Source organism: Mercenaria mercenaria, chromosome 15 (genome assembly GCF_021730395.1).
Source record: "Mercenaria mercenaria strain notata chromosome 15, MADL_Memer_1, whole genome shotgun sequence".
Classification (NCBI taxonomy): domain Eukaryota; kingdom Metazoa; phylum Mollusca; class Bivalvia; order Venerida; family Veneridae; genus Mercenaria; species Mercenaria mercenaria.
In genome coordinates, this window is record NC_069375.1 from 70510338 (window position 1) to 70757498 (window position 247161).

General features: G+C 34.5%; 5 protein-coding genes and 2 long non-coding RNA genes across 10 annotated transcripts; 1 reads left to right on the top strand and 6 right to left on the bottom strand.

The window, feature by feature from the left end:
• Positions 1-19797: 19797 nt before the first annotated feature.
• LOC123544070 (uncharacterized) lies at positions 19798-30908 on the bottom strand. The gene is made up of 2 exons (XM_053525633.1): positions 30773-30908; positions 19798-25591 (listed from the first exon to the last, which is right to left on the bottom strand). The coding sequence occupies exon 2, from the start codon at positions 25404-25406 to the stop codon at positions 23265-23267; it is 2142 nt and encodes a 713-aa protein (XP_053381608.1). The 5' UTR covers positions 25407-25591; positions 30773-30908; the 3' UTR covers positions 19798-23264.
• A 26831-nt stretch (positions 30909-57739) lies between these two features.
• LOC123558084 (uncharacterized) lies at positions 57740-68012 on the bottom strand. The gene is made up of 4 exons (XR_008367261.1): positions 67916-68012; positions 65259-65320; positions 59734-59802; positions 57740-57772 (listed from the first exon to the last, which is right to left on the bottom strand). It is a non-coding gene; the product is annotated as an uncharacterized LOC123558084 (long non-coding RNA).
• Positions 68013-80399: 12387 nt separating this feature from the next.
• On the bottom strand, positions 80400-97530 carry LOC123558097 (IgGFc-binding protein-like). Of its 3 annotated transcripts, none has more exons than XM_053525636.1 (6): positions 90213-90838; positions 89581-89652; positions 86103-86187; positions 85011-85111; positions 84686-84757; positions 80400-80765 (listed from the first exon to the last, which is right to left on the bottom strand). In XM_053525636.1, exons 1-6 carry the CDS (start codon positions 90264-90266, stop codon positions 80631-80633), a joined length of 519 nt encoding a protein of 172 aa, XP_053381611.1. In that variant the 5' UTR covers positions 90267-90838; the 3' UTR covers positions 80400-80630. The 3 variants fall into 3 exon arrangements, with proteins under 3 accessions (XP_053381611.1, XP_053381609.1, XP_053381610.1); XM_053525634.1 differs by lacking the exons at positions 80400-80765; positions 84686-84757; positions 85011-85111 and adding exons at positions 92947-94173; positions 96381-96432; positions 97424-97530 and having other exon boundaries at positions 86149-86187; positions 90213-92479; XM_053525635.1 differs by lacking the exons at positions 80400-80765; positions 84686-84757; positions 85011-85111 and adding exons at positions 92947-94173; positions 96381-96432; positions 96820-96869 and having other exon boundaries at positions 86149-86187; positions 90213-92479.
• Positions 97531-102345: 4815 nt separating this feature from the next.
• On the bottom strand, positions 102346-110083 carry LOC128548862 (uncharacterized). Its single transcript, XM_053524385.1, has 9 exons — positions 109294-110083; positions 108644-108784; positions 107488-107573; positions 106860-106931; positions 106599-106683; positions 104501-104601; positions 104174-104245; positions 103272-103398; positions 102346-102440 (listed from the first exon to the last, which is right to left on the bottom strand). Exons 1-9 carry the CDS (start codon positions 110081-110083, stop codon positions 102436-102438), a joined length of 1479 nt encoding a protein of 492 aa, XP_053380360.1. The 3' UTR covers positions 102346-102435.
• LOC123530793 (uncharacterized) lies at positions 110061-113189 on the bottom strand. Its single transcript, XM_045311591.2, has 3 exons — positions 113099-113189; positions 111869-111920; positions 110061-110512 (listed from the first exon to the last, which is right to left on the bottom strand). The coding sequence occupies exons 1-3, from the start codon at positions 113129-113131 to the stop codon at positions 110061-110063; spliced, it is 537 nt and encodes a 178-aa protein (XP_045167526.2). The 5' UTR covers positions 113132-113189.
• A 4732-nt stretch (positions 113190-117921) lies between these two features.
• Positions 117922-243525, bottom strand: LOC123558107 (uncharacterized). Its single transcript, XM_053524318.1, has 14 exons — positions 243389-243525; positions 231049-231052; positions 224045-224290; positions 215286-215359; positions 207903-207975; positions 123531-123624; positions 123160-123243; positions 122775-122860; positions 121130-121201; positions 120730-120814; positions 120487-120587; positions 119837-119908; positions 118781-118907; positions 117922-118022 (listed from the first exon to the last, which is right to left on the bottom strand). The coding sequence occupies exons 1-14, from the start codon at positions 243475-243477 to the stop codon at positions 118018-118020; spliced, it is 1212 nt and encodes a 403-aa protein (XP_053380293.1). The 5' UTR covers positions 243478-243525; the 3' UTR covers positions 117922-118017.
• On the top strand, positions 216058-219336 carry LOC123532081 (uncharacterized). Of its 2 annotated transcripts, none has more exons than XR_006682574.2 (3): positions 216058-216364; positions 218244-218437; positions 219056-219336. It is a non-coding gene; the product is annotated as an uncharacterized LOC123532081 (long non-coding RNA). The 2 variants fall into 2 exon arrangements; XR_006682573.2 differs by lacking the exon at positions 216058-216364 and adding an exon at positions 216425-216575.
• Positions 243526-247161: the final 3636 nt, after the last annotated feature.

Below are 247161 nucleotides of genomic sequence, written 5' to 3' on the forward strand. Positions count from 1 at the left end.
AAGATTAAGGACTTTTCACGCTCACAAACACGACATGAAAAGTATTTAACAAGAGAGAAGTATATAAAAACATGCTAACTTGAGATGGCTTATCTTTAATGCCATTCTTGGTCAATACTTCATTAAGAAGGCTGAAATATTGATTCATAATTTTTGAATTTGACATTGCTGCTCTTCCATGATCCTGATCTTATGGTTTCTTTTCGCTGAGTTCTGGATGCCGGCTGAAGAACTTCCTGAACCATTAGTCTGAAGGGCCCTTTTCGGCATTAAATAATGACGGACGACCAGTCACCAGATGAACAAATTCTAATAATTAAACTGAAATAGTATTAAAAAATAAGCTTTCGGTTTTGATAAAATATTGACTGAAAACAGAATGCATTTTATGCACGTGTAGACACTGACAATTTTAAAGTTGTTAAAGCTTTGTTTATTTACTTTCTTGTTTATTTACTTATTTACTTGTATATTCTTTTAATTCTTTTATTTATTTATTTATTATTTACCAGATCTTTCAACAGGGTCTTTAACATCTGGCCATTGCTCTTGTGAGAGGAAAGCCATTTTTTGACATATACGCCAAGTAGTGGGCTAGGGCTGCTTCATTCTCAGCTTGAAGCTGTCTAGCAGGGCCAACAGAAGTTTTTCTGCCATTTACTGTTAATTCTATCCGACAGAGTTGATTTTGGCACGTCATATTCTCTCGAGGCTTTTCGGATTGATAAGCGGTTCCGTCGAACCGCTGCGAAAGCTTGCAGAATTTTTTCCTCTTTTTCCATGACTACATGAAAAAAAAAAAACAGTGCTCCGTTAAAAAAGCTTTGAATCTAAGGTTTAGAAATTATTATGAACATGAGACTGAGCTTCTAAAGTGTTTTGCGAAAACAAAAAAATACACATGTAGATGTCGGGGTCGGGACCCTGTGGCAAAAAGTTTAAACAGACAAGCTCTATCACCGCTGTGCCACAACAGGCTTTTTCGATTTATTTTTACTTATATATAGTCGCTCTACCATGCTTTTCTCAATCTTCAACACAGCTTACAAAGGGACACAATGCAGATATAACAGTATAAAACAGACCGGCAGCATTTACTTCCCTTATCCGGAACGGGTATTAAAGCTATTCTACAAGTTAATATTACAATAACTGGCTAATCGAACAAATTATGAAATATTTTGGTAAATTAGTATTGCTGTCACAAAGAATAAGTGTTCTTGTTGAAAGTGTATGTACCATCTGCAAGTCGTGATATAAAGACATGTAGCCTTAATTTCCAAACCCTCCAGACGGGCCTGTCTTGCGCATGTGCAATAAAAACGGAATCCCTGCCCCGGAAGCATGAAACAAGTGTGAATATGACATTTATTCACAACATATAACGCGTTAAATGTCAATTTAGCATTATTGCAATATAAATGGTATTAAATTGTGTTTTCAATACATGTGCTCATTAGATAAAGTTTTTATGATTGCAACACTGTGAGTTGCTCTAATTAGCGTAATTAGCGACAAATGACAGAAACAATAGCAATGGATAGACAAAACGACAGTAATGTAACAATATATTCTTTTACTGTTTTAATTTATGAGTTGTTAGCTACAATACAGAAGAGTCTTTTTAAGAAAATAAGACTGGAAGGTAGAAATAACAGCAAACTTTTAATTAGTTCATGAGTCATCATACTCTTGTCAAAATTTGTCATTAGTTATCACGATCTGTCAAAATTATTTTTGTCTCTCTATTCTGCATATGCATTGTCTTCGTAGGTATTTTGGTATGGCATTGTACTGTGTAACTAACTTTACTCTCCAAATCAATATTTTTACTTGAAATTGCTTTGCTGAGCTCACTGAAGCCACGTACGTAAGAATTTCTTTTTTTTTAGTTTATTGTTTGTAATGCCCGGTACTAAGATATAAGAATTGTTCCTTTCTGGTTGGAAGTTGAACCATGTCATTACGATTTTTGGAAAGAACTGAATATTCATTGTTTTTTGTCATTCACTTGAAAATTTATCTTTGAAGAGGGGATTTATATTCTTTAGATATACTAAATTCAATTTGGACAGTCTGAATTTTTTGGAAGTTATACTTACTGGATTGGACAGGATTATGATTATTCTTACATATTAGAATTTGATATAACGGCTAGTTAATATTTTCAAGGTATTTGAACTTTTTTTTTAATAAATATGTTACTATTAATAGTTGCTGGTTTATTTTTGTTACCTTTTGCATTTTAAGTAACAAGCAATTGTTACCCTTAGAGGAAACAACTGGATGTACTCCATAATCCTAAAATTCCGCGGGTGGTGATAGCAACACTCATCTAATGGTACTTAAAGACAACTGTTAACAAAACCTGTTAGATAATCATTAATCATTAAAATTGGAAAAGTGAATACACTGGTCGTCCGACAAGACAAAAATGAAAATGTTGCAGGTTCGGTTTGAGCTTGTGGGTAAGGTATTGGAAATGAATGCTGCCGGTCGTGCACTTTAGCCATGGATCGAGGAGATAGCAACATTTACACATGTTACATGTACAAGTACAAACATGCAACTTAGAGACATCAGTAGATGTGTTTATAAGGCGATGTTCGTGGAATCTTCGATAATAAACTGAGTGCAAATCCATGACAAGTGGCGTATTGTCCGCAGGTAAGGTCCATACACCAAACAATTGATGCCAGGACGTGTTTTCCTCTATAAGAAATAAAAACTTTCCTCCACAAAAAAGTAATATTTCCAATTATGGGCCAATTTTAATGGGTGTTGTTATATTTTCTGGTCCTTTGGGATCATAGGGTCCATTTAACATATGTGTAATAGAGTTCTGCTTAAGCCGGTGCTTGGGGCGTGTGGTGTTGTACATGTCATTATCTCTCATGAACAGACTCAATCAAACTGAGCCTGCTATTTTTTTCTTGGTTGCATTCTTTGCTTTCAAAGGATCTTTTTACAGATTTTATTGCAATATAGGTCGAAGGCCAATAAATCTTACCGTGCAAATCCCTCACCCTAGACAATTTTATAGGTACCAAACTGTTTTGCAGGACCACATGTGTTCCCATGAAAAAGCTCTCTTGAACTAAATACAATTTTACTGTTTTATGGGAACCTCTAATTTATTTAAATGACAACCATATTGGTGATAATCTATAATATATTAGTCTGTTTTGGTAATAAAATCATATTAAACATGGTGCTTAGACGCTGACCTTTGTATAACAGTTTTTAATGTTAATAAGCTATTTTGCATTTACATTGATGTTAATGAGAACGTTAAAAATAACATATTTTAAGATTTAAATCAATTTTAATATATCGAACAGTTTTAAATATAGTCTGAAAGTCCCTCAGAACTTTTCAGAATAGTGTTTTGTAACCCTAAAGCTAAATAGTTTACTCCAAAAGAGGTATTTTCAGCTTATCATCTTAGGAAATAAGATATCACTAAAACTGTATGAAATGATACAATTAATTGTTATCAATAATTTGATGATTATGTGAGATATATTGTGTGACAATATAGAGTAAACACTTCATTTACACATGTTACCTTAACATTTTCATGATCTGTTTTGTATCAAATAGTTAGAATTATTCTAACGTTAATACAGTATGTGTCTTTACTTGTCAGACAGTGAGCTATTTTTGATGCATTTTAAAGTACCTTACATGTACCACTGCAGTTGGTTATTAAAAAGATATGTTAAAAATTTAAGACACAATTATCAACATATTAATATTCACACTTCTTGAGCCAGGTAGTCAGGTTGGTCCCAACTAACAACTGTTAACTGCAAACTTACCAATTTTGATCCTGCTACCCAACATACTGGTTTTTACATAGCAGGTAAAATTTGTTGTCAACAAGAAACGTAACTTCCGGTTTTCCGGCTGCTAAAATAAAAATTAAAATATTCTACGCTTCGCTGTCTATTTTGATGGTGGCAATTATTTGTAAGGTAGGCAACACAAATCAGTTAAAAAAGGATTTTGACAAATACAATGCCACACACTCTTCGTTAAGAAATGTCATAAATAATACACAAATACATGACGACCCAGAATAAGAAGGACGTATGTGTTAGTTACGCCCTTCTATGAATTATACATTTTTTAAAAAGTACATACCAATGGGCATAATCCTATTTAAAAAGATTTGCTACTAACTGCTGTGTAGATCATATAACCAATAATAAAAGGGCGTAAGTCCAATTTTTTTCAGAATCATAATAATAAAAGGGCGTATCTGCACTTAAATGTTGTAACATTTACGCCCTATAGAATTAGAAGAGCCAATCTGTCATAGACAGTTTTTTTCCGTTTTGCCGAAAACTGTGATTTTCCCATCACGCCCTTCTAGTTCTGAGGCGTGGATGTGTTCTTGAGATCTGTTGGAGTGTCGCGACTGTTGGACAAAAGGTATGGTGTATGTAAAACATCGATGGTTTATATGTTTTGTCTCCTTGTCTGTCAAAGCTCTGCTGTTGAGCTTAACCCTGGCCCAGGTTGTCAGAGCCAAAGTCTCGTGGTAACGTACAGTAAAGCGCCGTTACGCAAAGAATCTCACTGCTTGACAAGTATGAAATTATAACGTTTGTTAGAGTATTTGATATCTTGATAATAGAATATTCCTAGACTAGTTTCTAAATCAAACGGTACAATTAAGATTATAGAAATGGTAACGTAATATGTGTAAAGTTTCATCCTTCAAATAAGTGTTTATGCATGTTCACTACCGTCCATGAATAGACTCAATCAACCGAGCCTGCAATATTTTCTTGTTTGTCGTGTTGAGCGGCCTGTGGAGTTTCCACGTTTTTTATTTTACCCTACATGTTCATATGACACAGGTCACATGATCACCAGTGTATTGTTCACATTTTATTTGTTATAGTCAGTTTAAGCAATATTTTGTTTCCGGAGATGTTGGTTTTAGCATCAGTTTGTTTTATCAATATGCATACCTTATGTGGAGTAAATCATTTACTGTCATAGTAACAAAAAACTATTTTAGAAAATATTGAGAGACTTACAGACTTATAGACTGAACTATTATTTAGTAATGTTTTTATGTATTCTATAGGCTTTGCTGTTCGATTAAAAGAGTTAGTACATGTACTATAATGTATATCACAACAACATGCTCCATATTAAGCTACTTATTCACACGCCATTTCCAAATGTAAACTGCATATGAAGTTTCACAAATTAAATGAGTTATTACCGTAATCCAGGCCTTATGGTAATATTGTCACATGACAATGCGACCAGACTAGCGTTCCTTTCCTTGAAAAACGTCGATGGGCCGTGGCAAGTTCCGTCGTAGATACACCCATGTAATCTGCAGGATGTGAAAACAAAATCGCCCATCTGTAACATAGTCATAATAAATATCAGGCGGTTTGAAAAACACAGTTGCCATCTATAGAGTGCCAATACAAATATAATTGTCCTGGTACTTGGACTGTTTTTCGTTAGTTTTGTATGGTTTTGCAGTACATGTCTGAGTTGTTCAGGATCGTCATGTCTCTTTCATATCCTGGAGTTCTTAAAGAGGTGTTTCTTATACATATTCAAAATCCAACCGATTCCCTGATGTACAAGTATCCTTGGCAATGTTTGCAGTATATATAGCAATATAAGAAAGTGTTATCAATTTGTAAACAAGAATGGGAACTGTCGAAAAAATAAGAGACAAAAGAACTAGACATATAAATTTAAGCACGAATGCCAACTCTGTGTAATGTCAATGCACAGCGCGTGTATTTCGAAATTCAACCATGCAAGACAAAGATCAGTGACGGATAAACATAAACAACTGTTAGTGGGTTCGAGCCTCACTCGGGGCGTTGAATTCTTAATGTGAGGAAGCCATCCAGCTGGCTTACGGAAGGTCGATGGTTCTACCCAGGTGCCCGCTCGTGATGAAATAATGCACGGAGGGGCACCTGGGGTCTTCCTCCACCATTAAAGCTGGAAAGCCGCCATATGACCTATCATGTGTCGGTGCGACGTTAAATCCAACAAAACAAATAAATAAATAAACAACTGTTATGATTATGGTTGACATTGTGACCTTGCAATTGAGCTGTGACATGGTAACAAAGTTGGCATCAATTTTCAATGCATTTATCTCCCTTTATAGTAAAGAAAGCAATGCAATCAACTAAATTTGTATCGGTATTTTGATAAATTTTAGCTACTGAAATTGTTTTGAGTATTTTTCAAAAATCTAACGAAAAGATAAGGGTAGGTTTCCCGGAAGCACAGAGCACCTCGAACGCAGCCATGGAGCCATGCATCGCAAAGAAGGCCCGCAAGACTATTGCAGGAGATAAAATGAAAATATAAGAACATAAGAATTTCTTCAAAAGAGTCATGTGATATTTTTGGTCACGTGATATTTGTGACGGCAGTTATTGATATAGCGCTATGGGAGGTACTTGCTGAGGGAAGCCTGTGTTTTTATATTGGATTTAATCACACTGGCCATATCTTTCGCAGATGCGGTGGTTCAAACGCCGCGACGGTGGAGGGTTCGTTACAGAAACTGTGGATAAATATGGCCGGGTGAATGTAATCAGTAAGTTTTCTAATGAGCGTTACCTATTTTTTTTCACGTTTAGCCGGAAACTACAAGTGAGACAGGAGCCCACATATGTACTCTTCCTGTCATAAGCACTTGTTCAGTGCAGTTCCTTGCTGATCTTGTACAATTTCCATACTTTGACATGCATTATGCAATTGTCAAGCATTACTACTGTTTTTGTTTCTGTTTATTTCACAAAAGAAATAAGTTTCCCACCTGCATGAAATCCCTTTATAGAATAAAAATGGAACTTCTGCTTGCATTAGAATGTGACAAAGCGGATATAACGATAACTAAGAACTTCTGGTACTTAACGGTCGCACAGTAAAATGTTCACCGAAATTCAAGCCAGTCAAGTGTTAAGATATTTTAGAAAGGTTTCTTTTAAACAACAACTATTTTACAGAATGGGTATCTTTTGAATATGTGACGTTACAATTGATTGTCCCATATAACAAAGTATTAATGAGTATACATTCATACTGAATGCCACAGTCGTTGGTGAATAACATATAATTTAAGCATAGGATTAACGCACTGGCCATAGCTTTCACAAAAGCGGTGGTTCTATCGCGTCGGCGGTGAGGGATTCGTCGCAGAAACAGTGGATAAATATGGTCAGGTGAATATATTTCCGCTGTCATGTAATAAACTTATCTTAAATGTTCACATTTGGCTGGAAACAACAAGTGAGACAGGAACCCACACATGTACTCTACCAGCTACAAACTCTTGTTCAGTGCAAGTCCTTGCCATTAATGCAAACACTTCTGTACAGTTTGATGAGTAAGAAATGTGGCAGTAGGAATCCAGAAGTCGAATCAGGAAGCTGGAAGTCAGAAGTACGGAAGTAAGAAGTAAAGAAGGAAGAAGTCAAGTTGAAAGAGAGAAGAGCAAAAGTCAAATGCAAGAAGTACCGAAACGTCTCTCGAGGGCTTACATATTAAAGTACCTATTTAGAGAACCTAAGGCAATAACTTTTATCAAAATATAATATATTTTCAAAAGAGTTTAGTACAAAGAAGGCATTTAATGAGGTGCAACAAAGTGGCTAAAAAATAAAAACAATAAAAAATATAAGATAAAACAAAAGTTTTGGCTGGTTTCACTAGGAACCAGTATGAAATGTTCTGCAAAGTGAGTGAGCCTACAATAGTGTGCTTATATGCTTTCAACTTCTAGATCCTTATACTTTTACAGTAACTGCAGTATCACGCGTGATCCTAATATAGTGACACATTGATGTGTATAAATTTATGGGAGACTTAAACGTGAAGTAAAAGTTTAAACTACCCTGTATCTTGTAGACCTAATACAATAGCAATCCTAAAGCTAAATTAATTTCAGATGATGCACCGCCTCCACCCCAACCCCATCCTGGTCGATTGGTTAAGGTCACTAATTTCGAATCGCTTGCCATAATCGTTTTGTGTTCAAAAAATCGTTTGGCATGTATTATTCTTTCTAGAAACCTCCCAGCTGGCCTAAAGATGGTCGGCGGTTCTGCCCAGTTTCCCGCTCGTGCCTGAAATAATGACCTGTGGTCTTCTTCCATCACAAAATGTTGGAAAATCGCCATTTTATTCAGACACGTACGAGGAGCATTCAAAACAAAATACCCGGAAAAGTGTTCTCATATCTTCATTTCGGGTCTATTTTGCTAAAATTTGAAAAAAAATATTGCAAACAACATATTAAATGTAAGTATTAAAATATTAGATTTCAGACCTCGCGCAATACTTATTTATCGTCTCTGTTGCAACGTTACTACCTTTAAAGCGGCCCAACGTTACTATGACGCTACCATATCACAATTTAAGAAATAATTTATAGTAAAAGAGTGCTTTAACACTATTTATGCACGATGGACGGTTATACGTCGGACGTAATAATTTCACGAGGTTGCAGCCCGAGTGAAATTATTCGTACGACGTATTACCGCCCGAGTGTATAAAAAGTGTTAAAACACTCTTTTGGTATGAATTATTTCGATTCTAATATGCCCTGAATCTAAAACAGTAAATAAAATAAAGTAGCGCTCTTTATTGGCCGCATCAAAAACGTGACGTCGTTCTAGCGTGTTTTAACAGAGAAAAGCATATTAGAATAATCAATATAACTGCTGATTACAAGTTGTTAAATGTTTCTTGCAATAAAATGCATTCGCCATACCTTCCCACAAACAAATGAGAATTGTTCATATGATATTACTATCGTATTGATGAAATGGGACATTGAACTGTGATGCATCGATGCGTATAAATTAGCTCTCTAATTTTCAAAACGTGACCGAACGTTATTGTCTTTTGACGTCTGGACCGCGAGTTGTCAGGAATATTCTCCTGACCTAATAAAATGCTGTTGTCTTTTTCCTTGGCTTTTTTTACTCAAAACACAAAATGTTACCTCATGCCTCCGTTCAACACTGATTTTCAAGCGATTATCAACGAAATATGCCTACCAAACATTTCAATGATGTCACATTTATAATTTAACGTTATTAGAATAATGTTTACATTTTACATTAATATTAACCTGTATTAAGCAAAGGAAAAATAGGTAAATGGCAAGTAATGTTTTAGTGAATGCTAAACAGAAAAAGACATCAATTTGGGCCGGATGACGTCACATAAAGTTGCCATAGGGACTAGCATTAATTTATTAATTGTTTACAAAAAAAAATATTTAGACATATTAACTAAGTATTCTCTTTGATCTTTGATAATAAATGAATAAATGACAGCACTTTTCCGGGTATTTATTGAGCACCCCTCGTAACTGTCTTTGTATGAAACAAAATCAGAAGAGTGGTACTGAAAGCTGCGATATCCCTCACGCTCCCTAGTGCTCACTTACTTAAACGAAATTATTTTACATAGATAAATTGAATGGGCTCTGTGATCTCAAGGATGAGAAAATAGAACCGCTTTGGGTCCATTATTCAGTTATTTCAAGGTCGCAGTATAAATTCAGGCAGTTGTAATAAACAAATGGAATCTTTCACTGATATTCCTTTGGCGACCCTGCTGATACCTCTGTATTTATTGTGCTAAACTGTTTTAAGCTGCCACTATATTGTATATTCTCTATTTTGTTGCCTCGGATAAGGTTTTAAATCTAGGTGGTTTGTATACACGGATTATTGCATTAGCCTGTTATATATTTTCCACAAGGACTAATTAGACTATTTATCACAAAAACATTTGTCAAGAAATAAAAGGTATCAAAAAACTATGAACATCAATTTCATCACAATCCACACAAAAGTACACCTCACAACTGCTGTACTTCTATATGCAATATAAATCTATTAAATCTGAATGAAATGAAAGGCAGTCTACACCTGGCGCATACAAATAAGATAATATATCACCGTTCCAATTATCAATTCGAAGTATTGCAAAGTAAATTACATACTTCACAATAACATCACTTCAACACGTTTCATTTCTTAGAATATTTCTTTTTCATTCATATGTAAATTTGTAAATGTTGAAATGACGGTTTACTCTTTAATACAGACGAATACAAATCTAACAAACAAATAAAGATATAAAAAGACGAATATATGTATATCTAAAAAGCTAAAAGAAAAAAAATGCTGCATTTTATTTCGTGTGTGAATGGTGGTGAGGAGTGGGGAGGGGAAGGAGATGTGGTTGGTGTTTATCTCATCCAATAATCACCTACTTGCAAGAAGTCCAAGAGTGGTTTATACCCGTCTAAAACGCGCATTTAATTCTTAATTATCCTGAACTGTAATTCCTTGATTTATAAAAAAAATCTCTAGTAAATTATATGATTTGAGGAAAACACCTTTTCTGACAGCCATCTGTCTGTATATCGATAGGCTGACTTTGGAGGTCATTCAGACCTCAGATATGCTTTGTAGCCGTACGCCTTGTTGTTCAAGGCCGCTTCCGGAATGTTTCCTGATTTGCACAAATACTGTATGACTGTTAAAGGTGGTCAATCACATTTAAGCAACATTTTCTAACATTTTTCAGTTTACATATCCTGTTACAGATTTATTTAAATAACAAAAAACCCTTACATAGAGAAATATCCCTTTTGAAAATGTTAGATTTGTAACTTTTTATGAAATTTTATAGTTATCTCCTATTAATACAGAAGTGTTTAAAAAGTGGACTATTTCTTTTAATTTCGATATAATCTTTCGGCGTGCCGTATTAAGCACGATTTTATGACCTCGTATGACCTTATGCCGCCTGAATAATATACCAATCGGACTGCTTGGTAAGGTATTCTCGGTATTTTCAGCCATAATGAGAGATTTTGTAAGAGTGGCGCTGATTGGAGGAAAGGCTGAAAATGCTTCACTCTGAGTCATGTGTGACACTGAATGAAATGACAACGCGTTCGTCATCTATAAACTCTATAACTACAGCACCATCTGGTTGTATGCGTACCACTTGAACAGGTGTGCGTAACTAAATATTCATCTCTTCATCCGGACATATTTCTGTTTTGTTAAGTTTTCTTGTTAAGTTATTTCTGTTTTGTTAAGTTTCCTTTCCTTAAGTTTTGTTTTTACAAAAAGGTTATTTGTTTTATACAGTCATTAACTCTTACCCTGCATTACAGCAACAATTTCTAACCAGTGCAAATCATTACTAACCTGCAACAACATGTCCGATACTGTTAAATTTTAGACTCTAAATTTTAAATAAATCTTTCCGGTGAAAACAGTACTGTAGATATTCTGAATGATAGACACATTTGATAATAAGCTGAAGTAGGGTAAGGGTTCATGTTGCTTCCAACAATTCCAGAAATAAAGTATGGAACGTATTTCAATATTGTTTGCTTACTGTTACCATCTTTTAAGCACCAAAGGCTCAAAGTGAGCTTTTGTGATTGTTTGGTGTCCGTCGTGTGTCCCTCCACAATTTCTAAACACAGTCTTCTTCAGAACTACTGTCCTCATTTATACAAAACTTCACAGAGGCCCCTTTCAACATTGCCAAAAGATTTAAAATACAGGTTTCTGCCCATATATAACTTGTGCTTCAGTTACATCACGCCGACCATCTTTTTTAAAGATATTTCTTGTTAGTTTTACATCTGCATTAGATAAATATTGGGATATATCAATTACCTGAAGCGAAAGTAAGTTTTAAAACAACGTGTAGCTTTGGAATAATTTATTTTCAATCTATCTTGGTTGCGCATCTGAGATAGACAAAGGGAGGTAATAATAACTCTATAAACTTGCATTTCTAATGAATTTTGGCAAAATATGTACTTGTCAATGCAAATCTGTGACAATCATAATTTAATAGTGCATACATTTATATCATTTCTTAGGCAAAATGTGTTTATTAGATTTATACCTATGCTAAAATAATGCTATTTTGGTTGGGCAACCAGGATAGGAAAATCAAAGTTTAAAAAATACTTCCAGTGAAAATCTGACATGTATTCAAAACTTGGTGAACACAACATGAAAATGACTGGATCTAATTGTTTAAGTTTGAACAAATCTACTAGTTGACCAAAATCTGATAAACCATCTTTAAATTGAGTCTATGACAAATATTTGCTTATTATCTTTAAGACATGTTATATCCGAGCTCAAGTACTAATTTTTATATTCCTGTATGCAATGTTTCCTTTCCCGATTCACACAGTTTATTATGACTCGTTGCATTCAAAAGATTTAAAACATATCAAACTAGAGTGCTATATCCAATTAGTCATTCTGAAATTGATGTAGCAAAACCTTTGACAGTTACTAAATTTAAAATATCTAAACTTGCACAGACTGCGAACAAAAGATTAATATATTCTTTTTTTTTAGTTAATGTAAAATGCAACATTTGTTTTTAATAAGATTTGATATTATGCATTAATTGTAACAGATGCAAAATTGCTATCCTTCGGAAGAAATCGAAGATACTTTCTTTCAACGTCACCTTGTCCCGTAATATGTATTTTGTCTTATAACACATGTACTTCGATTGTCTACATTCTGTTTCGTGGAAGAAATCAAACTTCTTTTCCAAATCCTGTAAAATCATTTAATTTCGTGGGCATGAAATTTCGTGGTTTTGGTTAAAACTACAATTTCGTGAATTCGTGGATTTCAACTTTTGATCATAAAATGAATGGGAATTTTACTTGTTCGTTGGTATTTAAATTTCGTGGATTGACTCAAATAAATGTGTGTGCCTAACTTACTCATCCGGGTATTCTAGAAAGTGAAAAATAGCTAACTTTTATATTTTTAGACATTTAGCTCTGTGTCATTTTGACAGCTCTGCAGCTCAATTTGATCCTTTACCCCTAAATGTGAACTTGACATTGAACATAATGAACCGCGTCTCGTCGTGATGAGGTAATTAATTGAAATTAGTTTTGTGAAAATCTTACATTGTCAAGCAGTTTAGATGTAATAGAACGAACACAAAGTTGAGCTATTTGACCTTTAACATTTAAGTGCGACCCTGACATGTACATGGTTAGTAACACTTTCAACTCCCGGTGTACTTTGAGAAATATGTTAGGCACACAATAATCATTAAAGTATCCAGAAAATACTTTTGAAAAAGAACCTTGATATCTACAGAATAGAACGTGAACAGTCAAAGTATGTGTGATATAGGACACAATGTGTTGTTCAATAAACCTGTCTTGAAGTTTCTTCTGCTAATTATGAACAGTTTGGTATTATGATAAACCAAGACTTACGTGGCGTAAAAAAATATTAAAAAATACCAGAGTGGAGGTTTTAAGTGGCTTTACAAAAGCATGAACGGGAAACAGTCATAGACTTTGCGTTATCTTTACCTTTATTGATAAATTGTTTGATATTTTCCGATGTTTAAGAAATAAAATGTTGCAGTTTGAATATCTGAATATAATTATCAATTGCTTTAAACACCATATTAGAAATAATAAAGAGCACATAATTGTTTGCCTATGGTAACCATTTCACCGTTCTTAATACGCTTTAATTTACCAGACATTTCGAAATTATCACGGTAATAATGCACTGGATATTTTATTTGTGATTAAAAATATTGCTTGTTTATTTCAACTGTCACAGTTCCATACAGTTACAGGCTCAGTGCCCATTATATATCTTTTTTCGGACGAGTCTCGTTATATAGTGTCACCATGCAATTATACAAAATACACATCAGATTCTGTGACAGTGTTAAAAATAGACAACAACTACAACCTATTTAAAGTGAAAACTGCTCATTTCACATTAAAGGTTGCACACGTTTTTCTCTAACACACAGTTACATGTACTTACAGCGATTTACACTCTTCAAACCTTAAAACAGTGGCCTGTCAGCTGGGTCATTTTCAGTTGCAAATGTTCTTATGTTCACAATATAATGCAATTTTATTCTAAAGAAAAAATATTTTAGCCAAATTCTGAGTCCAGTCCCTTTTTGCCAACCGCTTATTGAAATGTGTCGTCTGATTGGTTCAAATAAAAATAGATCGGTGGAAATAAATATAGCAATATTGGAGAAGATGAATTGGAATGGGTTGTCATCAGACCTACCTTTTAGGAAGATCGAGAACTTTAGTCCGATTGTACATTTTTCAATTTAGCCTTGTTGATTAGATTTCAGTGGTTTATGAGACACGGAATTAACAATGATTTTAGCAATTTGATCTTTTATCCATATGTGTGAACTTGACGTTGAACATAATGTCGCGCGTCATTTGCATTACGTATCGTCATGATGAGGTAACTAATTGAAATTAATTTAAAAATTAATAAATCAAATACCAAATTATTATATGTTTGCATATTTCGAATACCGTATTAAATTACAGACATCGCACCGACTGGACACGCTTGGATTTATCTAAAAACTTGTAAAAAGATACTGTTTATGTATCATTTAAAGATCTGACTGTTTGCATCTACTTTTTGTCCCACAAAGTTCGTACAAAATGTAGCATGTTATTTTTTAGTGAATTGCTAATCTTGAACCAGATATAAGTTATACATCATTCCAGAAGTTTTTTAAATATTGTTTTTGTTTGTTGTGGGTTTAACGCCGTTTTTTAACAGTATTTCAGTCATGTAACGGCGGGCAGTTAACCTAACCAGTATTCCTGATTCTGTACCAGTACAAACCTGTTCTCCGCAAGTAAACTGCCAACTTCCCCACATGAATCAGAGGGTTTTGACTAATGATTTCAGACACAATGTCGTTTACAAATAGTCACGGAGAACATACCCCCGCCCTAGAATCGAACTCGCGACCCCGAGATCCGTAGACCAACGCTCTTACCTACTGAGCTAAGCGGGCGGGCACTTTAAATATTGTAGTAAGTAGCTTTTTGGAATTGTTATGATAACTTTAGTTATATATATTTTATGACAATCATTATTTTTGCCTTAGTGAATTCTGTGTCGAAAAAAAATGTTGCATCGTTTCATGTGTTGTAAAGTTGGATCTTTACAACATAATGTTACATAATACATAATTTTAGTATTGCCTAATATAATCTAACAGTCTAATATTTCATCATAAATGTTTAAATTTAAGTTTAGAAAGCATATACATTTAGCTAGTCTATTAACGGTATTCAGCTGGTATATTTGAAATATTTGAAAGACTGCTGATCGATCTACATAAATCATTCTTCAATACAGTTTAGTATATTAAATTATGATACTTTATTATGGCTTATAGACTTTATATAAAATATAGGAACAGATTTATTATTTCTTAATTAATTATGATTGAATGCATTTTGGGAGCATTTAACTCAGTAGAAGTATTCAGCCACTTCTTCACTCTGTAAGGAATTATCTTACTGACAACATCTAAAAAAATCTCTCTAAGGGTTTAGTAATTAATAATCAATTAATTGTGAACTAATTGTTAGGCTACTGATTTAACCTAAGGGTTTTACTAAATTCATTGTAACCTTTCTCTAAGTTAGTATTAAAAGTATTTTTTTATTTAAGTAACTTTATTTCTATTGTTTAAACAGCAATTATTTTAGATTTTCATTTTAAATACTTCAGTTATTATTGATAATTAATTTATATTTCTGTTAAGGCACAGAGTCACATTGAAGTTCATTCTTACTATTTACTTTTTGGCAAACTTGAAACTTCAATCAATATATTTAATAAGCTGATTTGTCATCTTTATCAATAGTATTTTTGGCATTTTCCTAACTTGTATATTTAGATCTTTTTTTTTTGTAAACTATTATTTAAGAAAGTACCGGTAAAGTATTTTTTCTGATTGTTGCACAATTTTCTATGAAATGGGTTCTCACACTGATAATAAATATATTTTCTACATTTTTCCACTTAGTAAGGGTCGAAGCACATCCCCTAGTAGTCTTACAAAAGTATTATGATATAATATTAACTAAATGTTACGTGCAAAAGAAAAAAAAACGGTTTTTATTCTTGATTGAAACGAAAACAAGCAATAATACGATGCTAGTAAAAACATAACAATTTAATATTCTAACACATTAAGTTAATATCTTTAGTTCATATCTTTTTCTAATGATTTTTTCCTCTTTTTTGTCTACTTTAATTTCATAGAGACAAGGGCCAGTCTTTTTTAGAGATTTTCACAGAGGAATAATGTTAAAATTATATATGATATTGAACATAGGACATACATTGGCTCAGTTCACTACATTCAGTCATAAAAATGTTAAGAGATATATAATAGTCTATGAGCTAGTCTGTTTGTTACTGTACATTGATATTATATTCTAGAGATGGCAAAGTAACTCGTAGCTGGTAGAAGGAGTTTAATGTGCAGACAAATGTTAATATGCGTTTATCATAGGTAAGCATCCAACACTAGCTGGCATTTTACTAGGAACTGTTCAGCGACCCTTTTTTATTTCTAATTTTTGAGCCAGTTTGTGATAAGTAAGTAAAAAGTAATATTCTTTTACCCTTACCTTGCTAAATTTCTATAATGATCTTCTCTGTGTTTTACTTTGGACAGTACCGTTAGCTGTTAAAAGAGGTGCTTAACAAAAACGATACTGACTGAATAGCAAACAGTGCTGATCTTGATCACACTGCGTGGATGTGCAGCCTGGTCATGATCTACACTGGTCGCAAAGGCAGACTCAGTCTTGTCCAGAATGCTAAAGGATCTGGATTCTGAATCAGATCTGTTTTGGGTGTAGTGTATAAGATAAAAACTAAGAAACTAACTAATAACTAAGGATTTAGTAAGGAAAAGTGTGCTTTAGGTTTTAAGATCTGAAATCATACTTTTTTCAGAATACCTACATTGTATAGAGCTGTTAGACAGTTAATAAATCCGTTCTTAGTGATATGAAATGTGCTTTCAATGCAAAATAATTGTGAATTAAAATACTCATATCTTGAATTAGCTGCATTTTCGCCAATTTTTCTGTTCCCAGTGGAAAACAAAAAATGGTAAATCCAGCGGAGATTGCTTGTGAATTTCGATTCTTTCTGAAAAATAGACAAGAGGACCAAGATGACCCTCTGTCGCTCACCTGAAAAAGAAACCATAACAGTAAAAAGTTAAAAACACGTTTGACCTAGTGATTTCACGGAAACAAATGTTCTAGCCAATTTTCATTAAGATTGGACCATAAATTGACCTAGATTTTATCAAGGCAATCATTCTGATAAAATGTCATGAATATCAATTGAAAAATACAGCCTCTATCGCATACACAATGCTTTTCTTTTATTTGACCTGGTGAACTAGTTTTTGACCCCAGATAATCAATATTCAAAATCGACCTAGATTTTATTCAGGCAATGATTCTGACAAAAACTCATGAAGATCAAATGAAAAGTACAGTCTCTATCGCATTCGCAAGGTTTTTATTTGAGTTGATTTAGTGGTCTAGTGTTTAACCCCAGATAACCCATTTTCAAACCTGGCCTAGATTTTATCAAGGTTATTGTTCTGACAAAATTTCATTAAAATTAATTGAAAAATACAGCCTCTATCGCATACACATGGTTTCTTTTTGTTTAACTTAGTGACCTACTTTTTGGTCACAGATAACACAATTTCAATCTCGACCTAGATTTCATCAAGATAAACATTCTGACTAAAATTCATGAAGACCAATTGAAAAATACAGCCTCTGTCGCATACACATGGGTTTTCTTTGATTTGACCTAGTGACTTAGTTTTTGACTAAAGATGACCAATTTTTAAAGTTAAAACTGAATAATTAGGTTGATCACTGATAATAAATGTGATAAGAAGATATTTTTTTCGTTAGCACAATGACATTTGGAGATTTGATTTCATCTCAGTTTTGTTCGGGATCATTGATTTCAACTCATTTAGATCTGAAGATTGAATACTGCTTAAGCCGGTGTTGGGGCGTGGGCAGTGTTTCATTTACCTTTACTGCTCAGGAACAGACTCAATCAAATTGTGTCTGCAATTTTCAGTGTTTGCTATGTTCTCGGCCCTTCCGAGGGATCTACTTTTCAGATTTTATTGACTGTACATTGGACGGTTTCAAAATAAATGCTACGTTACAAAATTTGTTACGTATATCTAACTAATGTCAGTCTAGAAACATAGATAAAATTATGTAAATTTCCTTTTTAACGCACATTGTACAATATATGAGCGTCACATTCAGCTTTTTTTAATATTATATTTGAGAATAAAACACATACCACATTATTGACACTACTTCAGAAATTATTCAAACTTATTAAATTTCTTTTATTTTGTGTTCAATAGTTAACGTTCATTTCCTAATGGCTTGATGGTACAATACACATTTGGTTTACAAGACATACATAACATATCATAATGTTATACGACAAGCTATAATCACAGACACTTGGGGTTCGGACCCTTATCCACCCCGCTCTCCTCCGCCCCTGGTTAAGTTTAGTCAATAAGTTGTAGCATTTTACCATGTATTGAGCATAGGTGACGATCAAAAATGCATTTTGTAACATTTCAGCGTGTTTTTAAAAAATGTATTTTTTACCATCAATGCTCTCAATACCACAAGATTTGAAACATTGCAGGTATATAATATTCACAAGATCAAAGGATAGACTCCCTATATACATACTTTAAAAACAAAACTTATACTAATAGAGATTTTACTGTGTTATAAAAGATATGTTTAAATACCTTAGAAATTGGATTAAATGTGCTGTCCAATTTTCATTGTTGAAGAATAAGGCGACCAAATAAAGCGACGCGTGATTCTTACACTAAATGCCATTTCAAGCCAAATCTAGCAAACTGTTTTACGTTAACATCGAGAGATAGAGATAGAGAGAGAGAGAGAGAGAGAGAGAGAGAGAGAGAGAGAGAGAGAGAGAGAGAGAGAGAGCCGTTGCACGAAACAAAAGTATAAGAAAACATGGAGAACAAAATTTCCTGTTCCTGAAGACAAAATCTGTTTCGGAGTGAAATATTTAACTGTAACATAATCTTATGTGTTTTACATTGTGTAGGATTATACGTAAATATATCTAAAATAAGATTTCTATATTTGTGCACAAACCACATATATATTTCTTCTAATACAAAATATCAACAAATACCCAGCTACATCATTTGTAACAAAACGTATCACAAAGAAAACGCCATATATATAATACCCAACTCGAACATTTACATTCATATACGCTAAACAGTGTTTGTTAAACAACTACAATAAACAGATGAATAATAGTTACACGTGGGAAGTGCAAACAATGTAAAACGACGAACTGATCAAAAATGAACTGATGCTGTATACCGTATACATAAACAAAATCACTTTAAAACTTACGAGACAAAAACAACATACAAAAATACTGTAACTAAATGTTCTGATGTTTTGGCATAAATAGTCATATAAATAGAAATTTAAACGTTCTTATTTCATTAAAGGTATGCCTTACATGCAACTTAGAGACTTCCAGCTTTAGTCTAAGATATATATAAAGATCTACCATTCCGTCAATTAATACTGCATTCTTAATATTCCACAAATATTAATGGTTAAGTATAAAGAGACTAAATACATAATTTATGTTATTATTTCAATTTTTATGAAAGGAAAACAACACCTACCTCTAATTTCAATAACGTCTACATTAAAGTCTACTTCTTACGCAACACTTAATTTTAAGCTAATAGAAATAAACTAAAATAACTAAAATGAATGATTTTTAAAGCCTGCCACAATCTGAGCAAAATAAAGCTACGTAAACCAATATAAACATACAATACATATATTTGTCTCCTTCTTGTGATATATATATACAGAGAGAGACAAAGCGAATGAATTATTTATACAAATGTGAAACAATACTTTAACGTTGATTATTGCTTTACAAAACATAATTAAAGAAAATATGGTATTGTAGCCAGTAAAATATGTTCTGTTTTGATGGAATTAAATAACTTAATCTCTGAAACGATCCTTTGGAAGCATAAAAAGCAATAAGCAACATAATAACCGACTCGGTTTGATTGAATCTGTTCAAGAGAGGTAATGAAATGTGCTGCTCCCCTAGCACCAGCTTAAGCAGAATTCTATTATAGTAAAATGAAATGTTCTCCATGATCCAAAAGGACCAGAAGATATAACAACCTTAAGTCCAAGTACGAGGAGGCGTTTTGCAGCCACCGCCAAACCAATTTTCAACGGTACGCCCTTTATGGGTTGAACCAAGGTGTAAAAGTTATTACAATAATAATATGTCCGAATGTTTTAATATCAAAGATTTGAAAATCAAAGGTGTTTGATTTTAGTTTCTTTTGACATAAAGGGATATCCGTGGCCGGTTTGTTATGTTTACTGACTTCGAATCACTTGCTCCTCACGGTTCGAAATCGCTTTTGATTATAGAAAATTTGATTCATAGAAGCAATTCAGACAGCTTCTGGAATGTCAGTTCTAACTGTTTGTCTGTTCGTTCCTAAAGTAAAGCTAAGAAGAATACCCCAGGTATGCCTTACAACCAAAATCTAAAAAATACGCGATATGACCTAACAGCTGGTCGATATAACTTTAAACCCAACACAGAATATATATTTAGTAAAAACATGTAGTAATTATTTATCTGAAACCCGTACTCTAACTACTTTTTCAATTGAAAACGGTATTCTGTGCTTTCGTTTTACGTTTTAACAAATTGATTATGTTTGCCTAATAAGCTTTCTTTAAACAGTTTAACGTCAGATAACATTGTGAAATGGGGAATCCATCTACAGACAGTCTCATAGAGGAATGTTTATTTTTTTTTGTACAGTATTTTCCTATTTGGTACTAAAACCGCTTCACGGACCTGGTACTAGGTGGATTTCAAATCCCAATTAAAATAGTTCTTAGAATGTACCTACATTTCAAAATAACGAACGGTGACCTAGACAATACAAAAATAAGTTAATGTATATACAAATACAAGAGCCACTACAGTTTAAAATGAAATCATGACTTAAACCAGACTGAAAATTCATTTTTTTTTGTATTTATAAGTTATTAACTTTGTATGTGGATATATGCACGAGTTCTGCAGTGGTAATATTGCGCGACATTAGGAGGGCAATATTATCCGCGGAAGAACGAGTGCATATATCCACATACAAAGTAAACAACCTTTTAATTACATATCCACTATCAAATGATTAATTTATATCTAAATTATCGTTCTGTAACGAAAGACAAGAAAAATACGAAGCTAGTTTCTCCGATAATGCAATAAACAAATCAAACTGACGCGCATTAATATTTTCTGTGAAAATGACGTCAACTTGTTGACGCAACGTGCGCGTGGATGCCATGGACGTCACGCGATTCTTTCCATTACAACGTTAATAAAACATTCCACGTCCGATATGAAAGCGTTCCACGTCATGATATGGAAAAATATTACACGATCGCGGTCCATTGAAACCCAATGGAAAATATTTTTAGGTATGTAATAAGATCATTTACAATACATCAAACACCTTTGGTGCCTCAGCAAGGAACAAAATATAAAATATAGTCATGTATTATTCGACAAACAATTACATCTTAGCTCATCTTAATTAGGACGAAGAGATAAATATTCAATTAATTCAAAGTAACCAATACCATACCTTTTTGACCGGCCTATATACCATATCAAAATTCTGTATGTAATTGCAAACTAGTGATATATACATTTATTTTGTATCACATTTGTAGAAATAACCAAATTTGAGCATTTACGTTTTCATTTTGTGAAGTTATTGCTTAAGAAAAATAGCAGAGGCATATTTAAATAAGTTATCGAAGCTGCATGTTGGAAATCACATGTCAAAATATTAAGAAAATCGGATCATAAAATATTATACTTTTAATCATTTTAAGGTGTACTGTTTAATAGACACAAATTACATATTCTTCTTAAATAGGACAACGCAGTAATGTTGGTTGTTTAATCATTTTCCTTCCTTATTCTTGTTTCGTACATCTAAAACTTCTAGACATTTACATAAATGTTTGAGAGTTTTGAAAATATGGTTGAAGTCATAAAACGAATGATTATGTGTCATACCATGGCTGTATTCAAAGCTTCTGATTAACAACATATATTTCTATATTATGCGCTTAATGTCATAAAGTAATTTAAAATATTTTAGGACGGTTTCAAAATAAATGCTACGTTACAAAATTTGTTACGTATATCTAACTAATGTCAGTCTAGAAACATAGATAAAATTATGTAAATTTCCTTTTTAACGCACATTGTACAATATATGAGCGTCACATTCAGCTTTTCAATAACAAACACGATCTATATACAAGTTTCATTTCACGAGTCCATGTCAGCTCGCGGAAGTAGTAGTTGGCCTTCCAGCACTTTCTTTTGAAATTCAACACTTGTGTATGTTACAGGTAGCTTTTAACTATAACAGTACAATGGGGTTGTGCTACTAGTGCACCATATATATTGCAACTGAAATTATTTTGAATGGAAAACTATATCAGGTCAATGGCCAAAGTGATGAAATGACTTAAAAAATTAGAACAGGAAAAAACAATAAAACATTCACTCTACGGGGATTTTTATATAAAAGGGCCAATACGCTCATATGCATACGTCTGTTTACATGCACAGATACAGATACAAATTTATGTAAAGACTGTATCACACAAATATACAACTTCAGCTATGTATTGCTTTAAAAATTTTATCATTATACTGCACCATCCTTAGGTCAATCCTAGAAGTGACGTAAATAAAATATGATTAATTGCAATATAAATGTTTTGAAAGATACATAAACTCAGACAGCTCATCTAGAATATTTCAATATAGAATTATCTATAAAGGTTTCTGTAGTACTTATTCAGGAACGTAAATTGTCTATATGGACAACGTTTGTTTTTAAAGGTATTTTATGAATTAACATGTCCGTGTTTTGTGATATTTCATAAATAATGTCACCCTATCGCCATAACACCTTTATTCCGAATCCAGATGCGATTCTCGTCATTTTCCTGGTGTATATCAAACAGCCATCTGGCCATTTTTCAGCTGTTTCACATAGAACATAGATACAATACTCAAATGTGATGATAATTTTAGTAATGCTTTCATAAAGACAGGACAGTTGTCTATACTCTGTTGTTTTGAAGGTTCTTATAACTACTATTTTCCAGTTGTGTCTAGTCCAGTTGTGCACATTTACTGTGTGTGCGGCCATTCGGTTTCATTTAGATCGTCGACAATATTTCTGATTCCGTCCCAGTCAACCGTAACTTTTGGCAATTTTTGCAGTTCCTGAACAAGAGTGTACATAGAAGCTGTCTCTTGAAATATTTCACGCCAATCACACAACATCCTAAATACTTGTAAGGCTGTGCTTAACGGATTGTCGGCCTTTATGTGTTCAATCTTGACCCGGCTTATTCCTAGCGCCGTTGCAAGTATTTCCCAATCCCCACCAATATATTGCGACAGTTTGCAAATAGTTTGTTGCGAAATGGTACCTTGCGGTAAGAATTTTAATCTTTCCGTACCTTGAAACCATTCTGCCTTAGCAGCGCTAGTTATAATATCATGCGACTCAGATTCCGTACATGGTATGACGGGGCTTTCATCAAGCTGGGAATATAGTTCAATAGTTTTGCAGGACGATATATCGTGACTGTCATGATTACATGTGTATCCACGTTCATATGGTAGGTCATTGTTCCCTGCATCCCGCTGGTATTTTCGGAATTCATACATGATGACTGATTCTACAAAGCGCCTAAACGCGTCCGGAATCATGTTATTGACTTTTCGTGATGGGCATAGATTCAGCACATACAAATGTATGTGTCTATGATTCATTTCAATAATTCCCGCATGTTCTATATCCAGCCGTACTATGGACATGTTCTCGAAAAGAAGTTTCTTTTCCCTAAATGTTGATATCGACCACTTTCCGAGTAGGGCTGCAGTAAGTCGTTGGTATACTGTCGGCACGATCGATGAGTTATCAAATGAAATCACGAATTGGATTTTGGTTTGATTTTTTCCTTTCAGAAATTCTTTTATCTCTTCAGCTTGACTGTGATCATTCAATAAGCTCGGAACAATATACCAGCCAAGTCCAACTGCAACCTCTTCCGTTTCATTGAAGGACATGGCTTCTGATATAATGCGGTGCTTCTGAAGAAACCAAAGTATTGTTTCCTTATGTGTCTTAATTTGTTCATTTGCAGCAGTACCCCATATTTTGTCTATCAACTGGATTTCCAGTTTTCCTTCTGTTTTCAATTTCAACCAAGAATCATGCGTCTCAGGCAGATTTCTGATAAATCTATCGGCTGTGATAAGACATTTAAAAGCATCGATAAGGAACTGTGGATCAAGGACAACATAGCTTGATATTGGTTTCTCATCAAAATAGAAGAGTGTTCCCTGATCATGTTTGTGTTTCAGAAATAGTTTGACGTGTTCAGTTGTGCTCAGTGGGTACTCACTTTCGGAATCAATAGCAATAATCTTTGCCATGTCTACAATCCCTTTATGTTTGTACTTGAACAAAGATCTTTCAAGCTGTATCCATTTAGCAGGAATTTTGGTCGATTTTGCGTTTTCTCGTCCAACACAAAGTAGTATTGTTCGCAAAGCATCAAATGCGTCCTCTTGACCATTTCTGTTATCTACAGCAAAGTCGTACTGGGAAATATGTTTACCTGCCGGTGTGCCTTTAAACATTGTTCTGATATTTTCGAAGTACTTTGTTGCCTGTCGATGTTTGGACGAAGCATCTCCATTCAAGCTGTCAAGGTGCGTCCCGACAAGTATGATTTTAGGCTCTGATCCATCTTTCCTTCCAACAAAGGAGTGAATTGAGTTGACCCAAAATCGAATGTAGTATTCCATTGTCCGCTCTCCCATGTTCGCGCAAATCTCCTCATCGTCGTTTGGTACAATAGCAGTTAACCCGCAGGATAAATTAAACACGAGGAGGTAGATTGCTTTTCTGCTATGAAACAGTGTGTGGGTTGCATAAAATACGTACTGTCCGCCGAAGTCCCATATATCGAAAGTATTAGTTTTGCCATCCATGCAGCATTCCGCATCATATTTTTTTACCTCTCGTAAAAAATCGTGTCTCTCTTTTGCTGACATGTCTTTTGGTATGTATTTCTTTTGAAAAGGCTTTCTCAAGAATTCCTTAAAGCGGGTTGGCATCGGCTTTGGCTGATTTTCCTCTCGTCTTTCTGCAATTGACGCCGTTTGTATTCGTTTCGCGATATCTGACGTATCGAGACCCGGATTTGCCTTATAAGTTATAAGTCCAGCTGCATCCCGTTGACATTTATAATGCATAATATCTATACCATTTGTACTTTCTACACTCTCAATACTTGATCTAATCAATCTGTTTACTAGTGAAGTTTTACCTTGCCCAAAATTTCCCACTACATTTATTCAAATTGAAAAGTCCTCTTCAACTCCTTGTTCAAGCGCCTTTCTGTACAGATTGTAAGCATATGCACCAAAAGTCTTTTCCTCTGAAAAATTAAACAACACTGATAAAATTATGTTGGAAACAAATCTATCTTAGTTCGAAGATAATAGAGAGTTTGAGATTTCAACCTTCGCCTTCCCCTTCAACGTCTCTTGCGAAGTTAACGTATGAAGTTGAAGTTCGATTAAAATTCCTTGAGATTTCAAACTTTAGAATGAACCTTACTTCTTTTAATCCGCCCATTCAATTTATCTGTAATTATGATCGTTTTTCTCGTGCATTTTGATATCAATTGTCCGAAATTGCAGGACTTTTACAAAAGGTTTTAAAAATAAAAATTAAATAAAAACATTTCAGCTAACATAATCATCGCATGGATATTAGTGCGATTACAAAAAAAAGTCATTTTATATAAAATGATGTCAGTATACAATGCACGATTGTAAATTATACATGAGAGGAAATAAAAATGATAATCATATCAACGTATTCTATTGTTGATGGTGTTCTTGAAATATATTACAGTTAATATTCTTTAAACAAAAACATGAGACTACAACTACTACAAATGCATTTCTCGATATACTTTGAAGTTAAGTTAAATATATGAGATAAAGCAAACACAAAAGGCTGTTGACTAGTATTTCATAGTGTTTCTTAAATTTTATTTTTTTACTTTGAATTGGTACTTTGTACATCGAATTCCTTAAAAGACGCGTTTTACTTGTAGACTGTACCTGTTGAAAACCTAACCCTTTAAAAGATATGTTTATAACATGAGCCAATATACGCAATTTATGAATACATTTAACAGGCGATTTGAAACAAATGTAAAATACTCTCTTGATATCATACGTTTTGGCATCATGACACTCAGTTTGACTCTGTACAATGCCAAACTCTCAGACAACACAATATAATCGTGCCAAGTCACCATGTGTCTAGCGAAACAGTCAAGAACTGCTAGGTGGAGACGAAAATTGTCGCACAAAATAACATGTGGGCATATACACGTATTTGTTTGAATATACTATTTCATAAGTAAAGTATGTGCAGATAGGAATTTTGATTAGAGGGATACCAACTTTAAAGAGGGGTCACCCATTCATGGCGTGGGGGGGAGGGGGTAGTCACACCGAGTTTCTATGTAAAATGTAAGAATCAAAGGGGGATTGACCCACAATGCTCCTCTGCCAGGCTCTGGGTCCGTGCATGTAAAGAATGGAGTTATCCAATACGGCTAACAGGAAACTTCTCGCATCATGATATCATAGATCTGAAATTGTCTGATACTTCAGAAAAAAATTTCCGTCTTACTAGTACCATTTTATGTTTATAATTTAAACGTTATTGTCTTATTAAGTGTCCGACAGAAACGGATTGATTTTATTTGGAAGTTAAAATAAAATGTTCCACCAAATGATAATCGCGCGTTATCATTCATTTTTCAAGTGAAATGACTGTCATGCCATGTGCCTTCATCCAGATTTCAGTCTTTGATGCCGAGTATGTGGACAGAGTATATGTACAAAGATTGAAGTTTTGACTTTCGTGATATCACATCTTCGGACGTTCAAAACTTCACTTCTTACGACAAAAAGGCCCATCTGGTATAATCAATACCGCCTGAGGACGCAAATATGCCGTAGAAGTTAAAGTTTAAACAAAATCTCAAAGTTTCTCAAAATCAATTGATAACTTCATACTTCCAGGTTCAATTCAATGTATTTAGTTAAAATCATAAGCCAAACAAAATTTCATTATTCTTTTACTTATTGATCGTGTTTCGCATCAAATTTAGTCCAATTATACATATGGATAATCGAATAACTTAATAAGCAGAAATCCTGAAACTAAGCTTTTTATTTCACATAGTAATAAAGCGAAGTCTTGGGCTTACTTGATATTACATGGAAAACTTTAGTAGCAACGTCTGATATAAATAAAATACACGCATATCGGTGACGTTTTACCCCAAATATATATGAGAGACGTTGAAGGGGAAGGCGAAGGTTGAAATCTCAAACTCTCTAATAACGAAACCTGATCTCACTTCATGAAATCACTTTAACAGAATATCCGGATGTAGGCAGTAGAACTACAAGTACAAACTTCAAGCAGGAACTATCTATTTTAGATATATGTGTAGTTATCTGCATCAAAGTACGTAGAATGAAAAAATAAATCTTTTTCGGAAAAAAATGTTATTTGAGCTGAAAAAAATGATCACGGGTAATATTCTTGACAAAAAATAGAGACAACTCCGCTAAGATTTTACGGTGAGCTTAAGTGGCTATTGACCTAGTACTTCATGCAAAGTATGCACGTTTTACCTCAAAGTGTAGGAAAAGTATCTAGAAATATGAGTAAATCAAAGAAATCGATTTCAGGACTGTTTGATGCATGACACCCTTATTATGCATAACATTTAACATAGATAGATTACTTTTCCATCGCACTGATATAACATGGACAGGATTAGGATTAACAAACGGTGTTCACTCATCAATTTCACTATATAAACATGTTGTTTCCCTTGTGTAAAGAGGGCTAAGGGTAAGTCTCTACCGGATGTGTAAACTATATGTTACAAGATCTTCACTCTCAAGGCTAGTATTTTTTGAAAAATCTTACGATCAATAAATTCTTTTACAGAGGCAGGTTTGTCACATCACATTTCTGTTGTTATTTTAACACTTAATGCAAGTTACTTCTTCAGAACAATCTTCATAAAATTTGTAAACTGAACATAGTTAGCAATCAAGACATTTTGATGTTTACCTTTTGTTACAATGGTTGTCTTAAATATGTTCGAAACTGGTTTTATCAGGGGCGTTTAGTAATAGTGTCACCATTTTCGAAAAATGGTTTTTAGATGCATCGAACTCCAAATTTGAGAAAAGGAATGATAAACTGATGAAAACCGAAGATGACTTTACAAAGACGTATCAGGAATAAAAACTGAATGAACAGGAAATATTCCCGAGAAATAAGCAGTCCTTAATCGGAGTACCGAACATAGTGTTATAGAAGCGAAATTTCTTCATGTTGCTTCGAGGAATTTCTTGACAGAACGCAGTGTAAGCATTACACAGTTAAAACTATCATAGGCATTTTTACTGTTAGTCCGCGCGACTCAAACTGAGTGCGCTATTACTTTAATTGTTTGCATTCTATGCTTCTAGATGATCTTCATATACATTCTATTAACTACCACAACCGCAGTCGTTAAGTACCGTGTTGCGGTCGTACAAACGTCTCCCCAGACTTGGGTTCATATCGTTCTATTTTCGGTTTTTGGGTAAGGATTTCCCTTCAATAAAAATAATGTGTTCCGCTTTAAGTCGGTGCTAGGGGGTGGGGAAGTTTCCTTTCCACTACCCCATGAACAGATCAATAAAAAGGGTCTGCATTATTTTTCTTGTTTTTATTCTGTGTTTAAAAGGATTTCACAGCCGCCACTCGGCAATTAAAGATTGCTTTTGTGATAATTAATAATTTGAAAATATATTTGAAAGTCTCCCCGTAAAGATCAGTTCTATTTTCAGGGCATTGGAGATTATGATCAATTTAAAAACCCAAAACTGTATTTTTTTATTGGTTTTCATTCTGTGCTTCCCCAAAGGACTCATATAAAAATAATCATTTAAACTTTGAAAGAATATTGTTTTGTCACAGTCGGTTTGGGAATATTACCTAATAAAAAACAAAACAAAACTTTTAAAATTCGTTTTACAAGTGTTTAAGGGAAAAAATTTACTTTTAAATATATCTTTACCAATTGAAAAATTTTACTTATACTTTAAAAATACTGGGTTAAAAAAATTTATTTTCAAAATTTAGGAACGAGGGGGAGGGGATATTATTATAAGTACATGACATTTGAAAATTATATAACATATAATATTAGAACAAAATAAGACGTTATCGTTAGTGATCTTATTTTAACATTATGTTTCTTAAATAGTTCGTTTGCAAAATCACCTCCTTAGCTCATTTTCATGGAACTTTAGATATTCATGTTAATTTTTGCCTGAATGTGAACAGTTAATGAGTAAGCTGAACTTTGACAAGATATTGGGTATCTAAGATAAAGCTAGTAGACACAATTATTTGTTTGAGTAAGTTACGTACTGAGTAACGTATGTGTATTTCACAGTGAAAACTCACAAATAGTGTCAGGCTTTTATTTGCAATAATGTTTATTTCACAATACTTGGGTTGTTAACAATTTCAGAGATGTATCTTCACATGTTAAAATGTGTTAGTAGCATTACAATTAATTTCTAGAACATTTTAATTTCCTTTTTTATCAACTCTTATTTGAATCTCATTAGAGACATTGGCTTTAAATCCAACATATTGTGTTCATCAAAATTAATAAAAAGTGTTGGGGCCCTCCATGTCGGAGTGGTTAATGCCGCTGACTTAAATTCACTTGTCCCTCATCGCCTCACTTGGGGCGTTGGATTCTTAATATGAGGAAATCATCCAGCTTGCTTACGGAATGTCGATGGTTCTACCTAGGTGCCTACTCGTGTTGAAATAACGCACGAAGTGGCACCTGGGGTCTTCCCCCACCATCAAAGCTGAAAAGTCGCCATATGACCTGTAATTGTGTCGGTACAGGGAAGTTCATCAAAGTTTTTTTATGTAACGTTGATGAAACTATAAACTACGCATTGTTCCTCTAAGGTGAGAAATACTGAAGAAGTGTGACCGGTACACAATGGAAGATAAATTATCACTTGTTCAATATCCATAGTACATATTTATCGAACTGCACGTTTTAATTGAGAAATTCGCGATTGAAATGTGTTATTGTATTTTCCCGTTCATGATCATGGTTCTTATATGATACCTAGGGATAGGGTATAACATGTACAGAGGCATATAAAAGTATTTAATCACTGAAGCGTTACACAAGGGCAGGAGAGTAACAATATTTCATCAAGATCAGGTAAAACGCGTGGCCTCTAATTGTCTACTATTTGAAATAATGGACTTAGATTACCTCTATCAAAATTATCTGCGTTTTATAGTTATCATTATGAATATGTTTTTAAAAATAGGACTGTGCCGAAATTGTGACTTTTAGGGTATTAACAGTAAAGTTGTTACGGAAACACTATGCAGCGCACTCAAAGACAAACAACGACACACGGCGTACACAGTATGACCAAAGAGACTCACCTGAATGTCAGGTGAGCGAAAACAAACATACCTTCTCTCAAGCGTCTTTCTTCTTTTAAGCGTCTTTCTGAAGAAAACAAAAACAGAACATATGTTGCCAAATTTGAGCAAATACATATACAAAGCAAGTATTTATACATTATGATGACCGATGTTATTTGAAAAACAAGAGGGCCGTTATGGCCCTATATCGCTCACCTGAGATTGATTGCTCGCTTGAACAAATTTCATTGCTAAAGTTTCAAAAACAAATAGAACTAGGTGAGAAGGTCATTGTAAAGATTCTTCAAGGTAAGAACTGAAATCTGTAAAAAAAAATATACAGGTGGTCCTAATTTCTTTACTGAAGCTTCAAAAACATGAAAGTAGGTCAGCACGTCAATGTTAATAATATTTAAGATGAGTATTGAAGTCTGTATCAAAAGTTCTACATGTGGTCCAAATTTCTATACTGTATTTTCAAAAACAAGAAAGTAGGTCAGAAGGTCATGATTAAGACTATTCAAGAAGAGTATTGAAATCAGTATAAAAACATATACAGGTGGTCCAAATTTCAATACTGTAACTTCAAAAATGAAAAAGTAGGCCAGTAGGTCATGATTAAGACTATACAAGATGAGTATTGAAATCTGTATCAAACATTAAACATGTGGTTCAAATCCTTTTGCTGTAGCTTAAAAAAACAAGAAAGTAGGTCAGTAGGTCAAGGTCACAGTCAAGTGACCCCTAATTACTTTGGGTCATCAGGTAATTATAATTAAACAGTATAGGAAATACAATCATTAAAGTATTTTTTCCTGAATAACTTATAAACAAGTGACCCTCGGGACGGGGCCTCTTTTCACTCCAGGGGCATAATTTGAACAATCGTATTATAGAATTACTAGGCTACATACCAAATATTAAAGACTTGAGCTTTAAACTTTCAGAAGATGTTTTCCCTATATCAGTCTATGTAACAGTTGGACCCCGGTACAGTGCCTCTTTTCACCACAGAGGCATAATTTGAACAATTATGGTAGAGGACCACTAGGCTGTTGCATACCAAATATCAAAAGCCTAGGCATATGTCAGAATTAAACGAGAAGTGAAAGGCCCATGGAAACTTATTTAGGCAAATGCTCTCAAAGGTTTGGTGCTCAATAAGTGTTTGAATATAACTTAAATAAAAATGACAACGATCTTATCTGCATTAAAAACGTATTTTAAAGGATATTCTAATCGCGTGATTTAGGATTATTGAAGAATAAAACTAAATAAGAGAAGATACAAACGATGTTATACAGAATAACTCGAAAGTACGAACGCAAAACAAAACAATTTTCTGGAATAATTTATATAATAAAATATAAGATATATAGAACAATTTTTCGACTTTCGGAAAAAAATATTTTTTTACGGATTTAATGAAGCGAAACAAATGTTAGACTTAGAGGAGCATGATTACCTTAACTATTTTTTATTAATAAAGGGTATTCCAAAAAGCTGCTTGAAATATTGACCCAAAATTTCTTAATTATTAATAGGGACATTAATTAGTAGAATAAAAACCATTGATAAACCTAATCAATTATTGTATCAGGTTTAAAGAAAATGAATGCCCGTTGAAGACATAAAAGCAGAAAACAAATGGATTTTTTTTTAATTATGACAATAACTGCACATGCAGTGCCGCTTACAACTACTATCGATACAACACTTCGAAGTTTTCAGTATAAATTCTTAATGCGTTTGTTACAGCAAACATTTATATAAACACAAATTGGTTTCTAGTAATCTATGTGATTTCTGCAATATGAACATTGAAACAATTCCAAAATCCCCTATACAGTCAATTTTGAAGATGTCTGTTCCGGTTGTACAAATGAAAAGTCCAATAAATTCTACTATTATACCATGCAAGTTTTTCATGTTTAGACTGAAATGCAGGAAGACAATTCCAAATATCAAACATTTTCTTAACTATCTATATTTGCGTATATCCCCTGAAAAAGAAATAGCTTTAATGAAAGACAGATAGATAAACATGAATCCAAATGAACTTTTTAAGGCATTGGACACCTAATAGTAATGTTTACAAAATGGCATTTGCTTGGTGTATTCTTAAAGTTTACAATGTTTCGCAATATTTAAACAACTTTTACCATGCCGTTTTTTATAAATTTTGTATAATTTATGGTATTTCCTCAAGCTCAAGTAGAGACAAAATTCAATGTGATGGTCACTAACCAAGACATTTGCAGAGAATTCATTTTACCGTTAAATATGATAAAAGAAACATCAAGCTATTGGTAAACAATTACAAAACACAAAAAAACTGACAATATTAAGTTTTAGGGTGCATCAAATAAACGGATTTAATGAAATAGAATTCTAACACCAACATTGAAAAATAAGGGTCGAATTCTGAGGGTCTGTTTTGAATTTTGCTCACTTCATTCAAAAAATACATTAGAACAGTAGTGAAACTACATTTCTTCTACAATATGCAATCTAAAGAGTAAAGCAAAATAGAGAACTTTTACTGCATGTAACTCAGTATTTTAAAGATTTCAAACTCTACCCCCTTCTTTTTCAGGGTAAATTTTTGCTTCGAACAGAAAGGGAATCGCTTATCAAATGATTTGTGTTCCCTTTTTCAAAAAAATCAATAATAAGGTTAAAATAAGAAAAATTTACTAAAAAAAGGAAAGTAAGGAAAAATTGTCCCGGGGGTTTGAACCTCCCCCCCATCCCCCTGACAATTCTTACAAGTGGGGTTTGGTGGGGAAATAAATCCCTTTTAAAAAAAGGGGTACTCTATTCGGACCCATATTTAAATTTGAAACTTACCCAAACCCCCCAAAAAACCCTCATTTTTATTATAAATGATCGTTTCTTTTCTCTTATTTATTCCCTTCCTTTTTTAACCCCCTTTTTTAAAGAACACTTCCCCTAATATTAAATTATTATTTTTGTTAGATATTTTGGGTTGGGTGAAAAGAATCGAGGATTGCTCTATTAATTTCTTTTTCTTTTTTTGATTTTTTTTTGTCATTTTCTTTTTAAACAAGATGAAAATCTAGAAAGGCAACTTATTTTAATGTTAAACCATTTCATAATAAGTTTTCCAAAACCATAATTCAATAAATTTTTCTTAAAATATACAATTTTGTGTTGTTTTGTAATGAATCAAAGGGAAATATTTTATCAGCTTAAAAGCTATATTCTACACTAAAAAGCTTAAAATTTTGATTAATGGCCCCGAAAACCCGCGCAATTTTGACAATTAATTTTCATAAAAGATTTGTATGCACAATGTACTGCAATTTTGATTTCAATGTGTCATAATTTCACACCCATGTATGATACATTTTTGCTACATATATCCGATGATTCAGGGAATTTGGAAAATGTAAAAAATGAACAGACTGGACAAACACACAAAATGGACAGACACACTGTCCTGGTGTCAGGTAGAAAATTTGACATCTATAGAGTTAACATAGTCCCCATAATAATAAGTTGTTATAAGACTTGCTTAATATAGATTATTAGATATTAGCCAAGTTTGATAAAAATTGGGTTGCATTAAGACCTTTAGACATGTGCGTAAATTAGCCAGAGCAGCCAGAGAGCCAGAGTTCCCGAGTTCGGGCCCGAGTTCAGCCAAGTAGCCAGAGTTCACCAGAGTTTTGGCCAGAGTTCAGCCAGAGTAGCCAAGTTTTAGCCAGAGTAGCCAAGTTCACAAGTTTTAGCCAGAGTAGCCAGAAAGTCAAAACCCGGTTACTCTGGCTAGCCAGGGCCAGAGTTCAGCCAGAGAAGTCTAAAAGTGGTTATCTGGCTGGCCAGAGAGCCAGATTCACCAAGGGACCAAGTTCAGCCAAGGGACCAGAACTCTTTACCTGGCTGGCCAAGACCCGGGTTCAGCCAGAGTAGCCAAACTCTAGTTTCCCCGGCTGGCCAGAAGCCAGAGTTCAGCAAGAAAAGCCGGTTTGTAGGATGTTATAAATGTTCTGGCTACTCTGGTCAGCCATAGTATCCAGAATAGCCCGAGTCACCTGGATTTTATTTGCTTTGGTTAGTCTGGCCAGAGTAGCCAGAGTTTCTATGATTTAAAGAGCAGGCAGAGTAACCTGGTTCACAAAACATTTTCCGTCTTAGCTGAATTTGATTATGAAACTTAATATGTAATTTCTATCTAAATAGCATGTTTAAACTGAATTTCAAGTTAATTACTATTTTAAAGTGGCTATTTAGAGTAGCCAGAGTAGCTAGAAACCTGGTTTAATCTAGAGTAGCCAGAGTAGCCAGAACCCTTGTTACTCAGGCTGGCCAGAGTAGCCAGAGTTCAGCCAGAGTAGCCAGAGTTCAGCCAAAGTTCAGCCATAGTAGGAAGAGTTTCTAGGATTTAACATGTTCTGACTACTCTGGTCAGCCAGAGTATCCAGAGTAGCCCGAGTCACCAGGATTCCTTTTGCTCTGGTTACTTTGGCTGGCCAGAGAAGCAGAGTTTGTAAGATTTAACATGTTTTTGCAAATCTGGTCAGCCAGAGTAGCCAGAGTAACCAGGTCCCATGTTCACAAAAGTTTTTCAGTCTTAGCTGGATTTGATTATGAAATTTAATAATTGAGCCGTGCCATAAAGAAAACAAACATAGTGGCTTTGGGACCAGCATGGATCCAGACCAGGCTGCGCATACGTGCAGTTTTGTCAGCTTCCATGTGTTTGCTTTTAAAGCGTATTGGACTTTGAGAACTGTTAGCGAACAGTATGGATCCTAACGCTCAGGCTGGTCTGGATCCATTATGGCTCAAACCCACTATGTTGGTTTTCTCATGGCACGACTCATATGTCATTTCTATCTAATAGCATGTTCAGAACTGAATTTTAAGTTAATAAACTATCTTCAAGTGGCTATTTAGAGTAGCCAGAGTAGCCAGGACTCGGGTCACTATAGCTGGCCAGAGTTCAGCCAGAGTTTAGCCAGAGTAGCCAGAGTTCAGCCAGATAGCCAGTCCTGGTTACTCTGGCTGGCCAGAATATCCAGAGTTCAGCCAGAGTAGCCAGAAACCTGGTTGCTCTGGCTGGCCAGAGTGGCCGAGTAACCAGGATGTCAATTGCTCTGGCTACTTTGGTTAGGCAGAACAGCCAGAATTCCGAAATGTCCATTGGTTCTAGCTACCTAGCTAGCCCGAACAGCCAGACAAAATACTGTAATACCTATTGCGAAATGACCCTTTTGGTTTCTCACAGGTTTGATTTTTGAGTGTTTTATATATATCAAGTGATTCATAAAACGGACTTCAAAGAATTGTCTTATCTTTTAGACTGCAGCCAGAGTAGCCAGACGTTTCTAGCATTTTAATATGTCTCTAGCTAGTCTGGTCAGCCCAGAGTAGTCAGAGTGACCATGATTTCATTTGGTGTGACTACTCTGGCTAGCCAGAACAGCCAGAATTTTCTAGATGGCCATTGGTACAAGCTACCCTGCTAATCAGAAATAGCCAAAGAAAATACAGTAAAACCTGTTGCCAGAGTAGCCAGATTAATCAGAACTCTGGTTACTGTTGCTGACCAGGACAGTCTGTTTAATAATTTTCATATAGTCTGGCTACTCTGGCTGGCCAGAGTAACCAGGAATAACTGAAATGCGCACGGGTTCTGGTTACTCTGGCTGGCCAGAAAAGCCAGAGAAAATACAGACAAACATGTAAACTAGAGCCATTTTTAAAATGTATGACCCTTTTTCATAAAAATCATATTATACATGATAAGGGTGCACTAACTGTTGTATATAATTATAATGTAAATAAAAAGTTAGACCTGTTGCGTTTTGTGTGTGGTATATGAAGGCTGAAATTCACAAAGATTAAAGCGGACAGGTCTATATATTTATGGTAGATTGAAAGTCTTTAAAACACGCCTAAAAAGATAAAATAACAACAACAACAACAAAGAAACTGTAAGACGGCATGATTTTCGAACAAAGTTAAGAGTAACACGAAACAGAAAATGACACTTTCCAAAAAAAAAGTAACAGGGTATATGCAAAGGCTGTTTGTTTATATATACTCAGCGTCACTGAAAAGTTACCACCATAATGACCCTTATATTTTAAAAATCGCACTGGACTGTGTTAAAGGTATAACACGACTACATTTTTGACGCAGCTGAGACGTCACTGGTGTAAAGATTTGTCAGATTAGATTAACTCCATTTGAGGCACGGGCTGCACTTGCAAAATGACTTTTTCCAGCAATGTTGACATGTACGAATTTTCTATCGCAAATCATTCATCGCACTTAAAAGTTAGTCGACAGACTAAAAGGAATACGTCAAAAAAACCAGGATATCCTTGCTAAGAATGCCACGTTTAAGGCACGATCAACGCCATCAGGCCACTGGCATGGTTGACGCCGAACTTTCATGTCGCGAAATTGCACGTCGTATATGCTGTTCTCACCTGACAGTCATGAAATGGGTTAGGAGACATGATCAGACAGGGTCTATGAGTAATAAACCGCGCACAGGCCATGAAAAAGTGACGTCGATATTGTATAAAATAGTAAAGAGGTATATATTAGGTGGTAACTTTTCAGTGACGCCGAGTATACATCGTAAATAATGCTTAGGTATGTTTTCTTTTTCTATAATTGTAATTATACAAAGTAGCCTGCAAGGTCTGTGGCAGAATATATCAGCATTGATATTTGATATTACAGCCCACATCTAATTTATTTTGAACTGGTAGGCGTCCAGGATTTTGGACGTTTTCATCCACTACTTTTGAAATATTTTAACAAAATATTAATTGACTACTAAGATACAAAAACAAAATTTTGATATTCCTTCAAATTTCTTCAAAATGACTTTAGTTTCAACGTACCTCAAATCGGGTTGTACAGTTTTCTATAAGCTTATACAATGCATTTCCAAATCCATTGTTCTCAGGACTCTTAATGTAAAACTAAGAAGTCGTAAAAACATTGCGAGTCCGGATATTCAAGGCTATACTATACTAGTAATATGCCTGTATCATGTCAAAAGGTATTTTTCGATACAAGTTCTTAGAATATCCTTTAAAGTTTATACAGGTCCTGGCAACTTATTTATTACACACGATGTCAACCATCCACACGATAGCTACATTTCGGTTGCCCATGGCTAAAACCAAGTTACTAATTGATATATTGCAAATACCATTTTGTATGATGTTGCACCTTTTTGAGAAACCTTGTTTAAATAATTCCGCCTCCATAGCTCAGTGACTAGAGCGTCTGTCATCTAATCCGACCGTCCGCGAGTTTGAGCCCTGGCGGAAACGGACATATATGTGCGTGCCATGTTGGTGGTCAAAATTACATCATGGCGAATAAAGGCTAAGCCCGGCACGGCACGACGATTAATGGAGCACAATTTTTTTAAATTTTTTGTCAATGTCCAGTTTTGAGCATGCCTTGAAAATAGCGTTGTCATACAAACAGTACAGATATTTCCCCATAAGTACGATGTTCCGTTTGGACAGTCATGACTTTTTATCTAATACTAAATCGTGATGCACAATGGTACAATGACGAAAATGCGATGGCACGATGATGAAACAACGGTTGTATGATGGTGAAAACACTGGCGCGATGGTGAAATGTCGATGTAATATCGCGTTTTCACCGTCGTGTTTTCGTCACCGTACCATCGTGTTTTCATCATCGCACTGTCACCATCCGGAGGTCATGCGCAGTGGTACAATACATGTTTCAGTAAAATACAGGCTTGATACAATCTCATTTTCACATTGCAATTTTACAGTTTTATTGAACAGAGCACTGAACATTTTGGAAAACAACAGAATCTAAATGGTAAATTTCTTCTCTCAAAATACATTTAGATACATTCATCTATTGTTGACAAAAAAATGTGTATGGGACTACGCATTTCTAACTGGAAGGCTATGGTACGATGGTGAAACCACGATGGTACGATGATGAAACCACGATGGTACGGTGATGATAACGCGATGGCACGATGGTGAAAACGCGATGATATGATGGTGAAAACGCGATGGTACGATGTTGAAAACGCGATGGTACGATGATTGAAACGTGATATTACATCGACATCGCAAAATCGCGATTGTAGCATCGTACCATCGCGTTTTTACAATCGTCCATCGTTGTTTCATCAATCGTGTCATCGCGCCATCGCGTTTTCGTCATCGTACCATCGTGCATTGCGGTTTAGTATTAAATAAAAAGTCACGATTGTCCAAACGGAACGCCGTACGTAACAGTGTGAAAATGGTGAAAAGTCAATTTACATTACTGAACAAAATTAATAGGTAAGACTAAGTCAGATTAAATGATATTTAATAGTTACCATTATATATTGAGTGACCCTCATACACTATACTTAAATTTTTTAGCTCTTGTCACTGTGTGAGGTTTTAAGATCAACTTTTGTCTTGTCTATCAGATCGAGTCAGGCTCTTTGACTGAACTCGGTACTTATTTCATTTTGTATTGTGAAACCTTAAAAATCTTCTCAAGTATCGCAAGACCCAGAGCTTAGGTATTTTGCAAGAAGCATTGGCAAGTACATCTCTTTCAAAATTGTTCAAATCATGGACTTCAGGGTCATATTGGATCTGCCTTGGGGCTATAAGTTTCATATAGAGTAATATATTAAATCCTATAAAAATAGTCTATTTTCCTTTAGGCCCAGACTATATATATTTTGTATGTAGCATGGCCTAGTGAATGCCTCTCTTAAAATTGAGCAAATCATGCCCCCTGATATCAAAATTGCCCCCGCTTGTGCTAATGAGCTTGCAAAGTCTTTCAGGAAAATCTTTTAAAATCTTCTCATAAGAATTGCAATGACAAGAGTAAAGATATTTTACATGTTCAAACCAATACCCCAGAGTCAAAATGGATCCTACATAAGTTTTACATAGAAAAAAAAACATGATATACTTACATAGCAAACATCTTTCAGAGCCACAAGGGTACTAGTAAGAGCTTGTAAATTAGCAAAATTTATAATGGAGTTCTTTCAAACTTGATTGAATCACCACCCCCGGGGCAATATAAGTCTCTCTCTGTGGATATCAAGTATACTTTTAATCTTATACAATATAAGTTTAAAATTTCCAAAATACCCAGAATTTAGAGTTGACAATTACAAATTGTGAATTTTTACTATGACTGTCATATCCCACAAAGTCCAGGTAAGCGATTCAGGACCACAAATGTCCTGTAGTTTATAATGATATCATAAACAATTTCAGTGAATTCCATATAACTTTGAGTGTAAAAATAAAGAATATTTATTTGAAGGCTTCTTGTTTGTATTTATTTAACTTCAGTGTTTGCCTTGAATTTGTCCAAATAAATTAACTTGAAGACATAACGATAATATAAAGAAATTGGAGAATAAATTTTCATAACATGTTGACAACAACCAACTCCTGAAATTTGCATATTAAAGTTGTGGAAGTTGACGAAATGTTGACATGTGAACACATACACTTAAAAGCGCTTAATAACGGTATTTCATCTAAACCCTTGGAAAAAGGTAGGTACCTGTGGCATGAAATCAATACGCAAAATGCCATTCAAAAATTGATTGTGGTCACCTTAATGCCATCAGACAATCAACATTCCATGTTGTATTAACCGGTATCACTTGTGTATGTGTATGAAACGATACTCACTGTGTTCGGATTAAACAGTTATAGTACTGCTAAATGATAAGACTATTCTTCGAAGTCCGTTTGATGAAACACTTGATACATGAAACACTAAAAATCCCTGAGGGTACAAAAAAGGGTCATTTCGCAACATGTTAAAGCCTTAGAAACTCTGGCTACTCTGGCAGAAGTCCGTTTTTATGATCACTTGATACCTAAAACAACAAAAAAAACCAACCCTGAGAGAACCCAAATAGTCAACAATCTTCTCACACCTTTCCAATATAGCTTCCGTTCCAAACATAGCTGTGAGGCTCACCTATTATCCTTTAAAGAAGGAACTTTTGACAATATCCAATCTGGAAACAAAACAGGTCTCATTGTAATGGATTTCTAGAAAACTTTCGACAAGATTCTCTATAAAATCGTTGAAACTTTGTGTCGATAGAATCTCTCTATCCTGGATTCAATTTCCTTAGTAACCGTTCTCAATCTGTAGTAATTGAGGCTCACACACTTTACCAGTTCTTTCAGGGGATTCCTCAAGGTTCAGTGTTGGGTCCTTGTCTCTTTCTTTATTTTATCAATGACCTTCCTGACTCTGTTAAAGGCAGAATACGCTTATTTGCTGATGACACTATCATATACCTCAACATAGACTCGTTTAATAGACTCTTAAAAAGTTCAAGATGATTTGACAAAATTAGAATAATGGGAACGTAACTGGTCTATGGAATTCATCCTGATAAATGCGAAGTAATAGGAATCTCAAAAAAAAAAAAAAAAAAAAAAAAATATCATCTTACCATATATATTACTTAATCAAGACCTAAAAACTACAGAAAATGCTTCATATCTTAGTGATGTCTTAACTTTGAAACACTTACTGAAATATTACGTCTTCAAAAGCTAGTAACACTCTCAGGTTTATACAAAAATGTGTACAATTTTATAACAATAATATTAAAGAAACTGCCTAAATACATACGTTCGCCCACAATTAGAATACTGTAACACCATATTGCATCCATTGCAGAAAAAACTTAGTATATGAGATTATTATCATTATTATTATTATTACTAATCCAAATTTGTTGAGCGCCCATTTAATATAAAATATACGTTCAAGGGCGCTTAACAATTAAACATGACATATCGCAGATATGTAGGTAAATCATAAAAACATGGCATATGCAATATTAAAATGAAAGTGAATGATTTGATTAATGGTTATTTGTATAACATTAATCGGGATGCATGTATTCTTCTATGTTCTTGTGTCTGCCATTAAGTTTCAAAACATTGATGTACGCTGCTTTGGTATGAGTGCCAGAACATGTTAAAATCCTAATAAAGTCGTGTTTCTCTGGCCAGCCAGAGTAATCAGACTTCTGGCTACTCTGGCTGAACTCTGCCTACTCTTGCCAGCCAGAGTAACCAGAGTTCTGGCTTCTCTGGCTACTATAAATAGCTAACTGAAAATAGTTATTAACTTGAAATTCAGTTTTAAACATGTTATTTAGAAAGAAATAACATACTAAGTTTCAAGATCGAATTCAGCTAAGACTGAAAATGTTTTGCGAACACGGGACCTGATTACTCTGGCTACTCTTGCTGACCAGAGTAGCCAGAACATGTTAAAACCCTAGAAACTCTGGCTAGCCAGAGTAACCAGAGCTACTTTAATTAACCACTTGAAAATAGTTATTAACTTGACATTCAGTTTTAAATACGCTATTTAGATAGAAATGACATATTAAGTTTCATAATTCAACTAAGCTAAGACTGAAAATACATGGTACCTGGTTACTCTGGCTACACTGGCTAGTCTGGCTGATCAGAGTAGCCAGAACATGTTAAAATCCTAGAAACTCTAGCTTCTCTGGCTGAACTCTGGCTACTCTGTTAGAAACAGCCAGAGTGACCAGAGAAAATGATATCCTGGTGACTCGGGCTACTGTTGCTACTTTGGCTGAACAGAGTAGCCAGAACATGTTAAAAATCTAGAAACTCTGCCTACTCTGGTTGAATTATGGCTACTCTGGCCAGCCAGAGTAACCGGAGTTCTGGATACTGGATGAACTCTTGCTTAACTCTGGCTACTCTGGCTAGCCAGAGTAACTAACCAAAGTTCTGGCTACTCCAGCTGAACTCTGGCTACTCTGGCTAGCCAGAGTAACCAGAATTATGGCTACTCTGACTGAACTCTGACTACTCTGGCCAACCAGAGTAACCTGAGTTATGACTTCTCTGGCTGAACTCTGGCTACTCCGGCCAGCCAGAGTAACCAGAGTTATGACTTCTCTGGCTGAACTCTGGCTGAACTCTGGCTACTCTGGCCAGCCAGAGTAACCAGAGTTTTGACTTCTCTGGCTGAACTCTGGCTACTCTGGCTAGCCAGAGTAACCAGAGTTTTGACTTCTCTGGCTAAACTCTGGCTGAACTCTGGCTACTCTGGCTGAACTCTGGCCGAACTCTGGCTGAACTCTGGCTACTCTGGCTACTCTGGCTGCTCTGGCTAATTTCACGCACATCCTTTAGACTGCTAAAAATAAAATCGATAACGGCACACGACACAAACCAAAGTACGCTCGACGACAGGCTACGGACTCCGGGTGATCATGATGAGCTAAAACATAACGGTAAACGCCTTATTTGTTTATATAAAAGAAAACCTTAAAAGTGTTAAAATGCAACAATAAATGCGTCTCTTTATACAATATCTAATATAAACATTCTCAATTACTAACTAAAAGTGAAAGGAAGGGAATGCGTACAAATCGTCGTCCTTCAACTAACTACACTGCGTTCTTAAACTGAGAAGCTTTAAATTAGAAAATCAGTAAACCCGGAAAAAACACGATTCATGTTTTATGACGTTTTTTCTTCTAACGATTAATCGTGTATAAATTAATGTCTATACAAGCTGATGTACATGTAATAACTTGATATTTCTTATGTAATTGAAACACACACATACACACATGTACGAACGCAGACACGCACGTACGCACGTACGCATACACACACACACACACACACACACACACACAAACACACACACACACACACCAACACACACCTGTACTGTTTGTGTTGGATATGATTTGTGCAAACTTTTATCGTCAAAATGAAATCAGCATACTTGTACTTAAATGTTCTAACAAGTGTCTGCTAAAACAAGTACAAGGTATATATGAAACTCATTAAGGTAACAATTTACAATCAAAGTCAGTTTTCAAATAGGTCGATACTAGAGTGTGTTTATGATTCTTGATCATTAGTAAATATGTTGATTATCCATTGAAGTTTTTTAGTTTCTAGCATAACAGTAAACGATTGAGAAAAAATAATATGTGGAACTAACAGAAGGAAAATACACCAACTTAAAATCCACACGCTTAGCAACTATGCGAGATAGGTCAGATGAATTATAACTATCTATATACACTCTTAAAAAAATAATATAAACTTCAAAACTTCATAGGATGCAAACATTTGTTGTTGAGAATACGTCTCTTGTTGACATTAACAATTATGAAACGTATACATACCTTCGTGAAGCTCTGAAAAAGTAAAAAAGAACATATTTAGCCAAACTTGAGTAACTGTTTACATATTTCCATATGAATATTCCTAAAATTCTTCATATAAACAACAAATAGATTTTTGACTAGGTGGAACATACTGGGCCATTATATATATAACGCTTCTTGCGAACGTTTTGAATGTGGTAAAACCGTTACCGAGACCAAACAAAGACTTAAAAGCATAAGTTACTTGTGGCTTGCCCCGGGGCAGCATATTAGGCTCCTGTTTCTCTGCTGTGTTAATGATATGATTACTAGTATAGATGAAGACTGTATATATACTGATTAATAGCATCAGTAATAAAGGGGTATGCATTTTCCTACAAGAAAATTTCCAATATCAGCTTATTGAATACAAAGAGGTCATTATATACAGGTAGACGTCAAATGCTTAAAATCGAAGTAAACGAGAAAACATACGTCGTCATAAATGTATACGGGTCAAATAATGATGACATAAATGTTTTCAATAAGTTAGAAGAAATAATAATAGAACCCAACAGTGAAAAGTGAACAGTGAAACTTTTGTTGTTGGAGGAGATTTTAATGTGGTCCTAAATTATAATCTTGACAAAACGAATGACAGACAAAATACAAACATTAAGTGTTCTAAAAATTAAATGACATATTGTTAAATAATGACTTGTGTGATATATGGCGTAATATCCATCCAAATATAAAACAAAATTACATGACACTCCAATTATAATATTCTGCAGGTTAGACTACTTTCTAATCTCTGAAAATTTATTAAATACTGTTTCAAAATGTAATATCTCTGCCGGTTATAAATCTGGCCATTGTATTGTATTGTACACTTTAAGTTAGAAAGTAAAAAGAAAGAAACAGGTCCTGGCCCCAGTTTAACGAAAAAACTTAAGTAATTACTTAGTTAAGTCTGTTTTTTTTAAAATCGTGTTATTTCATGCTATTTAAAGTTGATTTTTTCTATAACAATGGATTTATAGCTAAAATACATTATGGTAAGTAGTATTTGTCTTCAGAACTTATTTCTGTCACGCAAATATGACATTTCTCTTTAAGTACGATATAACGAACTTAAGTGTTTGCTTAAATATATTTCTTACTTCTATACTTCGTTTTCTGTAAAATTCAGAAGTATTGTGTTTTGATCTATGAAACAGACATATACGGTTCTGTTGTAGATAAAAAAGTCAACATTGAAGATGCATAAAGGACGAAAATAAGCATTTGAACTAACAGACTTAGCTAAGCAATTACTTAAGATTTTTGTGAAATTGGTGCCTGGTTTCTTTAAATTAAATAATAGTATCATTTTATTAAAAAAAGGTTCTAAAACGAATTGAAAAGTCAATTAATGAAACTAGAGACAAATGGTAAAGAAATACATGAAAAATGACATATTCAGGCATATTAAACTTTTCTACGAACAAATATATATAAAAGATCAAACAGTAAATGAAAACAAAACTTTCTTCGAACATGTAAATGTAAAACTAAATTTAGACGAAAAACAGTATTGCGACGGTTAGTTAAACGAATATGAATGTTGTTTTGCACTAAAAGAAATGAACAACATGAAAAGCCCAGGCTCTGATGGTTTAACAGCAGAGTTTTATAAATTATTTTTAGAAAGATATAAAAGTTTTTTTGTTTTTTTTTCTTAACTCGGTAAACTACTCTTTTCAACATGTTAACATAACAGAGTTACAAAAACAAGGTGTAATAACTCCCTTGCCATAAACAGGGAAAGATTTGTTAAATATTTATAATTGGAGGCCAATTTCATTGCTAAATGTGGACTGTAAAATTGCAACAAAGGTTATATCTAATAGGATCAAGAAAGTGTTTATCAATATGATTAATAACAACCAAACTGGATTCATAAAAGGGCGTTACGTAAGAGAAAATGTGAGAATATTGCTTGACGTTATTAAACAAGTAAATAAAATGAATGAAGATGGTATTATCTTCTTTACGGACTTTCAAAAAGCATTTGATAGTAGAGACCACTAGTACATGTTCAAATGTCTAAAACATTTTAATTGTGGAGATTCACTTTTAAAATGGGTCAAATTGTTCTATAATGCTGCAAGAAGCTGCATTTCAAAAGATGGACATATGTCTGAGTTTCTGATGTACAAGAAGGAGTTCGTCAAGGTTGTCCCATGTCCCCTTATTAGCTCACCTGTCACATAGTGACAAGATGAGCTTTTGTGATCACCCTTCGTCCGTCGTCCGTCGTTAATCCGTGCGTGCGTCCGTCCGTCCGTGCGTCAACAATTTCTTGTCTGCACGATAGTGGTTTCATTTATGATTCTATTTTAACCAAATTTGCACACAACTTGTATCACCATAAGATCTCGGTTCCTTTCTTGAACTGGCCAGATCCCAATATGGATTCCAGAGTTATGGCCCTTGAAATAGCCATAATCAGCTATTTTGACCTTGTCTGCACAATAGCAGCTTTATTTATGATTTGATTTTTACCAAGCTGGCACACAATTTGTATCACCATAAGATCTTGGTTCTTTTCTTGAACTGACCAGATTCCACTATGGGTTCCAGAGTTATGGCCCCTGAAAGGGCCAGAATTAGCTATTTTGACCTTGTCTGCACAAAAGCAGCTTCATTTATGATTTTATTTTAACAAAAGTTGCACACAACTAGTATCACTATAAGATCTTGGTTCCTTTCTTGAACTGGCTAGATTCCATTATGGGTTCCAGAGTTATGGCCCCTGAAAGGGCCAGAATTAGCTATTTTGTCCTTGTTTGCACAATAGCAGCTTCATTTATGATTTGAATTTAATCAAACTTGCACAAAACTAGTGTTGCCATAAGATCTCAGTCCTTTGTTGAACCAGCCAGATCCCCTAATGGGTTCCAGAGTTATGGCCCCTGAAAGGGCCAAAATTAACTATTTTGACCTTGTCTGTACAATAGCAACTTCATTTATGATTTGATTTTAACCAAACTTACAAACTTATTTTATTTACTTCACAACAGCGGGTGTTAAGTGCTGTGTGGCGGCCGTAAAAAGTCGCCCCGACTTCATCTCAGTGTTGTTATATTTTCTGGTCCTTCGGGATCATTGATTTCAACTCATTTAGATTTGAAGATTGAATACTGCTTAAGCCGGTGCTAGGGGGCGTGGGCAGTGTTGCATTTTCCATTACTGCTCATGAACAGACTCAATCAAACCGAGTCTGCAATTTTCACTGTTTGCCTTGTTTTCGGTGCTTCCGAGGGATCTACTTTCCAGATTTTATTTTACACACAACTTGTATCACCACAAGATCTTGGTTCCTTTCTTGAACTGGCCACATTCCATCATGGGTTCCAGAGTTATGGCCCCTTAAAGGTCCAAAATTGACTATTTTGGCTTTTGCAGCCATATAGAGACTCATTTATGGTTTTATTTGATACAAACTTCCAAAATATCTTCAACAACAATAAATCTTTTCCATGACAAATCAGATCCATTCGTAGTTTCCAGAGTTATTTTATATCTGATTACCTCCCCTGATTGTAGTCAAAATTGATTTATATCAGTAAGTCCTTATAGGACTTATTTGAAATTTCATTATTGTCATTTGTTGGACTGAGCCAATCAGGGTAGATAACTATGGACTGATTTTATGTCAAATTACCTCCCTTTATTTCAAATTAAAATGGGTAGGTCTCCGTAACTAATGAAGATACTGATCTGAAATTTCATTTCATTTATGTCAACAGATTTATTTGGCAGATCCTTCTTTTGTTCACTTACAATAATTTTCTTTTTAATTACTTCCCTTTTACATGACTATAAATAGCTTATTTTTAGTAACTTTTTTATTATTGGCCATAGGGAAAAACTGAGACCACTTTTCTGTGGTACAACATGAATGGTACCTCCAATTTTTAGGTGTATTTTGACATATCTGTACCTTATAAGAATTTTGTTTTTCTTTTTGGTTAAATTTCTTTCCTTTGTTGTTCCTGTCCTAAATTTGGACTTAGATATTTTTTCTGAGGACCTTCTTGTCCTCAAGTGCAATGATAACAGGTGAGCGATATAGGGCCATCATGGCCCTCTTGTCTTTTTATTATATGCATTAAAAAATTTCCATAGCAGTTATGAAAAACAATGACATTAAAGGAATAAAGGTTTCAAAACAAACTTTGTTTGCGGATGACACAAGTTTCTTTCTAGATGGAAGCAGAAAACATTTTAAGCACTAACTGAAACATTAGAGAAATTTGGTAAACTTTCCGGTCTAGAACTGAGTGTATCTAAATGTACAGCTCTAAGAATAGGATCATTAAAGCATAGAAATAAAATCTTCTGCAAAAGGAAAATCTTCAAATGGTCCTCGGAACAAGCATCGACTCTAGGTATAACTTTTACAAATGATCAACGACAAATTCATGAATTTAACTTGGAACCAAAAGTAACAGAATTTAAGAATACACTTCTTACATGTTGTAAACGGAACTTTTCATTAATAGGAAAACTAACAGTACTGAAAACGTTTGCATTTCAAAAATTAGTATATCCATTGACGGTTCTGCCAAGCCCGTCTCTGAATATTATCAAAAAATAAAAAACTGTATGTTTGATTTCTTGTTGGAGTCGAACCCAGATAAAATAGCAAGAAACGTAATCATTCAAGAATATGAAAATGGGGGCTTAAACATTATAGATATAGATGCACTCTAACTGCCTCAAAAGCTAATTGGATACAAAGATTAGTACAAGAAAAATAATGCAGAATGGCAACAAATGTATAGACAAGAACTCATGGAGGTCTTTCCTTTTTCGAATTCAATTGAGATCGATCGAAAACGAGTTCCTGATCTGAAGTATACTTTCCTTGAGGAAATGTTAAAAGCATGGTAAAACACTTCCAACATTTAATTTATTTAGGCTTTGTCTTCAGAAAAGAATTAATATCAAATATATTGTTGCTTGTTTGATGGACAAGTTAGATTTATACCATTCAAAATAGACTGAATTTCATGGTGATGTAGATCAATAGAGATATTTTGATTGAGCAGAGCAGCCTTTTTCCCGTCCCTTCTTAAAACCTTCTTTTTATTTAATCCAAACATGAAAACATTTTTCTCTTTTTTAAATACGTACCGCTTTTTCCATTTTTTTCTATAAGGATACTCCATCATTTCATCATTCATTAAACATTTTCCATCCATTCATTAGTATTTGAAAAATATTTCAGAGATTGATATTATGTACAGTCGAACTTCCATGGCTCAAACTCGAGGGTTCCGTGGAAATTAGTTCGAGTTTTCCGTTGTTCGAGCCATCCAAATGGTGGCCATTTTGAATTTGTGAATTCGAGGGAATGATGTGTTACAGACCTTGCATCGTAATATATTGTCATATTGTACCTATATCTGTGTATGATACGATGATAAATAAAAAAAGCAAAGGCTGAAATACTCTTTATTATATATTTTCAAAACTGACATAGATACGAAAATGAACACAGATAAAACATTAATAAGAATTTGTTGAAGACAGCATCATATAGAAAGACATGAATAGCAAACATTTATTAATCATGGTCCAGTACAAATATTATTAAATATAAACATGTTAAAACACAAATTAATTCACGGATATTTTCCAGTAGTCCCCCCGTTTCAGATGCCTTTACTAAGTTGTTCAGCCATGCTAAAGCAGTATGAAAGTTGACGTTTATGCAGAAAAGAAATAAGACGGACATTGCTTAAATAATTTTACTCGTATTAATCAAAGCCCATTAAAGCATCGCATTGAACGAAAGTCACTTTGTTTAATTTCACGCTAATAACATAAGCGTGTGAAAATTACGCACGCGCCGGTGTAAGGGGAAGCTTGGCGAATATCAGGCAGAGGTGTGAATCTTTGTAAACACAAACAATCCCGGTGTTTATGCAAATTAGGTGTAAACTTCCTGACAGTCGATGAACTGCAGATAAATGCCGTTCAATTCTTAATGAAAACATGCAAGTTATATGAAACTCATTGAAATAAACTATTTACAGTCTTAACTCAGAGACTCAGTTTGTTTATGGTCCCTGGACTTTAGTAAATATATTGATTATCTGTTGAAGTTATTAACTTCTAGCATAACAGTTTAAGATTGAGAAAAAAATTAAACAGTTCAAAGGTTTAGAAGTCTAGAGTGGTTCTAATAGGGATGGAATTCAGAAAGGAAAATACACCAATATTAAGTCCAAATTCTTTGGCAACTAAGCCACAGAGGCCAGATGATTTGTAATTATGGTCTAAATACACATATTACTATAAGCTTCAAGGCCAGTGTATTCAATGAGAAACTGGAAACATTTTCTTGAGAGGACGTCTTTTGTTGCCATTATTAATTATGAAATATATATACATACCTTTGATATATTCTGAAAAAGGAAAGAAAAAATATTAATACACAATTGAGCAACCATTTACATATTTATATGACTATTCCTAAAACTCTACGTCGAAACAACAAATAGTTTTTGTCTGACTTAGTTGGACATATTTAGTCATTATATATATTACAAGCTTTGTAAACATTTTTAAATGTCGAGAAACCGCAAGAGAGACTACTAAGACTGTGAAACCATACGGTAACGTCACTAGGGAAATATTAAGCAATTCGTTGTACATTGCATCAATTTCTATGATTACTTTCGTAATGAGGTATTATGTCCGTTCAGACATAAATTGGTTGTTGAGAGAATGCGTCATTCTGTTATTTGAATTAGTAGCTCTTTCTATAGATATATTATTAATGGTGGCACATGTAACTATTACAATTGAGATTACATTCCATTTGGAATCTGACCTTGAATATTGAGATTACAAATCCACCGATCATTTAGTGTGCCTATATATCCGAAAAGGGGGCCTAGAAATCGCTTTTAATGGAACTTTGTTAATGCTCGACAGCCATGTTCAACGATAACTTTATAAATAGTGGGAACGTTTAAGGAAGCAGTCGCCAACTTATGATCAAAGGTCAACTAAGTGCATTTTTAAAGCCAATTTTGCTACATTTTAATATAAACTTGATCTTATAGTATAAATTTGAAATTCGAGACACGTGAAGAGCGAGACGTGTTTCGGATTGCTGACTTCAATGTTAAGGTCACACTCCGTTCAACGATAACTTTATAAATAGTGGGAACGTTTCAGGAGGCAGTCGCCAACTTATGATCAAAGGTCAACTAAGTGCATTCTTAAAGCCAATTTTGCTACATTTTAATATAAACTTGATCTTATAGTATAAATTTGAAATTCGAGACACGTGAAGAGCGAGACGTGTTTCGGATTGCTGACTTCAATGTTAAGGTCACACTCCGGAGTCAAAGGTCATACCTTCGGGAACCCTTAAAGGATTATGAAGAAACTTTACAGAAATGTTCACCAGATCGAGACGACGTGCAGAGCGGTGCATGTTTTGGAAGGCTTGCTTCAAGTTCAAAGGCACACTTAGAGGTCAAAAGTCATATAAATTTGTTTCGTGTTCGCTCTGTAACTCTTGAACTGCTCGAAGAATGTTAACGAAATTTGGCACACACGTTCAACACATCGAGACAATGTGCAGAATACATGTTTTCTTCAGTAATCGTGGAGAAACTGTGCAGGTAGCGATTCCGCGTGGTAGAACATTTACTAGCAAAGTATATTGTGAAGTCGTACTGAACACTCTTGAGAAAAAGTTAGAATAGAGACGCCCAGTGTTTGGTGTATCAGTTATGACCTTACTGCATGACAATGCTCCGGCTCACAAATCCTCTAAAGTGACACAGTTTTTGAAGCACAAAGTCTTATCTGTTCTACCACACCCTCTATTCACCCGACCTTGTCCCTGATGTTACAACAGAAATGCTATATGTACCCAGAGCCTAAATCAATCATAAGACATAACCGTACATGATATAATATTATACAGAAGAAAAGGAACCATATAACTGTTCGCATTCTTGTTAAAGCGAACGCTAGTTCAGCTTTACAGAGTTAATATTTTAGGTTGTACAGGTAGAGTGTGATGATTGTCTCTATATGTTTTCAAATGTTTTGCCGATTGTGCAATGAAGTCATTTTTAAAACAGATGATCATGCTAGAATGGCAAGTCATGTGCAATGTAAAACCTATTCTAAATAGTATATATATTATTACTTGGAGATTTGAACAGTCGAGTTGGTAACTTACATGATTTTGTTGAAAATGATGATTTAGATTTAAATGTACATATACTACCGGAAGACTAAATACAAGATATTGATATTAAAAGGGCTTCTCAAGATATAGTTATAAATAGAAATGGTAGGCTTCTTATCGACTTTTGTAGAGAAAGCGGCTTACGCATTATGAACGGACGGATAGGTCATGATGCCGGCGTTGGCAGCTACACTTATGTTGGTAGCTCTGGTTGCAGTCTTGTTGACTATGTAATTTGCAGCCAGTCGCTTATTGACTTATTTGTTTCTTTTAATGTACATGAGCCTAATATATTATCGGATCATTGCGCATTGTCGTTCAGACTAAATGTGTTAAATGTAGGACAGGAAACAATTTCTCAGTCTGATGAACACGACAGGATTAAATTTTTGTATAAATGGGACGCGAGTAAGGTCAATGATTACAAACTCAAATTGAATTGCGATGATGTAAAAATATCAATTGATGCTTTGACAGAAACCTTGGATGGTACCGTTAGCTCTTCAGATATAAATCAAAATTTGTTTCAGTTCAGTAAAATAATGGACACTATTTGTTCACCGCTGTTTAAGAGAACTTTAAACGTTAAACCTCACATTTATACCGAAGTAAATAGGCCAAGAGAGGAAAATCCTTGATTCGATGATGAATGCGATTCAAAAAGAAAGCAGTTTTATGCGGATCTAAATAAATTCAGATGCAACCGGAATGAAAATAACAGAATGAACCTATGTAAATCCAGATCGGAATTTAAAAGAATGATTAGAAATAAAAAATATATATGTATAGGAATAAAAACACGAAAATTTGACTGAGGCTGGGTTTAAAAATGCTAAACTGTATTGGAAGTTGTTGAAAGATGTAAGCTGTAACAATAAAACAAATATAAATGTCAGTAAATTTGCGGAGTATTTTAAATCTATTAACAACCCCGAGGATCACTTTTACCAAGCGGATGAGGATATATTATATTTTAATGAACGTTTTCTAGAAGGAGAAATGCAGGTTCTGTTTTCAGAATTAGATGAAGAAATTACTCTTAGCGAAATAAGTAAGGCTATAAAGCAACTTAGATCGAACACTAGTGGTGGGCCCGATTCATATCTAAACGAATTTTTTTATACACGGAACAGACACATTAACTTTGTATTTTCATCGATTGTTTAATACATGTTTACGTACAGGTTATTTTCCCGAAACTTGGTCAGAAGGTTTCATCGTTCCTTTACATAAAGGGGGTGATATGAATGACCCTGCGAATTATAGAGGCATAACGTTACTTAGTACTTTGGGGAAACTTTTTACACGAATTTTAAACGAAAGATAAAATAGCTGGGCTGAAAAATATTTCGTATATATTGAAGCTCAGACGGGTTTTCGAAAAGGAATGAGTACTGTAGATAATATATTTATTCTTAATTCACTAATAAGTCATTGCTTTGACAAAGGAGATACACTTTTTTGCGCATTTGTGGGTTTCAAAAAGGCCTTTGATTTTGTTGTTAGGGATATTCTTTGGTTCAAACTTATCAAATATGGTGTACGCGGTAATATACTTAATGTTATTAAATCTATGTATAACAATGTTAAGTCAAAAATAAAAAGCATGGAGTCGTTAAGTGAAAGTTTCTCCTGTTCGCTAGGAGTAAGACAAGGGGAGAGTTTATCTCCCTTTCTATTTAGCATATATTTAAATGATATTGAAGAGACCTTTTTACTGAAAGGCATTGAAGGGATAGACATTGGTAGCATAAAAATTTGTTTATTGTTATATGCAGATGATATCATTTTATTTGCACATGATCTGCAAGAATCTTTAAACGTTTTAGCCGAATATTGTGATAGATGGAAACTAACTGTTAATACAGAAAGGACAAAAGTTATGATTTTTAGAAAAGGGGGAAGGCTAAGCCAAAATATCAGTTTTAGATATAAGAATATTCAGTTAGAAATAGTGAGTAAATTTAAATATCTTGGTATCTTATTTACCTCAGGTGGCTCTTTTAATGAGACTGACAAAATGCTTTCAGGACAGGCACTTAAGGCAATTTTTAAAATGAATAAATATCTTTACAAGTTTACAGATATAGGGCCAAAACATACATTAGACTTTTTTGATAAACTCATCATTCCAATTTTGAATTATTCAAGTGAAGTTTGGGGTTTTAATAAAGGTTTACAAGTAGAACGAACACATCTAAGCTGCTGTAAAAGGTTACTAGGGGTAAAAATTACCACACAGAACAGTTTTATTTATGCGGAAACAGGTAGATACCACTTAGAAACAGACAGATATTATAATATTATAAAGTATTGGTTGAAAATTAGCAATTGTGACCAGGTTAAATATACTAAACAAGTATATATTTCTTTGAAAAATTGTATAGATCTAAATCCTCGCAAAATAAACTGGGTCTCCAAGGTGAAATTTGTGTTATCAAAATTAGGATTCTATCATGTTTGGCTTGCTCAGAGTGTAGGAGACACAAAGGTTTTTCTTAATATTTTAAAACAACGTATAAGGGACATTTACATACAGGATTTGAACACATCTATAAATGAATCCAGCCGAGCACTATTTTACAAGAATATATTTAATTTCAGTTTCAGTAATTACTTAACAGTAATAAATATAAGGAAGTTCAGAATAGCATTAACAAGACTGAGGTTGTCATCGCATAGATTGGCTGTTGAGACTGGTAGATGGAGCCGTCCAAATAATATACCTTATGAAAATAGAATTTGTACTAACTGTCACATATTAGAAGACGAGTATCATTTTGTCATTGAATGTCAGGAGTTTGTAGATTTAAGAAAACAGTATATCAGGAAGTATTTCTGGCATCATCCAAGTTATTTTAAATTTTTGCAATTATTTAATAATGAAAATAGTAAAGATACTCGTAATCTCGCAACGTATATCTTTAAAGCTTTTGAAAAAAGGAGGTATCTAAATAGATAAATTCTAATGTTTAAGTAGCTAATACACATGCTTGGGTTATCAAAATTGTCTCTCCCAAAGCTGTGTTATTACTGATGCATATGAATTACTGAAACAGTTGTTAAACTTGTATTCACATATCTGCTATCTTGCCATACATGTTATATTTATTACTTTGTTTGTATATTGAAGATATGCTGATGGATCTTGTTTGATTTATTGCATAATAAAGATTCTTCTTCTTCTTCTTCTTATATTGTCAATCCAAAATTCATAAATTATTCTTCTATGGTATTTTTATGTTCCCTTGTAATAATTCAAACGATCGTACTTCATCAACTGCTCACGCAAATAAATGTCATATTAATAAACTTAAGTTTCCCTAAAAAAAATGTATTTCAATGCGACAATAAATAAATTTCGTCTTATACATGTTCAATTATTAATTAACAGTGAGATGAAGCGAATTAACACAGTTTAAATCATCAACAGTGCGGACTTTAACTGAGAAATATATCATTTACTATTGACTGTAAAATGTGGTTTGCTTATTTTCAATCAATATTTGTAAACGAATCTTAAGATTCACTAAAACTTATGGAGTATGACATATAAAGGATACAGCATCAAAATTTAATATATCATTAATGGTATTGCATCCATCATCGATTTCTTTCAATACTAGAACCTATAAATTACCAATTTTGATGGTAATTTTAACCTTAAAAATTCAGATATCGTCAACCAATCATCAAGAAGCCTTAACTTCGAAAAAATAACAAGAAAAAAGACACTATAAGTTTAATGACGTTATTTTTTTTACGTTTAATCGTGTATAGAACGATCATGTTTAAATGTATTATAAAGCAATCTAATATACCTGTAATAACTTGATATTTTTTAATTAAACAAAAACCTGTAGTGTTTGTGTTGAACATGACTTACGGCAATTTTTTTTAGTCAAAATGAGATCAACATTATACTAAAATACACACACAAATATAGCATTACATTTGAAAATATGCACAAGCTATATGATATTCCCTGATGATGATTCCTAGTCTTGTGTAAAATATATTGATTATCAATAGAAGTTACTAGACCAAAAATGCACCAATCTAAAGTCCAAAATGTTAGAAACTAGACCACAGAGTACATTATTACTGTCTAAATTCATTAAATAAAGATAATCTTACACGCAGGTGTACTCACAAGAAGTTGTCAATGAAAAACCGTAAACATATTCTTGTTAGTATATAGAGAGGACGGCTTTTGTTGACATTAAAAATTATTATGAAAAAAATATACATACCTTCGAGAAATTCTGAAAAAGTAGGAAAGAATATAATTATATATTTAGCCAAATTTGAGTAACCACATATATATATTTATATCATAATGGATATACCTAAAATTCTACGCAGAAACAATAAATAGACTTTGGTTCTACTAAGTTGAACATATCGGGTCATAATATATATCGCGCTATTTAAACTTTTTGAATGTGGTGAAACCGTTAAAGCTCTGCTCCGCGGCTATTCAAGTTCTTTTGTGTGTATGCAACCAATGATTTCAATAGGTAGCAGTTAACGGCCACGCGCCACACTTTAGTACCAATGTACACAAAATCACATGTTTTTCAGTGAGAGTTTAAGATCAATAGGTAGGACTGGGGCAGGTCTTTAAAGAGACAAAATACTGTGAAATATAAGGTAATGTCATTGTAGATTGTGGCAATTATTTAAGATTACTTATAAAAGCGTAATTAGGTAATATTTCTATTCAAAAATAAAATAAATAGGTTGTTATAAGACTTCCTCATTTTTCACTCCACAATGTAACAATGTACTGTTTTTGAATGATAAATTGTATAAGAAAGGACAATACTATCGAGCAATGCTCAAAGTACAGTCGGTTCTAGATTGTGGGGTGCATAGTAGATTCAATGGAACAATAAAAATGTTATCTGATTCAAAAATATTTGAATATAGTCAGTTTCGTATGAACATATGAAGTGTATGAAACAAATAACAAGTCTTTAACAATTGCATAACACTTTTGAAGTAAGCCTACATTTCGTGACATGTAACATTCTAAACGACTAGAAACAATATAATGAATAAATATAATATATTTGCTAAACATTTGTCGTAGTGAAATTCAAACCTTTTGTTCAAAATGCACTGTTGCACTAAGGGGTCACTTGTTTTACCTCGAGTTTATTGCAAGGTATATTACACATATAACGAATGTTATAAAAATAGCTTTAGAGGGCGCTATCACAGTGCAAACATACTTACATGTCCTACGAAGATATTTCTCTCTATTTCAACAAACCCTTAGAAGATGAAACGCTTTCATTAAGTAGTTTCGTTATTGAATAAATGTAAATTTGTTGGTAAGTTATGGGAAGGGTCGTTTGACAATTTAAATTTGCGAGGACGTTTCTTATGTACTAGCTATTGATGAAGGAGAAAACTATTGTTAAGCCTCTTAATCAGAAACTTTGTATGTATGCAACATAAAAAAATCTCAGCAGTATTGACTTCTCAGTCATGTAATAGTATTTTTGCCATTAATAGGTATAAACTCTTAGGCGGCTCACCTTCCATTTCTTTCCTTCTCCCTTCGGGCAGCTCTGAAAAAAATATATAGCGTATTTTGATATAAAGTATAACAAAACATTACAGTCAAGGAAATAGAATACTTCAATCTTAAATTAAAACTAAGCTCTAACATTCCATATTATGTATTTGTAAATTAATATTTAGAGTTTAAAGCGACAAGCCCACACATCGTGATGTGGGATTTTTTTTTTAAATCAAACGTGTTCTTTAATCAATCTACGTTGCATATTTGATGTTCTAACAATATATTGTTCATCGAATTCTGTTGAAATTCGTTGTTTTCCTAATAAATTAAAAATCAAAATATTCGTCTACAATTTCTGATAAGGGTTTTCCGGTTTATAGAGATACGGGATTCCGTTCAGCGAACACCTTGCAAATATCGCGTGGCAGTGAGAATATGATAATCAATAGAGCGCACAGGTAGTATGGTAGCGTTTTTAAATGTAACCAAACAAAACAATAACATAAAATGAAGTCAGTACACTACGTTTACAATGCAGCTGGTCGAGCGGTTAGGTATTCGCAGTATACATTTTCGTTGGGAGTTCGATTCCCAGACCCGTAAAAGTTTTTCTGCTTTTTTTTAAACTAACTTGAAAACGATTCAACGAAAACAAAACAAGTTAGTTAATCTCACTTTTTTAAATATGTCACTGTTGACATGTTATTATATTTAAATACACTACGTTTTAAATATGATCTTACGTTTTTCATACTTTCTAGTGATATTTTAAGCTGTTCGGACTAGTTTTATAAAATTTTATGACAATCTTACACATCACTTTAATAAAAGCAATGCCCGGTCATAATTTCAGTATCGATTAAAGATGCAGTAAATCTCGGTTGTATAAGAAATGAAGAGACAAAACAATGAATCAATAGAAAAATATATGTTGGTCGAATGCAAGGTTCGAAGCGTCAAACCTATCACTACAAAATGTTTACGTACCTACTGCGTCATCAAGCCAACTGTTGATTTCCATCGTATAGATTTACTTTAAGGTATTGGACCCGTAATAGAGTACCTCCTTTTTGAAGAGTATTCATTCCCTACCATAAACCTACTTTGACTGCAATTTTCAGGGGGCGTAGGATCAAGCCCCACTGGGACCAAATTTTTTCCAAATTTTCCTAGTACAATGTAAGTTTTTACTTCTTTCAAGACTTATTATGGATGTATAGTATAAAAGTGGAATGTTTTCATTTTATAACCGATTTCATACTGTTCAAAGTGAATTTACCTCTGAATCAGGACTGGTAGAGTTAGACATCTTTAAAAATACCGAGTTACATCCGGTAAAAGCTCTCTATTTGTCTTCATTCTTTAGATTACATATTGTGGAAGAAATGCAGGTAGGTTTTACTTCTGCCCCAAGGTTATTTTTGAATGAAGTGAGCAAAATTCAAAAGAGATTCGACCTTAATTTTTCAATGTTGAAGTTAGAATTCTGTCTCATTAAATCTGTTTACTTGAGACACCCTAGAAAAATGATATTTACAGTTTTATTTTGTGTTTTATAATTGTTAAACAATAGTTAGATGTTTCTTTTATCAAAATTAATGCTATAATGAATTCTCTGAAAGCGTTTAAAATAGTGGCCATCGCATTCAAATTTGTCTCTACTTGAGCTTGAGGAAATACCATAAATTATACAAAATTTACAAAACAAAGGCACGGTAAAAGTTGTTTAAAATTTACAACACAGTGCGAAACATGGTCAACTTTAAGAATATACCAAGCAAATGCCATTTTTTTAAACATTACCATTAGTGGTGCAATACCTTAAACGGGAGTGCTACTGATTGTTTATTTATGTATATTTATTCTATTCCATTCAAATTACAAATCTGTTTGCTCGAAGTATGAAAAAACGAAAATCAATTTAACTGTACAGTGTTTACCTGTTGTTACAAATTAAACTATAAGCAGAGACCGAGTATCGACTGAAGGTTTATTGTCCAAACTTACCAAAACCATCGTCGCTATCCTTGCCGCTTGGGAATCTCTCTGCCATGGTTGATGCCTGTCTTTAGATTACTGAAAAAAAAATCAAGGAACGGAAAATAGTATTAATAGTATTTGAGAATTTCACACTATTCAATTTAAACCTTTTGCACCAAATGTATCAGGCCTCGAGTTTTTGTCCGAATGAAACTTCGACATCTATTAAATAGATCTATAAAAAATGTATAAGAAGCTAATATATATAAAAGTGTACTCCAGTACCCAGGCGTCAGAACTATCATTAGTTTGAAGTTATTGTATCGGAAAGACAGTAGCGTCAAACGGCTACCTTTTCATACAATATCAAGAATACGATCTTATGACTGATTTTATTAGTGCAACAATATTTAAAAAAAAACATAACCTGTATTAGAGGACAATGGAACCTATTGTAACTTGTTTTGTTGTCTAAAGAGAATAAGCATACCAAGATGAAACCTGAAATTGGGCTTATTCGATTAAATGGTAAACAATCCTTAATATAAATAATAGACAGTCTCAAAAAATTTATACGGATGTTACTTGGGAGCAGACTCAGCTTTTTAAAACACTTGAACACAAAGTGCTTGGAGTGAGCTATTGCGATCGCTCACCGTCCGTCCGTTGTCCGTCTGACCACACTTTCCTTAAAACAACATCTCTTCCTAAACCACGAGGTCAATGTTGATGAAACTGCACAGGAATCTTCATTGGATGATCTTCATGAAAATCTATTTAAAGAATCGAACTCTATACAGAACTCTGGTTTGCATGGCAACAGAAAGGAAAACTTAAAAAAAATTCTTGTCCTTAACCACATGTCCTAGGACTTTGATATTTGGCATGAAGATCATTTAATGGGCCTCTATTAAGATTTTTCACATTATTTCACTAGAGTCAGATATAGCCTCGCCCCGGGGGTCATATGGTTCATACAAACTTAGATACTAGAAAAAAAATCTTCTTCTTCAAAACCACATGGCCTAGAGGTTTGATAATTGTATGTAGCATAATCTAGTAGTCCTCTACCAAGAGTCTTCAAATTATACCCGAAGGGTCAAATATGACCCAGCTCTGAGGTTCACATGGTTTATATATAGAAGGGAAAATTTTGAAATTATTCTTATACAAAATCACATGGCCGTGGGCTATATTTGGTATGTAGGATCGTGTAGTAGTCCTTTGCGAAGATTGTTCAAATTATCTTCCTGAGGTTGAAACCGGTCTCGCCCGTGGGGCACATTGTTTAGATAGACTTGTATAGGGAAAACCTTTTTAAAAATCGTGCCTTAAAACATAAGGCATTGAACGTAGATAGTAAATACGTGGCATGCTCTAGTGATTCTATATTAAAATTGTTCAGCCCGCCCGCTTAGCTCAGTAGGTGAAAGCGTTGGTCTACGGATCGCGGGGTCGTGAGTTCGATCCTCGGGCGGAGCGTATGTTCTCCGTGACTATTTGATAAACGACATTGTGTCTGAAATTATTAGTCCTCCACCTCTGATTTATGTGGGGAAGTTGGCCGTTACTTGCAGAGAACAGGTTTGTACTGGTACAGAATCCAGGAAAACTGGTTAGGTTAACTGCCCGCCGTTACATGACTGAAATACTGTTGAAAATCGACGTTAAACCCACAACAAACAAACAAACAAATATTAAGATTGTTCAAATCATGACCCTTTGGTCGATAGATGCCACGCCTGGAGGGTCCCTTGTTTTACATCGGCTTATATAGGAAAATCTTCTTGCCTTAGATATTTGGTTTTCAGTATTTTCTGGTGGTCAACTATCAACTCTATTCAAATCATGACTTTGGTGTCAAAAGCAAATGGTTTTACATTGACTTATAAAGGTAAATCATTTTCTGACACCATAAGACCCAGAGCCTAGATATTTGTTTTGTGGCCTTCTCTAATGATTTATAAAGACTCGCTTTAATATATCATTCTTGGCACTATGTTTGCGGAAAAGTCTTTATCTCAACAGTTTCATGCAATGACAGTAATACACGATTGTCTTATCATATTCGGAACTGGTATGCCAGCCGTCGTACACAAATATACATAACTAGATGGCAGTCTTCTTAAATCTAACTGTAGTGTTGAAAAATGTATTAAAGTGTTTCAATCGTAAAGAATACGGAAAATGTGAATTTCTTGGTAGCCGTTTAAGACTAAATAATCATGTGATTTTATGTTTTTGAATATAAACTCCTATATGGCCGTCAAAACAGCATTGACGACATACGTTTATGAAAATAAAAATGACAATCGACGTACTAAAAAACAAACGAGGACTATGTTCTTTGCAATAACATACAGATGTATAAACATGATTTTACAAATAATGCATTTGGAGTAGCTATACGTTGCAGTGTCGAGTAATACACATTTTGACTATTATTCCTGATAAGTCGACTCTTTTACCAAAACACTGTCGATCCTTCCCGTGAGTTGAGAATTACAATCACAATTGTTGACATTTGGTGAATTTATAACGAAACAGTAGTTTCGAGAGAGTATTTGTACGCCATCAACCTGGCCTATGGAAGGTCGGTGGTTCTACCCAGGTGCCCGCTCGTGATGAAATAATGCACGGAGGGGCACCTGGGATCTTCCTCTACCATCGGAGCTGGAAAGTTGCCATATGACCTATAATTGTGTCGGTGCGACGTTAAACCCAACAAAAAATTGCGCATTGATATTTTGCTTGCACAAAATACGACAAAGTCTATATCCAGTATGCTAAATCAAGTTTTTGCCAGTTTTATAACGGACAAATTAAACACAAACGGGATTCACAATTACAATTGTTGACATTTGGAGAATTTATAACTAAGCACAAGTTTTGAGATAGTATTTGCGCATTGTGACATTTGCTTGCACAAAATACGATAAAGTCTATATTCAGTATGGTAAATCAGGTTTACGCCGCTTTTATAACAGACAAATTAAACACAAAACGAAAATTTTCGTTCATTGGATTGATTTTATTGGAAAATATAGTCTATATATATTTATAAACAGGGCTAAGTGTTGTCCAACAATATTAAAGCTACTAACGCGTTAACGAACTTTGTATTTTACCATAATGGCTGTCAAAAGCAAATGTGATTAAAATATGAGCCCTTTAATTTGTTGGCCTAAGATATAACAGCCGTGTCTCTCGCGTCAATAAAATACACAATTATCGCTCTCGTAGAGTCCCTCTCAAACCTGCCTAACCTGGGTGCTTCGAGTTTTCAACATGCATGAATCAGATGATGCTACTTTAGATTTTGTAAAACTTTTTTTTCTTACTGTATGCAGACGATACTGTAATTGTTGCTGAAACAGCCACTGACTTACAAGAAGCGTTAAATATTTACAAAGAATAGTGTGGTACATGAAAATTGATACTTAATACGACAAAAACTAAAGTTCTTGTTTTTTCAAATGGTCGACGCATGCCATATAATTTTACCTATGGGAATGAATCGTTAGAAATTGTAGACGAATATAGATATTTAGGGGTTATTTTTAGCAGAAGTGGCTCTTTTTTCAAAGCAAAATTATCTATTGCTAGACAAGGATCTAAAGCTATGTATAGCCTTATTAAGAAAAGTAAAATGTTAGAATTACCTTTTGACATGCAGATAGATCTATTTAACAAAATTATAAAGCCTGTACTACTATATGGCTGTGAGATATGGGGATATGGAAACATTGAATGCATAGAAAGAGTTCAACTTAAGTTTTTAAAATACATATTAGGCTTAAAGTCAAGCACACCTAACTGTATGGTGTATGGTGAAACCGGTGTTAAACCTTTGTCAATAGATATCAAATGCAGAGTGATCTCGTATTGGTCTAATTTAGTTATACCAAGATATCATAAATTACCATGTTTATTGCATCGTTTTCTGTTAAACAATTTCAAGAATTGTCAAACAGTGTCAAGATTACGATTTCAGTGGTTAAAATGTGTTCAGAATATCCTATTTCAATGTGGAATGTACAATATTTGGAATAGTCATGAATTCCCTAACCATAAATGGTTGACATTATCAGTAAAACAGAAACTGTCAGACTTATTTTTAAATGACTGGTATTCTACTGTAGAACAATCAAGTAAACTATAGACTTTTCAAGCACCAGTTTTGTTTTGAAAAATATCTTGTGAAAACTCCATCTACATTTTTGAAATATATTATCAAATTTAGAACTAGAAACAACAAGTTGCAAGCAGAAACTGGAAGCTGGAATGATATTTCACTGAACAACCGTATCTGTACAACATGTCAAAAATCTATTGGCGATGAATTTCATTACATATTTGAATGTCCCTCTTTTGCTATTAGCCGGAAACGCTATTTACACCCTAAGTATGTAAAGAAACATAATATACATAGCCTAGATTTGTTAATGAATACGGATCCTGCAAACATTTCAGAATATAAGAAACTTTGTTTATTTGTTAAAAAAATTATCATAAAGTTCAAATGAAGTCACTTACTTTTTATTTGAAGTAATTTGTAACCTCTCTCTCTCTAGCTTTCTCTGTAGAAATATGTTGTATTACGTGCTCTCCCGCAATATTTATATTTATATATATGCACTGTAATGATTTTCTTCAGCCTCGTATATCATTTATAATTGTATTATTACCTCATGTTGTCATGTTTATTTGCATGATCTGAGTGAAATAAAGAAATTGGAAATTGGAGTTGTGTACACGTTAGACGGTGCGGCTTTAGAGATTTACAAATACATATATGAAATTGCACGTTAACGATGACATCGATTTAATTGATTAACTGAGGGTCGTTGGTTAATTTCACCGGTTTTTTTTATCAGATTTGACTATGAAAGAATAGAATAACGGTGATCTATCGAATTAACGGTTTAGTTTAACAGTTTTAAACACAAACAGTCAAATTAAACATGAAATGGTGATGAATTAACGAAATGTTTGCACAGAAAGGCCGTGCTTGCTCAATCAGCTACATGTTGTTTTTCAATTCAGCAAGTTATTTTCGGCAAAGCATTAATAAAAGATTGATTGCCGACACCCAAGAAACATTAAAAAGTTACAACAGATTAACCAATTAAGTTTTTATCTGAAACGGATGTTAAGCAATTGAAAACGTTTCAAAGATACAGAAAAATAACTGTCATTCATAGAGTACCAAAGGACTTTGCCTGCATGAAGCATCAGAAAACATCAGCAGCTATTAGTACATAAACGTCTTTTGTAGTACAAATCAATGATATTTTCTGCAAAGCGGAATACTTTGAAAACCGGAATTTTAGTCGGTCCCAAGCTTGTCCTGTTTAGGGGGGTTCCGCAGTAGCATGTTTCGATTCTGGTATTGTTACAGTTGTCCTTTTGCAATATTGATAGTATTTAACATGTAAGAATAAACTTTAATTGTCTCTTGTACTAAATTAATTCGTATTAAGATATTGCCTTTGCAATACATTTATGTATTCTCACTTAGACACTATTTTGATACAAAAAAAATCTCTTACATTCTTATAGTTTTCTCAGAATGATCATCTTCGAAGATATCTCCGTCTTTAAAAACTTATACCTGAAATGAAGCAAAATAAGTTTTCTTGATACTCCATTTTAAATGTAAATAATACATATATATTCTAACATTAACATGCAGCGTAAAACGTCAAATTGAACACGCTAATACCAATGTTTTTCATATCAAATTATAATCCCCTTAAATTCCAGTATGTTTAGTTCTGCCCATTGTTTTCTTATTTAGGGCAAACCAATTATTCTAACTGGGGACAATACGCCGATTGTCACGGAATTACATGCTAGTGTATCATGGAAGGTTCCATGTGCACCGCCGCATAAACACATCTGCGGATGTCTCTAAACTGTTTTTGTACTTGTAGCATGTGTAATGTCGAGTTCTGTTCAACCCAGAGCTAGAGTGCGTGGACGGTAGCATCCATTTCCATTCTGGCGGCCGTCAAATGTCTCATAGTCTGTTATATTTCATTCTGCTCAGATCTTTCAGCAAGACTTTTATGTCGTGTTATTAGTGCTGTTTAGTTTCCCAGCTTAAGCATTTCGACATGGTTGCAATATTCCCGCTTTCATAGCTTTGGGTATCTATAATCATCCCCTGGATATGGTGCATGCTTTTTAATTTTGGCTTTTGGCAGTTCCTTTGAAATGTAGGCCCTGTAACTTCATATTCCAATTGCTTTCTCGTTAAGGGCAAATCCATTATTTTAAACTGGGGATCATACGCAGCTTTTCATGGACTTACACGCTAGTGTATCATTAAAAGATCGATGTGCACCGCCATATGAACACATCTGCGGATGTCCCGTTTTGTTTTGTTTTTTGTTGTTGTTTTTTTTTTTTTTTTTTTTTTTTTTTTTCTTTTTTTTGTACTTGTAGCATGTGTAAATGTTGTGTTCTGTTTAACCCGGGGCTAGAGAGCATGGGCGGTAACATACATTTTAAATTTAAAAAATCTTCTTGTCTGGAACCACAAGACCTAGGCTTTTGATATTTGGTATGTAGCATTGCTTTGTGGTCCTCTACCGAGATTATTTAAATTATTCCCGTGGTGTGAAAAATATTTTTTGTTCAAGCAAGCAACTTAACTCAGGTGAGCGATATAGGGCCATCATGACCCTCTTGTTTACCTCACCTGTCACGTAGGGACAAGGTAGTAGAGGATAGTAGTAAATACATGACATGTTACACTTTCTTCAATGTGACACAAATATAATTTTATCTTAAGTAATTTGTTCGTATAAAAAGGGGGGCTAATACAGTTAATGAAACATAAAGGGGTTATAACTATAACAGTTATTGATTTATGCTTGGATATCAGTTGCAAAACAATATGTAAAAGTACTATAGAACCAGGTGTTGATGAAACAATTCAAAGACAAAGATTCCAATTTGTCCCGCTTAAAAATGGAATGTCAAACTAGAAACCCTCTTCTGAATTATACGTACGTTTCAAATACTTTTCTGTAACATTTATTGTTTTATGTTCATGTCAGTTACACAACTCAGCACAATTATTATCAAAATGGATACTGCATGTACATGATACACCTTTAGTCGGACTCTGTTCCTTTGTTGCATCTAGTTTCCAAGAATCAACGGATGAACATAGTATCGAGGACAAAAACATATTAGGCTTTTTCGGAAAGTCAGTGGAGAGTAATTTATCTGATATCATTCCTGTTTTGTAGGTATGATGGAGAATGTGTGTCATTTCAAAGTAGTCTAAGTAAATACCGTGGTTACCTTTCTTTTGTTTGTTTGTTTTGGGTTTAACGTAATTTAGTCATGTAACGGCGGGCAGTTAACCTAACCAGTGTTCCTGGATTCTGTACAAGTATAAACCTGTTCTCCGCAAGAAACTGCCACTTCCCCACATGAATCAGAGGTGGAGGACGAATGATTTCAGACACAATGTATTTTATCAAATCGTCACGGAAAACATACGCCCCGCCCGGGAATCGAACTTACGAACCCGCGATTCGTAGACCAATGTTCCACCTACTGAGCTAAGTGGGCGGGTTGATACCCTTTCTACACCTTTTTAAAGTGTGTTGATTTAGTGCTTAACATATTAAATGTATTACATTGATTGTTATCAACAGACTATAACATCTGCTATTAATTACCATTAAGACTACATTGATTTGCAATTATACAATTAATCAACGCACAAATTTATGAAGTTAAAAATTAAGTTTTCAGTTAAATTGCTTTGTAATCAAATTGAGTTTTATTTTGTACACCATGTAAGTTTTCAAACTGAAATACAAATCTATTGAATTTTAGCCGCTGAACATCATTATTTTGAGATAATAAATACAAGTACGATAAAAAGATATTCTAGTAAACATTACTTGACGTATATGTTTATATTTTGAAATAATATACCGCCTAAAATATATTTCTTCATTTATATATGCTGTGTGATCTTCTTCTATACAGTACAACCTCTCCAAAGCAGCCCTCTCTTAAGCAAAAAACCTCTCTATAACAACATCATCAAAATTTCCCTAAGCTGAAATATATTATCAAATTTACCTCTAGAGAACAACAAACTCTACATAACAGTCAATATTTGTATTTCCCAAAGGATGTTGCTCTACAGAGGTTGCACTGTATAAGAAATAATTCGAACCTCAGTTAAAAAAATCCAGAATATCTTCCGTCGATACGCTCTACCGAATTTTATATTCCCCAAACCTGCTGTTTTGATTATCATAACATGCACGTTGTCACACATATCTCCAATATTTTAGGTATCATCTAGTGGATGTATTTTGATAAAAGTGATATTCATTTAAAGGTGATTAATCATACTTCAGCAACCTTTCTCCATTTATCTATTCTGTTAGAAATTCACCAAAGGCGGTTACATGTATGAAGATGCGTTTTTCGTTTATAAATTTTGGTTGCTACCCTTCTTTTGCTTGAAACTATTTATAAAGTGTACGTCTTTCGTTTTTGAAGGAACGAGATATTTGATATTTCAATACCTTCTTAAAACATAGAAATAATCTATTATAATCCATCTAGGTTGCTTAAAAGATGTTATCATGCTAAGGATATTGTGTTTCAATTTATTGCTGCAAAATAAATATGAATTTTAATGCAAATCTATGAAATACGTAGTAAAAGTTAGATATTGCCATCAATACTACCAATTCGTTTTTAACAAAAAGGACATGCTAAAACATCTTTATTTTGTCGGGCAATGAGGTAAGGCAAAAACAAACTTGGAAAATAATTCCAGTGAATGTATCATGTAATCGGTTTGACGAATTAGAATCAATGTAACTGGTCAGTCGTAAAAGTTTAAAGGAATGTATTGCCTAAACAAAGTTCGATTGACCACCTTTAACATCCGTTGTGGTAAATTTTAAGATAAAACAAGTGAAAACTTTATCATGTTAGATCTATAGGAATACTTGACACTTTCAAGTACACTTCCGATTAAATTGACGAACTCTGACCACACTACTGCAACAGTATAGATACAGATTGTTTAAGGAAGTTTAAAATTAAATACACTCAACAAAATTTCTAATTGGTCAGTTTATATTGTATTACTATGTTGTTAATAATGCATGTATTCACACGAAATTTCATATACCGACATTTGAAAAGGTACTGCAGCTACTTATTGATTTATTTTTGGCGATTCAAAGCCAAAGTTACCGCATTAGGCGTTTTGACTGACATTACATATTTTGCACGTGAGCCAGCATGCATGTGTTCGTTTACACTTTTGGCATTACTGACGAAAGTCCTACTAGAAAAACACACATCATGGTGAAATGGACACAAAAGCAACGCGATCGAGCTGTCGGAATATTGCTAGCCGGGACACATTTACGATACGTGTGTAATTATTTTTGCTATTTCAAAGGAATTTTGATATAATTTGTTTGATGGTTATTTCCATTTTTAACCTTATTTCCGTTTACAGGAACCTTCAATCGTTGGTTATCTACCGTCGGCGCTCTTTTGGCAAAATTTAACCCAATGGCAATTCATTGAAGTGACCGAGTTTGAGTTTTGTTGTAAAATTCCGACCGCCCGGGCACGTTGCTCCTGTGTCAATTTCACAATGATATGCGTTTTCTAGTAGGACTTTCGTCAGTAATGCCAAAACTGTTCACTGACAAGTGCATATTTGTGCGCATGCCCTGCACGTGCAAAATATGCAATATTGGTCAAAACGCCTAATGCGGTTATGCTCGCCGTGAGTCGGCCAAAAATAAATCAATAATTTATTGCAGTACCTATTCAAATGTTCAAATGTCGGTATGTGAAATTTCTTGTAAATGCATGCATTATTAACAAAATAGTAATACAATATAAACTGACCAATTAGGAATTTTGTTAAGTGTATATTGATGATGGTTGACACAATTGTTAAATTGCTGCCAACGATTTATATTAACGAGCACGTAAACAGGCGGAAAAGCCGAAAATATGATAATGGCAATACTTCTGAAAGACTGACTTGTCTTGTTATATTTTCTAGTCCTATTTTGGTAATGAAATCTATTCAACTTGTATAAAATTTTATGCAATTGAATTCAGCTTACAAGCCGGTTCTAGAAGGCTTTGGGGTTGTGATATTTTTCATTCCGGTCCAGCTAATAGTAGGCTTTGTTGTGGTCTGTGCGTTCAAATGTTATTTTTAAAAGTTGTTTAGGCGTTGTTGTTAATTTTAATTAGCTAATTGTCACAGTAACGTGAGAAGAAACAAATGATCACATTCTACGAGTTGTATACCGAAACAGCATAAGTTAAATTTTCCTATTTAAATAATGTTACATTTACAATAGAAACTATAATATTATTTGATTTAACGGCAGTTTGTTTGGTTTTTTTACTAAATTCGTTTTAGAAACATTCTGACGAATGCAGAAAGATATATTGTAAAAAGTGCTTTGTCTCCAATTTGCTGAAGGGGTGGGGGTGTAGATGTAAACGATTTTTGTTTAAACACAAGTTTTCAACTGTATTTCAGGTTATATTAAGATAGTGGACCCGTAATGGTAATGTTTAACAATTGCATTAACTTGATACAGTCTTGAAGTTAACATTGTTTGAATACCATTTAAATTATATATTAAAGGATGTAAAGAAGACAATGCATCTCTTTGTCAAAAGCCCACACTGTAGCAATTTATAATAACACAAGAGCACCGCCTTGTGGGTGCTGACGCTCATCTGATTTTTTTTGTATAATAGAAATATTGTCCTACCTGTGATTTTCTAAGTCTAAAAAGGGCCACCAGTCTTGCAAAAAGCAGGATAGAGTTATGTTTCTTGAAGTACAGCGTCAGCTTATTGTGGTGAAAAACTGTTGCAAGTTTTAAAGCAATAGCTTTGGTAGTTTATAGGAAAAAGCTGACTTAAACATAATACTCAACCAAGAAAACTGATTTTCTAAGTCCAAAAGGGGCATAATTATTACAAAAAGCAGGATGGAGTTATGTTTCTTGATGTACAGGGTCAGCTTATGATGGTGAATAAGTGTTGCAAGTTTCAAAGCAATAGCTTTGATAGTTTAAAAGAAAAAGTTGGTCTAAACATAAAACTAAACCAAGAAATCTGATATTTTCTAAGTCCAAAAGGGGCCATAACTCTTGCAAAAAACAGGATGGAGTTATGGTTCTTGATGTACAGGGTCAGCTTATGATGGTGAACAAGTGTTGCAAGTTTTAAAGCAATAGCTTTGATAGTTTAGGAGAAAAGCTGACCTAAACATAAAACTTAACCAAGAAATCTGATTTTCTAAGTCCAAAAGGGGCAATAATTCTTGAAAAAAGCAGGATGGAGTTACAATTCTTAATGTACATGGTCTGCTTATGATGTTGAACATGAGTTGCAAGTTTCAAAGCAATACCTTTGACAGTTTAGGAGAAAAATTGACCTAAACATAAAACGTAACCAAGAAATCTGATATTTTCTAAGTCCAAAAGGGGCCATAATTCTTGCAAAAAGCAGGATGGAGTTATGTATCTTGCTGTACAGGTTCAGCTATTGATGGAGGAGAACAAATGTTCTAAGTTTCAAAGCAATATCTTTGATAGTTTAGGAGAAAAGCTGACCTAAACATAAAACTTAACCAGGCAACGCCGACGCCGACACCGACGCCGACTCCGATCAAGTGATGACAAGAACTCATCTTTTTTTTTTTCAAAAAATCAGATGAGCTAATGATACAAATTTGTTCAGAATAAAATTGTATCAAATGTCACTGATAAAAAAAATAAAAGTGATTTTAAATAGCCTATGATCATCTCCTCTGAATTGCCTTCTATTTTATAATTAATAGGTTATAAAGTAACAAATTACATAACGACTTACCAAAAAAATAGAGCCAAATGAATATGCTACTGTATGTTACATCAATAAAATCTGTAATATGATCCCTTGAAAGCAAAGAATGCAACCAAGACGAATAATAGCAGACTCGATTTGATTGAGTCTGTTCATGAAAGGTAATGAAATGTGCAACACCTCTCACGCCCTCCCATCCCCCCTCCATGATCCATCCCAAAAGACCAGAGTGAAAATATCATAACTCACATCTTAGCCAGGAGTAATCAAGACTTGCGCAAAATTGATTCCTGTAGCACTGGTGCAGTTTATATTTTTCAGACACTGCGTCATAATTTTGATGATTTTAGATTCAGATTTTAAACAACATACTAATCCACGTTTAAGCCAGTGCTAGGAGGCGTGAAGACAATTGCACACTTCATTTTCTCGCATGAACAGACCGAGTCTGCTGTCATTTTGCTTAATGACGTTTAATGCTTCCAAAGAATCGTTTTAAAATTGTATTAACTATCACAACAAAAGTCTTTAAGTGCTGTGTGACGGCTGGAAAACGTCTCTCCGTACTCGGATTCAGTGTTGTTAGATGTTCTGGTGTTTTGGGATAATGAATGCCATTCTATTTTACTATGATAGAATTCCGTTTAAGCCGGTGCTAGTGGATATGAGGGGTGTTGCACATTTCATTACCTCTCATTAACAGACTCAGTCAAACCGAGTCTGCTATTATCATTTCTGTGGCAAAATGTTTTAGCAACTATCAGTGTCGTTAAGAAGGCATGCACTCAGTATCTTCCTGAGACGTTGTTTGTAGCACTGGTTCATTTTATTCAAATTAGCTGAGCATACCTACCAAGGTGTAAAACATTTTACCAACAAAATAACAATTTGAAAACACTATTTTAGAAAAGGTAATAGGTAACATTTCAATCTCTGCTTATTTATTAATGACAGAGTAAACATGAAAATGATTAAAAGTTAAGATATAAAATTCCGCTTTAAAACATTGATGAATACAGTCCGCAGCGTTTATCATGAAGGTCCAGCTGTCCATTTAGGGAATACACATAATTACATGGTTGGAAAGGCACTACTGTTAATGATGCACGCAAACTTCTACTGTCAAGTCAAAGCCATAAAGGGAGATAATAAAACAGATGCATTTCATAATACTCTTTACTATATTAATCAAATATTCAAACATTTGACAAATATATGTGATAACAATTACCAAAAAATAGGAAATAACAGGAAATTTGTATAGTTCATGTTCTTAACAAACATGTGGCTGCCACATTTTAACCTAGGTCACTTTGACCCTTTAAGGCTGTTTTCTAGCGATAATGCACGTTTATAATTATGCAAACCTGCGGCGATAAGCGGATTTGTGTATACTTTGTCTAGCAAGTTGACAGCCGAGTTTAACATTTACCCTTGTTTACATATTTCTTATTAATCGGATTTTAAAATGGCTTCAAAGTTAATTTTAAAAAGTTTAACGATGGGTGAAAAACGGCTGGTTTATACTCGTTTTACCTAATTACAGGAAATAAGCTTTTACCGCATTTTGAAATTGTATCAGTTGAGTCAAAATGTTTATACTTTTATATATTTAGTGATAGACTTTCTATTTTCAACTATAGATGAAAAATACATGAATGTTGTAAGTATCTATGCAAAAATAAATGTAGTTTGTACCTGCAAATACCCGACTGAAAAAAAATGACATTTTATTACATGTTTTTCAGTGAATTATCAAAATATAAGAATGAAATATATTTTGTATTTTCTCAGTTCACTCGTAAGAAAATATAAAATGGATAAATTTAGTCAAAACATGAAATAAAAAGAAAATATTTTTGTTTTAAAATAATGTAAATTCAAAATCTCTTTCTCTCAGGAGTACGATATTTTAAATTTTCACTCGTGGCTTTGTCACTCGTGAACATATTGCATCTTATTTCATATTTCAGTCTTACACAGAAAACAAATAAATATCCTCTATTTCTCGTCTTGTTTACGTTTTATATGAAATTCAGATCGGGTAATATTCTAGAAGGTTTTATTTTCATTAATAATCGTGATCAGAGCGACATGCGAACTCAGAACTCTTGTGAATATTAAGACGTATTGTGTCCCAAAGTATAAACTCTGAAGCGTAAATTCTTAACAACGCTATCTGTTGCCCATCAAAGCACGAAAAAAAAATGTCGCAAAAAGTACCATATCTATAAAAAAAAAAAAGGAAATACAATCGCTTTTTTTAACTAATTGTTTGAAGGCTACCTAAATTTAAATAATCATGTGGAAAAGTGTTAACTTGTGTAAAAAGCTGCAAATCTCACTTCAAATGCCAATTACCGAAACAAAAAAACAAAACAAATGACGGCTTTGCGCGTATCGGTGCAATGCCCCGGCCACGTTTACGAAACATACTGGCTATTTGCAAAGACTGAGGCTAAATTAGCATCTAAAACAATCTCTCTCTCTCTCTCTATCTCTCTCTCTATCTATCTCTGTGTGTGCGTGCGTGCGTGCGTGTTCTCAGACTGGTGGATTTCTCTCGCTCTGTACCTCTGACAGATCTCACTGCGTCTGTACTAGTAGAGGATGAATTTGGGACACGGAGTGAATGCCTTTGCGCTAACTAAAGCGCCTTTGAACGTGTATATCATGAAAAGGGCGCTAAATAAATCTGGTATAATAATAATAATAACAATAATAATAATGCTGATAAAAGTAAAAAAAGACGAAGCATCTGTAGGTGATATGAAAAAAAAAGTTTGCATTTTAACAACGAAAGATATCGTTTTATGATTCTGATTACTTCTGTATCTTCAGGCTTTCGAAAAAGCACGTGCAAAGTTCAGCGTACCTGGTGTAAAACTTGTACTTATCACGGAGGAATACTACGATGCCGCCTTGAAGTTTGCTCGAGAAAATTTGCTTCCGCATGAACCATTGAATAAAGCCTTCGGAGTTCCGTGGAGCCAAGAAGTGGAAAATGTTTGGTTGAAAAATTTAAAACTGAACTTATCTTTAATGCTTATAGATGAAGAAAATAGTGAACCTATTGCAATCCGGGTAACTGCTATTGTTAGGCACGACGACAAAATATACCTAGAAACAATACAAACAACGCCTTACAAGGAATTAATGCGCTTTGTTATGTACGCTGATGAACGAGCTGATTTCTTCGGACATTTTGGAGCAACAGAAGCATTTATCTTTCTCGGACTGGCAGTGGCGGATAAATATAAAAGGCGTAGTCTTGCAACACAGATTTTTAACGCAGCCATTGACATGATACGGAACTTTGGAATTGACCCGGTGTACGTGAAAGTAGAAGGTTCATCAAATTTTTCGAAGCGCATTTTTGAAAAAGCAAACTTTGAAATTTTGTATGATTTGCCGTACGCAACGTGGAAAATAGAAGAAAAATTCCCCATTCAAAACACAGGGATACATAAATCATTGACAATGTATGGAAAGAAACTCAATGCCGAGTCGTGATAACCTAAGACTGCTAGTATTAAAAAAATCTTCAATAATACAACTTCGCCAATATACCGAGGGACTGGCTGGTGCCCGAGCCAGGTAGAGCGAGGGTACCAACGTTTTCCCGATCATACATTTTGGCAATTTTTGCTACCTTTGATGAGTATTGAAAAAAAAATATTAACGTTTTTTCCCCACCATGCCACCAATGTAAACAGGTGGCCATATCCGTCACGCGAAAATTATTCATATGCTTTTTTTTTATCGTTTTCTCTCGACATTTTTGTTACGAACATAAGATATACTAATTTCTCGCTTCTTTTCTTATGTTTGTTAATTGATATCTGTCATGTATATTTGTCAAAAGGGTATTATCGAGTACATTCTTTTCATTACCTCCCTTTATAACGTTAACAGTGTAAGCTTATTTGCTAGATGAAAAAAGTGTCTGTCTTACCCTTTATTTGTGCCTATTTCCTATTGGACAGTTGTCCTATATTTTTTATAATGAAACTTAATCATAGGCGTCGCGAACAGTTTGTATTAAAATTTTAGGACTTACTTTAATAATTACACTTTAAAATTCAAAATTTTCCTATTTTCTCCGTCTTTGTTAAATCAACACTAATTGTGACGAAACTTTTCATAAGTATAATATTCAACAGCTGAGCTCTCAGCAAAATTTCCTCAGTATAAATTTGCTTGAAACAAAGTAAAGACAAATCAAATATTTGTCAGTTTAAATACCAGACTTTGAACGTTGACTTTGGATTAAATGTGTTATTAGTCCCATTTCGTACAAGAGAAGCAAAATCTTTAAGTTGGTGTTTACTTTTCTCTTTCTTGTTTTGTCCCACAAATCAGCGGTGACACTTTAGTCTTTTTAACTGATTGGTACTAGAGGAGCTATGTTCCCTTTCTGAAAGTTAACACACTGAATATATAGGGATAGTTTGCATTAAGGGATAATAAAATTCAGAACAGTTGACTTTCCCATACATATATTGCTCAAACACTGCCTATCTCCTCCTATATTCGGCGGGGCGTCATAACAACGTTTGTCGTTTTGTCGCCTTGACAAAAATAACATTTGTCGTTATGCCATCGCGACAGAACGAAATGACAAAATGGCACAAATTAGTCACTATAGAATGAAAATTAAGCTGTTTTCCACGTTCTTGCAATAATCTTGTAAACATTTTTGCATAAAACTTTTTCAGTGGGTTCGCCCATGTATTAATAGCAGAAAATTCGTGTACATACAGGGCGATCACGTGCTGTTCATACATGATTTTTATTATTCTTAAATGCTTCGCCAGGGACGTATATGTATTTCTGTGCAGACTGACATCTGGTATCAGCGTCTTGATTCTTCTTTTCTTCTATAATAACCTCTTCTGGTAATTTTGCTCTCTGTCACAAACATTCCCGCGTGCTTCTGCAGAGGTTAATACGAAAAAACTCGTGTATTATCTCTACAATCTAAACTTTCAAACATATCCAAACATATATGATATTCTCCATTTGCTTTTTTTTAGTATTTTAGCGTAGTTCATGAACTCGTTCAGTTTTATTTATGTGTCAGACTGAAGAAACACAATTTCTTAATCAAGCGGACAATGCTGAATGCACTTTTAGGTTCCTTGTCTTATATCACCAAGAACAGAAAATAATTGTGACGATAAGTATGCATACCTTTAACTGCAGTATGCTGAAAATCACACACAATGTCCTTTTGCTAATGAACTTAACAGTATTGTACGAGGACTGGACATGTATCCTGTTCAAAACGTAAGTTTTGGTACGAATTTCATTTTTCAAGTGGCACAAAAACATGCACATGTAGGATTAGTAGAGATTGTACAAGAGATCTGCAATTTTTGTTCGAACCTAAACTCGCCCTAGGTCATTCGGGTCAATGCAGACTTGTTGCAATTTATGAAGTCCTACACTAAGTTGTTGTATGGTAAAGGACTTGAAACATTCAGAATCCTTCGTGTGATTGCATAAACATTTTCATTTCAAAAAAGCATTGTGCAAAGGTGCCATCAGTTATCAGAATCTTCTTTATTTGTAAACCCAATTACGCTGACCTTTTTGCAGGGTATATAAACTGACCAATCAATAATTTTGAGATAAAATTATATAATAAACAATGTGTTTGTGCTGTGTCCCTCAGAACATTCTATGTGAATGGAACACGATTTTACAAAGCCACGGTTTTATACAAATTCTGTGAGACATACATAAAACACCGTTTAAGTACACAACAACGATTGAAGAAAAATAGCTTGTTTGATTCATGTTGATGCAGAAACTTAAAATGAGACAATTTCAGTCGTTCCCCCAAGTACTTTTTCGTAATATATACAGAATGGTTTTGCTTTTTGTTATCACTTTAAAACTTCATACTGTAACAAAAGAAAATACAGACAATAGAGTGTCTATTTAAAAAGGAATGGCTTGGCTAGTTGAGGTGTAGCAGCAAGCTGACATCCTTTGGGGTAATCTGTTGCTTGAACAGGTAAGTATTTAATTTTCTTCTGAGGTACCAATTTTGCAGATTATGTTACTAAAGGGGTGTGCTCGCTTTGACAGATTTAAATGTCCATAAATACTTTACAATAGTAACTAAAATAACTGAGATGTAACGATCTTCATTTTCCATAAAATCTTAATATTATGTAATTGATTAACATTTTGTTATCCTATTCTTGTTCGTGAAATAATAATAGACTGTCATAAAACGCAAACGCCCGTTGGACGGAAGCATTTAGGTGTGACCAGTCGGTGGATTCTTTACATCCTGCCGCTTGGACATATTTTGGTAGTAGCCATGGCTACGTTTGAGGAGGAAAAATAACCGAAAACATTACTGACAGGCAAGCTCCAAGACCAAAAGGAACACAAATATATCAGGAACGCTCAGGATCAGACATGGTCAAGATCCGGTTATATCATTACAACAATGACAGACAATTAACTTTTCTGCATCATTTTTGATTACAGTAAAGGATTATACACATCTGGTGCAAGACAAGATGCTATATATACCGTAATCCGCATGAAGTGCCATCATTTTGCTTTTGTAGATGGACAGTAACAGTTATTCAGCATTCTAATATGAATAGCAATGCTTAAATCGTCACAACGATATTATGCTGACGTCACGCCGACGTGATATTTAACGCTATATATGCATCTTGAAATAGCGCTTTCAGTTTTGATCTAATATTTTACTTAATAGCAAGTTTAAAATGAAATGTCACATTGCACATCTATCTTGATTTATTTACACACATACTGAATTGGTTACTCGCTTTGCAGAATAATTCGCTACCATTTTCACCCAAACTGAACTCTTCACCAAGACGTATTAACATTTCCGGTCCTGGCGTGCATAAACAAACGTGACGACCTACCATTTGGCGGCGCCGTGTATGCGTGAAGAAACAGTTCTATCATAATTGATTTAATTCTACAACAAAAGACATATTAGAATCGGGCGGTCATACGTTCCCTCATGAAATTATTACGCCCGGCATATAACCGCCCATCGTATATAGATAATGTAAAATCACTGTTTTAATATAAATTATTTACTTAATTTGTTCACATTTTTACAGTTTCAAACTAATCTTTTACTTGAAGAAAATTTATTTACCTACTTAAGGTATAGATTGGACAAACATGAAGATGTTATTATTCTGCGGTATGTAATTGTATTGACAAGAAGCACAACTCAGTGTTTTTGTCCTCTTTATAACGAAAATAAACTGGCAGTACAAATCAACAAATCAGAGGAACCATTCCATATTGCAACTGCAATTTTGTATCTAATATGCAAGGAGAATTTATGCATCAAAGGTGACAAATGTTTTTTAAGTGATGTCAAATTGAAACTGTGATGAATTTGTACATTGTTGTGTTAAACGTTTACCGCCGATTTTTTCCAAATAGATATGGTATATCATGTGGCTATCTTTGAACAGGTTTGCATAACTGCTTCGAAAAACAACATACATTCAGTCAAAGTTCGTTTTCTTCGAAACGCAATACAAATTATACAACGATCGTATTACGATTGAAGGTCACAGTTTACGACTTGTTTCTTTACGTAGCGTTGTAATATGAAATACATACGTTTCATTGCAGCATGGAAGAGGTCGTTGATAATTCTTTTTTTGTCAGAAAACATCATACCTTATACCGGTATCTTTGCATTAAAGATCCTACTAAATTTGTAGCAATTAGTGTAAATTGTCTTTCTGATATTATCAACTTGAAAAACTTGCAAATGGAAAGAAATTAGAAATTGTCAGACTTGTTTCTAGTATTATCAATTTGCAGATGGAAAAAGTTATAAACTGTTAGTTTAGACTCCGCTACTTGCGGCCTTGACGGTGCCCATGGAAACTATGCCACTCGAAGCGATGCTATAACGCTTGCTGTCTATACAGCTGTCATAATCACAGGATTTGTTCCTTTTAGAGAATAACTTCAAGTGTAAGCAGTATTTGATAGCTGAAAATATTATGTTTAAATAGATAGAGTGAGTATTATAGATGAGTCGTTATTTCAATCGTTATCATTTTAAATACACTTCTGTTTATAGTAAATGTTGGGAGACATTCAACGTATTTGTGTTAGCAAGAATGTTGAAACATTAAAACAATCTGTGATAAGGATAACTATGATTAGTTCACAAAAAAATTGTAATGGTTATTTGATAAAAAAGAGATAATAAAAACGGTTATGATAAATGTCAGTATTATTATATTTTGTAATTTCGGAAAAAAAGTAGATACTCCCATTTCTCTCATGAAGAAAACATTTTTTCTTCCAGACAAAGGTGAAAAAGACAAATAAAATCAACCGACACCATGTTTATTCATATTTATACATAGCACTGTAAATGAAACATCTAAATAGGAAGTATTCATGTTCTATTGTCGTCTCTTAACCTGAAAAAAAATTAAATACAGTCATGTTAGGGACATACAGAATAAAACTCTTATAAATTCAAGGACATTGCAATATAGATATATCAGATATTGATATATGTCTTCGGTTTTAAATACTCTATTAATACAATGTTGTCAGACTGTAATAAACATTTATTTAATACACTATTCAAAACATATTTTCATTCATAGGTAATGTATTTATTTTTTTTAGCCGTTTTCCAAGTCCCAACTGTCCGGATATTCCCTTGATGAAATTTCTTTGACACCATTTTTGAACAAACGGTGTTAGAAAATATTTTGTAGTATGTATTTTGAATAAAAAACAATTTTGTTTAATTAACTCATAATATGTGCTAAGTACTATTTAGCCTATCAATGTTCTCCTCTGTCAAGACCGTCACTTGTCAGATAATGTTAACAAACTTGTAAGGTACTTTACAAGGACATATTTAGCTCGGGTGTAATCTGACGCTAGGATACTATTTATACCATATATTGTTTTTGTAAATGCAGTGTTTATTATATACATATTACTTGTCAACTAAAGACATTCTCTACATAAAACATCTACTTGCCAATTATTGGTACGCCTGTATCCACTGATGTACAGTTCATGTTACAGAAATCAGTGTGACAACAGTGTGAGCAAACAGGTGCATGACGAGCAGTAAGTCCTCTAACTGAACGTTTGCTTGCACATGTCTATATAAAAATTAAAAAATTGAATGAGTTTCATGCAGTCTAATCACCTCATATTGAAGTGGTCAGTCGCCGGTTATATCAGGTTTTTATAAGGACAAATTGAAAGGTAACCTTAATGGAACCTTCTTATAAAATGTATTAGGGTATAATATGGCAAGTGGATGTCCTTGAAATATTTCGTTGTTGTATTTCATTTTTTAATTTTTATGACCGGACGTGTTCCGTACTATTGCTAAATTATTTCAATATTAATTGGTGTAACGGAAACAGATACTAGTCTGCTTTACTTATCTTACTTACAGTTATGCATGGGAATTATTTTAACAAAATAGAGAAAAGTGGAAACTTCACAGGTCGCTCAACATGACAGAAACGAAAATGTTGCAGGCTCGGTTTGATTAAGTCTGTTCATGGACGGTAGTGGAAATGCATGCTTCCGTCCACGCCCTCTAGCCCCGGGTTGAGCAGAACTCAACATTTACACATGCTAAAAGTACAAAAAGCAATTTAGAGACATCCGCAGATGTATTCAAACGGCGGTGAACATGGAACCTTCAATGATACACGTGTTGAGGCGTGTAATTCCATGAAGAGCGGCGTTTGGTCCCCAGATAAAGTAAAGGGTTTGCCCCAAACGAGAAAACAATGGGCAGAACTAAACAAACTGGAATTTAGGAAAGGGATCTGAGGTTATGGAGCCTGCGTATCACAGGAGCTGTCAAAAGACAAAATTAAAAAGCAGGCACCATATCCAAGGGGTGATTAAACAATACCAAATCACGAAAGTCGGGTTCAAACCATTTATGTGGACATATCAAACAGGATAACCACGTATATTTTACTTTGTAACTATATTCCTTGTTGAATCTGACACACTGTGTTGATATGTAATATAAATTATTTCGACTTTAAGCTAATGATCAGTTACGCGAATCAACGCCTTTTGTAATTCTTGCTTGATTACCATTTTGAATCAAATAATATGTAAGAAGTTATCTAAGCCTTTTACTGTTACTGGGGCCACAAACATTCATGTTGATCTTAAAAACTGAATAGTCATTTTTTTTCATTACGAGTGAAACTCCATGCCTTATTGTACATTATATGTTTCAACTGCCATGATTTTCAACGACAAAAATAGGATTAATGCAGCGTGGTGGATGGTTGTCTCCAAGATTATATCAGTTTCGTAAAGTCTCTCTTCCTTGGTATATATATACGCTGGGTAGATAAGCGGAAATGTCAAAAGGTGGATGAACCCCAGCTTAGAATATACGAGGGGCGTTCAATATGTAATGTTATTCCATATGTAGCTCCGTAACCGCTGGTTATATTTAGATGCGGTTTTCGGCACACTGTAAAGCAATTTATTGGAAACGAAATGCTATATAAATGTTAAAAATCAGCTTGTTCAAAGTAAAAATATAATCATTTGAGTGAGGTGTACTCAGGTGTACTGGACCATAATTATAGTATAGGTTTGTCCTGGCCATCCAGAGTCTCAGAAAAATAAAATAACTTGTAAAATCACAAAATTCTATCATTTTTCTACGAGGTACAGCAATTTGTAATGAGTTCGCATTTGTTTTAATTTTACAACACAACTTAAAACATCTAAACTCGATGTTGATTCCATATGGAATGGGTGTTGAGAGCGATTAATCAAAGTTGTAAGAACTTGTTTTGCAATCGAGAATTATGATACTAGTATCAATTTAAGATACAAGAATTTTTTAAACGATGATTATCGCGCCTGACAAAATTGTAGCGGCTTATTGTACTCAACCTATCATTTTTTCTAGTAAAAATATACACAGTGAATTTAATAAAGTTATAAACGTTTTTATTTTAGTTTTCAAATATTTTTGTGAAGGTCATGATTTGTTTTATCTGTTTAAACTGAAAATTGAACTATAGTTCTAGTTGTTGAATAGTAGAATCAAGGAAATGCATATTTCAGTCTTAATATTTTGGACATAAAATTGTCCAGTATACCCGAGTACACCTCATTCAAATGATTATATTTTTACTTTGAGTCTACCGATTTTTATAATTGATATAGCATGGTGTTCCCAATAACTTGCTCTATAATGTGCCGAAAGCCGCATTTAAAACTTACAAGCGGTTACGGAACCACATACGGAGTAACATTACATATTGAACGTCCCTGGTATAATTATTGTTCATGTAGGGAAGCTATCCATCAGGCCTGCGAACGATCGGTGGTTATATTTTTTATGTCGCATACCATGTTGGAAATCCTTTACATTAGGTCGACTGGTGTATTTTCCTACCGTAAAAGATTGTTTACTAGATCATGTCTATCAATATATCTTATTCTAAGCAGACAAGGAGGCACGGTTTTAAACTATATACTGTAGAGACCGTACCATTATAGCTCTTCGCATACTTTGATTTTTCAAACTAAAGTGATTTTTACAAATGCACCGGTTACGATAAAAAATGTAAACAAAAGATTCCGTTTATAATCTTTGAAATATATGAATGACACTCGATCTTAGTCATAATACTGATTGACAGTGAATGCTAATGACTCTATGTGTTGCAGAAAGGTATTTATTTTGTAACTGTAAGTTCCCATCAATTGAAATCCTCTCAAAACTGGTAAAATAATTACTTATATTTGGACAAAGCTCACGGTCTTTTCCGTTTGACAGCTGCTAAAAGGGCAAATATAAAAGATTCAGTGTAAGTTATATTTCACTGGTACTACCAGTTAGTAAGTTCATACTCTGAACAACACGTCAGAGAAATTCGGGCAGATTTCACCGATTATGACGTTGGCAGCATTAGATTATATCTTTTCTTTACACGAAAATTGCCGTTAGGTAACAAGGCGAATACGCCGATAATCCAGAGTCACCGAGTATTTTTCCAGTTCACGCAATGTAATCAAGGCAATTAAACTGCTTAGCTATTAGCTGCTGTTGTGATAGGGAAGTGGTAGAGTGTCTGCCTTAGGAGTGAGAGGTCCTGGGTTCGAGTCCCAGTTAGAGATTCACTATTTGCATTCTGCTAAAGCATAGTTTTGCTGTTAATAGACTGTTCCAGATGTTCTAATTTTTTAGCACACAGTATCATGGATCAGTATTGAGCAATCGAGATCAAAGTTGAATGTTAAATTAAATGCACCCAATTAGTAAATATTCACTATATTATGTCCCTTTGATGTTTATGCTCTCCATGTTCGAGAAGAGTTACATTTCCTTGATCATAAAATTTTCTTTAACAATAAAATATTAAATGCTCATAACTCCACACTTCTGGTTAAAATAGTGTCTATATTTCTGTTTTCGAAAAATATATGGGCATTTGTCTTCATTTCAAAGCTTTTTAACTTCAAACCTATGATATGAAAAACTTAGGTACTATCTCTATATACTGTCGTGAATTAGAGAACGTTTTGTAGACACCGCTTACTCAAAGAACATAGACGAGACACCAATATTGTTCTCTATTCTAATCAGAGTATACTCTAAATGGCAGAAATAATAAATTAATTGATGTAGCAAATTTTACAAGTAATTCATGGCCTTAATTGATTTTCACCAGATTTTTCTTTTTTATTTATTTTACTTTTTGGGCAGAACACAAATTTACTATCAGTAAATAAATTGCTAGCTTTATTCATTCAACTTGTGTCTTCCTTGATTTGAACTACACATCCTTTTTATCTATTATCTAAAATTAAATGCGCATCAGTTTCTTCTACTATTTCATTTCTACATGGGGCTGAGGACAGCTGCTTCAAGTCAACTTTTTCAAAAGTTGTACAAGTTATGAGTATGTACAATGTGTGTAGTGCTGCATCCATGATGTTATGGACGCCATGCATAAATAGGTATTTTATGTACAGTGCTACATCCTGTGATGTTGTGGAAGTTTTTATTAGATATTACCTGTGTATTGCTACATCCCATAATGTAGTGGAAGTTACTCTCTCCCCATTTATACTTTTCTATCATGCAAACCTGTAACATGTAGAAATAAATTTGTAATTGTGTGTTAATCGCCGATAATATGGAGAATTCAAAACGACATTAGAAGTTTAAATCTAAAATACATGTATTTCAAACAACTTTTAAGATATGTCTGTGTTTATGAACATCTAAGCTTACTTATATATTTTATATAAGATTCATTAAATCAAAGTCATGTAAAACAGTTGGTAAGTAGAAATACATCAATTTCTTTTTATCAAACAATTTCTTACAACATCTCTACCTGATTGGCGTCACAAAGTTGTACAGTGTTACAGGTCTCATGTTCACCCTTGTGAGTACAGTCAAAGCAAAGAGGTCCCCTCTGTCCGATTTGTTGCAGCCCTAGCATAAACCAGAAATAGCAGGTGATATCAATTTATCTGGGTCAGCGTAATATAAAAAAAAATCTTGGAAACACAGACCACAACCAAGCACAATAACAGCAAGGTCTGTTCATCAGATGCAATGCAATATGTGACAAACTCCACTTGCACCCTCGCACAGGCTTCAGCAAAATTCGTTTTTAGTGAAGTTAGATTACTCCATGATCCTAAACGCCGAGAAAATATAACAATACAAATGTCCAAGTAGGAGGAGACTTTTAACAGCCAACATGCAACATTTACACATGTTACAAGTACCAAAAGCAATTTAGAAACACTTGCAGATGCGTGTGTGTGTGTGTGTGTGTGTGTGTGTGTGTGTGTGTTCGGGTTTAACGTCTTTCTCAACAATGTTTCAGTCATATGAACGACGGTGTCTACTTGTAGCAGTGAGCACAATGCCCATCTTTATAGTGCTGCCTCACTGGAATATCACGCCGTAGACACATAACATGATACCCCACTAAGTCACATTATACTGACACCGGGCTGACCAGTCCTAGTACTATCCTCTAAATGCTGAGCGTCAAGCGAGGAAGCTACTAGTACCATTTTTTACGTCTTTGGTATGACGCGGCCAGGGATCGAACCCACGACCTCCCGCACTCGAAGCGGACACTTGCAGATGTGTTGATACGACGATGCACAAGACAAGGAACCTTCAATGATAGACTAGTTTGTTATTCCAGTTAACAAATTTGGCTTGCCTAAAACCAGAAAGCAATGGACATAACTAAACAAGCTGGAATTTAGTAAGGGATCTAAGGTTACGGACCATGCATTTCACAGAACAGGCGATTACACAAATGCTACACATGTATGTAAGTCGAAGCCGAGATGTTTGAGCTGAAAAACTAAACAGTACCAATAGCATTAAATCTGAAATAAATCGGAATATAAAGACTGTTGTTGTTATCAAAATTTTCCATATATTCTTGTAAACATTTTACCTTTGTCGCCACATCCTTCGCTGTTACAGAAACTATCATTACAACATTGCAGACAACCACCGTTTCCATCAACGCTCGTGCATTGCTTGAAAAAAAATTGTTTTGTTGTCAAAACCAAAACAGAAAATAAGTGTTGCAACCTATATACATTAATGTATATTTTTGTCAACATTGTACACTAACAAACAAACAACTTAAAGCATTTTAAGAAACCCTTTTTATGCAATGGAACCTGTCCCATCATCCATTCCCCCACCTTTAAAGCTCATAACCGAAGAACTAAAGTTCGGTTTGCAAAAAAAGGTTTTCGGTTTAGAGACGTTTCATCGGTGAAATATTAGTTACATATTGTTACATAAAACTGTTACAGAATTACTTGAAAACAGAAATAACACTTTTAAAACTCTATGGTCAAAAATTCTGATACTCTTTATAAAACACAAGTGCCGAAAATTAAGATTGCCTTTTAAATTTTTAGTTTTTCACATTTTATGTTGATATGTATGTTCGGTCCAGAAAGTCCAGAAAAAAATGTTCGATTTCAGAAATAGACGGTTTTTGGTAAACTGGGGTATTTGCTGTCTAGTAGCTAAGAATGAAATATTTCAGGACAGCAACACTTGTTAAGGACGCTCGCTACAGTTTCGTAATTTTTTTCTCAATAATAGATTTTGATGAAATGTTTTGTATTAAAAGATCATGTTATGATGTATTGAAAAATGAAATAAAAATACTAGGTCACCAGCTTTGTTTCAATTTAATTTGCCCCTAGATATGGTGCTATTTTAAACATTTTTCAAAATGTCTGATCCTAAAATATATTTCAGTAAAGTACAATAATCAGCATAAATTTGATTATCTAAGCATTTTTATAACGGAAAACAATATATCTATTTGAAACATACTCAGAGATATCAAAAGAACATGATCTTGTAAAGAAAGTAATACTTGTTCAGCAGACCCAAGGGCTATGTTTGCATATTTTTGTCAATTTTTAGTTTGTACTTTTGCTATTTTATCGAGTTTCACATAATAGAATTTAATCAAACTCTGCACATACCTTTGGTTATGTCTACCTAATCTAAACAAAAAGAAAATTGATAGGTCACCATATTAGATTTCGTAAATAAAATTACAACGAGGTTGGGTGTGGCGGGTATTTATACAACGCAGGTTGGTACGAAATACTCATTCAGTGTTTGAGCAAATGACTTTGAAATATATATATATATACAATTATCAAACGGCAGATTTCTTAATAAGCGGATTTTAAGGTGTTTCTGAAGCATTTTGATGGCATAGAACGATGAATTTTTTAAACAAAATCTATAGTTTACGAATGTACGGTACGGGTACGGTACGGGATTAGAAACAGCTGTGACACAATGCAGAGTTTGAGCGCTGGTATAAATAACAGACTCCAGTATATGTCGGATTGAAGCAATTTGAACTAAAAATACTTTAAATGTATATATTTTGTAACCATGGCGATACTTACCCTTACCTTTAGTCAGTATATTATACATTTTGTACATAAAATGCATGCGAACATACAATAATTTGCGAATTTTTGCCTTACGCGACATTAGATAATCACTTGGCATGGTGTTGGGGTAAATATCGACCCGTCCGGAAAAACTGTAGCGAGTGCCTTTGAGGGATTTAGTGCATTGCCGTGTAATGAAGTATTTCGACCCCCATAGAATAACGACCCCCCGGTCATTATTCTATAGAAAATGTGACTCCTTTCCTGTAAAATATTGATCCCCTTATAAAAAACTGACTCCCTTTGAAAACTCTATAGAATAACGACCCCCCGGTCATTATTCTATAGAAAAACTGACCCCTCCAAGTAAAATACTGACTCCCTAAAGATGACTCCCTTCGAATCTCATAGAATAACGACCCCGGTTATTATTCTATAGAAAAAATGACTCCTTCCATGTAAAATGCTCACTGCCGAAATTACTACATTCGAACTCTCATACAATATCGATTCCCGGACATTATTCTATTTAAAAAAAGTTACTCTTTCCGTGTAAAACACCGGCTCCTAAAAAGACTTTCGACGATAATATCTATTAAAAAGTGATCCCCACCAAACCTAACGGACAATTTTACTAGATCTACAACTCTAATACCCTCCATTGCCAATAGTTAACATTTTGATTGTACTACTGCTACTGGTGCCGCTACTTCTATTGCTATTACTACATGTACTTCTTCTTCTTCTACTACTACTACTACTTCTACTACTACTACTACTACTACAACTGCTACTACCGATACTACTATACCTGCTTCCACTAATACGTCTTGTAAATCTACCTCCTCTTCTCCTGCTGCTGTTGTTTCTGTCACTTATTCCTCTGCTGCTGCTGTTGTTGCTGCTGCTGCTGCTGCAACTGCCACTACCACTGCCACTACTACTACTACTACTACTTTCTATTGTTGCCGCTACCGTACTTTACTGCCACTGCTAAGTATTGCAACTTCTATTAATACTAAGTTCTATGCTACCAGCAGTTTCTTGTGCAGTTTTCTTCTGAAGAATAACTTCATACCGAAGTTTGCAGGGATTATTGACACTGGTGTGTTTTGTGAACGTATTGTGAATTGTTATTTTCATGAAACAAAAATGTATACACCAAGATACAGCGTCTAGAAATAGAATCCCTTTTCCCGTTGCGGAATGCTCTGATTTCTGTGTCAAGTGATGGTATCTGGGGCTAATGGTCAAACGGAAGGACGGACGGACGGACAAGGGCAAATCTATATGCTCCCCCCCCCTCCCCCACCCCGAGTGGGAGCACAAAATGCAGCAATTAGACCTTAGATACATGAGTTATCACTAAATTTGACCAAATGACCGGGGGTCGTTTTTTTATGGGAGTCAATATTCTTCGTGAGGTTCAGTTTACTTCACGTGGGGGAGTCATAGTACTATGATCTGGAGGTCATAATACTATGACCGGGGGGTCACTTTTTCTATAGAATAATGACCGGGGGGTCATTATTCTATGGGGGTCGAAATACTTCATTACACCGGCACAATTTTGCGAAAATGCATATTTTATAATATTATTTATCTTTCCGTTTCTATTTGAAACATTTATCAAAAATGTTAAAGATACCTGATATCTACATGAAATGCTCTTATCTTCAATACGATTATTAGGTAATCATGCAAGTTTTTGTAATTATGCGAGGTTTGGATAAACTATAAACAATGATAAAAGTGATTTAAATGATTGAGTGTTTGCTATTGTGTTCAGGTATATAATAAAAAGCTTATTAAACGGCAATGATTACAAGCGCTTATTTGGTTAATCTTCCTCGTGCAAATATAGCTTTAAACGTGCTAATAAAACTAACGACACGCTATTACAGTTCAGTAGTATTGATAGTCCTGGGAAATATAGAAAAAGAACTTTTACTAGAGATACAACAGTGCCCGCGGAGAAATAACAGTATTTACCTGTCTGCTTATACAGCCTGATCGGTAAAGCTTAGCATGAATGCTTCTGAAGTAACTTTGCACATAACAAACCTGGAAAAATAATGAACTGTTACAGTTTCGGGGTCAGTCTATTAATATTCATCAAACTCCCTAAAACAAGTTCAAACATCATGACGTTCGAGCTATATTTCTAACAGATTTATGTTCCGATGATTCAATTGACATTTTCCAATGTATTTATAACAAAACTGTTGTTGTTGTTTTTTGTCAGAATTTGTGGTCTTCAAATGTTGCTACACGCAACATATAACTATACTTTGTTGAATGGATGCCTTATATATAAACATAATTCTAGTATACATAATTCATAATTCAAAACTTGATAATAACAAATACAGTACTTAATAAACGTATACAACACATGGGCATGTCTATAAAAGGTATGTATTTCTTGGTCTTGCTTGCAGATTGTGATAGTTTGTCTTGATGTACAATCTGTCAACATGTTGACGGCAACGTTGTGTGATAAAGACGATAACGAAGAAAACTGCTGAAATAAAGTAAGTCATACTTAGTATTCTTATTAAAACAATATCAATATGTAATATTCTTATTTAGGAGTAATAATGAATAATAAATACTGGAATAACCTCATCATCTGTCTGACATCTCTCAACCCAGTCGCAAAACTGCAGGTGTGTCATGCCATCGCAGTGGAAACACCATCTGCCAACATCTGAAATTGGTCATTATACTCCTTTGCGTGAAGGTGCAATCTTCTTAAGTAGTGAACACGTCATGACAATATCTCTGTATGCGACCTCGGCATTCTCCGGATTTTACAAAACGCCAAATGCGCATAGGTCCGAAGAATGCACTTACATAAACGCACTCTCTGTGATCAGCAGCAATATTCTGAGATATCAAAAATAAAATTAAATACGTTACCGTGAATGATTTCTGACAGGATAATGAAAGTATATATATATATAGTTGAAAAAGATCCAAACGAAATCATACCCTATGTGTCTACATTTAACCCAAATAATAAAGAGATGTTTAACGTTCTCAAAAACAATATATCAATTTTAGAGACTGATTCAATTATGAACGAATTATTAAGATCCAATACTATCATTAGGAGCAAAAGACAGCCACCAAATTTGAAGAAACTATTAACTAGAGCAAAATTTTCTGAATTCAATATATAAAGAAACAACAGAGTTTACAAGTGCAATAGACCTAACTGTAATCTATGTAAACAAATAGAAGAATCTAATTCATTTAACATTAATGGGAAAATATTTTACGTGAATGAAAACATGTCCTGTGATGTGAAAAATGTAATTTATGTTATGACGTGTAATGGCTGCCATGAATATTACATAGGTCAAACCGGAGACAAATTAAGAACTAGAAGAACAATTCATTCTCAACAAATTAGAGACCCGTCGGTAAGACAATTGCCTGTCAGTAGCCATATAGACTTTTGCTGTACAACAGAGCCAAAATTTACAATATTCCCATTTTATAAAATGAAAACTAACAGTTTATCAGCTAGATTAACAAAAGAAACATATTTTATTGACTGTTTTAAACCGAAATTAAACATGCGGAACATTTCACATGATACGGATTGATAAATAACATTATAACGTCATTAACTCCCGTTTGACGTCGAAATTACGTCCCTTGTTTCCTTGACGTCAACGTCATTTCTATTGAATTAATTCCCTTTCTCTTATTGTTATATATTTAGACACACTGATGAGCCATTCACGGCGAAACTAGTTTGTGACTTTTATATTAAAATTTAAGAAAAACTAAGCGAGCTTGTGAAGTCATTTTATAATTTTATGGGATATGTATATATTCTGTCAGAAATTAGAATGTAAACTTTCATACCACGTTTTCCTTTTTTACACCATCTACCTCAGCGAGATATATGTATATTATGTATATGTTTTGTTAAAACGTATTGAAATAGAAGACACACTTAAAAAGAATATACGCGCCATTAGTGACTGTTCCCTTAGTTTAGTTTAACGTCACACGTACACAACTATAGGTCATATGGCAACAGCCCTGCTTTTGTTGGTGGAGAAACTCTTAAAGTCACCCTCCGAAAGATAATTGAATCGATTGTTTTATTACCTCCTATTATTGCTCCAACTCAGTTAGTTCAAATGTAATATTTAAAATTGTGTTTTCTTTTACCATGTAATTATACATAACATCTATCTGGACTGCTACTTAAAATATCTATTTTGACGCTTTAAAGAACTTCAAAAATATATTCCAAAATGTATACAAAATAATGAATCTTGATAGTAAAGAAAAATCATCAGTGGAATGATACAAAATATTGTACTAATACAATACATTAGGGTTATTGTAATAGTAGCTCGATCTTGGGTGGAGTCTCGCGAGGCGCATAAGCGTCGAGTGTAATCCGACCTTGCAAATTCAAAATTCACGACAGCCAAAATCAAAATCCATGATCTAGCTGCTATTGTAATGACCCTTTCATTATATACCTCCGCCTTTTTGTTTCTTGTTTTCTTACCGAAAGAAACCTTCAATGTATACTGACGTTACATTAGATTTGAGTGAAGTTTTATGTGCGCTATTCATTCAACTGTTAGGTCATGCCTATTAGTCTGACAACATACATTACAAAAGGTACAATACGGTTTTTTTCTGCCTGTTCATATTTACTTGTGAAATACAAAAGCTGTATATTTGACAGAATTTATATTGGTACATACTAGTAATACAAATGATTATATGTATAATCCAACAAGAATAGACTTACCCCCCTGAAATGTTGAGTTAGAATACACAGGCTTGGTGACTGTGGTTGTTTGTGCATGCGTAGTAGCTACGGTTGTGAGGCTAACTTCATGCTTTCCACAGTCTGAAAAGTACATGCAATGTTTAAACTAAAAACTAATGTCTGCTTGTAATGATATTTTAAAGCAAACTTCGGCAATAAATTTCATCCAATATAAGGACAAAAAGCGAATAGAAGCAACCCCCATCATATCCACTTCCGACAAAAAACCCGAGACCCTACCACAGAATATGTATGGACTGGTGCACAAAAATAAATACTGAATGTAAAAATAATAGGAGTTAAGAACAAAATAGATAGGCGGAGCCTCCGGCCGGTCTGTCTTCGATATGCTTCACAAGAAATTCTCTATCGTTTGACCAAGTCTTTAATTACGTTATAAACAGTAAATCATATTTCAACTTTGAAGTTATCCGAATGAAAATTTCTGTACAACAGCCAGGAAATACAGAAATCTTACACTTTCATGTTTTTAAAGAGAAAAAAGTATTACATGAAATGACATCATTATAATGTTTATGAAATATTACCTTTATTGGTAAATGACAGCTGTAGAGGGTAACCGTACGCAACAAGATTACCGGGGCGTCCATAAATTATGGCTCCAAACTTTATTCCATCGCTGTGATATAAATGAAAGTAACTGTTGTGTATGGCATTAACAAAGAGAGTTGTATACTGATCTAATGGCGGTGAGACTGACACATTCTTAGCGCTCCAGTAAGACATTGAATGTCCATTCAGTAGAAGTCCGCCGGTACTGTTCTTTAGAATTGTAATAGCTATAGTATTGCTTCCTACCCTGGAATAATATTTTTGTGTTACGAATTTATACGAGTTCTTAAACTGAGTGATCCCTTGTGTGGTTGACATGAAGGGATCACCGGCCATTTTATCTCCATTATGTCCGTATTGTATCACACTGATTGGTTTGTTTGCTAAAACAGTTACAGGATCTGTACTAAACAACAACTCAACTGAAGTCATTTTGTTCATGTTTAAGGCGAAGTGATCTGTACTGTTGTAATAATGTACTTCTGTGTTATCCTGATCTGTAAATAACTTCACAACAAAATGTCTTCTTGGATAGATAGGTGGAACTATGAATCTTGTAGTCCAGTATTTTGTCGGAATCATTTGCTCGACTAGATACTGCCAATCTCCGATTCCAGCAGGAACATGTGCCAAAGCAGATCCTGAGAAAATAGCTACTGGTTTGCTAGATGTTACTATACTGCCGCTTACGTCATTATTCACTTTAAATTGATACGTTTCAAACTTCTGTAATTGAAAAGTTAGGTAAGTGTTTCTCTTTCCATCAATTACTGTTGACAGGATAACGTCTGTATCATTCTCCACACCAGCTATGAGAATTTCACTACTGTATGGGTAAGTTGGAGTGTAAGAAGCAGCAATATATCGAGTACCAAGAGCGCTGAGTGGTAACGCCAGGAATCCTTCTGCTATATCACTTACACCACTAATAAAAACTGTCAAAGAAATATTCAAATCTGAAATAACTTCAGTCCCTTTATATTGCGTTCCATTTTCAAACTGTATCAATCTGCCATGAAGCAGAATAACGGTATAGTTTGAAACAGTATATGTTCTGTTCATGTTTATAAACGGTGCCGTCACACGAACATGAGTCGATACTTGCAATTCTGGTGTTAGGTGAAGTTGAATGGTAGCGTTAGCTGACGTGACCCTTTCATAGTAACCAATAAGGCCGAACATAAAGTGTGTCCCAACTGAAGCTGTGGAAAGGAACTTTATGTTCGTAATACACAACGCAACTCAACTAAACTAAGTATTTGCATGAACATAACGTAACGAAATAAACATATGTTGGAATGTGTACCAAAATTTCGAGTAATTCCATTCAATTTTATTTGACCGCCTCGATAGCCTAGTGGTAGAGTATCCGCTTCGGGGACGGGACGTCTTGGGTTCGGTCCCGGCCGCATCATACCAAAGACGCGAAAAATGGTCACAGTAACTCCCTTGCTTGGCGCTCAGCATTAAAAGAGAAACTGGCTTCCTGGGATGGATTCCATTAGGAATGAATTGTTGAGGCTGATTAAAATAAGCTGTAGAACTTGCTTCACAATCGACCTAAAATAAATTAGTATCAAACAATTTTATTTGGCATTATTTAAAGAGAATTCCTATAATTTTTTTCCTTTCATAGAATTTTTTTAAATTCATATATATGATAGGAAAATGTGTGCTGAAAACAATGAACAAATAAAAATAATAGGTCACCAGGCTTGTTTTTGTGAAAAATTGCTTTGAACACACCCACTGTTGCTGAAACTGCCAGCGATTTTTGAACATTTTCATAATTTTCTGCTTTTTCATGAATACCAACCAAAATATACATCCAGGCAGCACAATACGGTTTTTTTCTTATTACAGATTTTATCATATACTTACTTGATATCATAGTCATATTTGTAATACTCTATCCTTACAATGATGGGTACAAATGAAAAAAAAATTGTTTCATATTTACTTTTGTGAACTTTTTTCAATGAAAAATACCCATAGTGAAGAATATTTTTTTTAAATTTTGAAAAAACTCTTTCATAGATTTGTTTCCTTTTTTTCTTGTGTATAGATAATTGTATTGTGAGCATAAAAATGGCTAAAAATGTATGGGTCACCAGGCTAAATTTTATGTTAAGACCGCTAGAATACAAACACCTGTTCGGACGGAAATAGCGCGAACCTGCCCAAATTGATTACATGTATGTCTGCTAAAAGTTTTAAAAAAGTTTTAAAAATTCTTAATTCTTTCTATAATTGCATACTAAATAATCTGAAAGGTGATATTGTCTTATCAGTACTAAGTCAATTATCTTACATTATATGAACAACACTGTCTTTCTACTAAAATGCGATGTGAAAACACAACCACAAAAATAGCAAGATACCTGTCAGGCATGATACTTGTCAATACAACATAAACCAGTATCAACATTTGATTACTGATATAACTTATCAAAAATGTTATTTCATTCAAGATTCCTCATATTTAAGATTGTCTGTAACATGTTTCAACAAATGTTGACTTCAGTTCAGTTTTCCATAGAAAGTGCCGGCTGCGCAGAAAGATGCGCATTAAAAACTATAGGAATTCCCTTTAATACTAGTATTTACCAATTGCACTATAAAACCAAATGGTTTTACTGTACTATTTAACTGAACTGTCAAAACATGTTCCCGGCTTTCATGTGAACAGAATATAATGAAAGCCGGGAACAGGTTTTGACAGTTCAAAATACATAGTATAATACAGACATACGTAGAGTATACTAGTATTGTTTATTGTAATGTTAAATAATATTTTTTGTTTCCCACTTCTTTCAATTATGTTTTATTTAGAAAACGAATTTTAGTTATAGTTTAGCCTTGTCGGCTCTTACTTCTTCTGTTGTTAATTATTTGGGTAAATATAGGAAAAAGTAACTGCCTGAAAAGTATTTCAGTCTATTTTTTCTAAAACAGCTTTTTATGTCTCCTCCTTACTTGTTTGTATTTGGCTCGCGCTTTTTCAACAATATTTCAGATAGTGCCATGATTTTACACAAGTACCTAACCTGTTCTCTGCGAGTAACTGCCAACTCTATCTGAGTCACAGGTGAAGGAAGAATAATACTTAAAACAAAGTCTTCTGTCAAATCCTTTACGTCGGGCGTAATAATTTCACGTGAAATTATTTGTATGACGTATTACCGCCCGAGTGTATAAATAGTGTTGAAACACGGTTTTGCTATAAATTATTTCGATTCTAATATGCCCTTAATCTAAAACAGTAGATAAAATATAGTAGCGCTCTTTCGTGGTCGTAACAAAAACTTTGACATCACCGCACGTTAACGTGACGTCATTCTAGCGTAAACGTGTTTTAACAAAGACAAGAATATTAGAATTAAATTTCGCTATACTGTTTTACACTTACATGTTTCACATTGTTGGGACGCAGCATATCCTGTTTTTATGCGATAGCCGGCCTAAATATAGAATGAAGAAACAAAAGGTGTTTAAAAATACATATATCCTGAAATAACTTTCAAACTGCATTTTATCTTATATACAACTATATGACATCGAATTAATGTCAACAGAAAGATTAGTAATGTAATAAATCCTACTTACGAGTTATTAACTCCTACATAGGATTTGGTAGTTCCAGTATACGACATAATCTGTCATAAGTACGATTTACTAACTGCCACATTTCTACCAAGGACTTAAAAACTCATGCCTTAGTAAGCCCTAAGTAGGAGTTAATAAGTCCTACGTAGGAGTAAGTTTAGTCAATCGTTGGTGTTACTCAACGAAACTGAGTATGCTTTGCGTACTATGCTTCCAAAGGATCTTATCACAAATTTACTTACTGTCTTTCGTAGGAGTTAATGTGCCACACACAGAAGTGACTAGGTTGTACGTAGCAGCTATTAAAAATATGTCTGCTTGCACAAGGAGTTACTAAGGCATATAAAGGAGTTAGTACGTCATACATAGGAGTTGTTTATCGTCTGATTTACCACGGCTCAGAAATCAGATGCGCACGAATTAACACCCTTTTGGTTAAATATCCAAACATCTGTAAGATGAATTGTGGAAATCAGACGATAAATCACAAGGCCTTGTTTGGTTTCATTCTAACAAGATGATAGAAATTAAGTTTAGCTTCAGTCATCCGCGTCATAATGTTTTGGACGACATGTGGCTATTTGACATCATAATTGACGTCATAATGTCCTCTCACAGGTCCAAGAATAAACCGTTGTTTACACAAAATTTTTATTTCTGTCTTTGTTTGAGCGAGAAAAAAATGCTAGAACGTTTTCTCATTTAACACGATATTCCGTTCGATATTGCACGTAAGGTAATCCACAAATTCCATGTCTGTCGTCGAAAATAAGCAAGTATTGAAAAAATGATTCTATTGAAAGATTCGGCAAAGAAAAATACTCTATATGGAAACTTATTTCTTACCACAAGCAGCAAAATGCAAAGTACGCACTTCATTCTCGGTGGCGATTTGCAATTGAAGCTCTAAACTGTTTGTTATCTTGAATAAACTGGAACATTTAACGTGGGATATAACATATGGCTTTTGTCGCTGCTAGGTTTCATTAAGTTGACTTAAGTATGCAAACTATTTAAAGTTCGGCATTCTCCGCTTGTTAAAGATATTATCGGTTATGACCGAAGGATGCCGAAATCGCATACGGAGAATATGAACTGGTACGTAAATTGCCGATTGTCATTACGGGTCCAATATCGTAATCTATTGTAAGAATGTTATTAGCTAAATATGGATTTTTCTTCGCGTTCAATTAAATTTCGCTATGCTGTTTTATACTTACATGCTTTACATTGTTGAGAGGCAGCATATCATGTATACATGCGATAGGCGGCCTAAATAGAACGAAGAAACAAAAGCTGTTTATAAAATATAAATATCCTACAATAAGCCCTCACTCTATCTGCATTGTTTCTTTTATACAATTCTATGGCAGCGAATTAGTGCAAACAGGAAAATAAGTAGTTAATTAGTCCTATTTATGACTTATTTACTCCTATGTAAACAAAATAAATCCTAAAGGGCTTGGTAATTCCAACATACGACAAAATATCTCCTACTTACTAACTCCCACATTCCTACCTAGGTCTTAAAAATCATAACTTAGTAGTTAGTAAGAGCCAGTCGTAGGAGTAAATTATTGAAACCGAGTATGCTATTATTTTGATAACGTTCTGTGCTTCAAAAGGATCTTTTAACACATGTACTTTACTGTGCCCTTCGTAGGAGTAAATATGCTATACACAGAGTGAAAAACTTGTACGTAGGAGTTACTAAGGCGTACATAGGATAAAGTAAGTCATACGAAGGAGTAAGTCAGTCATACGAAGGAGTTAGTAAGTCATATGAAGGAGTTAGTAAGTCATATGAAGGAGTTAGTTAGTCATATGAAGGAGTTGGTAAGTCAGATGAAGGAGTTGATAAGTCAGATGAAGGAGTTGGTAAGTCATATGAAGTAGTTAGTAAGTCATATAAAGGAGTTAGTAAGTCATATGAAGGAGTTGGTAAGTCAGATGAAGGAGTTGGTAAGTCATATGAAGGAGTTGGTAAGTCATATGAAGGTGTTAGTAAGTCATATGTAGGAGTTAGTAAGTCATATAAAGGAGTTGTTAAGTCATATGAAGGAGTTGGTAAGTCATATGAAGGAGTTGGTAAGTCATATGAAGGAATTGGTAAGTCATATGAAGGAGTTGGTAAGTCAGTAAGTCATATGAAGGATTTGGTAAGTCATATGAAGGAGTTGGTATGTCATATGAAGGAGTTGGTAAGTCATATGAAGGAATAAGTAAGTCATATGAAGGAGTTGGTAAGTCATATGAAGGAGTTGGAAAGTCATATGAAGGAGTTGGTAAGTCATACGTAGGAGCGAGTAAGTCATATGAAGGAGCGAGTAAGTCATATGAAGGAGCTATTAAACATATGTCTGCTGGCACAAGTTCACTTCTATAGAATTTGCATTTACGCTTTAAAATATGCCAATAACGTAAAATGCAAACTTATTTATTTGTGAATCAACCAGTGAATGATTTTTACAAAATATTTTGATTGGTAGAATAACACTGGCGCTGAAGGAGTTACGTAAATTCTTACCAGCGAAATAGTCAACAAACACAATATCAGTTATTAAGAGTCTGCCAACATGGGATTTTGAATCTTCAGAGACATGCTTTCTTTGGAAAAGTAATTATCAAAGCGATTGCGTGAAGAATATTTGATACAATCCAGTCTAATAATAAAGTGTTGCTTATGACTGCAATTATACAGATCAGTGTCACAATATGTAAATAATGCTGGAGCAGGTAAAGCATAAGTAGCATTTTTGTTCATAATTTTTAGTAGTAAAACTACTGATTTAGCAAAAAGATCTAGTAAAATCTATACGCTTGAGACTCGATGAATAAGTATACATGTGGCAAAATATACTACCTCCCAGGCATTATTACAATACAAGAAATGGATTAAATTTAATGATGTATAACATGTATAACATGCGCCTGGAAATATTGACAGTCATTATAAATAAAGAATGTTATACCGATGGATTTATTTAATTTCACAAGATCGCGAAATCACCGACAATTTCTGGCCGTTTCTACAGTCGTCTGCTGGTGAATTTATAACTTCGAGACTTTGTCTTCTTAGTATGATATACCGAGGTTTCCTTCACGCAAAAATGTCCCATATTACAGTACTGTTGGGGCTAGTTAGAAAATAGAATAAGTCGTATTACTTTAAACAGATTGAAAAAAATACACTTGTAACAACAGAGCTCGGACCATAGTTTTAATTATTTACTTTGTTTTTGTGTCACACCCATTTAGCTCAATAGAGAAAACGCATGCACACGAATCGTAGGGCCTCGAATCAAAACCGACAATTATTCAGGTTTTATAACAAAACAAACAAGGATTGAATAATTTATTTAAGCGTCGCATAGTTTATTCTTAGCTTGATACTAACCAATGCCAGAATATTGCTAGCATGTAGTTTGTTGAATCTTGCAATATCAAATATCAATGAGAATATTAGAAATCACATAAACGAACGTATGAACACAAACAAACACTTCAACATAATATTATGTTTATTTATAAGGCAAAAAAATCTTTGTTTCCGATAACATGCTCAAAAATGTTAGGGTAAGAAGGTTTTCTTTTTCTTTTTTTTTTTTTGGATTTCTTTATTATTTAGGGAGACTTTTCTGAAATTACTTTTGTGTCAAAAAATAAATACAAATAAGGGGGTTATGCCTTTAGAGCATCAGTTAGTTGATTTCAAACATCACTGGCCATGTTTAAAGCATAAAAAGTTGAAAAAAATATTTTCCAAGGCCATAAAAAAATTTAGGGTCGGGTCAAAAATTTAGGGTAGGTCGGGATACCGGAAACAAACAATCTTTTTATACTTACAATATTCATGTGTTTCGTTGAACATTATGACTCAGCTGATACTTTATCCAAATCAAGTTTACAGTTTACTTTTTTCAGTAAGATAATAATAGTATTAACCTGTCGTTTTTATAAAACCAAGTAAACAAGCGAAATTTTCTAGTTTAATTTTAGCGTTTGAAAGTTCAATTTATATACTCGTCTAACGATTAGTGAAATCAGCATGATTTACCTTGCTTTATTTAAATAAAAACACTATTATACTGAATAACACTACTTAGATAACGGACCACTACATTATAAAAAGTACAAAAACATGGATGACCTCGAAACCGAACTATAAAACTAGGCTGTCAACGCGACAGACGAAGTATAACCAAACCGCTTATCGGTACAGAAACGTGCTGTAAAAATAGCGTGGTAAAGGTGGTTCATCAGATTTTGGTCATCTAATGAATTTCTTCAAAAGATAAAATGTAAGGGTACAAGATACAAGATACACATTTTTATTTATAATCTGGTTTCAAACGTAATAACAATAGCTATGAATAGCTATTGGCCGATATTTAAGCCGGCCAATAGCTATTCATAAAATTTCCTGTAGCACGAATCTTAAAACGTATCTGACCTAGTTCATAAAACATAACAGAAATATTATTCAGTATATGAAGTTGTTCACTTTGAACTATGTTCGGCATTTCTGAACAGACCAGAGTTATGACCTTTGATTAAGTTAAAATTATACATAAAGTGCCATAAAATATTTTGTTCAATGTATCTCAAAGACTATTTCACTTTGAGACATAAAACAGTAACGGATCGTTATATAGCATGTGAAGTTATGCACAGAGTGCTCTATCTAGGATTTTTCTCATCAAACTTATAGTCCTTGACTCTGTGAAAAATACAAATAAAGTATTTAAAATTTGTGCTGCATACACCTTTAAGATATTTCACCTAGAGTCACGAGATCAAATAGAAATATTATTCATCATGTGCATTTGTGCACTTGACTTCTTTTTTCATTTCATTCTGCAAGACAAGAGTCATGTCATTTGATTTTGTCAAAAATATGCATAAAGGGCATACAATTTCACGTTCCATGTAATACTATCTCAAAATGTACTTGACCTAGTCATAAAACATTAGAGGATTGTTATACAGCATGACTGTGAAGTTGAATTCTCTTTAGGATTTCACTCAGCTAGAAAAGAGATATGGTCCTTGAAAAATACGTATGTGTTTATAAATTTGCATAGCGAATATCTTAAAACAAAACGTTTCACCCACTGTCATGAAACCATATACAGTGACAAGAAGTGGGTACACGTGTGCCCTATCTAGTTTTCTTTTACCCCTTACCCTGCTGAATTTCTATAATGAACCTGTCCATCTTGCGATCTGGACAGTACCATTAACAGTTAAGAGGGGTTCTTACCAAAAAGATACTGACTAAATGGCGAACAGTGCAGATCATGATCATGATCTTCACTGGTTGAAAAGGCAGACCCAGTCTTGCCCAGCATGATAAGGGTTATGGAATAATTAAATGTACATTAAGAGTGTGCTGTAGTGAATTACTGAAAACTTTATATTTAAAGAGTATGGTGAATTTAGGAAATGAGTCTTAAATTGATTATTAGTACTCCAAATACACTGGTTGTTTTTACAGCATACGTAGGGAACTTCCACATTTTGCTGTTTGTTTTAGCGGGAATGTTGAAAATTTTAAAACAACTCGTGATTAGGAAACATATGTTAGCTCTCAAAAATCTTTGTAATGGTTCATTTATACATCAAGAAATGAAAAAGACGGTTAAGGTAAATGTAAGTATCATTTGCAATTCTAAAAACGAAAGCAGATACTGTTATTTTTCTCATAGAGAAACCATTTTTATGGGAGAAATAACTCTTTCAGAAGAAAGAAAAAAGAACAACTTCAATAAATTACATCATGTTTATGCATTTCACTGAAAATGAAACATTCCGAAAAGAAATTGTCATGTTTTATCCGGCCAACTTGAATCCATTGCTTAACCTGCAAAACAAGCACATTATGTCATTAAAGTACATTCAGAATATAATTTGTTTGCATTTTAGAAGAGCGTAAAGTTATACATAAAAAATGGGAGGTATCCTGTAGGCTTCTATTGTGAGACACATATGAACATTATACCTTCCATATCATGAGAGCACGCATGAAATGTGTTTACCCTGACATAGGTGGGATACGTCATGCAAACTATGATAATGTTCATTGTAACGCATACTGCTTTCAATTTATGAAGTGATTCATGATTTTATTCAGGACATGGCAATATAGATGTATCAAATATCAATATCTTTTGTAGATACTCACTAAGTACTCAGTACAATTTTATCAGACCGTATTAGAATTTTCCTTTATACATACTTACAAAACGGCCGTCATTCAGAGATAATATATTATCTTTCCCGTTTTAAACATAATCCTTCCATTCCCAACTGTTAGGATATTCTCTTAGATAAAATATCTTTGACAACATTTTTGAAAGACCGGTGTAAGGCACAATGTCCAATTATATAGATATATAGTATGAAGTTTTGGCTTATTAACTTATAAGGAATTCCCAGTACTCTTTAGCCAATCAATTTTTACCATGTCTTAACCGTCATCTTGCATACTGACAGCAATACACCACCCTAGCAAACTTGTAAGGCACTTAATAAAAATATGTTTAACTGGAACACAATCTGACGCTTTGTTACTTAACAATAATATTATTGTTTATTTATTATACTTATAACCACATCAAAGAATACACCTCAGTAATTACAAACACTTGACATTTGATACATTTTAAATACTCTACATATAACATATACATACCAATTATAGGTACACCTGTATCCACAAATGTACAGTTCATGTTGCAAAAATCAGTGTGACAACAGTGTGAGCAAACAGGTGAATGGCGAGCAGCCAATCCTCGAACTGAACGTCTGCTTGCGCATGCCTAATAATGTGAAAACCATTTTTAAATCTTGACAGTAATTTAGTATTTACAATGTACTCATATATTAACTATACACAAAATTCAATCTAATATCACCTTCGTCTTTGTGTGTTCAGTCTCCAGTTATTATTAGTTACACTGCTTGTTGGTGACAGGATACGGGATATACGCTGTCGAGGAAATCCATATCAGGCGAGATATATCCCTTTAATGCAAGCTATCTCTATATATTCAATGTATCCTCGAGATCCAATAATTTTCAAATAGAGAAAATATAGCTTCTCTGGTCCCAATCAGTTAAAAAGACTAAAATGACACTACTGATTTGTGAGACATGAAAACAGAGATTTGAGCATTTATATGCAAATGTTGAGCCAGTATGAATGTGTAGTACAATTCGGGCTCGTATATAAAGCAGAATCGAAACTAATCTTATTGGGTAAGTGGACTTGCTTTGGCATGTGCCTGTTCGTTTGTACTGCTTTGCCGTAATTAGTCTGGTGTATTGTGGTGGTGATTTAGTTCGTATAAAATCTCTCTACTATAATATATATATATATATATATATATATATCCACTTCGTCGCAACATCTCATAATGTTATAGAAGTTATTATAAAGTGCTGCATGTATATTACTACATACCATTATGTTGCCAAAGTTTTAACTATGTACTACAAGTATATTGCTGCATCCATGTTTTGGAAGTTTTATTTATATATCACCTGTACACTGACAACACCCATGATATTGTGGACGTTATAATTATGTATTACCTGTGCATCGCTACACCCCATTTTGTTGTGGAGGTCGCTCTCTCCCCATTTATACTTTTCAATCATGCACACCTGTAACAGGCATGTGATAGATTGTACACTACATAAATTGAGTGTTTATCGTCGATAATACGAGGAATGCAGATAAACATTCTTACTTGAAACTGAAGGTACCTGTACTTCAGACAAATGTTTTAGATATTTATAAATATCTGTGTTAAATTACCTAAGACCCAGTAAATCAAAAGAATGTAAAATCGTTGTCAAAGTAAAAATACATCAACTTCTTTATCTCATACGTTAAACAATTTCTTACACCGTCTTTACCTGATTGGCACTACAGAGTTGTACAGTGTTGCAGGTCTCATGTTCACCCATGTGAGTACAGTCGAAGCAAATAGGTCCTCTCTGTCCGAGTTGTTGAAACCCTAGCATAAACCAGAATGAATGGTTTAAAGGAAGCATAGATCACAACCAAGCAAAAAAAACAACAGCAGATTCTATTTGTCTGTGTCTATTCATGATAGACAATGCTATATGTGATAAAGTCGACTTTTCCCATATCACGTGCTTCTGCAAAACTCAAATTTTGTAATGTTGAATAAACTCTATGATCCCAAACGACGAGAAAATGTAACAATATACAGAGTTCAAGTACAAGGATAATTTAAACAGCCGCCACAAGGAGACGACAAAAATGAAAATGCTGCAGGCCCGGTTTGATTCAGCATGTTTATAACCGGTAATGGAAATGCATGCTACTGTCCATGCCCGGATCGAACAGAACTCAACATTTTCACAAATTACACGGACCAAAAGCAATTCAGAGACATACGCAGATGTGTTCATACGAAGGTTCATAGCGAACATTCAATAATACACTAGTGTGAAGTTCCATAAAATTCGGCGTATAATCTCCAGTTAAAACATTTGGATTATACTAAACGAGAAAACAATGGACAGACAAAACAAGCTGGAATTTTGAAAGGGGATCTCAGTTTACGGAGCCTGCATATTACAGAAACTGCCAAAAGACAAAAGTAAAAAGAAGGCAACATATCCAAGAGGTGATTACATAATATTCAATGCTATGGATGAAAACGGGTGTCTTGAAACCGTCCCAGCTTAAAAACTTAGAAGTTACTAATCTCACAGCATAAATATCCTTCTGAACTTTCTTAAATATAAAGACTGCAGTAAGAAGATCCATTTGAAGAACAGCGAAATACTAGCAGTTTCGACTTGACGTTGTCATAAATGGTTATGAAATGTGCATCAGCCATCAATATTTCTGTTTCTTATAATTTATATTGAATTATACACACACATTACATTTCATCACACTGACTTTCAATTAGGAAAACCTAACTATTATATTAAGACTAAAGTAATATAGAAATAAGGTGATCACCTGAGGAAGGTGTATTGCAACATGTAATATTTCTTTGATGTTAGCCCTAACTTCCTTATATTTTTTCTATGATACACTGACAAAAATACAAATTCAGGATTTTCTAATGAGATGATTTAACAACCTTCAGTTGGTTGCATCGAATTGTGTTTTCACAGATATTTGTAGAAAGCTATGCCGTTGAAAAGCTGGAATAAATTGTTCGCTTAAAATTTCTTAAAGAGCTGCCAAGATATGATCTGTAAATGTGTTTTGTTTAAAATATGTTCAGTCAATCTAAAAAGAAGCTGTTCACTTATTTCGCTAAATCTTCGGGCTAGAAGTATTTAAAAAAACTAACCATGTTTTAATGTGACCAGTACATCATCAGTATTTCGTTAGTTTTGATACAGTATTACTATTACGACAAATCATTTGTTGCCATGTATTACAGTAACGACTACTTAATGCATCACAGGCGGAACTAGTATTTGATTTCCAGTAATACAACATTCTTTCTTTACTAAATTTTCATACATGAAAATAATTCATTGTTTTCTTTAAATATGTACAGCTTTTTCCCTTTTTTCTTTAAGGCCATTCCATCATGTCACCATTCATCAATCATTTTCTATCCTTCCTTATTATTTTAAAACATTTAAGGGATAGATATTATGTACAATATATATTTTTTTTTATTATATTGTTTGACTTATATGGACAAGAATGTATATTGAAACATATAATGTTGCAAATTTAGGATATACATTTTATATCAATGTACTGGAATGAAATAAAAATTGTAAATTATAAAAAGCATAAGTATAATGTTTACATCAGTTCCATGTGCAAATTGTGCACACTGTACATAACTGATGATTTATTTTTGTTATTTTAAATCTTTTTCATATGGACAGTGATCACTGTACCACGAAGATGTTTCATCTAAATATTACATAATTTCCAAGTCATTTTAAAATGATTACTCTCGTAAAGACTGCACGGATTTTCCATGTATTCTTGTAATTGTTTTACCTGTGTCACCACATCCTTTGCTGTTACAGAAATTGTCATTACAACATTGTACACAACTACCATTTCCATCACCGCTCGTACATTGCTATGAAAAGTAAACAAAATTAAAACATTTCGGAATCTTTAAATTTTTGATCGTGTATTGCCGGTAAATCTTTGTTGTTATTTATCTCTGGTTTTATTCGAAACAGTTATTACAAAATCAAGAATTTTGCATGTGTTTAACATTGACGGCAATGTGAAAAATATTTATCTTGTTACCTGTGGGTTAATACAGCCTGATCTGTAAAGATTGCCATGACTGCTTCTGCTGTAGCTTTGCACATAACACACCTGGAAAACAAATGACTTGTTACAGCTGTGACGGTTAAGGTCTGTACGTTAATATGAATAAAAATGTTTTTCTTTAAAGATTTAAAACCAAGTACGAAAATAACATACACGAGACGCATTTAAGAATAGATGTTTGAGATATTCCAATTTGCTTATAATAAAACTATTTCTTTGATCGAAACTCTTTCGGTTTTCAAATTATGTATAGTAGTTTTAAGCAGTTATATTATTATAGGTTATTAGCTTTTTATCGGGAAATATGCACGAGTTCTTCATTGGAAATACTGCGCGACTTTAGGAGCATATACTTGAGGAAAACTAATAATATAAACACGCGTATATAACGCTAAATTATCAAAGCTTCTAAATCTTGAACAACTCAATATTCGTCTTGCAGTAAAATCTGCAAAGTGTTTGTTTTTAGCTGAAATAGACCAAGGAAGATATTGCTGTAAAAAGACAAATATTTTCTTATCAAATCAGAACCAAATATGTAACATGTGTTATATAGGGGTTTTACATTGGTAAGACAATGAGGAGTAAATGCAATATAAACCTCATCCTCTGTCTGGCATCTCTCAACCCAGTCGCAATACTGCAAATGTGTCATGCCGTCGCAGCGGAAACACCATCTACCTTTATCTGAAATTTTTTAGTATGTTCTTTTAAAAGAAGGTCTTAAGTAGTGGAAAAGAAACGAAAGGAATACAGAATATTGATTGTATCAATTAGTGTACAACATAATACCAAACATTTTACTTATACAAATTCTAAATAAATATTCAAGGCATTCGAGTGGTTTGCCGTCTAATTTACTACGGTTCAGAGTTCAGATGTACAGGAAATGAACCAAGAGGGTGTTAAAACGAATGGTTTAATATCTAAGCATTTGAACGATGAATCATGATAAATTAGTCAACAAAACATAAAAGGCATTTACTGTGTATATTCGTGCATGTCCAATGAAATATACCGGTAAAAATTATTCTATGCGTCATATATTCGAGAACTAATGAACCGGATGTCATACGGCAATTTGACGCTATGATTGACGTCGTCACAATGGTATCTTTCCCATCTGTACACCAACCGTTGTTTATCGCAGAACATAAGAAGCTTGAACTACTTCTTCGTTTAACAAGGGGCAGGACGTGAAGTGGTTGCGCACTTGGTTCAAGCGAGCGAAATGGTTGCAAACTTACAAAATGGCGGATATTTTCTGAAATCATCGCGTGTTCGCTTGTTTTTTATCAGGTTAGTGGGTTTCTATGGTATTTTGGACTCTGTGGATAAGTGCATGCATCAGTTCTATGTCTACGTCACACTCGGTTTTGCGTTTCAGCGTTGTAGATTTCGAATTCTCGAAGTTATTGAAGTTATAAAATGGTCATGGTCATGTTTTGATATTTGAATTGCGTCGTTTCTTGCCGTTTTTACATTCTTATGATCAAACTAGTCTGTTTTGGGGCCCTTAAATGAGACAAAAGAAAACAACAATATCCGCCATTTTGTAAGTTTGCAACCATTTCGCTCGCTTGAACCAAGTGTGCAACCACTTCACGTCCTGCCCCTTGTTTAACTGACAATCACATTGAACCATTTTAGAAATATAATTATACCATAAAATATAGGCCTATATATAATTAATAAAGGTAAATAAATTGTAATAGATATAATAATCAAACACGTAGGATATGAATTTTATGTCATACCTCCCTGGGTTGTTGAGTTATAATACAGGGCTTTGGTGACTGCGGTTGTTTGTGTATACATAGTAGCTCCCTGTATTGTTGAGTTATAATGCACCGATTTCGTGACTGTGGTTGTTCCAGTGTACATAGTTGTTTGACAGTCTGAAAAGAATAAATGAATTATTGCACCCAAAAACTTATTTCTGTCTGTCACAAGAATTTTAAAGGACATTTCAGCAATACTTCACTTCTAATTCAAGATGTATTTAAAACAAGAACAAAAACCGAACAGAAGCAACCTTCCGCCAACCATTATTATACCGGATCAAACAAAAAAAAAACGAATCCCCACAACAGTATATTTATAGATTGATACAAGATGATATCTTCACAAAAATACACATATAATTTAAACGAATTAAAACCAGGTACCAGGAACAAAATCAAAATGAATAGGCTCCTCCGGTCAGTCTGTCGTTGGTATTTTTTCTCAGGAAGTTAAATACACAGTAATTCATTAAGTTGTAAATATTTCAATGAATCTTTCTGCCAAAAACCAGGAAATACAGCAATCTTACACCGTCATTTGTTTTGTTGTTGTTTCTTTTTTAAAGAAAAACAAATAAAATTATTACATGCGAATATTTTTTATAATATTTATAGAGTATTACCTCCATCGGTAAATGACAGCTGAAGAGGATAGCCATACGCAGCAGATTTACTAACGCGTCCATAAATGACAGCCCCAAACTTTATTCCACTGCTGTGATGTAAATGATAGTAACTGTTGTATGAGACATTAACAAAGAGAGTAATATATTGATCCATTGGAGGAGACGCTGACACATCCTTAGCATTCCAGTAAGACACATTGTGACCATTCAGTAGAAGTCCGCCTGTACTGTTCTTTAGAATTGTAATGGCTACAGTATTGCTTCCTCTGGGATGATAATTTTGTGTAACGAATTTATAAGAATTCTGGAACTGTGCGATTCCTTGTGTGGTCGACATGAAGGGATCACCGTCCATGTTATCACCATCATGTCCGTATTGTATCACACTGATTGGCTTGTTTGCTAGAACGGTTACAGGATCGGTACTAAACAGCAACTCCACCAGAGTCCTTTTGTTCATGTATACGGCGAAGTGATTCGTGCTGTTGATATAATGTACTTCTGTGTTATCCTGATTTGCAAACAATTTGACAACAAAATGTCTTCTTGGGTAGATAGGTTGAACTATGAATCTTGTAGTCCAGTAGTTGGTTGGTGTCATTTGCTCGACTAGATACTGATAATCTCCTATTCCAACAGGTACACTTGCGCTTACAGATCCTGAGAAAACAGCTACTGGTTTGTTAGATGTTACTATGCTGCCACCAATGTCATTTTTCGCCTGAAATTGATACGCTTGAAATTTCTGTAATTGAAATGTTCTGTTAATGTTCCTCTTTCCATCCATTCACTGTTGACAGGGTGACATCTGTATCATTCTCCACACCCACTACGAGTATCTCACTGCTGAATGTGCTAAGTGGAATGTAAGAGGCAGCTGTATAACGAGTACCAAGGGCACTGATAGGTAACGCCAGAAATCCTTCCGTTAAATCATCATTATCAGCTGTAAATACGGCCAAAGAAATATTCACATCTGAACTAACTTCGATCCCTTTAAATTGCTTTCCATATTCAAATTGTATCAATGTCCCATTTAGCGGAATAACGGTATAGTTTGAAACGGTGTATGTACTGTCCATGTTTATAAACGGTGCCGTGACGCGGACATGTGCTGGTACTTGTAATACTGGTGTAATGTGAAGGCGAATGTTATTTGCTGTGACCCTGTCTGCAAAACTTATGAGGTCGAATATGAAGTTTGTCCCGACTGAAGCTGTGGAAAGGAAATTTGATATACGTAGTATGCGACATCAATAAATTAAGTATTTAACTGGACAAGTTATAAATAAACTCATAAAAATTTAACTAATAAATTGTTGTCCCATTTTCGTGTCTTTCAATTAAAGTATTATATCGGTTTATTATACATTTGATATTCCTAATATACTATTATTGCCTTTTGGTGAGGTCGATATGTGGATTTATCGACTTGATAAAAACGAGACTGATATCGCTTTTATCAAGTCGATAAAACCACATATCGACCGAACTTAAAAGGCAACATTTTTTTTTAATCCAACCTACTCATAAGTATAAACTTTAAATACAAATAACTGCAGCTTTTGGTCATTTTTTGTGGTAAATTGTGTCCGACGTCGCATTGTTTTCAAACGGTGATGACGTCACAGCTGGAGGTTAATACGTGTTTTTGGCTCCACCTTCGAGTCAATATGACTTTTTATCATTGATCATGTGACTACATCTAGACCAATGGAAAAGACTGTAAATGTAGATTTAATAATAAAATGATAATAATACTATTAATTATAAACGAACTGTTTTACAAACATACGTACTTACTACTACGAATTATTTATTATCATGTTAAGAAACTGTGCGTCATATTTCTTTTTTTTTTTTTTTTTTTTTTTTTTTTGCATACATTGTCTTTTTTCCTTTTTATGTCGTTACTCATTTTGTCCTGCCGTCATTAAAACGAATGCGTCTGATAAAGGTGTGTTCAGTTTTAAATAATATAATCCCAAGTACAGTTGCCTATTTGTTTTCTAAAATCGTTTTTATGGCTACAATCTTTCCTTAGGTATTCGCTTTTTGAAAATGTTTGGAATAAATCTAAAACTAAAGCATCACGTAACAGCATGCTTTCCTAAGCAAATACTTGGAGTATGTTTATTGAACGATCTCATGACTTGTGGAAGAGACATTATTATGTATAATGTAACACAACTTTCAAGAGGAAAATGTAAGAGCAAAAATTTGGAAGATTTACGTTTACTTATAGGTGGAAATATATCAAACTGAAGAACTCAGAAAGAAGTTGTCGTCTTTTAGTTACTACTTTCTGGTATAGTTGACCCGTCATGACAATCGGCATGTTTCGTTAGATTACGTAATTCTTCGTATGGCATTTCGGAATTTTGTTATATAATTATTATCTGTTGTGACTGAAGGATGCCGAACGTGTATACGGAAAATGCAAACTGGCACGTAAACTGCCGATTGCCATTACGGGTCCACTATCTTAATCTATGATATGAATGATTTTACCAAAAATTTAATATTTCGTGTTACTGTAACAATAAATTTCGCTCTGCTGTTTTATACTTACATGCTTCACAGTTTTGGGACGCAGCATATTCTATTTTTAAGTGACAGGCAACCTAAACAGAATGAAGAAACAAAAGCCGTTTGTAAAACAACATAATTCTATAATAATTCTATCTAATATAAACTTTTATAGTAGCAGAGAGATAAGTAATCAGTCCTCCTTACGACTTACTAACTTGTACGTAGGTAATAAAAATCCTAAGTAACTCCTACATAAGACTTGGTAACTCGAACATACGATATAATATCTCCTACGTACAACTCATTATCTAGCTCGGAGGATTTACAAAGTCTTCTCATATATTTTTCATAAAGGATCTGTTGGAAGGACATACATATGAGAGTTAGGGGACATGTTGAGATTTTACATGTAGGAACGTATCACAGTCCGGTGTTATTTTCTGTAATAACAACTCGGTAACAAATCATTCCATAATTCATAATGTCAGTGTTTCTAAGTTCTTCGCGTTGTTCATCGTCAGCTTCACCACGGTTCAGAGAACAGATGCGCAGCAACTAACTTCCTTGTACTTAAATATGCAAGTATCTGCATGAATCGGGGAAAACCAGACGATCAATCACAAGGCCTTGTTTATTTTCATTCTAACAAGATAATAAAAAAATTAGTACGTGTAGTAATGTATCGAACGTCAAGCGGCCACTGACATCATAATTGACATCATATGATATTCTGCAAGCGAGAGTCAACCATTGTTTATTTAAGAAATAGTAAGTTCCCAAGCGTGGTTTATCGCAGAATAACCCGTGTTTTCAGTTCTTATGCGTAAATATATATCACGAAGGCCGTAAGCTCATAAGAACGAAAGATTCGGGTTATTCTCCGATAAATCACACTTTGGAATTTGTTATTTTAATTCTAACTCGACATACTAGTATCAACAGTGTTAGAAAAAAATGGTAACTATTTGTTTACACTTTGTGCTACGCACATGGATCATTCTTAAAATTGCACGAGCATGGGTTATCGCAAAATAACCGTTGATTAACTTTCTCATGTGTATATAGGTTATTTGCTGGTCGTGTTAGAATGCTGAATATACAAGACTTAGACCGTGTTTAACCGAGAAAAAAATGTTCGAAAGCTTTATCATTTAAAACTTCATTTACGTAATCCAGAATTATCATCTCACACTGATCAAATTGTATAACAATAATTATAGCATCAGATTCAGCAACGAAACAATACTATGAAAAGAAACGTATTTCTTACCACGAGCAGCAAAATGCAAGGCAGGCACTTCATTTTCGGTGGCGAATTGGAAACAGAAGTTCAAACCTGTTTCTTATCTTAAATAAACTAGAACATACATTAAGCGCGTGATATACACATATTTTTGTCCCAGTTTAAGTTTCATTTAGTAGACTTAAAGTATGTACCGATATGAAAAGTTAAAAAATTGTAACATGCTGTTTTTGTCATTTCGTCACTCTGACGAGCTGCTACCTCCTCATAGTTTTATTTCTTAACGTTTACTTTTAATTCATTTTAGGGATTATTCTCCACAACGGTAAGCGACAGTCAGAAAGTGTTCCCAGTCATTTTTTCTCATTAGAGCTGCAATGGAATCCATAAGGCTATATTTAGAACAGAGAAATTGATATTGATACATATCATTTACAATTATAGAACACTTTTACTGACAATCATATTGAAAACGGACAGTTTTAAAAACAGTGGGATCTCACTTGCTCCTCGTCGATGTGGGTTCGGGCCTCACTCGAGGCGTTGCATTCTTCAAGTGAAAAAGCCATCCAGCTGGCTTACGGAAGATCGGTGGTTCTACTTAGGGTTTTGCCCGTGATGAAATAATGCACAGAGGGACACATGTGGTCCTCCTCTACCATCAACGCTTGAAATTTCTCCATGTGACATATAGTTGTGTCGGTGCGACGTTAAATCCAACAATCTAAATAAAATAAATGAATTAAGAACAGTGTTGATTTGTCCCGGTTATTTCGTTAATACACAGGTTATTAAATATGGACAAATTTACGAATTTATCAAATGTGCACCTATAACGGTAAGTTTGTTAATTAGTACAGGGCATTGTGTTTGCCAAATAATGTACTCATGAAAAACAGATAACGTATGTGTCTGTTTACAGTGCATTCAGTCATTTCAGTTTTACTTAACGGTATTCAACACTGTGACGTTGCCATTTCCGCGACTGCAAAAATGTCAAAAGGATGCATAAGAGTCATCCGAGATTGTTAACACACCGATCATATCTCCTTAAACACAAATTCCGAGTATTATTTGGCGTAGTTGTGTTTTATGTTTCTAAATCATTTTTATATATCCTATTACCAGATAACTGAAACATTTTTATATAGATATGAGCAAAGGATCCCATAAATATGAAGGTAAGCAGTATCATGGACACAACAATCGTTTTCAAAATTTACGTCCCTTGTGTTAACACCTTAAACATACTCATACATTCTCCTGACCGTTTGAGCTAGATAGGGTACCCAAAAGCAAAACGAAACTCCCTAAAGGCACGAAAGTCACACACTACAAGGACACAATTTTAGGTCCTTTTTGAGAATGCAAGTCAAACCTTTATAGTCTCTTGCACAATATTACACATGGCATGCGAGAATGCCAATTGGCGTTTACAGATCTCTAATGCTGACTATAAACGTGTGAAAACAAAATGTTTTAAGAAAACCTTTTAAAAAGATAAAATATTATCTAGTCGGTAGCTTGACTACTTGCTAGCAAACTACCAATATCCTTTCAGCAGTGTAAAGCTAGGAGAGACGATCCGTGCCAGGAGTGCGACTAGCTCCAACACAATGTTACTTCTCCTTATCGGTACATTATTCGACTGAATCAAATAAGTATTGTAGATTTCTTCCTTGAAACTCAGCATTATTACAATCGAAATTATTGAAATTGCAGATATTTTCCTTCAGATTCCAACATAGTACATACGAATTTATTGTAACTGCATATCTATGCCTTTAAACTCACAGTTATTATACCCCACAAACGAGGGGGAATATCGGAGTGAGCCTGTCGGTCGGTCGGTAGGCCTGTCAGTCGCTCTGTCGTTCCGTTGGTTTTCATGGTTTCCGGACAATAACTTCTGAAAGACTTGACAGGTTTAAATAATTTCTGGGACACAGGTTAATGTTGACCGATGGTCTAGTGGTAACACGCTTGACTGTCAATCCGGAGGTCCGATGTTCGAATCCCGATCCAGGCACTGAAACAATTCTGAGATGCTCTTTAGTGTCTCCCACCTAACTATGAAGTTTTTACTGTTCTTCCCAAGAACGACGGCATCGTGTGTGTCGATGCTATACACCGGTCACGTTAAAGAACCAGACTATTCGCAAAAAGCTAGGGTAAGTTAGCCGGACAGGCCTGTGTTTAAAAGGGATTTCTCTCAGTCTTTTCTGGGGGCTTTAACTCACTCTCTCCCTCCAGTCAGATCGCCCTGTGTCTGTACTAGTAGAGGATGAATTTTGCGCCCTGTGTGGCTGCGTTTGCTGTATGTAAAGCGCCTTTGAACGTGTTTATCATGAAAAGGGCGTTATATATATCTCTGGTTAAATGCTGATAATAATAACATCATAAAATACAGGTCAAGTTCGACTTTGAGGTCAGTAGGTCAAAGGGCTAGGTCATAATGACTCGGAACAGTTAAACGGTTTATGGATGATAACTTGAGAACGCCTGGGCCTAGAATCATAACATTTTGTATACAGGAGTAACATCATAAAACACCGGCCAAGACTTGAGAACGCTTGGGCCTTGGATCGTGAAAGTTGATAGAGACGTTGGTCCTGACCAGCACATTATTACGCACGAACTTATTGTGTTCGCAGTGATTGAAGTAAAAATAATAAATTGTTCTATATCAAATTTGTTTATAAAATCTTGCAGTGTTCTGAAAGGTCTGACATTTTCGAGGCTAAGAATTTGCCATTTCTAAAATTAGTACTAGCTCGCTAAGGTAGCAGATGCCAGTTTTGCGGTTTTTCACAAGCCGGGCAGAGACCGTCTTCCCTCGATTAAGCAGAACTCAAATAAACAATGTGCTTTGAAAGAAATAAACCATATAGCTATCATGTATTTGTATGTTTTATTAAAATCTGATAGAAATATTTGACATTTACAGGATTCTGTAGTCCATAGGTAGTTAATAGTGAAACAGGTACGCAAGGCTCTCCTGTACCTATTTTGCATAACAAAAATATCTGTCAGCCGATTGCTTTTTCCAGTACTCCTTCTTGAATAATGCCTCTGATGTTTTGACATTTGCACATAGAGCCAGCAACCAATATTCGCAGTTTCGCATCTAACCAACTTCAGGACACTTATTCCGTTCAGGTCGGCTGAATACTTGTCAGAAGTATTTTAAATGTCCATTTCACAGCACCAAAGTACGAAATCTGCATTGAATATTATTTTGAATGAAAACGGGACATTCAGTTTTGGCTCTTATCTTTATTTTAGGATTTTGACCATGGCCAATTCGAACCAAAGGCTGGAAACTACCAACTGCTACCTAAGTAGAATACCAATGACCAGATGTTAAATATCTTAACAGGAAACACACTTGTCACACATTTCCGCTAAATATACAGTCAGTTCACCGGTAAATATTTCTGCTTTTACATGATGATCAACTGTTGGAAAAGTTGTTTAAATGAAAGATGAAACAAGATGTTTGCCAATCGTGCTGTCAGTCACCAACTTGATAGAAAATATTGGACCTCAGTGTTATGATTTGGATTCAACTAATCAAAAAAGATAATTAATTTTATGTATTTAGTACATTTAACGGTATGGAAAATACATAGATTCTCATTCCTAAACAAAATATTATAACTTAGACTAAGGTCTGTTTCGTATACATTACGTTGCTCCAGTCGGCAAGCAATTTTGATATTACATGGTAGAAATACTATGCATATATGGTTTGTAGCACGTAAGGCAAATGTCCAAAATGTCTGTTTTCAGATAAAAAAAAATGCAATCATTACTTGTAATGTACAAGTTCCTCGCATAGTGACATTATGGTCACTTAACATAATCATATAGCCATCCGTGGGCTCCGTCAATGCGAGTGCACAGCTTAATGTTAACATGTGCGATATGTGCGGATTGATATTTGTGCAGTTAGATCAATCAATTCGCGTTGTACGCAGGATAGTTTATCTACGATATACGAGAAAAAAAGTCAATCAATTTCCACTGTCGTTTTTAGAAGTTTCATCCAGGTTAACCAATTCTTAATGTATTTACGATCTACGAGACAGGTCCACTAATTCTCACTGCTTTTAGATGTTTCATCTACCATCTACGAGCCACGTCATCACATTCTCACTATATTTTAGACTGCTCACCTTCGATCTGCGATTCAGGTGCGAGCAAGTTTAACCAATCCTGGGGGTTAATTTGGATATGTGAGCCAGCTCAACCAATACTCATTGTATTTGAGACGGTTCATTTATACGAGCCAGGTCAGCCAATTTCTCAATTATTTTAGATGGTTGATCTTCCATCTTCGACCAAGTTCATCAAGATAAAGCTTTTTATCAATCTACTACCTATGAGCTATGCGCCAGCGTCAAAACCTTTAAAACTGTTTACTCGTGAACACCAGATATAGCATTCTCAAACTCTTGCATCTGGTGCCCAGTCAGTGAATTTGTTTTTACTGTTGTTTTGATTTTGTTGGGTTTAACGTCGCACCGACACAATTATAGGTCATATGGCGACTTTCCAGCTTTGATGGTTGAGGAAGACCCCAGGTGCCCCTCTGTGCATTATTGCATCACGAGTGGGCACCTGGGAAGAACCATCGACCTTCCGTAAGCCAGCTGGATGGCTTCCTCACATGAAGAATTCAACGCCCCGAGTGAGGCTCGAACCCACATCGATGAGGGGCAAGTGATTTGAAGTCAGTAACCTTAACTACTCGGCCACGGAGGCCCCGTCCAGTCGGTAAAAACATATTTTGACCTTACACAGAAGCAAACAAATATTTTCTATATATTTTCAGATAAATCAACAACTAGCTTAAATATATTTATTCAAGCATGTCAATGAATATTGTACTGTCAACCGGATACCAACTTCGTCTTATTTTTCACCCAACGACCATAAATGTCCTAACCTGAAATAAACAAAAACATTATGTCATGTAAAAAACACGAATAATAGATTCTTTAGACATTTGAATAGTAGAAAGTAAAAGACAAACAATCTTTATAAATGGAGACGTAATATTTTTCATTTTCCAACATTCCTTTAGTTTGCAACACGTAGGGTCCATTACGCATTCCTTTTGTGAATGTCTGTAAAATGTGTTTACTTTGACGTCAAGGAGGCACATAGATAACTTAAGTTGTCATGCATAAAGTTCCTCTTTTTAGTAATGGCCCTTTCCATGTATAAAATCTTATTTACGCTATCAAATACCAGAGTATATTAAACTTTGAGCAGATCCTTTTCTACTTGTGTACTGAGAGAGGATTTCTGCAAAATCCTTACTGCCGGCCATTTTGAACAGAATGAAAATTCACTTGACAAATTCAAGCGCTTATACGTATCAGAGTCTGCGACATGCGCAGACGACCGCCCCAGGTCTGTAGTAAGCAACATAATAATTGTAGTTGGTTTACCTTCTGCAAAGATACTGAATAGATATGTTTATGCTTCTTTAAGTTTGTTGTTTATATATTTTTGCACAAGCATTGGACAATTAACCGGTAAAACGCTTCAGTGGCGCTTATGTTTTTGTTCTAAGGCTTTGAAACGTACTTAATGACTTCATATGTAACTGAAACACGGGTCCTCACTTTGTCACATTGCATTAAATACACAATACTTTTCTATACACTTACTACTCAAAATTTACGTACATACACTAACCAATTATAGCTACGCCTGTATCCAGTGTTGTACAGTTCATGTTACAGAAATCAGTGTGACAACAGTGTGAGCAAACAGGTGCATGACGAGCAGTCAGATCTCTTATGGAGCGCTTGCTTGTGCATACCTACAATACAATGAAAATAACAATAATATAGTTTATCAGAATCCTAGACATAAACGTTTAAGCAATTGAAATGAAAATGGAAACAACAACACTTTGGGCTTGCAAAACGAGATATTGGCTTCCGTTTCCCTTGACTCAGAAGCAGGATGAAAATTAGTGTTAAACAATAAACATTTCGTTATACAAGAAGAAGAAATAGTAAATTGCTTTTGAGGCATAGCATGAGATGACAAAACGTTATTGTGTTACTTATAGCTTGTTGAATTAATTAGAAGGGTATAGAAAATATATTTTAGAAAAAGCCTTTTACCATATCAAATTAAAGTGCCGTTTAAAGACAGCAGCTTTCAAATCACTGCTTATGTGTAAATATTAGCATCCATTTATGTTTTCATAAAAAGCAAAAAGCGTTTATTTTGTGTAGACAACATTGGTGCTGCTCATTTCCGTGATACTGCACGCGCGATCTTTCGTGTTCGCCAGAAGCATCCCTCGACACCAAATTTTCAGAAAAAAGAACACAAAGTGATAGCTTAAACAAATTATCTGAAGGTAAACTTAAAAATTAATCTACCGGTATATAACTGTACAATTTGTTCCCGGGTTTAAGGATACTTTCAATACAAAATTAGTAATAGCATTTTTATAGGAAGGCGCGTGGGTGTATCTGTTTATGCAATGCTATTTAGATGTTTAAAAGATCGATATCCTGACATTCATTTTGATACTCGTGAAAAGCAAACAACTTATTGCTGTAGCATGTAAATGTACGGATTAAGTGCTATATTTTGTACATTTATAAGATTATAAACCACGTTGGAACTTTTTGCAAATCATCATTGATTCGCTAGCGCAACTCCTTGATTAACAAGAAGTACAAATATGGTTAACACCAAATGTACAAAAGTAACACTTTTTTTAAATACTACCTGTGAATGGGTACATCCCATAATGTTGTGGAAATTACTAGATCCCCATTTATACTTTTCTATCATGCACACCTGAAACATACACAGTGACATTAGAGACGTTGAGAATTAATACTTGTACGACTACGGAAACGTGAAGGACCTAATTCTTTATATTTAGAACCGTCTAAAGTGTCAAAATTCAAAACATTTCAAAACATTATACTTTCAAATATCTATGTCGTTCAAATCTATGTGGAAGGTATATGAATTTGAATGCTTAAGTGTTGCACGTATTCCGCAAAAGATGTTTAATGCGTCAGTGGCGATTCTAAAGTGCGACATGAAGAAGAAGAATGAAACTGTAGTTCATATCAATTATGATCTGAACTAAAACTGATTTATAACCGTTGACATTGTCTATTTAAGGCTTGAACTGTCACATTTTTGTGTTAACTTAGTGAACATTTGTATTGAACTTGATTTAGAAGCTGTTTAAGGAAAGGTGTGCTAAGATTGAAATATCTACGTTTTTCTCTCTTATCAGATTTGAGTCGTAAGTAGTACGTATTTTTTTCTAAAATAGCGTTAAGACTCCTATACCATGCTCCTTCATCAGTGAATAGTATTATGACATTATCATATTTATTTTTAATGCAACTTTAAGTTACCTGATTGGAATCACACAGTTGTAATGTAGTACATGCCTCATTGTCAAATGTATGGGTGCAGTCAAAACAAAGAGGTCCTCTTTGTCCAAGCGGTTGAAACCCTAAAAAAAAGAACTGTAACAATAAGTCTTTTTAACAAAATTATTAGCTTTAATATCAAGTGTTTTGTTACTAATCATTCCTGTACCAATAAGAGAAGAAAGAGCAACTACCTTGATTTTCCGTGTTTTATTAATATTTTACCTTTGTCGCCACAACCTTCACTGTTACAGAAACTACCGTTACAACATTGTAGACAACCACCATTTCCGTCGCCGTTTATACATTGCTGGGAAAAATAATTAAATTAAGTTTATATGTTCAGAACCAACATAAAAACATATACAGACAATAGAATATTTCAACGTTCTTCGAGGACAGATGAATTAAAACTGCGACTTAAGTACCTGATCATTGTCTATTAATTTGCTAAATATGAAAAGTTACTGATATTTGTTTAAGAACTATAGAAACATATGGTTTGAAACGTACAACAAATAAAGATTATTATAAATGTAGTCTAGGTTTCCTGGTAGTCTATGAATTAATAATACCTAGGTAACAATGTTTCGACACACTTGACCATATGAAAGATATGAATTACCTCCGGATTGATACAGCCTGATCTGTAAAGACTGACATCAAGACTTCTGGTATAACTTTGCACATAACAAACCTACAATAACACTAAATTTACATACCATGAATATTCATTAAAGTTATTAATTTCATATTTAAATACAATAGTTGCCGTTTGGTCGTGGCATCTTTTAAATGTCCAAGATATTAAGCAGAAAAGATTTTTGTATTACCAGCCACAGTGACATTGACCTTTGATATCAAGATATTTAGGGAACATCTAGTGTCAACTGACAATAAGGCTGCAAAGTTAGTTTTATGGTAAAAAGTCAAAACGTCGAGAAGTAACGGTTATTATACTTACAGTCATTCTGACCTTGAACTTTGATGTGATAAATACAGAATTAATAGGGACCATCCACTGCGCACGGGCAATATGCCTGACAAGTTAAAGGGTTCTAAGTCAAGGCATTCTCAAGATATTGAGTAGAACATATTTTTGTACTAAACGTCACTAACTACCCAGCTGTTCATATCAAGTTGGTGGATCATAAGTCAAAAGTATCCTTAGGTAAATGAGCAGAATCGAAATTGCTAACAGAAGGACGTTCATGCAGACGACCTGCACCTTCAAATAATACACCGGGCGTATAAAATACTGTTGTAGACAACTGATTTTCATATTTTCCTTTGAGAGTATTGGCAAATATCTGAGAATCCATTTTGTAATTCTCACCTGCATAACTGTTCCTGTGAAGTTTTAGGTTGTCTAGTTACTTTTATTGATAATATAAGTTCATGAAAGCTTATTTTCTTATTTAATATGATATGAAATTCAACTGAATATTATTGTTACATGATGACCAAAACACATTTAGATAGAGTGTCGATTCCCTGTGAAAGAATCAGTGCAGTGACAATTACATTGAGAGAGACATGAGAACAATGTAAAATCCCGTGTTATACTATTGACTATTTTAAGTCGCAACATTTAGCCTAGTTTTTAGTTGAAGTTTTTCCTCGCGGTAGCCAGTATTAATTAAAGTAATATATAAAAACGGTTAAAACAGCAAGAATTTAAATTTTACTGATATAAGGCACGTGATATCTATTTGACTTTTTGTGCTTTTGTGTGTGGGGTGTGGGAGGGGGTAGATGGAGGGGAGGGGGGCATTTGTTTAAAATCGTAACGGTGTACTGGCAAATCAGTGACAGTTCCAAGTTCAAATGCCCTCTTCGTGATTTGTTGGTAAATATTATATGAACAAAAAGTTCAAAATGTTCAGTATAGCCTGATCTGTTCATGTCGGATTTACAAAATACGGTCTTGGTACATTTGAGTTTTAGTCGCTATAAGTCTCTACAAAAAAAATCTTACATATATTTACAAGTTTTTGGCTTAGAGTTAAAAACATTTTTTTTAAATAAAAATTTATTTAGGATATACTTTTTTTATTTCTTTCTTTTTTCCTTTTTATAGTCTTATCACGTATAAATATAACTTTAGAGGTTAAGGTTTGGATTTTATATATTGTATTAACGTTTGTACTGTTATTAAATACCGACAGTAATTTCGCACAACTTACGTGAACCTCCAACCTTAAAATATTATTGAATTGGTATATATTTACCTGTAAATCACCAAGTTCAGCTAAATATCAAGAGCTTACCTGATTTTCTGTGTGGCACCTCTGAACACGGTCGCAAAGTTGCAAGTGTGACATACCATCGCAGTGAAAACACCATTTGCCAGTTCCTGTAATTGATCATTTGTATTTGTATGAATTTTATGGCAGTTGTAAAAAATAGTGTCAAATATTCAATTTACTGTAATTTTGTTTACTTAAATGAATCTATAATTCTGCCTTTTTACAGTTGTGCAGTGTTCAACGTCAAATCATTATACTTTTAAATTTCAAAATTAAATTTCAAACACAGGGCACAGAAGTACACATAATCTCAATAGTACATAGGGATGTTAAGGGAAACATACTTATTTAAAATTTGATGTTTCTGTAACTACAATTAGACATTATGATAGCTCTAAGATCATACCTCCTTGAGTTGTTGTATGCGTGGGTGTGGTTGGTTTGGTATGGACAAGTGTGGTTGTGAGGCTTCCCGTGTGATTTTCGCAGTCTTGAAGTATTCAAAAAATATTTTCAGTTTAAATCACTATTTTTAAACAAACAAACATAATATAATGTGTTCAATATGTATTGATAATATGAGATCTTTTAACCTATTGTTGATATAAATGTTAACATCAGAGTCAAATTATGGGTCACTGCTTCACTACTTTGCTAATAGCTTATGTAATTCTCCCTTTTTTTAATTAATAAAATCTGAATTTCTCCTGTATTACAGCAAGCATAAAAAACTATGACAAATGATTGGATCATAATTAAATTAAATCAAAATATTACCTCTATCGGTAAATGACAACTGAAGAGGGTAACCATACGCAGTAAGAATATCGATTCGTCCATAAATGACAGCTCCGAATTTCACTCCACCACTGTGGTGTAAGTGATAGTAACTGTTGTATGAGACATTAACAAAATGAATGATGTACTGATCAAACGGTGAAGACACGGACACATTCTTAACGCTCCAGTAAGACATTGAATGTCCATTCAATAGAAATCCGCCGGTACTGTTCTTTAGAATTGTAATAGCTATAGTATTACTTCCTCCGGAATGATAATTTTGTGTTACGAATTTATACGAGTTCTGGAACTGCGGGATCCCTTGTGTGTTTGACATGAAGGGATCACCGTCCATGTTATCTCCATCATGTCCATATTGTATCACACTGATTGGATTGTTTGCTAAAACAGTTACAGGATCATTACTAAACAACAACTCAACGAGACTACTTTTTTTCATGTATACGGCGACATGATTCGTGCTGTTGTAATAATGTACTTCTGTGTTGTCCTGATCTGCAATTAATTTAACAACAAAATGTCTTCTTGGATAGATAGGTGGAATTATGAACTTTGTAGTCCAGTATTTTGTCGGAATCATTTGCTCGACTAGATACTGAATATCGCCAATTCCGACAGGAACTTTTGCATCAGCAGATCCTGAGAAAACAGCTACTGGTTTGTTAGATGTTACTATACTGCCGCTTACGTCATTATTCACCTTAAATTGATACGTTTTAAATTTCTGTAATCGAAATGTCAGGTTAGTGTTCCTTTTTCCATCAATAACTGTTGAAAGAATAACGTCTGTATCACTCTCCACACCAGCTACGAGAATCTCACTGCTGTGTGGCCTATACGGGATGTAAGAAGCAGCAATATAACGAGTACCAAGAGCACTGACTGGTAACGCTAGAAGTCCTTCCGTTAAATCATTATCATTAGCACTAAAAACAGTCAAGGAAATATTCGCATCCGAACTAACTTCAATCCCTTTAAATTGCGTTCCGTTTACATATTGTATCTGTGTTCCATTAAGCGGAATAACAGTATAGTTTGAAACAGTATATGTTCTGTCCATGTTTATAAACGGTGCCGTCACGCGGACATGTGCTGGTGCTTGCAATACTGGTGTAATGTGAAGTCCAATATTACTTGCCGTGACCCTTGTATAGTAACCAATAAGGCCGAATATAAAGTTTGTCCCAACTGAAGCTGTAGAATGGAAATTTAATATTTGTAATGCACAATACAAGTAAACTAAACTAAGTCTTTGCACAGACATAACGTAAATAAACGATTGAAATTTGTGCCCAATTTTCGAGTCATTCAATTTAACTTTATTTGGCCGCCTTGATAACCCAGTGGTAGAGCGTCCGAGTGCGGGAGGCCGTGGGTTCGATCCCAACCTCGTTATACCAAACTTTGGGACGTGAAAGATGGTACCAGAAATTACAAATTATTTCAATAAAAATAACACAACTTCTCATATTTATTTTGTTTTCCCTGCCTAGTTACTTTATGTTACTTCTATTGGGAAGGGCCGTTTACTGATGTTGTAAGAACTTGTGGCCCGACCCATTTGCTTATTGTTTTGGCTGTACATGTACATTTTTGATATTTGTTATTATAAATGTAAATAGTAATAAGCAATAAAATATGATTAAACTAGAAATCCCTTGTTTGGCGCTCAACATAAACTGGGAAACTGGCTTCTCTTCTGCCATACCCTCTAGACGATTGATTCCATAACGAATGAGTTGTCGAGGCTGATAAAAATAAGTTGTAGAAATTTTTTCACCATGTGGGACTTTTCAATACGTTTGGTGCAAAAGTGACACTTATATGCTTACAGTTATCTCCCTTAGACCGCGTCGTATCCGGTCAGCCGAATACCCGTGTTTATCTAAGCGTGTCATAAAATCTAAGATAACCCTGGCGTTTTAACATGAAACGTTGGACAGAGTGTTGTTGTAGTTATTGTGATGGGTAAAACAAAAGGAGAGCCTTAACAAATTTAACAAATAGCCAAGGAAATCGGTGTGCATGTAAAATATTTCACTTTTAAAAAGTATTTCATTCAAAATCACGATTATGTTTATAGCAAGTATCGGTAGTCATTGTGCGATCCTTGCACTGCAAGAAAGTCAATAAATACAATAACAAATCTAACAACAGTATGCACATTTGATGATATCTAAATACAATATAAAATGAAAAAATCGGAATAAATATGAAAAAAAAAACATTTTCAAGAAGTTGAATTAAAGGAGTGTACTCAGAAACTAGAAACGAAAATGTGAAAAAATGTTACATGCTGTTTTAGTGTTCAAAATAATTGAGCCGCGCCATGAGAAAACCAACATAGTGGGTTTGCGACCAGCATGGATCCAGACCAGCCGGCTGTTTTAATGTTCAAAATAATTATAAATTGATCGTTTTAATTATTGAGCAACATTGCTGAATTTTGAAAAAGCTGTATATAATGTTGCAAGTAAATAGTTACAAACTAATGTATTAAACACCTGATCTAGATTCGATAAATAATAAATTATTAATAAATATTTATCATGAAAGTAATAATTTAGTGAGCAATATGTTTGTGGATTTTCAATGGTTAAAATTAGGCGTCTACTTTTAAACCCTCCTGGATTTTTTTTGAAAATGGGTTTATTTTGTTCTATGAACCTTCTACTTCAAGGAAAGTATCATCCTCAAATTTTCATGTCAATATTTTTGCGGCCATCTTAAATTCAAAATGGCGGCTATGGAATTCAGAGATATAACCAATAAGTACTACACATCTTGGTCAATTTTAGGCTTATAAGAACCTAAACAGCATCAAAATATTCCTAAAGCATTTCCCTTTTCTTTTCAGTTACTTTCTGTAAATTAACTAATTTGCATATTTATGAATATTAATGAGTATGTAAAAAATATGACCAAATTTCGCAAATAAATGGACATATATTAAAGTTATACAAATTATTTCTTGGCAAGATTTAGTCAGTTAAGTAGTCAAATGGTATCAAATAAAAGGTAAGACACTGTGCTCTTGATAGTCAGAGACCACCAATTCAAAAAAGTACAGGGAACTTACTGGGAATGAGGTAAGTGTATACCTGGGAATAAGGTAACGTCTGTGCGTTCTGATTAGTCAGTCATGTAAACAAACCCAGGAAGTGATTATTTTTTCAAAATTGATATTTTTTCACTGCATTTACAGTATTTTATTATACATTTTGACAAAATTTGCTACATTTTATGTGTATTGAAAAAAATTTTATCAAACGAATTTCTCCCGCCATGTCAATGATGTAAACAGGGGGTCATCTCATTCACACGAAAATTACTTAAATAAAGTATCACTATTCGTATGTCTTTCGTCCGATATTTTGGTAGAACTAAGATAGTTCTTGAAAATCTTGCAATTAGATATACATGTTTCGATGTATGGAAGGCCATACACGCCATAATGTTACAATGTAAGTCTATGGGAAAACAATTGGTGGTCTCTAACCTGATATTGTATCTGTTTATGGTCATATCTAGCAGATACCAGGCTTGAGTTCAATCATAAGTGGGTGGGGTAAGAAACTGACTCCTGAACACGAAAATCCATTGTGTCATCATATCTTGGTCAATTTTAGATAAATCAGGGTCTTTCGAAGCAAATGGCGGCCATTTTGTAATAAAAAAAAGGCTGAAATGACCTATAAAGTTGGCATTGTATCTGAGCTTAGAAGTATCATTAAAATTGTGCCTACATATGCATTTAAACCCTTCTGCTTTAACATTTAGAAGGTATTTAAAGCAAAGAAAAATGGCGGCCATTTTGTTTTTCAAGATGGCCGCCTGAACATTTGAGGATAATACTTTTCTTTCTCATGAGAGGTTATCCTTTCATAAAAACCCACTTTCAGAAAATCCAGGATGATTTCAGTCATTCACCGTACGCAACCCACTAAAAGTTTAATGAAGTTAAAACATTACTTACTGAGTGTCTCCCAAAAGTGTTGCATATTATTTAGTTTCTTAATCTGTTACCATACATAGTCAGATAAATATTATATACAAAACACGCACACATATATCAAAGAGCTATAAAAATAAAATAAAATGTATTTTATACCTTTTTGCATATGAAATATAATACACAAACATTAAATCATTATGAATACAAGATGATTTTATGTAGACTCAGCATGGGGTCCATGGCTAGTGATAAGACCATATTGTTTTGAAATGCATAGATAATATAAGCCATTTCCTGTCATTTTTTATTCGGCTATGATTTTATTATGACAATGGTACTGAATTTGTGCACGTGCTAATTATTTATACTCTAACTTATACCGTGTTCAGACTACGTTTTTAATCCTATATTAACTTGGGTTTATTTTTTAAACTTGTTTGCGTCCACACTATATGTGGTGTAAAATGTGAATTATGTAAATGTCAAGTGGTTTCTGTAATGTAGCATTAAAACTACCTCGGGAGGTGGTTTTAATACTATATTAAAAAGTAATACTACATTATTTTACGTGTGAACGCAAATGGGAGTTATAACTGGTTTTACAATCCTAAATTTTGCCTAATTACCTTTTGGCAGAAGAATACCATGTGTTTCTCTTTTGTATCAAACAATTAATGCTATGGCTGGCAAAAGTAATTGGAGTGTTGTTGAAACAAAAACATTAAATTGCGATATGGAGTCATGCTGATGCTCAAAATGGACTATAGATGGATAGACAGAAATTCTTAGATGAACACAGAAGTTCAAACATTGATGACTCCTTCTTGTTTCTGTCAGCCTCCTGCTTTGTAACCTTTTTTGCTTATTGCAAAATATTTGTTTACTTGTAACATTGCAGGTATATATTTAAACCACATTTCTTTGCCTAGTATGGAAGCAAACTAGATTATATTTTGATGGGTTTTTAAATGTCAAATACCAATTATAGCCAATTAGTGCCTGATAAAAATAAAATCAATCTGCTAGTGTGAACACGGTATTAATGTAATATTCATAGTTCATTCTGCTTTAAATGATTCGTAACATCAATCAGCTTAGATCATTACTAATTTGGTGAGGTCGATATGTGGATTTATCGACCTGATAAAAGCGATATCGACCGAACTTAAAAGGCAACAATTGTTTTATCATTAAATCCAGCTTACTCATAAGTATAAACATTAAATACAAATATCTGCAGCCTTTGGTAATTTTTCGTGGTAAATTGTGTACGACGCCGCATTGTTTTACGTCAAACCGTGATGACGTCACAGCTGGCGGTCAATACGTGTTTTGACTCCGCCTTAGAGTCAGTACGACTGTTTATCATTGATCATGTGACTACATCTAGACCAATGGAAAGGACTATAAATATAGATTTGATAATAAATATATTTATCACATGCTTGACGTCGCGGGAGTGTAGTAAAGCCATTAAATAAAAATAATAATACAATATGATAAAGCTTTGACGCCGACGTCGTTTATAATATAGGAGATGTAGGTCAAATTGAATTGTTTATATAGTAAAAAGGTAGAATTTTTAATGTTTCGACAGGAAAGGCTAACATGTGATAAAAAGTATATTATATTTGTGACTTTCCACATTGAATTTATTAAACTCGTTGAATAAATTTGATAAAATGCTCGGCGGAGCCTCGCATTTTATTATTTTATTCAACTCGTTTGATAAATTCAATATGGAAAGACACTCATGTAATATCCTCTATATATAAAGTAAATAAAACGACTTCACATGCCTTTCAAACAGCATTTAATTACAAAAAATACAAACTAGTTTCGCCTATCGGCTCATCAATGTATATACAAATGTAACGTGACGTTACTATGGTAATGACGCGACGTCAATACAAAGGGACGTAGTTCTGACGTTATTTGTCTCAAAGGGGCGTAATAAATAATGCTATTTGATTGTTTAGCATTTAACTGTCACTGTAGTCTGTTAAGTTTAGGTTTAAAGTATTTTATAAAATAATTTTCTTTTATTCTGTAAAAAATAAATTTCTGAAAGACTGCGAATAATAATGATAATAATTAAATACATGTGCAATGAAACTCAATTTCTTTAACAACAATTGTGCTATTATTGTGTGAGAATAAAAGAACTTTAGTGATTTAAATATGTCACATTTAAAACTATTTTAGGACAAGTTCTCATACAAGCAAACATAAATATATCTAAAATTAAAACTGTATTTCAAATAAACATATTGCAATACATTCCTCAAAATATAATCACTACGGTTTCAATTTACCAAAATGGCCGCAGATTTTTTTTAATCCGAAAAACTGAGGAAATGATTTCAGCAATTTGACAGAAAAGTGGAAGCAATTTCCTAACAAAATATCTTTTTCAAAATAGCATTGTCTAAAAGATCGAAAAATGTAGATACAGAATAAAGGTTATACAATTTTGGCATTTCATTATTTGATAAACCGTATGAGCGATAGTGAGGAAGTTGAAAGTTAAAAGGAAGCAATTTTCTCTTTTATTATTTTCATACTTTTTTACAAGAAATGAAAGATAAAGAATTGTGCAAATATGGAATATAGGTTATAAAATTATGACAAATAAATAATTGTATGTGTTTTAAACGTTTAAAAATAATTTCCCTATATGATCCAATGCTTGAGTTGCAAGCGAGTCCGCTTATCTATCGTTAACCAGGGAGATCATTTTATCGATAAACCGGAGCAATGTATGCATAAGTCCAGTATGAACCGACCTAAAATAAATTAGTATAAATTCTATTTGGCATTACATGTATTTGATATGTAAAAATTGCAGTATTAAACCAAATGTTTTTACAGACATATGTACAATATACTATAGTATTGTTTCTGGTAACGTTAAAATAAGTTTTGTTTCACACTTCCTTCAATTCTGTTTTTATTTAGCAAAAGATTTTTCGGCGCCGCCGTTTGTTTTCACTGAGTGTGCAAGTTAAGCATATCTCCCTGGACCAATGAAAACACGCTTTATCGTCTATAAGGGAAAAAACGCGCGGGAAAGCCGGTAAAAATCCCATGTTATGTGCATAATCGAAAAATGGGATTCCCCGGGATTTCAGGTTCATATTTTCATATGTAAAATATTGTTTGGTTTTATATGTAAAATATTGTTTGGTTCACATGAAAGCTATTTCTTAATTTTTTTAAGTTCTGAATTAGCATATTTACAACTGATACAGGAGATTAAAGGTGGATGTTGCTCATTTATTGTTAGAATTCTGCCTTAACTGATCCGCGAAAATAATGTTTAAATTATATCTTAATACGTCGAATCGATAGTGCGAGGCGGAGAAACAAAAACACAAAATTTCTTGACCTAGGTCGAAACACGAAAACCTCGTGACCTGGCATAAAATGACACAACAATAAATCTTTATTAAAGATGTTGACAATCTGAGCCCCGTCTGATAAAATAACATTAAAGCGCACCAGAGTATTGTTGACTGTTCAACTGCATACAAAATCAAGGCTTTATTGTAAAGACACAACAGAAGAAGAGGGCCTCAAATACCCCTGGTTAAATCCTAACAGTAAACATCACAGTTTTAAGCACACCTGCACAGGGCGGGCAAGTAAAGCGTGTATAAGAACCACTGTGTTTTTTGAATATACAAAACTAAGATCTTTTTTTTTGGTTTAATCATATTTTATTGCTTAAGAAATACGGCAATACAAAACCATACAATACATGCAAATAAATCAGCCAACAAACAAAAGAAAGAATAAGCACATGTATTGATAAAATGGATCTCAAAAGCAAACGGGTTGTGCCACAAATTATACCAACATTAGCGGACGACCTTTCCCTATAGTCAGACATAAGGAACAAGACCTAGAATAATTTTTGTATTGTCATCAGGCTATTTATACGTCGTGATTGCATAAAATGTAAAACAAATCTAAAAATGAAAAGACAAAAGTATTGAAATAAATCTAAAGAGAAAGTATTCATTCATACTGAATGGTAAAGAAAAGAACCAAATATCAGCTTCCAAAAAATAGCGTTTGTAAACACTTACAACACATTAATTAAGGAAAGAAACAAACAAATGGATTACCACGTATACGCTTCCTACAAGGTTGCAGTTATCCTGGCCCTTGCGTGCGTCCCACCCAGTCCCTATTCCCAGTATGTTTAGACAGAATTAAACCACGTTACTGAAGTTTATTTAATTATTTCTAGGAAATCTCTTGGTGCTTTTTATGTAATTTGTACCGCCTTAAATATTAACGCATTCACTTCATAGCATTGGCTGTCTATTCCAAAAACTAGTTTAAAAGTACTTAGAGGGTGATATGTCCGTGTGTTGTTAAAAAGTTTACGTCTTTGTAAAACAAATAATGGGCAGCGAAAAAAGAAATGTTCTGCATCTTCATACGTATTTCCACAAGAGCATCTGGGATTATCGCGTAAATAATTGGGAAATAAATCTGCATTCCATTCAAATGGCTACACCTATTCCTAATTCTAGCATGGTGGACCTAGAAGACACGGTCTCCTAAGAGATAATACGAAGGATCTTGGGGTGCTTTAAACTTTTCTTTTAGTTTACTTTTGAATGAAGATTAAAGTATCAGCGTTCCGTATGTCTACATCAATTTCGTTCCACAATTTGATAGATGATGCTAATGTCTTTAATGTAAATGCGCCGTTTATCTTTTTAAAGATATTTCGTGTTAATTGTGGTCTCTAATTCTTTCTTTGCAAAGTTTGCATGTGTAAGTATAAGAAGAAATAAATGCATTAAGTTATTCTCACGAGTAACTGCCAACTCTCTCTGAATCACAAGTGAAGGAAGAAGGACATTTAACACAATGTCTGTTAAATCCCCTCACCGCTGTGGAATCGAACCTCGCTTACGGATGGTTGGTGGTTCTAGCCTGGTGCCAGTTCATGCCTGTAATACTGCCTGGATTGGCACCTGGACTCCTTTACGCCTCGCCAGCGGATAGAACTTGCAACTACACCATCTGTCTCCCTGTGTTCTCCCTATTGAGCTTGAGGATGGGGAACAAAGTATGGCTTTTTCTCTGAGGCACGTTTTTTTTTCGGATATGTATTTCTTGGTGATTTTAATTTATTTTATTTCATTGATAAATTTCAGTGTTTCAGTGAAGATCATACAATAAATTGTTGTCGTTTCGTTAGATCTACTGCCATAAAGTAGTGGACCAGTAGCGACAATCGGCATTTCTCCGTTCGATTACGTATTCTCCACATGTGATTTCGGCACTCTCCACTTGTTATATATAAAAATCATTATCTGTCACGGCCGACGATCGCATTCGGAGAATCGCATTCGGAGAATTCGAACTGGCACGTTAATTGCCGATTGTCATCACGGGTCTGCTATCGTAGTCTATGATATGAATGTTATTACCCAATATTGATATTATTTCGTGTGCAATTAGGTTTCGCTATACTGTTTTATACTTACATGCTTCACATTGTTGGGACGCAGCATATCCTGTTTTCATGTGATAGGCGGCCTAAATAAAATGAAGACTCAAAGCTGTTTATAAAATACATATATCCTGAAATAACCCTTCAAACTGCATTTTATCTTATATACAATTCTATGGCAGCGAACAAGTGCCAACAGAAAGATTAGTAAAATGTCCTACTCACGACCTACATAGGACTTGGTATTTCCAGCATACGACATAATCTCTTCTAAATACGACTTACTTACTTCCACATTCAAACTTAGGACTTAAAAACTCATGACAGTATGAACGAGTAAGTCCTAAGTAGGAGTAAGTTCAGTCAATCGTAGGATTTACTCAATGAAACCGAGTCTATTATTATTTTGCTGGGTTGCGTTCGATGCTTCGAAAGGATCTTATCACAAAATTATTTTACTTTTGTCCTTCGTAGGAGTTAATATGCCGTACACAGTTGTGACTATGTTGTACGTAGTAGTTACTAAGCCGTACATGGAACGTCAAACATGGGAGTTGTTTTTCGTCTGATTTACCACAGTTCAGAGAACAGATGAGCAAAAATTAACGCCATTTGATTAAATATCCAAGCATCATTCTGTAAGATGAATCGTGGAAATAAGACGATAAATCACAAGGCCATGTTTGCTTTTATTCTAACAAGATGATAGAAATTAAGCTTAGCTTAGTCATCCGTGTTATAATGTTTCGGACGACATGTGGCTAATTTAGTTTTCGTCATAATTGACGTCATAATGTTCTCTCACTGGTCCGCGAGTCAACTTTGTTTATTGCAGGATACACAAGGTTTCACTTCCTTCTTTGTTTAAGCGGAAAAAAATGATAGTACGCTTTATGATTTCACACGATATTCGTATAACTACCTAATAATGATAAACTAGAATTTCCGAAATTTAGCAATAATTGAATATGCATTGATCATCTAGAAAAATCTAGAAAAATTAGATTCAGCAAAGAAATAAATACTATACAACATGGTCCTAGGACGCTCACCTGTGTAACACACCATAACAGTGTTTTACCTAGAGATTTCATGGAGAAAAATATTCTGACCAATTTTCATTTAGATTGGACCAAAACACGTGGGCTCTTGAGTGTAAATAATCATTTTCTTTGATTTGACCTAGTTACCTAGTTTTTATACCCCGCATGACCCAGATTCAAACTTGTCCAAAATTTTATAAAAACAAACATTCTGACAAAGTTTCCGGAAGATTGGAGCAAAGAAGTGGCCTCTAGAATGTATACACGCTTTTCCTATGATTTGACCTAGTGACCTAGTTTTTGATCCCATATGACTCAAATTTGAAACCGTCCAAGACTTTATGATAAACATTCTGACCAGATTTTATGAAGATAGAATAAAACATGTGCACCCCTAGGGTGTAAACAAGCTAATTCTTTGATTTGATCTGGTGACCCAAAATGAGCCGGATAAAAACTTATAAGATATTTCATGCAGACAAACTTTCTGACCAAGTTTCATGCACATCAAATGAAAAAGAGTGTTAACAAGCTTTATTTTTATTTGACCGGGTGACCTAGTTTTTGACATCATATGATCCAGTTCAAACTTGACCTAGGAATCATCAAGATAAACATTCTGACCAAGTTTCATGAAGATAGGGTCATAAATGTGGCCTAATGAGTGTTAACAAGCTTTTCCTTTGATATGACTGGATAACCTAGTTTCTGACCCCATATGACCCAGTTTCGAATTTGGCCTAGAAATCATAAAGATAAACATTCTGACCAAGTTTCATGAAGATAGGGTAATAAATGTGGCCTATATGTTGTTAACAAGCTTTTCCTTTGATCTGACCTGATGATCTAGGTTTTGACCCGACATGACTCGGTTTCGGTCCAGGCCTAGAGATCATCAAAATAATCATTCCGTGCATGTTTGTATCAAATCAAAGCATACACGAAACCTCTATATGGCTGAAAGGGCCAAAATAGAAAATTTTGCCGCTTTCTGGGACAGTAACACTAGAACCCATAAAGGAATTTAGCCAATTTTCGAAAGGAACCGAGATCTTCAGTTGTGTGTAAGTGTGGTTAGAATCAAATATAAAATGTCACTTCTATCGTGTTCACAAGGTAAAAATTACCAAAGTTTGGCTCTTTTAGGGTCAATCAGGGGCCGTAACTCCAAAACCTATGATTGGATCTGACAGATCCAACATGGAATCCAAGACTTTTTGTTGTTGAAGATATTTTGCAAGTTTGTATCAAATCAAACCGTAAAAGAAGTTCCTTTGTTTGTTCTTTTTGTCCTAATGTGTGTGAGCGAGTGTATGTGTATGTGTATGTGTTTGTGGTGTGCGCGTCTGCATGCTGTGAGTTTCGTTTTGGGGAGGCTGCGTTTTTGGTACGTGGCATTCCCTGTTTGATATTTGTCTTTGTTTTCTATATGGCTGCAAAGGCCAAAATAGCAAATTTTGGCGCTTTGAGGGGCCATAACTCTAGAACCCATGATAATATCTGGCCAGTTTTCGAAAGGAACCGAGATATTACGCCAATACAAGTTTTGCTAAAGTTTGATTATAGTCGATTGCAAAATGTGGTCTCTATCGTGTTCACAAGCCAAAAATAGCAAATTCTGGCCCTTTAAGGGACCATAACTCTAGAATTTATTATAAGATCTGGCCAGTTTCCGAAAGGAACCAAGATATTATGCCAATACAAGTTGTATGCAAGTTTGATTAAAGTTTATTGCAAAATGTGGTCTCTATCGTGTTCACAAGCCAAAACTAGCAAATTCTGGCCATTTAAGGGGCCATAACTCTTGAACCCATTATTGGATCTGGCTAGTTTTCGAAAGGAACCGAGATATTATGCCCAAGTTGTGTGCAAGTTTGATTAAAATCAAATACAAAATGTGGTATCTATCGTGTTCAAAAGGAAATTGTAGACGGACGTACGGACGGACGGACGAAGGGTGATCACAAAAGCTCACCCTGTCACTACGTGACAGGTGAGCTACAAAGGAAACTTATTCTTACCACAAGCAGCAAAATGTAAAGTACGCACTTCATTTTCGATGGCGATTTTGCAAGTGAAGCTCCAAACAGTTTCTTATCTTGAATAAACTGGAACATTTAACGTGTGATATAACATACGGCTTTTGTCGCTTTTATATTTCATTAAGGTGACTTAAGTTCACAAAATTATTACAAGTTTGACATTCTCCGCTTGTTATAAAAATATTATCGGTTATAACCGAAGGATGCCGAAATCACATACGGAAAATACGAACTCGCACGTAAATTACCATTTGTCATTACGGATCCACTATCGTAATCTCTGATATGAATGTTTTTAGCTAAATATGGATATTTGATCGTGTTCAATTAAATGTCGCTATGCTGTTTTATACTTACATGCTTCACATTCTTGGCTGGCAGCATATCATGCGATAGGTGGCCGAAATTGAATGAAGAAACAAAAAGCTGTTTATAAAAAGCAAATATCCTAAAATAAGCCCTCAAACTGTATTTTATCTTTTATACAATTCTATGGCAGCGATCTAGTTCCAAAGGGAAAATAAGAATTTCGTCCTACTTACGACTTATTTACTCCTATGTAGACAAAATAAATCCTATCTAACTCCTTTACAGGGCTTGGTAATTCCAACATAAGCAAAATATCTCCTACTTACGACTTACTAACTCCCACATTCCTACCTAGGTCTTAAAATGTCATAACTAAGTAGTTAGTAAGAGTCAATCGTAGGAGTAAATCAATACAACCGAGTCTGCAATTATTTTGGTAACGTTCTGTGCTTTCGAAGGATCTTTTCACAAATTTACATTTCAGTGCCCTGTCGTAAGAGTTAATATGCCATACACAGAGCTACAAACTTGTACGTAGGAGTTACTTAGGCGTTTAAAGGAGTAAGAAAGTCATACGTAGGAGTTAGTAAATCATACGTAGGACTTACTACTACAAATATGTCTGCTGGCACAAGGTCACTTCCATAAAATTTGCATTTACGCTTTAGGCCAATAACGTAAACAGCAAAATTATTTATTTTTGAATTAACCAGTGAATGGCTTTTTTACAAAATATTTTGATTGGTAGAACAACACTGGCACTGGAGGAGTTATAGAAATTCTTACCAGCGAAAAATTCAACGACAAAAAAAAAAACACCATATCAGTCACTTAGCGGATTAGCAAGCGTCTGCTTACATGAGATTTTATATCTTCACAGAGACATGCTTTCATGGGAAAAAGTAATAATCAAAGAGATTGCGTGAAGAATATTTGACACAGTTCAGTCTATTAACAAAGTATATCTTACGACTGCAATTATACAGATAAGTGTCATATATTGAAATACTGCTGGTGCAGGTAGAACATAGGCAATATTTTCGTTCGTAATTTTGAATAGTAAAACTACTGATCTGGTAAAAAAGATCTAGTAAAATCTATATGTTTGAGACTCGATGAATAAGTATACAATGTACAAATGGCAAAGTTTACTACCTCCAGGCATTAATACAATATAGGAAATGAATTATTTTATTCAACGTTGTAAAACAAAAGCCTGGAAAAATTGAGAGTCATTATAAATAAGGAACTAGATCTATTACTGATGATAAATTCTGGCCATTTCTACAGTCGTCTGCTCGCGAATTAATAACTTCGAGAATTTGTCTTCTTAGTGTGATACCGCGAGATTTCTTCACGCGAAAATGTCCCAAATTACAGTATTGTTGGGACCTGTTAGAAGAGATTAAGTCGTATTACGTTTAACATGTTGAAAGCATACACTTGTAACAACAGAACTCGGACCTTAGTTTTGATTATTTACCTTGTTTTTGTGTCGCACCTATTCAGCTCAATAAACGTTTGCATACGAATCGTAGGGCCTCGAGCTCGATCCTCTTGCAAGTAAAATGTCTTCGTGACGATTTCGAAGAAGACTTCATGTCTATTACATACGTCCTTCACTTCTTATTCAGTACTTACTTACGGAAAAGAACAGTACTTTTAAGAATCCAGATACACTGTTGTTGTGAACTACCCGCAGTTCCATGTTTAAAAATGGCGTTAACCAAATACAAAGACGTCGCGAACGACATTGCGACACGTTTGAAAAGTTAACTGCAATTTGCTGTTAATAGAATGTAGCTAAACTAAGGATAAAATACTTCTCGTAGTACTGAAATGAAATATTATAATGAAATTTAATTACTGTTTACATAATTTATCAAAGATGGATTGTGAAGCAAGTTCTACAACTTATATTAATCACTCCTCATTCCTGATGGAATTCATCGCCATGACGTTATGAGAGAAGAGAAGCCGATTTCCCTTTTATTACTGAGCGCCAAGCATGGGAGCTACTGGTACCAATTTTCAGGTCTTTGGTATGACGCGGCCGAGGATCGAACCCACGATCTCCCTCACTCGAAGCGGACGCTTTACCACTAGGCTATCGAGGCGTCAATTTGACGTGACGTTGTGTGTTTTATATCAAACAAAGTGTTACTCTTTAGTAAGGAGAAGTTATAAAAAGAAATGACATACAAAAATGCAGAATTAACAAACTGTTCCTCGCATTTACATCATTTTAAGCTGACCGAACTTTTGTCTGAAAAGCAAACTTTAATTACTGATGATGTCCTGATAGATAAAATATTTGTAACTACGTTAATCGCCTAAACCGACAATTATTCATGTGAAAAAAACGAACACAAACAAACATAAGTTTATTTATAATTCATTGAAAAATCATGTAATGACATGTCATTTTTTTTTTCACTCAAGTATTTACAGGTATAAACTGTAGTTTTGCATAGATACTTACAATATTCGTGTTTCGTTGAATATTTTGACTCAACTGATACATTGTCAAAATCCAGGTAAAGCTTTTTTTTCATTTAGGTAATAATAGTATTAAGAACTATGCTATTTTGAAGTTATGAATTAGGTGGGTGGGGTACATGATATGATTTCTGAGGAATTTTGAAGTTACTGTAAAACAAACTTTTTTCCAATGTGACAATACATTAAAACCATGAAGTGCTGGTCTCTTACTTTAATTAAAAGACTAAAGTGGGAAAAGTTATCAGTATGTTCGTGTCACAATTTTCGGGGTAAGCATTCTATGTCATCATGCATAACTGCGAAAAACTATAACATACATAAAAAAGCTGAACTATCCGTGTAAATGAGCTGAGAGTTATTTTTCTATTTCCATTTATTACTTTTCTAAAAAACACACTACAACTTACCAGCTGTTGGCAAAATTTGTCATTTTTGTGCACATGCCTTTACACATTAAAGAAGTCCGAAGTATAGGTATGGTGTGCGAGAAGGGCCTGAACGCTTACGTAGTGCGCATTTACAGGGGTTGTACTGCGCAGACATACGTCCACAAAGTGCAACAAAAGAAATATCAGTATTAATTATGTAATAATATTATTTAGTTACAAGGTATGTCTGACAAATGACATCGAGAACTTACTGACCTTTTAGAATGCTGCATTTTCAAGAACCTGATATTTTTCACTTTGGTTAAAAATGCATTTTTACAATAATAACTGACTACAGAAGGTAGTAAAATACCCTTAATCAACAGACTGATACAACCTACTAATCTTCAAAACTTAAGTTTAAAATTATATTGAACACGTTTGCTTTATTTTAAGAAGACAATTAAAAGAACTCTATCACAAAAATCGAATAAATAATTTCGGACATGTTAGACAGTGAGAAAGCAAACATATCGTACGTATTATTTAGCATGGATGATTTGCACTGTGAATACATACTTCTTACACTTAACATATAATTTCACCAGTACATACTCATGTACATATAAATGAGGGTGTTTGTCATGGGATTCGATCCGATCCGGTACTTGAGCTGCGACCTGAATGAATGGTTACCGACTTTATCCGCACGGCGCCTGACATAGTGGTAGGAGTTGGGAGGTAATTGGAAAGCTCAATAACGGTGTCTCATAAGCCAAATTGGCTGGCCCTTTCAATAGAGGTGGCACTATAATAAACAAGACCTTTACCTTTACCTTTTGTACAGTAGGAATATGTTTGTTTTACATGTAAGATCAAAGCATTAACCCCTCGTGAAAATATAATGCATGTGGCGTTCACTGTTGATATGTAATTGTAATAATATATTTTCACATTACACTCAAAAATACCCTTTTGCATATTCATTTGTTCAAAAATATAAACAAACAAATAAAAACGGGAACAATGTTTATTTTGTATGATGAGAGTACCACCGAAACGACACAATGAACTTTTCTCAGGTTTTGTTGGTGGGGAAATACTCCAAGTGTCCCTCCAGACATTTATTGTGGCTCAGACTAGTACCTAGATCGAGAAACCAACATTTCGTGAACATATGTATTAAATGATACACTCAATGCTATTTACCGTCAGAAATAATAAATGGTTTGCCGAATACACCATACTTTTAATTTTAAAAGTTTACACACCATGTGGGTCGGAAAGCACGGAACTTACGTTCTTAAACGCATATGTGAATCGTGATGATTGAAATGTAAACAAAGGAATAAAAGTTACGGTTTTCATGTTCGAGGAAAAGATCAAACTGTGATTGTCAATGTTCCCGATACGGATGTATATGAATTATAAACATGAGCCGTTTCATCTTACAGGATTTACAAAAACACAGTAAGCTATTGTTTATTTATTGTATTTATGTTCTAGTAACCTTTGACCCTGAATTCGAGGACAAGCCGGGTTTGTGACATGTACATGTCTGTTGCTGGGCTGGAAAAAAGATAGGTCCAAAATTTAAACTAAAAGCTATATTGCATAAATTCTTCGTTATTTCTGTGAATACAATTTGGTTGTTTAAAGGTTAGAATATCAGGAAATTACAGAAAATAAAACATATCTTTAAAAAAGTCCCGATCTTTCATCATTTGTTTGGATGGCGCATGAATAAAAATTTAATGTTAGTAGGCTTTGATGTCCATGAAGCCGTGTAAAGTGATAATTTTGATGACACGTTGGATTTATTTTATAATTGTGAGTGATCGTTAAGTGATCGGAAAGATCGGACAGTGGGATGTTATAAAAAAGTGATACTTTATTTACATTAGGAAGTGAATCGTACTATACAATAAGGAAATCCAAGGTAAAACTACGAAAGACCCGTGGTGAGACCCGTGGTGACATTTCAACTTCATTATTTCACGATTTCTGCTTCCTGATTTCACGATTTCCACTTCATGAATTCACGATTTCACGATTTCAACTTCATGAATTCACGATTTCCACTTCACGAATTCACGATTTCCACTTCATGAATTCACGATTTCCACTTCACGAATTCACGATTTCCACTTCACGAATTCACGATTTCACGATTTCAACTTCATGAATTCATTACTTCCACTTCACGAATTCACGATTTCACGATTTCAACTTCACGAGTTCACGATTTCCACTTCACGAATTCACGATTTCACGATTTCAACTTCACGAATTCACGATTTCCACTTCACGAATTCACGATTTCACGATTTCAACTTCATGAATTCACGATTTCCACTTCACGAATTCACGATTTCAACTTCACGAATTCACGATTTCCACTTCACGATTTCACGATTTCAACTTCATGAATTCACGATTTCCACTTCACGAATTCACGATTTCAACTTCACGAATTCACGATTTCCACTTCACGAATTCACGATTTCACGATTTCAACTTCATGAATTCACGATTTCCACTTCACGAATTCACGATTTCACGATTTCAACTTCACGAATTCACGATTTCACGATTTCAACTTCATGAATTCACGATTTCCACTTCACGAATTCACGATTTCAACTTCACGAATTCACGATTTCCACTTCACGAATTCGCGATTTCACGATTTGAACTTCACGAATTCACGATTTCCACTTAACGAATTCACGATTTCACGATTTCCACTTCATGAATTCACGATTTCATGATTTCAACTTCATGAAATCACGATTTCCACTTCACGAATTCACGATTTCAACTTCATGAATTCACGATTTCACGATTTCCCCTTCACGAATTCACGATTTCACGATTTCCACTTCATGAATTCACGATTTCCACTTCACGAATTCACGATTTCAACTTCATGAATTCACGATTTCACCATCGTGAAATCGTGAATTCGTGAAGTGGAAATCGAGAATTCGTGAAGTGGAAATCGTGAATTCATGAAGTGGAAATCGTGAAATCGTGAATTCATGAAGTGGAAATCGTGAAATCATGAAGCAGAAATCGTGAAATAATGAAGTTGAAATGTCACCACGGGTCTTTCGTATAAAACACTACTTTTATTTCGTTCACTGAAGAAAACATGGCGAACATATTTTTGTAAAAAAGCGATGCACGTGTGATTTGTGTAACAGAGTTTAACGACAATTTCTTAGAAAACTAACGCTCAGCTCATTTACACTGACATATCCTTGATTGGTTAATATATATTTTGTACAAATATTACGGACTTACGGTACCAAATACTTGCACCGAAAATGTCTATGCATTTTTTTTCTAGTACACAGTCTCTTTTGTCCCCGTGCATTTCTCGTGTTGTTACGACAATCTCAGTTTTACATAGGAATTTTACAATGTCAAAATAGCATAGTCCTTAACCTGTCGTTTTTCATCCATCGTTAATCTTTCTAAGATCGACATTTTAGCCATTTTTAAATCTGGTCAAAATAAAAGTTTAATTTATAGACTCGTCTGACGATAAGTGAAATCAGCATGATTTACCTTGCTTTATTTAGATAAAAACACTACATTTTCAAAAGTACAAAAACATGACTGACCTCGAAACCTAACTATAAAACCAGGCTGTCAACGTGACAGACGAAGTATAACCAAACCACTTATCGGTACATATATGTGCTGTGAAAATAGCGTGGTAAAGGTGGTTAATCAGATTTTGGTCATCTAATGAATTTCTTCAAAAGATAAAATTTAAGGGTAAAGGCCGTTTAGAGCATGCCAACTATTTTTAACAAGTTAGACAAGACAGTGTGAATAAAATCAGTCCCTGCTGAAAAAGGTACTGACATTAGTGACCAAATACCAGATCATATAAGGTAAAACATAAAAATAGGGTCAGTCTAAGGTAAAATTACACCAGTGAACTCAACAACTTGTCTAAAGCCAGAGCTTTTAAGGGCACGACTCTGTAAGCTGCAAGACATAATTCAACTCCCTCCCCGTCCGTTTTTGTAGGATTTAGGGGAAAAGCATCGGGCAAAAACCCAACTCATCATTTACACGCTGTGTTCACCGAGTTCTTGATTCGTATACTTCAAATTGTCACTGGAAGTATTTCTAAAATTTGAGTTTGCTATCCTGGTTGCTCAACGATGCGTTATTTAAGCAAACAAATGTAAGTTTAATTTGAATTAACGTCTTTTGCCTAAGGAATGACATGAATATAAGCACTACTGTATCAATGTTGTCAAAGATTTGCATTGACAAGTACATAACTTGCCAAAATTCATTAGAAATGCAAGTTTATTAAATTATTACTACCTCTCTTTGTCTGTCTGGGATGAGCAACCAAAACCGAATGTAAAAAGGTTAAATTCAGAAGCTACAAGTAGTTTTAAAACTTGTCTTTTGTTTCAGGTTGTCGAAATATCCCAATATCTATCAAATGCAAATGTAATAAAATCTGTAAAAAGATCCTTTGGAAGCAAAGAACGCAACCAAGAAAAATAACAGCAGACTCTGTTTGATTGAGTCTGTTCATGAGAGGTAATGAAATGTGCACCCCCCCCCCCCCCTCCAACACACACACACACACACACACAAACCCACACACACACCTAGAAACGGCTTAAGCAGAACTCTATTACACGCATGTTGAATTGACTCAGTGATTCCAAAGGACCAGAAAAAATACAACAACACTGAATTAAAGTACGGGGAGACTTTTACAGCAGTCACACGGCACTTAAAGATTGCTATTGAAATCTGTAAAAAGATCCTAGAAACGAGAAATTTTATTGAAATCAAAAGAGATAAACCACTTTTGGAATACTTAAATATCAAAGGGAGGTAATTACAAAATTTCATGAAATGTAATATAAAGATAATATAATAACATTTCCAATAGGAATCTTACTCTATGTAATGGGTCATTTTGTTCTGTAAATAAGTTTCTAGCAGAATAAAGGAAAGCTGAAAATGTCATAAAATGTTGGTAAAATGTGATTGACTGCCTTTAAAGGGTATCAATGCTTGATTTCAATGTGGGCAACGAAATGTTTTGTAACGAACATAAGATATACCTACTTATTTCTTCTTATGTCCTATGTTTGGTAATCGATTTCTCATATATTTGTCATATATTCGTCGAAACATATGCATGAAAAGACATAAAAAATTTTGTAGCACGTATCTTAAAACGTATTTGACCTTGTTCATAAAACATAACAGAAATATTATTCAGTATATGAAGTTGTGCACTTTGAACTATGTTCGGCATTTCTGACCAGACCGGAGTTATGACCTTTGATTAAGTTAAAATTATACATAAAGTGCCATAAAATGTTTTGTTCAATGTATCTCAAAGACTATTTCACTTTGAGACATAAAACAGTAACGGATCGTTATATAGCATGTGAAGTTATGCACAGAGTGCTCTATCTAGGATTTTTCTCATCAAACTTATGGTCCTTGACTCTGTGAAAAATACACATAAAGTGCTTAAAAATTGTGCTGCATACACCTTTAAGATACTTCACCTAGAGTCACGAGATCAAATAGGAATATTATTCATCATGTGCATTTGTGCACTTGACTTCTTTTTTCATTTCACTCTGCAAGACAAGAGTTATGTCATTTGATTTTGTCAAAAATATGCATTAAGGGCATAAAATTTTACGTTCCATGTAATACTCTTTCAGAATGTACTTCACCTAGAGTCGTAAAACATTAGAGGATTGTTATATAGCATGACTGTGAAGTTGTGCACCTGGTGTTCTCTTTAGGATTTCACTCAGCTAGAAAAGAGTTATGGTCCTTGAAAAATACATATGTGTTTATAAATTTGCATAGCGAATATCTTAAAACGAAACGTTTCACCCTCTGTCATGAAACCATATTCAGTGACAAGAAGTGGGTATAGGTGTGCCCTATCTAGTTTCCTTTCACCCCATTTACCCTGCTAAAGATCTATGATGAAGTTGTCCATCTTACGATTTGGATAGTACCATTAACTGTTAAAAGGGGATTTTACCAAAATGATACTGACTGAATCATGATCTACATTAGTCGCAAAGGCAGACTCAGCTGTGTCCAGCATGATAAGGGTTAAAGAATAATTACATGTACTTTAAGAGTGTGCAGTAACTGTATTGAATTATTAAAAAATTATATATTTAAAGAATATGGTAAATTTAGGAAATGAGCCTTGATTTGATTAATTAGTACTCCAATTTTACTTGTTGTTTTTACAGCATACGTAGGGACCTTCTACATTTGTTGGTTGTGTAATAATGTAGAAAATTTGAAACAACCTGTGAATATGACACATATTTTAGCTCGCAAAAACTTTGCAATGAGTCATTTATACATGAAGAAAAAGACGGTTAAGGTTAATGTAAGTATCATTTGCAATTTTGAAAACAAAGATGATACTGTCATTTTTCAAATGAAGAAAACATTTTCAAAGGAGAAATAATTTTTCAGACGAAAGAAAAAGACAACTATAATCAATTTACATCATGTTGATGCATTTTACTGAAAATGAAACACTCCGAAAAGAAATTGTCATGTTTTATCCGTGAACTTGAAGTTGAATCCATTTCTTAACCTGCAAAATAAACACTTTATGTTATTAAAGTACGTTTAGAATATAACTTGTTTGCGTTTTTGAAGAGCAAAAAGTTAAAGGTAAATTAGTGTTAAAAATGAGAGGTATCCTGTAGACTTCTTTTGTGAGACACATATGAACATTATGCGTTCTATATCATGAGAACACACATGAAATGTGTTTACTCTGATATAGGTGGGGTTCTTCGAGCAAGATATGATAATGTTCATTGTCACGCATACTGTTGTCCCTATTTAGGAAGCGGTTCATGATTCTGGACATGACAATATAGACATATTACTAGTACTCAGTGCAATTTTATCAGACTGTATTTGATTTTTCCAAAATACGCATTAAATTTTACAAACCGCCCTCATTGTGTAATGTATTATCTTTCCTATTTTAAACCTAATCCTCCCATTCCAAAATAAAATATCTCTGATAATATTTGCGAAGGACCGGTGTTAAACACAAAATCACTCCAAATATATTAATATATATATTTTTTTATTTTTTAACTCATAAGGACACAAAGAGTTCCCAGTCAATTTTCACCATGTCTTCACCGTCACCTTGCATACTGACAGCAATATACCACCCTAGCAATCGTTTAAGGCACTTAATAGAAATATGTTTAACTGGAACACATCTGATGATTTATTTATCATTTTCTATTTATTATACTAATAACCACGTCAAAGAATACAGTTCAGTAATCACATGACTGTGTATACACTTGACAACATTTTAAATACTCTAAATAAATCATCTACTTACCAATTATAGGTACGCCTGTATCCACTGACGTACAGTTCATGTTACAGAAATCAGTTTGACAACAGTGTGAGCAAACAGGTGAATGACGAGCAGTCAATTCTCGTACTGTACGTCTGTTTGCACATGTCTAAAAGTGTGAAATCCATCTTTAGATCTTGACAGTAATTCAGTGTTTATAATACTATATATTAACAACTAGTAAGGGGAAAAAAGCAACATCTATACATCTAAAACCGTGTTTTGGTAAAATCATTTCTCCTTAAAGGTTCTTATGAATATACTGATGCATTATAGAGCTAGTACGCAGCTGCAAATACTGTACAATAAAAGAAAATACTTATAACTTTTAGAATCTCCTGCTGAATTAGTGCATGTAGTTATAATTATCATTATGTATGCATTGCTACATCAAGTGATTTTGTGGAAGTTATAATTATGTATTACATGTGGATTGCTACATACATTACGTTCTGGAAGTTATAATTATGTATTACCTGTGGATTGCTACATACATTACGTTCTAGAAGTTATAATTATGTATTACCTGTGGATTGCTATATACATTACGTTCTGGAAGTTATAATTATGTATGACCTGTGGATTGCTACATACATTACGTTCTAGAAGTTATAATTATGTATTACCTGTGTATTGCTACATACATGACGTTCTGAAAGTTATAATTATGTATTACCTGTGCATTGCTACATACATTACGTTCTGGAAGTTATAATTATCTACAACATGTGGATTGCTACATACATTACTTTCTGGAAGTTATAATTATGTATTACCTGTGCATTGCTACATACATTACGTTCTGGAAGTAATAATTATCTATAACATGTGGATTGCTACATACATTACGTTCTGAAAGTTGTAATTATGTATAACATGTGCTTTGCTACATACATTACCTTCTGAAAGTTATAAGTATGTATTACATCTGCATTGCTACATACATTACCTTCTAGAAGTTATAATTATGTATTACATGTGGATTGCTACATACATTACGTTCTTAAAGTTATGATTATGTATTACATGTGGATTGCTACATACATTACGTTCTGAAAGTGATAATTATGTATTACCTGTGGATTGCTACATACATTACGTTCTGAAAGTTATAATTATGTATTACATGTGGATTGCTACATACGTTACGTTCTGAAAGTGATAATTATGTATTGCATGTGGATTGCTACATACATTACGTTCTGGAATTTATAATTATGTATTACCTGTGGACTGCTACATACGTTACGTTCTGAAAGTTGTAATTATGTATTACATGTGGATTGCTACATACATTACGTTCTAGAAGTTATAATTATGTATTACATGTGGATTGCTAAATACATGACGTTCTGAAAGTTGTAATTATGTATTACATGTGGATTACTACATACATTACGTTCTGAAAGTTATAATTATGTATTACCTGTGGATTGCTACATACATTACGTGCTAGAAGTTATAATTATGTATTACATGTGCATTGCTACATTCATTACGTTCTGGAAGTTGTAATTACGTATTATATGTGCATTGCTACATAAATTACGTTGTGGAAGTTATAATTATGTATCACCTGTGCATTGCTACTCTTCCTGGTCACAGAATACATGTAAAAGTCGGTGAGATATAGTTTTGGCGTTGACCGTCCGTCCGTCCATCCGGAGCCATATCAAGGAAGTGGTTGGGAATATTTAAATAAAACTTCATGTACATATTCACCACTATGAGGTTATGCGGCGCTTGAAGTTTCAGTCAGATTACCCAAGTCACACCAGAGTATGGCCCTTACAAGTTTTTAGTGTTAACTATATAGTGTACTAAAAATATAACAATATCTGCTTCATAACTTGTGATATATTTGCCCTAGAACTATGAAACTTTAACTGAAATTAGATCACTATAATGTGGTTGTGCAAACAAAATTTCAGCTGGTTTTCTTTACTAACTTTAGAGTTATTGCCCTTTAATTGTTTAAAATTCCACATATTTGTACATAACAAACTTTCAATTTGGTAGAGTTTTAAATTTCCATCAATATTTAAAACCAACATGGGAAGTTTTGTACCCTCACCCGGACACTTCCAAATCTCAACCCCTCCCATTATTTTTTTCATTCCTATTTTTAATATGTTCAAACCTTCAGCATGTAAAGTTGTAACATCACCCATTCCGCCGCCAGCCATGTTCAAGATCTTACTTGATTTTGCTCTCTTAAGGACATCTGTTCTTTTAAGTTCAAACGGCAACACTTGGTACCAAACTACTCGAAGACAATATTTCGTTCTAGTTGCATTTCAAGCTCACATTTCAAATAACTCTATTTAATTCTAAAAGCTATGTTTATCACAGTAAACATATTCCATTCAAAATAAGTTCATTACTGAGGATCAACGTAACATACATTTATTATGTACACTTAAAACATTCGTTTTCTGTTAAATTGATTTTTACTACTAAAACTATTTGCTTCTTATTAACATCCTTTTTACCGGATATAATATTATGTCCTTCCTCACCACAAATCCTTTCGGCGGGGCATAACAATTCATCGAATTTGCTTGTTTCATATTTCTATAGCTCTCCAGTTCATCGCTACGTCTCATAATGTTATGTGGAAGTCGTAATGAAGTACTACATGTAAATTCCTACAAGCCATTATGTTGTAGAAGTTTCAACTATCTATTACAAATATATTGCTGCATCAAATGATGTTGTGGAAGCTATATTTATATATTACCTGTGCATCGCTACATCCCATTTTGTTGTGGAGGTCACTCTCTCCCCATTTATACTTTTCAATCATGCACACCTGTAAAACGCATGTAATAGATATGTGACAGCTTGTACACTACATAAATTGAGTGTTTATCGTCGGTAATACAGAGAATGCAGATAAACATTCTTAATTGAAACTGACAGTAATTGTATTTCAGACAAACATTTTAGATATCTATAAATTATCAAAATTAAATTATACATATAACATAAGACCCGGTAAATCAAAGTCATTTAAACAGTTGTCAAAGTAAAAATTATCTCATACGTTAAACAATTTCTTACACCGTCTTTACCTGATTGGCACTACAGAGTTGCACAGTGTTGCAGGTCTCATGTTCACCCTTGTGAGTACAGTCGAAGCAAAGAGGTCCTCTCTGTCCGAGTTGTTGCAGCCCTTGCATAAACCAGAATTAGCAGGTAAAATATATTCATCTGGGTCAGTGTAATACAAATTATTGAAGGAATGACTTTAAACCTAAATCTCTTGGAAGTATAGATGACAACCAAGCAAAATAACAGCAGACACTAATTGAGTCTATTCATGAGTTGTAATACTCTATGTGACAAAGTCAACTTGTTCCATATCACAGGCTTCAGCGAAACTTAATTTTGTTAAACTGAATAAACTGCATGATCCCAAACAACAAGAAAATATAACAATACAGAGGTCAAGTACGAGGATACTCTTAAAAGCCGCCACATGGCACTTAAGATAGAGATGGAAAGTCCTCAACACGACAAAACTGAAAAAAGTTCATATACGGTGGTGTAAATGCATGAAACCATCCGCAGAAAACAATAGGCATAAATAAACAAGCTTAAATTTAGTAGGTGAATGTTAGGGTACGGTCGCTGTATATCACAAACTGATGATTACAAAATAACAGCAGACTGTTTGACAGAGTCTATTCATAAGTTGTAATGCTATGTGACAAACAGGCAGCCCGCCCGCTTAGCTCAGTATAGAGTGCGTTGGTCTACGGATCGTGGGGCCATGAGATCGATTCCTTGGCGGTGCTTATGTTTTGATAAAAGTTATTGTGTCTGTAATCATTCGTCCTCCACCTGTGATAATTAATGTGGGGAAGTTGGAAGCTACTTGTGGAGAACAGGTTTGTCCTGATACAGAATCCAGAAACACTGGTAAGGTTAACTGCCCGCAGTTGCATAACTGAAATACTGTTGAAAAACGGCGTTGAACCCAAAACATATCACAGGCTTCAGCAAATTTCAATTTTTGTGAAATTGAATAAAATCATGATCCCAAACAACAAGAAAATTTAACAATACAGAGGTTATGTAAGAGGAGACTTTTAACAGCCGCCACACGTCATTTAAAATAGAGATGGAAATTCTCCAACACTACAGAAATGAAAATGTTGTAGGCCAGATTTGATTTAACTTGTTCATGGACGGTAGTGGAAATGCATGCAACCGTCTGCTCCCTCTAGCCCCGGGATGAGCAGATCTCAATATTTACACATATAACAAGTACCAAAAACAATTTAGAGACATCCGCATATGTTTTTATACGAATCTTCAATGAAACACTTGTTTGTTATTCTAGGTGAAATAATTGGCTTGCTCAAAACGGGAAAACAATAGGCAGAAATAAACAAACTGGAATTTTGTAAGTGGATCTGAGTGTACGGACCACGTATATCATAGAACTGATGATTACACCAAGGCTATGAAAGTGGAAGCCGAAATGTTTAAGCTGACAAACTAAGCTGTACCAATAGAATTAAATCTGAAAAGATCGAAATATAAGTAATAAAATCTGCAAAATGATCTAATTCGAAGCTCAGAATGCAGTCATGCTGCAAAAACTTGGCAGACTATTTCATTTACTCTGTTCATTAGAGGTAAAGACTGGTGTTGATAAAGTTAATAAAACCTATAAGAAGATCCCTTTGAAGCTCAGCAAAATTTTAGCAGTTTCGGTAACCAAATGAGCAACACCCGTCAATACTTTTGATTCTTATATATTGAATCATCCGCAAACCTTAAATTTCATCACACTGTCCTGCAGTTAGGAAAAAACAACCATGGATATTCTATATTAAATAGGAAATCAAGTGCTCACCTGAGTAGGGAACACTAATAAATTGCTACATGTAATATTTACTTTCTTTTAATATTTTAATGTAACACTGCCAACAAATATAAGTGATATGATATGGTTGAATCGAATTGTGGTTTCGCAGATATTTAGTAGGAAGTTATGCCGTTGAAAAACACAAAAACAAAATTTCGCGTAAAACATCTTCAAGAGTTGCCAAGATATGATCTCTAAATGTGTTTTGTTTCAAAAATGTTGGGTCAATCTAACAGAAGGTCTCAAACATTCTTGCTATCTGGCTAGAAGTATTAAAAAGAACTAACATTTTTTAACAATGTTCAAATTTGACCAGTACATCAGTAGTATTTCGTTTGTTTGATACACAGTATTCCTATTACGAATATTCATATTTTGTCAAGTAGTACAATATTGACTACCTAATGCATCACAGGCGGAATTAGTATTTCCAGTCATACAACATAAGTATAATGCACATGTTCCATGTGCAAATTATGTATACTGTACATAACTGCACGGATTTCTCATGTATTTTGTAATTATTTTACCTTTTTTGCTGCATCCTTCGCTGTTACAGAAACTACCATTACAACATTGCAAACAGTCTCCATTTCCATCACCGCTCGTGCATTGCTTTGAGAAAAATAATATGTTTTGTAGTCGAAACCAAAACAGAAAAAGCAACCTATAGGCATTCAAGTATATATGTCGTCAAAATTGTACAGTAAAGTATTTTTTAACAAGAGCTGTCACAGGAGACAGCGCGCTCAACTATTTCGATGCTGGATAATGAAACTGGCATACTTGATGAAGCTGGAGGTGTCATTTGAGTGTTCAATGACTACAATGTGGATGAATATATTCGATAATAGCTTGAGTCTGTGTCAAAAGTATCAAGTAACAAGAGGGATATGGATCAAGTATATCAAAACATTAAATAAGTAGAATTCTAAGCAAAAGGGGGCATAATTCATGAAATATTGGTGCCAGAGTGATGCACCTTGTGCCATGTTGAATCAAATCCATTTTGTAATTACTGAGAAATAGTAAAAATGCATCAAAATTAACCTTTAATTCTAAGTAAAAGTAAAGATTGGTGCCAGAGTTAAAGACCTTGTGTCGATATTATGTCATATGATGTGGGTGATAAGGTGGAACAACTATTTTAAGGTTAAAACAGATCAATTCAGTAACAACTCAGATATAGTGAAAGTGCATCAAAACTTTAACCTGAAATTCTAAGTAAAAAGGGGGATTATTCATGACATAATGATGCAAGAGTTATGACCCTTGTGGCATATGATGTGAGTGATGAAGTTGAATAACTACTTTAAGCTTGGGTCAAATATATTTAGTATTCTAACACGACCAGCAAATAACCTACATACATGTAAAGCAAAATCTATCTCGGGTTATTCTGCGATATACCACTCGCGTGCAATGACGTCATCAAATCCAGGTGCGTAGCACGGTCGTAAAAAGTAGTTACCATTTTTTCTTACACTTTTGATACTATTATGTCGTGTTAGAATCGAAATAACAAGTTCCAAAGTGTGATTTATCGTAAAATAACCCTTGTTTTTCGTTCTTATGCGAAATGATATATCACTCAGGCCTAAGGCCTTCGTGATATATTCTTACGCATAAGAACTCAAAACTCGGGTTATTCTACGAAAAACCACTTTTGGGAACTTATTATTTCTTAAGTAACTGGGATAGAGTGAAAGTGCAGCAGCCTTAAACCTGAAATCCTAAGTAAAAAGGGGAATATTTTATGAAATATTTGTGCCAAAGTTATAACCCTGTGTCATATTATGTTGGAGGTGATGTGGAACAACTACTTTCAGTTTGAATCAAATCCATTTATTAATACCTGTGATAAAGTGAGAGTGAACCAAAACTTTAACCTAAAAATCTAATTAAAAACGGGGATAATTCATAAAATACTGGTGCATTAGTTATTGACTGTTATGCAATAGTTATGGCCCTTGTGTCATATGATGTGAATGGTGATGTTGAACAACTATTTAAAATTTGAATCATATCCATTTAGTAATAACTGAGAAAAAGTTAAAGTGCACCAAAACTTTAACCTGAAATTCTAAGTAAAAAAGGGGATAACTCATGAAACATTGGTGCCAGAGTTATGACCCCTGTGTCATATGATGTGGGTGATAATGCGGAACAACTGTTTTATATTTAAAGTAAATCCATCAAGCAATAACAAAAATAAAGAGAAAGTGCATCAAAACGTTAACCAAAGTGCGGACGCGGTAGGACGCCGTTTAGAATAGCTCTCCATACTTTGTATAGTCGAGCTAAAAACCTTGTATAAAATGCAGCCTGCTCCAAACCACTCCCGCCACTCTTACCTTTCCCACGTCCCTCCATTCTTCCCCAACCTTTAAAGTCAATGACCTAAGAACCAAAGTTCGGTTTGGAAAATGGTTTTCGATTTAAAGACGTTATATCGTTGAAATATATGCAAGATACAGTAACATAAATTAACTATAAAATTACCTGAAAACTCAATATAATCCTAAAATCTTGATATAGGTTAGAAATAACACTATTAAAATCTTTATGGACATACTCTAAATTTCAGGTACTCTTTGTAAAACGCAAATGTCGAAAATTAAGATTTCAGAATGTTTGGTCTTCATGGTGCAAGTCCGGTCTAAAAAAGTTGTTCGGTTTCCACTGCGGTATTTTTTTTGTCTAATAACTAAGATGAAAATATTTCAGGACTGTAATACGTGTTCCATTTTGAGTGATTTAGTGCATTTCCGGTACAATTTTGCGAAAATATATATAGTATCATATTATTTATCTTTCTGGCTCCATTTGAAACTTTTTTAAAAAGAGGACTTTTGCTAGTGTTAAAGCAACCTCATATTTGCACTAACTGTTTAACAATACTGTCGTTAGGTAATCATGCAAGTGTTTGTGAATATGCGTGGTTTGGATAAACAGTAAACAAGGGTAACAAAAGGGCTAATATGGCCCTAGGTCGCTCACCAGAGTAACACACCATAACAGTTTAAACACGTTTGACCTAGTGATAAAGGTTTGACAACACATGACCCAATTTTAAATTCTCCAAGTTTGCAAGGGGATAAACATTCTGACCAGGTTTCAAAAAGATTGGAGCAAAAAGTGTGGCCTCTAGCGTGTAAACAAAATTTTTCTTCGATCTGGCCTAATGACGTACATGACGAACCGAACATTTTTAACCCGTCCGAAATTCCATAGAGTCAAATATTCTGACCAGTTATCGTTAAGACTGGACCAAAATGTTGCCTGAGTGTAAACAAGCATAAGACCTAGTGACCTAGTGTTTGATCAAACATGACCCAGATTAAAACCCGTCCATGATTCCAATAAAAACAAACAATCTGACAAAGTTTCTTACGGGTTGGAGTAAAAAGGTGGCCTCTAGAGTGTAAACAACCTTACCAAATGACCTAGTTTTTGACCCTACATGATTCAGATGCGAAATCGTATAAGACTTCATGATACCAAACAATCTGACCCCTAGAGTGTAAACAAGCTTTTCCTTGGAATTGACCTGATGACATAGTTTTTAACTCCAAATGACCCAGAGAAAAACTCTTACGAGAATATATAGAGACAAAAATTCTGACCAAGTTTCATGTACATCAGATGAACAATGCAGCCCCTAATGCATACAAAAGGTTAATCCTTGATTTGACCAGGTGACCTAGTCTTTAACCCCAGATGACGTATATTTAATCCTGATTTTTATTTTACCAAGAAAATTATTCTGATCAGATTTCACGAATATCCGTTGAAAAAATGCAGCCACTATTACAAACACATAGTTTTCCTTAGATTCGACCGGGTGGCGGAGTTTTTGACCCCATATTTAAACTTTACCTAGTACAGATGTCATCAAAACATTCTGACCAATTCCCATTAGTTTCAAACTTAAAATGTGATCTCTAGAGTGTTAGCAAGAGTTTCCTTTGATCTGGCCTAGTGACCTAAGTTTTGACTCAACATGACCCACATTCAAACTTGGCCTAAAGATCATCAAAATAAACAAGTTTCATGAAGATTGGGTCTTAAAATGGCCTTTAGACTGTTAACAAGCTTTTCATTTAATTTGACCTGTTGACCTAGTTTTTAATTCCACATGACTCAGTTTCGAAACTCACCTAGAGATCATCAAGACAAATATTCTGTCCAAGTTTCGAGACTGACCTAAAGGTCATAATCACAAACTTTCTGACTAATTGAGTTTCAAACTTCAAATGTGATCTCTACAGTGTTAACAAAATTTTCCTTAGATTTGGCCACATTCAATTTTAGCCTATAGATCATCAACACAAACATTTAGTTTCATGAAGATAGTATCATAGATGTGGCCTCTAGAGTGTTAACAAGATTATCCTTTGATCTAGCCTTCTGACTTAGATTTTAATCTTATTTTAATCCTATATGACTCAATTTCGATACTAATCTAGAGATCATCATGACAAATTTCTGACTAAGTTTCTTAAAGATTTTCTCATAACTGTGGCCTCTAGAGTGATAACAAGGCAAATGTTGACGCACGGCGCACCACGGACGACGCACGACGACAGACGCCAGGCAATGTCCAGTCACATAAGCTCACCTTGAAATATAGTTTTAGACGTGCTTATAAGAACACGCTATTGCAGTTCAATAAATGACCGTATTTACCTGTCTGCTAATACAGCCTGATCGGTAAAGCTTAGTATAATTGCTTCCGGAGTAACTTTGCACATAACAAACCTGGAAAAGAAATGAACTATTACAGTTTCGGGGTCAGTATGTTTATATTCATCAAACACACTGAAACAAGAATACAAATACCGACGTCCGAGATATATTTCAAATAGATCTATACTTCGATTTTTAGATAGACATAAATCAATGAATTTATAACCAAACTAGTTATTTCATCAGACTTTGCGTTCTTCGAATGTTGCCACAAAGACCAAAAGATATACTTTGTCTAATAAAGGCCCTATACATAAGCATAATTCAAGTATACATAATTCAGAAACTAGTTGAGAACTAATTCTTAAATAAGGGCTATATATTTAACGGACACATCTATAAAAATTATGTATTTCTTGCTAATGTTTGTAGATCGTGCTCGTTTGTTTTCATGTACAATCTGTGAATATGTTGACGGTAGTGTTTGTGATAAAGACGATCTAGAAGAATATTGCTGAAATAAAGATAGAAAAATTGTTATTCAAACAATATCGACATGCTATATTTATGTCTCCCCACTTGGGGAGACATATTGTATTTGCCCTGTCCATCCGTCCGTATGTACGTCACACTTCATTTCCGATCAATAACTGGAGAACCATTGACCTAGAACCTTCAAACCTCATAGGATGGTAGGAATGCTGAAGTAGACGACCCCGATTGTTTTTGGGGTCACTATATCAAAGGTCAAGGGCACAGGGGCCTGAACATTGAAATCCATTTCCAATCAATAACTTGAGAACCACGTGACAAAAAATGTTCAACTTTCACATGATGATTGGACATGCAGAGTAGATGACCCCAATTGATTTTGGGGCCACTTTGTCAGAAATCAAGGTCACAGGGGCCTGAACATGGAAAAACTTTTCTGGTCAGTGACTTAGGAACCACCTGACCCAGAATATTCAAACTTCATATGTTGATTGGTCATTCAGAGTAGATGACTCCTATTGATTTTGTAGTCACTCTGTTGAACGTTAATGGCACTAGGGCCTGAACATGGAAAAACATTTCCGATCAATTACTTGAGAACCCAGAATGTTGAAACTTCATGGGATGATTGCACATGCAGAGTAAATGACCCCAATTGATTTGGGGATAACTCTTTTCAAGGTCATGGCACAGGGCCTGAACTTGGAAAACCATTTACGGTCAATAACTTGGGAACCACTAAGCCCAGAATATTGATACTCCATAGGATGATTGGTCATGTAGAGAAAATGACTTCTATCGATCTGGGGGTAAGTCTATTTAAGGTCAAGGTCTGAGCATGGTAAACCATTTCCGATCAATAACTTGAGAACCACTTGACCTAAAGTGTTGGAACTTCAAAGGATAATTGAACATGCAAAGTAAATGATTTGTTTTCATTTTTGGGTCACTCAATGAAAGGTCAAGGTCACGGGGACCTGATCATGTAAAATAATTTCTGGTCAGTAACTTGAGAACCACTTGACACAGAATGTTGAAACTTCATAGAATGATTGGACAGAGCCAACGACCTCTATTGATTTTGGGGTAAGTGTATTAAAGGTCAAGGTTACAGCGGACAGAAAATGGAAATCCATTTCTGGTTAATATCTAGAGAATCATCGGATCTAAAACCTTCAAACTAGAGTGATAGAACTTACAGAGAAGATGGTTCCTATTGTTTTGGGGGTCACTCAATCAAAGGGTAAGGTTACTGGGGGCTGAATATGGAAAACACCTTCCAATCAATAACTTGAGAACCACTTGACCAAGAATGTTGAAACTTAATAGGATGATTGGACATGCAGAGTATATGACCCCTATTCATTTTGGGATCACTTGATCAAAGGTCACAGGAGCCTGAACGTGGAAAACCGTTTCCAATTCATACTTGAGAACCAGTAGGCCCAGAATGTTGAAATTTGGGATGACTGGACGTGCCAAGTAGATGATCCCTATTGCAGCGAACCATCGATGTCTCTTTGACTTTCAGTCCTGTCCCCAATTGACTTCTTGCCTATACGACTATGCATAGTGGTTACATGCACTTTTCTACAATAGCATCTTTTAGTTTGTTTAGGATTATAATAAAGAATAAATACAGGAATAACCTCATCATCTGTCTTGCATCGCTCAACCCAGTTGCAAAACTGCAAATGTGTCATGCCATCGCAGTGGAAACACCATCTGCCTTTACCTGAAATCAGTTATAATTTTACTTTGAGTGTAGTTGCAATCTTTTTAACAAAATGCCACATAAGATATTTACTTAAGAGGAATGACGAATTGCCTAACGAGGATACGTTAACACACGGAAATGCCGAGTGGCGTTCTGACATTTGCTGTCATTTATCAAAAATTAACTTTAATAGAAGCATAAAACGTGCATAATGTCTTACAGAAAGCACACTTTTATTTTAATTTCTTTCAATTGGTATGTAGACTTTCATATCACGTTCAACTTTTTTGACATCATCAACCTCGGCGAACAATATGGATATATTCTATATATTATAGATATAATATATCTATTATATGTGGATACGTTAATGTATCTACAATTTTTTATTGTAGATACATTAAAACATGTTAAATCCAAATGTGTTTCTATATACTGATATTTTGAAAAGTGGGAAAGGAAAGACGGAAAAGGAAGCTTGTGCCATAAGTTATTGTTTTCTAGGTTTCAAAGTGTCATTTAACGCCACACAGACTCTGCATATGGCCACCTCGTGGAATAAAATCTTAAGTGTCCCTTAATGTGTAATATCTAATGTTGTGACTTTCTAACCGTATAATAAACAAGAGCTCGTCGAATACGAAATGCCACCCCCACCTCACCCCCACCCCCATAAAACTATGGTGAGAATACCGTTATATAATATCTTCTATTGTCTAATGCTAAAAATAGAGAAGTTGGGTGGTAACGGAACGTTAAGGGTGCGGCCGTGACGTCATGGAAAATTCCAATTGACTCACTTATTCTCTTTTGATTTTTGGAATGTTGGGTGCGGCTCCCCTTCCCCCCTCCCCCCCCCCACCCCATTGTTCTAAGGTATTGATCTGTCAGCCAACTTGTTGCGCGGTTGTGACGTCAAGGGTTTTTCCGACCTCGCAGGCTGTTATATGATACCACCACCATTGTTCCTGCGCAGACATACGATACCCGTACCATTGTTCATACGCAGTCATTGATGACGTCATGGAGTCACGTGACGGGCTGCAAGGCTGCAGGCATTCTGTGAAACGCCTCGTACTATACTACTACTATTGAATTGTGACTGTGGCGGCACCTTAAACTGATTATAGTATATTCAATCAAGAATGCACTGTACCTCCCTGAAATGTTGAGTTAACATACACGGGCTTGATGGCTGTAGATTTTTGTGCATGAGTAGTAGCAGCGGTTGTGATGCTAACTTCATGGTTTCCACAATCTGAAAAGTATTGGAAATATTAAAACCAAAAGCGTAATATCTGTTTCATTGCTATTTAAAAATAAACTTCAAATATAAATTTCGGCCAAGATATATAATAAGAACAAAAATCGAAAAGAGGCAATAGCAACCATTCCGGCCGATCAGTCAATGGTACGTTTCATCGAAAAATGAAAGAAAGCATACGACAGTCTATCGCTTGACTCAGTCTTTTATTACGTTATAAACAGTAAATATTATTTAAACTTTAAAGTTATCAATGAAACTTTCTAGATAACAATCATAGAATACAGAAATCTTACACTGTTATTGTTTTCAATGAAACTAATAAAAAGTTTGGCATACAATTATATCGTTATTATAATGTTTATGAAATATTACCTATATTGGTAAAGGAAAGCTTCAGAGGATATCCATACGCAACAGCCTGATACACAAGTCCATAAAGAACAGCTCCAAACTTACCCCCACCAGTGTGATGTAAATGATAGTAACTGCCATATGATATATTTACAAACAGTGTGATGTACTGATCCAGTGGTCGAGAGACGGGCACAGTCTTAGCGTTCCAGTAAGACATTGAAAATCCGTTCAGTAAGAGTCCGCCGGTACTGTTCTTTAGTATTGTGATAGCTATAGTATTTCTTTTAAAGAGATAATAAGTTTGTGTTACGAACTTATACGAGTTCTGGAACTGAGTGATCCCTTGTGTGTTTGACATGAAGGGATCACCGTCCATGTTATCTCCATCATGTCCGTACTGTATCACACTGATTGGTTTGTTTGCTAAAACAGTTACAGGATCAGTACTAAACAACAACTCAACCAGACCACCTTTGTTCATGTATACGGTGGAAAGATTAGTGATATTGTAATAATGTACTTCTGTGTTTTCCTGATCTGCAAATAATTTAACAATAAAATGTCTTCTTGGATAGATAGGTGGAATGATGAATTGTGTAGCCCAGTATTTTGTCGGAATCATTTGCTCGACTAGATACTCAAATTGTATGCCTCCAACAGGAACTTGTGCAGCTGCAGATCCTGAGAAAACAGCTGTTGGTTTGCTTGATGTTACTATACTGCCACTCACGTCATTATTCACTTTAAATTGATACGTTTCAAACTTTTGTAATCGAAATGTTCTGTTAATGTTTCTCTTTCCATCAATTACCGTTGACAGGGTGACGTCTGTATCATTCTCCACACCAGCTACGAGAATCTCACTGCTGAATTTAAAATAAGGAGTGTAGGAAGCAGCAATGTAGCGAGTACCCAGCGTACTTACAGGTAACGCCAGAAAACCTTCCGTAAAATCTACAGAATTAGCAGTAAAAACGGCTAAAGAAATATCCACGTCTGAACTAACTTCAATCCCTTTAAATTGCGTTCCGTTTTCAAATTGTACCTGTGTTCCATTAAGCAGAATAACGGTATAGTTTGAAACAGTATATGTTCTGTCTATGTTGATAAACGGTGCCCTCAAGCGGACATGAGCCGGTACTTCTAATACTGGTGTAATGTGAAGTCGGATGTTATTTAAACTGATCGGACGGTAATAACCAATACAGCCGACCATAAAGTTTGTCCCGACGGAAGCTGTGGAATAGAAATTTTCTTTCCGTTCATGTACATGTACTACACAACACAAGTTAAGGCCTATGCTATTTTGAAATAATGAATAAGGTGGGCGGGGTACATGATATTATTTCTGAGGAATTTCGAAGTTACTGTAAAACAAACGTTATTCCCATGTGACAATACATCAAAAGCATGAAGTGCTGAACTCTTATTTTAATTAAAAACGTAAAGTGGGAAAGGTTACCAGTATGTTCGTGTCACAATTTTCGGGGTAAGTATTCAATGTCATCGTGCATAACTGCGAAAAATTATAACATGTATAATAAAGGTAAACTATCCGTGTAAATGAGCTGAGAGCTATTTTTTTATTTCCGTTTATTACTTTTCTAAAAAACACATTACAATTTACCAGGTGTTGGCAAAATTTGTCATATTTGTGCACATGCCTTTACACATGAAAGAAGTCCGAACTATAGGTATGGTGTGCGAGAAGGGCCTGAGCGCTTACGTAGTGCTCATACAGGGATGGTACTGCTCAGATAAATATATATATATATAACTTTACCATAAGTCCGCAAAGTGCAACAAAAGAAATAGCAGTATTAATTTTGTTTGTTGAATATGTTTGTTTATGTAAGATGAAAGCATTAACCCCTCGTGAAAATATAATGCATGTGGCGTTCACTGTTGATATATAATTCTAACATTATATTTTGACGTTACACTGAAACAAACAAACCCTTTTTGCATATTCATTTATATAAAAATATAAACAGACAAACAAAAACGGGAACAATGTTTATTTTGTTTGATTGAGAGTAACACCGAAACGATACAATGAACTTTTCCCAAGTTTTGTTGGTGGGGAAAGGCTCCAGGTGCCACTCCAGACATTTTTGGGGGCTCAGACTAGATCGAGACACTAACCTCAGTTAGATGGCTTCCTTACGTGAAAAGTTTTACACCTCAAGTGAGTTTTTGATCCCACGTCGGTGATGGGCGAGGAATTCGAAGCCAACGACCATGACCATCAAGTTTTGCTTTTGCAAGTATAAAACATAAATATTCAATTAAATTTCGTAAACATAACTACTCTCAATGACATTTGCCGAATACACCATACTTTTAATTACAAAAGTTTACACACCATGTGGGTCGGAAAGCACGAAATTTACGTTCTTGAACGTATATGTGAATCGTCATGTTTGAAATGTAAACAAAGGCATAAAAGTAACTGTTTTCATGTTCGTGGTAAGGATCGACTTGTGATTTTCAATGTTCCCGATACTGAATATATATGAATGAGCCGTTTTATCTTACAGGACTTACAAGAGCATAGTAAGCGGTTGTTTATCTATTGTATTTATGTTCTAGTAACCTTTGACACTGATTTCGAGGACAGGCCGGGTTTGTGACATATACATGTCTGTTGTTGGGCTGGAAAAAGATAGGTCCAAAATTTAAACTAAAAGCTATATTGCATAAATTTCTCGTTATTTCTGTGCATACAATTCGGTTGCTTAAAGGTTAGAATATCAGAAAATTACAGGTAATAAAACATATCTTTGAAAAAGTCCCGATCTTTCATCATTTGTTTGATTGACGCATGATTACAAATTTAACGTTATAGTGGACGCAACTTGACCCCGATGGTTGACCTTTGTATTATAATACATAATGAGGCATAACCTATTATTGAAAAGGAGTGTACGTAAAACAAGAGCTGCGCGAGAAAAAGGAAATATAAATTTATGTAAATATAAATTAGTGTATTGGAAAGTTTTAACTGATCAAATGTAAGTATAAATACTTTGATACTGCAATGTATACAAACTAATTCAATATAAATATACATGGCTACCCTAAGCACCCTTGATTACTATAATGAAATAATCGATATGAATAATCAGCCTAAGGTCAACCATCGCGGTCAAGTTGCGACTACTATAGTAGGCCGTGATGTCTATGAAGCCGTGTAAAGTGATAATTTTGATGACACGTTGGTTTTATTTTGTAATTGTGAGTGATCGTTAAGTGATCAGAAAGATCGGATAGTGGGTTGTTATAAAAAAGTGATGCTTTATTTTATTTACACATTTTTGTAAAAGAGCGATATACGTGTGATTCGTGTAACACAGTTTTACGACGTTTTCTTAGAAAACTAACGCTCAGCTAATTTACACTGACATGTCCTTGATTGAAGAATATATATATTGTATATATATATGAGATATTGTATATATATGAGAGACTTACGGTACCAAATACTTACCCCGAAAATTTCTATGCATTTTCTTCTAGTGCACTGTTGGGACATGTTTTTTAGTGTCATTGATACTTTATAATTTATTCGGAGATACATTTTTTTATTATTATTAGTTTCTTTTTGATCCCCGTGCATTTCTCGCGTTGTTACGACAATCTCAGTTTTACATAGGAATTTTGCAATGTCAAAATAGCATAGGCCTTAACTACACAAAACTATATATGCATATGAATCTCAAAGCTTCCGAAACAGGAAAATCGGGAAACACACGTATAAGATACGTATGTGTTAATAGAATTGCATTCAGGCAGTATTGTGTCCCCTTTTCCACTCAGAATATTTTTCTTCTTGTTCTCTGAAAGCTTTGAATGATATTGCATAACATATTGCATAACATGGCAAGTACAATTTTAAACAACATAACTTCTAAAACAAGAACTACACATATATGAGTTCTGACTCTGTTTTTATCTGAAACAAGTGTTGAAGCGTACGAGATTTTTATTTTATTTTTGCAATCATCAAGCAGTGAAATGTTGTTTATCAGTATTATTTGTGTAACTTAAGTACTCTTCGAAAGACAGTTAAATTTGTTTCTATTATGAGCTTTCCGAATAAGGAAATTAAGTTTCTTATTTGGGAAATTTTGAAATTAAGTAAATTCTATTATAACACATTTTACAAGGATACTTTATAGAAAGTGAACGGAAGAAATTTACATTTATTTCTCAAGTTAACAACGGAGTATTTCATTAAATGTTACCATGCATAATCCTATGCATTGGGCCATTTGGAAAGGAAAAAGGGTCACAAAAGATTATTTTTTTACTTCCCGAACAGGAACCAAACTACTATATTTTGAATTAAGCTTCCCAGTTGGTAACTTTCCGATCGGGAATGCACTCTGTGAGTAACTGCCCACTTCACTTGAATAAGGGGGGTGGGGGGGTGGGGGGTGGCGAATGATCTCTGACACAATACTTTCCGATGTAAATTCGAACCTCACTTACAGATGGTTGGTGGTTCTACCGAAGTACCCGCTAGTGCATGCTGAACTACTGCCTGAAGGGGTATTTGGGGTAATTCTCGTCTGGTCATAGGATCAAACTTGTAACCAGACAATCCATGTGTCTGTGCTTTCGCTATTGATCTGTAAGGTCTGGGGAAAAACTATGGCTTTTTCTCTGAGTCACTTTCTGATAGATGTGTACGTCTTAAAGATCTTATCTTCCATACCTCATGTTTTATTTCGATGTAAATGGGATGTGAAACCAAAATGTGTATGGCGCCATATAACCTATACTGTGTTGGTGCACCGTAAAACCCAAATAAATAAATAAATAATGATCTTATCGTTATTGCCTCCTTTAATGATTTTTAGAGAGACTCTATGTTGCTTTTATCATACTCCAAGTTAATGTTAAATGCAATTTCCCAATTAAGGTATCATACCGTATTCCCAAATAATCTAATATCCCATGCGCGAAACCTACTGCGTATGTGATATTTTTTCCTATCTTTCGTTGGGTGATATGATATTTTCACATTGAGATACATATAATAAAGTTTTAGTAAACATAACCGATTTTTACTTGCTTTAAAGCGTTCGACTAATGGCAGACGAAATCACCAAAACAAAACGAAAACAAAGGAAGAGTTATAGTATGTATATAGTAACCTGAAAGAGTTGTGTGCCCTTCACAGGTATAGTGTAATGCATGCTTTACTGCTTTATCTGGGCCACACTTAAGTTTAGCAAGGAACTACTTTACTTTAAATATAGTTAGAGCACAATCGTTGTCGTTCTATTTTTTTACTCCATCCTAGTAACATAACATGGTGTCAGAAATAAGGAATTATTAAACTCACAGCCAAAGGATAAGAAATGTTTTACTTGATGTACATAGTGCACGGATGTTCTGTATGAATTGATTCGAAACTTGATTAAATTAATTTGTGCAAGATGGATTTTAGCGGTATTCCTACTATACACATGGACTGGAACTGCAGTAATCTGCCTGAGGCAAGGAGAACTTATATTTAAAGAGTCTTAAGTTGAAAAAGAAGAAACTGTTCACTTTACAAATTTGTTACTATGGATAGAGGAAAAGGCCAAGGTATCTATGGTACATTAAGTTTGTCAGTCGGTGACAAGAAAAGTTTAAAGGCAATATTTGAGGCCGTTAAGGTACACCTGCAACCCAAACTAACTCTGTGTTTGCTTGTTACAAATTCTATCATGAAATACAGGGAGAAAATACATTCAAGGAATTTATTACAAAGTTGAGACTGCTTGCAACAGACTGCAATTTTCATGACAAGGACGAAATGATCCGAGAGTAGTTTTCGGAGTCAAATCATTAAGAAAGAGAGAAAACCTGATAAAATGAGGATGACAAATAAAAACTTGATAAGGCATTGGAAATATTTCAGTATTTGGTATATGCCCAGGAGCAGCTTCGTGAGATGAACCCGACACAGGCCACAGGCTCCACTGTCAATGCAGTAAGAGCTGAGAGGAACACACAGGGGCTACGGGGTACTGGTCAAAACTCCTCAGGCCAGTTAACTGGTCATAATACCTCGGGTCAGGGGGAAAGGAATGGTAGATTGGGCGTCAGGGAAGACACCGCCAATGAAAGATGTCACAGCTGTCCGAACTGAGGGAAAAAATGGAACAACTCAGTTCTGCCCTGCAAAAGGGAAACAGTGTTTTAAATGTAAATAAAAGAATAGAACCATTTCGGATTAATCTGTTCATGAAATCTGTCAGGACAGCGCAGGTAGTGAAAATGTATTTGTTGATAGTGTTGAATCCAAAGTAATAAATGGGCAGGTATTGGCAGAGATAGAGGTTGGTCCTACTAAACAGTGCGTAAAATTCGAAATTGTTACCGGTACTCAGGTAAGCATCTTACCATTAACTGTATTTCAGAGTCTAGGCACCAAGTCAGTCCTTGAAAAATCATACACGAGGTCATCCGCATACAAATAGAGTGATCTGGAGTTAAGGGGGTGTTTAACACTCCAGTGCGTACACCCAGTGTTAGTAGATACTATGTCACCTTCATTGTTTGGGCTTCAGTCCAGCATTGCCTTTGGTTGAATTGAGCTTACATATTCAGTAGAATCCGAGACCCATCACGTACCTCTCACAAAAAGTTAGTACTGGAAGAGCATTCAGAGGTTGTTCAGGGTATAGGACTCTTCCCTGGAGAATGCGCTATTCAATTTGACCACTCCGTAACACCAGTAGTCCACCCACCCGTAAAGTCCGCGTAGCATTACAAGATAGAGTGAAACAACAATTGGACAGAATGGAAGTTTAGGTGTTGTTGCCAAGGTTAACGAACCTACAGACTGAGTAAGCTCCATGGTTGTGGCAGAGAAACGCGAGGGATATATCCTAAGAGAACCCTAGATGACATTCTGCCGCTACTAGCAAGAGCCAAATATTTCACAAAGCTGGATGTAAGAGCAGGTTATTGGACATTAAAACTCACTGAGCAATCATCCCTTTTTATTATGTTCAATACAATGTTTGGCAGAAATCGTTAATAAGACTTCTATTTGGGTTGCGCTCTTCTGGGGATGAACTCATTAGTAAAACTGATGAATGCTACCAATGGTTAAGTGGGGTAGTGGCCATAGTGGACGACATTCTGGTGTATGGGAAAACGAGAGAAGAACATGACAGAAATCTTAGGCTAGTTTTTCAGAGGTCTCCAGAAAAAGGTGTTTAATGAAGATAAACCGGTAGTAGGGGTTACCCAGGCCGACTATTTTGGCAATTTATTAACTTCAGAGGGGCTCAAACCTGACCCAGCCAATGTTTCAGCAACAAGGCGTAAATTGAAACTATCCTAGGTATGAAGAAACCCCTGTTTACGGCCCCAAGCTCGCTTGCAGCGCATGCTCCTTCAGTTACAGAGGTATGACATTGTGCTTAAACATTTTCCTAGCAAGGAAGTTCCTGTTGCAGATACTTAAGTTGGAAGTCTCTTGAGGGCACATACTCAGAACTGTCTGAGGATATGGACTTGCAAGTGAACATGGTAATTTCAAGTTCACCAGTCTCTGATTGAGAAATACAAGAAATAAAGTCCTTAGCTAATCAAGACAGCCAATTGACCCTATTAAGTTCTGTTATACTTCAGGGTTGGTCAGAAGCCACAAATCAATGCCCAGCACAAATTCAGGCTTATTGAAACTACAAAGATGAGTTAGCTGTAGTTGATGGCTTAATCATGAAGGCCAATAAAATTATCATGCCCAAAGCAATGAATTCAAAAATATTGAGTTAGTTCACTCAGGTCATATTGGGGTAGAAAAATGTCGTAGAAGGGCAGCTGACGTGATATTGTGGCCAGGTATTTCTGCAGACATAACAAAAAAGCACAATGACAGTTCTTATTTAGGTCTTACACAGATGATGCTATTTATTTTAGACGCAACAGAAGGGATCTGTTCAAAACTAATGAATCCAGTCCGGAAACAGGTGCTCTTGATCCTGAAATACAAACACCTTCTTTAACAGAGGAAACAGCTTTGATGCCTGAAATCAAAGAGGCCATTGTTTCACAGGTCCATGCTAATACCTCTAAAAGTATGAATTCAAACAGATATGTTACCAGATCCGGAATAACAGTGATACCAAGGATACCAAGGATAATTAAATCAATGTAACAGAACACTCTGTGGGGGCCTCCGACCGTGGCCGAGTGGTTAAAGGCCTAGATCCACTACTATATAAGTGTACCCACCCCCCACCCCCAATCCAATATGCAACTCCTAACTTATCTACTGCTTATCAGCAATTATGTAACAGTAACTGATTAGAGGGCAATTAGCACAGCAGAGATCCCAACTAGACCTTGAAGATGTGTGCAGTGGAGTTGAAAGAAATTAATTTTTCTTCAGTAAATGTGAAATGATAATAATAATAATTATTATTTTCATATTATATAGATGATAATAACTATTACTTTAATCTCATAGTAATGATTATAAGAATAATAAAAAATAATCATAATGATTATTATTATTGTTATTATTATTATTATTATTATTCTATTACATATAGGAGGATAAAAGATACAGTAATAATACTGAAAATAATAATGATAATAAAACACAAGTATAGTGAAAACTTCATGAGTTCTTTGTGCTGCCAAACAATATAATATTAAATTATTGTGTTCCATCTACACTCATGTTTCAGTATGTTGCCAAAAGTGACTTTTTAGTAACTTTGAAATGCACATTCTGTTTTCAATTTTAGACAAATGTTATTTACAGTACTTTGCAAGCTTTAAATGAGAGAAAGTTACATTTTTCTGAAATATCACGATTATCCAGACATAATTTGAAAAAATAAAAACTTGCATATTTCTTTAAGTAAGTTTCTCATTATTTCATTATTGTGAAAATAAGTTTCTGATTATTTTATTATTGTGCTTGATCAACAATATTTTTCTTTACACAGAAATGCAAAAAAAAAACATTATAACTTTAAATGTTATCAATTATTCATTAATTTAAAATAAATTACATTGTTTCCCCTTCTCGCTAATTCATACACTTGTAAGGTAGACTAACTCTCCAATAAACAATGACCCTTGTTTATTGGAACCATACTGTGATGGTCATTAGCCCCCAACTGTGCTGGTAAAGACAGAAATCCCTTGGCCCACTGCCAAAATCTAGGCCTTTATACGAAAGACCCGTGGTGACATTTCAACTTCATTATTTCACGATTTCTGCTTCATGATTTCACGATTTCCACTTAATGAATTCACGAATTCACGATTTCTGCTTCCTGATTTCACGATTTCCACTTCATGAATTCACGATTTCACGAAAAAACTTCACGATTTCTTGATTTCATGATTTCACGATTTCTTGATTTCACGATTTCCACTTCATGAATTCACGATTTCACGATTTCTGCTTCCTGAATTCACGATTTCCACTTCTTGAATTCACGATTTCACGATTTCCACTTCATGAATTCACGATTTCACGAATTCACGATTTCACGAAAAAACTTCACGATTTCTTGATTTCACGATTTCCACTTCATGAATTCACGATTTCACGATTTCTGCTTCCTGAATTCACGATTTCCACCTCACGAATTCACAATTTCACGATTTCCACTTCATGAATTCACGATTTCCACTTCACGAATTCCCGATTTCACAATTTCCACTTCATGAATTCACGATTTCACGATTTCCACTTCACGAATTCACGATTTCACAATTTCAACTTCATGAATTCACGATTTCATCATTGTGAATCGTGAATTCGTGAAGTGGAAATCGTGAAATCGTGAATTCGTGAAGTGGAAATCGTGAAATCGTGAATTCATGAAGTGGAAATTGTGAAATCGAGAATTCGTGAAGTGGAAATCGTGAATTCATGAAGCGGAAATCGTGAAATCGTGAATTCATGAAGTGGAAATCGTGAATTCAGGAAGCAGAAATCGTGAAATCGTGAATTCATGAAGTGGAATCGTGAAATCAAGAAATCGTGAAATCATGAAATCGTGAAATCAAGAAATCGTGAAGTTTTTTTCGTGAAATCGTGAATTCGTGAAATCGTAAATTCATGAAGTGGAAATCGTGAAATCGTGAATTCATGAAGTGGAAATCGTGAAATCAGGAAGCAGAAATCGTGAAATAATGAAGTTGAAATGTCACCACGGGTCTTTCGTACCTTTAAGGTCGCTGACTTCAAATCACTTGTTCCTCATCGATGTGGGTCCGACCCTCACTGGGGGCGTTGAATTCGTCATGTGAGGAAGCCATCCAGCTGGCTTACGGAAGGTCGATGGTTCTACCCAGGTGCCCGTTCGTGATGAAATAATGCACGGAGGGGCATCAGGGGTCTTCCTCCACCATCAAAGCTGGAATATTGCCCTATGACCTATAATTGTGTCGGTGCGACGTTAAACCCAACAAAATGAAATAAATAAAGAACACTCTGTGTGTCAATCAACAGGAACAGGTAGTCAGGTGATAATGACTATGAATAACTTAATGATCTTTAATTTACTACCAAATTTCATGGATAGTGGTAACTACAGGATAAAGGAAATAAATACTATATATCGTGGAGTAAATCTGTAACTAACTGCATGGTGTTTAAAGGTCAATGGACCTATCAGCCTGAATAGCTGTATAATGGATCTTATTGATAGATGTGTGTCACAAGATTTTTATTTATCTGTTATGAATAATTATATAATTATTATGTATATGTTGTTTACAAAAAGAGAACAGATGTAATAGTATGTATATAGTAACATGATCCAGCAAGCCTGGAAGAGTTGTGTGCCCTTCATCTATATAATGTAATGCATGCTTTATCTGGACCTCACTTGAGTTTAGCAAGAACTTCTACACATTAAATATAGTTAAAGCACAATCGTTGTTGTTCTATCTATTACTCCATCCTTTCTTTTTTTTTTTGTTGGATTTAACGTCGCACCGACACATGATAGGTCATATGGCGACTTTACTCCATCCTAGTAACATAACAGGAAGAAAAAGATTGATAAAATATCGCCCTATCCTCTATCCTCTATGTTTGCGTTGGTTTTTCTTTTTTTTTTCTCTCTCTCTCTCTCTCTCTCTTTCTTTTGTTATTGTGTAACAGTTAAAAACTCAATTTATGATATTGTAGTTATTTTCTGGTCAAAGGTGTGTTATAAGTAAATTTACGAAAGGGATATATTTAAAATTACTATTGCCCAACAATCGAATTCCATTACCGGAAGGGTCATTTGTCATATATATGTAAGCAAAAGACATTTTACGTTATGAAATTAGATTCTTCTCAGTACTTTCAGCTATATGACTGGACAACTTATTTTATACAGGGGCATTATTGAAAGGTTTTTCCAAATTCAAGCCGTTCCGAAATGTAAACAACTGGAAAAATCAGAGTGCAAATAATCCATACATCTAATCAAAGATTTACCTAAATATTTCAAGAAATAACCACAGTTATATTATGTATCCACTTTCTTTCGCATATGATTATCTCAGTGATCTCTCTATTGTTAAGATAAGTCAAGTATAATATAAATAGAACTAATTCATATAGCTTTAAAAGAATAAAGCGGTCTACAAATTTGTCTTGACGTCACACAAGACTCACTGATCATAATAAACTCAGACAGACGGAATTTCGACAGGAGCAGTGTTATGTTTTTGTTTTTAACACACTGTCTATGAGGTACAGTATTAAATTGATCATACCTTAAGTATTATTTAGCATACCTTTCGTGAAGAAAATGCAAGGTCAAGAATCAAACAAGTGTGGGAAATACTATATCTAAACACTGTTCAATGAAGAACAAATAAGATTTCGATTTTTAGTTACTATTTTTATATATCTGACCCGTAAAGACATGCGGGTTTTTCCGCTCGATTACGTATTCTTGCATACCCAGACGGGGATTTCTGGCGATTCACCGGTGCTGGAAAACTCCATCTTACACCCCGGGGTGTAAGATGACTCTCGTGCTGTAAATGACGTATGACGAACTACGTATATGTACAGAAGATGTGTGTAGTAATAATAATGTTTTTCGTAAAACGGGATAAAAATTAAATACCTTGATAGTTCCTCTTAGTTCCTTATCACATATTTCTCGATTCAAAAAACGTTATTTTAAGGAAATAACATAACGTTTCAGTGCAGATGATAAAACAAAACCGGAACTCTTACGTTGTTTTCGTCTCTGTAACGTCATGACGTACTTCCTGTTTACGGACGTAAAGTTCCCGCGCTTTGTTAATACGCTACTATAAGAAAAAAGTGCTATAAGAAAATCATTTGTTTGAATACGTCTCTTCTTTGTTGAATATGGTATGCAAGAAAAAGATTCTATCACTGGCTGTAGGTGCAGATGGGAATATCCGGCTCTCGGGTAACTGTTTAGGTGGTAACTCGGCTCCCATCTGCACCTACAACCAGTGAAAGAATCTTACATTCTCCGTATGAGATTTTGGCGTTTTCCGGTTGCTATGATAAATTGTTATCTGTTTTGTCCGAAGGATGCCGAAATTGTATATGGAGAATGCGAACTGGCACGTAAATTGCCGATTGTCGTTACGGGTCCTCCATCTTAATCTTTAATATGAATGTCATCTTACGTTACCTAATATGGATATTTGTATGTGTTCAATTTAATTTCGCTATGCTGTTTTATACTTACACGCTTCACATTGTTGGGACGCAGCATAACTTGTTCTCATCCGATAGGCTGCCTAAAAAGATTGCAGAAATGAAAGTTGTATATATAATAAATACATCCTGAAATAACCCTTGTATCTTCATTTTATCTTATATATGGCGAAAGAAAGATTAGTTATAAGTCCTACTTACGACCTATTAACTTCTACATAAGACTTGGTAATACCAGCATACGACATAATCTCTCCTAAGTACGACTTACTAACTCCCACATTCCTACTGAGGACTTGAAAACTCACGACTTAGTAAGTCTTAGGTAAGATAATAAATCCTACGTAGGAGTAAGTTCAGTCAATCGTAGTATTTTCCGAAACTGATTCTGAAAATATTTTGCTTGGTTGCGTTCTATGCTTCCAAAGGTTACTTTACTATGTCCTTTATAGGAGTCAATGTGCCACACACATGTACAGAAGAGGCTAAGTTGTAAGTAGGAGTTACTAAGGCGTATATGGCGTTAGAACGACATACATAGGAGTTGTTTATCTTCTGATTTACCAGGTTGAGAGATCAGATACGCACGAATTAACGTCCTTTTGGTTAAATATCTAAACATCTGTAAGATGAATCGTGGAAATGAGACGATTAATCACAAGGCTGTGTTTGTTTTCATTCTAACAATATGATAGAAAATAATCTTAGCTTCATTCGTCCGTGTTTTGATCGGAATGGGTGCACGATATTGACCCGCAAAAGTGATAATGACTCTTGTGATATTACTTTTTCTTATTTGTATGAAATATGGGCCAGTCAAATGAGTGCATTGGAGAAGGGCATATAATATAACAATAATAGACTTATCTTTCGGTCAATAAGTGTTTTACGGACCTGTAAAGCTGATATTGGCCTTGGACTGCGTCCTCGGTCAATGTCATTTGTTTAGGTCCGTAAAAACACATATTGACCTCAACATAAGTCAATTACTGTATAATACACAAGATTTCACTGCTTTCCTTGTTTAAGCGAGAGAAAAAAATGCTAGAACGTTTTATCATTTAACACAATATTTCGTTCGATATTCCACATACTATAAGGTAATGCAATATTTCCTTATTTTAATATTCGAAAATAAGCAAATATGAAATATACGCAGATCAAGTAGAAAAATTGATGCTGTTGAAAGATCCGGCGAAGACAAAATGCTATAAAAGGAAACTTATTTCTTACCACAAGCAGCAAAATGCAAAGTACGCACTTCATTTTCGGTGGCGAGTTTGCAATTGAATCTCCAAACTGTTTCTTATCTTGAATAAATTTGAACATTTAACGTGTGACATAACATATGGCTTTTGTCGCAGGTAAGTTTCATTAAGGTGACTTAAGTTTGCAAAATTATGAAAAGTTCATAAATTGTGACAGGATGTTTTTGTCATTTTTCAAAAGTACTTCATTAACGAACGTTGATAATTCTAGTTGTTGTTGCTCTAGAAGGGTGTCAGGGGTGCCGAGATTGCCCTGTCAAAAAGTATTTCTCCATACATACAAGGTCTAAGAATGACGATTAAACCAATTAAACCACTGGCATGTTCTCTACGGCGTAAAACAAATAAATTGTTTGCTTTCGGATAGTTTTATCATAAACTTTTTCATCACAGAACAAGCGTTACTGGGATACGCCTTCACCTATCTATCTATCACCATCTTGCACACATTCAACGATGATGCTTAGTTATATCCAGGAAGCAAAGCCTAGAGTAGTTTCGTCAGAGCTTTGAAATGAATTGGAATCAACATCACTGCAAAGCTTTAAGTATATTATCTTGTTATGCTCGCCACACTCTTACGTGCATTTGAAACATAAACATGTGTGGCGTTAACAGTCACCCCATTCTTTGACCAGTGTTATTTTATTTATTTGTTGCTTTGTAAACATGTAGCATAATCAGTATTACAAATATAAACAATACAGTTCCGCTTAAATCGGCCCTCGGATGAGTGAGGGATGTTTCACATTTCCTTACTTCTCTTATCCAAACTCGATTAAACCAATTCTGTGGTGTTTTTTTTCTTGGTGGCGTTCTGTGCGAATAAATGATCTTGGAAGTTTTATTTTCAGACAAATGAATCATTTTTAGATAGCTATATACGTAGGATCTTATAGATCGGAAGGTAGGACAGTATCTCAGACACCGTAATCCTAATCAGAGTTAACGTCCCTCGTGTAAATACTTCAAAAATACTTCAAATTGCCCAGGTCTATTGAGATAAATGCGTTTTCAACGTGCATAAGGAACGTCCCTCATAGCAGCTTATAAATGCCAAATAGTAAGATTTAATGGGCAACCAGAAATGCAGTTAGGACAAATTTAAAGCGTCTTTGAAATCTGGAGCAACCATGGATGTCAAACCCCTGAGAGTTCCCACGCGGCAAGCAAAAATGCCAGCTGGCGCTCACGTCCCTAAATGCGAGATCTCCGACAGAAAACTTTATATGTGCCCAGGATAATGATGTTGTTCCCATGCAGGAATTTGGCTCGTCAGCTGCCTAAGGACCACTAACCTGACATTTTCCGTTGGTCCAGAAGCAAGTTTAATTGTTCGCGAATAGTTTTTGAAGATAAAGTCTTCTTGGGTATTTTCAAATATGCAGTTTCCTTTGTATGTAGGTTATTGACCGTTCCAAGGCTGTGCTCCTATTTTCATCTGGTTTTCCTTCTGTCTTGTATTGCCAATGCGTATGTTTTCTTGTTTGTTGTAAGCGTTTTTCCTCCTCTTCACTCCCCCTATCGCCCCCTCCTTTCCCTTTGCATTTGCGCTCCTTTTTGCATCCCTCCGCCTTTACTTTGAGTACGTTTTCGTGGCTCCCCTTTATTTTGGCTGCCAGAATCCTAAGGCGGTACACGATTGTTTTTTCCTGCTTATAAGGGTGCGTTTGTGTACTTGTGAGTCTTATTGTATCTTACTTGTCTGCTTTTCTATGTAAGTTAGTTGAGTGCGGTTGTGAGTTTATCTTTGGTACGTGAATGTCTGCGATATTGTGGTTTACGTTGTAGTGTTCTGTGATTAAGGAACGTAGCATTCCCTTTGTATTTTAATCTTTGTTCTAATTTCCCCTTAGTCTCTATCTATATTTGTTTATATGTACTTGTTAGATTTTTTAAACAACCCGTCTGTAATATTTTTCCATTGCAGCTTCTTTTTGTTGTGGGCCTACTTTGCAACTGTGTGGTTCTGGGGCTGTGTTTTTGTGCTCTATGCTTCCGAGAAATCTACCCTTACCTATTATCTTTTGTAAACTTCTGATGGTGTGGTCTCGTCTATATAAAATTAACAGTGCGGTGAACATTTCTGTTTGTTGTATTGAAATTAAATTCCCACTGGCAACTCTAGTCATATGGTCATTTCCCTGTTTTACTGGTGAAGAAAGACCCAACCTGCGCTTATTTGCAATTCATGCAAATACTGAAGTTTAATTTCACCATAATTGAAATCACAAGTTTTATAATACCACTACTGAAATTCAAATTATCCTGTGAAATTGGATAATGTATACAAAATGGGCAATAAATGAAGATTCTATGAAAATTGTTTCAAATGTCACATGTCTTTTTCAAAATTAAATTAGTTTTTCCTCATAAATTTGTTTTGACAAAAGCATGCAGATAAGTATGAAATCAGAAAAAAATCTTTGCGCTTTGTGGATGTGTATATAAGTACTGCAAATATGGAAGCAAAGGTCGATTCAAGGAGGATCAAAGGGGTGAGGGACAAAAGAAAAAGAAGAAACATCCGGCGACCAAACATTTTTGATAGCCTAAATTTGAGACATATGTCACTTTAGTTAAAATGATTGAAAAACTTTTTATCAATAGTAAATACAATTACAGAAAGTTAAGGAATCAAAGGACAGTGAAATCAACTTGGTCATATTGCTATTTTTGAAAATTTAGAATTTTAAAAGATGTTTAAAAAAGTTTTCATGCTGGAATTATGTCAAATATACGTCAGACTGCATCATTTGAGGAAAACATGTCAACATAATTCCATCAGGTCATGCCCTCGGACCTCCGCCTTAACTCGCCTGCCCAAACTTCTAAACCTTGGACCTTCCCCTTTGATGTGTGTGCTAATTCTGCTGTTACGGTGCAACTGAAACAAAAAAGTGAACTTAGTGCTTTCTTAATGATATAAACATTTGAAGAATCTAGATTAGTTTAGCCCTCATGGTACAATCAGATATTTTTGCGTGACATTTTAAACAGGTGTATTTATATCATTTACAGCACTTCCATGAGGTTCTAATTTCACATAGGCAGACAGTTAGCGATTTAATACAGTGAAAAATCACTACAAAAATGCCTGATTTTTCAGTGTACGCGATCATTCTTGCACATTGTTATTTGCACGCACGCATGATTCATGTTTGTTTGATTCTAGATTTTACAATGATGACGAATATGAAATCTTTGAAACCGAGGTAGCTGCTAAATGTGGTAATTTTGAACATGTATATATTTGTGGCGACATGAATGCTCAAACAGCAGACTTGTTAGACTATACAGAAAATGATGATTTTTTAGCAGATTTTTTCAATCTTGATAATGAGACTATTAGGTTTTTTGACCAGAAAGCGCAAATGGAAGCTTCTAATATACCACTTAAAAGAGTATCTCAAGACAAAAAGAAAAATAATCATGGTTATAAGCTTATAGAACTCTGTAAAAATAATAATCTCAATATAATTAATGGTAGGCTCGGTAAAGATAAGTATATAGGTAAAATGACTTTCAGAAACGTATCTATAATTGATTATGTAATATCCTCTATACCAGCTTACTCACTTCTTAAGGATTTTGAAGTTATAGAAGAAGATGGCTTAAGTTCAGATGGACACACACTTCTTAATTATAAAGTACAAGTGAAGGCAAAATGTAACACTGGACATGAGGAAATACGAAATTTCAGACCAAAATGGAATGAAACGCACAGTGAAACTTTTACAGTAAATGTAGACATAAATGCTATAAATAGCTTAGTTGCTGATATTGAGTCCACCCATTTCACAACAAGTCAAAATAATATTAATAGTATAACAGATAAAATGTCAAATATCCTATTACAGAGTGCCAAACAAAGCTTTCCTGAGAGACATATAAGAATAAGACAAAATTATAATAAGAATAAACCATGGTTTGGCACAGATTGTGAGAAAGCAAGAAAAAACTATGCAAAAGCAAGAAAAAAATATGACAAATACCCTTCAGAATATAATAAAGTCTGTTCAATATCTGCATGTAAAAAGTATAAAAAAAACTATGAATAAATATATCAATATTTACAATAAAAATCATGAAAGTTTACTTAGGAAAATGCAGAGAAATAAGCCAAAAGATTATTGGAAATATCTAAATAAGGTCAAGCCAAAGAAAGCTAATGATGGAATGCCTCCAATCGAATTATTGTATGACTATTTTAAAAATGCCAGTAACCAAGCTCATGATACTGACGAAACAGAAATAATAAATAATATTGACTTAGAAAACAATGATAATATATTAAATGGTAGAATAACAGCCGACGAAATACTTCGGTGTATAAACAATCTACAGAATAGCAAATCCCCAGGCCTGGATGGTATTGTAAATGAATACATAAAAAATTCAAAAGACAAAATGTTACCTCTATATATTTCCCTATTTAACATTTTATTAGAAACAGGTATTATCCCTCAACATTGGACCGAAGGTGTCATAATACCAATCTATAAAAATAAGGGTGACTCTGGGGCCCCAGAAAATTATCGCCCAATTACACTGTTAAGTTGTGTCAGCAAACTATTTACATCAATTTTAAATGAGAGATTAGGCAAATTCCTTGATGTAAATCAAGTACTCTCAGAAAATCAAGCCGGATTCAGGAAAAACTATTCTACCAGTGACCATATTTTTACTTTGAACTCAATAGTAGAAATTTTAAGATACTATAAAAAACAGATTTTTGTATGTTATATAGATTTCTCAAAAGCTTTCGACTCAGTCTGGCGTGTCGGCTTGTGGAGAAAAATTATTAATTGCAACATAAATGGTAAATTTTTTAGATTAATAAGAAACATGTACTCTAATATAAAATCCTGCGTCTCTAATGGGGTAGTAAACTCTCCATTTTTCACATGTAATTGTGGTGTGCGACAGGGAGAGAATTTGTCCCCTGTCCTCTTTTCCCTTTTCCTTAATGACCTTGAGAACTTTCTGGAAGCAAAAGGTCATCACGGGGTAGAGCTTAATAATCCTGAAAACGACATTGCCACTTTCCTCAAATAATTGTGTTATTATATGCTGATGACACAGTTATAATAACTGAAAATGCTAATACCCTTCAAAGTTGCCTTAACGACTTTGTTGAGTACTGTAAAACTTGGAATTTAATAATAAATAAAGAAAAAACCAAAGTCATGATTTTTGGATCAAGAGTAGATAGAAATTTTTCTTTTAAAATTGAAGATACAACATTGGATATTGTCAATACATACAAATATCTAGGAGTATACATCGCAAAATCTGGAAGTTTCCTAACTGCAAGAAAACATCTTCACAACAAGCAAGGAAAGCAATGCATCTTCTTTATGCAAGAATCAATAACCTGAATTTACCACTAGACTTAATCTTAAAGCTCTTTGATAACACAATTTTGCCAATACTTACATACTCATCTGAAATATGGGGTTATGAAAGTACTATTATATTAGAAAGAATACATACTGAATTCCTAAGGAAAATTTTTAAATTAAGAAAAAGCACACCATTGTATATGCTTTATGCCGAACTAGGAAGATATCCATTAGAAATAACTATAAAGTGCAGAATGATTGCATTTTGGAATAGGTTAATGACAGGCAAACAAGATAAATTATCTTACCGTATATATAATTACATGTTAAATCTTCCAAATTTTGAATCAAAATGGATAAACTATATAAAAAACATTTTTAGACAAACTGGCAGAATGGATATCTGGTTAAATCAGCATGAACTCCAAAATAAAAATATAAAGTACATTATAAAACGTACCTTGCTTGACCAAAATCTACAAAATTGGCAAGCATCTTTACAGAATTCAACAAAGGGTCTTAACTTTTCAATTTATAAAGAAACAATTGAATTGGAGAAGTACCTAATAACATTGACTAAATATGAGTCATCCCTGCTTATTAAATTTAGAACAGGTAACCACTTCTTTCCAAACGAAACAGGAAGATGGGCAGGCCAAGATATTAATCAAAGAACATGTCCACTGTGTTTAAGTAGAGATGTGGCGGATGAGTTTCATTATCTACTAAAATGCCAGTTTTTCCATGAACAAAGAAAACTGTTTATTAAAAGATATTATTATACTAGAACAAATATACTGAAATATAAAGAACTGTTTACATCCAGGTCAATAAAGGAATTAAAAAACCTCTGTAAGTTCATAAAAATTCTATTTCAGACACTTAAACGATAAAATTTGTACACACAATTATTATATATAAGCTGCCGCAACCGAATGAATAAATAGTGAAAATATTTAAAATAAAAATAATCTATAAGATATATGACAAAACATTCCATACCGCATTGTATTTACCTGTACAATTTCCTTTTTTTTGTATATTTTTGTTTGTTTGTTTGTTTTTGTTTTGAACTGTGTTACTATCTCATAGAAGCATGAAATCTATATGAGCTTTGAATGTACACTATACAAGAAATTCTGTTCTGATTCCCCATTAAAAAGTTTATTTTATATTTATATAAGATATGAAAAGTCTTGTAATAAGTGTAGGTTTTCATAATAAGCATACAGTAACCCTATGTTAGATTCTGCTCTGCTTTGTAATGAAAAATAATAATGTGTAACAAAATTTCTCAAGTATTACTCACAGGTCATGAATTGTACTGTTACATCATGCCTTGATTTTTCTGTTTTGACCACATATTGAGCATGTTGAGAGATGCAAAATTTATTCCAATGTTAATCAATACGAATATACACTTTCACACCGCGTCATATAGATTTAAAACACTTTTTTATTCCTTTTGAATTTACTTTAACGAGAATTTCTTGTCTATGAATAAATTGCACGCTTCTGACCCGTATCTGGGCTTAATACACAACTGACACAGTTTCAATTGACACAGCGCGTGACATAACGACCAATCAAAATAGATTATTTAAATAGAATTGTTTGGAAATCCAAAATTATAGTCTGTTTCTCTAGATCGCGTGTGCATCAAATATGTTTAAAAAAAAAATAGGTCAAAGTATACATTCCTCCTCATTTCATTTCCTTGAATGAAATCCGCTTTTAAGTTCTTTTTCAGTTTTTTTTTTCTGTTTTTGTATAATATATTGTATCTTATATCTCAAGTCAATGTAAATTTTGTCTTTTTTTTTGTAGCTTCTACACCATGTCACATTTTTGAGATATATACAATGTATTACTGTATACTCTTGTGTCACTTTGTGATTTGAGTTTAATAAAGGTAATGTTGTTGTTGTTGTTGATTAATTTCCGTCTCTCGCAAGCTATGGATAGCCTATTAGTTAGGCTCTGTTTATTGGTATGTAGCTAATTCCTAAATGGTTGATATAACATTTCATGTCCGCCTTTTAATTCTGAAGGCGATTAATTTCTATGGCGCTTTAAAATGTCAAATTGGCAATGCAGGAGGTTTAGTGTTACCTATACTTCTTCTAACATTTATAATAATCTACAAAGTTCATTGTCATAAACTGCCCGGTGATACAGGATATACAGTTCTGTAACATTTGATCACATACTTCCTGACAAAATGTGCCAGTTCACTTCATAACACTGTATTTCTGTACGTTTAGGCCAGATCCCTTGAAGTCTGTAAGACTGGCACATGGACAGGCCTTTCAGTAGTATTTTACATTTTTGTAAGATGTTAAAGTCCTAACCCATGATACAGGTAAAGGACATGTATGACGTGACAATATGAGCAAGTTCTTTCCACAGTGATAATTTTTGTTATCCAAAAAATCTGTAAAAGGAGCTTACCCAGACAAGGCTTATATTAGTACACATAGAATTTTTTAACTTAATGTGCAATACCTCCTACACCAGGCATGGTACATTGATGTCATGCACACGTGTACTTCAAAGTACTAAATTACTGTAAGTTTGGACTAAAGCTCCTTTAGAAGTAATTGTATGATAAGTTATCAGGACAAATATTGGATGTAAAGACGGACGAACAGACAAAGCGATATGTCCCTTCCACCGTAATGTTTTTGGGAAGCATTGAAACATTAGAAATCATGATAATTAAACAAAACTAATTCAAAACTATTATTTCTGACTAAGATCTAATAACTGTAAACAACGAAGTTGACACGAGGTGACATAGTGGGCCTTCCCGTTAAATGCCGATAATTACTGATTGTCTGACCTTTAACAGATGATAGCAAAAGCCCCCTTCTGTCACTGGTTTGACTTAAGCAAATTATGCAAGCAAACTAAAATGTCTATTTTCGCAATAGAAATAAAATTGAATCAAAAGTCTTTCGAGATCCATCTGGGATAGCATTACTCGTTTATCGGTACTTGTGACGCATGCTTGGTAGAATGGGCTGCTTAGGTAAATATATTCTCTGGTTGTTTGCATTTCTACTCGTTTTGCCAGTTTTATTTTCTTTCTGGATTCACCAAACAAAAACTCTTCCTCAAGACCTAAGAGCACTGGGTGCTCACACCGTACATGTAAACGGATAACACGAATACGAGCATGATACATAAGCCATCTAATTACATCAAAACTGGTCCGTTTGTGATTCAAGTGTAAACAGTATCAATACACAGACAAGTATTTCTGTTGGAGCTGTTAATTTCTGGATATCCAATTATACTTTCCAGATTTTATTAAGACTACAGTTACTTTTACTATATGCTATAGACATGGTGCAATACTGCACTTTTGCCTGCATTCCAAATCAAACAAACTCCTGCACTAAACGGAACTATTTAAAAGACAAAAATCCAGCCTTATAAACATAGGGCTGACAAGTTCCTTCTCTCGCCATCTAAAATCAAATCACATGCGTATGAATAATAGACTCTAAAATTAATTTATTGGCCGCGCACATGCAAAATTGGCCCGATTAAATAGGCATGTTTTGCAAATTGTAGCATTCTCATTTTATCAAATTGTACATGTGCATACTATTTCATATCTCTTTCATATATTTTAAGTCGAATTCGGGTGATTTCGAACTACAGTAAATCTACAAAATTGAAGTAGAAGGCGTTCGTTAACATTGCTAACAGTCATATTATGCCTTATGGTCTTACGTTTGAGCCTAATACTGAGCACTTTTTCAATAATGTACATGAAGAATTATCTATATTCTCAACAAAACGAACAAAGGTGCATAAATTTGATAAAACGAGCTATTCTCTCACTTGTGAAAAAAATCAAACACTTATTAATATAAGATTAATATGTGTAAGAAATTCGTATACAGACTTCCCATATGTTGTTTTAAACATATTGTCGCCAACTAATTTCTGTATTTCCATTTCGAGAAAAATGGCTTCAAAGATTTAACATCAGTTATTTCAGTCAAAGATTTTTAAACATTAAAGAAAACTGAATGAAGATGCCCAAAACATTTTTCATGACATTCAAAATATTTGGCGGTTTTAATCAAAAGTTTTGCCGCAATATAATTTTATATTCTGGTGGCAAGAATCTGTTTTGTCACTAATATAATGTGCCATGTACCGCTTGTTCAATAAAATGTGATTGGACATGCTTTAATATTGTAATTAATTCAAAAAAGGCGTTAACACACTGTGGGATGAGAAAAAGAATAACTTCAGTATTGTGATGAAACAGAAGTTAAAGTATATAGCTTAAATATTATTTTACCATTATACTGTGTTATTATGACTGACCTTGAATTTATCACAGGGCCATTCTGAAAACACAAATGAATTTATTTGCATGTTGAATAGTACATTCTATTACAATAATTGTATATTATTGTCTGCAAGGTTTTTGTTGGCTATAAGGTTACATCCACATACTATAGATCAGACGACAAATTTTTCGTTCTTATAGTGGAGGAAGATCAGTACCAGTTTGACTGGACATGACCCAAGCCCTATAGCAAGCTGTCTGGATGTTAACATTACGCAACAGTTATGTAACATTAAATGCTGACAGTCAAGCGCTCTTTTATTTACTTTGACATTCAAGTTATGACATTTTGGTTATGCTATCTCATCAATACAACCAGTAATACTGTAGCTAATTACTTAAATTCTTGCCGATACATTTATTCTACTCTCAGAAATTATCAGACCTACTCAGAAAGTGATTTATTTGTGCTATCTATGTAAATGTCATCATGCGGTATCATTTCATTACTGGGTATATATAAGCCTCTGTCCATGCCTGTGCCACGTCTGAAAATACACAAAACAGTTCTATGGAAAGTGATACTAGTTACGAAAGGTTTAGCATGTTAAACAAACTTGGAGTAACACGAATAATTGCTGTGTAAATAAACAAGTTAGTAAAGTTGGGATATTTTTGTTTTGCTATAAGGCATTGGAGTGTCTTTAACAATAAATTTCGATAAAGATTTTGACTTGTTATTGAAAATAATAACTAGCCGCTCCTTAGTAAAAAAATGAATTTCTTTGACAGTACTACAGAAAGAGTTAGATCACACACAGAGGTGCAGAGCACGCAGAGCGCACAGAGGTGCGGAACTTGTTCAAGAATAACAATCAGAATTTTGTTTTAGGTGGATACAATAACTTTCTACCAGACATATGTTATAAGATCATAAAAATCATTGTCATCAATGACTTAGATATAGAGTAACAAAAGCCTTATCAATGACTCAAATATTGTGCTGCCAAATAAAAACCTGGTCATTGACTAAATGATTGTGACGCAAACTGATTTAAAAAGTTGAAACTGTGTTGAAGAAAATTCTATATTGTTTTACAGAAAAATCTTGCTCATTTACTCAGAAACTGAGTTGCAGTAAAATCCGGTTCATTTGCTCAAAGATTGTGTTGCAGAAAAATCCCCATTCGTGGACATGGACTTGGTATAGCAGAAATGTCCTATACATCGACTCAAACATTATTTTGGAGAAACCCCTTATGCTTGACTTAGAATTTGCATCGCAGAAAAACATTGAAAGATGTCAAATAAATTATGTTGCGGGCAAATCTTTATTGTTTTAGTTGTACTTATATGAAAAGGTACTACCGTAACAAAGTAATGTTGAATCGTTAGCTGACTTCCACAAAGGGAAATCTTATTTGCTGACTACAAAATACTGTCAAGTAAACACAGTTGTGCTGCTGCTGATGCTGCAGAGAAAGAGTCGCTTATTAAAAATTTGTCTACAAATTTTAAAATTGCAATAATTAACATCTCAACACATTGTGTGTCAGAGAAAACATGCGCGAATTGCCAGATAATCAAGGGAGACTACAATGTAAAATTGGCTATGAAAGCTGGCAAAAAAATCAACTATTTCCACTATTCTGCTGGAAAGTTATTAAACAGACATAAATGTGGTGTTGCAGAAGTGTTGATTTCTGGAATAATTTAATTACATAAAGTTACTAGGATTTTGTGTTGGAGGGAAAAATGTTGATTTCTGATGCAATTTAGTAATATAAAGTTATTAAGATATTGTTTTACAGGACTAACTATTGATTTTTGGTATATTATTATTATTTTCACATAAACATACTAAACATACGATGTTGCAGGTAATAAAATTTTGATTTTCCTCAAAATGTACTGAGATATTGTATTGTGGGTACAAATTTCTTATTTCTGGTATATTTTAGTCATTTCTAACCAACTAAAATATTGTGGGACAAAAAAAACTCTAACACTTCCACACTGTAATAAACTCATATTCATATCTTTCGAAACAAAAACAGTTCTGTTTTCTTGTAGATTAAACCATGAATTTTACACAAACAAACGAAAGCGATTTTACTTATGAGGTGTTTAATTTTCTTGAAAAGGATTTACAATTTCGTGAAAATCTTAAAACTACACTCTTTTATATTACAGTGGCCGAGTGCATTACTGGACTAATAGGAAATATTGTATCACTTATCATCTGGATTAGAGGCAAAAACAGTAGTAAACTAGCGTGCTCCACGTACTTCAAATTTCTTTCAGCAACTGATATTTTCTGTTTAGCCTTCATTTTCTGCCATGAATTAATCAAGTATCTTAAGCTGATACCTATTTCTTCGGATGTGTTTTGGAAGGTGTATTGCCCAATATATTCCTTTTTAATCAGATTTGCTCCACAGCTCTCGACCTGGATCATTGTATGTATTTGTGGTGAACGAATGCTCAGTTTATGTTTCCCTATCAAATTTCATACACAAGGTTCCAGCAAGAGAGCAAAAATTGCATTTGTTTCAATATTTCTTGTACTTGCAGTGATCAATGTACCACAAAGCACAGCGTGCTTCATTGCTGCAGCAAAAATATTGCAAATGTATCTAATAATGGAACAAATCTCATCAATTTATGTACTTTGTGTTATACCATTATTAATAATCACAATATGCAACACCATTTCTGTTGTAAAATTGTGCAAGAGGAACACATCTGATGTACACAGCGGCAGACGACAAAATATTCTGACAAAATTCACGCGCTTTAGCATAGGTACGGGAATCCTTCACTGCATCTCTGTACTTCCAACAATGTTATTTTTTATTTATACATTGAAAAAGGTTAACCTACCTTTATCTTGGAAAGAAATTCTTATCCTGCACACTGTGGCTTGGTCAACTTTATACTTGAACAACAGCCTCAATTTTCTGCTGTATTCACTCACATCAAAAGATTTCAGAAATGACTGTAAAGAGCTGCTATGTTGCAGACGGTAAGTTACAGTCTGTCCTTTTAGACAACATTACGACACTAATTAGACACAGGATTTTTTCAGCAGCTTGAGATAGTACAAACACACACACACGCACGCACGCACGCACGCACACACACACACACACGCACACGGGATAGTACTGTAGCAAATGGCATTTACATCCGCATCAACTGCACTTATACATACGTATAAATTCATTTGATAGCAAATGAACATTTGTTGCCTTACTAGAAAAAAAGGATGTTTATACATTTTGTGTCGTGATTGAATGATTTTTATCTATATACTACAATTTGCATTTATATGCTATAACATTACATACTACAATAAAATTATATTGATATGCAATATGTTTTATTAACATTCAATATTTGTTTGTTTGTTTTTTATTGATAATCACAATTTGTTATATTGTACTTTTATTATGTCTGACCTGATGGTAATTATATGAAACCGGTAGGTAGACAGAAATATATAGAGAGGAAAACCCATTGGATGTTTATTATATTATATATAATGAGTTTTAGTTATGTTATACATTTTCCCTATATTCTATAATATTTTATTTACATGTTATCCAATAGTATCTTTATTTAAATGCACAACTGTTTTAGTTAGATATTTATAGGTATAGGTTATTAGCTTTGTATCGGGAAAGATGCACGAGTTCTTCAGCGGAAATACTGCGCGACTTTAGGAGCGCAATATTCTTCGGCTGAAGAACGAGTGCATATTTCCCGATGCAAAGATAATAACCTTTTTATTACATACGCATCTACACGTATAAATATTATGTAAATATCATAAATATGTTCAATTGCCTGAATAGGATTGACAATACTGAACTAAATAGAAAAAAAATAGTGCAACAACACACACTGAATTACGTCACGCACCCGATATGAAATTCAGGCGTCAGTGTATGGAAAAATATTGACGTTTCCGGTACCAGTGTAACGTAACGGGGAATAGAAACGAGTATGTAATAAACCACAATATACTTGTAGGAATTGTATTTACTTAAGAATTAAATGTTATTTTTGTGCGGTTAGAGGGTATAAACCACATTGGGATTTTTTTAAAAATCCATGAATCGCGTTAGCGATATTTTGATGACTAGCAAGAAGTGTCAATGTCTGCACGCACAAAAATAGCATTCAATTCTTATATTAATAATGAGTGTACCGATTTCAATAAAAGAATCACAAAATCAAAAGAAATTCAGGATATCTATATAGAGAACCCGCCCACATTAAATTCATTAAATTGTAATTCACCTTCCAATATTTCAAGATAGCGAGACTGCACGCATAAATATTGAATATAAATAAAAGTTAATTCAATATGGAGAAAAAGTCCAGAAAATAAATAAAAGTATGGAATATAGTATATAGATATATTTTATTGCATGTAAAAATATAGCATTTAAATAACAAATCATTGAATATCAGAAGATTGTAGATTATAGATATATTTTCACTGAGTATAAATAAAAATATAATGTTAAATAAATATCAAATCATTGCATATAAGTATGAAAAATCATACAATATGGCAACATATCACACACCATACAATTCAAAATCTTTACAAATAGTTTACTAACTTTTTACTGATGGCAGGTATTTATAAGTTACACTTTAATTCAAAAGTGAAATTTGCTTCAATTGTATTGAGTAAAGATGCTGGTTTGTATGGTATGGATTTATTGCCACTTTTATAAGAATGTTTCAATTATGTTGCATTGGTTCATTTCCTTTAATAAATTCTCTATTAATGTGTTTTGCAAAAGAATCAGGCAAACAATATTTAGAGGACAGTGACTTATTTAGGAGACATGTACTTCCCTTGTCACCACCAGTAATACTAAAAGGTTTTAAGAAACAGGTGATTCCATTGGCATAATACTAGTATTCATGCATTGGCAATAACAGAACGAACTATTAACTGTATTATTTATTGGCAACATGTAGAAAAAAGGTGAATATTTGATGAATATATGTTAACACATATAGCAATGCTTCAACACTTTCCTTTTTTGCGACTGGCAACTGAAGGAAAGAATCTGGGTTATTTGTGAATATATATGTTTACACGTTGTCGTTTTGATAACTAACGGATATTTATTATGATTATTTGTTTGTATAATTGTATGTTCATGTTTTATGGTTTTCTCTATTCATTTTGGTGACAAACTTTGTGAATATTTGTGTACATGTCTGTTTACATATATAAGCAGTAAAAGGATAGAGTGTGTGTTTTTTCTATGTTTGAAAAGATGTACCTGCACATAATGGCAACAAAAGAAACCTTTCTGACTGCATTTGTTGACAATTTGTTTACACATTTGAGCAATAAAACGATCCCTTTTATTTTTGCTGTTTTTCGGCGACGCCGTCTAAATTCGTTTTCGTTTACCTATGCCTCGTGACTGCAGTTTGCCAATCAAACTACTTGATAACGCATTATAGATAATTTATCAAAATGGAAGATTTATGCAACACTCTGCCTGATTGGACGAGAGTGTCAATTTCTTTCACTCTGTTGATTGTGCTACGCTGAGAGAAATGTAGACAAAGCGTTTATCCTAAACGACGCTGCTCACAGTTTTAAAGCTAACTTTGGCTCAGTATATTTAGCAAGAATATTGATATATCTCAAAATAATAAGTAAGTTTAATAAATATGATAAAAACCTGTTCAAATACCAACATATATCAAATTAAAGAAAGAGCTGAATACGGTCTGCGTATCACATGAATAAGGGTGTGATAAGAGTCTTTTATGTAGAGAAGTGCTTTTTAAAAGATTTTCCTTGTTACAATTGTCGTCTGTATATGAAAAGGTTTCTTGCTTTTGTGACTTATTCAGATTGCATATTAAAATGTGTACCTGTTTGCTTTGATATGTTTGTTATAAATCATTTAACTGATTTATTATATATGAATATTTTTCTTTAGTATGGTATGCAAATATTGAATTCAGTTCAAATCTGTTTCATTATATATATGCTATATAATGACTGAATCTCGTTACACTGAAATGACGGTACATGCGTATCCGCGCAGTCTGGTCAGGATCCATGCTGTTCGCTTTCAAAGCCTATTGCAATTATAGAAACCGTTATCGAACAGCATGGATCCTGACCAGACTGCGCGAATGCGCAGGCTGGTCTGGATCCATGCTGGTCGCAAACCCATTATGTTGGTTTTCACATGGCGCGGCTCATATATAAATACACACAAATATAATACAGGTTCCAGTCCAGATTTGAAGGAGCTTTGCTTTTATTTTGAAATTTACACAACAGGTAAATTTAACAGTGTAACTAAGACTTCAGCCGTATCTGGCAAAACAAATTGAGGAAAGAAATTAGATAGAATGAATATGAAATATATGTTAAATGTATTTATTTTTGTTGTTGTTGTTGTTGTTGTTGTTGCTGTTGTTAACTATCGTTTACTTAAATAGTTATGACTAAGCTGCTAACCCTTTACTCTGAAATCATCCTTCTGACATATATTAGCTGCAAAATGATAAATTTTGTGTTACATACTGTGAAGTCGTGTTATAGTGAACTTTGTGGGACCAGCACAATGAGTTTGGTATATCAGCAGTTTGATAAAAATGTATAGCGAACAATTCCTCACAAAATGTATTTGTATGCTGAACTGATTCATATATGCATTGAACTGGCATTTGCCTTAGTTTTCTTTGCATTCATCTTAAAAGTGTAATAATAATAATAAACGTAGTGTATTGATTTATCTGCAGAAATGCGACTGTTTATATTCTGTCAACCTCCTCGGGGAAGAATTGTTTAGTGTTATGGACCCGTGTTCAACGTTTTAAGTCTGAAACTTTGACATAGATTTAGGAAAAGCAAAGATTTAAACTGGATTAACTTTGTCTATGGCCAATTCATACTGTTGTGATTTTGTTTAGCCACTGTTAGCTGCATATTGATTCCTGCAAAGTTTCCTTTCTATCTAATAGGTATAATTTGACAGAGAAAAAATATGGAGTAAAACAAAAGCATTCTAATGTTTTGTCTGTAAACGTAAACGATTAATGAATATGGGTATTTGCACAACCAAAAACGTATCCCAACTAGATGTTGCACGACACTCTTGTAAACAGCCGTGACCTTAAATGTCATTCCTCTCGGTATTGTAGCATTTGTCCTCAATTATAAGTCCGTATTAAGACCCTATGTTTTATTTATAGGAGATACCTCCCGAGGCTACTAAAGTTTTGTCCCTGTTTTTTTTTTCAAAAGAGCCGGGATGGATTTTTTTTCTTAGATAGTAAAAATAAAATTAAAATAGAAACTTAAGAAACATATTTTAACAAGACGGCCCTGAAGGCCCTGTATCGCTTACAAGACCTAGTTCTTACCCAGAATGATTTGGTACTTAATTTGCCCAAGAGTTCATAGAGACAAACATTTTTATCATGCATTCTGTAAATCAGGTAAATCATTTACCAATCAGTAAATAGACCTAGAGACATAGTTTTTGACTAGTTTCTGATTACACATGGTGATCGATTACTGTCATATGTTATTGCTTATTTATCGATTACATATATATACAAACTTTAACCTCTGGGGCCAGTTGTTCGAATCTTTAACCGGCTGTTAAACTAACCGCTGGTTAAATTTTGATCCAAAACACTCGTCTTGGTGGGAAACACTAGTATGATGTTTTGATTTTATTTAAAAGAATTTTAAAATTAACTCAAACATTTGTTTTTCTAAGTCTTCTAAAATGTCGAAAACTAACCCTAAAAGTTAATCAACCGTAGCTTAATCCCCTGTTTAAGTTTCAAACATATGGGCCCAGGTATCCAACATTTGAATTTGGGTTAGATTTTATATTCTTACTAATATTTATGATCATGAGGTAGGAAAGGTGGCCCAATTTTTTTTCTATATGATTTGACCTAATGACCTTTTCTTTCTAAGTGACCCAGTTACAAATGTATCCTTGATTTTAAACACACAAAAATTGCTCACAAGTCTCATGAAATTAAAGTAGAAAATGCTGCCTTTCGCTCACAACTATGTCTTTATATGATTTGACGTAGTGACCTAGTTTTGACTTTTAGACAGTTGGCGAAAGCCCCGAGAAAAAAATCCGTAGACATTTTTTAGTACAATATGGTATCATACATCAAAATGTTCGTTGGGGTATATGAAATTCAGCCAGGGTGGATACCAGGCTCAAATATCCCTATTCAAGTTTTCCTGAGGCCTCAAAAGGGGTGCACGTGATAAGAAATAATAATGAAAGTAAAATGTTGTTTAGATTACAGGTTAAGGTAAATCTGACTTAAATATATAATAGAGTGGAAAGATTCAATTATATAATATAATTTGACGTATAAATGTAATTTTCAAGTGAAATTAAAGACTAAGAGGCCCTAAATTGGGGGTTCTCTGTCAGACGGCATTTACATGATTATGTGCCGTATCCAATATGTTAAAATTTGCGGTACATTGGTATTAACATGTAATTAAGAAATGAATGTTTATCCTCTATAGTATCCAGTGCATATAAAAAAAAACAAAGACATATTACATTTTCTTTGAAATTTCATATATAATTCAAGAGGTCCCAAAAGGAGTTACACTCAAAATGAACAATTTTAACCGGACATGCTGCATATCATTTTTGCCATCAACGTAACATTCAGTTAAGTGTATGGATATACTCACGCAGTCTTAAAACATTAACTGTACTAAATCTTATTGTGTAAAGTAATTTTATTGTTTTTATTATTGCAGCATCACTTTCTACTGAGGCCTGAGAACATAAAACCGAGACTTTCGCAAAACACTTTGATACATATAGAATAAGTAACTTTGAGAATTTCAAGAAATTGTAGAGCCAATATATTACATATACATGTTACTTCGCTGCATTTCATTTTCTTATTTTCATTTAATTGTTACTACAAAAAGAGTGCGGTTTATTGGTACTACCCTTTGAGACACATATAGTCAAATTGCCCAAATATGGAATACTGAACCGATATATACACTCAAAAAAGTAAACACACAATATCACTTTCTGGCAAATATTTCATCTTTTTTTACAAAACATTGTGTGTAAATATTTGATGTACATTGATATACACATATAAATTGCCAAACTTTTCAAAATTCCAGTGCATTTGAAAAATAGTGAGAGCTATTCTGTTCACTCTGGTGTTGGTGTCACCTTTGTTGACATCCTCACCTTGGATAAGTTTTGCATGTAAGTTTATTTCTTGGCAACCAATATATGTGTTGGATTAAACCTTTACATAAGGTTTTTGTGTCATCTAACCTTTTGAAATAAAATTAATCTTGACTGAGTTTAATACAAAATATGATTCGTTTTCAACCTAGAATATTTGGTAAAAGTTTAGCATGTCCCTAGAGAACAAGTTTGGTGTATTTCAGAAACTACATGCATTAGATTAAAATTTCACATAGTGTTTCCGGTCATCAAACCTCGGGAAGTAACCAATATATGGTTTTGTAAGTCTTGCCTAGTCATGGTCCTTGTTAAACTTAGAAGTTGTTGAATAGTCGAGTGCAAGGCTTTTGGGCAGCTATTGTTGTTAAAATCGTTATCGGACTTTATCCATGACCAGAACAGGCATTTTTCAAAAATATTTTGTTGAAGCAATGATATGCCGTACGACCAATTGACATTCAGTTGTTTTGAAATGGTGGAGTCACATGGCCAGATGTAATAATACTACTACAATATAGAAAACATTGTGTGACATTACACGTAAATGTTTGTAATCGCGTCTACATCACACAAAAGTGTTTTGCAAGGTAAAAACTTCAAACTTAACTCTTGGTCAATTTATTAATCATTTAAGAGTATCAAGACTTTTACCGATATTTGGTATGTCATTCCTTACTGATGATTGAATTTCTGTATATCGAAATGTAATTAATATGAGTTTCTAAGGTGGTAGTGAAATGAATTACAACACAGGCGCCATATGCTCGTGTACACGTCATGCTTAGACTGCCCTAAAGAATGGATGTTGTATTTTTACTTTTTGAGAGTACATGCATTTTCAAAGCACAAGGCTAGACAAAATAATCGCATGGACAAATATTCATTAAAAAAAACTACGTTGGAAGAAAGAATGATTTCTCTCAGGAATCCTTACAAGTATAACTATCGTTAATAACGAACAACAAAATATACATATTTAATATATTATCAAAATTGTAAACAAACAGATTTCACAGGTCCTGGACATTCTTGTTCCTATGGCATATTAAAGTTCTACTACATCCTATTAAAGAGATGTGAATACCACCATACATATAAAATGGTTAATCATAAATCGTCATATGCTAAATATATTTCAGCAATGATTCTGTTAACTAATAAAACCTTATTAATCTAAATTATCATGAAATGTGAGTAATTTAAACCCCTTTGGAGCCTCATTTATTTATTTATTTATTTTTGTGGGCGTGGAGTGGGGGGTGGATAGGGGTGTAAAATAACTACCTTAGAACAAATATTAAATTGCTGTGAAGAAAATATTCTGGTAAATTTTATGGTTTACAACATATGAAAGAAGAGGGCAATTTTTTTCAACAAACTTTAAAATTTGCTTATCAATTATTCTACAATAACATGACCACATAATGGTGCATATTTTATTATTTTGTGTATTAGAATGCCTGTTACACACCTGAACCTTAAGTACTCAACCTTACTATCGTAGAGATTTCCCAAATAGAGTAAAAACAATATACTTCTACATTATGCGATACCTGTCAAAAATTTCAAAATATTTTTTTAAAACCCTGTAATGGGCCTCAAATTCTAAAATAATTAGTGTGAACATATTTATTCATATTACAATACATTTAATCTAAAACAGATACACATTTCATCAAATAATGATAGAAATGAAAATTTTCTTTAATTTCCCTTAAAATTGAGAAAAAACTAATTGTCCCCTTTTGGGGCCTCACAAAAAAATAGAAATTGATTTTGAGCCTGGTATCCACCCTGGTTGAATAGAAGAAAGAATAACGAACGTTTTAAGGTATGATACCATATTGTACTAAAAAATGCCTATGGATTTGTTAACTAGGCCTCTTTTCCAAGTTAGCCAACTGTCTATTTAGATAATCCAGAATCGAATCTAGATTATATAGGAAAAAAGAACGTGTACGTTTAATGAAAATGAATGAAAATCAAGTAGGAAATATAGCCTTTAGAGTGTTAACAAGGTTTTTCTAGGATTAAACCAAGTAACAAAGTTTAAGACATCAGGTAACAAAGCTTAGGACCTGACTGATATTTCAAAGAGACAACATTTTGACAGAAAGTAGTAAATGTGTCCTCCAGTGTAAACTCTTTTCCTATGATTTTTTCTAGTGATCTAGCTAGTTTAAGACCTCGGGTAATCAAGTTTTCAACCTGGTCTAGATTTTATAGAGACAAAGATTGATGATAATCACCTGAAAATGTGGTGTATAGAGTATTTACGAGGTTTTTCTATAATTTGATCTAGTGACTTTCACTTCAGGTAATCCAGTTGTGTACTTGAACTATATTTAATAGAGAAAAAATACGAAATTTCAGAAACTGTTGCCTTAACGATAGTAACCAGGTTTTTCTACGATTATACTTAGTATCTTAGTTTTTGGACTCAGTTTTAACTTGGCTGAGATTTGGGAGAAAGTTTAAAAAAGAACGAACAGGAAATGTGGCCTCTAGAGCGTTAACAAAGTTTTTCTATGATTAGTGACTCACCCAGATTTTGGTCTCGGGATTAACATTAAGAAGTTTTGAATTTGTCCTAAATTGTTATAAAGATTAACAATATGAGTTTCATAAAAGAAAGGTGAAAATGAGGCCACTAGAGTGTTCATATCGTTTTCCTATTATTTGACCTAGTGACCTAATTCTTCGCTCCAGTTGACCCAGTAACAAACTCGTCCGAGATTTTAATGAGGGAACCTGTTAAACACGCACGACGACGCACGACGACGCAAGAAGGACACGGAGTGATCATCTCACCTTGAGTACAAAACACAAGGAACAATGTTCTTTAATTATAACTTATCTACTGAAAGCCCAATATTATTCTGAATTAATGAAAATATTAAATCTCTTTCTCTCTCTCTCTCTCTCTCTCTCTCTCTCTCGACCGAGGTGCACAGTCAAAGAGAATAATCAATATTTCATGAATTAATTAATCCATAGTTAAGAAACAGTTTTTCAAACATTAATACCAAAAATAGAGACGCCCAATGTCTAACAGCTCTGTCCTGAATCTAAGACGCTCTGTAGTCTATCGCAGAGACCAAGATTAAACATATAAGCCGTGAAGTATGGTGTGTCGACCAACTGCTGACGATTTCTCATGTCATTTAAGTGGAACTAACTAATAAGGTATATTTAAGGAAAACTATCTCGTAATATTTTGTAATTATGATTAACGTCAACACGTCGGATAGTTGCAGCTGTGGTATTTCTCACACTTTTTCGAACATTGCTGACTCCTTAATGTATATCTCGCTACTTTAGAAGCATTGAATGAATACCATTTCAATTTAAAAAAATACATTAAATTAATCAAAAGACTTCCAAATAAATATCATAGCAATACAGTTAAACTTTTATATTTACCGTTTGTTGTATCCGTCCAACATGGTTTCTCCTGGGCGGAAAAAAAACAAACACAACGAGAAGTATTGCAGATTTTTACCGTCTAGCTTATAACTCTTATTGTGATCACTGTTTTCGACGCAAAAACAAAAACTCGCTATTCAATGGTTAGAATTTATTTTAAACCACAATGTGTTCACTGAAATAACAGATATTTTCGTGAGTCTATAAATTCACTGTATCTAACATTACCATTGGCTATTCACGTCGTATGAAAGGAAAACACTAGTTCGCATAAACTGTCAGTTTTCGGGAAAATAGCGAAATTATATCCTTCGCAAGTATTTCTGCTTTTACAGTCTGAGCATCGAGAAGCGAAACAAATATTTGAATGGTGTTAACTTAACACATTACATAAACAAGTTTTATTGAAAGAAGGAACATTTTCGCCAATGTTGATGTTGGTCTCCTACCTGAAAATTTGGTACTTCTTCGAAGAAAATGCCACAAACATCAACTTAAGTAGTTGAATACCCTCGATCGTATGATGCACGCGCCGACAGTTCAATACCTATATTCTTCTTGAGTCTACAAAACCAAGGACATGAAAAGTAGGTTAATGAATGATGGGCTGTCACCGAAATATGCCCTACATTCTTTACAGTCAAGTGCGACACTATGGACCAGCATTTTAATTTCGATATAGGAATTACCTGTGCCAAGCAATGTTAAAATACAGGCACTTAGATAATAAATTGTATTCTCAAAGTTATTTCAATGTCAATCCATGCACAGTCACGATGATTTAGTCCTGCAGACCTCATAATCAATATTGATCATCTACTGACTGTATTTGCTGAGAAGGCAAGGGACAGCAATTTTGAAAATTCCACAAATCTGGGCTGATACCCGTGCAAAAAAAAAATCATAAAAAGTCAAATTTTTTAGAAATTCCAGAGACGTTTGAGCGGATATATTGTATATACTTAGCACTTCATCATGTGACATTTTTTGCCTGTCGATTCCGCTGTTTCTATGGTAAAATGGACTATGGTAAAAACGAGTAGAACTCCAGTTTCAAGACATTAAATTTTGAGACAAAAATGGCCCAAAATGCACATTTTGTGCGATCTGTACCGTATCATCAGCAAATGATTGACCTAATACATATGTATATATTTAAAGCATGCGACCAGACGAAAATAATGGGAGGGGTAGGGGAGAAAAATGTCTCATAACCGCTTACTTTTTCCGCAAATTTGAGCTGAATCTGGATGGATGGATGGATGGATGGATGGATGAATGGATGACCGTTTCCATTTCGTCTGACTTCCTCTATTACCTCAGTCAAGACTTAAGACCCGGCCATCTACACGGATTATTTTACACAATAATTACTCGTAGGTAGTAATCCTTAAGTTTTAAATAAACAATAATAATAAACAACCAGTTGAACCAGTTGAATATAAATGCATTTAAAGTACATCTACCTACTTTATTTTATTTTTTTAAGAAACTTAATACTCAATAATCAAGTGGTTCATGAGCTGTCTAAAGATTTTGCTCTATTTTCAGTAATGGCAGCCCCTAACACAGACAAGGTCAAAACCTTTGAACAAGCTTATAATTATGAAAGTATACTATAGACAAAGTTTAATAAAAATCCATCGAATAATTCATGACAGGCTAATATTGTTTTTTCCATTTTAAGCTGTGGTGGTCCCTAAAAGTGGCTGAGCCAAATCATTTGGACACAGTTTAGAGAGCTCCATACAAGGATGCTACAGACTAGGTTTAGTGAAGATCCACCAAGCTGTTCATGAGGAGTTATTTAACTTTTTTTCTAATGTAAGCTCCGGCAACCCCTATATGGGGCCGAGCCAAACCATTTAAACATATTTCAGTGAGGTCAATACAAGGATGAAACAGACCATGGTAAGTAAGATCTGACCTTGCCTCTAAGATTGGCGAAAATACTCTAAGCAATTCATTAAAAAAGTAATTTAAACTTTTTTTCTACTTTTTGATGAGAAGCACTACAAATGTATAACCTTGTTTAATATTTTGTTCTATTTTTTTTTTATCTTTTTCCCTAAACGGGACCAAGCTGAACGGTTACCGCGATAGTATAGATCAGGTTTGATAAAGGTTCATGGAGTGGTTTATGAGAAGCTATTTAAAGATATTTCTATTTTTAGCTCAAGAAACCCGCTAGGGACCGAGTGCCTTAATTTGAATTTGAAAATTGGAAAAGGACTTTATAATGATGTTACAAACCAAGTTGGATGAAGATTCATTTTCGCAGTTCATGAGAAGAAGAGTTTAAAGGCATTTCTTATTTAACTCTAGTGGCCCCATAAAAGAGGCCAGGTGCTACCATTGAACAAATTTGGTAGAGAACCTTATAATGATGCTACAGTCAAAGTTTGATGAAGATCCATAAAACTCCTTAAAGATTGTTCCCTTTTTTAAGATCGACCCATTAAAGGTAAATCATTTGAACAAACTTGATACTGTAGGCGTACATTTATTAGCGCGGCAAATATTTAGCGCAAACGCAAGACCGCTAATTTTAATTATGCAAACTCTCAAGAGTATTTATTTGCAAAAGTTCGAAGAAAATATCATCAAATGAAAATGTAAATGAAAATGCTTGGACAAATTAATGCGCGGACATGAATTAGCGCACGTGCGTTAGCGCTAAAAGCGCTGTTATTAGTACACCGCTAAAATATGTAAGCCTACAGTAGAGGCCTATGCCAGACTGCTACTGACCATGTTTGGGTAAATCTGATCAGCCGTTTCAGCTGTTGAATTAAAAATGTTGGCGATGACGCAGGACTAAAAACCTTGCCCTGAACAGAGTAAAGGCAACTGAAAAAAATGTTTTGTTGTAGGCCGAAGCGTTTTTTAATCACCGGGCTGAAACAGTATTTAGTCTAAACGTCATTGCGATTTCGACCTTTTACCTAGGCTACTGAATCCTAAAACAAAAAACAATAGGGATCACTTATTGACCACAGGCACTCACCGTTCTCCAGCTGTCGATCTGGAATAGTCTTCAGTCTCAGCGTTAATGTGATCTTGACCTTTGAGGAAGCCATCCAGCTGAATGTTGCTGTTTCTACCCGGGCACCCGCCCCTGATAAAATTATGCACGGAAGGTCAGCTGGGGTCTTTCTCCACCATCAAAGCTTGAAAATCGCCATATCCTCAATAATTGTGTTGGTGCGACGTTCCACCCAACAAAAACATGCTCCTCAGACGAAGTGTTGCACTATCGCATTGACTGATTTAGACGACAAATCATTTTCATCATTTGGCGAGAGAATCACACCTCTCAGCGATCTGAGAGGTAAGAGTGAGAAGCGATTTCATTTCAAAATGAGCGAGATTCACGGCAAAATTATTCACAGACATGTCTGGGGAATCGTTACAATCCCTTGGTAATGTTATGAAACAGACATTTATCTGAGCCCTTGAACCTTTGACCTCTTAGCGAACCCTTGACTCATGAACCATGTTGGTCTTGAGCATGACATATAAGTCTTGTTTAACACTTATGCTAAATGATGCTAAAATCTTATCTTATCTGACAAACAACAGTAATAATACACTCAGCGTCACTGAAAAGTACCACCCTAATGGCCATTATATTTCAAAAATCGAATTGGACTGTATTAAAGGCATAACACGACTACTTTTCTGACGCAACTGAGACGTCACTGGTTAAAAGATTTGTTAAATTCGATTAATTTCATTTGAGGCACGGGCTGCACGTGCAAAATTACTTTTTCCAGCAATGTATGAAAATTCTATCGCAAAACATTCATCGCACTTGAAAGTTAGTCGACAGACTAAAAGAAATGCGTTAAAAAATCCTGAATATCCTTGCTAAGAATGCTACGTACGATCAACGTCATCAGGCCATTGGCATTGTGGTCGCCAAACTTTCGCGTCGTATGTGCTGTTCTCAGCCATATTGAACTTTCAATTTTTCCAATAATCGGTATTATCGATTTTTTGACACATTAAATAAAGAAGGATAAATTCGATTTATTCGTTATATCTTTTAAATGGTTTAAAATAACGAATTTGCTTCGGCGGCAATAGTTGATTTAATCTTTCCTCTAAATGATGATATAATTTTAAAAATTGTAAGTTTATTATTTCACTTACCTTTTGAACCATTTATGTTACCACCCTTTATTTTCCATTGAAGTCAATAGTAAAAGTCTAATTTTGGACAAAAATTAGGGTCATTTTCATTGATATATCGATCAAAATAAGGAAAACGGAATAAATAATCGTTTTTGCTTCGGTGATGTTGCAAAGAAAAATTAGTGCTTGACTCAACTGTGTATAAATAAAATTAATATTTTCATTATTTCGCTTACCTTTTGTGCTTTTATACAATCGCTATTACTTTTAAAATTGAGACACGGACCGGCTCGGAAATTTCCGAAGTTTCCTGAATGCGAGAGGTAATATCAAAGCAGACGACTCGTTTAATTTTAACCTGTACACTTTGTGATCTAAAGATAAATGTCTATGTCCGAGTCACACAACTTCATCCTTGTAGATGCATTTTTTTCACTAAAACTCCTGTGTACTTAGTATATCTATGATTGTTCCTTCTTTCAGCCGAAATATGTGATGATAAAATGTTTTGTTTTTGACAAGTTTAAATCAGACTATGAAAAAAGAGCTAATAACTGATAATTAATGATGATCTAGAGAGAGTGTCACTTTGATTATTTTATTTGTTTTCTTAAGACCTTCAAAATGTCACCCATGGATATATATTAAACTGATTAGACGGTCATTTGTAAAACCAAAGAGCTATAAAAATAAATGTATTTTATACTTCTTTGGTAAAACAGACATGCCCCGCAAGACGGCCTGTTGGGGAAACGTATGATGTGACCTTCAACTTTGACCTATTGACATGAATAATAGTGGAGATCAATTACTGCTTATAAAAGTTTTAACAACCCCATCCCCGATGTTGATTATAACCACTTTGCCGTCTTCTGGGCACAGGTTATCATGCTAAGAGTGTTTATGATGCCAAAAATAAAAAGAGGGTAACTTACTGACCACAGACAATCATCTAGTGCAGTTTACGACAGCAGACACAGTATTTCAGTTACCGACAGGAGCCAAGAGGACTACTATCCTGGGGACAATGAATAAAGCAATATTTTAGTACTCGCCCTTTTTCCAAGATGAAAAAAGTTGTAATCTCATTTTTTTTCATTTTCCTCGCTTCAGTCAGGACAAATTGCAGATTTTGAATAATTCAAGGGCCATAACTAAGAGTGCCTGGAGCGATTTTGCTGGTTATAAAAATTGGCCGAGATATTATGCCCACAAACATTGTCACCAAGTTTCGTGAAGATCAAATGAAAACTGTTTGACTTAAGAGAGCAGACATGCTTTTCGACACCCAACCACCCGCCCGCCTGCCATGGGGGTTCACATAATACACCCTGCTCTTTCAGAGATGCGCGTATAAAAAGTTTAGATACGACAAACAATGTACCTTGTTAATTTGGATAAGTCTTACACTAAATAGCAATGTGTGAACATGATGGTAAGCAAGTGTAAAGCCATATATTTTACAGTTTAGACAAAATATGGAATGGTATGTGAATCTTAACTAATTTCTATGTCAAAAAGTGCCAAAACTGAGTTACATCCTTGTCCTTGTTAAGTAGTCTTGCCTACATATGACGACTATGATGGTAAACAAGTGGTCAAAGTTTCAAAACCATATGACGAACAGGTTAGGCAAAATATGGACTGGTATAAAAAATATAACTGATTTCCAAGTCCAAAACGGGCCAAGGTTTAGCCAAAATAGTTGACAGAGTTATGTACTCTTGCCTAAAGATGAAAATCATAATGATAAGCAGTGCTCAAAGTTTAAAAGTGAAATGTCAAATAGTTTTGACAAAACATGCACTTGTACGAAAATTGAACCAATTTCAAAGTCCAACAAGAGCACCGCCTTGCGGGTGCTGACGCTCATCTGATTTTTGTATAATAGAAATATTGTCGTACCCATGATTTTCTAAGTCTAAAAAGGGCCATCATTCTTGCAAAAAGCAGGATAGAGTTATGTTTCTTGATGTACAGCATCCGCTTACGATGGTGAAAAACGGTTGCAAGTTTTAAAGCAATAGCTTTGATAGTTTATGAGAAAAGTTGACTAAAACATAATACTCAACCAAGAAAATGATTTTCTAAGTCCAAAAGGGGCAATAATTATTGCAAAAAGCAGGATGGAGTTATGTTGCTTGCTGTACAGGGTCAGCTTATGATGGTGAACAAGTGTTGCAAGTTTCAAAGCAATAGCTTTGATAGTTTAAGAGAAAAAGTTGACCTAAACATAAAACTTAACCAAGAAATCTGATATTTTCCAAGTCAAAAAGGGGACATAATTCTTGCAAAAAGCAGGATTGAGTTATGTTTCTTGCTGTACAGGGTCAGCTTATGATGGTGAACAAGTGTTGCAAGTTTTAAAGCAATAGCTTTGATAGTTTAGGAGAAAACCTGACCTAAACATAAAACTTAGCCAAGAAAACTGATTTTCTAAGTCCAAAAGGGGCAATAATTCTTGCAAAAAGCAGGGTCGAGTTATGTTTCTTGATGTACAGGGTCAGCTTATGATGGTGAACAAGTGTTGCAAGTTTTAAAGCAATAGCTTTGATAGTTTAGGAGAAAACCTGACCTAAACATAAAACTTAGCCAAGAAAACTGATTTTCTAAGTCCAAAAGGGGACATAATTCTTGCAAAAAGCAGGGTCGAGTTATGTTTCTTGATGTACAGGGTCAGCTTATGATGGTGAACAAGTGTTGCAAGTTTCAAAGCAATAGCTTCGACAGTTTAGGAGAAAAATTGACCTAAACATAGAACTTAACCAAGAAATCTGATATTTTCTAAATACAAAAGGGGCCATAAATCTTGCAAAAAGCAGGATGGAGTTATGTTTCTTGCTGTACAGGGTCAGCATATGATGGTGAACAAGTGTTGCAAGTTTCAAAGCAATAGCTTTGATAGTTTAGGAGAAAAGCTGACCTAAACATAAAACTTAACCAAGCAACGCCGACGCAGACGCCAACACCCCTCAAGTGATGACAATAACTCATCATTTTTTTTCAAAAAGGACTATTATTCAGCAAAAATAGCTGACAGAGTTAGGTACTCTTGCTTACAGATGGAAATCATGAAGATAAACAATTGTTTAAAGTTTCAAAGCTACATGTCAAATAGTTTTGAGAAAACATGGACTTGCAAAAAATTGTACCAATCTCAGTCCAAAAAGGGCCATAATTCAGCCAAAATAGTTGACAAGAGTTATGTACTCTTGCCAACAGGAAAAACTGTTATAATAAACTAGTGATGAAAGTTTCAAAGCCAGATGTCAAACACTACACAAAGTGTGAACTGGTACGAAAAACTTAACCAAGATTTGAAAGCTAAAAGGGGCCGTAATTAAATAAATTATCCTTGTTGGAGTTATGTACGCTTGCCTAAAATATGACATAGTGATGGTATATAAGTGTTGAAAGTTTCAAAGCTTTATCTCAAAAGACTTTATCAAAATGTTGACTGGTATGAAAAACTTAATCAAGGTGTGATGCCGACACCATGGCGAGTAGGATAGCTCTACTTATTCTTCGAATAATCAAGCTAAAAATATTAACTTCAAACAACACAAAATATGAGCTTTATTTTATTTCAAAAATATCTTATTCCTTAACATCTAATATGTAAACTGTATAAAAGTGTTAGAAAACTTGCACTGTTTCATTGTAAGACAACACATTTTCAGTTAATAACAACCTGCTAAAATCACAGCAAAACAAAAATACTGTAGGTATGCTAGACCGTAATTTCAGAAATGAATACTAACCACTAAATAACTGGAAGTCTTTGTAACAAACTGTTAAAGCACAAACTTTAATTATCTGCATAATGTAGCTTTGCATACACAATTTATTCATTTATTTGGAAAATAAAGTTGAAACTGTCAGCTGACAAGGATTTTCTATATTAGAAGTAAATATCTAAACACAAAACATCTTAATGAAAGGCGGGCATTGTAAGTCTTTAAAATTTTGAAAATATACAAACTTAACAACTGAACAATTATCAACTTGCCCCTAAAATGTTGGTCCATTATCTAATCATTTATGTTTCAATTTATAGAAACAAAGGCAATAAAGTTTAAACTTGCAAATATCTGAGTGTTTACTATGACAGGAGATAGAGTAAATCTTTAATGATAAGCTGATAATGTGTGTGGGAAACTACTGAATTTTACAGTATTTAATCTAGTGAAACAGTTTAATTTTGTTCTCCTTGTTACTTATTCTGATTACATGATTGTAAGAAAGAATATATATGAAACAAGGCTTGAAACTGTAAGCCCAGCTCTTACAAAACAGACTATATAAAATAGACCACTACAAAACTGAGTAATAAACAAGCTTGTATGTCCAAACAAAAAGTGATTATTTATTAAGTATGGAAAAATCAACTGAGTTCAGTAGATACAGAAGATATACATGTATATGGAATAAAATATTTCTTCCTTGTAAAAGCAATATTAATAGAAATTGTATATAAATGTATATATAAAATGTGATACAGGTTAGAGAGAGAAGCTATGTACATCACAGCCAGCCACTTCCCAAAGGCATGTTTGAATTCTTATCACAAAATCATTTTGACCAAAGAATTATTACTGAATGGATTCGATTCAAAACCGCCCTTTTACGTCACATTTTAAAATTTACAAAAACGGATGGAATTCACTTTATGGTTATTCAAAACCAACGACCAACTCAACAAGGATGTACATATGTATCAGTATTTTAATTTTAGTAAAATCTGGTAACAAGAAAAAAAGTTAGCAGAGTCAAATAAACATGAGAAATTTAAATTCAGGTTCAGTGAAGAATGTCTCTCAGAAATATACATCAAAAACTTTGAGAAATACTGCTAATAAAAAGAATCTGAAATTGGTCCACAAGTCTTTATTTTTTTGTATCATCTTTTGATGGATCAGGCGTGAATCTTAAGTAACCCTTCCCAGAAGGCACTTTCTCTGTTCTCACACCTTGAGGAAACAATGCAGCACACTCTTCTTGCTTGACTGACGGTATAACCATACATTCTCCACCGCTCTGAAAAATAAAAATATTACTGTCTTCACATTTTTTCTTATCTTTGAAAGACCATTCCATATAAAATACGTATATAATCTTATATCACATCATTTGCCTCACACTGATCATGGATTTAAAGCCATTTCTCCACAAGTTCACAATACTTGCCATAAAGACGAGTGCTCATAAAACAACAGCTGTCGCAGGAGACAGCGCGCTCGACTATTTTGATGCTGGATAGTGAAACTGGGCATATCTGAGGAAACTGGAGCTGTCACTGAAGAGTTTAATGACTCCAATGGTGGATGAAGATATTGCACAATAGCTTGAGTCTGTGTCAAAAATATCAAGTAAAAAGAGAGGCAAATATAAAGTGTATCAAAACACTACATAACTATAATTCTAAGCAAAAAGGGACATAATTCATAAAATATTGATGCTGGAGTTATGCACTTTGTGTCATATGATATGGGTGATGATGTGGAACAACTACAAGTTTGAATCAAATGCATTTGGCAATAACTGAGATACAGTGAAAATGCATCAAAATTAACCTTAAATTCTAAGTAAAAGGGGGCATAATTCATAAAACATTGGTGCAAGAGTTATGCACCTTGTGCCATATCATTTGGGTGATGATGTTGAACAACTATTTCAAGTATGAATCAAATCCATTCAGTAATAACAGAGATAGAGTAAAAGTGCACCAAACTTAAAAAGGGGGAATAATTCATTAAAAATTTGTGCCAGTTATGCACCTTGTGCCATATGATGTGGGTGATGATGTTGAACAATTATTTTACGTATGAATGAAATCCATTTAGTAATAATAGAGATATAGTGAAAGTACATCAAAACTTTAACCTAAAAGTCTGAGCAAAAAGGGTGAATAATTCAATAAAAATTTGTGCCAGAGTTATGCACCTTGTGTCATATGATGTGGGTGATGACGCTGAACAATTATTTTAAGTTTAAATCAAATTCATTCAGTAATAACAGAGATGGAGTAAAAGTGCATCAAAACTTTAATCTGAAATTTTAAGTAAAAAGGGGGAATAATTCATTATAGTGACCTTGACCTTGAAGCAAGTCATCCAAAACAAGCGCTCTGCACGTCGCCTCAGTGTGGTGAACATTTGTGCCAAGTTTCTTTGAAATCCTTCAAGCAGTTCAAGAGTTACAGAGCGGACACAGCAAAGTTGTATATGACCTTTCATTCCTAAGTGTAACCTTGACCTTGAAACTAGTCATCCGAAACAAGCGCTCTGCATGTCGTCTCAGTGTGGTGAACATTTGTGCCAAGTTTCTTTGAAATCCTTTAAGCAGTTCAAGAGTTACAGAGCGGACACAAAACACACTCATATGACCTTTGACCCTTAAGTGTTACCTTGACCTTGAAATGAGACACCCAAAACATGCGCTCTGCACGTCATCTCAGTGTGGTGAACATTTGTGTCAAGTTTCTTTGAAATCCTTCAAGGGGTTCAAGAGTTACAGAGCGGACATGAAATTGCTAACAGATGGACAGACGGACACCGAGACCATAACATAATACGTCCCTTCGGGTGTATAAAAAGAGAAAGTGTTAAAAAAACTTTAACCAAGGTGGAGACGCCGAAGCCGGGTCGAGTAGGATAGCTCCTCTTATACTTCGTACAGTCAAGCTAAAACCAATCAGATGCTCCAGTTTGTGACTTCAAATTATGTTATTTAACCTTAGAACCAGACTTACTGCAGACTCACGTTTATTTAACAATCTCTAAACTCAAGTCCAGGGTGTGCTGACAAGAAAGTTCAAACTACTGTCGCTGGAGAATCAATTAAGACTAAGCTGCTGACAAATGAGTTCTGACTAACTTTGCTGATGATTAAGAATAATGTCTCTGTCAAATGAATTCAGACTAATGATGGGGACAACTGAATTCAGACAACTGATGCTGACTAGCAAATTCAGACTAACAGTACTGACTTAAGAATTCAGACTATTCATCAACAGTGCTGAAGTCTAAACTACTGTTGCTGACAAATGATTTCAAGCTGCCACTGCTGACGAATGAATTCAGACTAGCATTGCTAATGAATGAATTCAGACTATATAGTTTTCAGCCAGATCACAAAGACCTCAGTCCTAATGGGAGACACCCAACTTTCTTAAGAATCAAACTCAGAACCTCTGTATCAGAATGGCTGCTCAAGTAATTCAAACTCCAGCCATACAAGTAATGCAAATTCAATGAAAATGGTCACACTGTGTATCACACCAGTAAAACTTTCCAATTGATCAATGTAAGTCACCTTGGAACAATCATCTACAGAAAACCTTGATAACAATCATAAATTTAAGATAAATGCTTAAACAAACCTTCCAGTTTGCTGGTGTCGCAACCTTCTTGTAAGCTGTCAGCTGAAGTGACTGAACCACACGGATAATCTCACTGCAATAAATACATGATAAATCTCAGTTTAAAAAAATCTCTTTGTAATTCAGTATGATAAATCTCACAGTTTCTCAGTATGATAAATCTCACTATAATTCAGGATGGTAAGTCTCACTGTAATTCAGGATGATAAATTTTACTCCAAATCAGTATGATAAATCTCACTGGTATACTGTGAGTACGATAAATCTCACTGTAATTAAGTATAATAAGACTCACTGTAATTCAGTTACATTAGTATGACAAATGTCACTGTAATTAAGGATGATAAGTCTCACTGTAATTCAGTATGATAAATCTCACTGTAATTAAATATAACAAGGCAGTCTGAAAGACAGCTAAATCCCCCGCCACTGCTATGGATAGTGAAAGGGTAAACCTTTGATTTTAGCTGTGACCTTGACCTTGAACTGACATGGCTGACTTATGAATTCTGCACAACGTCTTGATCAGGTGATCATTTGACCCAAGTTTCATGAAAATCCTTCAAGGGGTTTAGGAGATACAGAGCTGAAACCTTTGACCTTCAATTGTGATCTCGACCTTGAGTTGACATGGCTGACTCATGAGTTCTTGAGAGGTGATCATTTGACCCAAGTTTCATGAAAATCCTTCAAGGGGTTTAGGAGATACAGAGTGGACACAAAATGGAAGGCTCAAACCTTCGACCCTTAGTTGTGACCTTGACCTTGAGCTGGCATGGTTGACTCATAATTTCTGCACATCGTTTTGATGAGGTAATCATTTGACCAAAGTTTTATAAAATTCCTTCAAGGGGTTAAGGAGATATAGAGTGGACACAAAATGGAAGGCTCAAACCTTTGACCTTCAGTTGTGACCTTGACTTTGAGCCGACATGGCTAACTCATAAATTCTGCACATCGCCTTGATGAGGTGATCATTTGACCCAAGTTTCATGAAAATCCTTCAAGGGGTTTAGGAGATATAGAGCGGACACAAAATGGAAGGCTCAAACCTTTGACCCTAAGTTGTGACCTTGACCTTGAGCCGGCATGGCTGACTCATGGGTTCTGCACATCGTGTTGATGAGGTGATCATTTGATCCAAGATTTATAATATTCCTTCAAGGGGTTTAGGAGATATAGAGCGGACACAAAATGGCAGGCTCAAACCTTTTACCTTGAGTTGTGACCTTGACCTTGAGCCGACATGGCTGACTCATGCGTTCTGCACATCGTCTTGATGAGGTCATCATTTGACCCAAGTTTTATGAAAATCCTTCAAGGGGTTTAGGAGATATGGAGCGGACACGGAAGTATTACGGACAGACGGAAGGACGGACGAAGACCATTCCTATAACCCCCCACCACTTGTGGCGAGGGATTAATAAACTAGAAGGTGTTTTTGTTATGTATTCTTAGAATGGAAAAGGGGCATGTTTGTTGTATATGAAGGACGAATGTCAAAACATAAGTTGCAGTTGGTTTTAATGGATTTAATTCATGTAAGTGAAGGCGAAAAGTGCATGTTGAAATGAGAAAGTCCAGAAAAGATTTTTCTATCTTTAGCTCTGTCAGCCATTTTTTGCTGTGAAGCTGAGCAATGCTGGTGATATTCACAACTAGGCTTGGTATTGACCACTCCTGTAAAGTTTCGTCAAATCTGTCTAGCAGTTAAAATTAGTTGACATATGAAGTAGTCATTAAGGACTACTCAGTGTTACATGTGAAGTAGTCCAAAATGTAGTTCCATGCTATGGATGAAATCTGGTATAATGAGTGACATGAGGAGGTGACAGTTAAATTTTTGGCTTATGTTTATTGCTTATTGTACTGAGAAAAGATCTAGACCATTTTCATTGTAAATTTCCTGGAATAAGTTTTATTCTTTGCGAAAAATGTCTACCTATGCATAATTGCTAAACAGCTGTTTTCATGGGGGCATTTTTAGAGGGTGATGTTTCTCAGAACAGATTATTTTTCTTATATACAACATAACATGACAATGTTTTTCTATTTTTGATATTAAGAAGATACGTTATACTAAATGACCATATATGGTTTTCATATCATTGAAATGATCTAAAGTGCTGAAAATGAGGTCGGAATGTTTTGTTATTAATATGAAACAAGAGTGCCAGAATGTCACAATATACGCCCGTCACAGCAAATTTCTTTACTCTAGCACCTGTATTTGCAAACTGAATTTTAATTTTGTGGTTGTTTAGTAATCACTGTAAGTGTTTTGTTTTTCTAAGTCCACAAAAAACTCCTTACCAGATAGAGATACCTTAAAATACACCTAAAATTGGAAAGTAACATCTATGTTGTACGAAAGAAAAGTGGTCTTGGTTTTTCCCTAAGGTCAATTATAAAAATGTTACAATATAAGTTATTTATAGTAACAACTAAGGGAAGTTAAAAAAAAAAATCCCCCAAAAAAAGTCCACACAAAAATCTTTACCAGGTAGAGATTGGTCAAAATACACTTCAAAATTGGATGTAGCATGCATGTTGTACTACAGAAAAGTGGTCTTGATTTTTCCCTATGACTAGTAGTGAAAAAGTTACAATAGAAGCTATTTATAGTAACAACAAAGGGAAGTAATTCTAAAGAAAGGAACTGCGCATGAATGACACTTCGTCTCATGATGGTGTATAATTGTGCCAAGTTACATCAAAATCCCTCCATGCATGAAGAAGAAATGCTTCGGACAAAGTCATTCTTGTATCTGACCTTTGGCCTCTAAGTGTGACCTTAACCTTAGACCTATTCTAGACCTAGGGACCTGGTTCTTGTGCACGACACTCCGCCTCATGGTGGTGAACATTTGTGCCAAGTTATATCAAAATCCCTTCATGCATGAAGAAGAAATGCTCCAGACAAAGTTTTCATTCTTGTATCCTTTGACCTCTAAGTGTGACCTTGACCTTAGACCTAGGGACCTGGTTCTTGCACATGACACTCCGTCTCATGATGATGAACAATTGTGCCAATTTTCATCAAATTCCCTCTATGCATGAAGAAGATATGCTCCGAACAAAGTCATTCTTGAATGTGACCTTTGACCTCTAAGTGTGACCTTGACCTTAGACCTAAGGACCTGGTTCTTGCGCATGACACTCCGTCTTATGATGGTGAACAACTGTGGCAAGTTTCATCAAAATCCCTCCATGCATGTAGAAGATATGCTCCGGACAAAGTCTGTGGACGCCGCCTGAAATCCGCCCGCCAGGGGCGTTCCCATAATACGTCCCATTTTTCAAATGGGCGTATAATAAATAAGGAATTGAATTGGTAGAATGTAAACTTAAAGCCCTCCTCCATGGCTTTTCGAATTCTATTGCATGTATGCAACCCATGATTATGATAGGCAACAATTAACGGCCACGCGCCACACTTAAACACGCAAAACCACAGGTATCTTATATAGAATTGTATATAAATGGACTATTTTGACAAGCGTCAGTGTTCATAGTCAGGATTTTCATGCTTTTTCAGAGACAATTTTAGGTTAAAAGGTAAGACTGGTCTTTAATTCTGTACAGGAAGATCATAAATTCTTCTTTTCAAGGATCTTCTTTCATTGTATTTAAGAGTACAATACTAAATATTTGTCCTGACACTACATATACCTGTATATGGGTTAAAATATTACCTGAAATATGGTCACCCAATTATGACAAAGGCTGAATTTTATACTCAAACAGTTAATTAGCATTATTAAACTGTCCTTTTATTTTGACATGTTTTTTTTTGTTAGATTGTCTTCTGTCCACAATAAATTCTAAAATCTGTTAGGCATATACAATTAAAATCTACCTTATTATCTACTCTCTAACTTGGTATCTATAATAAACTTCATTATATTTGGTTGGAAGCTGATACATCATAGAATTGTATTTGTCAACAATAGGACAGTGTAACCCTTATCATGCTGGATACGATTGATTCTGCCTTTGTGACCAATGTAGATCATGATCATCCTGCACATCTGTGCAGTCTGATCATGATCTGCACTGTTTTTCCATTCAGTCAGTTATTTTTTAGTATGCACCCCATTTAGTGGTCAATTGACAATGGAACAGTCCAAATTGTAAGATGATCCAATTCATCTTAGAAATTTAGCAAGGTAAGGTTTAAGGGATCAAATGTTCATATTCAGGTATAAGCCAAAGGAGGGTTGAACAGAAAACTGCTGTATCTTGTTCTTTAACTTCTGTGACTTAAGATAGGTTTTTGTTCAGCTTTATTTAGCACAGACCTGCATATATCTGGACCTCTAGTTAAAGAGTACAATATTGCAGAAAATAGTTCTGAGTTGAAAAATGTTTTCTAACTTTCCTAGATTTATTATTGAATTATACTTAAGCATGACTTTGTGTATTACTTGCTGCTGAAAAAAAAAAAACAAGTAAATTTTTATAACTTGATTTTTCTAAAATATATTTGACTTTCGTCTGTCAATATGGATGAAAATAAAGGCCTCTTTATACTAACAATGTTTAAGTTTTACAATGTATATAACAATACATTAAACCACAAAACAGATCACAATTTCGGTGAGCCATGAAAAATGATATCTTTTGATTAATGTATACTTATTCAGAATAGATTTTTGAAATAACAACTTCCACATGGTTTCTTTTAAAGGTTAAGAATACATGTCCAGCTTTTAAAACTAATCTATTTAGTACCAAAAATTTGTTTTTACAATACACAAATATACTTTATCGAGTTTCTCCTAATCTCAAATAAAAACTTTAACAAAATTATTTTATCCCCAGATTTGCTTTCAATACCATCTCAATTTTAAGGTGATTAATCATAGTTTGATCAATTATTGGAACTGTTCAAAACTTGAACATATGGTCATTTACACTTAAAGAAAAACATGCTACAGTCAGAAATTGAACCCCAGTTGCAGTGCAACTTGCATTTAACCTTCTCCCTGCTGAATTTCTAAAATGGACCAGTCCTTTATTCAATTTGGGCTGTACCATTTATTATCTGAAGGACCGTGCTTACTGAAAACTTACTGACTGAACAGCACACAATGGAGATGTGCATGAGCACAGAGGCAGAATCACTTGCCACCAGCAGGCTGAAGGTTAAGAAACCACTTAAAGAAAATGCCAAAAAAGGTCTTAAAAGGTTAAAATTAATGACTTCAGTTATAACCTAGCTGCTACAATTTTTGTTATGAATAAAACTAGAATGTGTCTGTAGGACACAGGGTGTGCCCCCCACTGGTACATTTGTCACAAATAAGGGGAAATCATTCAAATGATTGCAGTCATAATGGGGTATAGCCTCAAAAAAAAAATTATGAAATGGGTTCATTATTCTATACCATATAGTTTTTAAGCTATGAGCATCACAAACAAAAAATCCACTATTTTGGCTATTTCAAGGGCCATAACTCTGTAATAAACGCTAAAGTTCTCAAGAAGAATGCCAAGTGTGCAAGGTCACATTATGATAAAGACTCAAGCAAGGTTTCATGAATTTACATTAAATACTTTTTGAGTGAGGCACATAATTAGGGGAAAATGTGCATTTTTTGACTATTTCAGGGGCCATAACTCTGGAAATAGGGGGTGCGCAAGTACATATCATGATAAAGATTCATGCAAGGTTTCATCAATTTATATCAAATACTTTTTGAGCTAGGCGTGTCACAAGGTGAAAATGTGCATTTTTGACTATTTCAGGGGCCATAACTCTAGAAATATGGGGCGGACCCAGATGAAAAATAGGAGGTGCGCAAGTTCATATCATGATTAAGACTCAAGCAAGGTTTCATGAATCTAGATCAAATACTTTTTGAGTGAGGCGTGTCACAAGGTGAAAATGTGCATTTCTGACTATTTCAGGGGCCATAACTCTAAAAATAGGGGGCAGAGCCAGACGAAATATAGGAGGTGCCCAAGTTCATACCATGATAAAGACTCATGCAAGGTTTCATCAATTTATATCAAATACTTTTTGAGCTAGGCGTGTCACATGGTGAAAATGTGCATTTTTGACTAAATCAGGGGCCATAACTCTAGAAATAGGGGGAGGACCCAGATGAAAAATAGAAGGTGCGCAAGTACATATCATGATTAAGACTCATACAAGGTTTCATGAATCTATATCAAATACTTTTTGAGCTAGGCGTGTCACAAGGTGAAAATGTGCATTTTTGACTATTTCAGGGGCCATAACTTTAAAATTAGGGGGTGGAGCCAGATGAAAAATAGAAGGTGCACAAGTTCATATCATGATAAAGACTCATGCAAGGTTTAATTAATTTATATCAAATACTTTCTGAGCTAGGCGTGTCACGAACTTCGGACGGACAAGAGCAAATCTATATGCCCCCACCACTCGTAGGGGGGGGCACAAAAATGTATTTATTTCTTTCTTTCTTTTTATGGTTTAAAGTAGAAACCCATTCTTATCTATTACCTCCCTTTATGGCGTCATACTGCAACAGAGAAAGTACTGCTTTTCTGGCTGCTTAATTAATAATTTAGCACTATGATATTTTAATATAACATAGAAAAGGAACAGAGTAAATGGTCCCCTACAACAAGTGTTCTTGCGATAGATGTAGTCTCTCGAGCAAGTCTGACTGCAGCTTTTTGGGCCTAACAAAGTGCATGCAAAACTTCAATCCAATTTACATTGAATTCAACAAAGAGTTATCTAACTTTGTCATTTCAGTAAGTTTGATGACTAGGAAACAGTGAAACAAGTTTAATCCAGTACATTTGTTACTAGGGTACAGCTTGATCTTTAGTCACACATCTTTTTTTTTTGGATTTAACGTCGCACCGACACATGATAGGTCATATGGCGGCTTTCCAGCTTTGATGGACCCATGGTACCCCTCAGTGCATTATTTCATCACGAGCGGGCACCTGGGTAGAACCACCAACCCTCCGTAAGCCAGCTGGATGGCTTCCTCACATGAAGAATTCAACACCCCGAGTGAGGCTTGAACCCACATCGATGAGGGGCAAGTGATTTGAAGTCAGTGACCTTAACCACTCGGCCACGGAGGCCCCTAGTCACACATTACAACTTCAACTAAATCAATGTCAAAATAGGTCATTAAATTCTTTGAAGTGTTACTGAAATTGCTAATTTTAGTAAGTCTGATGATTTTAAGAAGTTTCAATGCAATACTTAGATACAAAATGTACAACCTTGCAAGCAGACAAGGACAAAAGCTTGGACAAGTAAAACTGCTATCACTATAAATAGCATAAAATTGCCTGACCCCTCTGGCAGACAATGATAATCTAGCATTTTGTTTATAATGACTAAACTTTCATATAGTATCAACAGTAACTTACTCAAAATTCCTTCCTGTTGTAGCTGGGTACAGCATGGATAATTTCAATTTGTGATCTGGTCCCACGATAAACACCTGAAATACACAACTAGATAATGTCAGAAACCTGCCTTAGTTAACTGGCTCATTGGGGATTGCACAACTGACAACTTCCACACATGAGAAGGAGAGAGAGTATGAACTAGTGCTTTGCTTTTTGTTGTTGTTTTTTTTCACTGATTTGGAAATGGCACTACGGCTTTTAGAATTGGGAAAAAATGCATTATAAAAATTGATGTCTACATTGGGTTTTAGGTAAAGTCAAGAATATTCAACTGTTTGGTTGTGTGTTCCACTTTTACTCTATACAGAAACTGGTAGAACCAAGCGATTGATATGCAACAGAGATCATCTAGATCATCTATATGGAAATGCCTTTTAATGTTCAGGTCCCTGTGGTCTTGGGGGGAAGGGGGATGGTGGAGGGGGAAGACATACTATTCAATAGTTCCATTCATCCTAGGATGTGTCAAGGTTCTGCTACTCTGCATGTCCAAACAACCTATGAAGTTTCAAGGTTCTGGGACAAGTGTCTCTCAAGTTAGGGATCAGAAACTGTTTTCATGGTTTACTGCCCTGTGAGCTTGACCTACTGACCCCAAATCATTAGGGATCATTTGCTAGGCAAGTCCAATAATCCTTTGAACTTAAAAGGTTCTGAGTCAAAAGGTTTTCAAGTTATTGATAGGAAATGGTTTTCTATGTTCTGGCCCCGCTTTCACTAACGTTCTCAAAGTGAGAAAATTCTCAGCTCAAGATTTTCTCAGAATAGTCTGAGAATTGTCTCAGCTGAGAAATTTCTCAAGTTGGCTTTCGCTAAACTTTTTCTCAAGTCTTGAGATTTTTCTCAGCTGAGCCGTAATTTTTTAAGACATAAGCGGCCAAACATCCAAGGAGCCGCGTGAACTTTCCCACGAACACGAGTGCATAGTTGGGGGCAGTGGATTTATTCATTTATTGAGACGAAATGAAGCGTTGAGAAATGTTCATAAACAACATGTACAGTTTCGGGATATATCCAAATTGTATGTTTGTACAAAGGTATGGCAGTGTATTTTCAATATTATAATTAATCAGCCTCAGACCTGTCACTTTTGAACCAATCAAACACACAGTCGAGGGTACTACGTCATATTGCATGTGTTTTCTTTACCAAATATGGGATTAGGTAAACACAGCCATATGTTGTTACACTACGTGTGACAATTTTATGATATCGGGCATATGTTTATGGGAATCCAGATATGCAGCCGTAAGTATACATTGTTTTGTGATTCACATATTAATTACTGCAGTTAGTGTATTCATATCAATGATTGCAGGGACATACATAGCTATGCATTCTCTACTGTAGGCATTTAAAACTTTGAACAACACAATTTGTTCACAAAACTCACATTCTATTTTGTAGAAGATATCAAGCTTATTTTTCAAAAGCATTTTGTCATTTCTGTCATGATTACAAATTAATTCTGTGTCTAACGTATTTCGCCAGGTACTCTGTGAGTTGAAAGTGCTGCAAACCATGTACATTGTTTTGAAAATGCAAAATGAAAGTGAAAGTAGGTAGAGCTGTCAAAATAAAAAAAAATGCAACATTTCAAAAAATATAAAAGTTAATTATATTTCATTAACCAGAGTACCTAGATAAGTATGTTAGACACACAACAAGAACAAATTTAGAGAAAAAATGTGTTTGAAAAAAAAAAAGATTGACATTTCTACAAGGTAGAATGTGGACAGTTAGAGGTACAAATACAAAGTATAACCAAACAAGGTGACCTTTATAGAAAGTACCTGTTACTTGTTTATATGTGCTATGAATATTATTGGTCTGTCAGGTATAATTTCCATTTATGAAAATTTACATGAGGGGGTCTCGAGAAAAAGCTTTACATGATCCTAGTTCTACTTTTCATTAATTTTCTACTTTCACTTTCAGTTTGAAATGTGTTCCATTTTTTTTTTAATTACATTTTTGCAGCACTTTGGTTTAAACATATTTTATTCGTCTATATACAGCTACATGAAAAAATATTGAACACAACAAAAATGAAAAGGATTAAGCTGAAAGCAGATTAATGCTTACTGAAGCTTTTTCCAGCACTTTCACCCTCCAGACTTCTGAATAACCAATATGTTATGTTAGACAATAGTATAAACATTAGTCTCACTTGAGATGCAAACAACAGGTGTCATATATAGGCCTAGCTTATTCCTGTTTTTAAATGTTGCAGGTTTGTAATATATCATAACTTGAGACAGGACTATATAAAAACTATTTTTGACACAAGCATGGTAACAAAATATATTTTTGAAACAGAAGTTTGAAAATCTGTATGACAGTATAATAGCATTTTATGATGAGAAATTTCCAATCAGTAGAATATATATTTGTATATTAAAGCTTTTCCTTCTTTTTCTGTACACTTCTGTATATTGTAGATCTAAATAGAGACATAATATGAAATTCCTCAATAAAATGCTAAAATATGTTGTTGTTTTTTTTTGAAAATCATTATGAAAGAAAAAGCTATTTCAATTGTAAGGCATCCCTGAAATGTCACAGATTTTGATAATGGTTTTAAATGTTCATTGTCAATGCATATGTTTCAGAGTATGCTATTTAATTTTATATGTTTATATATTTTATATGTGGTTTATATAATACATACCCACACACAATTTTATTAAGATTCTTGTAGATATCAAAATTATGTAGCTAATAATTATAAGCTTATGTACATACACCCAATAACCATTGATCTTGTATACCTAAGGCTCAGACTTAGTGTTTAAGATTTTCTATATTATCAAAATCTTTGACAATGTGTAATTTAAAGATTGATATTCCTTCTTATAAATGGAATAAGGTATATTTAAACCTGGTTACAGAGCAATTTTATATAATTTATATCAGGTCACAGCCTGCTGATGAAGATCCTCAGCTTATACAGAGGTCAGGCTTGAGCTATGTGCTGATTCAAAAGATGCTAATGACAGTGGATAATCCATTCTGAGTTGTTCTAGGACCATTCACCAACGTTTCAAAACACTGATGGAACTGAAGGCAGTAGGTGTACTGGTGTCTGGCCTGTGATTTCAAGTATAATAGTATGTATTGACTAAGTTAGTCTCAATGTTTCCTAAATTTGCAAACTCTATTATAATTCAAACCATGCTAGATTTTAATTTTACTCAAAAGGAAATAAAGGAGAACAATAAATAAAATCATGCTTGCAAAATATACAGAAACCAAATTGATACCCTGAATGGAGGCACTTCATTTACAAACATTTGAAATGGATCTGTCTGATTTTGACCAAGTATTGGTTTTGGTTTGAAACTTTCACTTATGATAATTTGCATGCCTAGCTCAGAATATAAAGCACTAGACTATGAATCAAGAAAAGTTGTAAGTTTGATCATTTGGCTGTACATGCAATATCTTTAACAGTTTGAGAGAAGAACATGTCTGAAGTCATTTGTCCAACATTTCTTACTCATTTACAATAGGAAGTTGTCTGTGAGCACAAGTCATTTCTAGTAAAGAATGCAGGAACACTTGAAAGGTTAACTGAACACCATTACATGACTGAAATACTATGGCAAAATTGAATCATATTGAAACAAAAAACAAAAAAAAGGAAATTTTGCTCCATAAATGCATAACTAAAATAAAATTTGTGATAGTGTACTGTATATAACATAGAAAAAACAATTTCTTTTCAGATTGATGTACCTCCTCCTGATGTATCTTCTTGAATACAATATATCTGCCATGTGGAAGGAACAAGCTGCAAGATATACTGTGGAAGTGGGGGCCTATGTAAAAAACATTTTATTTAAAGAATATAAGAAATCTGACACTAAACTACTGAAAAGGTGCACAGGGGACATTTTTGTGTGTATAGACTTTCATCAAGATTCTGAGAAAGTTGATTTATTAAACAAAAATAGTCATATTGTGTCTTCAAAGCTGAAAAGATTAAGATCTTAGGAAAACATTAGGACTCAAGAAAAGTAATGGGGTTATGAAACTAGTGTTCAACATTTAAATTGTTTTTGTTTTTTTCACTACATTTTGTGAAGAGGGTTCCATCACAAGATGTGACATATTGGTAAGAATGAGATGAAGTTTATGAAAAAAAGTATTTTGCTTTAAATGTGCAGACTTTAAGTTACATAAAAATCAAAGCTGTAACAATAAAGCTTGATTAAAAAAACACACTGTTGAAAACTAGCCTTCATGTAAATGTCACACTTTTTTGGGTGCCCAGGGGACACAATTGGCTATATAATTTAATATAACTTTAACCCTTAGGCCCTTGCTAAATTTCTTTAATGAACTTGTCCGTTTTACAATTTGGACAGTATTATTAAGTGTTAAAAGGGGTGCTAACCAAAAAGATACTGACTGTATGGTGAACAGTGCAGATCAAGATCAGACTGCACAGATGTGCAGGCTGATCATGATCTACACTTGTAACAAAGGTAGGACCAAGCATGTACAGCATGATAAGGGTTAAAACTGCTTGAGCCATTCAGCTGAAAATTGCAAACATTTGTTGACTACATTGATTGGATATATGTAATTTGCCCCAAAACACTTTATAAAACTAAACCGAATTAAAATAAGGTGAGTGAGAAGAAAAAGCTTAATTATTTAAAAAAAAAAACAATATAGTCGAAAGATATACATTGTTGAATATACATTATCTTTGTTCACATTAAATTTAAATGTGGCTGCCACATTGTTTGTTAGGAACATAAGACACATTAATTTCTTGTTTTCGAATTTTAATTATCGCATTTATGTGTCAAAGATTGGCATGGGTGAAAATGTTACTGAAAATACTAAATCAGTTTTTATTGATTAACTCCCTTTTTGGCTTGTGCAGTATAAAGTCATGTGCATCATTGAAAGTATATGTAGTACTTTTCTAACCAACTGATAAACACTCTATTTTTGGAAAGTTTGTTGCATAAAGTTAAAGGAGGTTTTTTTTGTATGAAATTTATATGGTGTAGGCCTTTAAGCTGTTTACTTTAAAAACCACCTTGTATTTTTGATAATTTCTTATGTAATTAAGTCATTTCTAATAATTTCTCTTTTAATTGACCCTGAGTGGCAGTTCTTGTTAACTACAAAACCATCTACTATTATTGGTTAACTAATTATTGGAATAGTGAGCATTTTAACATTGTTTCAGCACAATGCACTCCTTTATGGGAATAGGGAGGCAATAGCACATTTAACTATTAAACTAATTATTAAACTATGTCATTTGAATGAAAACAGCCTTAGACACACCTGAAAATCAGATAAATTTGAAAATACATGCAAAGTTTTAAAAATGTTTTTGGATTTAAGTTATAACATTTTCTTATTTTAATCTTCAGTTGGTTATAAATGCAACTGATTGTTTTTATCAACATCTGTTGTCAGGTGTGTTTCGTCCCAATTTAATTTTGTGACCCATACAGTGTTTCCAGGACTCATCAGTAAGAGAAACACCATCAACTTGAGTCAACAACATAACTTTTAACATGTGAACAGAAGTTAATAATAAACATTTTCATAGGAAGAATAGTGAACTGGAACAGTAAATGAAAATTTAAAAGAAATGAAAACCTGTACACTTTGGCATTTCATAGTTCTTTAAAAAAAAATCAAATTTATCTGAGAAGACAATGACAGTGAAATATAAAATTTTACTTAAAATTATTGTTGTAAATCATACTGAAATCTAACAACTTACTGGTAATATAAATTTTATCAATAGCATAGAGTTAAGATTTTCTGATATTTTTGGAAAGATTTGAAAAACATTGTACTTTAAATGTTCAACCAATATTTTAGATCAAATTATGAAATGCCATATTTATTTATAAATTTATGAATAAAACTGTTGTCAACTTATAAAAATTTCTGTTAACTTTAATAAATTATTAGAACTTAGATATTTTTCATTGTCTTTGTGTCCATCAGTTTTTCTGCTTATTCCATGACACCATGCTGTTTGCCACTTGCTAAATGTGAAATATCTAAAGTATAGACTCTGATGTTAATAGTTAACAGCACTGCAAAATGCAGAACAAAATATTTCCAAATGCTTATTAATGAGTGATTACTTATAAACAAGCTGGTGTATAGAGCCGTATGTAACATCATGCTATTATGTAATAACTTTTATCACTTGACATGGGTAGAGACTGAACCTACAATATCCCACTGAAGTGGTGGGCCATCTACCACTTGGCTACTGAGGCCCATGAGGCAACAGGACTTGATTACTACAAAGTGGAGATTTTGTTTAAGCAGTAGGTTAGCTTAGTTGGTAGAGTACTAGTCCTGTATGAGAGGGCCCCCAAGATTGAGCCCTACAGTAGACTGACTGCACATTTTACTCAATCTGTTCAATTAACTAGGGACACAACATTGGACTGCGGCTGTTTTATAAACTAGAGGACGACTTTTATACAGCAGGGGAGTTTATTATGGTATAGGACTTGATTACCACAAAGGGGAAATTGTTTCAGCAGCTGGTTAGTTCAGTTGATAGTGCGCACACCCTGTAAACAAGGGGTCCCGGCTTTGAGCCAACCAATAACTGCTCATTTTTATCACCCCTTGATAATAACCCCCAAGTTGTGAAACGGAATTTCACAATTTTGTTGTGCGCTAAGAATAAGGACTTCTAGGGACGTTACTGCACAAGTCAATATATCTCGGTACGAGCGTTTTTGGTACGAAACATAGGCACAGTAAAACGTCTACCGTACTTAATAAATATTGTCTTAAAAGTTGTGTAGCATTCGAGACGAGAAAGAAACAATTTAGAAACAGTAAAAAGGTTTGAAAATGTTTTTATTGTGGTAAATTAATTGCTGCATGTGTTTTAAAAGCGTAAACAGTGCCCCTAGCAACAATCGGCCATTTTAGTTTTACTTGGATTACTTCCCTTGAAATTAAGAAATACCGTCTCTGACGAAGTTTGTTGTCATTCATGTCATGCTGGTGAACTCAACGTGAAACTGGCACCGACTACGGCGGCGGCGTATATTGTATCGTCGAAAAGTCGCCATTTTGTTTCTTTGAGAAAAGCACTGAGACAGCCCAACCCTTGACTCAAGAAATCTGAGAAAAATCTCAGCGCGGAAGTTGAGATTTCAGTGAGAGATTTTTAGTGAAAGCCAATCTGAGAAAAATCTCAAGCTGAGAATCAAAGTTGAGATTTTTCTCAGACTTGAGCTGAGATTTTGACTTGAGAACGTTAGTGAAAGCGGGGCCTGGCCTTTGACTGAGTGACCTCAAAATCGTAAGGGAACATCTACTTCGCATGTCCAGTCATCCTGTGATGTTTCAAGGTTCAGTGTCAAGTGGTTCTTAAGTAATGAATCAGAACTGGTTTTCAATGTTCTGGTCCATTTGACCTTGACCTTTGAAAAAGTGAACCCAAGATCCATAGAGGTCATCTACTCTGCATGTCAAATCATCCAATGAAGATTCAGCTTTCTAGGTCAAGTTGTTCTCAAGTTATTAACTGGATAAATATTTCCATGTTTTTGCCTCTGTGACCTCGACCTTCAACAAAGTGACCCCAAAATCTATAGGGGTCATCTTGGCATGTCTAAGTCGCAATGTTCTGAGGGAATGGATCTGATGTTAATGATAGGAATTGGTTTTCCATGTTCTGCACCCTTGACCTTTAATAGAATGACTCCAAACTTGATAAAGGTCTTTAGTTTATTTTGCATGTCCAATCAACCCGTGAAATTTAGAAGTGGTTCTGAAACGGTTTTGCATGTTCTTGTCCCTGTGACCTCGACCTTTGACCTACTGACCGAAAATCAATAGGGGTCATCAACTCTGCATGCCCAATCACCCCATTAAGTATCTGTTCTGGGTCAAGTGGTTCTCCATTTACTGATTCATGACAGATATTCATGTTCAGGCCCACTAACCTTGACCTTTGACAGAGTGAACAAACAAGAGCTGTTGGAGGATAGCAATGCTCGACTCTTCAACAGCCATGCCAAATAAATGAATATTAAAAGTCGAAAAAAATGCATCATTTTGGAAAAATATAAAGTAGAGTTATGGAACCTGTGCACTGCATGTCTGATTATGACAGTGAACAAGTGGGTAAGTTTCCATCCATTCCCATTACTGGGTACTGAGATACCAGCTTACATACAAAAAAACTTAATCAAAAACTGCTAAGTCGAAAAAGGGGCATAATTTCTCATCAGTTGGTACTGAGATACCAGCTTACATATAAAACCTTAATAAAATTTTTTGAAGAATTTTGTAAAAATGCAAAATAGAGTTATTGAACCTATGCATAGTAAGTCAGTTTATCACAGTGAATAAGTGTGTGAAGTTTCAATCCATTCCAACAAGTGGTTACTGAGATTCCAGTTTACATACAAAAACATAACCAAATCAGGACGTCAACACCGACGCATGAGTGAGCTAAAAACAATCGAGGTCATGTATTCTATAAGCCCAGGTATCACCCTATGGTGACTGATGGTTCTAGATGAAAATGTTCTCAAGTTTTTGCTTGGAAATGAACTGTGAGGGACAGACGGACAGGGCAAAAACAATACTTTTCCCCCCACTGGTCAGCAATTCTCTGTAACCTGTTAATCTGCCAAAGAAAGGAAATTTTAAATGAATAATCCTTTAAATCATGACAAGTCACAAACACTTACAGCACGGCAGGTGAGAGGAAGTCCTGCGGAATCCTTTTCGACAGGGTCCAGCATGCCCAGTTTTGTGGCAAGGTCACGCTTAGGGTCAGCAATAATTGGGAAGAGGAAATTCTTGTCACCTGTATAACTTTTAATGTCCTGAAATGCAAAAAACAGTAAACTGAAAAAATACACTGAAAACAAGAGGGTCATGATGACCCTGGATCGCTCACCTGAGTAATATGATTGAGCTACATGTTTCAAATGTCAAACTGATGATAAAATATTAAGAAAGTCAGTAGATCACATTCATGGTCAATGTAATTCAGTTTCACGATTTGTGTGCAAAACTGTGTTTGTCATCAAAATTTCAAGGCTGTATCTTAAAAAACAAGAAAGTAGGTCAGTAGGTCAAGGTCACAGTCAAGTGACATCATACCACTTGGGGTCATCAGGTAATTATAATTAAACAGTCTTGAAATAGGATCAGATGATTTTTTAAGTAAGTATTTTTCCTATATAATTCAAATAATAACTAAGTGACCCCAGGGCTGGACCTCTTTTAATCCCAAAGACATAATTTGAACAATTTTGGTAGAGGACTACTAGACAATGCATCATACCAAATATCAAAAGCCTAGGTCGTATGGTTTCAGACAAGAAGGTTTTAAAGTTTTTTCCTATATATAAGTCTATGTAAAACTTGAGACCCCCAGGGCGAGGCCAAATTTGACCCTAGGGGGATAATTTGAACAATCTTGGTTGAGGACCACTAGATGATGTTACATACCAAATATCCAAGCCCTAGGCCATGTGGTTTTGTACAAGAAGATTTTCAAAGTTATCCCTATATAAGTCTATATAAACCATGTGACCCCTGGGGTTGGGCCATATTTGACCCTAGGGGGATAATTTGAACAATCTTGGTAGAGGACCACTAGATGATGCTACATACCAAATATCAAAGCCCTAGGCCATGTGGTTTTGTACAAGAAGATTTTCAAAGTTTTCCCTATATAAGTCTATATAAACCATGTGACCCCCGGGATGGGGCCATATTTGATCCTAGGGGGATCATTTGAACAATTTTGGTAGAGGGCCACTAGATGATGCTACACACCAGATATCAAAGCCCTAGGTCCTGTGGTTTTGGACAAGAAGATTTTTAAAAGTTTTTCCTTTTGGTTGCCATGGCATGGAATTCAATTCTTTGAACAATTTTGAAAGGGGGCCACCCAAGGATCATTCCTGTGGAGTTTGGTGTAATTCTGCCAAGTGGTTTTCAAGAAGATTTTTTTAGAAATTGTTGACGCACGATGCACGACGGACATCAAGCGGTCACAATAGCTCACCTGGTCACTTCATGACAGGTGACCTAAAAGTCAGTAAACATGTAATCTATGGTTTAACTTCGCTGAAATCAAATTTTTAATGCTCCTAGGCATCATGTGATTTAACTATATGTCCTATTTGTCCATCTGTCAACCTATACATATAAATGGCCTTGACCCTTGTTGTAGTTTACTTTTTCCTCTTGATATCTGTTGACAAATTTGAATCAATGCAAAATTTTAAAAATTAATGCAGCCTTCAGTGAATGGGTTGCTAAAACTCTTAGCCGAAATGCAAATGTCAAAGAACATATAATCACTTTCACATCTGGCGTGGTCCTTAACTTTTGGTGTCAAATAGTCTGGATGCAACGCTGTGGTTTTGGTTCAGGTCTTTGGTCAGACAAGGATGAAACTTCAAAATCAGAGGCTGCGAATTCCAATATTATCATCTCAGTAATTTCTAAAGTTAAAACAAGTAGCTGCATTCAATAAATGGTACATCAAAAATCAAGTAGATGCCGGGGGCATAAAAAAGCTTACTAAAAAGTAATTAGTTTTTAAATTCCATATGACAGCTTCAATATGTTATGATAACGTCTGAGTTTTCAAAAGTCTTAAATTGATAAAATGCATTACAACTGCCGACAATAAAAGTGAAGCGCCTTTATTGGTTAATACTAGAGATGCTTTTGAGAAAAGCGCATGTCTCCCACAACTGCCTAATCATCTAAATAGTAAGTCAGTCTGCGCTTTCTTGGGCCCAAAATGTACCCTATACTCCTTGTGCATGCACTTTCTTGCACCCAAAATGTACCCTATACTACTAATAAAAGTAGTATAGGGTAGGGTTTGGGTGCACGAAAGCGCATGCGCTCTGAGGATTTTTCGGTAATTCAAGGGCCATAATTCCGAAGTGCCTGGGCCAATTTGGCTGGTTATCGAACTTGGCTAAGGTCTTATGGTCAGACACATTTTGTTTAAGTTTGGTGAAGATCAGACAAGCTTTGGGACAGACACACACAAACACACACACACACACACACACACACACAGGGACTGGAGTAAATCAATATGTCTCCCACACCACTGTGTTTTTTTGTTTGTTTTGGGTTTAACGCCGTTTTTCAACAGTATTTCAGTTATGTTACGGCGGGCAGTTAACCTAACCAGTGTTCCTGGATTCTGTACCAGTACAAACCTGTTCTCCACAAGTAACTGCCAACTTCCCCACATGAATCAGCGGTGGAGGACTAATGATTTCAGACACAATGTCGTTTATCAAATAGTCACGGAGAACATACGCCCCGCCCGAGGATCAAACTCACGACCCCGCGATCCGTAGACCAACGCTCTTACCTACTGAGCAAAGCGGGCGGGGTCACACCACTGTGTGGTGGGAGACATAATAAATATAATGCTCAAATAAGACCTGGTAAAACCCCATTCATGAAAATCAAGACACTGTGTCCAAGATGATGAAAAGAACTGCAGCAAACAAAGTGAAATTTATGGTTCATGCACTCTGCACGTTGTCTCGTACCATCTACCTACATTTCAAGTTTGCAATACCTTGAATGGTTAATAAGTTCGAATTGTGACCTTGACCTTAAACCTATAGACCCATTCTTGTTTGCCGAAATTGTGAAGTAGCTGTTTTATACTTGTGAAGAAGCCAAACATCTGCCTCTGTAATATACTGAAAAAGTCTTGCTTTATATGTGCAGATGCGTAGACCCATTCAGGCCTTTTATCTTCATATAATAGAAGCCTATATAACGCCACTTCCCAATAAAAAATATACTATTTTTTCCCAGCTGTGGCAGAGATGTTTCTCAAAATGCAAGGTAAGATTTCCCAAAATCTTGCCAACAGATGGTTAAGACTTTTTTTTACATTTTAGTATTTCCAGAGGAAGCAATTTTGTCTAGTATCAATTTTTTGTCGTACTATAGCCTAACAGCGCACAGAACCACATGTGACACATTACCAGTCTAATCTGTTGTGTCACTGGCCTGGATTTTAGACCGTGTTTCAGGAGAGATAAATTTAATCCAACTTTTAGTGTTTACTTCCAGTTGATTACTTTTCCCAAAGTGGACAATTATTGCACATATATTTCCCACTTTGAAAGTCCAAGCTCTTTTCCCAATTTCGTGATGAAAAGCCCTAGCTGCCATTTCAACAACTTTGGAAAAGGACCATCCAAGGAGGATCAATACATGCCATGCTTCATCAACATCTTATTGATTTCAGACTAGATTAGGCCAAAATTAAAAAATTCTTTGTTTGCCCTTTACAGACCCTAGATTTTAGAGGTGGGTAGGTAGGTAGGAAAAATATTTTATTTTATTCAGGAAATTTTAATTGAACGTATAGTGGTTTGAAAAAAATGAAAAATTGTTTTGACCTCTTTAAATGTTTAAAACTGTATTTTAAATGTTATTATTAATAAAAAATTTTTATAGTAGCTTTTTTTTTTTTTAAAAATTTTCCCGGCCATTTCATTAACTATAAGAATCCTGCCAGATACAAAACTTGAACCACACCTAGTATTTGTTTTTAATGGGCCATTTTCCCTCAAAGTATTGAAAATGTTGTCCAGGTCTTTGAAAAAGGGAAAGGGGGTTGGAAATTCCCCATGTATTCAAAAAACTAAAATTTTTATAGTATTGAAATTCAAAATAGCCATTTTTGAAGGCTTATTTTGTTTTTGTACTTTTTCATTTCAGTTTACAAAAAATCATTCTCTGATCCTTTTGGGCTAAAGGATCAAAACGTTATAAAAATCAAGAATTTTTTGTGGGGACGGGGCCCAAAAGGGTTTCAAAATCTTTTTAAATTTTAAGGGTGACGGGATTTAAAGGGTTTCAAAATAATACAAAGGGGGCCATGGGGCCCCGTATCGCTCCCTGCCCTTTTGACCTAGTAAAGATATTTTCATTAAGATATGGTCTTAAACCCCGCCTTGGGGTGTTACAACTTTTCCTTTTGATTTGCCTGGTGACTGTTTTTGATCCCCAGACCCAGATTTGAACTTGACTAAAGATCTTCAAATTAACAATCTGAAAAAGTTTATGAAGATAAGTAAAAAATTGGGCCTCTAAAATGTTAACAAGCTTTCCTTTGATTTGCCCCCCCCGGTGCCCTAGTTTTGACCCACCTGCCAGATTTGAATTGTATGATCATCAAGATTAATTTTGACAATTTTCATTAAAACTGGTCATAAATGTGGCCTCTGGGTTAACGGGTTTGACCTGGGATAGTTTTTGACCCCAGATGACCAAATACGAACCGTCAAATTTTTTATTGAGGGTAACATTTGCCCCAAGTTTAATTAAGTTGGGTCAAAATTGGACCAAGGTGTGAAAAAGTTTTTCCTTTTGTTTGACCGGGTCCCTGTTTTAATCCCGATGCCCCAAATACAAACCTCCCCAGTTGCTAATTTTTGTTTTGAGGTAATTTTCAAGTTTCATTAAATTGGGAAAAAAATTTTGCCCTTAGGTGTTAACAAGTTTTCCTTTGATTTGACCCGGTGATAGTTTTAGCCCCCAGTGACCCGATACGAACTATAAGTTTTATTGAGGGTAACTTTCTGACCAAGTTAAATTAAGTTGGGAAAAATTGTGCCCTTAGTGTGTTAAACAAGTTTCCCCTTTGATTTGCCCTGGTGACTAGTTTTTAAACCCAGATGACCCTTTTCGAACTCGTCCAAGTTTTTTATTGGGGAAACATTTGCCCAAGTTTATTAAGAGTGGGCAAAAATTGTGATCTCTATAGTGTTAAAAAGTTTTTCCCTTTGATTTGCCTGGTGCCTAGTTTTTGCCCCCAGATGACCATTACAAAACTCATCCAAGATTTTTTGGGGGTAACTTCGACCAATTTTTGGATTAAGAGGGGGCAAAAATTGTGTTTTTGTTTAACAAAGCTTTTCCTCGATTTGCCTGGTGCCCTATTTTTTGCCCCCAGTTGCCCCAAATATCGAACTCACCCAAAGATTTTTTGAGGGTAACATTCTGATAAGTTTCATTAGATTAGGGTTAAATTGTGCCTTAGAGTGTTAACAGTCAAATTGTTGAGCCAAGGCGACGGACAAGGGGATCACAAAAGCTCACCTTGAGCACTTGTGTAGGTGAGCAAAAAAATTAATGAAGGATAAAAAGGGTTTCCCAAATCTTTAAAAATTTTTTGAAGACGTCAAGATATAAGGTCCAAAATCATTATTTTAAAATTCTTTTAGGGCGGGATCTCTTAAAAATTGGGCTCGAAGACCTGTATCATCTTGCATATGACCTAAAATTAGATATAAAGTTTAAACATTTTGCCCAAAGTTTCATGAGATACATCAAAAATGGGGCCTCTAGATTGTTAACAAGTTTACCTCTGTTTTGCCTGGTGACCTGTTTTTGGGAACCCCCTGACCGTTTAAAAATCGCTTAAGATTCTTAAGATTAAAATTCTGACCAATTTTCTTAAATAGTTAAAAAATGACCCTCTCGATTTAAAATGCTTTTCCTTTTATTTGCCGGGTGACCTTGTTTTGCCCCCAAACCCCGATTCAATTGTAAAGATCATCAAGATATTCTAAAAAGTTTCATTTATTAGGCCTCTAAGGTTCAACAAGCTTTTTCCTCCTTTTTTACCGGGACCTATTTTTTGCCCCAAATGCCCAAATCGAACTGTCCGTTTTTGTTGGGGAAAATTTTGAAAAAAGTTTCTTTAAGACGGGGCCAAATTTTGTCCCCTTAGGTGTTAACAGAAATGTTGCGAAAACGGACGACGGAAAAAGGGCGAACAAAAGCTCCCCTTGGCACTTCGTGCTGGTGAGCAAAAAATTAATGACAGGATCAAAAGGTTTACCAATCATTAAAATTCTTTTAGAATGACAGTCAAGATCATAAGGTTCACAAATCATTATTTATATAATTCTTTTAGGATGACGGATCTCTATAAAAATTAGGGTTTTGAGACCCTGTACCCTCATTGACATAGACCTAAATTTGATCATCAAGTTAAACTTTTTGACCAAGTTTAAAATAAGTAAAATCATAAATGTGGCCTTAGATTTTTTAACAGATTTACCCTGATTTTGCCCTGGGGACCTAGTTTTGAACCCATGCCCCGTTTAAAAATTGCCCTTTAAAGATTTTTAAGTTTAAAAAATCTGCCCAAAGTTTCATTAAAAATACGTTTAAAAAGTAGCCTTACAGAGTAAATAGCTTTCCTTTTTTGCCCTGGTGCCTTTTTTTTGACCCCACAGACCATATTCAACTTGCCAAAAATCTCAAGATATTCTAAAAAAGTTTCTTAAATTAAGTGACCTTAAGTGTCAAAAGCTTTTCCCCCGTTTGCCCTGGTGCCCTAGTTTTTGACCAAAGACCCAATATTGAACTCGTCCAAGATTTTGTTGGGGTAACTTTTGACCGTTTCTTTAAGACGGGCCAAAAATTTGGACCTTAGGTTTAAAGTTAATTTGTGTGATGACGGACAGGGCGATCACAAAACTCCCGAGTAAGTGAGTTAAAAGGTTTCACAAGCCAATAAAAATACACCTCAGCCCACCATTTGTGGTTTAAACATAATCACATGAAAAGAATCATTTCACGTTCATTTTTTCGAACCCCCAAACCCAAACGGGTTGCCTTGCCAAGTTCCGTGGAAATACGGGAAAATAGCGGTGGGGAAAAAAATTGCCCATCTGTAAAATTTGGGGAAATTTTTTGAATGTTTTGTTATAGGGCTTTTATCTTTATATAACGGGGCCTATAAAAACCCTTTTCCCAATCCAAAAAATTACTTTTTTTTCCCCAAAACTGGGCGAGTATTTCCAAAATGTAGGAAAGTTTTCCCCCAAAATCAGAAATTGGGGATGGTTAGTTTTTAATTTTTTAGTATTTTCCAGAGAAGCGTTTTTTGGGCATCAATTTTTTTAAAACTAAGCCAACGGCATGTGTGAGCTTTACAGTCAAAAATCGTATGTTACATGGCCTTGATTTTAGTTGTGTTTAAGGGGAGAAAAATTTTTATTAATCTTTGGGTGTTTATTCCTGTTGATTATTTTCCCAAAAATGGCCCTTTATGTGCAGAAATTTCCCAATTTGAAAGGCTAAGGCCACTTCCCAATTTCCTGATGAAAAGCCCTGGTTATATAAATCTATAGAATCTATGAGCAGCAACAGAAACTATCCAGATGTATCAGGGAATATTTTTAAAATGAAAAATTAATTCATAATTTATTGTTTTTTAAAAACCCTTTTAAAATTTGAAGAAATCATGTGTTAAATTTAATTGATCAACAATGAAGTCAGTAGTCCCATAATAACCATTTTGCATGAAATTCGCATACGCTTGTAATTAACAATATTCTTAGTGAAATTTTATTTTCACTGGAAACATCAATGATTGACCTCAAAATAGCATAAAGTTTAAAAAATATTGCTGGTTGCATCGCAGGACTGAACCAAATTCAGTACGAATGCGTAATTGGGACGTAAGAATGCAACAGACAGGCAGAAGGTAGAGCCTTTTAAGGGGGTCTAAAGTTTTAGATCAGAGAAGGAAGTAAAATTCAAAGAAATAGTTTTTGGGTGTGTCTGTCGTCAGGGGGTGGGCGTGCAATGTGGGGATGGGGGCGTTCGGATTTTTGTTGAGTGATCATGTGGACTATAAGCACAAAAAAACTGGTTTTTTTTTTTCTCTATTTTTGAGAGTGGGGATATCGTTGATCCGTTTCATTCATTATCCCCTACCTACATTCCATTTTTAAAAGCAAAACACCTTGAAAAATTTTGAAGTCCCATTTGCAAAAAGTAAAGGGGCCCCAAAAGGCCCCTAATCGCCATCTGATTTCGCTGTCAATGAAGTTTTGTGATGTCTGTGAAATTATACTAAAATTTCAGCTAGTGTTTCTGACCAAAAGTTCTAAAATTTCCACAAGTAAATAGGCCAGGTAATGAGTTGTGTGTTTTTAAAGAAGTGGGATAAAAGTTGGGGAATGAGTGTCCAAAACTGATTTAAACTGAAAGTGACCAAACCACCCCAGCACCCATTTTTGAAATAAACAGAATAATGATTGTTCATAAAAAGTCCCCCAAGAAACATTATGAAAAAATTGTATGTAGTTTCCGTTATTCTATATGGGGAAAAGAATTAAAAACCCCTATCATCCCAAAACCGCGACATGTCTTATGCAAATAAAAATATTTGAACAATCTTGACAGAAGGTCCCAAAAAAATAAAACCAGAAATCCGTAGCCGCCTCACTCTGAGTAAGGGAGGGTTTCAGTTTAAAAAAAAACACCGTTTTGTGTGCAAGTGAGCTGTGAGTGATTTGGGGTTTTTTTTATGGCAAACCAACTTTAAAAACAGTCATTTCAAGAGGAAAAGTTTATACTAAAAACCCCAATTGTAAAGCACCCCCAAATTCATTTATGAAAATTGAAAAGCTATCTAAATCATTTATTAAAAATGTAAAGTGGGCATACAAAAATCATATAGAAAAATTTAAAGCATATCAAAAAACCATTTTTGAAACAGGTGTCAAAATGGTGACAAATCCCCCCACGACCTTGCCTTTGTCTGGTGACCCCCCAAAGTCAGTAGGGGTGGTGAATCAATAAGTATAACAGATGTGAAGTTTGGGGCCCGGGGTGCGGGGTTCGAAGTAAATGCCTTCATGCAAAGATTTAAATTTGGGGCCCGTGATTGACCTTGACCTGGTGACCCCAAGTCAGTGGGTTGGTGTATATAAAATATATCGGCACGTAAAGTTTGAAGGCCCGGGTTGAAGTGGTTCGCAAGAAAAAGTCCCTTCATGAAAAAATTTTAATTTTGGGCCCCTGTGCCTTGCCCTTTACCTGGTGCCCCCAAAGTAGTAGGGGTGGTGTACCAATAAGTACTATCGCATGTGAAGTTTAAAGGGTCCTGGGTGATGGTATGCATGTAAGTGCCTTATGAAAAAAGTTAACTTTGGCCCTTGACCTTGCTTTGACCTGGTGACCCCAAAGTCAGTGGGGTTTGGTGTACTCAAAAAATACTATCCCCGTAAAGGTTAAAATTTTGGGTAAAGGGGTTCGGGGGGTAAAAGTGCCTTCATGCAAAAAATTTAATTTTGGGCCCCCTGTGACCTTGCCCTTTGCCCAGTGCCCCCAAAAAGTCAGAAAGGGTGGTGTATCAAAAAGTACTTCAGAATTAAAGTTTGAAGGCCCGGGGTGAAGGGGTTCGGAGTAAAATCCCTTTAAAAGCAAAAAGTTAACTTTGGGCCCTGTGCCTTGCCCTTTTGACCTGGGACCCAAAGGTCGTGGGGGGTGTAAAATAAGTACTATCAGCATGTGAAGTTGAAGGTCCTGGGTGCAGTGGTTGCGATAAGTGCCTTTTGCAAAATTTAACGTTTGCGAATAACTAAGAATGGAGGACAGTTAAAACTAATATGCCCCCCTTGGGGGCAAAAAAATTTAAAAATTTATACATAATATTTTAAATTTTTCCAGCTATAAAAATTTAAAGGTTTACAGTATTCACAAAACAGCGATTTTTTTGTAAATGAACAGCAACTTGACGCAAAACTTATCTGCCAATACATATTTTTCTGTTCCCCAAAAATTGGATACTAAAATATTCTTTAAACAACTGCCCCCCTTTGAATAAATCCCTTAATTTATTTTTTTAAACGTTACAGTTTTCAATTACATTTTTTACGTTGCTTATTTTGTAAGTTTTTGTCAAAAACAAAAAATTTATTTGTTCCTGTAAATTAAATGTTGAAAATCAGGGCAAGAAGTTTGACTGCAGCAAGTGATCTTTAAGTTCATTGCGTATTTGTCGGGACAATAAAAAACAAGAGCTGTCACAAAGGGTGACAAATGCCTTGCAGCCCCCTTGCCTTTTGGGGACCTGGTGCCCCAAAGTAGTAGGGTGGTGCTCAGAAAAGTACTATAGAGTGAATTTTGAAGGTCCGGGGTAAAGGGGTTCCCCGAAAAAAACCCTTTCATCAAAAATTTAAAATGTTGGCCCATGTGCCCTTGACCTTTGACTGGGACCCAAGTCAGTTGGGGGGTTATCATTAAGTATTATCAGCAGTAAATTTTGATGTCTGAGTAAAGCGGTTCGGGGAAAAGTCCCTTTCATGCAAAAAGTTAACATTGGCCCTTTGACCTGGTAACCCCAAAAGTAGTAGGGGCTGTACTCAGAAAGTACTTCGCTTAAAGTTTGAAGGTCCGGGGTGCAGTGGTTTGGAGTAAAGTGCCTTATGAAAAAAAGTTAACATTGGGCCCCCTGGGGCCCTTGACCTTTGCCCTGGTGCCCCAAAGTCAGTAGGGGGGGTTTTACTGTTAAGTCCATAGTTACCCATTTTAAAAAAGCGCACCGTGTAAATGCGCACCCCCGATTTTGGCCCAAAATCCTGTGAAAAAAATTTTTGGTCATTTTGAGGTGGTGGAAACAAAGTCGGTTACTCGACACCGGAAAAAATTTTTTTATCTCTGGGCGGGGGCAGCATCGGTCTCGCGGATATCGTTTTTTGTTTTCTCGAAAATAAAACGTAAAATATTGTTTTTTTGTTTTTTTACTTTTTAAATTAACTATTTTGAATAAAAAAAACAGCATTGATTCTATTTGGGAATGGTATCTTTAAAAATGAATGAGCTTCTCAATTAAAACCAAATAAAAAAAGGGTGGTAGTCTTTTTGTCACGATAAAATGCCAAAATTTACGCCATTAAACGTGTCCCTGTGTCAATTAGTTGTTCAAAGTTTGTCTGGTTTAAAGATAATTCTCGATTTTTAAATTTTGTATCAAAATTTTTTTGATTTATTAACATTTTTTCTTAAAAAATACTTTTAATTTATATGAAATTTTTTGTTTTAAAGAAAAATAAACCCTTTGATCTTTTTGGAAGTAACGAACTTATTTTAGAGGCGTAAGCGGGGAGTGTTTCCTTTACCAAAATGGCGAAATCCCGGGAAAAAACTTGTTTTTAAGTTGGAAAAAATTTTCATACCTGTGTATTATTCGCCCCACGTTGGGGGTGGTCCCGGGGGGCAAAAAACTCGCATTTACTGGGTATCCGGTCTATCAGCAGTAAGTTTTAGGACGGGTGAGGGTTCAGGAGAAAGTGCCTTATGCAAAAAATTTAAAGTTGGCCCGTGATTTGACCTTTGACCTGGTGACCAAAGCAGTAGAGTGGGTACTCAAAAATATATCAGCAAGTACCCCCATCAGGGGCAATTGAAACCCGAAGGTCCCGGGTGGCGTGGTGTGAGTAAAGTGCCTTCAGCAAAAAGTTAACGTTGGCCCCTTGTGACCTTTACCCCTGATTCAAGTCAGTAGGGGGGGTTACTCAGTAGTATACAGATATGAAGTTTGAAGGGCCCGGGGGATGGTTGGAGTAAAGTGCTTCAGCAAAAAGTTTTAAAGTTGGCCCTGTGACTTGCCCTTTTACCTGTGACCCCAAAGTCAGTAGGGGTGGTGTTCAGTAATTTCATCAGTTGTGAAGTTTGAAGGTCCCCGGGTGCAGTGGTTGAAGTAAAGTGCCCTTATGCAAACAAGAGGGCCATGATGGTCCTGAATCGCTCACCTCTTCCCCCCGATCCCGTTTTTAGAATGACGTGTTTTTTCTATTTTTTTGACATAGTGACCTATTTTTGAGTCATGGACCCCGTTTTGAATTGACCCAGATATATCAAAATAAAAATTTGCCAATTTTTTTTGAAGATCCATTGAAAATTGGTCTTAGAGGGGCCAAGGGTTTTTCTATTATTTGACCCATGGACCTAGTTTTCGAAGATACGTGACCCTGTTTGAACTTTACCTAAAAATCATCAAGGTGAAAATTCTCACAAATTTCATGAAGATCTCGTGAAAAATATGGCCTTTAGAGAGGTCACAAAGGTTTTTCTATTTTTAATTACTGGCCTAGTTTTTGATCGCCGGACCCGTTTTGAAAGACCTAGATATCATCAAGGTGAACATTCAGATCAATTTTTTTGAAGACCCTTTAAAAATATGGCCTCTGAGAGGTCAAAAGCTTTTTAATTTTTTTTTTAGGACCCTGACCTAGTTTTTGACCGCAGTTACCCAGTTTCAAACTTGACCAAGATATCATCAAGATGAACATTCAGATAATTTATCGACCCTGAAAGGTATGGCCCTTTAAAAAGGTCACAAGGTTTTTTTTTTTATCTGCCCATGCCTTTTTTTAAGGCACGGACCCCGTTTCAAACTTGACTAGATTCATCAAGGTGAAAACTTGACCAATTTTATGAAGATCATTTAAGGGTATGGCCTCTAGAGAGGCACAAGGTTTTTCTATTTCAAGACCTACTGACCTGTTTTTGATCGCAGTTGCCCCTTTCAAACTTGCCTATCACATCGTTAAAATTCAGACCAATTTATACAGATCCCCTGAAAAATTTTTGGCCCCTTGGAGGTCAGTTTTTTTATTATTTGACCCATGACCTACTTTTGAAGGACGTGACCCACTTTTGAACTTGACCACATATCATCAAAATGAAAATTCTGCCAATTTTTTTAAAAGATCCTTTTAAAAAATGGCCCCTAGGAGGTCACAAAGGATTTCTTTTTTGACCTACTGACCTAGTTTTTTTACCGCACATGACCTGTTTCAAACTTGACCAGTTCATCAAGGAACATTCAACCAATTTCATACAGATCCCATGAAAATTGGCCCTTTTGAGAGGTACAAGGTTTTTTTATTATTTGCCTCTGACCTGTTTTTGATGGCAGGAAAAACCCCCTTTTGAATTGACCTGATATCTCAAGATGAACTTCGACCATTTTCATACAGTCCCCTGAAAAATATGGCCTCTAGGGGGTCACAAGGTTTTTTTTTTGACCAAATGACCTAGTTTTTGATGGCACGTGACCCCCGTTTCGAACTTGACCTAGAAATTTTATAAAATGAACTTCAGACCAATTTTTATGAGATTTTTTAAATTATGGCCTCTAAAAGGTACAAGGGTTTTTTTATTTTTAGACCCATGACCTAGTTTTTTAGGGGCCCTGACCCCCTTTTTGAACTTGATAGATATCACAAGATGAAAATTTGACGCTTTCATAAAGCCCCCCAAAAAATGTGACCCTAGAGTGGTCACAAACAAAGTTTTCGCGGACGGACTAACGCCGGGCGGACCCGGGACGGACGCGGACGCTGCGTGATCACAAAAGCTCCCCCGTCACTATGTGACAGGTGGGCTAAAAATTAATGTTGTGACAAACTAAAAAAACTAAAAAGGAGGAAATTGAAAACTAAAGCCTCCTTAGGGGGGCATAAAAATTTGGGAAATTTTCCCCCCCCTGGGATTTCAATAAATAAAATTTCAATGGGTTTTTTAAATATTTAATGTTTCTTGCTAATTAATGTTTATATGTGTTAAAAATTTTTTGTAAAACAATGCTTTTGCCCATGGTTTGTGACTTCAAAATTTTTCCAGAAACATGGGGGCCTGTTCTTAAGAATTTTTTGGTCAAAAATGGGGAGTGTGGGGAGGGGGGAGAATTAAGGGGGAATTTAGCTCCTAAAACACTTGAGGTTTAACATCTCTTGCAGTGCTTCAAACCCACTGCAATGTGGGGCAAGTGGTTTTAAGTCAGAAATCTTTACCACCGGCCACGGAGCCTATTTTCGTGGCTTTTGTTGCAAAATATTTTATTCACTCGGATGTAGTAAAAAGTGTACGTTTTTGGGGCCCGGTGTTTTTTTGAACAACTGATTTCTGCCTCAAATGAGAAAGTCTAAAAAATACGTATTCATTTTTGTATCAGTCAGGTGGTAGTACCTGTACTGAAGCAGTAAAAGGGTTTCCTTTAACAGTTTAGGCTCAATTGTTAAAAAATACATAATTATCTATTTTGTAATTTATTTGCTTGTCAGAGATTACATACAATTACTTTCAAATAGGAGAAAAAAACATTAATTTGGATTCATGGTTTAGGCAATCAGTGAAATTCAATCCCAGCTAAAAGTAAAATAACAAACCATGTTATGTTCAAAAGATAACTCCACAATTTCTCATGACCTTGAAATTTCATGCCTGCAAAAGAGTAGCTTAAAATCTTGTAAAATTTTTTCCCAACTTTTTTCCCCCCTCCCCCCATTTTTCACCGCATCAATTGTTTTTTCGTTACCGTACCGCATTTTTACCGCTTTGTGGTCACCCGAAAGACAAGAAAAAGTTCCGGGGAAGCGCTGTTTTTTAAAAGGGGCTTTAAAAAAGACACTGTTTTAAAAACATTTTCTTGGTGAAATTTTGGGCCCCCAGTAAAGTTAAGAGGACGAGTGAATATTTTGGAGGACAAGTTGATTTTTAAAGATGCCCCAGCCCCGAATCCATTTAATAAAAACTTTAAGCGTGAAAAAACATTTTAAATTTTAGGAAAAGAGAGGGTATAATGCTAAAATGCTGAATATTGGAGCCCGAGGTATTGACCTTGTTCTGCAATGCAGGCGATGAGGTAAAACAGCTATTATGAGTTTGAATCAAATCCATTCAGCAATAACAAAAATATAGTGAAAGTGAATCAAAATTAACCCCGAATTTTAAAAATTAAAAATAATTAAAAAACTATTGGTGCAAAGTTAAGGTCCTTGCGATTTGTGTGGTTGTTTATGGGAACAAATTTTTTCGTTAAAACGGATAAAGGAAAGTTTACAAAACTTTAACAAGAAAGTCGATACACCCAAACCCGGGGGGGTAGAACACCCCTTATTTCCCAATACAGTGGATCTAAAAAGGATGCCTAATTCATGAAATTAAGGGCCTCAAGCCTCCAAAACTTTAGCCAGAAAATGAAAGTAAAAAGGGCGCATAATTCATGAAATATTGGTGCCCTAAAGCTCTTGATAGCCATGGGTAATTGAGGAATAATTTTGTCAGTTTAAACAAGCCCATAAGAATTACAAGAAAAAGAAAAAAGTGAATCAAAAACTTTAACCAAGGGGTAGCTGAGACCAGACACCATATGCGAATGATGTGAGGTTGTAGGGTAGCTCTTTTGTATAGTCAACTAAAAATGTACCAGAGCCTACCACATCATATGATTCATACCTGTATTTCAAAATTTGTTGATACTTCCTCCTTATATTTGCCAAAACATTTGTAAATGATTGGCTTTAAGTGAATGAACAAGTGAGTGAGTGAGTTGGGTTTTACGGCGAATCGACACAAAATGGTCATATATCGCCGAGAAGTCATTGAAAAGTAGTTCAAGTTTATAAACTATAAACTTTAGTTTGGTTATAGCATGATTACCCGCAATCAAAAGCTTTTATTTTTGAACATATTAAAAAACCCCTGGGTGGGAACAAGCAAAATTTATTTAATGTCTGTAAAGAGTACGTATTAAATATCATAAATACATTACTTTTTAACAACCCCGGGGGGGCAACAAGGAAAGCCCTTTATGTTTTTTTGAGGTCAAAAAATAAAAGGGGATGGAAACTGTATTCTCACCTTTTATGAACAACAGCTTCATAGGAAACAACGTACGCGCTCAACTATTTCGATGCTGGATAGTGGAATTAGGCACATCTGTCAGGAAGTTGGAGCTGTCTGTGGACAGGAGTGTTTATAATGACTCAAATGTGGATGCAGATAGTGTGCAACCAAGATTTATAAAAAGAGGTACAAAAGTTAAAAAAAAAATAAGAGGGGGCATAAGTCATGGGAAAAATTTTTGCAAGAGTAATGCACCCCTGTGTTATTCATGTGACTAAAATAATGTGGAACAACTATTTTCAGTTTGAATCAAACCTATTAAGTTATAACTGAGACAGCAAAATTGCATTACAATTTGAACACAGGTGCATGGCCCTGTAACCCATGGCCCCTAGGTTTTGGGCTGGGCCCCTAATTTAAATTGTTGGAGAAACTGCCCATATACCTAATGTTAAAATTATCTCTTGACACTCTGGGGTCCTAAATGAAAAATTTCAGTTTTTCCCCGGAACCCGTAGAAATTTATTTGTAAAAAGGTGGCTTTAATTTTAATATCAGCGCCGCATAATGGACCTTGTATTATATTATGTGGGTGAAGATGTGAACAGTCATTTTACATTTAATTAAATTCGTTTAGTAACCCCAAAACTTTTTAGGTCAAAAAAGCAAAAAAAAAAAAAGAAATTTTAGTAAAAAAGGGGATTATTCACCAATAAATTTCACCCGGTTATTGATGCCATGATGTGGTAGTTCTAATTCTTTTTTTTAATAAACATTTAAAATACAGTGAAAGTGCCCAAATAAACCCGAAATTTAAGTAAAAAAAGGGGGATTTTTCTGAAATATTGGGGCAAAGTTATGGTCCTGTGTCATTGATGTGGGTGATGCAAAATGGTACTACTTTTTAAATTTTAATCAAAACTGTTCGTAAAAACCGAGATAGAGGAAAGTGCATCAAAAATTTAGCTGGATTTTTTAAGTAAAAAGGGGAAGAAAGGGGGTAATTTATAAAATATGAAGCAGATTTTTTACCGTGTCATTTGATGTGGTTTTAAAGTAGTAAAACATTTTAAATTTGAAACAAATCTGTTTGGTAAAAATAGAGATAAAATGAATGTGCATAAAACTTTTTCCTGAATTTTTGAAAAAGGGGGGTAATCATTAATATAGGTGCGATAGAGTTATTTCCCTGGCAAAAGGTTATGTGATGATGCTTTAAAAATTATTTTAAGTTTGAATCAAAACCCCCTTTTTAATAAAGGATAAGTGAAAATGCATCAAATTAACAAAATTTATCATTCGGGGACTGGTTATAAAAAAAGGCTGTCGGGGGACAGCAACGCTCGTATTCCAAAAGCCTTGTTTGAATGAAAAAAAAGTTTTAAAAAGGGGCATAATTTTGTAAAATGCAAAGTAGAGGGATTAAACCCCTGTACTGCATGTCATATCTGCATGAAAAGGTGTGAAGTTTCAATCCTTTCCAATTTGTGGATATGGAAACGCTTAAAATACAAAAACTTCAAAAAAAAATGCTAAGTCAAAGGGGCATAATTTTGTAAAAAATGCCAAGTGGTTATGGACCTTACAGTGATGTTGATCATGACAGGGAACAAATGTGTGAAATTTCAATCCATTTTAATTAGTGGGTACTGAGATACGATTACATACAAAATTTAACCAAAAAAATGCTAAGTGAAAAAAGGGGGAATTTTTAAAAAAAAGGAGTGAGTTATGGGGGTTTTGTGCATGTCAAAAATGATAGTGAAAAAAGTATGTGAAGTTTCAATCCATTCCCATTTGTAAGTATGAGATACCCTTAATACAAAAATTAAACAAAAATTTCTAAGTCGAAAAAGGGGCATAAATTTTTTAAAAAAGCAAAAAAAGAGTTATGGAACCCGTGAATGTAGATCAGTTCATCACGTGAATAAGTGGTGAAGTTCAATCCTTTTCCCCAATGGTTTCTGGTTACCCGCTTACATACAAAATTTAACCAAAAAATTTTTAGTCGAAAAAAGGGGGATAATTTTGTAAAAAAAACAAAATAGGTTATGGACCGGCAAGTAGTCGTTTTTCACAGTGAAAAAGTGTGTGAAATTTCTCCATTCCCCCAAGTGGTTACTGAGTACCAGCTTACATACAAAAATTAACCAAAATCGGGACGCAGACGCGGACGCCGACGCATGGGCGAGTGAATACTCACTATTTTATGAATAGTCGACTAAAAATTGACATCAGAGTTAGGGGGCCTTGTGTCAAGTGATGTTGGATGATGAATTAAATGAGCTTTTTTGTTTAAATCAAATCCCCTTCCATAAATTTGTATAACGAGATAGAGGAAAAGGCACCAAAACTTCAACCCGAAAAATTTAAATAGATACCTTGATCATTTTTGTACGAAAAGCTACAAAAAAGCCCATATCTGTGTTTTTCAAAAAACTTTCCGGGGGTAATAAAAAATTGTATGTCAAGTTTTATCCTAGGAGGGGAAATTTTATCATAAAATTCCCATGGAAAATATAAAAATCCCCCCCCATAAACCCAAAGTTGTTTTTTTTTTTATTGATAGAAAAAATTGCGAATGTACAGCACAATTATGAGGACACGCACCTCCATAAAGCCAGGGTTTTTTCTAGCTAATGATGAAATTTTTTTCAGAAAGTAGATGGGAATTTTTTTCCTTTATTTTAGGAAAAATACTATTTTTTGGGTTGTGAAATATAGCCCAAATAACGGCATAAAAATGGCGAAAAAAAAAAAACCCCCTAAAAATGTAAATGGACCCCAACTTTTCTTTCAATTTTAAAAATTTCGCGGGTTTAAAGTGTTGGGGTTTTTTTTTAAAGTTATTCCAAAAAATGGGGCTATAATAAATTTAACCCCCCCCTATGATAAAAATCTGACAGGGCAAAAAGTGTTATGTAACTTATTACTTCCCTTTAATGACATAGATTGCCTTTGTACACTCTCAGATACAAAATAAAGTCATTGTTTAATACTTTTGAGCTACTAACTGTCAAAAATATTCATATGATATAGTTTATTGTTTTGTTGTTGTTTTTTTTCAAAAGTTTCATACCAATTCTGAATGGCCCCAGACATATTATTCTTCAAATTCAATGAACCACAGGAGTCTGAAATAAATCAATAAGACCCTAAAAGTCTATCTTTACAAAAATAGACCCCTATATGCGTTTATTTTATATATATGGCGGTATTTTTGTAAAGATTAGACTTCTATGGTCTTACTGATAGAAATTCTTCAGAACACTTGGTTATGCTTCCCGAGTCATGCAGTAGCGTCATAAAATTATTTCACTAAACTTTCAGAATTTGTATTTCTGATCGTCAAAAATCATGTTAAGTAATCTTTTTTTACATGTAGGTAAATCTATTCACTTTGGGAAGTTTTTTTTAACTGTACAGGCTGCCTTGTCCCTCACTCACCGTGCTCACCTGGGTGTGAGGTAGCACTATATACCGTAAAGTCTCTACTGTACCGATACGCCCATGTGAAATCATTTTTTGGTGTTTTTCATCCAATTACATAATGACAGCTGATAAAAAGTATATATACTTACTTATCTCCCTGCCAGTCGTGGAATTTTATTTTCCCTGTCGTTGAATCCGCTTCAAAATTAGGGAACTCGTCACCAAGATTTATACCCATGTTTAACACGTAAACTTCTTCTCGCTTGGGCAAAGCGCATGCGCAAATGATAGCGTCTTTGCACGTTTCAAGGCTTTGCACGTTTTGAACAAGGCTGTACAGTAGTAAATAAATTTGCTCTATGTTCTTTATAAAATTAACAATTTTCTGAGCACTGTACATAATATATAGCCAGGTCCATTTTAAAAAAGAATTACCTGTCTTATGTTCTTAACTGACCTGTAAACCGAAAACAAACACCAAGAAAAGCAGGCGTTGCATCTTCTAAGAGAGATTTTTTTGTCTGAGAGGCCAACACTATGGAATTATATCTACCAAAACAAACCCCCTGGAAAATCCTTAAAAAAAGAAAGATGAGAAGAACGAAAGAAAATGGTTTTTCGAAAAGGCAACATTAGGACTGCATTCAAAGTGTATATGGCTGCTGCATACGACCCCGACATAATTAATATTTATGTTAATTATCTCAAAGAAACTTTAAGAATTTTACCTTTAAGAAAACCCAATTTTATAATTTTGTCCACATTTAACAGGTTAATCCTTAAAACTGTGAAAATAAGGAGTATATTGTATATAAAATTGCAGCGGAAAAGGTGTCCTATAATGTTCCTAAAATGCCCCATAATGCAAGAAATGAAGCGCTGAATTTCAAAATTTTCCAGGAGGGGATGCCCTCAAACCCCTCTAGTTGGGCCGCGAATTTTCAATTTCAGCCTGTTCAACAAATACTTATTGACAGCCCTGTTTTTTTATACGGCTAACATCCACACACACACACAAAAGCACACCATCAAATTATTTAGGGTATATATAAAGACACATTTTTGTCATAGCTGGAACGATTGATACGTATTAGGCCTTCCTGGTCTTAGTGAGGGGGCCAGTCGGACCCTCTCTGGGAAAATTGGCTGGTTCCGCGCATGCTAAGTTTTGTCAATACTTCTGCTATGTCTATGCCGTTTATCTAACAGTCTTTCACTGATGAAAACAATCAAATTTTTGGATTCTATGATTAGAATAACTGTACCTCCACCAGTAACTTCTCCACGTGAATTAGACGAGGATGACAAAGAACCATTGTAAACGTAATTATGGACAGAACAGAACATAATGTTAACGGTTATAACGAATCTGCGGTTATAATTAAGGAGCATTTGAAAATGTCCCAATTCTAGCCCTTGTTTGTTCTATGTAAAATTAAATGGTTATAGTGGACATAGGAGGAATCAGCGGAGCAGTGATAAGCAGACTACAACGCCAGCGCATTTTCAGCGATGAGGATTCGATTTCCAGCCGAGACTTATATCCCGGCCAGCGTTTGGTGCTGGGTGATATGCTTAAACTGGCGTTGTTTCAAGTTTTATCGATCTAGACTAGATCTTATAGAGGTAAACCTGACACCAGCCGCGAGCATGGCTGGAAATAAATTGTTCCATTCATTCCAGAACAGAACAACAAATTTTACCTTTAGAGCTTCAGCGAATTATCTGTTTCCATGTCCCAGTGTCACACTGAATTAGCATAGATTATTTAAAAGCTAACTCAAAAAGTAATTTTTAGAATACATATATTTGTTTCATAGATATATTTAACGTAATAATTGGGTAGAAAATTTACAAACAATGACAAGTTATAAAAACGTAGCGTGATTGTAGATATATTTCAATGACATTTAAAAGCAAGTATTACACAGAAATCCGCTAAAATATTTTGTTTAAAGAAAAACATCAGTCACAACATTCACATTCCGAATAAAAAATGCTATTCATTTATATTAATTGAATGTATATAGACAATCAAGCATGTAAGAGATGATGTCTTGTTACTTGATCACTGTTTGAGATAAGAGTTATCAAAGCGCTAATGGGAGAAAACGCTAACAGCGACACTGACTTAATCGTAGTATTTGCAAACTTCCTTCCCCAGATAAGTGAGGAAAATTTCTCAGTATGGTTATTTGATAATTAAGGTAATAGATATAATACATGTAATTTATTTTTATGTACTTCCTCTTGCAAATAATCCTAGCTATAAAGCCATTCAAAATGAATTATCACAATAAAGAAGGACCACAATGGAAATAAGGGGTTTCACATTCCCCTTTTTTGTGTCATCCTGGGTATATGAATACATGTCCTGGTACTCTTTTTTTTTTCTGCAGTTTTTGGTATTTTAAGTTAGTAATGTTTCTTAATTGTCTTTCAATATGTTTTAATTCCTAGTCATTGTATATGTAATATTTGAAATTTGTTTTTAATTTTGTGTTGTGCCATTCCATGTGTTTTATGTACTGAAATAAATCAACCAATAAAGAAAGGATATATTCTATTCTGAATTGGTTGTTTAAATACTTGTATACCGAAAGCTTTTGTTTTTGTGTCACACTTGGGCATAAGGAAATGGTTTGATGTAATTATTTCAAAAATCAAAACACAAATTTTTGCTGTCGCGGATGTCTTGGATTTTCTTTGTTTGTTTCGTTAATATCGCATACAGTAAGTGTATTTTCTAATTTACGTTTTGTCTAAGAGCTACTGTTTACGTAGATACCAAACACGCCTGATAAAACTCATTATATACTTAATTTCAAGTCAAATCACGGGTTGATATTTGTTCGATTTTGTAATGAAACTATGAATTCTTTGAAATACATGTATCTTGAGCTCTTGCAAAGAATTGAAACCATTGCTACTTCGTAGATAAATATCTTACGCATCGATAATTACTAGCATGGCTCTATGGTAACGAATACGTTTTCAGGAAAATGTGTTTTTCTGAGACATGTATGCCGATTACACTGTCCCACTATCCGATACATTACTGGCCCACTAATCGCAATTTTTAAAATCCGTACTGTACGCTTAGTCAAAAAACTGTACGCCTATTTAAAACTTCTTTTCATTCTTATATTTCAATGTTTTGACTTAGTTTTATGATAACCAACAGTTAAGGAAATAATAGTTATAATTTCTTTCATTTTCAGAACAGTCATGGATCAGTTTAGATGTTATTACTACAGTTCCGATTCCACTTTTCGTATAGGTTAGTGTTTATTAGTAAGTATCTATCAATTAAATTGGTCTAGCGCGGCGCAGCAGCGCGGCCAATTTAATTTGATAAATGCGTGCTAATAAACTCTAACCTACATAGTAATTGAAATTATTGTTTGTAATAATGATTAGATTCTTTACACAGTTAGGAACATTAATCACTGACGCATCATTCATGTAATCGTGTAATAATTTCAAACACTAAGTATAACACCTTGGGTGACCTTGACCTTGGGTATAATGTACACAGCCCCTGCATAAAAAGGCTTTGTTTGTATGTTGCACTATGTTTATGTGAAGTTACAGTAAGATATAAGCAAAAGTAAGAATGATGTGACAGAAAAACAAAGGTTGCCGAAAAACTTTAACCACAGAAAGCCAACGCTAAGCCGGGGAGAATAGAATAGCACCCCTATTCTCCGAATAGTGGAGCTAAAATGAAAAATAAAGTGTCCTGTCAAACTGAGCGGAATATATATTTTTTCTCGAATGTTAGCGGAAACACGCGTACTATTTCTTGTCCAAGACAAGGACAACATTGATGAAATAGACCAATAAATGCTATTTGACTGTCGCAAGTAAAATACAATACAAAATTTACATTTATTAATTCAGTGAGTACAGTATATGGAAC

What these genes read in the sequence shown, in the direction of transcription:
- LOC128548862 (XM_053524385.1), bottom strand. Translation starts at nt 110,083, where the DNA reads ATGGATGGAAAGAGGAACATTAACAGAACATTTCAATTACAGAAATTT. An exon ending in CAAAGGATGTGGTGACACAG is followed by an intron (nt 104,602 to 106,598) that starts GTAAAACAATTA and finishes GGTTTATGCTAG; the next exon opens with GGTTTCAACAACTCGGACAG. An exon ending in TGGGGTGTAGCGATGCACAG is followed by an intron (nt 103,399 to 104,173) that starts GTAATACATAAT and finishes TCACATTATTAG; the next exon opens with GCATGCGCAAGCAGACGTTC.
- LOC123558097 (XM_053525634.1), bottom strand. Translation starts at nt 97,456, where the DNA reads ATGAAGTGCGTACTTTGCATTTTGCTGCTTGTG. An exon ending in TTTGCATTTTGCTGCTTGTG is followed by an intron (nt 96,433 to 97,423) that starts GTAAGAAATAAG and finishes TTCTATATTTAG; the next exon opens with GCCGGCTATCGCATAAAAAC. An exon ending in GTCCCAACAATGTGAAACAT is followed by an intron (nt 94,174 to 96,380) that starts GTAAGTGTAAAA and finishes TCCTTTCCACAG; the next exon opens with CTTCAGTTGGGACACACTTT.
- LOC123530793 (XM_045311591.2), bottom strand. Translation starts at nt 113,131, where the DNA reads ATGAAGTGCCTGCCTTGCATTTTGCTGCTCGTG. An exon ending in CTTGCATTTTGCTGCTCGTG is followed by an intron (nt 111,921 to 113,098) that starts GTAAGAAATACG and finishes CATTCTGTTTAG; the next exon opens with GTTGCCTGTCACTTAAAAAT. An exon ending in GTCCCAAAACTGTGAAGCAT is followed by an intron (nt 110,513 to 111,868) that starts GTAAGTATAAAA and finishes TCCTTTCCACAG; the next exon opens with CTTCAGTCGGGACAAACTTC.
- LOC123544070 (XM_053525633.1), bottom strand. Translation starts at nt 25,406, where the DNA reads ATGCATTATAAATGTCAACGGGATGCAGCTGGACTTATAACTTATAAG.
- LOC123558107 (XM_053524318.1), bottom strand. Translation starts at nt 243,477, where the DNA reads ATGGGTATAAATCTTGGTGACGAGTTCCCTAATTTTGAAGCGGATTCA. An exon ending in TTCCTCTCACCTGCCGTGCT is followed by an intron (nt 215,360 to 224,044) that starts GTAAGTGTTTGT and finishes TGTGTATTTCAG; the next exon opens with GTGTTTATCGTGGGACCAGA. An exon ending in AACTGTGTGATTCCAATCAG is followed by an intron (nt 119,909 to 120,486) that starts GTAACTTAAAGT and finishes TGTATGTTTCAG; the next exon opens with GTGTGCATGATAGAAAAGTA.